This window comes from Varanus komodoensis, unplaced genomic scaffold (genome assembly GCF_004798865.1).
Source record: "Varanus komodoensis strain SLA01 unplaced genomic scaffold, ASM479886v1 scaffold17, whole genome shotgun sequence".
In the NCBI taxonomy this organism is placed as follows: Eukaryota; Metazoa; Chordata; class Lepidosauria; order Squamata; family Varanidae; genus Varanus; species Varanus komodoensis.
Window position 1 is genome coordinate 20,373,213 of NW_025335505.1, and position 256,234 is coordinate 20,629,446.

General features: G+C 42.3%; 1 protein-coding gene across 5 annotated transcripts; it reads left to right on the forward strand.

Annotated features, from left to right (window-relative positions):
* Nucleotides 1-28,152: 28,152 nt before the first annotated feature.
* Nucleotides 28,153-176,437, forward strand: NFATC1 (nuclear factor of activated T cells 1). Of its 5 annotated transcripts, none has more exons than XM_044426594.1 (10): nt 28,153-28,806; nt 56,335-57,436; nt 69,336-69,495; nt 90,494-90,696; nt 94,877-95,049; nt 95,222-95,362; nt 111,013-111,068; nt 113,822-113,954; nt 130,326-131,006; nt 173,705-176,437. In XM_044426594.1, exons 1-10 carry the CDS (start codon nt 28,788-28,790, stop codon nt 173,752-173,754), a joined length of 2,718 nt encoding a protein of 905 aa, XP_044282529.1. In that variant the 5' UTR covers nt 28,153-28,787; the 3' UTR covers nt 173,755-176,437. The 5 variants fall into 5 exon arrangements, with proteins under 5 accessions (XP_044282529.1, XP_044282528.1, XP_044282532.1 ...); XM_044426593.1 differs by lacking the exon at nt 28,153-28,806 and adding an exon at nt 46,922-47,070; XM_044426597.1 differs by lacking the exon at nt 28,153-28,806 and adding an exon at nt 46,922-47,070 and having other exon boundaries at nt 130,326-130,705.
* Nucleotides 176,438-256,234: the final 79,797 nt, after the last annotated feature.

Consider the following 256,234-nt stretch of genomic DNA (forward strand, 5'->3'; position numbering starts at 1 on the left):
GCAGAATAGTCAGCAATATTATATCCCATGTCCATTTCTATTGTAATTCCTTACTCATATGGTCCAAATAGAAACCCGCAGAATGCTTACATGCAGTGAACGAAGAAAAGCCTAATGATGCTTCGTCATCTTTTGATACAAAATACATTTATTGTACACTAAATTAATAGCAGTTCACACCTGACTGTAAATGCAAGCAGTTTTACCCTAGCATATCGTGTACAAGCACTACAATACATACATAAATGTATCATGTATTTCATGTATATAAATGTGTATATATGTATATTAAAATTTTGACTGACAATTATATGGTTAGTGTGAGAGCACTGTGTAAAAATCACACAACTAACACATATGTGTAAGTTGGCATTTATAGCTTAGCATGCCTGATACAAACAAATTGCTTTGGATAGGACAGAAAAGCATTACCTTTTCACATGTGTTGTACTGTCAGCATCAGATTTGTAGAAAGGTTTGCAGCATAGGTTATCTGTCAAAAAACATTTTTCCCCAGCAATTATCTCTGTGTGAGGGACACAGAGAAATCAAGTGTACGAGTTTATGCTGCCTTTGCAACAGGAAAGACATTGCTCTGGAGCAACTATAAAAGGAATTCTATTTAAACCATTATTGGTAGGCCCTGCCTAAAACAATCAAGGTACAGATGAGATAGGGAAAGGCAGTATCTTCTGTGACTGAACCTGATTCCACACTTTGTATGAGCATATCATATATGCCTTCATGTGTCAGCACCCTGACTTGCACTTGTGTCATTTTATTTTAGACACATCCAATATGTGTGGTTCTGGGTTCCAATTTTATGTAGAATTATTTAACGCTTCAGGAAAGTTTTCAGAAAAGTAAGTTTCTCACTGGAAGTTACCCATTGCTCTGCAATCAAACTGATTCATTATCCCATGTTTACATATCACAAAAGTACTTGTGATTTTGCACAAAATCAGAGCAACTGTTCACCATATAAAGGTGTTACCAACACCTAATTGTTCATTCAGACTAAATAGATCAAGTCGGGGAATTCCTTCATTCTTTCCAGTTCCTTAAGTGTGTGAAACTAGTGATGCAAAGCATTGTCACCTGACTCACCGTTTCCTGCAGTCATATTAGTCAAGACTTAAAATCACAGAGCTTGTGGGAATTTCCTGGGTCAGTTCTCACCAGCAGCTGGAATCCAGGCACCATGGTGTGATTAGAGGAAAAAAGCTGGTGCCCCTCTCCCATGCTCTTAGAAACATAGTGTACATTTTTAATTTATAATAAATTGCCAATATGGATATAACAGGTGACATGAAAACATGGTTGTGGGCTGCTAACAAATATCCAGTCTGCTAGGAGAAAAATTTAAGTCCTGCTGCAGTACTGAGAAGTTAATGCAGCCAATATTTAGAATAGTTAAAATTATTATTGCTATTATTTCATTTCTCTACCACCCCACAGCAGAATCACTCTCAGTGGTATACAGCAATGTATACAGACTGTTTGTTTTAAAATCTGATGGGGAAAGGAGTTTGGCCAAATAGATGGATAGATGAGGGAAATATAATAGAAACACTACAAGAACAATAGTGTAGGAAACATTGCTAGAAACTGGCATGGTGGCTTTGAGGAAAGAAAAGGAAATAGCATTCAAGGCCCTCAGCTATATAAACCTATTGCAATGATACAGGTTTATCATGTAACAGACCTCAGGTATGATTCCTACCTGTAAATTTCTGGGTGAAAAAGATGGTGTAAAACAGAGCATATACCCACAAGACCGAGTGGAGTGACTGGCAGGGAATTGAGTCATCCTGTCCACTGCTGTGCTTTGCACTGTATACAAACCCCATCATCAAGTCTTGCTGCCTTCTATGTTCAATTAAAGGATTGCCCATTCTTGTAATGGTAGGGCTGGGCCCAGAAGGGAACAGTAATGTGAAGGATCTTGAGCATAACTGAATGTGATTGCTTTTACCACATCACCTACCACAAAGAAGTAAAGCAGATTTATTGAAAGGATCCACTTCAGATGTTAAACGGCCACATTTTCACTCCACTCGCTGAAGCTACTCTTTATAGCATCCTTTTTGTTACCTCATGTTGTTAAGACTGCAGGCTTCAATAAATAATAAGGGTTTACTATGGGTTTACAAATGGTTTAGACTGGTGCTTCTCTTGTTATATTAGTACAGCTAAGGCACATCAGCTCTGTATTTCTTACATAAAAATTAAAGGAATAAGAAACCTGTTCTTTATTATCCTTGCAAGACAGGTTTTATTCCAAATAAGGAATTCCCGTGTTCCAAGTTTCAAAAAGCCCAGCTGAACAGGCCTGACAAATAATGACAATAATAATGAAATGTGCTACTTCATTTATGATCTAGCATTGAATCCGTTAACTAAGTATGTTTTCTATGGCTCTTGACATGGAAGGTGATCCTGTAATTCTACTGGAATACAGAATATGGAACTCTTCACTGAATGCAGCATTGAAGGATTTCCGTTTCAGTAGCTGTTGAAATACCCTCTAGAACATGGAACCAGCACTTCCCACAGAACACTTGCGATCAGTTTCCTTGCGCGGACAAGATCCTATTAATGGAATGGTGCAATGGTCTTATTGTTTTTTTAAGCTTAGCAATTCATATTGTCAAAGGCAGCTCTCCCATGATGCAGCACAAATCCCTCTAATCTTAAAACCATGGAGCAGAAGGACCAGCCCATCACATGTTCCTCCATTTGTGCCGTTGTGGCATTTGCCACAGCGGGAGAGTGAAACCAACCGCACCTCTGGCCTGCCGCCTGCTAGCACTACAGCAAGTGATCCAAAATTACCTTGCTATCCCATTGCGGCAAGTGCCACTGTGGGAGATTTGGTCACTCTCGGGACTCTCAGGAGAAACACCACCCGTCCTGTAGCTGTGGATTCTCACGGTGTGATTGGATGGGTGGGCTCCCTCTCAGAAGCGTTGTTTGGCCATAAGCGGTTACTGCTGCCCTGCGCAGAGTTAGCCAAGCGCTGGGGAAAGGATAGTTCTTAATTATTGCCTCTACTGTGATGAAAGAGCAGGTGAAGGGCTGGGAACTGGGGGCAGGGGATGTGGCAGGGGTGGGGTGGATGCAGTGCAGGACGTGTCTACTCTTCTGCTTCAGGTGGTAGGGAAGAATGTGTGATTCCTGGCTGGTACCAGGAGCTTCCTGGACTGTTTCCTTCACTTCTGCAACTTGCTTCTTCACCTGCCCTTTTGATCGCAGCAGCCCCATTGCGTGTGTCGGGGGAGGAGCACCAGCTGCCACTGGCTACCTGATCCCTGTCTGTCAAGCAAGAAATGGCGGGGAGGCGGAGCAGTGGCAACAAGAAAGGACAGGGGTCTTTCTTGTGGGGCAGGGGTAAGGGCAGGGGTCTCCTGAGGGTGTCTTGTCCAAGGGCCCTCCAGAACCTGGAACCAGCACTTCCTATTGTCCCCATGAGACATGTGCCATCCATTTCCCAAGTTTGTCCCTTGGTTGCTGAAGCTGAAAATCATCTCTAGACTAATTGCAAAGCCTCTTTTGCTTTTTCCAGATGCAGTGGTGATGTTCTTCATTTCTACAGATGCTGGTATAAAAAAAGCATGAGAATGAGACCCCTTCTTCCTGCAAGGCAGCTTTGTACAGCAAGCAGATTTGTATAGCAAGGCTGGTGGAATTATTATTATTATTATTATTATTATTATTATTATTATTATTATTCAACCCCAATGAAAATAATTTAAAAAGCCCTTCAATATGTTTAGCCCTCCTGCAGGGAAGAAAATCAGCAGTAGGGAACACAGTCCCAGCATTATATGTAAACAAACAGGAGGTACAATATCTTTTAATGCTGCTGAAAAAACATAGGAATTTCTCTGGTAAACAAAACACAGTCAGAGCTATATGATTCCCAACCAGTATTAACAGCCCAACAGATGCCCTCAGCAGGGTTCACAGCTGTTACTGTGTGAGTAGGATTTGCTCAGCCAATTGCCAGTGAAAATCTTCTCCGTCAGATACGGAACTACAGTCAAAGGCCTATTTGCCACTCCATCAGCTGAAAGCCATAGATTTGATGAGTGCGTTCTGCAGCAAAGTCAGCACAGTCAGATGCCTGGAACCGAACACATTCATGAACTGTTTTGTAGTCACATGTCTCTCCCTTCTGCTGTTACTTTTATTCCAAATTAGGGTTCAGACTAATATTTGGCAGCCTTCATTTGCTCATCTAAGCATGCACACAGCAAGTAGTGAGCTTTTTTTTTTTTACGGAAAACCAAGGTGGATGTGTTCCAGCCTATTCTTCAGCAGTGGGATTATTACATGCATGGTTTACACTTTCTGAAGATTTGGGTTTTCACTTATTATTGGAGCAACCCGTCATGCATCTATCATTAAGAACATCAGATCAAAGGCCTATCTCATCCTGCCCTCTGTTTCCCAGGTTGCCAACTGGATGCCTAAGGAAAGCCCAAACTAGAACATGAACATAACAGCACCTCCCATTCATGTTCCCCTCAACTTGAACTTAGAGGCACATGACCTCTGATCTGGAGGCAATATACACTTACGATTAGTAGCCCTTGGGGCTGTACTTGCCCACAGAGAGTCCAGGCTTTGTACAATGCCAGGCATTTCCATGCAGGAAGCATGCAAAATAGCTCTCTTGTGTCAGCAGAATTCCCCACCACTTGCACCCCACTCTTCCCTGACAGCAGCAAAAACAGTCCCTGCTGGAAGAGCACTGGATGCTAGTGGGTTGGATCAGCCAACCCAGCAAGCTAGATTAGACCTATCGGCCAGGATTTTGAACCCCTGGCACAATGTAATCCCTCACTATAGTCAAAAACTATACGGGAGAGGGAGAGCGAGCACCATGTTGGGAAGGCTGACTTAGAACAAAGCCTACTGTCCTAGGCAAAGTTACTAGAGAGTAAAATGAATTAGACACAGTGGCACTTACCCTAGAGTAACACAGACTGTGCTGCACAGATTCTAGATGAGCACATAGATCTTACAAGGAGACGGGTAACATGTATTGAAAATGACAGGATAAAAAAGGGGGTACCTGAGGAAGCAAATGGATCTGTGGAGAATAATTAGAGGAGCCAAGAATGGAATGAGAGATTAGAAGACGAGGCAGGTAAGAAAAATGCATTACACTTGGAAAGACAATGCCAAGACAAAATGAAAGGGAAAGGGTGGGTGAAAAAAAGCAGACAAAGGAACAAGTTAGAGAATAAATTATTTTGGAAACAATTAGATGTCAGTGCTGTTACCAACCGTACTGGTAACACGTTCCTGGATTTTAGGTAACACAACTCAAGAGATAGGATGCAAAAGTAGAAATTCAGAGGAGACAGAGCAATGCTGACATTTAAGAAGAGAATCAAGAATTCACTGCAAGAAGTGCAAAGAATATGATTATGCAGCTTCCATTTTCCCATTGGGCTAGGGCAGGGGACAGCAACCCACGGCTCTGGAGCCACATGTGGCTCTTTCATCCCTCTGCTGCGGCTCCTTGTCACTCAAAATATGCGTCACTACCACCAATGTGCGACACCCGCTGGCATGCGGTTTATTGAGCTTTTCAACCCCCAGTAGACCAACCATGGATAAATCCAAGACAAGTTTCAGAAGAAAACAGAACGTTTAATGGTACGTGGGCAGATTCATTTTCTCTCACTGCTGACGAGACTGGTTTATCAGTATGCTTAATATGTGGTGAGAAATTGGCAAACAACAAAAAGTCGAGTGTTGCAAGACATTTCCAGAATAAACACACAGCCTTTGCTGAAAAATATCCGGCTGGAGATGAGAGAAAAAAAGCCATTTTGGAACTGATGCGGAAGGTTGATCTGAGCAAAAATCATTTCAAGGAGTGGATCAAGTCTGCACATTCAACTACATATGCTAGTTTTGTGGCCGCTCAGGAAATAGGACGGGAAGCCGTTCACAGGTGGAGATTATATAAAAGGATCATTCATTGATTTCATAAATGCAACACTCACAGCATAAAGGTAAAAAAGATATATGCAGTGTTACCTTCATTTTAGATGTCAAAGGGGTTTTGTGGCTCCCGGTGTTTTCTTTTGTGTGGGAAACGGGTCCAAATGGCTCTTTGAGTGTTTAAGGTTGCCAATCACTGGCCTAGGGAAAGTTGCCGGTCGAAATGGATGAAGAAAATGCATGTTTTAAATTTTTGGTTGTTTAATAGTGAAATGGGCCTTGTATGTACCTATAATTAGTCCAGCTTTCCACCAGTGTAGCTGCAACACCTCTTTAGTTTGGAAAGTAAGACATTGCACTAACCCTCTGCTATGATCCTCTCCTAAAAATTCTAGGAGTGTTTGGTTCTAGTGACATAGCCAAGTCCCCAGTAGCTAGATCTTCTAGGCTTTAGGAGTTAAACCTCTTTCTGCTGCTCCAGTGCTGGGTGGGGTCAAGGACAAGGGGTAAAAGACCAATGAGCAAAAAGATATCAGTTTATTTTGGCAACAAACTCTTACTGCTGGGAACTAAGCATTTGCAGGCAAGGCATTGCAGCTTCAGTGAAATGGGGACTGCCAAATGATCGGCAGTGGTGGGAAAGGGAACGTGGCCATCTAAGAACCTCAAGTGTGCCAATGTGGCCTTAAGTTGCTTCAAAATTTCAAGTATATGTGGCATCCTCCATAGCAGTGCCTCAGTTCATGTCTCAGGGGCAGAAATGCCCTAGAGGAAACCACGATCCCTTCCATGAAGTCATCATGCCAGCGCACAAATGAGAGAGCCCGTCCTGAACCCTTATTTGCCAGGACAGCTGCTGACGAAGCGCATTCACGGCTGCAGTGCACCAAGCCCACACAGCACGTTCTCTTCCGCAATGGTGTCCCCATAGGAAGTCATGGTATTTATTGCACGTCTTCCCACAAGAATGGCGTCCTGCAGCACTTGCTAAGGGGAAGGGGCAAACGGCTTAGCTATGCTCTGTGTTGGGCGCAATATCACAGCACTTAGCCAAATGCAGATTTGCTTTTTCACCCTTCAGCACCGTACAGGCTTCTGCTGGGCTGGCTGAACGGAAGGGGATCCAGATGTTCAGATCTCCAGCACTCACAGGTGTGACAAATGAAGCTTTTACCTTATCCGGCAAAAATTACTGCCGTCATGACCAAAACTTTGCTAGAGGACAGTTCAATTCCCATTGTGCGATGATGTGGGAAGCAGCAGAGGTGAGGAGAAAAGGCATTCACAACCCATCCCCAGAGCTGGAAGGATCTCAGCCTCCAACTTAGGAAAGAGCAGGACTGCTGTTTTTGTGGAGGAGTCAATTCAGCTGCTTGAATTCTGCAGCCCAGACAGAGAGAGATTGCCATGTGGAGAGAATCTAGCCAAACTTGTCTCAAAATGCCTTTTTATTTTCTACTTTTGGTCAAGGAGTTGGGAGGAGAGGCAAACGGTAACAGAAGCCCCCTGTTCACCTTCCATCTGTCCAAAAGCAATTACTTCGAAATGGCAGAAGAGCTTGGAAAGAAGCTATACCTCAGCGGTAGCACAGTACAGCTGTGGTCACTGACCTACTGCTCAGTAGCGCAAGCGTTCCTCTTCTTGACACAGAGCTAACTCATTCTGCCATTAAGACACATGAGCACAATAAGCCGCAGACGTCTTCAGGGGAAGAAAGAAAGGCAGGATCTAAACAACAACAAGAAGATTTGTTGAAAAGCAGCTGGCATTAGATATGAGAGATGAGCCACCTATTTGTTGGCAGTTTAATTATGACCAGGCAAGGAAACTGCCGATCCTTTCCCTGAGGTGTCACATAAGTCAGATTTCCCCAACATGACGCCCCCGGATGCTTTGGTTTTATGTGGGGAGCTTGAGGGTCACCACCCTAAATCATGCTCCTGGGGCAGTGTTGGGGAGTGTGCTGCCCCTGCATGCTGCCAGACTGCATCCATCATCCCCGGCCTTCACCATTGCCAAGCCTGGCTGGGGCTGCAGGGATGTGTAGTCCAACAGCGTACCTCACACCTGCCCTGCCCTCAGATGACTTGCTTCTTTTTCTATCCCCTGGGGCAGCCCAGATTTGCAAAGCAGCCAAAGAGCCATAACAGCCTGCTAGAAGCATAAAGCACCGCTGGATAACAGGCACGAATGGGCACACATCTTTCCCAGGGGGCGATTTGGCCCCTTGACTCAAAGCAAGAAGCCACTTCCTCTTTCCCTGCTTTCCCGGCCTCTGAGTCATCCGTTTGGCTCTCTTCTCCTTGACAGGATGGCCTGCTGATCTTGTACATGCTTTGACTCAAGCGAAGTCTCAGCCTCAGGAGAACCAGAATCAGCCACAGGAAGCTTTTTTTAAAGGAGGAACAGCAAGCAATTTCCACAGGGAACAGAGTCACCGGGACATCATGCGGCACGGGCAAGTGAGCAACAGCTGGGGGGAGCAGCAAAGCCACTGCAGCTGATGCCTTGAGATTTTATGTTTAGGAAAGGGGCTTAGGGAGCAGGCCTAACCCGGGAAATGCCTCCATTTGAAAGCAGCATGGCCCCACACTGGAGGCAACAGACCCAGTGCCCTGACGCTTGTGCATCTCTTGCTCTTTTTACTCTTGATTGTGCTGGGTGATGGTGCAACCAGCTCCCTGGAAAGCATTGCTCCTGAGCGTGTGTGGAAAGACAAAGAGAGGAGCTTTCCATCTGTGGAATCAGCACCCAGTAGTCCCCTCACAAATGCAAGACCAATGCAAGGAGTTGTAAATCAATAGGCATGAACTGCGTGACAGCCCATCTTTCTGCTGTTGGTGATATTCCAGCCTTCCTTCTTCATTCCAATATCTCCTGTCTTTTCTAAAAATTTCAGGATCTTGTTCTTGACAGTCTCCTAGCTTGGGGTGACTGGCAGCTCTTTAACTGTTGCCCTAACCATCCAGGCTGCTCCAAGGCATTTTGTTGTCCAAGTCAAAGAACAAAATAGCATCCCCTCCCATTCCAAGATCAAAACTTTAACTGGACTGGTAGTTTTCTCTTTCTCCAGTCCCTGCCACACCTGAGGGCAGAAGGGGACAAAGACCAGGTCAAGAGCATGCGGCCATGTCCCGCAACGCCTTGCAGCTGCTGCCTAAGGTAACGCTCCCACTGCCTAATGACAGGGCCGGTTCTGATAGCAAACTGGTTGCATTTTCCATGCAGGCAGCTCCCCTGCAGCTAAGAAATTGTTTAGATGATCCACCAACATGGGTAGAAGGACAATCCTGCACAAATGGCCTTTCACACAGAATCAGCACCTACCCAGAGGTGCCAGTTCAGTGGGTAAGACCCATAGCTTGGTGCTTTCCTCATGGTTGGATCACTTTCTCAAGCTGCCTGGCAGTGGAGTAACATGGCTCAGGCACCCCTGTAGGAAGTAGTTCAGAAGCAAAGAGAGTGGAGGAAAAATGCAGCAGATTCCCATATGTCCAGTTTGAGGCTGTGGCGCTGCACATTTTCTTGTAGAGGGCAGTGAACAGTGTCATCGTCGTCGTTGTCAACATCAACATCATTTTTATATCACCCTGTAGCCAAAATGCTCTGGATGGAACAGCTTTCAGTAAGGATGAAATTGGATAGATACAGGGTCAGGGTCAGGAGGCTCTGGGGTTTGCCAACATGTGTTGGACTATAATTCCCGTCACACCACCCATTGTGATTCATGGTGATAGGAGCTGGTGAAACAGGGTTGGAGAAAGCCAGTATAGTTTCTGTGTGGCAGCAAAATAAGCATCCTTTCTGTTGTTTCCACAAGCATCTTGAGAGCAATTCAGCAATTCCACTGCCAGACCTAAACATGTGCATCCGAATAACCAAATAGAAGTTCTGTATTCCCAAGTTCCACTTCCCCCAATGTGCTGCTCACAGATGTTTTAGACTACAGTGTCCATCAGGCTCTGCTAAAATGGTTGATGTTCCAGGATTATTTGAAGGACACCTGATTGGGGAAAGCTGCATTACACTCCTTCATATGTACAGAATGAAAACATCAGCATAGCTTTATTTTTTTGGCTTGGCTACCACTGATCTGAATATACAGAATTCTTTGCTTCCGTAATCAGCTTTGTCGTGTCTAGAATAGAAGAATAAATTAATGATGCATCAAAATGCTGCACCATGCAGTTTTCATCTTTGCCAAGATCAGACATTGCTTCGATAAAAGACGTTGCTTCACCTGTGTGGGTTGTTTTTTGTTTGTTTAATCTAGCATATTACACTGAAGGTTCACACACAGAATGGTTAAAATATTTGCTGTTTGCTTCCAGGCTACTCAGTAATAGCTAACAAGGACAATTTAGGAAAAAGAGAAAAATAGAGTGACTTTACCAATAGCACTCAATACTGCTTCCTGGAGGATATTAATTCTCTAAAGATAAAACAGCACAGGGAAAGTGTGCATATCAAAGTGACATGTATGAAACTCCGAAGTGTTCTTCTTTACTGCATGTACAAGTGGCTTGGAAACAGGCCAGCCTGGAACCACCAACAAATGACCCCCTGCTCAGTCCAGTCAACTAGCAAACCCTTTGCTGCCCTTTCATGACATCCAAAATCAACTGCCTGGGCAGCTGCCTCATGAGACGGCTGGTCTTGTTTGGAAACTATGCAGTGGTTTCCAGTTAGGTACATATAGCAGAATGGTTTCCAGACATGGGGAAAGAGGGTTTCTATGGGTATTTTTCAGCCTTATCTTTATATATGTGAAGTAGCTCTTAACCTACGATGTATTTTGCTTATTAGTCACACTAGTTTTCCGTTTGTATTTTCCACGTGTGCTTTCTCGCTGTACTCCAGAAGAGGGCGCTGTATGCCAATAAATGATTTAAAAACAGGCTCTTATCCGATATTGCCAATCTTTTTGATGGTTCCTTTCAACAAGATCCATTATTGTATACACGTTTACCTAGAAGTAAGCCATATTCATCACACTGAAGCTTCTTTCAAAGTAAAGTATCATGTTGTTAAATCCACCTAGAATTATATTCTTCAAAATAAATAGAAATTACCTAATTTAGAAACAGGCTCTCTGAAAATTTGTATGTTCACCCACACAAACCAGCCTGGATTCAAACATCCTCTTTTGAATTTCTCTTTCCATCATCTAAGGCAAGAACAAAACACAGAGCCCTCTTGGGAGGTGTTGTCCAATTCTAGAACTGCCTTCTACGAGTGGCCGAGTAAACTCCTTCTTTGATGCCCTTCGACCAAAAGGCAGAGAGTAGTAGGTGTTGTTCCTTTCTTAATTTTATTGAAGATTTTTGATGTTTTGCTTTTATGTTTTGTATTTTCTTTTTTTGCTTTTATGTTTTGTATATTTTTGTTGATAGCTATACTGAGCACCACTTGCATTGGCAAAACAAGATATCAATGCATTGCAATAAATATAGAAATAATTAAGCAGAGACCTAGAATTGTGGACATGATGGACAACTGTGGGTGTGCCTCAGGGCCGTCTTAACGCATGGGCCTGAGAGGCACTTGCCCGTGGACCCCATACTAATCTGTGTATGTTAACCCTTGGAAAATTGGAAAACTTCCAAAATTAACAGTAGTTGTAGTTGTCGTAGGGGTCCCAGTACACTGCTTTGCCCAGGGCCCATAATGCTGTTCAGACAGCCCTGGTGTGCCTGGGTCAATGTGTATAAGTAGAGCAATTCAATTTATTTAGAAAGCTTAGCTTTTCATCCGTCTAGTCAGGGAAGAGATCAGGGTAGCAAGTTTGTCCTTTGGGGTGAGAAGGTGGTAAGAAAACCACGTGATGGCAAAAGAGTCCAGGGTGCTCAGAAACGTAAATGGGCACAGCTGAGCCTTTGCATCAAAGCTTGCAAAAAGTTCAGGGGAAGATGCTTTTGTTTCTGAATGACTACTTAGCTTTTTGGCTCTTGTCATGCCAATCACATTTTCTTAAATTCTGCAGCCTTTCACTCAAAACTGTCTTTTTGGTGCCATTGACCTTGGCAAAAGGCAGCACCGTGGAAAGCTCCAAATGAGTCACTTGCTCTAAAGAAAGCTAGGGCTGGTGCAGCCTTTTGTGTCTTCAGGGTCAGGTCCTGCTCCCAGGCTCTACCTCTCCCTTAGGTTGAAATTTTTTATTTAAATAAAAACATACTACAAAACCTTAAAGAGGCAGGCCTCTGGCGCAGAGCCGAGCACTCATCTCGCGTAATTCCCTCCATCACAACCTCGTGCCAGAGCTGCAGAACTGCCTGATTTAGCTCGGACCTCTAAAGGGGAGTGGATGGTCCAAGATGGCCACATCGACGCTCCATTTGTGGAGCACAGCAAGCAATGGGGATGAATTTGTTGGCTCTTTCTTCATTTCCTCTTCTGACTCTGCTCATTTCATCGGTGACTTGAGCTTTCCTTTTGTTTTTAGTGCTCTTTGTGTTTAATGTCATTGTTACCTGCCTGGGAATTAGATGAAAGGTGGGATGTAAATAGAAACAAATACATTGACTTTCTCCTTATCTTAGGTAGCAATGACCCCAGACATTTCTACTATCAAGAATACCTCACCTAGCTTAAATGGATTGTGCCCCACTCTGCAAATGGATATTTTGAATTGCTTATTCTTTGCTTTCCATTTTGTGCCCTAATTAATTAAATAAAAATACGTTTTGCTTGAACGTTGACAAGAATCATATAGATGCCGGTTGGGTTCTGACCCGTAGGCCAAATTTTCCTGCAACATTTGATTCTATCCTTTTCACTACTTCTGCATTCCAGTCACCTAGGATTATCAGAGTGTCTTATTTTGGTGTACTATCCATTTCCCCTTGGATAAGTGTAACACTTTTCAATCTCTTCTTCAGCATCTGTTGTTGGAGCATAGACTGGAATGGTGGTTATGTTGATAGGTATTCTGAGAAATTGGATTGATATTATTAGGTCAGACTTTGCATTATAGCCCCTCTGATACATCTTACCAGAGTATTAGCACATCTGAGTCTGTCATCTCCAAAATAAAACATTAGGTGCTTGTTTGCCTGCGAATGTCTCATTGCAATCTACTTTAGTTCACTGATTCCAAGTACTTCCAAGTTCAGCCATCCCATTTCTTGATTTGCAGTTTCCAGTTTGCTGGGATTCATACATCTCTCATCCCATGCTACAGTTGTATGTGTCATGCAGCACTGGACTTTTCTTTTGCTTCTGTGCATGTTGGCCACTAGGCTTCCGTTTAGATTTGATCTTGTTGTATCACTAGCAACAGCACTATTCATATCTGTCCTTTCCTCTTCTACATAGCTGACTGACTGACCTCTGATGTGAGAATGTCATTGTCATAAGGTATAGTTCCTCCTTTTGCGCACTCAAAGCCGCAGACCTTTCCTGCAAAACATTCTTTATTGACCAGAACACTTTCGAGGAGCACAAATGACCAGCATGAGCCTGCACAGAGCCGATTGTTGAACCCAATCTAGTGCTTACTTCTAGGAACTCTCCTTATGAGCATGCCTGGGCCCCATCCTTTTGAGAGGGGCCTTTTGGAAATGAGCATACCTCCCCTCCACACACTGATCGTCCAACTGGGCTGCCTTCCTTTGCCAACATGGCACCATCGGGTTCCGAGCCCTTCCCTACTATCTGTACACCTTGGTTATTCCCAGGGGCTGCTGGAGCACCTGGGGAACCTGGCCTTGTAATTACCACCTTCTCTCATCCCAAACTCTGGAATTGACTCACATTCCAACAGCTTCTACAGCTCCTCCTCCTTCGAGTTCCTATCAGAACGCCTTGGGAATGCATCCCAAGAACAATGTCTTTCTCAGTCCTGACACTCACCTTCTGACTTGATCTCATTTCATTTTGGATTGTTTCACTGAGAGTTTATATGGTAGGAATGTTTGGCAGAAGCTTAAGCACCAGCTCCTTATGTGCGGTACTAACCAGAATTGCTTTGAGCATCACTGCTGTTCTCTGTGAAAGATCTTCCACCCGTGTCACCTTCAATTACCACAAGTAGCTAATTTTCCACAGTCTCAGGACTCTGCCTACATGTTTCTGCTAGGTACCCTGGAGTGCCTGCAGTTCCCTTCTCTGACCAGATTTCTTGGTGGTGCTGTAGGACACCTAGAAAACTTAGTGTGCTGTATCTGGCACCATTCACCTCTCTTTTCTGTCTCTCCCATCAGTCTGGATGGCCTTTTGCATCTTCTCTCTGACCTTCCTTTGCACCTTAGCTGTCTGTGCCTTTCCTCTGACTCCTGGCCTGATCACATTATCAGTCTTCCCATTTCTTTACTTAATTTCCTATGTATACACTAGCTAGACACAGAATGTCCTGTACTGGTTACTCTTGTCTGTCTTAAGGAGGTTGTTTGCCCTACTTACTGGGAACAGCTCCATTTGAAGGGGAGTTTCTATTTGAAGATACCCCTTTGAGGGATGAACTGTCAAGTTTTAAGAACAGGAACAATAATCAAAGAGATGAAAGTCTTAGATCTGCCCATCAACAGCCCTTTTTGCAGGTGCAAAGCTCACCTGTCACAGTCTTCCCCACTATGATGAAATATATTTTTTCCTATTTCAGTAATATTATTTCTGAATATATGCATCTATGTATATCAAGCAGCATTGGCACATTTCATGCACATTTACTGACTCTTTTATCCCCTTGTTTGGTGATGTAGTTCCTATTGTTGATTTGGGACAATAGGTACATCTCAAAAAAGAATACCAACCAGCTACGGTCCTTTAGCCATAGGAAGACATCTCAGGGGCTACAGGAGAGACTGAACCTCCCTCCAAGCAGCTTGGCATGTGCTTCAGTCTTGCAATGCTGCTCCCAGCCCAGCAAAAACCTTACAGCCCTTATCTCTCCAGGGCCTGAGCAGCAACCTTGGAAAGGGGAAAAAGATCAGATCTGTGGGGAGTTCCTGGGTATGCCCTAGTCAAAACTCCAGTATGGGAAAACATAAAGGGGGAGGGGGTCTCCCACCCTACTGGCCTCATGCTGAAAGTGCTTGCCAATGCAAGAAACTCCAGTGCCAGAGCTCTCCTGGAGGACAAGTAGGATTACCCTGACCAAGCCTAGTGCTGGTGTTTTTTCTCAAGTATCTGCCAAAACACTGAGGACTTCAGAACGTTTTCCTCCAGATATCTTACTGTGCAGGGTCATTTCCAGAGCTGCAGATTCCCTATGGGAGACACTCTCATCCATCCTATGTCTTTGGAATAAGTAGCTTACATATTGAACACTTGGAATACCACACCTGCACTTCAGTTCTGCTCATGAGCAGATAAAATCATCTCTGTGTGATTTTGAGCATGGTTGCTGTAGGTCACTGAAGGGCCTCTCAGTTGAAAAAGGATCTCAGGTGACAGGTGTGTGTTTGCATATGTGTGTGTGAGAGAGAGAGTCTGTGTGTGTGTGTGTGCGTGCGCGCGCACGCGAGCATGCATGCAGTGGTCTTTGGTGACTGGCTTCCCCAGCCTAGTTGCTGGAGTCATGCGGTTATCTGAAGGAAAGTCCCTTTTCACATGCAAATTAGTATGCATCATAAACTAGAAATTAAAATGATGTACTGCCCAGCGTTAAGTTGGTTGACTTGAAAGAAAACTCCATCAATAACTCAAAAATAATACCAACCAGCTACATTCCTAAGGCCCATAAGAAGTCATCCCAGGGGCTGTAGGATACACTGGAGAAGACTTCTTGGAAATTAAGAAGGACCTAATTTCCAAAAAATATTTACATCAATGCATAGGATAGAAGCATTACTATGAAAAGCATTATTGTTTCAGAATTCTAGCACATGGAGAAAGCACTCACTGATAGTCACTTTGCCCTTTCTGTGCCACTCCAGCCAGCCCTCTTTTTCCTGTTTCTGAACAATAAATGACAACCTTCCTCTAAGACGCAGTCCAGGATAACATCTCAGCCCTGTTGTCCATGTCCATCACTGAAAGGCCCTCCTTGAATTAGGAAAGTTACATAATACCATGTAATTAGGGCCAAATGCTCAACATGTCAAAGAAACAAGTTGGTTGGTCGGTGGGTTGGTTTCCAGCACTAGAATGATATAGTCCTACCCAACAAGAGAGGTAAAAAGGTCATCAAGCCAGTGTGGTGTAGTTGTTAAGAGGGTGGGACTGGGACTCAGGCAATCTGGGTTCTAGTCCCCGCTCAGCCATGGAGCCAACTGGGTGACTTTGGGCCAGTCACACACTCTCAGCCCAACCTACCTCACAGGGTTGTTGTTGTGGGGATAAGATGGAGGAGGAGAATGATGTAAGCTGCCTTGAGCCCTTTGTAGGAAAAAGGCAGGATATAAATCGAAAAATAAATAAATAAATCAACTCGGAGTAGGGCCTTCTCTGCTGTGGCGCCCAGACTCTGGAATGTGCTCCCCACAGAGGTATGCCTGGCACCAAGTTTATACTCTTTTTGACTCCAGGTCAAAACCTTTTTATTTAAACAGTATTTTAAACTCTAATAGTTTTTAAGTTTAGTCACTCTGTTTGGTTTATTGTTTTGTTCTGTTATATTATTGAAATTGTTGTTTTAATTGTCCTTTTAAATATTGTAAGCTGTCCTGAGATCTTGTATAATAGGACAGCATACAAAAGCTTTTAATAAACAAACAAACAAACATGACCACACTTCTCCATGATGTAGTCCCAGCCTTACGAGTCCATGTAAGTGGCCCACCAAGGCCTCTGAATCCCCAGACTTTGAAAGGATTTGGTGAGTCATGCCATCCATATGTGGAGTGGCCAGTTATATATTTCCCAGAAAGTTAAATGTTTAATGAATATGAGAACTATTTATTTATTTATTAGATTTATATCCCACCATTTTCTTTTTTAAAAGAACTCAAAGTGGCTTACATCATTCTCTTCTTGCTGCTGTCAATCTAATCCCCACAACAACAACCCTGTTAGGTAAGTTGGGATGAGAGTCTGTGATTGGCCCAAAGTCCCCCAGCTGGCTCCATGCTCAAGTGGGGACTAAAAGCCAGATTGCCTGAGTCCCAGTCCTGTGCTCTTAACCACTACCTGACACTGGGTCTCAGACATCTCACATCTGACAAAGGATATACCGATGCATATACTAATTTCTATGCATAGATGCAAATGTAGAAATCATGATTATAATCTAAAGAGAAATAATGTGGAATATTGTAGCCAGTCCTTGCTCAGCCTGCTGTCGAGGGGCAGCTTCAAGACCCAGCTCTTCCCTTTGATGCTTCTCTACACTCAAACAGGACTGGGACAGGACAGCACATTCAGAGAACTGTCCCCCGTAAAAGAAGGCATGTGGCTACCTTAGTGGTGGGCTGGTTCAGCTTGGAAGGCTGAGCATCAGGCCCTCCAGAACCATTAAGACACAATGATCCGGCACATGGGGAGGGGGGATCCCCCAAGGCAGAATGCGGAGACTTGCCCTGTTTAAAAGGTATAAACTGAATTGCTGGTCCAGACACACCGATGACATCATAGTAGGACGGGATGGTTGATAAATTTCAGGAATGCTCCAGACTGTGAAAGGATTTGTATGCACAAGGGAAATGGGCCAGTGTGCTGGAATTCAGTATTACACAATGGAAGGTTATGTATTAAAGGAAAACTGATAGCACATTTAAATGGAAAGTTAATGAAAAGGTGAGGGGGAGTGAATAGTCTGATGGGGGAATAGGAGTGAGCAATGATAAAAAGAGAAGGGATAACTGTGAAAGGAAAAGGGGCTACAATTATGTACAATGATACAAACAAAGAAGCTGCTTCTTAAGCATGGACCAAGCTTCTCTTGTGTGGAACCGATGCTACGCTACCTTTAGTGAGTAGCCCATCCTTTCCGGATCAGTGAGTCTACCTGAAAGTTCATGGATATTTCCCTGAGGGCTTTTGCTGGAGATGGTTAAATCTGGAACTTTAATTCATGAGAGAAACTTTTAGAAGAATAAGTCAAAAAGGTACAGTATTTTAAGATCAAATGTAAATGCTGAATTATTGTTGCCTGCCCTGCTTCTGGCAACCGGATATAAATACGTAAGCTTCATTTTCAAGGTTGTCTGTGCCATTCTGAAGACTCGGCTACAGGAGATTGCTGTGAAGGTTGTGGCCTCCAATCATACCTCCAGCTCCTCTGAGGACTGTTCTTGGACTAGACAAGCAGGGCAGAAATGTCAGCTTAGCAACCATGAAAAAGTGGCTGTCCTCTCCAGACCCTGTTTCTGGGCTGTCCAGATGCATATGAGAAGGCAGAGAGCCTTCTGGCTGTGATCTGTTCCTGGCAGACCTCTGTCCCCAGCTGGGCAAGCCTGGCACCTTGGCTCAGTATCTTTTAGGATAAAATCTTGTGCCTTTCCAGGCAGAAAAAGGCCCTACAACTTCCAGCATAGTCTAGTCAGCCAAGCTTAAACACACAAAGATCACACCCCGATCTGACCTTCCCCCATGAGTTTTGGCACTGCCTTTCTATGCTCCTATCAGGTTTTAATTGTTAAAGATTTTGCATTAAAGGGCCTTCTGGGAGATTTTGGGTTGAAGGGCCTTCTGGGAAGAGGGACATGCTTTGAAGAGATCTACCTCCAGCTTCGATTCTGTTCCAATGGCAGCATGGCTGGTTCTACCATTAGGCAGAATGATAACTGCCTTGTGTGGCAGATGCCATGGGACAGCAGAGGCAGCATCTCAGCCAGCTGTTCTTCTGAACTCTGACTTGTAACCCTGTTGGAGAACACAGCGGTACCCCAGGAATAAGCTGCCTTGGATGCCCTTAAATGCAACCGTGATGAAGGATGTGATCCCGACATTGGTGTTAGAGAGTCAAGTGTTGATTCTGTCATCTTATCCACATGGGCCAGGGAGGGGACACACCTTGTTCTTTGCTTCAGACAGAAAATTCCTGGGGCCGTCCCTGGGAGGCTGGCAACACAGTGTCTTGTAGGTACTTTGAATTCAGCTCCATCAGCCCAAGATATCATGAACGATGTCCAAAGGACACCAAGGCAGTAGACTTCAGCTATGCTTCTACATGCTGTAGTCACCTATTGACCTACTCTTTCATTATTACCTGCTTCCCACTAATTAAAAAGTGAGAAAGAGTGCTTGCACTAGTTGTTCTCAAACATTATAATTGCCCTGTGTTAACAGTAACATGACCACACGATTGACGTCCAGTCCAGTTGGCCCCAAGAGAGGCCAAACAGAAGCTGTACTTTACACGTTCTCCCAAGGGTTTGGGCTTGTCAAAGCTTACCTCTACTCCTGCCAGAGGCTCAGGCTTCCTTCCTCAGTTCCTTAGCCTAGAAATAAGCCTGTGTGGGTGGGGAGAGATGACATTATTTTCATGGATATCCTCTCAGCCAGACCAGGAATCTGTGTCAAGCCTAAAGAGCTGAAACTTCACCACCGCCCAGCCCTCGTCTTGCCAGCTCTCTGGATGGAGAGTCACTTTTTTGTGCTTGACCTCAAAATGGAAACAAGATAGAGGCTGGCACTAAGATACAGAAGTGAAACAATATAGCTGAGACTGATTAAAAGGAGAATACAGGAGAATGGTGGAAGAATCTGGAAAAGACACTATACAACGGAAAAAGAGAAATGTTACTATTTATATGCTAACAACAGAAGCTCTGAAGTCAAGATGAGCGAATAAGGTGATGGCCTGGATTTTTTTAAAGGAAAATGGAAAAGAGGATTGCAAGCAGGGGGTGTCTTGTGTGATTGTTCTTTAGTTCTTCTTTGGTTTTCAACCAAAATACAAATACGAACTGTTAGAAAAAAAGACTAAACCAGGAGTCTATCAAAATGAGACCCTTGAATGTCCCATTGGCAGAATAAATTATACTGCTAGTAGTTTAACATTACATGTTTAAAAAAAAAAAAAGAGGAGGCAAGGCAAGGCAAAAACGAGTATTGAGGCAATATGGTAATAAATGTCTACAGAATCATGTTGGATAGAAATTTCAGGCTAAATGGGTAATATGAGCTGGCAATTGACAGATGTGCTCCCAGCAAAACCTATGGGTAAGATTCAAGCTTGACCGTGCTTAGAGCATCAATGGGACTTAACATCAATGGGACTTAAATCAGTCCTGACTAACTTCCCATTGATTTCAGTGAGTCTGTCTGAAATTATGGTTTGAATCTGTACTCAACTCTGTGATGGCAGTTTTCTGATACAAAAAGGAATTAAGATAAAGTAGAAAATAGAAGAACAGTGTGCTAATAAAAATCACACATTAATTACCTTCAAATACTCTAGGTAAATGCAAGGTTGAGATATCTTTATAGGCAGTGAACTTTTGATATATTAAATATTTCTGGGAATAGGGACAGTTCCATCATGTTTAGTCAGAATAAGTCCTATATTCTGTAAGCCCTACTTTCCAGGTTAGGTGTTCAAGAATCTTTAAATAGTTTGGAAATGGTGTGCACAGATCTATCACATTAAACTTTGGAATTTTGCTTAAAGCAGTCACCTTGAATTTGAAAAGAGCAAATTTCTAAGGAATAAGATTCCATAAAAGGAAGCAAAAAGATATAGCTAGGAGTGTCAGCTCCCCCAAGGAAAGCTCGACTCTATTTAAAACCACAATCATAGAGACTAGGAAAAATTCATTCTGAAAAAGGCACACATGAATCCAGAAAGATTCCAGCATGGCTAAACAGCAGAAACAAGGTGATTATTGAAAGAAAAACAAGGAACCCCCCACCCTGAAATGTTACCCATATTGCAATATCACAGTAACACATATTCTGCAGATCTAACCAAAGTTGATAGCCTGCTGTACCTGTCCTTTGTGGAATTGAGATTTACATGTGTGCCCATCCCTGGAGAATTCTTTTTCTGCAGTTCTATACAGTCCATTACACAACTACAAGCTGGCACAGCAATATAGCAGAATTGTGTTGAATATACAAAGGTCACAGTCTTGTTCATTCCACCATTTCTAAACAATACCATGCTTTTTTCTATCTTAAAAATGCCACGGAAATAGTTGCAAAGAATGGGAGAAGCCCTGGGGGATGAGGGCATTGTATTGAAATACTCACAAACCATCATGAGTGAGGAATCACGAGAGTATAACAAATGCCTTTTCTAGAGAAACCCAGTAAGGCACTTCAGGGAGGAATCCGCAATGTAAATTGAAACAAAAGAGATATGAAAAAATGGGCTTACAGAAGTACAAACCAAAAGTACATCGGAAGTAAAAAGCAGGGAGCTAATAAGAGCATTAGATAATACTGGTATAAAATACATTTTGAACAAAGACAGAGATATTGCAAAGAAGCTATTTCTTTTTATGAAAATGTATGCAAGACTCATACACAAAGTGGCTAATTCTTTCCTCCACTTTAGCTGGATTACTGTGTAGAAAATATGCAGTGCAATGAGCAATGGTATAAAATATAAGGACCAGCAAAGCATTGGCAGTGAATGTGTTGCAAGGTGAAGCAACCAAGTGGTATATCACTAACCTTCCACCATCACGTTAATTCAATATGGTCTATCGTTTTGCTCATTTGAAATCATTTTAAAGCACACATTCTGTTTTAGTGGTATACTTTGTAATACTGCAGCTAGTTATTTTAATGTTATGATACCTGTTTGCACAGAGGATTCTACCCTTGGAGCCACAGAGAAAAGTACAGGCTGTTATCTCCACTTCCCCATGAGTCCCTGAAGGTCTATCTTGGTTTCAGTCTACCCTAAATATGATAAGGTATGGATCCAGGCCAGAAAAGTTTGCTTACAGGAAATCAAGAACACAAAATATTACCAAATAAAAATAAAAAATGCTATAACGAACAATGCAACAATAAAACACACTCCCCCTCTTCCCCAGTCATGGATGTGGAGAAGTTTCAACATGGACCTGATATATCCCTCACCTAGAAACAAGTTATGAATTGGCTGTGAATGGGTTACCACTGCCCTCTCCTCCTAGGCATTTAATGGCATTCAGAGGTATTTCATGCCATGGTGGGACATTTATATTAGCTGTTATTAACAGGTCTGGTTTGTACTAAAATTGTGTTTAGCTGTTAAATATTTTTCAATTTGTGCCTCAGAAACAATAGAGCTTACCTGTACTGTATTTGTGGTCCATTTATTTAGGAATTGTTATAAACTGCCTGGAGAGCTTTAACTACTGGGTGATATAGAAATGAAATAATGAAATGAAATGAATAAAATTTGTTCTTCTGAAATGCAGATTTCCTAACTCTCACTTCATTCAAAAGATTTTTTTTCATATCTTCCTGAAGAATACTATATTTAGCATTTTATTAAAAGTCTGAAGTCTGACATTTCTGTAAGGCGAGTCAGCATATTAATTTGTTCACTGCATTTATCCACTATGTGCTAACCAAAGTTCTTGAGGCAGCTTATAATGCATTTCAAACATTTCTCTTTTGCCCATGGTCTCCCACCCACTTCTGTTGATGTTTTGTTGTTGTGGTTGCTTTTTATTTACTTTTGGTACTGTTGTACTTGACAATAACAATGATCAATGGTGTGCATTCATGTCATTCACACACCCTTTAGGCATTCCATCCTATTCCCATATGGTGGATAAAGGTGAGGTTAACAGTTGATGCTAGCTTATACTCACTTAAGGTACAAAAATATGTATGTTTAGCAAGAACCCCCCCCCCACAACACACACACACACACTCACACAACTCCCAGTGCTTGAGTTGCATCCCAGAATGCTGGGAGTTGTAAGATGTTTCTACTGCCTGAACTCGCAAGGATTGTGCCTTTGCATGACTGTCCTACACTGCATCTTCTATTCAGGTGGCACACACAAGGTACACACCCACTGGGATGTACTGTTTTTTCTCCCTTTGAACTCTCCTGGTTTTCCAGAGCACCTTGCCAAGAGGCGTGGCAAACTGCTTCTGGTGAAACACAAGCCCAAAACCACGCAGGAGACACTGCTGCCTGGGTTTTGGGGTTTTGGGATCTGGGCCAAAACATTGTCAGCTCCTGCCTTGATTAATACCCCTCATCTTTTGACCACAAGAGGTAGCAGGTAGCATTCTCCAAGGCAGTGCTGTACTCGTGAGGAAGAGGCCACATTTTCCCCCTTTTCTTACACACAAAGCCACTTCGTTCTCCCATCTCCAGGTCAAAAGCTTTACATTGGAAAGGAAAGGACAAGGGTAAAATTCAGCGTGAGTCCTATTTAAACTAGACCAGGTTAGTCCAAGGCCCCACTCGTTTGGAAAAGGCTACTCTTAAGTAGGACTGGTGTTGGATTGTAGCCCAGATCCTGGATACATGCAAAGCAGTGAACAAAGAGGAGAGAATCGGGGTCTGGCTGCCTCGGTGGGAGAGATCACCGCAAGTGCAGGAAATATCCTGAGGGTTGCCTTTGGCCACTGGAAGCTGGAAACCGCGTGGGTTTGTGTCCTGGAAACTCGAGATTAAATTAAAACCGATTGTATCCACAACAAGCCCATCGATTTGGCACTTGTGCTCGTATTCCTGTTGCTGCTGCTGCTGCTGTTCTACCGACTCCATGCCTGCTTGCGCAAAACTTGGACAGGCCAAACGCGTTGTTGTTTCGGGTCGAGCTTGCTGCCAGGAGTCGCTGGCATCTGGCACCGGCGTAGGGGTGAATGTGCTATACAGTCGAGCCACTGAAACAACAGCCCGACTAAAAATAGGGTTGTTTTCTGTACTAAACCGCCTTGTAACTTTGTTAGTCATCACCGATCCCTAAAATAAAGTTCGGTTCGCAGTCTCTCCTGGTAGCAGCGCCTGTAAACAAACTTCAGGAGCAGGCGGGAGGGAGAGCAGGCGGGAGGGAGAGGAGGAGAGGGGTCCCTTTAGCTGCTGGCGGCCGCAGTGAATGGAGCCGGAGCGGGGGGCCGCCTGGGCCCAGCGAGCAGGCAGGAACATCTGGCGAGGGGGGCCAGCTGCGCGCCGTAGCTCCGGCGGCCAAGGTTAGCTGGCTGCCGCCGCTGCCGCTGCTGCTCCTGCCGCCGCCGCCGCCACCTTCTCCTCCTCCTCCTCCCTCGAAAACTCCCTCGGACTTGGCACCGAGCCACGGTGGTCCAGGCAACGGCATTAAACAGGAGGCAACAGACTGGGGATTCCGTCATTCCAGTGCCGAAGCGGCGGGTGGGGGAGAAGGCCCTGAAAGCAGACAGGAAAGGACCGAGGCAGGGAGGCGCTTTCATCCGCGCTCAGCGCCCCCAGCACCTTCGCTGCCCCGACCTTACAGCCGGGGGCCGGGGGGGCAGGGCAGGGTAGGGCAGGCGGCTGCACGGGCCGGGATCGGCGGCGGAGAGGCCGTTCGCGGGCGCAGGGCACGGCCGGGTCCGCGGCTGACGCTGGCACCTCGCGTGGCCCTGCCCGGCCTGCGTAACAGTCCCCGCCGCCCGCCGCGGGGAGCGCAGCGTGCCGGCGAAGGGTCCTTCCCGAGCCCGGCCCCGGCCCCGTTCGGGCCAGGGGCAGTTCTGGCCCGGAGTGGGGCAGGGACGCTGCGCAGGACGCGCCTGCGCTCTGCGGGGAGGGTGGATGGGCGCGCGCCCGCGCGCGCACGGGGCAATGTGCGCACCACGCGCGCCGCAGCCCCGCCGCTCCTAGTCGCACCGGCAGCGCTAGGCGCCGCGCCCCAGGGCTGCAGCCCCGTTCCTCTAGGGGGGCATCTGCCCCACGACCTTGCTCCTCGTGGGCACTGACTGAGACAAGGTTCCGTGGCCCGCAGGATCTCTGTTGCTTCCGATTCCCCTGCTTCAGCTGGCCTCCTGCCCACAAGTCCTTCGCCCTTGCTGCTGCACCGCTCGAATCTTTCTACCTGAGGTTTGCCCCCCCCCCCCGCGCCCCATAAGTGTGTCTGATCCAGACATCTCTCGTTCCAGATAGGGCTGCTCTTAGAAGACCTTTAAAGACACACAGAAAGCGGGACTTCAGACGCATGTGGATGAACGTCCCCCACGGTGTGCGCCTTGCTTGATTTTTTGGGTGGGGAAGGCTGCTTGTTCTGTCCTGTGGGCTGGGTGATTTTGAGGGCCTAGCCTTGCCCCTTTCCAGCCTCGCTGGGCCATTGCCTGTGTCCATTCCTCCGCTGGATTCTTTGGGCCAGTCACTCTCCTACGAATGTGGGCTGTCAGCTGGAGGTGTGAATGCAGCTCCCAAGAATTAGCATGCCTGCTTGCTATGTTAGAATCGTGAAGGCACCTTCACCTGTGGAAGTCATTGTTAGATGTTTACAGCAAGAGCGTGTTCATTTGCGAGGAACATTTCTCTCTTTACCGGTCAGTGCTCAAATTAAGTGGGCAAAGGAAGAGCATCTTTCATTAAGCCCGCAAACCCAAATCTTGATCGTAGCGTAATCCTGGGATCTGCACAGTAGCGAAGGGGCCTTTTCTGCCCTCCGTCTGTAATTCGAACACAGTTTTCTGTGCAGTTAAAGCATGCGCAGTGGGTGCCTGCTCCTACCGCATGCGGGGTTGTGGGGGGGGGGGGGTATGCATAGACTTAAGTTCTGTTTTTACACGTGCACACGATGCTGTGCGATTGTGATAACATCCAGGTCCGCCGGCCTAACGTTTATTATGATGGCAAATGTATTTTGCTGAGATGCTGTATACAGGCAGGCAACTGCGTGTGCGTGCGCGCAGGTGAAGAGGGCTTTGTATCTTTGGAATATGATGTGCACCTCTGTATGTTTAGGATTTGGGGCACGGGGGGGGGGGGGGGGGGGGGGGGGGGGGTGGATGGCATTTTGACCCTGAATGCGTATATCTCGTGTGCGTGTCTAACCAGCCTCTAACCTATACGAAAGCTTGCCTTCTCTCTTTAACGCACCTTATGCCAAAGGATCTCCGCTTTCCCTAGCTCTTTACAAGCTCGGGAAGTCCCCTGATTACTAGTGTGGCCAGTAAGTGCCGAGGTGGGGGCAGGCATGCGTGCCCACCTTCGCTCAGCCCTAACCCTAACCCTTTGCCACCCCTCTCTGCTCTCTGAAGAAAACAGTACTGGATCTTTCACCCGGAAAGGGAACTCCCCAAAGTCCAAAAACCAAGAGAAGACTAAATTCGGAACTACCATTAATCATCCCCCACTTAATCTGTTGCTCACTTCTTCCCTCTTACCCATAGGGGAAAACCCCTCCCCGCTTTGCCGAACCCCGCGACTTCAGTCGACTAGAGTCGCAAGAGACCTGAAAGCGCGAAGCTTCCCCAGCAGCCACCGCACGGAAGCTGAAAGAGCCCCCGCCAGTGGGAGGTGGTCCCGTAAGGAGGGATGCTGCTGCCCGCCCCGGATCGGGGGCTATCCCGCCCCCCGCCCCCCGCCACGTGTAGTAAAGGAGGGATTGAAGGGACTTTAACTTATGTTTTTCATCTAAAATATCATAATCACCAGGTGATCCAGGTCCGTGGGATCTTATTGTACAACTGGGTTTTGCTTTTTTACACAAACAGCAGGCATCTGATGCCCAATCGATGGTTAATTATTAAGGATGGAGTGCCAAATCCACCCTTAATCTGGTGGAGAAGGGCCTGCATACAGGACAAGAAGAGATCTCACTAAGACTTTTTTCAAGAGTGATAAAGTAGCACGCCACTTTAGACACACTTGGATGCGATTCTCCCCTTCACTCGTGCTTCTGTGCCATCGACTTTAGTGGCGCTTGTTCCTACTCTCTTTGTTCACAGCAGACCGCGGGATGAATCCCACGTGCTCGCCTTCGTCCTCTTTCCGTTCCCAACCCGGAGGAATGCTCAGCATTGCGCGCCCGGATGGGCAGCGCGCACGTGGTGCACGGCCCGGTCTTTGGGAACGCTTCTGCTAAGACGGATCGAGGGAAAAGATAGCATTTCACGGATGCTGCAACGCTAATTATGCCGTGGTTAGAAGCCTCCGGATTCCTTGATGAAGACCAACCCCCTCCCCCGCCAGAAAAGATCCTTGTCTGCAATTCAGTCGGGAGGTCTTGGAGCGCTCGAAGGCTCCCGCGGGCAGCTTAGTTCCCGCAGTGCGATGCAACAGCAGAACCGGTCTCTCCGTCGTTGCGTCGGCTTCACGGCCGCAGCTCCAGAGACCGTCGGAGCCGCTTCAGGTTCGGCTGGCCTGGCGCCACGCACGGGGCGCTGCGAAGCCGAGGTCTGGTGGCGCTCGTCTCCATGCCCCGGAGACTGCAAGCGCCCCGATCCTCCTTGTGCCAAGTCCAGCAGAAGCAAGCACGCTCTCCCCTTCTGACGGTTACAGGGCCGAGAAAAAGAGGCGAGACATCCTAGCACACGCACAAAGCCGGGCGGAAAGGGAAAGGATTGACTTAACAGAAGGCTTGAACGACACCCAAGTCTGGCGTGTTACTCAGGGCCTTCAGAAAAAGTTGTTGCGCCTTCTCCTGTCAAGCGTCCCCGTGCGTTATTTGAGGGGCGGCGTGTGTGTGTGTGTGTGTGTGGGGGGGTTCTTTACAGAGGGAGGAACTGCAGGTTTAAATCTCCTGACTTCTCCGCTCTCGCTTCGCCTTTTTATGGCAGCGTTGCCCCTGCATTTACAAAATTCCACCAATGTTCATAAATCTCAGTTATCGAAGCTTGCTCCTCGGAGTCTGTGAGTAATTTTGCAGAAGAGGATTTTCCTTTCTGCTGCTTTGCCAGTTGATGCTCTTTTCCAAATTTCCACGGCGGGGGAAGCCTGAAGACTGCTTAAAAAAAAAAAAACCCTAATGATTTCAGCATGCGTAGTTTTTGTGTCTCCCTCCACCTCTTCACGGCTTCACCTCCCTTGCTTCTTTTCTGTTCGCTCTTTCAAAAGAAGAGCGCCTTTGCGTGCCCGCCCCCGCCCCATTTCTAACAACCCATCCTCCACACACAGGCGCGCGCGCGCACAGAGAGAGAGAGAGACAGAGAGAGAGAGTTTGAGACTAGACTGCGTTGGGTCGGTGCTCTGGTTTGCAGCAATGGGCGCGCTCGGTAGCCAAGATCTGCTCCTTCAGCAGAATGTGCGTGGAGCGCGGGTCCTCTTGGACGCCTCTCGCCTCCTGAAGCTTCCAGCGCTTTTCGCTGCTGGCTGGCTCCTTCGCCAGGCAGCTGAGAGCAGCTCGAGGACCCGTGACATCACGGGGCTCTGGGCGGGGAGAGGGGCTGGGAGGGGGACGGAGGGAGGGGGGTGTTTTCCAGCTTTAAAAAGGCAGCAGTCGCCGAGCAGCCGTGCGTCAGAGAGAGACTTAGAGGCTCTTCAAACTTTCCTGATCAAAATAAACCCCAGCCCTGAATAAGACACCAGAAGGAGGGAGGGAGAGTGTGTGTGAGTAACTTCCCAAGAGCGCGCTCTCTCTCCTCTCTCTCTCCGCTCTTCTCTTCGGAGCAGGATCGCTTGCTCCTGAAGTACACCCCCTTCCCCCCTCCCCTCTCTCTCCTCCCTCCTCCCGGGTCCCATTCCAAGCTCTTCTCAATGACGTCTCCCTGGGGACAGCTGCTTAAGATCTAGCATTATTCCGTCATAAAAAGCAAACAAACAATCCCCGCCTCTCCTTGCCCCCCACCAAAACAAAAAAACAAAAAAACACTCCCGGCGTTGGCTTTCCAATTTCGTTGGAGACCGGGAAACACCAGCGTCGACTCCACCTTTAATATATTTAGCGACGCGGGTGTAATTGCGGGAGCGGAGCGCGCGGGAGGAGGAGGGTCTTGCTCCTCTGCCTTCACCTCACTTTCTTTCTGCTGAACGGATGCCAAGCGGTGATCCTCTTAATCAAATCCTCTTTGCACCTCGAGATCCAGCCAAGTGGTGAACGAGAAACTTTTGGTGCGTTTCCAGCCATCTCAGCGGCAGCAGCATGAAATCCGCAGAAGAAGGTAAGGAACCAGCTCGCGGCTTCTCTGCTCCCTCCCCCCGGTGCATTTTCTTTGCATTTGACATTTGCTCGTCCTGCTCCTTGAAGACAGGGAGAGCCCCGCCAGGGGAAACCCGGGAAGGCCCCGGGCTTGGAGCTCGTCCGTGCGTGCGTGTGCGTGTGTGTGCGCAAAGGCGGGACGGAGTGGCTGGCCCGGGCTTGGCGCTGGCGGCTGTGATTGGGAGGAGGGAAGCGGTGTCCCCCTGGTGTTTCCCCAAAGCAGCCTTGAGGTTTGCCTGCTGCGACTTCTTGCCAATAGGTGTCTCCTCTTCCTCTCCGATCTTGGCCTTGGGCGCTGGAGATCTTCGAGTCCGGGAAAGGCAGAAGGAGCCCGGGAGAGGCGCGCTCCCCCCCCGCCTTTTCCTTCCCTCTCTTTTAAAGGGACATCGGGGTCCTCCGGGGCGGGGGGCAAACTGTGCGCCGGTGATGCACGGCCGGGCGCCTCGGTTACGCTGGAGGTGGGACGGAGCGAAGCTGATGGAAGCGGCCGGTGAGGAGGGCTGGAGGGTGGGGCAGCCTCTTTCGGAGACCGAAGGAATCCCAGGCCACCGTGGAGTTCTCGAGCGCGCGGCGGCCGCGGTGCGTTGTACGTGTCGAGGCTTCGCAGAGTGCGTGCGGGCGGGCGCAGCCCGGCGCAGCCAGTTACTTTTAACTACCAAACCCCAGCGCTGGATATTGCAGGCTGGATTGTGATGAAATATCATTTGACCCAAAGAGAGTGAGAAAGGGAGAACGAAGCCTCCTGACAAAGCACACCCTATAATTAAAATCGCTTGTAATGTTAATAAAAACCGTCCTCGGGTTTTTAGTATAGGTTTTCTTCTTTAAGGCAAGGGATGATTGGAAGCTCAAAAAGGGCTCCGGGCCTCCCTTTCCCAGAATGGTCTATTTTGCTGGCTAGTTGTGTTGCCCTAAACATCATTCCCACTGATCCGGGCCTCCCCTGGCTGGCCCGTGCTTCTGCCGATCCGTTTCTAAGGAAAGCTTTCTGACCTGAGGATTTAAGTAACTTTGAAAAGGCCTTTCGGGAATGGTGTAGAACGAAGCAGAACAACCTTCTCATACAGGAGCGGTTCGGTGGACTTGATTCAGAAGATTCGAAGCTGTCTGGAAGCTGCAACCTGTTGCCACACACAGGAGATCATTCAGAACAGTTCTATGCTGAGCAACAGGAGAGGCAGAAAGATTCACTTGATGATCTGGGCAATCTTGGTCGCTTATCAGAACCAGCCCACGAAAAGCCAAGACCGCTTCTGCTGACTGAAAGAACTGAGATGATTCTTGCATTCCCTGCCATATTGAAAAAGTCAGAATTGTTGACAGAGGGATATGTTTATGTATAGTAAAGATATGGCAGTATTGACATAGATAGGTGCGTGAATATCCACCGTAAATTACTGTATATAGATAGAGTTGATCACTTAGCACCGTAACTTGGATCTTACAGGGCTTTTTTCTGGATTGTGCCCTAAATCTGCTAGCAGGTGCAGTGAAATTTTTGGCTGCTTGTATGCAACTTCATGCAGCTGTGTAAATTCTAAGATTTGGTGCCTTAACTCTTCAGAGAAGGCTTCTGTTTTGAGACAGTCTTTGCTCTGATAATACGGATGTGTTGTTCTGGATTTATTTCAAAGCGAAAGCTCCCGTGTCTCAAGACACTGTGGGTTTGTTTACATGCAATCCTGACATTCGGCTTCTTCATGGTTTTCCCAGGTGAAATGTTACCTGTGGAATGTAACTGAGATGGAATGTGACAATCCTATGCATGTGCACACAAATGTAAGTCCCATTGAGTTGAATGAAGCTTAGTCTCATGTAAGTGAATCTAACATTGTAGCCTTAGCCTGAAAGCCTAACAGTACCATTCTGGGAGCAAGCACTATTGAACACAATGGGACTTACTTCTTAGTAAATTTGTATAATATTGCACCATGCTGGCTGGGAATGCTAGGGGTCATAGGACCTTTTCCTATCTAAACATAAGTCTCCTTGCATTGGCAACACCACTATTGGATATAGTGCACTGTAGAACCCACCGTTTCTGAGTAGATATGTCCATTATCTGGAATATTTCATCCATCATTAGATCAATTTATTCTACAGGACAGTTATTGGAAAAGCACAGTTGCCTGCACGTGTTGTCTAGTGCCAGTGAATCGGCAAAGGTTCAAACATAGCTTCAGATTAAATTGCAACTTTAGTAACTTCCTTCTCACAGCACTTCAGTGGTTGTGTGGGCAGCCTTTTTAATATCTGAAAAAACAAAAGCATGCAACTGATCCGACTTCAGCAGTTTCATGCATACTTGTAGCAGGCCTCAAGCACATGGAGGCCTGACCAAAATGAAGCACTTCCCCAAAGAAGAAAAGGTCTGGTGGTTTGGCTGTGATGCGGGCCAGTTGGGGGAGGAGCAAACAATTCCAACTCCACACTTCTTGGAAACAGTTGGGGAGACGTTCTTATACGTGTTTGGTGTGGAAAACTGAGCGTAGGTGTAAATGAGAAAGGATCTGCACACTTGCATGCATATCTTTACTTTGTAGAGGCTCCCTTTTTAAGGCTCTTTCCATCTTGATGGGACTTCATGTCCTTTTCTCCTTTGATTTTTATACACCTGCACACTGAGACAGAGTAAAGGTATCAAGAAAATGTCACTCTGTTTTGTCTTAGGTATGCCTAGGCTCCTTCACACCTGATTAAATAACTATTAATATGTAGAGGTGAAAAAATTACTGGAAATTTTGAAGTCACCATGAGAAATAGAACATTTTTTTCCTGGGAAGGAGGATGTTCAGGAAAAAAGGAAAGAACGAAAGAACAAGCATTTTAGTAGTTTGTACAGATCCATGGTTACTTTGTTGCTTTAGGACTGCCTTCCCCAACATGGTGGCGTCTACTCATTTGAGTTTCAGCTCCCATGAGCCTCAAACATCATAGTCTGTGGTCAGGAATGCTGGGCACTGGAAATGTTCAAACATCTGGAGGACACCACACTGGGGAAGGCTGCCTTAGGAACATAAAGTGATCTTTATGTTCCTAAGGTTATATTATGTATAACTGTGTTTGTTCATAAAATAATCATTATATATAAGAACTTACGCAAGTAAACAGGTAAAGAGGGCAGTCTAATGGAGGTGCCCATCATCTCCAAGCTCAGAAGATTATGGGTGTCCATGCAGGTCAGGAGGAGTGCTGAGACAATCAGAGAGATGCTTACCTTTGGCCATTTAGCTGATGAGCTTCAAAGGGAGAGGGAAATAAGCTGGAGCACCTGTCCCAGCCCACTCTCCTCTTCCCTCCATGGCACCCTCTTTAGCTCTTCTCCAAGATCCATCTTATGATCTTGGAGATGTGACTGATAAGATGCTTTCTACACAGGTTATTTTGGGGTGGGAAGGGATATGTGGATGCCCAGTTCGAACACTGGATGTTGTTTTCTAACCTCACAGCTAGGAATCCAAGTGATCCTAGAACCCTACAGATGCTGCCATCACTCTGCTTATAAATGTGTTGTTAGTGTCCAAATAAACTATACTTCTCAGTGCAATATAACAGAAATGATGATGTTACGAGCAAGCCAAGTTATACACAACATATTTTATCTTCCTATTTAATGTCTGACCAGAGAGAATGTCAACATGTAGTTCCTTAAACATCAGAATCATCCTAGGAGCCACAAGCAGGAAGAACTAGAGGCAGAGGAAAACTGGTGTATAGTAAATGTTACTAGTGTAAGAAAGTTTAGGGAAACTCCTACATCTGTTCCTATTTGTGAGGTGAAACTTAGCTTTTCCTTCCGGTTAGATTTTTCTATCAAGCTTTTATTCAGCTGAGAAAGATTCGGTTTAGGGAAGGTAATCCACCATCTTTAATTTAAAAACTTTTCTTCAATCTTATCTGAAAGAGACATTTTATTCATTTCTGTAAGTAATTTCCAGTAATTTCCATTTGTTTGTATGTATGTTTGTTTGTTTTGAAGTAGTAAGGTCAATCTTGCTTGTAGCATAGAAGCTGGGCTGCTGAGTTTCTTTTAGGTAGAAAGGATTTATTTCAGAGGCAGCAGTTTAAAAGTTGTATAGTTTAGGTAGCATTCCCTGGTGGTGTTTATTTAAAATAGTGCCTGTGAGTTCCACAGACTGAAGCCTCAAAGCTAATTAAAAAGGAAAGGAAGGTGGGATAACCAGATTCTGTACCATTGCATCTGGTGACACTCCTGAAAAACAATGAGTTTTCCCTCCTCAGTGTGGGTTTTAGATTATATCTATATTAATTGATTGGTACAGCATGTAACCAGAACAAGCTCAGACACATGACCCTGTAGAGCGAAGCTGAGTGTGACAAGAATGCAGATACTTTTCCATACTATGATATGATGACTGTACTCACTTGACTTGGAACATTCCTAAATGTCTATCAATAGAAAATATAGTAGATCGATAATTTTAATAAGGAATGGAAAAATAGGCAGGGGATCTTACACATAGAATTTTCAAAAATATGTCCATGACTTCATTATTTCCAGACACTTTATATCCCTACATTTTCTAGAAAAGTGTTCTGATGGTTTTTAGAAATCATTTGAAGAGGATGAAGACAGAGTAATAATATAGGGGCACCTTGAATTCATGTCTAAAGAAAATATTTCATAAGTCAAAGCTGCTTAGTTTCTCATGAAAAACAAATGGTCCTTGGGAAAACAGTGGGGGGAAAGGGTTTACTCCAAAAGCTTTTCCAGTTTTTTCTGAGCCTTCACTTCTCTACTAATAAGTTGTCTCCATGTAGAAATCCATCCTGCATTCTGTCATAATCCAAGGCTCTTCCTAAATATCCCCCGTTTCCAAATGTGAGATAGCTCAGGTGACCCAAGAGACTCTTTCTTCTCCCTTGTGACCAAGTGCTCTCCCCAGAAAGCCTTGTTGCTTTTATTATATTTTGCAAGCTCTTCTAAGAGTCTGCAGTCTGAAGACTTGGACAATCCATTGTATGTGAGCATTCTGCTAGAAGGCCATGATTATCTGGAGAACCCTAGCACATGGACATGACATGAAACGGAAAGGCAGGCACAACTTTGCCTTTTCTTATACCAGTGACTTTCATGTAGAAAATATTTAATATGTGAAAGCACGCTGGAAAAGTTTTCATCTGGGTTTAGGGAAGCGTTCCGTGACAAAATTCAACAAGAGAGGAAGTAAAGCAAGCATAAATAATACGAGATTAAATTTATAATTTTACTGACAACCATAAGCTGTTTCGATCAAGACACCCATTCTTATATGTAACTGAACTGGTACCTGTATTTAAAATTGTTCAGGAATTCTGTGGCAGGCTAATTTCAGGAAACATCAGTGGTAATATCAGAAACAATTCTATTGAAAATAAGTCTCATGAAGTTTGCTGAACTTCCACTATAACTTAAAATCAGGAACACCTTGAAATTGCAGATGTTTGCTTGAAATGATTTATGGATTGCTACTGGTAGGTATGTATTTGTTTACGAAAGAGAATGTCTGCTTAACAGACAACATATATTAGTTGCTTTTGAAGTTTTACTACTAGATATTTTTTTCTGGTGAGGAGTATGTTTAATGCCACATCAGCAATGACATATTCTATGTTTAAATATGCTTATTATATGTCCATCCGGTCAAATTTTATTAATATGGTATTATGTAGTATAAATTGACCATGGGTTCTGGGCTCTAACGACACTTCATAAAACAACCCTTTTGTGCCACTTCTGTTTATTTCTATACTGAATTAAATTGAGTTCTGTAATGCACTGTGGTCCCTTATGCTGCTCAGTCTCTCTCTCTCTCTCTCTCTCTCTCTCTCTCTCTCTCTCTCTCTCTCTCACACACACACACACACACACACACACACACACACACACACACAGCTTCTCTGCTCATCCTTTTTGGAGCCAAATTTGGTATGGTATTAAGTATACAGTGGTAATTTTTCTAACCATGATTAGGTTTAACCACAGTTTCCACATAATGGTTCAGGTTAAGTGGTGTGCAGAGTTTTACCAGTGTCCCGTATTCCCAAGTTTTGAGGGTATAAGGCAACATTTTATTCACTGTAGATGCATGGAGAACACAATCCTAACACACTTGGGTTGTGGGTTGGTTCTGGTACGGCAGACTGCGTCCTCTTGATGTGGGTAATAATACAGATGTCCCATTTGTGGTTGCATATTCTCCTCTGTAAATTATCACTTGCTGTACGTCCATCTGTCTTTTCCTTGAGAAGAGCTTCACCATGGTTGTGCACCATGGTTGGTTGCGCACCAGAATCTCAGGAACATTCATGTATTCCTAACCCCACCACTGTGTACTTAAGAGTGCAAAATCTGTCTCTCTCTCTGTGAGTAAAATACTTCTTAGGTTTGATGACATGGTTGATGAGCTGCGTTCAGTTTAGCAGGCTATAAGTTGTACAGACTTTTCCCTCAGGCTTGGGTGGGCCTGAAGCACCCAGACCCAGGCGTATGTGAGAAGTGGTCCATACCTTTGCATGTAGGCTAATGTGGGTTTAACCATTACCCTGAACAGGTTAGAAAAGAACAAAAACAGTCTCTGTGCATGTAGTCAAAATAGCTGGAGAAAAGCCAGATAGAAAGACACACATTAAAATATTATACAAATCGGGCTACGGTGAATACAGAGAACCTATTTTCTGCCAGTCACGTAGCTCCCTAGGCAGAACTTCCCTCTCAGATCCTTGTACAAAAATTTTGACCCTTGACTTCAAGTTTTTTGAACAATATTTGCCACAAAGTTTTTAAAATGATGCAGCAGGAGACTGGAAGGCACAACAACTTTAAAACTCTCCAGTTCTTATGATGTAACTGGTGTCAAAATGGCTGCTGCCATCAGCTCCAGCTCTCTGCTTGTCCTTTCCAGTACTGCTTCTCTCTACACAGGAGAATTTGGTCACTATTATGTTGCTTTCGTTTTGCTACTGTCTTTCTTTCTCTGCCTTCCCACCTCTGATGCTTTCTCTGTAGGAAAACAAGACTCTCTGCACCTAATAGGTTTTCTTACCGTGCTACCACTTGAACAGGCTCAAAGTTGAAACCTTCTCTGTACTTCAGTGCCACAACAGTGTCATTTGTTCTGTGACGGGACACAAGGCTTCCTTTCCCTAATCTCATGCCTTCCAAAGGTGTTATACTGCCACTTCTATCATCCCCAGCCTGCATAGCCATTTGTCATACTGGCTGCAAAGGATGGAAGTTGTAGTCCAATACAATTGAAGGACACCCAGGAAGGAACGAGAGGTTTCTACTTGCAGAAGCCCACTGTGTGGGTTCTGCAGATATTTTCCATGCATCACTATTCTCAGCCCCATCTGACTCTGAAGTCATAAGTTGTTCAGTCATATCTGCATTTCACAGTTCTGCTTGATATATAGGAACCACAAAATACTGTAGTATCTTTTATCTTTTAGGGTTTGCAAAGCTACCATATATAATAACTATTCAAGTTTGATTTCCAGTGCTAAGGTTGGTAAATATGACATTGTGAGGTACGTAGCAATTAACTAAGCCTTAGGAGCAGCATTTCAACCTTTTAGAAGTGGAGAAAGCATGCAAAAATCCAGAAAACTCCCAAATGATTGGTTGCTGGGGAAAGGGGATGAGGACAAAGGAGAGAGTGTAGCCTTCTGGAGAATCCCAGAGGGCTGAATTAGGACCTCAGGTAGGCCAGATTTCACCCCTGAGTCTGAGGCTCTGAACGTTTGCTTTAACTTTTAGAAATAATGTATGATGTTTCCTGGACTGGCATCCAATAAAACTGGGCATTAATAATAGTGTTATTACCATTGCTGTGCTTGGAATGTAACTTTTTCAGGTAAGTGATTCATTGTGGAATATCAGCCCTGTTCTTTCCACTAGGCATTCTAGCTGTGTCCTGTGTTTTAGTTGCAACATTGCTTGGCCCACCTTTGGTTAAGAGTTGACCTAGGCGATTTATGTCTGACATGGCTCGTTTGCATTTTTCTTTACTCATCTTCAGGTTTCTCTCTTGACACCTATCCAGAACTTTCTTTAGCTGTTCATTGTTTTCAGTAGGATGCAGAGTAGGTGACTATCATCTTAGCTTCCCAAAATGCAGTGCCTGACATTGACCATGGGCATTGCATTTTATGCAACCTAAGATACATAATGGATCATAATGGAAATGCAGTGTGCCGGGAAAGTACACTGGTGGGAAGGGGCTGATGGGGGGGGGGGGTCAGCACCACCACCAGATGGTAGATTGAAAATGGCAGATCTATGCCAGGCAAGAGTTCAGAGTAGCACTGTGGGAAGGGCATTGGTGGCACCATGCCAAGGGATGCCAAAACCTGGTTCCAACTGTTACTTCCCCTCCCTTTGGGGCCCACAGTCATTTTCAGCTTAAATTGGTTTGTGCAACAGACTGTGTCCAGAAAAAATATCTCCAAAAGCTTCCTATAGTGGTCCAGATGGTATAGCCAAGATATAAAGCCGCCCCGAGGCTTCGGCAAGGGGCGGCATAGAAATGTAATAATAATAATAATAATAATAATAATAATAATAATAATAATAATAATAAATGTTTTAGAAGTTCTCTGCTCATGGAGCTGTGGGGATCTTCCCATTAGGTTAAATATAGCTTTTGCGTATTTGAAAGATAGAGACCATGGCCACGATTCTGCACAGAACTGGATGTGTGTAAAGCCATAGATTTCAGTGGTTTTAGGTGTAGCTAACTCTTGTTATATTGTAGCCTGTGCCTTCAGGTTTCCAGGTTTCTGATATGAGTGTGCAACTTTTTGAGATCCCGCTTTAGTTACAGCAGGGTAAGCAACTTCAGAAGGTCTGGAGCCATTTGCACCCCCTCCCTGTAGGTCACATCTTCACCCACAGTAGCACCAAAACATAACATCTATATGCTATCCATGGAAATTAGCCTGCTTTCATTTTTTGCACTCCTGAGCTGAAGAGAATGGGCAGGTAATTGTATTAGTCATCCATTAGCTTTCAGATAATGGCAATACATGGGAGGAGAAGGTTGGTTCTTTCTGCACACTTACTGCTTCTGCTTTTAATCAACAACCCATGGTTTGTTGTTGGGTTAACACTGGGTGGTTTAACCCCTAAGCAACAGCTAACAGTAGGACAAAGAAGTCTTACCCACCCACTGTTTTTTTTATTCTTCTTCAGCTTCCTCAAATTCCTCATAAAAATTACCTTGATGATTCTGGATGTTAGCTTGAAAGATGATGCCAAAGATTTCTTACATACCCTGATGATTCAGCCTTGCAAACTTTGAACAAACAGCTGGGAGCAAAAAAGTAATAAAAAGCCAGCAAAGGCAGGGAAGGCTGGTATATTACACAATGTAGTTGCAGTTTGTCTTCCCAGTTGGCTGTGCAGATGTGACTCTTAAATCAATAACAACAACCTCTTTCACTCAAAGCCATCTCCCTCTCTCTGTCTCTCTCTCTCTCTCTCTCACACACACACACAGCCTTGTCTAATATCTTTCTGCTAGTTCATTGTCAAGAAAATTGGGAAGTATATCTGTCCAGAACAAATGAAGACACCACATCTGGGCCAGTGGCTCCCACCAATTCAGGGACAGGTTTTCTGCATTGCCTGGGGGGAAACCAGGAGCAGATGTTTGCCAGAGCTGTGTAAACTATAATAGAAAATGTGTAAGGCAATATAGCACTTTGTTATGGAAAGTAGGGGTGGGGGAGAAGCATAATGGATCTCATGGAAAAAATGGTATTTTCCTGGCACTCTGTGATAGACTTTTCAGCCATCAGCCTGGAAAATGGGATTCCCAGAGTCTATAGAGGAATACCATTTCCATAACTGCTTTTAACAACTATTCCTTTGAAATACAGCCTTGAAGATCTGGGAGCCCTACAGTCCTGGCTTCTGGGACGGTGAGGTCATTTGCATGTTGCAGACTTTAAAATTATCTTGGCAAATGTGAGAGCACTATGGTTCCAAGAAGAGAATTAAAGCCTTGTTTATAACAAACTTTGTGTTTAGTAATGATAAAACTCTGCACATAATGGCTTCTTATATTTTAAAAAAAGGAACCAGTTTAGGATGTAGTCTTTAAGATGCTCCATATGAAATGGCCCCACTAAACTAACTACTGTTGGAGTTTTTTTCTGGAATTATTCCAAAATGAGTAAATAAGTGTACATGTTCTGTATGAGTGAGAGGCTAGTACATTCTGTAATGTGACAATCTAATGCATTGTTTTGGATATGTAGCATCAGCCTCTCTCTTATTAGAATTCCCCTTTCTCATGTGCTTTTTGTAACAGCCAGCACTAGTGGGTGCTGCAGCTGAATATTCTGTAGCAATAACAATGACTACTAATACTACTTACTCTCTTCCTGAAAGACTAGAAAGACTTCTGGAAAAAGGCAGAAACAGAATTTCAAAGTGTTGTATTTTTAGCCCGGTTCACAATACAGTTACCCTTTAAAGTACTTGGCTTCAAGCTAAATTAGTATAATTTTGAAACCATTTCCTTTGGTTTAAATATCTTGTGCATTGTAACCTAGTAGCCCATTCCTAAAACTTGCTATTCTAGCATATTAAACACTGAAATGTCATCATTAGAGGTGTACAATGGAAAACAGCATGATGCTGTGCCAACCAATTTGAAGGCTATCCTCTCATTTGTGGTAGTTTACAGGTGCTTTATGAGATGTCATTGCCCTCCAGGGTTTCTTCCATTTTTTTTCCAACCATTTCCATTGCTTGTTATAGATTGAAGAAATTGTGGTATTATATGAAAATTGTGGTGTGAAAGCCTAGTGTATTTATGCAATTCTGCTATATCACATCACCACCTAGTGGAAGAGAATTGAAACAGATAGAAAGTTAGAGAAAGAAATCAATCTGAAAAACTGTTTGTAAAGGAGCTAGTCTTGATCCAGACAAGAATCCAGAAGCAGATGTCTTGGTAAAGTAGTAGGTTAAAAGCCCAATGTAGCAAATCTCTTAGGTAACAAACTTGACTCATGGGAAGTGGCTGAAGCCCCATCAGTGAGGGTGTTCAAGGATTGGCTAGACATGCACATGGTGGGCATGTCATGAGTGAAGCCGGCTAGAGCTGGGGGTCAGACTAGATGGCCCAGGAGGACCCTTCTGACTCACTGTGTTTCTATGTTTCTATTTAGGAATCTGAGGCTTTGTATCTCCCATTGACTATCATGAGAAATTCAAAAATAGCCATAACATTTCCCTGGTCAGAAATGTATTGCATTTGCAGACACAGTTGTCCCTTAGGAGAGGATTGGGCTTGGAAAAATTCAGAAAAATAAATCCAATGGGTTTTGTGTTATTCACAAGTACATTCTGAACCACTTCTCTCTCTATAGATAGGTAGGTAGGTAGGTAGGTAGATAGATAGATAGATAGATAGAATGTGTGTGTGTGTGTGTATGCACAGAATGAGCTTAAATTTGCAGGCCCAGTTGCTCCTAATTGAAGCAAACCTGTGAAGTGTCAAGTGACTAGGTTAGCTATTTTTGCGCAAGAACAGCCTTCATATTTTAAGCGTATGCAAAAAACCATTCAGTGATCTTCTATGATCATTGGGGATCATTCTTCTGAAAATGGCAGGCATAGAGATTTTAGGATAGCTACAGTGGTTTCTTTAGTACAGAACTCTTTACACTGGGGAAAGGGTGAGGAATTTTTTTTTCAATTTATATCCTGCCTTTTTCCTACAGAGGGCTCAAGGCAGCTTACATCATTCTCCTCCATCTTATCCCCACAACAGCAACCCTGTGAGGTAGGTTGGGCTGAGAGTCCGTGACTGGCCAAAGTCACCCAGTTGGCTCCATGGCCGAGCGGGGACTTGAACCCAGGTCGTCTGAGTCCCAGCCCCATGCTCTTAACCACTACACCACACTGCCTCTCATTTGCATCCCCTTCCTGCTATAATTTTTTTGGGCAATGCCTATGAAAATGGCACTCATCATAGAAGCATCTCCAAGCAAGAAACTTCCAAAGTTTAAGAAGTCTAGGTGCAAAAGCTACAGTTTAAGGCTTTTTTCATAGTGAATCCTGGTGACACTGTAAGAATGTCCACCCGACAGTCCCAGCTTTGCCCTCCCCAAAGCACTGAGACAGGAGTGTCTCCGGTAAACTGAGACCTCTGATTCAAGATGGCCTGTCAGTCACTCAGCTCCCTACCCTGCACCCCAATCTTCTTGTTAAGTACTGAAAGAAATGAAACAAAACTTCTTTGTGGAGATACTATGTGTTTTTCTGCAACCAAAAGGCTAACAAGCTTCCTGTAGGATTCAGCTTTGGTTATGGTTCTTCGAATGGAAGCCCACTTCTCTTTGGCAAACCCCACAAATTGTCTGGAAGGGTTGTCTGATTCAGCTTGGGCTTGGGCTGAATCATAGCCATTGCTTTGGGGACATTGTAAAAACGAAGGTGTTGTCACAAATTGTGATGGACTAAAACCTCAAATATGACCCATCTGATGAATGTAGGGAAATTAATTGAACCATTGAAGACGCTAGACCTTGGTTCAATTGACGTCAGTTGCATCATAGCACAGCTTCCCAGTTGAAGAAGAAATCTGGCATTTCATAGCATATGAGAACAATTTTTAGCAGCAGATAACCCCCATTCCTTTCTTCTGGGGTCTACCAGGTTGGAATCATTTGCAGATCATGTGCAGGCAGCATCATTAGTGCCATGTTTATATACACATGGCTAGAGAACGGGTTTTTTGGTGTGGTCTGGGTCAGCAGTGCTTAGATACAAATACCTTCTCAAAGTCACCAGCCCACATAAAGGGGCAACCACCGTTCTCTTTGGAGATTTCATAATATATCAGTTAGCCAAAAAGATACAAGAAGGTTCCAATCAGTGTGTTCCAGGAGACTGGAAACCTTTGCCAATTACATTGTTGTCTGCCAGTGAAGAGAAATATAAACCCCACCATGACCAAGGTTCCCTGGTGGCTGTTGCACACTTTTCAGCCAGCCCTGCTCCCACTCTTTGCCACTCCTTATCCCTCCAAAGATGTTTATGGGCTACAGTGTGGTATGTTTCACCTAATAGGAGATGTGGCAAGGCTTTCCCTTATTTACTTTGAGCAGGAATTCAAAAACAATGACAACTAAAGTGGAGAAATGATTTTTAAAATGACATATGTAAGTCTTCTTATAAAAAAAAGAGAGAACAACAGTAAGGTTAAGATACCAAAATCAACTGGAACAATCCTAAGCCCTTGAAGATTCAGGTCATACTAGGGGTGAATTCACACAACCACTTTATAAAAGTAAGAATTCAACCAGCGTACACTTTTGAAGTGGCTTAGTGTGCAGAACTTGTCTTCTGAATGTCTAAGAATGAAGAGAAGAGAGAGAAAATAGATGCAGAACAAATTTACAAGCTGTTTTCCAAATTTCCCTAATGGATTTCAAACTTACATGTTCTTTCCTAAGAAAACGATTTACCATAAGTCAAGTGATCAATATACTGGCTTGAATTTCCAGTTCAACAGTTCCGCTCAGATTTACTATTCATAGAAACGTTGTTCTTTCCACATTTCCAGGTGTGTATTTAGTTGATTGCAAAGGCTGACAGGGGCTGACATCATGTATAAAAACACAATGTAAAAAAACTGATTATGTTATCCAGCCTGAGGACAGTGGTACCCATATTAAAAGAATCAAAAATATATCGTGAGTTCGCAAATGTTTGGGTCCAGCGGTTTAGCAGCAAATTGTTTGGGATGAAGAAAGCACTGAGACGTGTTGGCTGGGAATGACGGAGTTACAGCCCAAGACATCTGGAGGGCACCAAGCTGGAAAAGGCTGGATTAGCTATTTACTGCCAGAACTACTTCTTGCAGTATCACTATAGACAGCTGCACGTCACCAGGGGTAGTTCGTAACTGCTGGAAAATGCCTGCAGTTTCAGCCAGTGCTATGGAATAGATGGCTGTGAAGTTAGGAGGACTTACGTCTCTGCTCCATAAAATACAATTGAAATAAGTGCCTTTTGCAAAGCTTGCATTTTCATATTCTTTAAAGGCAGGAAAATGTAGGTAACTTATATTTTCTTCTTTAAATATAAGGAAAAGCAATGAGAAGAGGCTGTAGTTTAATCCCTACAAATGTTGTACTGAAAAATCAGAACTGAAGTTAACATGGGAGTACCATGTGTTGATTTTCAGAAGGGATGACTCAAATGTTAACTTGGAGCTTGAGAGAGCCTCATGTTCTGCTTTTCATGTGCAAAAATGTTTCTGCAAGATATTGCTATAACATAAAACATTTCATGGGAAAAATACGTGATAATAGTTTACATGCCTGACACAAGCTGGATGCGGTATCTCAAACTTCCAGGATTTTCTCCTTCCCTATATGTAACTGGGTAGGTGGACATAAAATAGAAATAATAATATACTTGTCCCTTAGAAGAGATGTTGGTGCAGCAAGATCTAGAAGCAGATTTGACATTCACAGGTCTCTCTTAAATAGAATGTGTACTGGAATTCCCACACATTTGTCTGTTCCTTCAGATATATGTCAGCTCGCAAATGTTTGTCCATCTCTTGGAGCCTTATGGACCAGTTGCTGCCTCCTTGGTAACTTTACAGGATTGCTAAATCAGCAACATCTTTCAAACACATCTTTACTTCACTCATAATTTACTTGTAATAGGCACTAGTTGTAATGGGAGCTAGTACAGCTAAGTAGTTTTAGGCTTTGGGTTTAATGATTTTATGGGGAAATTCTCTTTGGTGATATGATATTTACTTCAGAATGGAATAAGACTTACTGTGTTTGGGGGGATCCTGCTCATTTGGGGGGGGGTCTTTGGTCCCCAAAGTTCTGCCCTGAATGCAGCACTGCTAACATGTGCATTGTACATACATAGTTTTAATCACAACTTGTAAAGCACCTCTAAGAGAGCACACTGATGTAATATTTGAAGACAAGTGGAGCAGGCAATTTCTGGTTGCAAAATTTAGGGTGATAGTTGAAGAATGGAACTGATGTCCAAATCATGAAGTAACCCTTTTGAAAACATCGGGCAGCATCCATCTGTTCCACTCCGTTAATGCAAATGATAAAGTGCTGGCACAAAACAGATTCTGAACAACGGATAAAAGGAGAATACAATTAAAGTTACATTTCTGCAGACATTTGTACATGCTGTGGTTGTGCATTACACTTGTATAACCCACTGTGCATTGCTCTTGTGCTGCTCACTGTGTGACTTCTTCCACAACTGGTTGAGCAATGGAAAGCTTCAGTGGAGATCTTTTAGCGCTGAGGTTGTGGAACATTGTCACAAGAAGCTCTACTTCAAGCCACCCAAAGTCTTGGGCTGGCACTCTTGTAAAGCTAAAGTTTTCAGTAAGCACAGGCAATTCTCATAACCAGCATGAGGGAAATTTCTTGCATTTTCCTCTTCCCTGAGACATAGGGTACCTGATTCCTCTGTGCTCCTTCTGAAGACACCTCTTCTTTCTGGTAATGCTAGCAGCAACCTGCAACAGAGCCAATTCACATGAACAGATTCATTCATAATAGGCTGTAGGCTGATTGATTTCATTCAGGGTTCAGCTAATGGCATCACAGTGTATCAGTTTACAATTCAGACTATGAGTGCTGTGTGCTGCCTCCTTTGCCAGGGGTGTCATACCTGCAAACACCAGTTGCTGAGGAGCTCGGGCAGGAGGAAGTCCTGCACCTGTCCTGCTTGAGCTGGTTTGCCACCATGTATACAGAACTGGACTAGATGGACCTTTGGCCTGATACAGCATGACTTTTCTTATATACTAGCATCATCAGAGGGGAGTTTTTATTGAAGGTGCACTGATACAGAGTGTTTAATCAATTAATTATATGCATTTTCTTGTTTTCTTCCAAGGAGCTCAAGGTGGCTTACACAATTCTCCTCCTCCTCTCAATCTTATCCTCACAACAACAACCCTGTGAGGTAGGATAGTCTGAGAGTCATTGACTGGCTCAAAGTCACCCAGTGAGTTTCATGGTCTAGAACCCAAATTTCCAGAGTCCCTCCTCAACACTCTTAATCATTATACCACACTGGCTCTCACAAGGCTAGCAGAGGGTTGCAGGAAGGGTGGTGTAGCTGCCAAAGCAACAGAGCTTGTGCTTAATATATTTTCATCATTAGACCCTGGGGAAGCTATCTGGCATTTTTGACCCACATACCACCAGGCTTACCCAGCAACCATGCAAAAATAATTGTTGTTGGTACATCCCTTGCTTCCCCTTTTTTCTCTTTCAAGCCAGGCGCCAGAAAAGCAGCTGGTCAGGCCTTTCCACAGTGCGGGAACCTCAGGAACCTGCCGCAGCTTTTGTCCCATCTCCAGCTGTGCACCAGAGGACTGTGGGAAGCACCAAGTACCCATCCGACTTGCTAGGTCATCTTTCAGAGGCAGCCAGGAATTTAATGTCAAGAGCTGCAACCTGTGTTGCATCACATCTGCACTGTCACTGATAACCATGATTCCCAGGTGGCTCAAGGGGTGGGATTTGTGGTGCACCAGGCTGTGTTCCTGCAGCACAAAGAGCAGGTGCAGGGGCCACGGCCGAAGAGGGCTGCTCCAGAGGCAGTCGAGCAACAACGAGCACAGTGGTTGAAGTGAAGGGGGAGCGATAGCCTGACAGCCTCTACTTGCTCGGTTGGGTTGTGCCGTGGGAAGCAGAACTGTGAGGCAGAGTTGCCAAGTTGGGAGCTGACACGTGGGAAGAGGGAGGCAGAATGTGTTAGTTCTGCTATTTCCTCCTGAGCATTTAGACTGAGCATCTAGTCCTTCTACTATTCTATGAAATTAATGAACTGCATCTTTTCAGTACACTTGTTATTATATTTGAATTCAAGATTAATTCACTGCTGAGCCTCCTTTAAAAAAAAAAAAGCAAAAGCCTTTCAGGGCTGCTGCAGAGACAGGCTCTTACACAGGCTTGTCACAGTCTTAGACATGGGTGTATAGGGTGTATGAGGAGCGGGACATGGGGTGGGAGAGGGGGGTTCCCTGCCTCAGCACTCAGGTACTGTGCTGCGGCCATTCCACCTTTCTCCCACCCCATCCCCGACCCTTCTTCCATTCCCCCTCCCCCCCCCTTACCATAGAAAAGGTGGCAGGAAAACATGGGACCCTAACCCTAAGTCTAAGCCTGAACCTGAACCTAAGCCTAACCCATCCATGAAGCACCTGCTGGGGCGCCATAGCCAGTTGGGCATTGCTAGTGCCGGTCCTTTTTGGAATAGGGGTCTGCTTTTACTTGTTAACCTGTTTTAGGACACAGCCCTATGCAAGCCGAGACAGAGGAAGCTCGCAGCGTCCCCCAGCCAGGCGCAGGAGGTTTGTTCTGTCTAAGTGCCCAGGGGGGCCCCCTTCTTCTCGTTTTTTGTTCAGCCGCCCAGAGGGCTTCGACTCGCGGAACAAGCGCAGCGAGCGGAGCGCGCGGGGCCGCGCCACGGTGCAGCCTTCAGAGCCCCATGGGCGTTCCGCTCGCGAGCGGCCAAAAGGAACCCCCTGGGACGCGGCGCTTGGGCGCTGCCAGGCAGCGGGGCTCGGCTTTCTTGGCGACCACCAGCGAGAAATGGACCGGGCAGAGCACGCTGCCTCCCGACGTGCCCGAGCCTTCGCGAGGACGGGGCGGGATGCGCCAGCGCCTAGGGCCGTGTAACCCGAGCGGCGGAGCGGGCGCGCTGTAAAATGAGGAACCCGCGAGAGCCAGGCAGGCAGGCAGGCAGAGCTGAGCAGCGCGGCTGTTGATGTTTCCGGGTGCAGAGCAACACAGGGAGGGGGAGGGTCCCTGCGCCCGGCAGCGATCGAGCGATAAGGCGGCTGCGACCGCGCTCGCCCGCCCGCCCGCCGGCCGCGGGTCACGTTACAGCGACCCAGCAGGCTGCGTGGCTGGCGGGGCGTCCCAGGACCCGCGAGCCAGCCCGCGGCGCGCCCGCCGGCTCCACCGAGGGCTCCCCAGCGCCTGCCCGGCCCCGCGGCGAGGGGCGCCCGCGGCACCCGCGGCCCGGCAACAGGTGCCCCGGCTCGCCGGCCCCGCGCGAGAGGCAGGAGGGCGCGCCGCCTCCGAGGCTGCCCCGAAGCCATGACCGGCCTGGAGGAAGCGCCCGAGTTTGATTTCGATTTCCTCTTCGAGTTTAACCAGAGCGACGAGGGTGCCGGCGGCGGCGGCGACGGCAAAGGTTGGTGACGAGCAGCGTCGCTGCCAGCTTGCCCCCCGGGGACGGGGACGGAGACAGCGACAGGGCTGGGGGGGGGGGGGGGCAGGGAGGCAGGCGGCGAGCTTCGCCAGGAGCGTTTATTTGCAGCGCGTTAAATATAGCGGTTCTCCGGGGCCGGGGACAGCGCGCTCTCCACAATGGGCGGCGTCGAGGGAGTGGAGGAGCGAGCTGGACGCGCCTCCCGGTGCTGCGCTGGCGCGGGCGGCTCTTTCCCGCGCGGCCCCCTCGCTCTCCCGCAGCCCGCAAGGACGGGGCAGCGCCGGCGGGGCCGCGGGAGAGGTTCCCGGCGCGCGCTGGAGGCGCCTTGGCGTGGCAAGAGCGAAGCGGCGCATACATAACGCGGCGGCGACGGTTGCCTCGCAGCCGGATGAACGCCGCCGCGGTCACGCGCGGCTCTTCTTGCCCGCTTTGCATTTCGCGCCCCGTTTGGTTTCCGTCCTTATCCTAGTGGCACATATCTGGGAAGAGGCTTGCTCTTGACAGCGCTCCTCCATGCTGAGTCGCAAGGACGAGCATTCACACGTGCACACTCGTCGGCTCTGCCTTCCTCTCAAGGCTGTGGGGATCCTTGGGGGAAAGCTTGCTAGAAGCACGAGTGAGCGAGTGAGCTGCGGGCTTTGTGGGGAAGTGACAGGACTTAGGGGGCGAACTAGTAAATTAGAAGAAGGGAAGTGGGGAAAGCATTCTCATGTGAGGGCCTAGAGTTTGGGTGGGCCTGCAGTTTATTTATTAATTACTTTTATAGCCCTTCTTCCTTCCCCTTGCAAGAAGCCCGAGGTGGCCTACCACATTCTCCTGTCCGTTTTATCCTCACGACAGCCACCCGGTGACACCAGTTAGGCTGAGAGTGTGTGACTGACTCAAAGTCACCTGCAGAATTTCATGGCTGAGTAGGGACCAGAACCTGGCTCCGCAAGTCCCGGCCAGCACTTCCAACACTGGCCCACACTGTGTTGGGCTGAGCGTAGACTAGAGAAGGACAGGGGTTTAGATACTGGTTGGAAATCCCTCCACTGGCTTCCTGAGTTCAGTTATTCATCCTCAAACTGGTGCACTGCTTGGAGGAGGTGGGAGAGAGGATTTGGAGGGGGTGCAGTTCCAGCCTGCAAGAACTCAAGACACAATCAGTCTTGGCTGGATGATACGTTGCACGATTCTTATATCCCAGTGTAAGGCCTTGCACAAGTCTCACTTGCAGCCTTAATTGGACACAGGGGAATGGCATAAACCAGATGGTCCACTCATTTCCAGGTAGAGATCAAGTTCCAGTTTGGAAAGAATATTGGGAGCTGCACTCCCTGCCCACCCCCATGTCTGGAGGTAGGGAGCTTAGAGTGCAGGATGTGGCCAAGGACAGAGAATGCAAAGCAAGCAGTGCAGGAGTTTGTTGAAGTTACTTGCCTCCAAGTCACCTCTGGCTTAGGGCAATCCTGTGAATAGGTGTGCTCCACAATGCCCTGCTTTCGACAGCCCTGCTCAGCTCTCAGCTGTGGCTTCCTTTATGGAATTGATCCTATTATATTTGGGCACCACTTGTAATCTTGCCAACTTGGGTGCTTTTCCTTCTGAGCATACAAAATGCAGCCCAGTTGTACGCAGGCCTGCTCAGGAGCAAGACCCTGTGCACTCGGTTTTGATCACCTGCAGAAAGAATACCTCATTGCAGGTTGGCATCAAGGGCAGGACTTGCTACTCAGGTTTCCTCGCCTCATCTGCCAGCCTAGACAGTGCGGTGTTGTGTTGTGCAGGAGGAAAAGTAAAGGCCCGCGTGCTCTCTACCTTTCACGCAAACAAGTAGCAGCAGCCCTGCGAAAGAGAAAGCATCTCTGCTCTACAGTATTCTAACTGTATGAGGCAGAGTAACTTATTGGTTACAAGGCTTTGGACCTTCATACAGAAGAACCTCCTGTATCAATATAATTTATTAAAATATATTTATAGAGGAACCTGTTTTCATTAATGTGCTCTGTGGCACAGGCCTGCACAGTTAGGCATTCTTATCCCTAGTGAAAACAGTGGAATTAAGTGTGGCTGGATTATCCCTTACTGGATTATGCCTCTGTTTTTCTATATTTTGAAATGTTTGGGTCTAGAGGGATTTTATTCTGCTCACTCTAAACAAGTTAATGGTGTTGGTGGGTAAAAGTTTGGTTTGCAACCTTTGCAAAATAAGTTAACCTAGTAATGCAGACTTATTCCCACTCAGGATCCATTTCAGTCTGACCAAAATCTGGTTTTCTTCCATTGTGTTGCTGTATCAAGTCTTCTCCCAGTTCAAACTGCACATGAAGCCAGTTGTTTCTTTATATAATTTGTTGCTATATGTTTGTTTATATAATTCATGACTCATGCCATCAACATAGAGATAGGTTCTTGGGGTGGCAAATTCTATATGTAACAGATAAAATATTAAAAATATAATGCAACATATTACAACACAAAATATTATAAATTATAATACCACATATAAAAAATAAAATAAAAATACCAACAGCCCATTTGGATAAAAATATCAAAACTGCCTAAAGGGTTAAAAGTTTATCCTGGGAAAACAAAAGCTTTAGTCTTGTGTTTAAATGAAGGTAATGTCAGCAGGTGAGCCTCCTCCTCGAGGCATTGCAGAGATGAGGTGCCACCACTGAGAAGGCCCTCTCTAGTTGAGACTCGCTATGTGTTAGTGGGTGGGGGAAGCTGGAGCAATGCTTCAGCTGGCGAGCTGAATGTACAGGTAGATTGATTCAGGAGAAGGCAGTCAAACAGATATACTGATACACAACTTGAGATCCAGATAAAGATTTAAAAACAAAACTAATTTGAGCAGTGGTGCAGCTATGTAATTTTAGACCCCAGACTCTGGAAGGGGGCACTTTATGGCCATGAACAAAGCACCCAGTTAACGTTTCTCCTCTCTCTCTCTCTCTCCCACCATTTATTTATTTAAACATTTTTATGTTTTAAAATGTTTATGTGTTACACTGGCTTCTGTGTACCTGATATGTTTCAGCAGAAAACAAAAACAAACCCTGTTTGCCAGTTCTGGTGAAAAATAAATATTCAGAGTGTATGGCGTTCACATTTAAAACTCATTGAAGTCATAGCATCATGATGGCTTTAAACGGAGTCTGCTTCTGCTGCCCTTACTTGGGAATAAGCATTATTTTGTTGTTGGAAAAAATAGTCTATTATTACAATACAAGTAACAGAAGGAGCATCTCTTTCCATGTACAAGGTAGGTCAGCTGTCCCACTGTATTTTTAAAGCAAGCAAGCTACAGGGATCAGTATTTATTTATTTATTTATTTATTTATTTATTTATTTGGGGAACTTCTATGCCGCCCCATTCGCCAAAGCCTCGGGGCGGCTCACAATGGCAGTTTTGGCCCTCTTAGCACCAAGCTTGCCTGTTTCTGCCTTAGGGTAGTTATTTTGAGGGGACCCCTGGCTAAGGGGACCTGAACTTTGGCCCTAAAGACAAGTCCTAGGCACACCACCAGAACTGAGCTCAGAAATGTATTTAAACATTGTTTAAATACAGAAAAGATACGTTGTAGTTGCCTGATTCCTATTAACTAGCAGCCACAGTGTTACGGACTATCAATTTCAGAACTGTTTTCAAAGGGCACTCCTACGTCAAACTCATTTATATGCGGTAATGCAAGTTAGAAGTTGCCACTTCCAGCTCTTCCTGGAAGGGCTGGCATTTAGACTATTAGCTGATAGAAAGTGACCTGAACCTCCAGAGACAAAGATAATTCCGTGGTTTCCAGATTGGGAATGTGCCATGGGCCTATGAGCACCTTTCTACCATCGTATGCCTGTCTTAATAGAACACAGGAACTTCCAACATGGGTCTTCTAGCCCAGAAAGCTGGGTTGAACACTCTTTCCGAGACAGGATTGCTATTCACAAACTGAGGTGTGGAGTCCTGGTTTGTAAGGAGTATTTGAGCCACAGTTTCTTGGCTCTGTCACCTCACTCAGCTGTAATTTAACAAGTTAGGAACTCTTCTATTAAGACATATTCACCAGGGCACTTCTAAGTCCAAGAAACCATGGTTTCTTGAACCAGAAATACTGCATCTGAACCAGGTGAAATGTTCACCCATGTTTGGTTAGCTATGCTTATCCATATTTTTTTCCTGCTAAGTTCATTTGAGATCTTAAAAGACCACTATGCACCAGGCATGTAATTCCTCTTGTTATGTCATGTAAATTGCTGTGGGTAGACTAGCATTCTGCCTTTTCAGCTCCAGTCTGGAACATGAGAACATTTCAGTTTTCTGTTAGGTTATACCCATCTTTTTACCTATCTAATAAACATAGACATATATAATGTGTACATTTTTTGGAAAAAAACCTGTCTATCTTTTCTCTAATATATAATCCCCCTAGTTTAGCACAAAATAGGTTGGAGCATGACTCAGTTGTGGACAACAATGTACAACAAAACAAGCCTGTAGCAATATTACTCTCTTTGGATGTATACCTTGTTGTGTGCATTGTATTGAAAGTCATTTCTGTGGTAGTGGCTGCTGGGAAAAGAGCAGCTGCAATCATTGAGGTGTTTCCCAGCCCTTTACATGTATAAACCAGTTCACACCAAACATTTCTGCAGGCAAGTTGCATACCCACGCACAATGCGGCATCGAGAAATTTGGAATAATACTTCGTCCCAGAGGCACACAGCTAAACAGTAGTGTGGCTGATGTTCCACAGGGCATGCACCAATTCCCCCACCTCATATCCCCTTTGGAAGTGGCAAAGGGACAAGGACAGCTAAGTAATATAGAAAAAATGGCAAAGAAAAGTGTGCCCCTTTTCTGGGGGCCATTCAGATGGGTTTCATCCCCTCCTTTCTGAAGGATTATTTGTAGAAGAGAACAGAAATGGCCTTTTGATATGTATTATCCTTCCTCCCTTCCAGTTCTTCTTAAATGGAGAGCCAGTGTGGTGTCGTGGTTAAGAGCATGGGACTGGGACTCAGACGATCTGGGTTCTAGTCCCCGCTCAGCCATGGAGCCAACTGGGTGACTTTGGGCCAATCAGACTCTCAGCCCAACCTACCTCACAGGGTTGTTGTTGTGGGGATAAGATGGAAGAGGAGAATGATGTAAGCTGCCTCGAGTCCTTTGTAGGGAAAAGGCAGGATATAAATCAATCAATCAACGAACTAGAGTGAAATTTGAACAACCAGACCAAGCAATTTCATGGTTATTATTTAATTTCCTATGAACCTGGGAGGGGAAAAATGAATGGAGACCCTACATTCAAAGAACCATGAAGCACTGAGGGGAACAGAAGAGGGGGAATGGATGGGAGAGGGAAGCAGCATGTGAACTCAAATCCCACATCTGTTGTGTCTGCCTGGATACAACCCCAGGAGGTACTGGTGTGTGAATAGGGTTTTAGCTCCAGGTTTTGACGGTCCATTAGCAAACTGCCTCCCAGGGTGAGTTCACACCACCATTTTTGCCATCTGCTGTTGCTCTTGGTCCTCTTTCACATCATTACAATTGCTTGCTTGATAAACAGAGAGCTAGTGAGTGTGTGAACATTGGCATTTGCTACTTCTTTTCACTGCCAGAGCAAGAGACAGATGAATTAGCAGGTTGCAGTGGTGAAGACAGGGGGCAAGTCCAAAGGGTTCTGTCTGTGCTCTGTTACCCTGGCCAGGTGCCCGACTATGTTTACCATTGACATGGCCTTCAGTGGGGCTCTGTCTGCTGCTTTTCCCACAGAGGGGCCGCCTACTATCCATTTTTAAGAACACTGATTCCATTTGTTCTCATAATCAGGGATGGGCAGAAACTAGATCTCCAGATGTTTCAGCCTTCAACTCCCAGCATTCCTGACCATTGACCTTGGTAACTTCTGGTCTAAAACATTCCCATTCCTGCCCATTCCTGCTCATCATGGCTAATATACAGCATTTTCAATGGGCTGGATGTCATTGGTGCGTAGTTGTCTGCCATTTTACACAGGCCTAAATAGGCTTTCATGGAGTATACATTTTGTATACATCTAAATGGTATCTTTTCATAATTGGTAGTGCTTGGTACATGAATGAAGCCTCAAGCTAGAGGGAGCCCTGTTTTTTTGCTGCTCCACCCCTGAAAGTCAATGAACATCTCTTGGTGAATAGCCAGGTTTCCTAAGGCATCTGGTAAAAAAGATTTGTATAGGTGTTGAACGTATTAATTGTGCGGGACGTGCTATCAGTCATCTTCATATACCGCAGAGCTGTTTAGGGAGCAACTGGAGTGGTGCTGTATTGCCGCCCATCTGTCTTGTCACTCTTTGTAGCTCTTAACACATCTAAATATTTGGATGATGGTGGAGCCAGAAATATTGGTAATAAACAAAAAGGCATGATAAGCAACCGTGCAGAAGGGACAAGCTCAGAGTCTTTGTTGCACATGCAGTGCTAGAGAGAATTGAGTCGTGTTGGGAACAGAGCCATGATCATTAACGGAGCTTTTCCGGATCTCCGTGTCTAAGTTGGGGAGTGCCAACGCCTGGGGGGTTTGCCTCCTGGGAAGGAAGGAAACAAACATTGTACATGAAGGAAGTGAGGAAGTTTTGACTTGCTTTATTTCAATCATCCCAGAATACAGAATACTCAAAAAGCAAATGAAGCTTAAAAGGGCATGTTTAAACTGGAGGAAGCTATGATGCAGAAAAACAGGCAGGACTCTTGGGTTTTTATTTTGTTACAGGGTCAGAGCTCTTGAGTTGCATAAGCATTTAGGGGTTTTATGTCCCTGAGGCTGCAAACCTATGTATGTTTCGACAGAAAATGCCCTACAACTCCCTTGCTGGCTGAGGTGTATTGCATGTTGTAGGACTTTCTGTCAAAATGTACATAGGATTGTACCTTGATCCAAATGTTATGCTGACTAGCCTTCATGGCTCTAGCAACACTGGTAGAAAATGTGATTTCAGTAGAATTTCAGCAATGCAAGTAGCTGAGGCAAAAGCTAGCCAGCTGATGAAGTGACCTGGGTTAACACCATTCTGAAAAGGCACTGGTGCTGCTAGAAGTGTGAAACTATGCTAGGTAGCTCTCCAACAGAATGGTCCACCTCTTTGAAAGGAAAAGGGAATGTTGCACACATGTGATAAACAGCCTGTATATAGTCCACAGCAGCTTCATGTTGACTCCCATTCCTGTTCCTTCTGCTTTTCCTGCTCTTTCTTGAAACGTTTAAGCCCATTTAGAGTGTACGTTCACATGGAAAACATGCCCTGCAGCTGCCTGACGGGGGCATGCTTGGAGGCGAGCTTTTTCTGTCTAAGCATGCATAGGTTTGTGCCCATACCCATGTTTCAGTGTCACTGGGCTTAAGCCAAGGTTAAGCAAGCCACCGGCTTAACCTTGAGTTTTTATTCCCCATCTGAACCTCCTGCACACCTCCCAGATCTGATCGGGAGGGTCTCCCAACCACCCTAGAAGAGATTTGGTGGATATCTTGGGGGCTGCACTAGGAGGGGAAATTTGATCCAGCAGTGGTGGGCCACCTGCTGGTGGGAGGACTGTGCTGCATACAACCCATTTTACTGGTTGGGCAACCTGGGACCCTGCAAGTGTCATGGCCTGCAGAACCCTCCATGTGTCTGGGTCATCAGCCATAGCCAGCCTAGCCAACGGTGAGGGACTGCGGGAGCTGTAGGTCAAAATGTTTGGGAGGCACCAGTTGCCCACCCCTGCACTGTGTTGTCTGTTGCCGTGCCAGCATTAGCCACTGATTTAGAGCAGTGAGAGCAGGAAGAAGTCAGTTTAAATACATGCACCCAAATGTCAAGGGAAGAAGGGGAAGGGAAATCAACACAGGGCTACTGTTTTGGGGTGGAAGCAAATAGCTGAATAGGTCTCAGGGCAGGTGAAGTTTGTTGGCTATAAAGAGCTCTACTAGTAGACCAATTTAACATATTTTTAAAAAGCTCCTGCTCCCATTTCTCTGTGTTGTAACCTGGATGTGCTTTCTGTGGTTAACATCACACACAGAGTCACAATCTGATCTATTTTTGGTGTTCAGTAGGAGGAAAAGGCCAACTTGTACTGATCAGATCTGAGAGTGCATAAGAGCTGATGTAGCTGTTTTGCTGAAGTCAAGTGGCAAACGGAGGAGTTGGCTAGCTGTACTGGTTTGTGTGGAAGAGGAAGCCACTCTTGCTTTGCGCAACGTGTCAGAGGCCCAGTGAAGTTTCATGCGCTTGCTGTGCACATGAGTGTTCTTTCTCTTTTTCTCTCAAAACCTTTGTACCATTTCCTTGTACTTTTTAGTTCTGCTTGCACTATGATATAATTGGTACCAGTGCTACTATCTTGCATTAAACTGTAATTGGAAATGGATAAAAAATCAATAAAATGGAAATTGCCTTTTGAGAAATTAATGAGAGAGCAGATAAACACTTAATTGTATCCTCATGCTTTTTCACTCCAGAAGATCAATAACTCCAGACAGCAGAGTTGCCCAATAGCACTCTAGCTGACAACGTGATCAAACCAGAAGTTGTGTTGCTGGTGTTTTCCACTTCAGTATGAGACAATACCTGAACATGCTTTCCTATATAATGTTTTCCTCCATCTTAAACTTTGGTTTCGGTTTTCTCTTGAACAATTTAATCATGTACATTCATGTTTTGCTCTTTGAAAACATGCTTACTCTCTCCTAGGAATGTTTTTGCCTCTCACAAATGTTCTAGCCTGACCTTCCCTAACCTGCTGCCCTGGGGGTATTAGAAGTGTCAAGAGATGATTTCCGAGTAACTCACACATCCTTTCGGTGTGATTCCAAGGGCTGTGTCCAAAGCAGCAATTCCCATCTACCAAGATTAGATGGTCAAGCTCTGGGCATGCTGTGTGGCTGCCTTATCCATTGTACCAAAAATGTACACATTATTGCCACTTTGGTTCTTGGTGATCCCTGTAGCATTCAAATGCTTTTGAATGCCTTCAACTAGCAGTCTTTGCTCGTTTTTCTGCAGAATAAATGTATAGCTCATATCATTGTAATCCCTGTTGTACAATAAGGGAACTGAGGCAAAGAGCCCATTCCCACTCACTGAACAAGCTGAACTAAAGTCTGAATCCAGATAAAACTCTAGAATAGCCATTAGACTAGGATAGACTCAGTTTACTGTTCAATTGGTTTGGGTGCATGTGCAGCATTTCATGTCATTCGTTTTGGTTTTGTTTTAACATTTTTCTCTTTTCTTTTTGCAGAACATTATAACTATGCATCTTCAAATATAAATTCAAGTTTGCCCCTAAGCGTGGCACATCCTTCATTGTCAACTCCATGTCATGGCCTTCAGACATCTAATCCAGTCATTTCAGTTGTCCCATCAGCTAATCATCCTTCGGCATATGGAGGGCAAACTGACAGTAGCACCGCCGGGTATTATCTGCCTCCCAATGTCAGACCTAATGGAGTTCCAGCATTAGAGAGCCCCAGAATTGAAATAACCTCCTACTTGGGACTTCATCATAACAACAACCAGTTCTTCCATGATGCTGAGGTTGAGGAGCCCATCTCTAATGCAAAGAGGCCATCTTCAACTGCCACACTGAGCTTACCAAATATTGAGGCATATAGAGACCCATCTTGCCTGAGCCCAGCCAGTAGCTTGTCTTCCAGAAGCTGCAACTCAGAAGCTTCTTCCTATGAATCCAATTACTCCTATCCTTACACTTCCCCTCAGACATCCCCTTGGCAGTCACCATGTGTATCGCCCAAGACCACTGACACGGAGGAAAGGTATCAGCGAAACTTGGTAGCTTGCACATTACTGAATTCACCCCGACATTCTCCCTCCACATCTCCAAGAACAAGCATTACTGAGGAGAACTGGCTGGTGGCTCGGGGCTCCAGACCGTCTTCTCCCTGCAACAAAAGAAAATACAGTCTGAATGGCAGGCAGACCTCCTATTCGCCTCACCACTCTCCAACACCCTCTCCCCAGAACTCTCCGAGGGTCAGCGTGACCGATGAGACATGGCTGGGAAACACAAACCAGTATACCAGTTCAGCCATTGTCGCAGCTATCAATGCCCTCACCACTGACAGCACAATAGACATGAACGATGGGATTCCTATCAAGTCGAGGAAAACTGCAATTGATCACACCCCATCCATGACACTCAAGACTGAACCAAGTGGTGATGATCAGGGGACCATATCACCAACAGCTGACTTATCACCAGAAGATTTTCCTGGGTTTCAGCAAATCCGGAAAGGAAACTTCTGCGATCAGTATCTTTCGGTGCCACAGCAACGCTATCAGTGGGCCAAATCAAAGCCATTATCCCCAACATCATACATGAGGTACATTTTTAAAGATGCTTTAAAGCTAAATTTTAAAATGCTGCTAACTCCTCTGTTTTGCTACCTCATATAGTTAAAGAATCAAATGAAATATTTCCATTGATTTCTGTGGGAGAAATCATTTTTTGTATGTGGCATGGCATGACATGATTAATATTTACATTGGTCAATAAAAGCAAATTCAAGCCATCTTCTGTAGATTCTTGGATTGCTACTTGCCTCTTTTCTGGTTTGCATTTTTTAAAAAGCAATAACATCCAGATTATTTTTGCAGCCTTGAAAATACAGAATTAATGCTTTATTGCAGGGATGTTTATTCTCTATCTTGTTAGTACTGTTGTGCATTTATTTATTTAAATAGTTTTTCCTGCTCTTGTTCTGAAAAGGCTGAAGGGCTTATGTACAGTCTATAAAATGAGACAGGGCCTTATTTGCAGGCTTACAATCTAGAGAGCCAGTGTGGCATAGTGATCAGAGCGTTGAACTGAGAGTTAGTAGAACTGGACTCTGGTCCCACCTCAGCCCTGAAGCTCAGTGGGTGACTTTGGGCCAGTCTGAGATCTCAAACTAATCTACCTCACAGGGTTGTCATGGGAATAAAATGGATAGGAGAATTTTGCAAGCTGCCTTGGATTCCTCACAAAAGGAAGAAAGGTGGGCATGAGTAATTTTACAACAACAACAACAATCATGGCAGAAAAGGAAAAGGGGATGGGGAAGACAGAAGGGAAGAGCAAATGCCAGCTCTAGTCCTTAATATTCGGTAATAGTTTTTATAGCACCCAGCTGGAATGCAAATGACTTACGGAGACGAGGAGCCCATTGGAGCCGGTCTTTCAGCAGAGCGGGTGGAATGTCCCTGCTTCCTGTCACTCTTTGTCATGACCTGATAGACCAGCTGCTGGTGGGTGACACTTGAAGGAGGGGTATGATGGCGCTGATCTGTCAGCAAAGCTGGTAGACTGGTCCTGCTTCCCTCCTCATTCTTCAGCGCCTGATGGAAACAATAATACGGCAGTAAAATAATGATACAGGCATAATAAAAATTCAAAGGCAATAAAAATGTACAATGAAGCCCCATTTACAATTGTGTGTTATAGCCGTATGCTTATTGTGTGGTCTTTGATTGTCCTTCATTTTTATATAAATAGGGTCTGGATGTTTTTAATGGCCAGGCCTTATTTTTATATTAAATGGCCTTTTCCTTAGGGCCATATTAAAACACACACACACACACTTTCTCTCTCCACCCCCCTCTATATATCTCAATCTTTTGCAGAGTTTCTTCATTGATCTCACTTCGACAGTCTGTCCTCGCAGAGGCAGCTTGGTAGTTCTGCTTTTCAGAGAGGAAAAGCTAACCGTGCTTTAACCCTTTACACTTCCAGGAATCCCGCTATTGCATTCTGTGCTGAGCGGAATGTAAAAGGTGCCTGCACACTCAAGTGAGGCTCTGTAAGGCACCTTGAACTGTATAACGAAAGGGCAGGGTATAAAGCTTTTAAAATGAATTAATTGCACTAAAACAGTTAGGTGCTTCTAGGACTGGCAGCTGATAAGACAATCGCTCCTATGTGTCCTGGGAGATAGCTACTGAGTATGGGTGGTATCCAATAATTCCTAGTGTTCATATCCAGCGTTTTCCTGCAAGAAGCCCAAAGTGGCTTTCCTGGTTTCCTCCTCACCCATTTGTCCTCACAGTGATTCTGTGAGATAAGTTAAGCTGAGAGTTCATGATTGGTCTGAAGTCACCCAATGAGTTTCATGGCCAAGTGGAGGCTAGAACCCAGATCACCCCAATAGTCTAACTAGAGTGTCACACTGGCTCCTACAGGTCTACTCTAAGTAGTACTAACATTGGCTACAATCCTATGGCTAGAACTTTGGTCTGTACGTCTCTGTTTTTCCAGGTGAAAATCAAAGCATTGGTGGGACGGGGGAGGGTAGAGGTTGATTTCCAGTGGCAAAAATGTATCAAATGGGAAGAGTTATGAAATGCCTCTCTTCTGCTTGAAATCCCAGCTTCAGTGGCTGCACCGTATAAAAGCAAGCAAGCTGTAGTTTATCCTGCTGTATCTATGTACTACTGACAAATTCACTCACCTCTTTTATTGCTCTGATTGCACGATGGCCCCAATGGATCCCTTCATGGTTTTCTTCTCCATTCAGGGATCCAACACAAGCATCTTGTTCTTACCTCCAAAGCCTTCCATAGCATTGTCCTGCTTCTCTCTGCCCTCACATCCCAATATCCCCCTGCTGGTGGTCTTTGCTGCTGTAGCTTCACCGCTCTGCTTCATGAAGGCCTCCTCTCCCCTTGAAAGCACCTTTCCCTTTCTGCCCTGTCCAGCCTGCTTGGAAGGGCCTCCTGGAATGCCTGCGTGAATCTTCCTCTCTGATTTCCCTCCAGTCCTTCCGCAAAGCCAGCCTTTTTCTTGCAGACTCTGGCTCAGCCCTCTAATTCCCATGTTGTCCTACACCAGCAACAATGCCTCAGCACACAGAACTGGAACCCTCCCTCAGCAACTTGGCCTTCTCACCACCCCTGTCAGCAGCTGCCCATCGCTACTGCTTGCTGGATGGGCAGAGGGCCACCAAGCAGGTAGGCAGAGGCACCTGCTGGTCCTGCTTCTCACCACGCTGCTGCTGCCACTCTTTGGTCGCAGTGAGAGACAAGGGAACAAGCAGGTTTCAGTGGTGAAGCAGCTGCCAGGAGCTCTTGTCGGAGCGCCTCTCTGGACTGCGGACCCTCGCGGGGCACCCTGCCATGCCTTCTTCTCATGCCAGACCTCAAAGGCATATTCTCCTCCTTCCGACCCCCCTCCATTTCCTCCCCTTTCTGGCTTCTCTTGGGTTTAAGGTCGTTATTTATTTATACCATTTATAAATGTATATAACATTTTCCACATTTAAAAAAAAATCTGAGTAGCTTGCAGTGGAGAATTGGCATTAAAATACAATGCATCAACTAAAACATTGAAAAACAGAATGTTCAAGCACAGCAATGAACAAATTGGGAAGCACAATCAGTCAGAGGCAGCTTCGGTAAAGAGAGTGCAGAACTGCAACAGAATCATGCTGCAATTGACACTTGTTGAATATTATTTTAAGCTGTAAGCTCCTTGAGGCAGGGGACCTATACTCTTTTACTCTGCAAAGCATCATGAATGGACATATATAAATACATGCATAAAACTCTCTTAGATTATTTGGAGCATTAGGTAGCTAATTTGTTAATTCAGTTCGTACAGCAAACTGCACACGTAGCTTTCTGTTCCTCACTTTCTAAGCACATTTGGGTAACTCTCAGTGCAATCCTATGCACGGTTGTTCTGAAGTTTGATAGGGCTTATTCTTAGGTAAGTGTGTGTAGGATTGGAACATAGAGGAAGAATAATTGGGAAATCTCTTGGCCAAGAATTTACATGATCTATCTGGGGATGTGGGCACAGAAATTCAGAGTGTGCAGTCTAGCCATGTTTAGCCATCCTAGTCTTCTGGAGTCTTTGGGTTAAGGCTGGATAGTATATGGGGAACACTTGCAACACAGTAAATACATAGGCGTGAGTGTGGAAGGGCAATGCTACCTGTAGTACCAGGAAGTGAGCAAATATGTGGCAACCACATGTGATATCTGTGTGAGCATTAAAGTTCTAAACTGCATTCATGTAAAACTCATTGTCATATCTGGACTCTCCGGAGACACTTAGCCAAGGTTTTTAAGAGTGTGGGCTTTTAGTGATTTCCAGAACTGCAACATAAAAAGTGTGTCAAGCTATCTTCCCAAAGATTTCCATTAGTTGAAAAGTGTGGCTGGGTTAGTCCCATGCATGAGTGTGTTTAACATCAGGAAAAATCACTTTAGAGTTTAGTACACCTTAGTCATTATCATTTGCTAATTTACAGGAAATTGGAGAGTGTCTGTGTGTGTGTTTGTTTTTTTATCATCTGCAGTTAAAATGAACACAACATTCCCCTGTGTGTTAATGAAAGCGGAATGAATTCCGGTATTACATGTATAATATTTTTCCACTGTTTTGCTATGTGTAAAAAAAAAAGTTATGTTTCCTGGTTTTCAATATGTTTCCATGTGATCTCATTAACTCGTGCTTCAGGACAACTGGAAGCTACTGTAAATGTGTGATTTTTTTTTTTACCAGTCAAATTCCCTGACTAATATTCCTTTAACCCATATATTTTTGAAATGTCCTGGGCAATTGAATGCAGACAATCATAATCATGGGATGCCTGGCAACCATGATCATGGGACCATGAGAAGAGAAATTATTAGTTTAAATGCCACAAACTCCCATCAAATTTAATCACTTGTCACCCTAGATCTGGAATCCTCCCCATTCTGCTGATTACATTGTACATCTGCTCTATTTCAAAGTCTGGGTTAGGTTCCAGTAAATAATACAGATTCCAAAATCCACCCTATGAGTTTTATTTGCCAAAACTATTGTATTACCTCCTGTGTCTCTTCCTGAAAAAATGAAAAAATCCTAAGAGAGAGGGTGATTGGAAAATTCCTAAATTAATAGTTGTTTTCCACATAGCTTTATGATAGTATAGATGGTCTCATTTGCCCATATTTATCAAGAAGTCCTTAATCTAAAAGAAAGTTCCTAGCTGGATGTAAGGATGTAGATGATTAGAATTTTATAAAACAGTTTTACAATGTAATCATATAGATGTCTGTTGGAGGTAAGTCCCACTAACTAGGTCTGTATCATTTTACATCCTTAGGGTACAGATCACATACACATAATTTTTACACAAAACCCCAGTAAATTTCCATTTACAAATAGTGGCCTGAAATGGAGAACAGATTGAATTCCCTAAATTTAAAGCTATCCATTAAGTGCATCACTAGTTAGTTTTATAAAAGAAAATGCTTTTTGAATTTAACTCCAACTCCCAGTAGTGTCTCAAGCAACCCACATCATTAACATTCAAAAGGAAGCATTTCTGAGAAGCTCTTTGTACACACACTCCAACCATGGGCTTCTCTTCTTGCCTCCCTTAACTTAGAATCTGTTTGACATTGGGTGGCTGTAGTGAGAAGTCAATTCTTTGTGTGCAAGTGCCTGTAATGTGATGAGCACTGGTTCCAGAGGGAAGAAACTCGCCTTGTTTACCCATCCAGCTTGGGAAGACTGTGGTGGTCACTGAAATTTAATTATTCAGAACCATAATCTGTGGATCCCCATTGCACACTTGGCATTTAGAGTCTGCTTCTGAATTAATCCCAAACATCTCAGGGCTGTTTTTGCACAAAGGCCCTCATTCAAAGGCTTGTGTGTGGATGGTAGTTGTGCGCATTTAAGGTACTGCTCTGTTTGCAATCAGGTGGTCTTTAATCTTGTATGCCAAGTTTTAGCATGTAGAAAATGTTTACAACAGAACCAAGAGTTCGTAAGAGAAGCATTGATACAAGCAGATTAATAGCCATGTGAATCATGCTGCTTCCAGCAAAATGGAATAATTTATCTAAACTTCTCCATCTATGATGGAAAATACTCTCACGGCAAATGATTACAGCTTAGCAAAGCAGAAGGGAAGCTGATATATTTCAATAACCCCTTTTTAGGTTTTGTTTAAGTCTCTTTGACATGGAATTGTTCAGTAGTGTAACAAAAGGTTTACATGCCCTATAGTTTATAGTAACAAATATAACATGTAGCTTTAGCTATGTTTCTCACATAATCGTACTTGTGAATCAGTAGTTCTCTAGGCTATACACATTTATGCCATACATGTCTACTCACATGTCTACTCAGAAGTAAGTCATTAAGTTCAGTATGTTTTATGTCAAGTAAGTAGGTATAAGATTACCATTGTTATTTAATTTAATTTAATCTATTCCTGCTTCCCATAAAAACGGAGGACTCTGATTTTGTTAGGTCCCTAGAAACCACAAATGATTCCCAGTAGACTCAGTAGTGTAGTAATAGATAATTTTAGGCCTGACTTAATCGGTTGGTTCCAGGTTTCGCTGTGCTTAGATGCTGTAAATCAGTGAGTCTTTAGCTAACCTTGACCATCTTAGGCCTCACTGATTTTAATAGGTCTGTCAGAAGTATTGCTATATCTGGAACAACTTCCTGGCCTGTTGGGTCTTGCTCTTTGGATGGCCATGCGTATCTTCACTGCCTTTAAAAAGTGGTATCCTAGCCCCTTTGCATTCGGAGCCTTCTTGCTCATTTTGCTGAGCAGGGCCTTGACTTCTGCATCAAGGTCCTGTCCTAGCCTTCAGAAAACTAAAGTGCCCCAATTCTTTGTGGGAGCCAAGATGCCAAATTTACTGATGTATGCAATGGAGTTTTCAGGGCCCCAAAAATAATTGTTTTACGTATTTAATTGAAATGCTTCACTGATGCCTGGGCTTAACCCTGGCTTTGATTTTCAGTGTGGAAAATGAGTAGAACTCCTCGTGAACAGGTCTGTGTACATTTTTTTCATCGCTGGTAAATACAGAGACTATCCACATTTCAAGAAGGCAGAAAATGGCTTCCCGGTTGGAGGGCTTATTTGCATGTTTACTCAGGAAAAGGCCCACTGTGGGCTAAATTGCAGGTAAGCATGAGCAGGACAGCAGTCAGGTTTCTTTTCTGTTAGAACTGGAGTGTTCTTATGTATACGAATATGTCCCTATTCATTAGTATTTATTAACAAGATTGATGCTCTGTCTTTGACAAAGTTTCAAAACGCTGAACATAGAATGCCATGTCATACCAACCCACAACAAGTACTGCTCACCAATAAAAATCCCTCAAAATTTGCTGTAGAGCATTGGAGCACCCTTCCTAGATTTTAGGGAAGTGTGGGGGAGGCAGATGTGGAAGAGAAATTCCAGTTGTGCAAGTGGAAGTCTGCTCAGGAAACCTCAGAGTTTGGCCATTGTTTTCTAGCAGTATCTCAACCATAAAACAAAATTTCTCAGTTCAACACAACCTATTAAGTATACTTTATTTACTATAAAATGGGACAGATTCAGAATTAGACCAGTATTAAAACTCATTTGTGAAACTTTTATCCCATCAAAATGATTGTTCAGATTTCTGAAGTAAATGTGCTGCTGCGGACTTGTATACTCATACCAAGTGTTTCAATATGGATTTGATCATCAGTCCAAAGAAAATATAAATCCTGTTGTGACTTGACAGTCCTCAGAATTTCATAGCTGTTTACTTCTTGGCTGAAATGGTTTACTAGTAGTTCAGTTTTTGATTGCTGAATAGCTTTTTCATGACTCACATTTCATTAAATATCTATAACAGGCATCCATCACCTATGTGAATATGTACTTTTCTCTAGATTAGTGCAAGATTAGCTGTCTAAATGTTTGATATGTTTATGTACCATGCCAAAAGGAAGTGCCCGTTATGTCATTCCTTTTTCAGCACGTCACATTTTTTCTTGTCTGCAGCTCAGAATGTGATGGGTTTGGATCTTGGATTCGATCATCAAAAACAAATAGCGAGCTGCCGCTGGCATTTGTTTTGCAGTATCTTTGCTGATGCTGAATCAACACTGTAAAGTTTGTGAACCCAACACAGTCTTTTCTGAGCATCCAGGCTTTTCATAAATGCTTCCATCAGGGAGTCATTCTTCCTTGGTTACAAGCCTTCACTTTTCTGCCTGCTTTCAGCCCACGGATGAATGTCACACAAATGTGGCTTCAAAATAAGGACAACACAGATAGCTCCTCCCAAAGCAGGAGACAGTAAGTAGATCTAGGATTCTACCACATTTTTATGTAAGTTTAAATAAACAATCTGCAAAGCTGTCTAATCCTGCAGGGTACAATATATGCCCTGTCTGCCAAGAAGGTTTTAGCAGTGAGAACAACTTCCATGCGCCTGAAATAACCGCAGCTGTGGGCATTTTACTGCTTGACACAGCATCTGCAGAATCCCTCGCAGCATTCTTATTTCCACGTGTTACAGATTTTGCTACCTTGTTAAAGTTTATTACTCTCCTGTCATTATGCTGTTGCGGCTCTTGTATCATCTTTTATCTTTATTGTGCTTAATTTGCCATTCTTTATCTCTGTTCTGTTCTCCTCACTCCAGAACTTACTGGTGTGCATAGCCAGAAAAGGGAGAGCAGTTTAAAAGTTTCTGATGATCGTTCAGCCATCCTAAAATGTATTTGTAATGCAGATTGCAACTTTTAATAATAAACGTTAACATGTGAACTGTCTAGTCACTCACCTAAATAAAAATCCAAGCAAAAAGTCCCTCATCCCTGTAAACCTCCTGAAAAAAGTTCAAATCCTGGACTTGCCGCTGGGGGCATAGTCAACAGGGAACTGCGGTATTTCCTGGCACAGGATGATAGATGGTTTCCAACCATGTTTGTCTCAGTCATATATCACATTTTTAGATATATTGGGCTGGATTCAGATTTATTAGACCCATTGGACTCAATGGGACAAGTTAGTCATAGTTACCTTAAGTTCTGTTGATATAAATGAGTCTGTCCTATGAAAGAATAATGCTGGAATCCACTCTTAGTGTGAATTGACCCATTTTAATGGTCACCATGATGATGAGGATGAGGATGAACTCACAACTGAATTTTAATTATGGGTCATAGGCCTGAAGTGTGTGGCTGCCCTTATAATAGGGTCACAAAGCAGCTTTTAAACAATGTTTCAGGTGTCACTCAGATTTAAAGAGTTAAAAGAAACTTGTGTTTCCCATTTTGTCATTCCCCTTGAAAAGTTAAAGGGTCTGAATTAGTGATGACTGAAGGATTATTGCTTTTCAGAAAATACCCTGAAAATATCATAATCTAATAGATATTTTGTCTCCAGGGGAGCAGAGAGCTAAAAAAGAAAAATCCATCATATATGAACTGACTTAAAAATACAAGCATCTGTTTTATAATATACAGTGATCAGCCACAGGAGATGTGCAGCTGCTCTGAATTATATAAATTATTGTTGCAGTCAAGCAGGGATTCTTCAGATAATTACCCAGGAACATTTTGAAGGACAGCACAAAGAGAAACAATGCATGAAACAGGATGGACCTTAGGAACTTGCCAGCTGAGCTTGAGTAAGAACTTTGCACCTGCCACCTCAGGCTGCTAAATACAATGTGGCACGATGGCACGACAACCGTGACCAGCCGAACTTTCGCTTTCTTCAAAAGTCCCTGTCCCTAACGGTTATGCAGAAGACTTTGACCATGGATTGTTCGCTTGGTCCCTCCCTCACTAGTCTAGAAGGGGCATTTCTGATCCACACGGGGGGCAGACGTTTGGGGAACACCTTGACAGAAGGGGCAGGGTCCAGAGTTATAAGGCCTTGGCCTGGGAACCCTAAATCGCTAGTGAGCAACTTGTCTCTCACCAGATATTGTTGAACTGAAACTCTGCTGAGCATCCATCCCTCATCACTGATTATGCTGACAGGGACTGCCGCCCAACAACACCTGGAGGGCCACAGCCTGCCCTTCTTTCCTTTAAATGACTCTGGGCTGCATACCAAAAGGACTGCTGACTCCTTCGTGAATGCACCTTATTCTTAAGAAGCTCCTCAGAGATCCTGCTCAAAATTCCCCTTGTTAGAGACTGCGCGTTTTAAGTGGTGGATCCTCAGCTTCTCCTCTCGTTCTCCATTTCCTTAACACACTCCCATATGGAGCTGAATATGTTGTTCCTTACACAGGGTTTGAATACAGTTTGGGACCTTTTAGCTTTTGTCATTGGTTTTAAATGGGTAAATGCTAACAGCACTGTGCAGTTGTTTAAGCCCTTTAAGCATGGGTTTCGTTGACGATGCGTTAGCAAAGGACAAGGTGTTTATTTGAGGAAGAGTGAAAATAGATAAACAAGTCTGGAATGAGTGCAGTTAGAATTAATAGTATTTTAAATCATTCCAACCTTGATAATTCCTTCCACAGACTACCTGTGACTTTCTAGCCAATGTTTCATGCTCTCTCCAACATACCTTAATATTTTCCACTCCAAATCATCCCCTTCCCCACCCACCCAAAACACAAACCCCAAACAGGGTAGACTGTATCTGGTTAGGCTGTTGTTGTTCATTACTATTTCTTTCTGCTGCTCTTGCTGCTTTTCTTGTGTGAAGAACCTTGTGTTAATATATAGTTTCAAATCAGTTATATGCCACTTTGGAAACTAAAGGTCATGGGTTGGATCCAGATTCAGTCATACTCAGGGTAGATCCATTGAAATTAGTCATGATGAACCCGAGTTCCATTTATTTCAGCCAGTCTTCTCTAAGTATGACCAGGACTGGATCCACCCTGAGAGGAAGGAGCCAAACTTTTTAAACAAATAGGCAGCACACATTCATGGCTATGTGCTCCGCAGCTCAATAGACAAGAAGACAAGCCAAACTAAGGCACCTGGTATGTTGAGATGATATTATTTTTATTTTATTATTGTTTAATTACCAACATGCTCTCTACCTGTGTGCATGCTCTCTACCTGTGTGCATGCTCTCTACCCACAGGTACATGCTCTCTACCTGTGTGATATTATTTTTATTTTATTATTGTTTAATTACCAACATGCTCTCTACCTGTGTGCAGTAGTGCACACTAGACTATCCTGCTACTGTCTGAGCTTAACTACATGCTATTTTAAAGCCATAGCCAGAAGCTATGCCTTCTTTGGCTGTATGGTAAGCACAGGGATTCTGGATTGTAAGGCTAGTGCAGGGACTAGAGTTCTAACCCTTTGACCTTGCTATGGTTCCAGTCTGGTGGCCCCGGCCTGCAATTTCTGTTGCTGAAAACAGCTCTGTTTGCTTTCGAGGGTCACCATTTAGCAGGCACACCTGCCCTCCCTCCTCAATGTCTGGACTGTGAACAAAATGTGTAGCAAAGTGTTAACCCTCCACTCATGCTCCAGGGTAGAGTCCTGGTTGGGATTACAGCCCCTTATATTTATTTCAGGGTAATACACAGAGAGAGGAGGAGGAGGTAGATTCATGGTTGAGGCTATAAAATAAGTCTGGGTTGTTTTTCAATTTAAGTAGCACTGTGAGGAGGGGGTATTGTCATACACCTGGAATTATCTCTAGATCAGAGCAATATATGGGTGCACATGCCCATTTTGTGCTTTAGGGCTTTGACAGACATACTGCCTGGACTGGCAGTATGTAGAAGCCTCCTGTGCTCACTCCTGTGCTTTTAATAGAAGCCTCCTGTGCTCACACCTTAGCACTTAAGGGGCGTGTATGAAAACAACAACTCTGAAAAGGCAGGTATAACAACACCTGTGAGAGCCCATTCTAACATCTCCCTTGCCAACTGCATAGCTGCTCTCCTGCGGGAGTCCCAGTGGAGAGGCAGTCGCTGTTGGCTAAGGTGAGTCACCTGTGGTTTGCCTGCCTATGCTGAACGAAGCAGAAGCACATCCTTAGCTGAAAGAGAACCTGCTTGAGTCATTCTAGGGCTGGCTGGAGAAGTGCTCGGAAGAGCATGCGTTGCTGCTGTAGCATTTGATCAAAAGATGAAGTTGGTAGCGATACAGCCCAAGGGCTATCTCAGCACAAAATTGCACTTCTAGGGGTTTTTTCCCCCAGCACATCTTTCCATCCACCTTTTTCCATTCTCAAGGGTTAATGCATTAAGTGTTGGTCAATATATTTATTTATTTAAGCTAAGCTTAAAATGTTTTCCATTTTGTTTAAGCATCCAATATCAAATCTGTGTCATCCATAAATCTTCATAAAATAACCATTACCTTTTAAATTACTCATGTCATGCCATTATCTCCACTGATAAAATTTTAAATGTAAGATGGTGAAGGATGAACTGCTAAAAGTGGCCTTTAAAGTAATAGAGTCAAATTCTTGTGGTTTATGAGAGTAGTCTTGATGTTAATATTCAGTCCCTGTTGTTTTCCATTACAGCCCAACCTTGCCTGCTCTGGACTGGCAGCTGCCATCTCACTCAGGACCTTATGAACTTCGGATTGAAGTGCAGCCCAAGTCCCATCACAGAGCACATTATGAGACAGAAGGCAGCCGAGGGGCTGTGAAAGCGTCTGCTGGGGGACATCCAGTGGTGCAGGTAAAAGCATTGCTCATGGCAGATAAAGCTGGTTGTTTTAGAAGGAACATACTCATCCATACCTCTTGCAAAACCACTGTCTTTGAAGTATTGCAAAACCACTGTCTTTGGTGTGCATTCCCCATTGGTCAAACTCTTGCTTCCTGTTGAGCCATTGAAGACAAATTCCATATTGCATGAAAGTCAGTGTCCTGGGTAGACATCTTTGTAAGTTCAACAGCAGGCCGTGTGAACCGAACCGTGTCCTTTATGGGCCACTTCTTACATTAACTCAGCAGTGTGGTTACTATGAGAATGCGTCTGTGTGCTGATTTTAGTTTGTACGAGGCTAATATAGCCTTGCCTAACCTGGCCTCCTCCAGATGTTTTGGACTATAATTCCTAGGAATCCTAAATATTGGCTAGGCTGTCTAGGACTGATGAGAGTGGAAGTTCAGCACTTCTGGAGGACACCAAGATTGGGGAAGGCTGGACTCACTGCTAAGGCTGCAACCCCCTGTAGAGCTCGGTGTGTTTCACCCAGTTGATTTCAGTAGACTATATATGACCAGCCCTTAGGCTGCCTGTGTCTCAGGCCCAGTGTCATGGGTCAGTATACCCAGGCAGTTGACATCCTGAGCCAGTCTGACTACTCACAACCTAGTCTGCTGCCAACCCAAAACAGTGACTGCAGCCAACCCAACCTTTGAACATTCCTCCAGTGCTGGAAGCAAGTGGGCTGCGGCTGGTACTCTGAAAGAGAAAGCTGGCACATCCATAAATTGAATAAATTGCAGCCATAGGATACCCACCCTTTCTGCCATGTTCCAGGAGATCTTCTCTGCAAAGCAGTTCTACAGGTTATGTCCTCAGACTTTTGCAAGCGTCTCTCCTCTTGTGCACTCAAAGACAAGTTAATGGAGTCCTGCAGTAGGAGATATGATGGTTGGAGAAGTTTGAGATACTTGTGTTCATGTGGCCTTCTTTAACAACTTTCAAGGGTTAAAAATGTTTTGATAGAAGCTCTTTTCTCATTTCTTATTTCTTGAAAAAATGACGCAGATCTGAAGTGAATTTTAGCAAGGAATAACTGCAACTTTTTGTGTTCCAGGGAAATAGCTACCCAGAAGATGTATCAGACTTCAAACAGCTGGGTTTTTGTTTTACTTATTTAGCACATTTCAGTGTGTAAACAGCTTAACTATTCCTGTCTTATTTTTCCTATCTTTTTAAAAACAAATGAACACTCTAAAATGTTTTAAGTCAAATAAACTTCTGCATGTACTCTGCTAGGTGCCTACTGCAAGGAAATGTAGATGGGAGGCATCAGTTCACAGTGGCCAGTTTGACATTTAAAATTTCCACTCCGGTGATTGGAAAAAACGGGATACAGTGCCAACATTTAATTGGGCTAAATGCGTCCAGGCACTCCCCTGCAATCTCTTGCTGCAGAGCGTGGAAATAAAATGAAGCATGCCGTGTTCCTCTCCATAGGCAGGCTTGTGGAAAAGAAAGAGGAAAGCAGGTGAAAAAGTGGGAAGGACAAGAGGACAAGTCTCCAATCAGTAGGCGTAATGAAGAAGAAGAAACTGCTCAATAGAGCCTATGATGAACGGAGTTGCTTTTTCTTTATTCTCCTGTTGTCCTTCCCTATCCAGTGTTAAATGGGACTTTGAGGGGTGCCCTCCCCAAATCCTCTGTTTAACTTACAGCTTTTTGCTAGTTAAGAGCCTACACTGATCATCATCGACATCTGAGGAGTCCCACCTCTCAACAGCTCCACAGTCCAGTCAAACCAGCTGTATGTTTACAATTGCAAAACCAAATTTGAGGGTACAATTGTAGGCAGCCTGATGCAAGCCTGCCCCCCCCCTTTTAAGTTACATGCACTGAAACCAAGGGAAAGGGAAACCTCTAGGCAATGGAAGAGCAGGAAAGAGGTGATGGCACTGCAGCCGAAGCCTGACCAGCGCATGATGGCAGGACAAAGACCATGTCCTTGTGCCTGAGGCATCCCCAGTATAGGCCAAGAGGCTTGCTGAGGGGGCAGACTGGGCAAAGTGGCCCCAGACACAACACTAGTGGTGACGCAATTCCCTGCAGACCTGGGTGTAAGGATCCTCACACCTGATGCTAGAAGCAAGCCCAGGACTCCGCCGACTGGGGTTGGACCCCACTGTGAGTCCGTGGCCATTAATGTTAAGAAGTGAACGGTATCAGGTTCTAGCAGTGCTGGTGAGAGTTGCTCTTGCTGATATTCCTTCTTGAATGTACCCATTAAATTTACAGGAGCCCCTCACTGTATTGCAATTGCTTCTCTTCAATGCAACTTTGGCTCAGTACCTTGTAGATGGGATAGTATTCCCCTTCCCTTTCAGCCCAGGAGAATTTCCAGCAAGGGAGTGCTAGTAACACTCATTTCCACATATTGTCCTTGCAGTTGATGCAGCAGGCATGTCCCATGTAGTATCGATACTGCATCAGGAGAACATTAAGCCTACTGACGCTCACTTAATTAGTAGGTTGGCTAGCTCTCTCTTTCCCAAGACCATTCAACTGAGTCAGAAAACTAGCGATGAGACAGATGTCACCTGTTTATAGGAGGAACCTTGGCTTCATGCACTTATTGATACTTTTTGCTGCCCTGCAGGTGAATATGCATGGACTCACCTGTGCACTTGGTGCAAGTTCTCACTCCTACATGTTTGCTCTCAACTTGTCTGGCTTTTTGGCTGCCATGGCAGCCCCAGGTTATCCTAAGGATTTCTGAATGCTTGCAGAGTGAGATGAGCTGACACACCTAGCAAGAGCTAAAAATGTGTTGAGCATACTAGCTGATCAAAGGAGCTGGTTAATTGGCCAAGGTGAAGTAATGTTTGGCAAGGTGTTTCATACCTGTCCCATAAAACTGGGTTACTAGTCATAATCCTCTTTAGTTATTCAGTACTTTCCCTGTCGAGTTGTTGCAAAGGACAAAAAAGGGCCTTCTATTCTGGGAATTCAACATTCTAGATTGCAAATCCTGCCCTCCCACTAACATCCTGTGTGGCCCAAGGCAACTCATTTAATTTCTCTGATGCTTGGATGTACAGAGTATTTTCTATGCATGAGTACAAGAGTGCTGAGGCTCTGTACACAGGAAGCAAAAGAGGAAGTAAGGGGTAATCGAGGGTTAGAGCCGAAAACTGCTTGTTTCTGCAGTGAATGGAGAGGAATATTTGATCTTGCCTCTTATTTTTATCACACCTTATTCTTTAGTGTTTTCAACTCCTATGTCCATGTGACTTCTTGATGTGCATGTCCAGAAAAATGTAGAAAACACAAGGAAAGGGAAGTGAGACAAAGCCTTTGTGCTAGCCAAGGACATGCTCATCCCAGTGCAGACTTTTAGCCTACCAGTAATTTCCTTTACATGGTTCAGAGCAATCTTAGACTTTGAGAGAGCATGCACTGGCAGTATATGAAACCTGCCGTATGGGGAAAAGATCATGGCGAGTAAGTAAACTATGCACAGTTTTAAACATGAATTCTGAATTCCTAGCATGATGGAGTTCCTGTGGCCATGGCCATTTGTTCCCTCGTCATGCAAAAATTATTGCTGAGCTGAAGGTTTGAACTACTCCATAGAATCACACAAATTAGGGAGATTCAAAGACTGGATTCTCCATATCCATACCATATATCACCCCTGTTATGATATACCATTAGCAGAGAGCAGAAGTAGACAAGGTGGTTCATGCTAGAGGTATATGTAAGATTCAGTAAAGAATACTGCAGAAATACCTGTACTTTCTTACTAGGAAAGAGAAGAAGCAAACACAAATATAGAGTTGTGATATGGAGAGCTTTTCTGGTTCCTGTCTGTCCATCCATCCATCCTTCCTTGCATCCTTTTCTATACTTTTCTTCAAAATCTTAAAGAAGCTAATAAACTTCTACAAGCTTCACAGCAAAAACAGGGAGAGAAAAACTGGAAGGACAGGATTAAAATTTTGATGGTAAGATACAACAAAAAGCATAATATAGGCAAAAATCATACAAAAGACAAAGGTAGCTAACAAACAGCAGCAGGATGCACATTGTCTTTCTCCAAGTACTTCCTTTGTCTACTGTCTATGTTTTGGATTGGAGGAGAGATTATACTAATGAGCCATAATATGGGAAGCTGCTATGAAGGCATTTCCTGAGTCATTCACTTTCAAACAAGATTGCTCCAATGTATTCTTCAGTACAGCCACTAACACTTTGGGAAGCCTGACCATAATCATAAAATGCTTAAAAATGAAATGTTTTAGGGAGAGACAACATCTATAAGCTGAAGGCTGTTTTCAGCGCTTACCAGCTCTGATGAAAGAATAAATGTTATTACAGAACATTCCTAAAACAGCAAAACATTTTAATAAATGCTTGTTTGAATACATACTCATTCTTGGATGGATTAAGTTTAAGGAAAGCTTTGAAATAGCACCAAAGATGCACAATAATTACTGAGGATGCAGGTGGCACAGTGGCGCTGTGCTGCTGGGCTGGTTGATCGAAAGTTTGCCAGTTCGAATCTGCACGACGGGGTGAGTTCCCATTGCTCCGTCCCAGCTCCTGCCAAACTTGCAGTTCGAAAGCATGCAGATGCAAGTAGGTAAAAAGGTACCACTTCGGTGGGCAGGTAACAGCATTCTGTGCACTTCAGTGTTTAGTCATGCTGGCCACATGACCACGGGGACCGTCTGCGGACAAAAGCTGGCTCCCTCGGCTAGGAAATGGAGATGAGCACCGCCCCCTAGAGTCAGGCATGACTGGACTTCATGTCAAGGGGAAACCTTTACCTTTTAACAATAAGAGAAATTTTATTTTCTGTTTCCCAGGATATTTCTTATGAATTGGGTTGTCTCTCACTTCCATCACTTCAGTACATAAAAGAAATAATAAATCTGGCACAGCATTTGTGGACTGTTAGCATTGACTTTTACAAGGCCAGGGTTTTATTCACATTTGTAATATTTAGGTTAGAATCAAGTTTATGAGTGAAAGTCTCGCAGCTGGGCACAGCACCTCTGCAGATATATCCCAAGGAGACATGGGAAGTGATTTGGAGTCAGACAAGGAGGGGGGAAGTGGAAAATGCTGATGAGACACCAAGGGTGAGGGAGCAGGAGACCAGGGTCAGAGGTCCAGGTGTCATCTAATCTCCTGGAGGACAGCCAAGCTGGATCGTCTGGACCCATGGGAATGCAGGCTTCTACTGAACAGGAAGGGGTGGACATATTATATCCAAGGGTTAAGTGCCAGATGAACAAGGAGGGACAAAGCAGTGTCATTCAGTGCTCAAAGAAGCTTGCAGTCTGGGAACTGACCATGTGGACGGATCCATCTTGAGAGTGAGAATTGCAATTACAAGTCTTGCAACTACAGCTTGTGCAGTTTGAGAAGGGCAGGCTGTAACAGAGATGGGTACCTTTATAACAATCTAGGAAACTAACTGCTGCTAGCAAAGTTCTGCATTATTCAGAGCTTACCTGGAATGGATGTGTCTTTGGGATGCATGAGGATGCCATCTGTAGCCTGACGCACCGCTTGCTTGTTTGCATTTTGCATAATAAGGGAAATTGCCTGGAAATATGACTTAATTGCACTTGTATTCATAGCAGCATAGGGCCTGTTATGCCTTCTCACTGCTGAAGATGCAGCTGGCAGGGTGAGAGTCTTGTGAGCATCACCAGTACCAGAAGGCTGGTAAGCTTGACCCAGCAAGAACTGCAGTTATCAACTGCTGCTTACGATTGCCGAACCAAGATCCAATCTTTTCTTATATGTGCAGTCACAAGTGACTAGGCAGAAAGGAGTTTTTGGTTGGGAGCAGCTTGCATGTTGACCATTGAATACTTGACATCGGGAGTATGAGTTGGACACAGCTCAGTCTTGTTAAAAACAGACTTACTGGTATGCAGTGCTCCAGTTTATCCTGACATGACGGGCTTCCCTTGTATGCATTCTGTAATGTGCATTTAAGAGAAAATGTTACCTTTTCAGCCAGAGGGAAATTCAATCCTTTCTCATGTTGAGAATATAAAGAAGTTGGCAAGCACCTGTTAGCCAGGTTGCAATTAATAGCATCCAGCCACAGAGCTGTACTACAGTCCAGACAGGGAGCCTGTGTTTTATAGCTCTGTTTTAGACAGACGGTACTTCTTAAGAATAAATCTAAGCTGAATGGCTTTTACACATCTTGCATCTGCATAGTTAAAGCTAACCACAAAGTATCAGGCAGATAATCAACATTGAAAAGGAGAATACCCTGGCAGATGCTTTATGAATATTATTGCTGTCATAAATCAGATAGATGGGAGTGGGGGTTTGCATCATTACTAAATTATCTGGAGATGGGGAAGGCTTTGTCTCCCATGGAGCCAGGCGCACAGGGTTGCTTTATAACCCAAGCTGCCTAAGGTAACTTTCTGTGCTTCCAAAATATGTTTTTCCTAAGTAGAAATGCTAAGGATTGCCATAACAAAAAGGCCAGTTATGCTTTGAGAGGTTTGTGTGTTATAGTTGGTCTCTCAGAATGACAGATATCCAGTAACTTGCTATATTTCTTTTCAAAATTAAAGAATTGGACCAATCAAGAGCCATGAACAGATTGCCAAGCTTTTGAACTATTGTGGGAGTCGGCTGCAGGTTGAAGCATTTGAGAATGAAAATAAGGTGTATGGGAAGAAATGGTGTGGGGGCGCTGTGTGGGGGCGTCCATTGGTCATTTTATTGCTGACTCGTGTTTCAGTGAGCCAAAGGACCCGTGCTGGGGCTGAGTGAGAGTGTAGGTCCACTGCAGAACAAGCAGAACAAAAAAAAGCCTTAGGATTTGCTTGTTTTGGGTTAACATCTCCACATCCTGTGAGCTGAGCAGTATCAGGAGCTGAATGGACCTGCTGGTTCCACCAGAGCAGCTCATACATAAGCCCCACACATTTTGGAAGTGCGCAACTGTCATTAAAAGGCTTGGAAATAGAGCTCTGGAGTGCATCTCTTCCCCCTCCCTGGATTAATGTTTACTTCCCCTTCTCCCACTGCTGGAGTTTCACCAACAGTGGTTCCCCAGTCGTGATTCTGTAAAAAACTGATTCACCTTGCCCTTGGATTGCCACTATATATTTCCCTGTCCTCAGGGGGCAGTATGGCTGCTTTAGGAAAAGACATGGAATCCATAAAAAGCTGGCATCCATAGAAAGTTAGCATATGATCGCCAGCATATTTAAACCTCCTCTACATTTAACCAATTTGCCAGGCAATTTCTTCCCGGTGTGCAGATGAATTGATGGAGAAAGCGTCACCTGCTTCATGTTGGTCTGATGTGTTGCTGTCAGAGGCAGACAAGCAGGGCTAGTCAAGCGCATCTGGCAACTTTGGAAGGGCTGAGACTGTGTCTTGCTGAAAGCCAAAAATAGGATGGTTGGGAAGTTTCAGCATGTTCTAGAACCATTTTCAAAGATACAGGAAATGAAGCTGTTGCCAGGTAGGGTTGGGCTGGTGGGGGAGGGCTGGAATGATTGCTGGAAATTGAAAGCATTTGCTATTACACATCATTAGTTAATTATATATATCAGTGAAATCTGAAAGGCAGACTTAGGGTGGGGTAGTTTGGGCAGAGAGAGCCATGGGAATAAGTAGGAGGCTATGAATCTAGTTCATGTTTTCCCTTTGCCCATTCGGTATGGCATGTAGAGAGATCTTCAAGGCTTCTCTTTGGAAGCTCTTCCTTGCAACTGTTTGTATTCATATACCACCTTAGTTCTGGGTTGAATGGGCTGGAACACTTTGTTCTGTAAAGAGTTGGAACATTTGTATGTGGTGATAGAACAATTCTGAAAAATTGGCTCAAAGCATATGGCCCGGCCTCATGACTTCTATATCATTCAGTATCTTTTTCTCCCATGAATAGTGATTCCTGTATTCCTAGACCACAACAACTTTAACTGTTCTGGGCAGACACTTTTTTTAAGGTCATGGATTATGTAACTGTGGAAATGCCACCTGGACATATTTTATCTTTGGCTTTCCTAGAATATCTTGTATGTTGCTATTTTTGAATGTCGTAACAAATAGGATGCATACATGTGTCTGATCTAAGTTCCATTCTTTATAGCAGAACTTCTGAGTTTACATGCTGTTTAATTTTAAAAAAAAAACCTTTCATTAAAATATATACAACAGTGTATACTTTATAACTAGAATGCAACTGGCTGCAAACTGTTCATATGAAGTGGTTCTTCATGCAGTTGTAGTGATTTCAGTTCCACCAACGCAGCTACTCTTGTTGGGCTGTTTGCACAGTTGGTGTATCCACATCAGTAGAAAGAGCTTCATAGTACGTATGGTTGAACCTATCAAGCTATTCATAAGCCATGGCATGATTGTAAGAAACCACTGCAACCAACTCATGAGATGAGATGAGTGCTGGATAGTGTGTTCTTGCCGTGCAAATGAATTCACTGACATCTCACATACAGCAAAGGTGATGCTGAGAAAGTTCTGATGGAGTGGGATTATTTATGATGAACTCTTGGCAGAATAAATTTCAGTTCTTGGAACATTCAATTTGGTACTTGTTTAGGAAAAAGGAAAAAGAGATGGCGTGTTTGGTCATTCCTAATCTATGAATCTTGTTTCCTTTAGAAATTAGTGAGCTTCTCAATAGCCCTTTTCACTAGGGACCATTGGAATGAGTTGGGTTGACTCAGGACAAAAGGAATATGTTAAAAAGTGCCAAATTTATGCTTTCTGCCTATACTTTCTGGGCAGAAATGTCTGCATTTCACATCCTGTTTCATACTTTCTTGTATTTATTTATTAGTTTGTTAGTTGCTTTTTGTCTGGTGAGTGGTGATGGAGAATCTCAGAAAGTTCCTCACACTGCATGGAAGAGCCCTTAGCTATATTTTGGTAGTGATAAATGAGAGGCAACAGATCAACTGTAATTTTCACATTACTGTCTACAGCTTAGTGGATATGTCCCATGATAATTGAGGCATCTTAATCCCTGCATTTCCCCCTGATTAATTGCCCCATATCTACAGCCAGATTGTCCATTAAAAGAGTATGGGACAGAGTGCTGCAAGAGCACAGGGGAAACGCAGCCCTTTGCTCTTTGGTGGAAATACTGCCATAATTTGAACCACACACTGATAAGGAAAGACTGGGATACGAAATGTAGGCATGTTATTTACAGTATAGCAGATATTTCACCCCACACAAATTTATTTATCTATGGTCTCTCCTACGCTTGCTTTTTGGCATGAAAATTGTGGGCATTGCAAACATTAAATTCCTAATGCTGTGAAAAAGCTGGTTTCTAAACCAGTCTACTAAAACTCACCAATACAAAAGGGAAACACATCCTTGGTTACTTTAAGTTCCTTTTCTACAAGCATTATAGTTAGTTTTATAAGCATCACATTAGCATCCAAATCTACATTTTCAGGGGAACTACAGATAGCTACCTTGTAAGATAAGCCGAATTGAAAAATACGTTATGGTGAATTGGGATGTGTGGCAACTGGGATTACTGTAAAAATTGTTCTGAACCTTTTCCCAGTTTTGTAGTGCTATTTCTACTGCAGGTTTTTGGAAATGTTGCTTGACTGGTATGTTAAAGAAGGAAAGAAAGAGAGAGCTATTGCTAATATGATTGCTCCTGGAACAAGGTTGCCCATTGAATTTCATGTTTTTAATTAGAAATATTTGTTTGACTTTTTTGCAGGGAGAAGGGATTGTCTCACTTACTGATTTTCAGTTTACTTGCCCACAGCTCCAGTCAGGGTAGAAGTCATATACCAGAGCTATAGAAACATCGAGCATCTTCCATCTGCTTTGTGAACACTTTTGTAAAAGTGCCACCACTGTTCTAGGGGAATGTGTTTTTCAGATGATCTTGTTACAGTTTTTCCTACTTGCTATGAGAAACTGCATGTTGTAAAGCGGGGAGGGGAGGGAAGCATCTGTAAACATGTGAGAAAAAGCACTGAGGACCTGAGATTTGTCACAGATCCGAAATATGTATTCCCCACATGTTTACATGCACACTGCTGTGCTTATTGTGGCAGACACTGTATGCACATGGCAAATCCATCTGTGCCAACTAATGACTGGACAGTGCAATGACCTGTTTCCCCTTTTCTTTGCCACCCAGAAAGGCAAAATATGTCTACTTTCCGACTCTGTAATGTAAAAATTATCACAAGTCAAACATAAAAGGAGTTTTAGATGACAGAATAGGTAGGGTACCAAAAGATGTCACAGGGAACAATTAAACAAATTTGACTTTCAGTTTTTTATTCTCTATTACTTCAATGTAATAGTAATATGGGCAAATTAATGTGGAATAGGCTAGCCTTGTTCCCTTCCACATGAAGTTTTTAATCTAGACCATAGTTAGACAGCCTACATCAGATTAGTATTATTGTTGCAAGTGGAATTGTGTGAATTCCATCATTATACAAGTTGCATAGAAGTTTAATCCAAGCCCTTAAAACTACTCCATCCATCCATCCATCCAGTGGTGACTGAATTACACTAACCTGAGCAAGCTGCAGTTCTTATTCGCAATGTCTGGTTTTTCCTGTCCATTCATCCTCAGGCATCCAAACAGTAACTCCATTACACACAGTATGGTTATGAATCAGTATTTCCCAGTACTTAGACTTCTCCAAATATTTACAGAAATGAAGCTTTTAAATGTAGTTCCTAGCACTATCTCTTCAAACGACTGCATACATTTAAATAAGCTAAGCTTCCTTTTGGCAGGAAGAAGCTTAAAAGTAATAATAACATTCATTTTCTATTTTAAAAATAGTGACAATTGATCAAATGCTTTTGTCCACTATTGTCTTGGCTATTTATGTCAGAACTATTTCACCAGGTTTTTTTCAGCAGACTGGACTATTCCCACAAATACCTCTTTTGGCTACACATACCTACAAGTATCTTGTACAAATTAGTAACACCCAGGACCAGTTCCTAAAAATGGATCACCTGCTGAACTTGGAAATGTGAACTTCACCATTTGCACAGTACATATAAGAAGGGAAAGTCATGGCACGTAGGAGTCAAATGGCATGTGGCTCATAAGGATTTTAAATTCTGGTCCAGTCCATATGAAATTGAAGCCAATGGCAAATTGACTCACTAGTTGTGGATTGTACAATAGGCCCTTATAAGGTAATACAAATTCCCCATTCTATCCAGATATGACTAAGCTTAAAAGGCAGGAGAAGAGTCCGATCATTTTTATTTTTATTTTTGTCATTCTGTAGCATTTGGATTTTGAACAGATTCTTTAACTAATGATATTACCTTTATTAATATGTTGGTTGGAAATTAAATTATAATTTCTATGTATACAAAGTCAGAGTTCCAGCTTTAAGTGAAGATACAATGCAGCTTTACATTTGCGGTGATGTGATTTGAATTCATACCCATGAAATAAGACTCTACTGTTTCAGCGTAGCCCTATAAATTTCTAGCAAATTAGAATTCAAGCCTTCTTAATCTGAAACCATGCAGATTATTCTTTTCTTGTATCAAATACAAATACTTTCCAATTCAGAAGGTCAGTTCTGACTGAAACCCAGTTGTTTTTGTAGTATCTAAATGTAGAAACCATACTACTTGACAACAGTTACGTGTTATTTTTTATTCCTCTCTTCTTATCCCTCCATATCCTATTCTCAACATCTTTGTAATGGAAGGATTGTTTACTATTGTTCTGAAATGCCCTTTAATCATAGTATATTATTTGTGTCTATTTTACTTCTCAGATGTGAGAATCTGTTCTGAGGGGTCCCCAAGATACATTTTAAGTTACATTCTAGCAATAATGATAGTGACTGTATTATTATTACTATTTTTACTAGTAGTTGTAGTCTGGGGTTTTACAGAAGGGTTTTCACCACCATCATAATTTGGGATCTAAGTGGAGTTGGTATGGCACAAGTTTCAAGATCCAGTTCATTGCAGAACTCCTAGCTTGTTCACTCCTGGAATTGTCTAGGAACCAAACCACACATGGTGTTAATCACATTTTTTTCCTTTGACTATAAGATTTTTCTTTCACAATTAGTCAATAATCCAGGAGGCAAAGGACTAACACTTCCCACATCAAGGTCCAAACACCAGCTGGGAGAGCCATGTTGGCAGTTTGTGATGGCAAAATCTTAATTAAAATCAGACACATTTAGGCTCAGAAAATGCCATTCTATTGCTTTGTCTCTTAGCAGGATGGGTTTATAGAGTTACTGGGATGAGCTTCCTAAATTCCACAGGTATGCCTCATTAATCATGCTAGCATTGATTTAGTTCAGGTTGCTGACTCTGAGGGCTTTCTTAGGATATCAGCTCTTCAGAGAGCTATCTTAACATATCTGTTCAACCCTCCCAATATCTCACTTCATCAGGGAGAGTTGCTGATTGCTTGCTCACCTGTCCATTTCCTTCTAGCTCAGTTTTTCTTTCCCTGCCTAATGGGTCTGCAGTCACCAGGTGTTCCAGCCTGATGGGGCTTATTCTTATCCTCTAGGGACAGAAAGGAACTAGGTATTTTGATATGTGTCCTATCAACCTGTTTCTTGAAAGTCAAAAGATGCAAATGAGAAAAAAGCTAATCCATCCAGAGAGGCAGCCTTTTGCAGGAAAAAAATAGTTCTGTGGCAACTTCTAACAAATATTTTATGGCATAAGCTTCCATGCAAGAGTGTAATGATCATTAGATGCAACTGAAGAAGTGGAGTTTAGTCTATGAAACTTACTCCAGCCCATAATAAATGTATTTGTTTTTAAGAACCCACCTGAATTTTGTTGATAAAAATAAAACCTTTTCTGTAATCAACAGGTACCTAAGTGCCATTTCTAATATATGTCATCTGCCAGATTAGGCAGGGAGAAATGTGTAATACCTCCCACTAAGCATTGTAGTCTATTCCCTTGCCTAGCCCTAAGGGATAATTTTATAGAAAATAAACTGAAATGTTCCTCTAGTGCCATTTAAGTGGAGAGAAGATAAACCTGATTGGCTCTACTGGTAAGTTTCCAGATGATTTGCAGTTGATCAGCAAAGACGTCTGTCTGTCTGTTATGTAACAACAGCAGCAGTAACTCCTACATTCATTCTGAGGAAAGCTTATAGAATCAGGCATGGATTTTTGTGTGGAAAGAATGGGTTGTCATTCTTAGCCATCACTGGTGGTAACCATTGATAACAATCTTGAACTAGCCAGTTCAGGTAATATTAGTAACCTCTCAGAATTTCCTTTGAACCTTCTACATTATTCTTGGATAGACTGATCACAAACCAGCTGGGAATATCTTCTGCATGCACCTCACCAATGTTATTGAGATTCCTGTTGTCTTGCCTAGTTCCTGTTTGTTTTAAAGGAGATTGTGCAGTAGATGTTCCTCTAGGCTTGAGCTTAAAATATGACTTTTTCATTGAGCTACAAGGACATATATGGAGAGATGTGTATTTTGGAATGTGTGGAGTAATTTTCAAAACCCAACTTAGTTTGAGGGTAGCCAAGCTTATTTTCAGTTAATTATTTTATTCTATTTCATTTAAATTAAGTGCAATTTTGCAAATGGTAGACTATGGAATAGATAGCATGTGTCCCCCTCCCCCGCCCTGGTGAGATGTGATTGAATTGAGTAAACTTCTACATAGCTATTTAAATATTTACTATATGCATCTTTTTCACATTATAAATGCTTTTAAAAAATCCTAAAACAACACTAAGATCACAGCATAGTAATTCCAATTATAAAACAATGTATCAGCTACAGTATGGATAATACAATACATTAAGTTCAAAGCCTCAATACAAAATATAGTTAAAAGAGAAAATTTAAGCCAGCAAACATAAGCTTCAAAGGCTTCTGGTTGGATCAGCAATGTTTTCTTTCCCCACAAAAAGAAGAGAAATGATAGCAACAGGCATATCTCCTGCACAAGGAGCTTCCATCGAGTTTCATAGTGTAAGCAAACCCTTCATGTGATATTTCTGTATTGAAGAAGTCTGCAGGACATTATATTACACATTCTGTAAAGCCATTCAGTCTGCAGTAAGTATGGAAAATGAATAACAGCCGTGAAACACTGCTAATAGGGGCAGAATGCCAGGCTCCATGTCCTTATTAATAAGCCTTTAGGTGGCAATAGAATCTGAGACTTAAGTCACAATCCTGTGCGTGCTTAAATAGCAGAAGGCTCTACACATCCTCGCATTCCTCAGCCAGCAAGGCAGACTAGGGCATGCTAGAAATTAGATGGCTTTTTCAGTTTATACATGCACTGGCTTGTGCCCTTTGTATATTTAAGGTTCACCAACTGACCATTCCCATCTTTGTCTATCTGATCTTTTAGTTTTATGCACTTCATTGGGCTGGGTTAAAGCATAGTCTCAGTTGAATACACACATAATGCTCAGTTTTCTTGATGGAATGCTGGCAAAGGAAAAAGCAAATACAGGTTTGGGTTTAGTTGTTGTTTCCATTTATGCCTATTAGCACAGAATAGAAAGCAATATATTGTTAAAAGCAGTGTAGTATGTATATTATGCCGAACATCCATGATGCTTCCTTTAATTCTTGTTCTCATCTTGCCAAGAATGTTCTCTGTCAGCAATGTCCTGTCACAGAGGGACTGACGGTGGCACCTTAGTCTTGGGACCATATTACAAAAAGAAAAGGATAAAAATAGGGCGTGTGACACATGTTCCCCGTGCCAGGAACAGTATTCCAGAACATGTGGAAAGTATGCATATATATTTATGCACAAATATATTAGGAAAAATATCTTTCTAATAATTCCAAACAGCACTCACACCCTTCCAGGTTTACAGTTATCTTGTATATATCTTTTTCTTTACCTTTGAGCATTCAGCTCCTCTGTTTTGTTTGTTCAATCTTCAACTGATTGCATCTACTCTACAAACTGCAGCAGGAAGATGGCTTCGGGGCACAATTCTATGCATATTTAGGCAGAAAAAGGTACATGACTTTTCCTGTATAAATATGCATAGGATTGTGCCTTGAAACACCTAGCAAGTCACACACTGTTGTTTGTGAAGATTGCCCTTACAGAGCCAAGTGAAATCCATCTGAAAGGCAACTGCTCTTATCTTAAAGAACAGCTACGGCTACATCTGTCATAGCTAAGCTACATAGGTGCAGGATCTAAAATGAGGCAAGTGCTGAACATGTGCTTTTAAAATGCTGGTCCTTGCATCATGTTCTATAGCCACGGATGGCCTGGTGACAGTTAAGTGATACAAGTCAGAAAATAAATGACACATTACTATTGTCAGTACTAAAAGGAGAACAGCAGTTTTAGCTCAGTGGCATTTGGAGCCTGGACCCTATAGTTTCCTCAGGCTGGCGCCAGTCAAATAATGATTATTATTTGACCATTTACTTACTTACTGTATTTGTATGCTGCCCCATAGCCCAAGTGCTCTCTGAGAGGCCCACATAGCACACAAATAATAAATAAAACAATACTAGCTAAAAAGCCACCCAAAATTGTACTAATATAAAGTGCAAAAACAGAAGGGTTGAACAATAATATAAGCAACACTTCAACCAGCCGCAAAAACCAAACAAAATCATGATTCTAAAAACAAGGATTAAATGAAAAGATCTTTACTTGGCAAAAACAAAAAAATGAGGGTGCCAGTTGCACCTCTTTCAGAAGAGAATTGCAAAGGTGAAGAGCAATAACAGAAAAAGCCCTTTTCCAAGCTAATCCCCCCTCACTTCATGGAGGGGGCATTCATAAATGAAAGCCTCCGTTGACATGGATGGTTTGCTTTTGCTTGCAGGGAGACTGTCCATCATGAAGAGATACACAACTGGGGTTTTGGGCGTAGAGCTCAATTCCAGACATTCATTTCTCCCGCTTCTAGAGCCACCATAAGTGGATGGCTTAGTCTGTAATACATTTGTAAGCAAAAATCTGGCTTAAATAAGCACCCTAAATAATTGCAAGATCTGTTTTCAAATCCAAAAAGAAAGGGATGAGGAGGAAGAGTGACATCGCAAGGCTGACAAATATTTACTCATAAATTGCTAAAGGTTTTTTAGGCAAGAACACAGGGTTTAAAAGATCACCGCCCCAATATTCTGCTCTGCTGTGCAGAGGCAACAGCAAAACAAGACACCTCCTCTTCCCTTAGTTCCAGCACTGGAATCCAGCACTGTCCCAGAGCAGCTGCACTGGTACAGCTTTAATGGAAACACTGGGCAAAGCCCTATCATATGTGATACAGGAACTTTCCATGCAAGATTTTCCTGGGTAAACATGGATTAAAGGAGAACCAAAGGCTCTGGCAGTGAGCTAAAGGCTCTGAAAATGACCCTAGTAGGATCTTAACTGGCGTGTGCTTTATTTCTGGGTGATTTCTGTGCCCATACTTTTCCCCATGTGTAGTGTTGTAATTGGGGGACAAGTAGGAGGAGTTTGACAGATCATCTGTGTTTTGTCCATTGTGTTTATACTGCGAGTGCATGTCAGAAGCCTCAGTATAGAGCAGCAACTGGGGAAGAATCAGGAGGTCAGGTTGCATGCTCACATTTGAGCTGAGCATGCAAGGAGTGTCGGTTTTAAAATAAAGTGTAACTCACAGTTGTGCAGCCATGTAAGTGACATATGTCTTTGGAAAAAATAATCATAGATTTCCTGCCCATGTATCTTCCCCACTCTGCATACCGCCCACTACAAAAGGTCGGCTTAGAGCAGAAACGTGGCTTCTGATAGCTGATAGCTGCAGCCTCTTCTTTTTGGAACTAGAGACCCTTTGCAGACCCCAATAGTGCTGGTGAAGGGAAAAATCTGAGATGTGCATCAAAGAGTAAAACGCCTTTACCTGTACCCTGTGACATTGTAAATAAATTTTTACCAGGAAATGAAGACTTGGCATCCCAGAAAGATGGTTCATACCTTCTCCAGGTCAAACTAAGGCAAAGGCTGTTGATATTTTTGTATATTAATAGTTTGAGTGCATTTACCTCCCCACCCCCTGCTGTTTGTAGCTTTTGGAAACATGGGTTGAGTTAGAGTATATAGACCATAGAATTTGTCTGGAGTGAGTGCTTGGTGCAAGGACTCTTTTTATCCCATAACAGTGTTATGATTGGCTGGGCGCCGTGTTCAGGGAGGTTCACAGGAGTTAATTAAGAATGGCTCCAGCATTTCCCATAAGAAGTTAATGCAGATAGGATGCAGCGTGCTTAACTGTTGACATGCAAATCATTTCATGAGGAACAAAGCTAATAAGTCCCAAGCCCAGGAAGAAGCTTAGAGAATATCTAGGCACAAAACAGCAGCCAGCTTGTTTGGCTACAGTAATGTCGGTAAGCTATAAACAAGAGCACCCACTCAAGCTACCCTGCTAGCTTGAGGCTTTCCGTGTGCACCGTAGGAACTTTGGATTGGCTTCCCAACAATTCTTGCTGTGTTTGCAACCCTATGGCTTAGGTGACCCACTGCCGATGGACCCTTGTCCCACCTCTGTGCTCTCACATTCGGATCGGTAGAGTGCCTCGGCGGCTGGATGCCACTTTTCTTTCTCTTTCCATGCATCAGTGACAGACTTGGAAAGGTCGTGGCCCTCCAGATGTCTTAGCTTACAAGTCCCATCATCCCTCACCATTGCTTATGCTTTCTAGGACTGATGGGAGTTGTAGGCCTAGACGTCTTGAGGGCCACAGATGGCCCTTCCTTGCTTTATGACTAGCTGTTACAGGTAGCTTTTTTAATCCGAAAGAAGGAAATTCCTGCATCAGACCAGTTCCTTCTGGCCATGTTTTGGTTAGTGTTTCAGTTACTAGAAGAAAAGTAAAATGATGAATAATACCGTACTCCCTTTCCTCCTTTATAAGTTCTCCTGACACACAAGACTTGTGTTCCGTCCAGTGGTGCAGCCAGAAATTTTTCCTTGGAAAAAACTGGGTAAATTCCCTCCCGCAATCATTGGAAAATGTTCCATTGCATAAGTAAAAGTGAACCAATGGCATATACAATATTAGGCAAGCCTGGCAGTTCCAAAGTCGTAATGAATGGCTTTGAGGTGATTATACCTAACAAGTATTGGAGAGAATATATATACATATAGTCACTGAAATACATAAATGTCTCAGAGAAAAATGGAACTCATAAATGGCGTCAGCGACATCTCTGCAGGAGAGAGTTGAACTTTGCAGGAATAGATGAGTGGCTGTCAGCCTTTCATGAAATTTTCTGAGTGGCTAAAATTAATTATGGAATCAACAGTGTTCAGTGTCTTTGATTTTTCTTAAACAATGAAAGGTAAATACATACTATTGCCTTTAAATTTCTAGAAGCGTTCCAGTAAAAATATTTATTTATTTATTTAAAACATTTTTATGCCGCCCCCATCGCAACAAAGCCTCGGGGCGGTTTACAACAAAAACAAAGTTATACAAAGTTATACAAAAACAAAGTTATACAATAAAAATATTAAATATTGACATAGTATCACATTTAAATCATATTGTGCGCTTTCAGTTTTCCTTCTCAAATATTTCTGGTCAAATTTTTGTGGTAGATTGGGAAAAAAATAATATGGGGCACTGTCTTTTGTTTTCTTGATCACTAAATACCAGTAAAATAAATATGCTAAACTAAATCTCTCTAGGGAAGAAGAGTGCAACTTGAGGTCTTCCAGATGTTTCAGCCTGTGGCTCCTATCGATTCAGGATAGCATACCTGACGTTGGAGGTTTTGCAGGCCAAAACAACCAGAGGGCCACCAGCTGTCTGCCCCTGCTCTAGGGCATCACAACACTTTGTTTGTTTGTTTGTTTGTTTATGGGATTTTTAGTCCGTCCTATACAGCAGTTGTCTCAGGACAGCTTACAATGTAATATAAATAAACAATAAATACAATGGCCTATGACTATAATAACAAGATAAAATATGACCAAGGATATTTTTAATAAAACAGATTAAAAAAGATTTAAACTTTAAAATATTGGCTAAATAAAAAGAATTTTACCTGGCACCGAAAAGCATATAAAGCAGGCACCAGGCGAACCTCTCTGGGAAGCGCATTTTCTGGTGCAAGTTATTCCCCCCACCTCCCAGAAATCTCTCTTCATTGATTACTACTGAGATGGGAATGAACAATCCTAAGATTTCATTAGGAAACTCCAATGACTGAATTATGCCTGTCCTTAGAAATCTCTGCATTGAACTGCTGTTAGCCCCACGACCAATTTGGAAACCACCCCTTCCACCCACAAAAAGTTTTCTCTTTCAGCTGCTCACTTGGACATTTTCTGTTTGGTTTAAAAAATAATTTTCGTCCACATGCAACAGCATTAATATGCTATCTGTGACAAAACACACACTGAAGTGGTCAGCATTGTGATGCTGGGTCTCGCACAGCCTTCAGAAGTAAAGAATGAGCTACTTTCCCCCCAGTGGATTTAAGTGGACCATCTAGAGAAAGAGAGAGTTATCTGCCTTTGTCACATACTTCAGACTGTAAACCCAAAATGCTAATTTTCCTGGGGTAAGGCCCCTTGAATTAAGCAGGACTTCTGAAGAGACATGCACCATCACACACTGTTGTATTAACACAGCATAGTTGCTGTTGATTGTTTCAGCATTATCCACCCTTCCTTGTGGCACAAGGACCAGTTAGTCGGCTTAGTGATGAAGGGCGGTTTCTTGTGCTCTGGCATGCAGTGCGGCTCTGAAGTCCCTTTCCCAAAAGCAGCCTCCAAAAACAACCTCCATGCTATCCAGGAAGCTGCTTCCAGAAGCTGTTTCATCTACCCTCCACGTACTAAGCCAGTATTTGCACCGTATGCTAGTTTAAAAGAATTTATCAGCTAAGAAAAGCTATTACTCTTCAACCTTTCTTTTAAGCTTTAGCAATACTTTTGTGGATTTTGCTAACTACAGCATTTCACAAGTTTCAGTGGAAGGAATGCCAGTTGTGCCAGATATAATGGGCCTTTGCGTGCAACAGAAGGCTCTCCTTGGCTGCATTTTCATGGTGTGCACATCAGACGCTCTGACTGCTGTACGGCTTGCCAAGAGGTAGCCAGACATTAGCGCAGATTGAACTACTTAGCTGAGGTTTCCCCCTTCCATGCCTCTTCCAATCTGCTCTTTTGATTTGTTATGTTTAAGCATCTTGTATGTTAGTGCGATGCAAACTACAGCCATAAACCTTTTCATACCCCCTCTTAAAGTGACAGATGAAAATGGTGAGCCAGAGCAGCGGGGGCTGAGCTAAAATAGTTTATCTCGGTATCACTTTGAAAGTGCTTATCAAATCTGTGTATTAGGCTGTTGCTTAGGTCTCTTATAAAACATGGCTCTAAAAATATGCCGAATAATTATAAGGGAGATTTCTGTATCAGCAGCTGGAGAGAACCTAGTTTCTCAAGTTCCTAAAAATGTGATGTGAACCTCTAGCAATCTGAATTTGTCACACTTTTCTTGGAAGTACCTAAGAACATGGTGGTGTTTCTCCTATGGATTTAAAACAACATTTGCCCAAATATTGATGGCAGAAATACATAAAAAGCGATGAAACATGGGCTCTCCAAGTTTTCATGATTCCACAGGCTTGGTTTTCTGGAGAAAACACAGACCTCATTGTTAACCCTTTTTATTTTTCATAGAAAGGCATTGTGTGAAATTTCTGAATGTATGAAGCAGCACTGTTCAAAGTCTGCCTGAAATGCCTTAGGTCATCCACAATAATGAGACATTCCTGGAGTGCACCTTTTTATTGTTCCAATATTATGTTACTGAGAAAAGAAAAAAGAAAAAAGTTTTGAGTGTGTGTGTGCGCGCATGTGTGTGTAGCAAGGGGGAGAGCTTAACGTTTAGCACCTGTCACAAGTTTTCTCCTTAAATTAGACTCCCTTGCATATAAAATTTTAATAGATTCCTAGCAGTTTATGCGCATGGTGCTCAGTAGGAGTTCTTTCTGTTCTCTTGCCAGCTACACGGTTACTTAGAAAGTGAGCCGCTCACACTACAGCTGTTCATCGGCACTGCAGACGACCGCCTGCTGCGGCCCCATGCCTTCTACCAGGTCCACCGGATCACTGGGAAGACCGTTTCCACAACCAGCCTCGAAACGATACTTTCCAATACCAAAGTCTTGGAAATTCCACTTCTGCCTGAGAACAACATGAGAGCAATGTAAGGCCCGTATCCTCTGTATGCTGAGGTGCTTTCTGCCTGTCTGCCTTTTTTCACTCTGTGCTCATTCAGTATCTTTTTTGTAAGCTGCAGGATACTATCCAAGCCCCTTCTCATTTAGTTAATGCCTATTGCTTTTATACAGTAGTTTTCCCTTAATTGTTTGAATACCCAAATCAGTCTTGCTAATAGTTATTTAGGACAACCGATTTCCCTCTGCCCACCCCAGTGTGAGTGTGTTCCCCGCTACAGTTGGAACCAATGTGCTTCTTTGCCATTTCAAATCAGTATATCAGTTACCGAGCTGTAAATATCTCCTACCTCAGCTCCTCCTTTTAGTTTCTTAACCTGACACCACCTTATTTCTGTAGCCAATTCTGCAAGAAACAGCCTATTAGAATTCTTCCTAAGAAAAGCGAGTGGGACTGTGTGTATATACTCAGGCAGAATTTGATAAAGGTCATTTTTGACATTGCATCTGAATGACACACAGAGTTGTTTGCAGGTTTCTCCCAACATTTGCTTTTAAAAAGCAAGGGCAGCCATGGAAGTGACAGTTTTGAGCAGAGAACCAGTGGAGGCTCTCTAGCTGTTTTTTTCAGCTCAGAACTTCCCCTGCTCCACCCCAATTGCTTTGCTTTCTGTATGGGAAAAGAAACTTTGTCTGTGTATGGAAAGTGGCTTTCAGGATGGGTGATTCTGGAAAGAAAAATGGTCAGAGGGCAAAGGATTATTCAGTTTCCTCTGACTAGGCTTCCAGTGAAGATTGTAGCCTTAACTATGGCTTTTGATTAAAAAAAGTTGGGGAAAATATGCACAGAACGTCATATCATGTGTGGCTTTCTGCTTAAAACACTGAGGTAGGGTTAAGATATCAATTCTTTTGTTAAGGATTGTCATTCTGTTCCAAAGATGTGTGTTTAGTAAAGCCAAATGAAAATGGATATGAATATTAGGGCTAAATACTGCTTAAATAAATATTCATTTCTCCTAACATTATCTCACTTGAAAAAAAAAACTAAACAGGAGAGAGCTTTAGGCCCTCACAACTAAGGCCTGTCCTGTCCTCTATTGCCCTTGTGTCCCTGAATATTTTTCAACATTGGTAAGGTGTGCATTAATTATTTGTCATTGCTATTGAATTTAACAGCATGTGCAAATGTGCAGTAATATCTCTGGCTGCAGTTTTGTGTACACATATCTGAAAGTAACCCTTACTGGATACAATAGGACTTCTTTTTGTGGAAATGTGCCTAGGGTTGTACTGTGGGGGTGCCAAATAAATGGCTGGATTTGTACAAGGCTGTGCCCTTCCTGTGTGGAATCATTCACAAGAGAGCCTGGGCCCCACTTTAGGACCAAGCCAGGCGACAGGTGACAGATGGAGAGACCTCACTTGGACCTTTCATGCCACTGCAAGATCAGACCCATAATTATCGATTTCCACAAGCTGGCCCAGATCTCAGCTGTGTGAGGCCTCCTTGTATATTAACTAGTCTAGCCCTGTGTCTGTTTAATCCTGTGAAAGTAGCAGAGCTGCTTACTAGAATGTCAGGATTAATAAAATGTTGTGGGTCCTTGCAAAACCATTTGGATCAATGAAGCGGTGCTGCACGTGCATTTACATACTACTGGAAGGCAGTATCTTTCACAGAAATTGCATCTGTAACTGTCAAGGCCTTAGAAGAAAGAATTACTCACTGAGTTTCTCATTTAAACACTTCCATTTACTAATTTTTGAAGTTACAGGCAGTCCCCGAGTTACGAATGTCCAAGTTACAAACAACCGGTGCTTACAAATGAACAGCTATAAAGCACATTGATTTAAAAAATCACTGCAGAAAATTATCATCACCATAGTGAAAGAGAGAAGAAGAAGCAAACAGGGAGGGGATGACCGCCAAAGCAAGTCTTCCTGCCCCACCCATCTGGAGAGGGAAATCTCTCTGCCATTTCCTTGCTGCAAAGAGATGAGTCTAGTAATATTCATGGTTTTTCCACTTTCATGGGGGTCCTGTGCCCCTAACTCCTGTGAATGTAGAGGGCCAACTATACGTGATCTGGTTTACATACAAATTCAACTTAAAGATAAATTTCCATTTTCTCAGAAACGGAACTCATTTGTAACTTGGGGACTTCCTGTACTTCAATGCTATTATATTTAAAGAAAGAATTTCCTAGCTCCATGGCAATGAACATCTCGGTCCTATGAAAAATTGGCTTGCTAACAGAGCCAAACTAGTAGCAAATTTGACTGCAAATTTGTGTTTGCCCTTGCTATATGCATACCATTGAATTTGATCTTACTATAGCAGGAATACGGAATAGTGCTGATGGACTTCTGGATGGCTCTTGCCTTATTTCTTGGCCCCAGCTTTCTGTGGCAACAGCATGCTGCATTCTGCAGAGGGCAGGTGCCCGCTTACTTCCACAGATTCATTTGTAGCCCTGGTGCAATGCTGAAAATTATGGGCAGCATTGGCCTTGGGACTGATCTGACATGCTTGCTTGCCAGTACAGCAGCTCATCAGATAGAATGTTCCCCCCCCCCCCTGCAAACCAGAAAAGAAGACTGCTCTGCCCATTCTTGATACTTTATAGCAAAAGACATGTGCCAAATTCTAGCTGAAAGTGTTTGCAGAACCTGGCTTTACTCCACTGAACTCAGTGGGCATGTAGTCAATTTATATAAACGGAGCATATGGCCAGCCATCTTCCCAGTTACTGAAGTCAAGTTACTATTTTCTCATTTTTGGCAGGCAAATGGCATATATACCTTCACCAGAACTTGCATCATAATGACAAATTTGACAGCAGTTTGGTGTGCAGACTGGGTGCATCTTTTTCTTGGTGCTGAGATGCAGCAAAAAGAGAAGATTCATCTGTTGAATGTCTGTAGGTCATGCACTTGTTAAAATAGCAGTCACTTTGCTAGAAAAGAGTAATTGTTGTATATAAAGGGGCTGATTCAGATACAATACCGAGGCATAGTCTGGCATGAAAACAAACTCTTAGTGAGCCTTGTGGCTGGGACATGCCATCCTCCTGCCATGGTACACCTCCTCCCTTTCCTGGTTTGAGGCAAGCCTTTGTTTGCTACTCCTTCAGTAAACTATGATTTTCACGAACCCTGTAAACCAAGATTAGATGCTATAATCAAACCATGGTTTCCAGTTCTGGCTTTCAAGGCAAGCATCCTCAAACCAGCAAAGGAAGGAAGGAATGGTTGTGCTAAAGAAAGGAGGAAAGTACAAGCCTGAGGCTTCTTGTAGGTTAATATTTGTAGTGCCTAATTGTGTTATCTCTAATTCAGCTCAAAGCCTGAGGGACTGAAAGACAAGGGTGGTGAAATTTGCATACTTATTCTATATCTTTCATTTTACTAAAGGCTGAGTAGTTTTCTGAGCCAGAACCTATAAATTTTCATTAAACTGTTGTTCTGTTAAATGCTACAGTTATGCAAATACACACTGGCTTCTAATCAAATTAAAACTCAAGTTAATGCAATGGCAGGCATGAAATTTGGCATCATAAAAGGATTGTATGTGTATACAGAGTAGTATCGTAGAAAATGTCAGAGTTTTTGCATGATTCTTTTTCCTAAGATGCTATTTTCATAAAGAGCAGAAAGTCATTGTTCCCAAACAAAATTGCATATATTTCCATTTATCAGATAAGTGCCAGAAAGATTAATGACATGGCCCAACCCTGGTAAAATTTATCATACAATTGTGAGTCCTAGGGCTGATTTTTCTATTAAAAGGTTTATAATTGGTAAGGGAGACAACTGCCTTTCTCCCTGTGTACGCCTCCTAATCTCATGTAGCTTTTTTAGCAATTGGTGCAAAAATAACAGTAGGGACCATAAACAGCTCATGTTGGATCTGTGACGGTACTCCTGGTAGTGTAGTTAATGGGCTCCTGGATTGAGAACTCTTGATCGAATGAGGGAATAAGCAGGAAGGAATGGACTTCTGAAAGGAATTAGTTCTTTGAATAGATGCTATATGGGAAATCATGTGTACACTTCAGTGCACTTTTTTTTTACACTGACATAAAATGTGATGACAGCATGAAAGTGTGTCATACTGGAAGTTTGTGAAAGTTAAAATAGCATGGTTTTGATTTTTAATTTAATTTAATTTAATCTGATTTGATTTGATTTGATTTGATTTAATAGCATTGACTGTGCTGGAATACTGAAACTTAGAAATTCAGACATTGAGCTGAGGAAAGGAGAAACTGACATTGGAAGGAAGAATACGCGAGTTCGGCTGGTCTTCCGTGTTCATATCCCCCAGCCTAATGGAAGAACCCTTTCTCTTCAAGTAGCATCAAACCCCATCGAATGCTGTAAGTATCATTCCCTCTCACGCGCGCACACTCTGCCACTCTCCATCTATGTGCCTATGAAGCATCAATAAATTCTGCTCCTCTGTCTTGCTGAATGCCATCAAACTCGTTTCATGTCTATACATGCATTATTTTGCACTGATTGTGGCACTTTTCTTTTTAATCTGATCAGCTCAAAGATCTGCTCAGGAGCTGCCTTTGGTTGAGAAGCAAAGTGTTGATAGCTACCATGTGATGGGTGGAAAGAAAATGATACTGAGCGGACACAACTTTCTTCAGGACTCCAAAGTCATATTTGTGGAGAAAGCTCCAGGTATTTAAAGCACTGGTCCTAAACTCAGTTGCAGATCTGTTATCCTGTGTTATTGGTATAGTCATGAATACTAATCCTACACTGAAATAAAAGGTATTGCTCTCCACCCTAAACATTTATGCTCTGCTGCAGCCAGTTTTAAGTATGCATGTTCAGCCTGATCCAATGTTGAAGTCTGACAGAGTTCATTGTGGCTGGCAAGGAGGGCTACAAAAAGGGCTTTCCTTGATGCATTTTTTTAAACAGCAGCCTGTGGATGAAGCTCTTCTGTAGAAACAAATATGGGCACTTGCACAAACATGAAAAGTAGCATTGGCCTATCCTAGCTTAATGGTTTGTTTACCTTTACATTATATGTCTTTCCAGTGATACTTTCACATTATCTTTACATTATGGTACATTGGAAAAACAGCTTGATTGATTGAGAGAAGTGCTGGCAGAAGAGGCACAGAAGGAGATGGTTTCCCTGCTTCCTCTTCTCCCAGCACCTCCCTCCCACCAGCACCTGCTCTTGTCTCTTCTGGATGTGGTAAGAGTTGCTGCACAGGGTTGAGACGGAAGGGAAGAGCAATGGAAATTTGCCAGAGGCACCTTCTGTGAGCCCTTTGAAATCGTTTTTAACTGAAGTATGTTGACTTGAAGGTCAGCAGTATGGATGGATATGTTTGCCCACCCGTCTAAGACATTTCTGGTGTCAGACACAGGGAATACCAAAAAATCTGGGCCAGATTTGTTTCCTCAGTGAGATTGCCTAGTGATCGACCTTGTGCTTTATGTAAAGAGCAGAGGCATTATTGGAAGGTGATGGTATCTATAGCATTGGAAGGTGTGCTTGTTAGGCCAGATAATATTGTAACCAACGTAGGTGAGGATTTGCATTTGTACAATAGTTTGTTGCATGGCCATTTTGCATATCTTTTTACAAAAGCACCCTTAGAGCCAAACTGTATGTGACACAGAAATCCTGTGTCTATTTTACCTTGGTCTCAGGTGGGCTCTGAACTGATTTGGAGCAGTGGAGCTGGGGTTATTTTCTGATATAAGTCAGTATCTTGAAATTAGGAATCTACAGAATAGGAAATTCATTTTGAATCCACACTATACAGAATAACCAGTGGATCAGCCTGTCTTTTCCTGAAAGCTTATGCATTGCATTTAATGCTAACTTTTCCAAATTTACAGTCAAATTGTATACTCATACTACAGCATAGCAACATGCAGTTATTGACATGTATGTATATATTTCTGGACACACTGAGAAAGTGCTTAGGTTAACTGGCAACAATCAGGTTAAAACCATAGAAGAGGTTTGTAGAGCCTTTTTGGGTCCAGTGAACTAATGCATCATGTATAACTTGGCCCACAGAATGGTCTTATACTATCAAACATTCTCTGTTGGTGATGGATGTCAGTGCGAATGATGTAATTGCATGTCATGTTTATAATATTTCTCCAAATAATCTAACAGAGCCTCTGATTTGATTTGGTCCTAGTTAGCAGGAGCTTCTGTTACATATACTAAAGATGCTTTCTTTCATTTCTTCTTTTTTAAGTGATGGAACTGAGTTTCATTTTTGCTGCTTTCTGATCACATTTATTTCTTATTCCATTTTCTCCTTAACAATTCCAACAATTAGTTGACAAAATGCACTATTGACAATGAACACATATTGAAAATGTCTTTCTGTGCAACAGAAAATGTAAATTCTCATTGCTACATTAAATGTGAGACATGTGCAGTTTTCTACATTTCATAGTTGCTTGTTTAGGGATCTTATCACTGATGAACAATCTGTCTGGGAATGACGCAAAGAAATACAGTTCCAAGAGCAACGCTCAAGAAAGAAGCACAATTTTGTTATCTGTCCTTTTACTACCTGAAATTACTGTGCTTTTTCTGAGGTGCTCTGTGTTCCCAAGCAAGCAGGAAGGGGCTGCAGGGGCATGAAACAACTTGACACTTTGTGGGGCCAAGTTTCTTTGCCATTTTAGCCTCAAGCTGCTAGAGAGACAGGGACTCAAGTAACTATACAAAGGAAGGTCCAGATAAAAGAGAGAGGTTAGTATGGATGAATGGATAGGTAGATGTAAAAAGACAAGGTCAGTGAAGGTGAGAGCAAAGCAGGAGGAGCGGTTTTTTAAGGCTTTCTTGTTTTGGAAAGGGTTTCCGTGGTGCTGGCACAAACCAGACATTCCACAGCTGCTTGCCGAAACCCCCTGAACTTTAAGCTATCTCCTGAAATTCTCAAGCACTTCACTTCTCAGAGCCATTCAAATGAAGGCTCTTTGATAATCATGACCGTTTAACCCTCAACATTCATGGAGTTCCAAAGTGATTGCTCTTCTCCTCTGCAATCTGGGATTGGCCCTAATGGTACAATATGTTAGAGGCACGTGTCCTTTTGCTGAGTAAGACCGTCTCTTTCAAGTGTCAAATCAAGCCACAGTACAGTGTCAGTGATGCAAACTGACCGGGTCAAAGAAATGCCCTCCCTTAGCCCCTCTCACTTTCTCCTAGTCAAACATAGACTGAATAAGTGAATAATGATCTCAACAAGGGGTGTTCCTCAAACTGTGAAGCCTGAGGAGAAGAGGAGCCAGGAAAGACGGGTTTAGGTAGGGGGCTCAGGGCTGTCCAACAACCACTGTGGAGCATGGACTGGGAGAGAATTGAAGCAGTGTTCTGGGAGAATAAACAATAATTTTAAAAATGTCAGGATCTGAAGTATGCAGATATGGCATGCTTCCCACACTCCCCCCTCCACATGCTGTAGTGCCTAACTGGGGGCTCAAGATTTGCTGTGAGGCACTTCCTTGGAAAGTAAATTTCTAGCCATTAAGTACTGCATAGATCTACTCAGAAGTAAGCACCATTGAGTGCAGTGGAAGTTCCTTTCAGATCTAGATTAGGCCGACAGCCTAGGGCAGAGTTGATAACCAATATTGTGAATGTGTATTTCTATTTTTAGCCCTGCAGCTGATGACATGGTTAATGATAAGGATTCTTTTAAAAATGTATAACATGTAACCTTTCTGCAATAAGCCTGCAAAGCCAAAACACTTAGGCAGAAAAAACACTCCAGGGGCAAGGTTTCGGTCTATGTTCATTAATATGATTTATAAATAGATTTAGGTAAAGTGCTTCAGTCAGTTGTAGGCCCCGATACAGTATCCTGAGCCAAAGTCATGAGCTATGCCTGCCTTTAACAGCTAGCTTTCAGTTGTTTGATCTCTAGAGGAATAGTATTTTCCTTGCATGGAAAGTGGGCTGGGGGTGAGTGATTGGCCTATCTTAAGAATGACTCATATGAAAGGGAATCCCTGAAGAATGAGCAAGTCCATTCTTGAACCTGAAGTCAGCAGCAAAGCCATGCTCTCGAGTTAACTCCCACATCCCTGCCATCCAGCAAAAGAATCAGAGAAGCCATCTGAAATGCTAGCATCACTGAAACAGATGCACCCATGGGCATACTTGGGGATCTGAGAAATCGTGTGGGCACCATTACAAAGTGGCTGCCACAGAGGATATGGCATCACGTGACAGGGGCTAATGGGAGTGGAGCGCTGGCTGGTCAAAGCAGAGTTGGGGGCAGGATGAGAAATAGCAAAGCCAGGAACTGGGAGGAGGAAGGAAATAGCAAGGCTGTTTTGCTATCTAGCAAGGGTTGAGGAGAGACAAAGCAAGGCTAGACACTGGAAGCGGGAGAAACTGTAAGGTGAAGAGGTGGGAAGAGAAATGACAAGCTGGAGGCTGGGAGGGAAAGGAAATGGCAAGACAAAGGTACAAGGAAGGAGTGAGGCCAGAGACTGGGAGGGGGAAACCAGTGAACTAACAATGTTGTGGGACTAGGTGCTGGGAAGGAGGGCTAAATCGCAAGAGAAAGGGGAAAGGGGAAATGGGGAGGGAGGGCAGGGCTAGAAGCTAAAAAGGGAAAGACAGAAGGATAGGGACATGAAAGGGCTATGGATAGAAATGGTGAGGCTGGAGACTGGGAGAGAGAGAAAGCAGAAAGGAAGAAAGGTCTGTGTGGATGGAAGAATGGGCAGGGTCAAAAGCAGCTCTTTTTTTCTCTGCTTGTCTGCCAACACCTGATCTGCAGTGGGCAGAATAAAAGGAAAACCTGGTGTCCCTACATTGTCAGGTATTATCAATGAGACAGGGGGCAGAAGGCTCTGTAGGTCCCATACTGTCTGTTGCACTAAGTACAATGGGTAGGCAAAAAAGATGGATCACTGCAGATGCCTGTCTGAAAAGGGAAAGAAGCATCACACAGAAGGACTCACCTGAAGACAAGGATTAATTTATGTGCGGAGAGCACCAGGGGAGTCGGGGGAGTGGCTGGAGGATTGCTATCCTTGCAAGAAGTGGAACTGTTTTCTTCAGCAGCGTATTATCATTTTCTTAGATGTTCTATAGAACAGTTCTAAAAACTCAGGTGTTGAAGTAAACATTCAGCGGAATGGTGTTTTGACAACAGTTTATCGCTTGCACAAACAGCTGTATTTTCCAGTGTTGAAAGCCACTATGTGTATCCAAGACATTTAGTCACAGAGCTGTTAGACAGAAAGGGAAAAGAAAAGGATGCCCCTTATGCTCTGAACATTCAACTTCCTTGCATGCAGCATTTTCTTATAGCAAGTGAATTCAGTAGTTATTTTGGCTTGTTCGAATTTCTGCTTGTCCAGCAAGAATTCTGGTTTTGTTCTGTTTTTTTTTTTTTTTTTCCCAGTTTCTATTTTAATTTGGTGTAGATCATAGTTTTCAACATAGCATTTCAGGAGCAACAATGAGTTTGATATGGGGTGAAAACTTCCAAAAGTGTGAATACCATTCCTTTGAAACATGTTACATGCTTTGAAGGAAACTGCAGAATTCTGAATGTAATAGCCCACGCCAAGATAATTCAGTAAAACCTTTTGTAAAATGTGGCAACATTGTGGTTTGTTCATTGATGACCTTACAGATCCTGTTCACATAATCATGTTTGAGAATCACTGATGAATTATGTTTGTTAATCACCAGTCAATTTCAGTGACTTTTGTTCTTTTATTTTTTCTTTTCACTGACAGGATAGATATTAATTTAACACTTATTTTTCAAACTAACTTTTGGAATAGAATGTCCCGGGGAAAACATCTTCCTTCTTGGTACAATTCTTATGGGAAAAATATTTTAAATATGCTTTTAGCAAGCATGATTGTATTTGTGTTTAATGATACGAGTTTACATAGAAAATCACATTAGTAAGGTATGGTGGATGTTGCTGATCCTAAATTTTGATCGTTTATTTATTAGTTACATTTCTATTCCACTGGCTTCTTACAAGCATAAGAAACAAATCTGTTCCTGATCACAGAATTGGAATGTAAAAGACATGACACAAAAGGGATGGGGATTGGGAAGGAGGAGGAAAGTCGCAAATTAGGGTACTTCGTCCTTAGGTGCAAAATGTAGGAGGCTCTGGGCAGCGTGGAAGGGCAGCTACTTTTTTGCTCTCCGATGGCCTCAGCAGTAGCCGCTGATTGCCAGATTTGGGATGGGACTGTTTGTAGAATCTGGAAGGTTTTAATGCATTGCTATGTAGCTTTAGGGAGGGATAAAATGAAAGTTGCCAAGTCTGAGCGGTTTAAACTTCCCATCCCAGTTCAGAGAAGTTGAATTATATTATTTTTAAAAAATGATGGGTGGGACAGCAGTAAAAAGATAAATAATTTTTAAAACTAATAAAATAATGATGCCGTAATTGACATGTCCCTCAAGCACTTTAATGGCCTTTAGATATGGGCTGAGCTACTGTAGATGTTTCGTTTTGCACTTCTGCATTCAAAGCCTGAAAGTTTGGCGTCTGTTTTGATGAGATGAGACGTGGAGGCTAGTGAGCAGACTTTTGGCTGAACTCCATTTGGTAAAAGATCTTACATTCTCAGAGATCTTTCCATTGGTCTTTCCATTGCCAGTAGCAGTCACAGTTTGAGGGGCAACTGGCCAAAAAAGGGTCAAGTTTCCGACTGGTAGTCAAGCTGTAGTTCATGTAATAAACTAAGTGGTAGAATATCCCTCGATCACATGCCATATACTTAATGTTACTTTCTGTGCCTGCCCCTCTGACCTAGCCTGCCACACCCATGTCACTTGCGGCTCTGTCCATTTCTGTGTTAACTCATTTGCAAGAGGCCCGGAAGCTTCTGCCAGAGAGAGAGCATAGAAACTGAAGATTGACCTGTTCAGAGCAGAAGAGTTAATCTGAAGGTCACTTCTCCCTGGAATTGCGTTGGTGCATAAGGGGTGCCTGGCCACTTGCCAGAATCAGGTATCTTTAGCAGGGAGTTGCATCAGATGATGGAATCATGGCACGTATACCATAGTTGTGACGTAGCTTGTAGGAAATACATTTCAGATTTTCCTAGCGCTCCAGCACAGGAAAAAGTAAAGATAGTATTGCATACATTCCATGCTCATAAGAAGGGATAATCTTTATGGAGTCTTATCATAAAAGTATTTCTGCTGGGGCTATTAAGGTTAGTGGTTCTTTTAAATACATGTGTATGATTTCACATGTTTCATCTCAGGTCAGAAGGGTTCTTTTTTTAAGTGCAGGGAGTAAACTCTGTACTTTATATGCATAGCTACAGCAGTCAGATGTATGTTCAGATGCATGCTAAATAGCTGCTTATGTAATAATACAGCCGGGCAGTTTCCATAAAAAGAATTGATTTGTGAATGGATCCCATGCTATTTCTCTGTATTCAGCTTTATCTTCAAAAGGCTCTCTCTATTTTTGCAAGCCGACAAGGGAAAGGGAGGCACCTTTGGCACCCTCATGTAGTTTTCGATTTAGGGAAATAGATCCCATTTTGCTTTTGAAAACACCCAGGGTGTCTTTCACCACCATTGCGACATTCCTTCCTCCTCTGCAGCTTGCCTCAGCCTATTTGTTCCTTATAGACGATTAAGGCAAGATACTTCAACAAAATCTTAAGTCTGTTGCTTTGCCCTGTCACTATACTTTTGGCTTGAGAGGAGAAGCTATAGTCCGTCAATATATGTCTTTTCCTGTCGTTTGCTGTTCTGCCCGTGTGGAAGGAACAAGCCAGGCCACGTGCAACATTGCTGTCCAACTTGAACTTCAGCAATGTTGCTCAGACCAAAACTAGGATGTTCTCATATATATTATAGTATATTATCATGCATGTTTTGCCACATCTGTAACCACACTGGCTCTCTCTATAATGCTTTGGCTTACAGGAGAGTTTGGGTGACTGGCGGCCCTTGGATGACTTGAGAGGCCCAGTAGGATTTGAAGCAGGGGTGCCTGCATCAACAGAGAACAGAACCTTGGGGAACAGGCCTCACTAATCAAGAAGGCCTCCTTGTACCAGGTCTCTGACATCTGAGGTCAGCCCTGTTGACCATTCTGAGCAATGGAGTGACCTGCTTTTCCTGTCAAAGGAACAGGAGTTGGCCTTAGAATTTGAACTCCAAGCCCAGCAGAAAATTTCCTTCTATTTCACAGTATTGCCCTAAAATTTTTCTTTTAAGTAACATTGCAGGTCTCATTGGAGTGGCTTTGGAGGCTTTTGAAACAGAACTCCAGATAAACAGTGCTTGCTGTTCCTGGTACATGAAGAGCATTTCAGCAGCACAGCCCTGCGCTGGCAGAGTACAGCATTATCTCTATTGCCAACGCTACTTCCAGCATTAGCAAAGCTCTCTTATCCAAGTACACAGCTGATCCTAGCCTCTTTATCTCTTGAGAACTGATGGTATCTCTGAGCACCGTTGTCATGGCTTTATGACTGGTTTCCAGTGTTGATGTCAGTTCACTTGAGAACTCGTTTCCTTTAGGATTTAAGCACAAGACTAGAACTCTTAAGGAAATGAGATCCAAAGGACTAAAACAAGGTTAGCTGCAACTTAGGAGCCATGTAATCCCAAGAGACTTGGGAAGAGAGCTGTCTGCTGACAAACAACGGCACAAAAGGATCCATGTGTGTGATCTATTCTGCTTTCAACCTGGGTGAATTCAGACATACTGTATCTATGCTCAAGGGATTAAGTGTAGGACTATTACTGTCTGTAACCATTGTGATGGAGATTTTCAGAGCAGATAAATATGTGCAGCTGACAGCAATAGGGTGGTTAGTGCCCCTTCCAGAAATTCTTCCTGAGTTCTCCTCTGTTCTCATGTAGTGGCATTCTGCATTTATGCACTCAGAATAGGGCTCCCTGGTTAAGATACTTTTCAGTATTGGTACAGGCAGAACAGCTGTGCATGCAAAGCCCTTGCAACATGCACAGCCTAATTGCTGGATCAGAGAACTTGCCAATAATCATCTCAGAGTTAAGCTGAAGCATGTGGCAAAAAGACTGGATCCACAGGAACAGAATTCACATTCCAGCCCAAGTTATATTAGAGAAATAATGTTAAGCAAAATTAATAAATGAATAATTAAATCAGCAAAACAACTCATTGAATTGGTTTTTATTTTGCTGTTCTGTAATAAGTTTTATTTAGATCTATAATACAAATAACAAACAATTTCTCAAAGCACAATTAAAACAATTATTACAAATTATTGAGATGTAAGTTAAACTCCTCAAGAGGCAACAAATCATTAAGCATCAAAAGCTTGCTTTAAAATGTGTTTAAGTGCCTACCTGAATAAGGAAGAAGTTTAATGGCCATATTCACATTTCACATTCTGCAAATAACCAATACAGAAAAAAACCCACAGTGTGTCCAGCAGATGTTTGGCTTGTCCTTGCCCTTCTCACCCCATCCTCTAGCCAGTATCCCATGAGATTTAGTGTCTAAAGCGGTCTTATGTTCGCACTCCTCTGTGATCACAGGTTTGTTTTTACTTGCCATGTTTTTTTCTCCTTCTTTCTTCCTCCTGCTCCTCCTCCTCCTCTTATTCTTTGGGCAGGGGGATAACTTTTTCTGATTTCTATGTTGACAGTCAGTGACAACCCTTCCAAAGTGCCCAGGTGGCATATTGTATCTGCTGTCACTGGTTCTTCACCCCTTTTTCAAAGAAAAATACACAAACTTTTCAGCAATTACTTTTTAAAAATAGTTGTCTTATGCAAGTGCACTTGAAGGGGTCTAAACTATGAAGCTTTTCTTGCAGATTGTCCTGGGAAGTGTCTGCTGTCAAAGTGTAGCAAGAACCAACCATGCGTAGTACCCTAGAGAGGTTGCAAAGTGATTTTTTTTTACTTTGGACTTCTTGACAGCTGTCAAAAGATGAGCTCTTAAAGGAGAGCAAAACCTCAAGTGATTGCTGCTTATGAAACAGAGTGATCAGTGGATCACCCCCTTTATGGTGAGATCCTCCCATTTCTTTGGTTGGACCTGACTGTTCTTGGCATCCTCTAAGACATAACCCATGACAACACATCCGTTAGAGATTTAGCCCCTTTCTTCTGAAAAGCAATAAAAAGGGACTTGGCAAACCAGTAACAACCTTTCCAATGTAGCACTTGGGCTCCTTGGAGGGACTTTCACTGGCTGTCAGCCTAGAGATCACAAAGAATGATCTCTGGGAGGAAAAAGGAAGGGGAACAAGATGAGGGAAAATGGGTTCACAATTGTAGTGCGGCACATTGAGCTAAAAAGGTCACTCCCCTTTGCTGATTGGACATTGATGGAACAGATGTCATCTGCAGTGGCCCCAGTGAGCTTTCCAAAACTATCAAGAAGGTTTTGATACTCTCATGAGTGGCTTGCTCAGCACTTCCTTGTACTTAGGATGGGCTCAGTTCCCTGGTTCCAGAGAACATGGCCGTCCTTGCAAGAAGCAATCGACATTCAAGTGATATGCAACCCACAGTGGTTTGTCATGCAAGATGGGAAGTCATGCCATGAAAACCAGTCCCTTGGCTCTATCTAGGTTGGGCATTCCATAATATTTGCACCTTTCAGCTAATGTAAGTATGTGGGTAAATTCATAAATAGATTGGATTTGGGGGTTCTGTAAGTTCATAGCTTCTCAGTCATGAGCTATTAGCATGCTGCAATTAATTCCTGTAGCGACACCCTGGAGACAGGAAGCCAGCTGATGCAGTTCTGAGAATAGGACCAAGAAGCCCTGAGCTGAGATCCCAGCCTCTCTCTGCTAGTTAGGCTTTGACAGGTCATGGACTAACTCTACTGCAGTTCTTTATCTGAGTGCAACTTGATGTAGTTTCTACTGAATATAGGGTGGGACCACAAGGGTTGGGATAAAGCAGTATGCACACTAAATATACTAAGTACTGTTAATTGATGCATAATCCATGACAACTCATTCCTGAGAGATTTAGCCTCTTTCTTTTGAAACCCCTTTCTACTACTTAGACTTTAATCAATATGAAGAAAAGTACTGAGCTTAATAACCAAGGCAATACAATACTATATGGAAATAACTAAGGTGGTGAGATTTACCAAATGTCTTCTTGCTTTTGCTGTTGCTGTGTTAGAACAAGCCCACAATGCCTTTTTTATGTGTGTGATGGGTGTGGTGGGGAAGCCGTTTCTGTGACTCACGCTATAGGGAATTCCCTAATGGTTTTCGAATATTTTTATTTTTTGACTTCTGCAGAGTTTCCTTTTTAACTCTGCAAAGAACAGTTGATGCGGGGAGAATTACAAAGCCCCATTCAGTGTGGAGCCATTCCATTTCAGAACGCTGCTTATATTTTTAGCAATTCAAAACCAGCCTATATGGCAATGAGGTAGGTGTGCAGAATTGCCCGCCACTGTTATCAATCTGCAAATGTCAGGCTTTCTGACAGGACCTCTTTGCCTTCGTATGAAAAACACAGACTGCTGTCCCTGAAGGATGACGAGTTCACCTCTGTCCTTCCGCAGAAACATTCCTATCTCTTTTGTAGCAAGGAAAAGTTACTGTGGTGTGTTGTTTTGCCTTTGTTGCTAAACTGCTCTTACAGTTGGGTTATACACTCTCTTTCTATGCAGATAGATTTTAAATCAAGTTTCTTCATAGTAGGGCTGTTTTCTACAGCACATACAAGTGTGTATTTGAAGGAGTTAATTGCAGTTGATTCTGGTTTTACGCCAACAGAACACAGCCACAGAAATGCTTTAGGAAAACAAGTCAGTTAACCCCTTCACTTGTGTGATGCCAGGAAAATGTGCATACAAAAACCAGGGGCTTTGGCGCATGAACCAACCCTGAACCAGCCCTGCGTGTGCATTGTTTTCTGTAATACACATTATTGAAAAGCTCACTAAGTGAGGGTGGAAGCCTCAAATTATTTCTGGGCTTTACTTGTTCTGGGATTTCCCCCCTCTCTCCCTTCAGCTGTACAAACAGGAAATCTCTGCTGCTGTTTAGTGAGTCTGTTTCCGTTAGGTAAGAAAAGAAGCTAATGATCAGCTTCAGTGTCAGCAATGAATACTTAAACCCATGATGGATATAATCTTCAAACTGATTCGTCTACTCAGAAACTATTCAAGAGTTTTACATTAGCTGAGCCTTTAGTGATAAGTGATAAAGGGCTAATTTCTTTTTAAAAGTGCTAATATACTTCCTTTAATTGTTGGTTTCGAGATTTGTTTTGGAAATGCTGTTTCCACTTTTGAATAAAACCTCCAACTGAAAAGAAAAAGAAAACTAATGTTTCAGCAGTCTTTAAAAGTGTCAAATATTATGTTAATACCTCTGAAAGAGAAAGTAAGAAGACTTCACCAAAGACAGTTATATATCTCCCAAAATATTCCTATGGAGAGATCACAGGTGGGGTGCAGGGTAGAAGTGGGTGGTTTGCTATTTTGTTTTGTTTTTTGTCCCCATGCATCTATAAATAAGCAACAAAATAGACAATCTGGAGAGAGCCACCTAGTGAGTTAAATTTTAAAGGGAATGCCTGAAATGTGTCTGTTTCAGCTTTATGTTATGTCTGTAATTTGAATTATTTGCATTTTGGAAAGGTATAAATTGCTCTGGTGTACTTTTGTTGGACTAGAGCCAGTCAGGGAGTTGCCTTCGGCTGTGAGTCAGCCCGGCTATGCAGATGTGGCAGTCTTACAATGGAAACTTTTGTGGTGTATCACTCCTCACTCCTCCAGCACATTCTGAGTAGAGACGGCATCTTGCATACTCGGGCAGGATACTTGGCAAATATTCTACTGACATAAGACCTTTTTCTCCAGTATAGCAAGTCTTCTAGCATTTTGAGACCCCTTAAAATTATTCCATCCATTCCATCTTTATAAAAAAAAAATTAAAAATTAGCTGATCCATATAAACCTACAAAACATGTTTACTGTAAGAAGTTGACGTAGTGGTCTAAGGTTTCTCTCCTGGAGCAGATCCCAGTCCGTGGGTGTAGAGATTTCCCTCTTGGTTCACCAGACGTAACATGAGGAATTGTCTGCTTTTTCTTTCTATTTTCTTCTTTTTCTCTACTCCCCCCCCCCCTTGGTCTCTGCTTCATAACAATTTCTCCTCCTTATGTTTTGGTTAAATGAAATGTCACTAACTCTTATTGAGTCATCTGTTCCCCTATCCTTTTTTGTAACAGAAAAAGTCTGGACATTCTCAAGAGAATTTTGTACTGGAGCAACATTAACTCGTGTTACTTTTCAGATAACTGAAGACTCAATACAACTCATCTCCTGGATTGTGTTTAAAAGTACTTACAATGTAACATCTAAATGCCTTCTCTGAATAGACACCTACACTCCTAATCAGCCTAAGAAAGCTGAATACAAACAAAACACGGCAGCAGTGTAAAATAAAGAAATAAATGAATGAAACATGAAATTGCTTTTCTAAGTTGGCAGTAATGGTAAAACAGAATCCCAGTTCAAGTCATTCATCTTGCAGTATAGATTAAAATGCAAAAATCTTGAAGTGTTCTGGTAATTCATTTAAAAAGGTGAAAAGAGCACGGAACTTAGGGCCTTCTAGGTACAACACTTTCATCCTGTCCTACTGTTAGGCAGCTCAGGCCAGCACACCTAATTCTTCTGTTGCCTCCTTCCTCCCCCCGTTTTTTATTTTCACAATAAACCCTGGAACACAGTTGAAATTGAGAGACGGACTAACCCAAGGCTGCCCATTAAACTATATGCAATGAGAGGTCTTCCCAATCCAGCACTGTAGCTTGGTGAGAGAGAAAAGTTGAGTTACCATGAACTGGAAGTGAATGTAAAGAATGCCTTTTATTTGAGAGGAGCATAGCAAGTTTTCCAACAAGCTGTTGTTGTTACTTTGCGTTTATACTCCACCTTTCTTTCTCCTGCGAGGAATATAATGTGGCTTACAGGGTTCTCCTCCTCTTCGTTTATCACCACAACAACAAACTTGTGAAGCAAGTTAGGCTGAGGGTCTGTGACTGGCCCAAAGTCACCAGTGAGTTTGATGTCTAAGTGGTGGCTGGCTGGAAGCCTCATCTCCAAAGTCCGGCTCTAGTACTCGTAACTGCTATACCACACTGGCTGTCTCACCGTTCAGAATCAGAACATGCTAAAAATTAAACAGCCCATGCCATAATACCATGCATAAATCTGTCTTGCAGGCTATATAAGGACAACAACATTTTGGAGACATTATTGCTGAGATGTCTCTGACCACCTAGGAAGTGCTTGCCCAGCTAGACTTTTTTGTTTATCCAGAAAAGGGCAAAAACTTAAGTATGGGCTGTAATTTTCTGTCCAGTGAGGCACATGACGTTACCTTATTGGCAACCACTGCAACGTGACCCATTTCCAGGCCCTGCTGGTGATACCAGAAGTCTGAGATCCTGTAGGAGAGCTGGTTAGAGGTGTACAAAAATAAGCATGGTTTGGACAAGCTGGCTAGATAAATATTTAGCAGAAGCTGGGGTCATCCCATGAGGCTGATTCTAAACCGATAAAAGCAAGTACTTTGCATAGCATATGGATAAACTATGGATATGGAATTCAGCACCTCAAAATGTAGTGATGGCCACCAGCTTAAATGACTGTGAAGGGGGATGGGATAAATTCATAGAAAGTAAGGCAATCAATGGCTACTAGTTGGAATGGCTCTATGACAATTATATAGGCGAGTTTCCCTGTGCATTCCAGTTGGTTGCCCCACAGGCAACCGAACTAGATCTGATCAAGCATTGCTTTTCTTAGATGAGTCGGTGAGCCGGTCTGCATGATCGCCATGCAGTTAGCAAGCCACAGTTAACCAGGCCGTGCATGCCTTTCATGTGCTGACCCACTTCCCTTGCTTACCATTGCTCATGTGACTCACCTTTTTACGCAGACCTGGGGAAGGTGGGTTAACAAGCCACCCGAGAACCCTAAATTGCCTGTGTGTTTTGGGTGGTTTCTTAAGCACAGCAACAACCTACCCGTGCTGGGTTCTCACAGCACAGTAAGCCATACAGTAAAGTGGGGGCGATTAAGGACACTGGGCAACCATGTGAGTGGCACACAGAAGATGGTTGACCGGATGCTATGGGAATCATGCACACTGGGAATCATGCAACCCTCATCATTGCCTTCTAGCACAGCTTCTTCCTTCTGGAATTGGTGGGTGCCAGCACGGGGAGGAATTATGTTGTAGAGGCGCCCATTCAGCCTGGGGCTTCTGGCATTATTGGAGCAGTGCAGGGTACGCATAGCAGCCGCTTTGCTCACTCCAATAATGCCAGGGGCATCCCTTCATCAGGCAATATCCAGCTGTCCTCTCTTCGGTAAAACAGCTCCTTGCCCCATTGTGCCCTCTGTAGGAGCAGAACAAATCCGACAAGAATTTCACCTCATGATACGTACCGCAATAGCGTAGCATCAGGTTGCTTTCAGTGCGGCTCAGAAAAACTAATGAAATCTAACTGGCATTTGTATTATGTGCATTTTTAAAGGGTTCAGTTATGTACATGTGCATTTGAAAGAGTTCCTATTATTACAGCCTAAAAGCAATTGAGAGCCCTGTACCCGTGCCCCTTGTGTCATGAGATTGCTTTGCATAAAGGAAAAAATGTCTATAGGTAGTTGCTCCAAATCACACACCTCTAGATGCTTCGTTTTTAATCTGGAAACTGAAAGTAAGATGAGAAGTCAAAGAGAGGTTGAACATGCAAACACCGACACGGCCAAAGGTTTAAAATAAATATTATTTGCATTTGTACATCACACTGCTGTAATAAATGAGCAAATGAGACGATGCCAGGTTTCCTTCTGCAGATGTCTTTGCTACCAGCACTGGGCCAATGATCCCCAAATGGCAGTTAAGCAAAAAAAAAAAAAAAAAAAAAAATCCATGTATCTCTAGGCACACTTCAGCACCTCTCATAAACATGCTCGAAAGTAAAAATTAGGACAAGTATGTCCCTAGCTGTGGAAGCAGGCCCAAGAGAGGATTCTGGCCTTTTTTAATGCTAACAACTGAATGCTTTCTGCTCTTCTTTTGAATGACAGTCTGTAATTCTTGTACCTCCCATGAAATATGCCCTGTATTTATTTTGAAGGGCCTGATTGCACTGGAGAAGAGTAGGTGAAAAGGGTGGACGAAACTGACTCTTTCTTCATATGTGTGAGAGAGTAAAGAGAGCATCTTGTAAATAGAGATTTCCATCCCTGCTTCTGCTTCCATTTCTGGCACTTATGAAGGAATAAATAAAGGAGTGGAATTTTATATCATTTTTCTTGTTCTTTTTTTTTTAGATGGTCATCACATATGGGAAATGGAAGCCAAAACTGACAAAGAGTTGTATAAGCCAGTAAGTACTCCTGACTCTTTGAGAAAGAGCATTTTTCCTGTAGATTTTATTTATTGTTTATGCTAATATACTGCCCCATAGCCCATGGGCTCTCTGGGCGGTCTACAAATGTAAAAACATATAAACAATCAATAAAATAGTCGTAAAACAGTAAAACAATAAAACCAACATAACATGATCAGCAACTCACAGGAACTATAATAAAACTAGCATATGTCACAACAGCATGTATATGTATATTTTCAGCATTCACTTACTGAAATATAAAATCATTATTTCTCTCCATATGAAAGCTGGATTAAAGCATAATTTTTCAGATAATTTTCCCCCCGCCCCACAACCACTCTTTCCTTGCACAGCGGTTCTGTCTTGTTTTGCTAGTTTCACTACAGTTGTCTCACCGGAAACCTCAACATAAGACATGGTCCTAAACAGAACTGCTGCCAAACAATTTTAACAGAGCAATTCTAAGCGGGGTTCTGAGTGAGCAGCATGGCAGATCAACACCACATCCAAAGCTACCCCGGTTTATGTTCGCCAGGACACCTGGGCCAGATTTACCTTCTGTATTGTTGCTGTCCCTTGTAGTTTTTCCTTTCATTGGTTAAAATGAGAGGGGGCATGGCTGTGCTAGCCAGGAGTTCTGGGGCCCATGGAAGACATCCTGTTTCAAGGCCTACCACTGGCAAGAACATTATAAGCTGTAAATGTACATCTCCAGAACTTTCCACATGCATTGCTGGAGACCCCAGGCCCATCATAGCCATCCACCAGTAGATCACTTTCCTGCCACGCTATCCTACTCTTCCTTCAAAACCACTGGAAAGAGTTAGGATTACTGCGTCTTTTTTACCAAGACCTGTTCATTGAGTTGTGAGCCACTAAATGATTAGGTGTTGGAAAATGCAGTATACATCAACATGAGAACCTACGTGGTGCCAGGTTGTTCTGTACTGAAACCAGCATGAAAGAGCAATGGTTTAAAAATCTGTAAAAAGTAATTTTGCTTGCTGGTTTGTTTTATATTGAAAGGAAGTCAATCTGCAATTTTTATCTTATAGAGCAGTGGTAATTTTTTTCAATGCTACATGTCATTTTCGGGTGGGAGCGATAGGGAGTTATGCTTATTTTTATTTTCTGTGCCAGTGCCTGCCATCATATCCATTAAGATTTCATTACTGTCAAAATCAAAGGGGTAATACCAGCCATCTGAGTTTGGCCTGAACAGTGTGGATTCTAACTGGCTTTAACACACACGCGCGCGCGTGCACACACAGATGGAAAAAGCGCTCCTGCTTTCCATCACATGGCTTCCAACAGGTGATTCAGAAGTTTATTTCTTGGAAGCATGAACCTACTTGCTCTGCTTTGCTCTGCACTGTGGTTTAGAGTGTGGGCAGCTACTCTGAAATGATGCATCAGTGCTGTTGGCAGAATTTTGATTCAGGAGAGACAGAGCCTCTACAGCAGGGGAGCATATTTCTGCAGTCCATTTTCATCAGTTTACTTCAGGCCATTGCTGACACACTTGAATTCAGTGCTGGCTTAGAGGATGATCAAGGCAAGGGAGACAAGAATGATTGGACGGGTATTTGGTCTTTCATGAGAATGCCCTCTTCTGACTTTGTTGAAGGGGTTTGAAGACTATGCTTAGGGGCACAGTCCAATGCCTTCCAAACCCAGAGGCTTATGTGCATTCAGTGTATGGACCAAGGCGTGTTGGCAGCAATAGCCATCACTGCAGTGCCCCACACCATGCATTTCATCAAGATGGCCACTTTTGGCGGTCTGGATGATGCTAGGGAGTGGGTGGGAAGGAGGCTGGAATGCCAGTAGGAAATGGAGTAACCCATTGCCTCCAGAATGCTTCCTGGCCATCGCTCAACATAACTCTTTTCCTCCTCTCAAGGAGGCAACTGGTGTGGATCTTTCCACCAAACTGCAAGGGACACAGGATGGAGGCTTGGCCTTCAGAATCCCAACTCTGAAGTTGCAGGTCCTCAGAGCTGGGTCTCTGAATTATCCTATGACCCCCAAGACAACCTCAGGAGGCCATAGGATTGCTTCCCCTAGGAAGACTTAACTAAAGAAGCTTCAAACACCAGCTATTTCAAGCAAGATTTTTCCTTCTTTTACTCAGGTATAAAATCTGCAATATGATACACTGAATACATGTGTGGTATAAAGTAAAGAGAAATGTCCATCCTTTTGAAATGCTCACAAGTGGTGATCTCGGAAAGGCTTGGAATAGAACTCAACATGATGAGGAAAATGGAAAGTTCATAAACTGTTTCTTTCATAAGAAAATATGGGTTGAGGAGGAGGAAGACAGAGTGAAAACTGTTAGGTGAGAGGAGTGCTTACCTCTTCCCTTGCTCACCTACAAGTGACACACCCTCAGTCAGTTTTATAACTTTTCTCCACTCCCAACCGTCGGGGACCAGTAACAAGTATCTCAGAGAGGCATGCAACAAAATAAAAGTGCATGCATGCTCACTTCATAACTGATATAGTCCATGCCTAGGTTTATGTCTGCATAAAATAAATGCCTTATCAGACTGCCTGGATTTGCAGCTGCATAGCCCAGTGTAGGAAAGCTCACCCTGAAGCACACAGGAAATATTCTGGAGGTAACCATATTCCTCATGTTTGTACAGGAATGTGATTAGTATACAAACCTTAAGTTTAAGCCATTGTTGCATCAAGTGATGGGTCTTATTAAAAGAAACTTTTATAAACTGCTTTTTTTTTAGACTTCGTTGGTAATTGAGATACCACCATTCCGCAGTCAGAGAATTACAGCTCCGGTCCAAGTTAATTTTTATGTCTGCAATGGAAAGAGAAAGAGAAGCCAGTACCAGCTTTTCACCTATCTTCCTGCTAATGGTAACAACATATTTATAGTTTCAAGCTGCAGAAAATAAGTAGTATGTCTATCATTTGAAAAAACAGTGCACAATGAAGTAATTCACGATAATTCTACCGTACACTTGAACTATTTAGGGATTGAACCAATGGTCTCATATTAAGTTGACTAGCCTGGGGAAATTGCATTGTTCCAATGCATTGCATTTTCTCTTGTTTATTTGATAGAGATCCACCAGTAGCATAACAAAAGTTGCAATTCATTGAGTGACACCTCACTATTTTGGAGAAACTGCTGAATAATGCCAAAGCAGAAAAAGAGGTGGTAAAATAGTTATAGTACGGATGCTGTTCGACTACAGTTCTTATTATCCTGCCCATTGTCCATACTGGCTGAGGTTGATGGAAGCTGGGGTCTAACAACTTCTAGAGGACTACATGTTCCCCACCCAGGCTTAAAGAATAGATGTCATTCATAGAACTTGGAGAATAGAGGCTGTTAGCTGATGTGGCCCTGCTGCCTTAAAACTTATTTTCCTTGCTTAAACAGAGGTCGACACTGGGATCTTTCAGGTAGCCTATGGGAAAAGAGAGACCAGCCTAGTCACTTAAAAAAAAACTCCCATATTTGTTAAATATAACAAATTATGCATATGATGAAAATTATGTCAGAGTGAGGCAATCTTAATTTCTGCTTCAACAATATGGCTAGGGTTTTGCATGTGACAAAATAACAATGCAGCATTACTAGTCGCTGCTTATATTACCTCTCAGATGCTTTCTTTGCAAGGTGCTCTTAAAGATAGCCCTCTCTGTTTCAGTAATTGTTCCTATGATGTATGTGGCAGGACTTGATTTCAGCCCATGAAACTCTCTCTTCTGCTCTGTTGAAAGGATGAGAGCTGGTGCAAAGCACCATTCCATTCCTGCTGGCTTATACTACCGCCTGCTTCTGTGCATTAGACATGAGGGAAGCTGGGCTTCTGGGTTGGAGAGCATGAATTCCAGACAGGACTTTGGGAGCACTTTATTAGAAATCTACTGCAAGCATGTTCAGGGGATCAGGGCATGTTGAAAATTTGGACTATGCGAATACATCCAACCTCCAAAATAAGTCATGTAAAGACTCATTCTAAAGGAAGGAAGAATCTCATCTTCCATCCAATTAACAAAATACCAGCAGACATTTTCAGGTCTTGCATTATGCTGCCATCACGCTGCTATCTAGGCAAAGACTGTAATGATGCCACAGTGTGAATTTTCTATGACATTCCAGCTATCTGAGGTTGGATACTCCAGCACAGTCCTCCCAGCAATCTTCAGGGCATTCAAAGCCCTCTGTATTGATTTGAAAGGTTTGAGTTGATTGAGTAGAAAAGTGCACCCAAAGCCAACCACAATTTCAAGGCCAGATTATGCAAACCAGAAGTCCTCTGTCTCAAGAGGGCCTTCAGCATCAGCAGTCTAGATCCACTTCCAAAGTGTCACTTGTGGGATGAACCTTACAGCACAGTATTTTTGCTAAGTTGTATTAAATAATCTATATTCTTTGCGCTTACTGTTGATGTGCACGGAAAGCGTAAGAGAGAGTTCAGAATTTCTACTTTGGATCCCATGAGCTAGAGATGGACTTAGTGGCATTCAAGATCCACTTAAATAAACAATCCCTTTTAAAAACTTTGTCTTTGGTTTATAAACATTTGAGGGCTATTAATCAGATAAGTAAACTTCTCCACACTCTGTAACACTAGGTGGGATCACATGATTAATACATAAAGGCAGCTTCTGCATTGTTTGCTTTCAGAAAACCATGAGGGACAACCTACCCCGAACTGTTGCCTTCCAGCTATTACTGATTTTTCTTGCTTTCTGTCTCTCCTCTCCACTCTTTTTTCCAGTGTAAACACTTCTAATTTTATTTGTAGAACTGCAGGCTATATTCGATTGCTTGAGACGGCAGCATTCCTGACCCTTGGTAATGCTGACTAGGACTGATGGGAGATGTTCTCTAAAATGTCTGGGGAAGCATCAGTTTAGAGAATGCTGCACCAGTATGTGGCGTAGATTCTGCAATAGAAGGGGACATTGCCTGAGAGCAAGTGCTCCAGTTATGGAAGGTTCCTCTGCCTGATTTTTGGCTTCTGCCGCCAAAAGCAAGCCTCTCTCCAGGAGTTAGGGTCTCCTGGCTTTCTGTGTGATATTTTCAAAGGGCTGGAGGAGCTTCTTTGGAAGGAAGAGGTAGAATATCCACTTTTGTCAGTACAGGTGATTCATCCTAAATCTGAATTCTAGCATATGCTTGCATTGTCTCCACATATATACTATTGTGTATGCATACATCCACAAATATCACGGGAGCAACCTCAGAGGTGGGATGGAGTTGGGCACCCTCTAGCCCAAGCCCCATCATGGGATTGATCCAGCCCTGCAATCTCCAGATGGAAACACAAAACGATGCATCTAGGCAATAGCTGTGGCTCTCACATGCCTTCCATAGGGAATGTTGTGGTTTTTGCTCCAGGCATATAAGTCGATAGGTTTAGCATGCGAACCACCAATGCACCAGTTACATTGTGCTGTGAATCCCTTTGCAACAGTCAGTCATTATTTTGTGAACAGTTACTGTTGGTCCCGCATCACTCCCTTGTTCACCCATTCCTTCCCAAATATTTCCTTCCATGTTAATTCATCAGTGCCAAATATTTTTAAAATTGCACTCATGTATACAAATACTGTACAGAATGATTGAACTAGGAGAAATATATCAGTGCATACTTTATTGGCTTGAAAGGAGGGCTTAGAAGAGAAAAGAGATTTCATGGAACAGCCCCCTGCTCATCCTCTTTGCCTCATTTTGCCACATGATTGTGGAACTGGCAACAGGGGTGAGTGTGGGCGCACATGCCACTTGGCGCCATTTTCCCTGTGACCTACTTGGTGTGGCAGAAAGGAAACATGGGCAGGAAGCCTAGGATGCATGAAAGCAGATCATGGGGTGGCAGGTGGGCTTGAGGGGGAGAGAATGGGTGGATGGGGTGAGGAGTGAGAAACAGTTTGGGCTCATGATAATCTCTCAGTGCATGACAGAGGGGAGAGCAGAGTGGTGGTGCTCTTGAGAGGAGGCACTGTGGCCCCCTAACACTTTAGGGAAAGCAGCCCTTGATCAAAGTATGCCTCACACCTCTTTTAAATGGGTGCGGATCATGTTTTTCAAGGAAACCATCATGCTGTTGGCAGCTGGTCTCTCTTCCCATCTTTCTCCTTTTTCCTAGAGAGAGTCTTCTAGGACTCTTCTGTAGAATGTCTACAGTTTTTTACTGCATTAAAGCTGTCCAGCCAGGGCTCGCTATGTGATACAGAGTGAGTAATATAAAGGTTGCTAAGAAGTTAACAAGCTAACAGATGGCATGCCACAACCAAGGAAGCCCTTCCCCTAGTAGCCCTTCCCCTTGCTTGCTTTGCGGGGGCTTTCTGAGAAGGAATTCTGCTGATGATCTCAGGGTTTGGGACACATACAGAAAGAAGTGTTCCTTCAGATAACTTGGCTCCATCCCATTTAGGGCTTTACCAACCCATTTTGGACTTGGAATCTTGTACATTAGGAAAAGTGGGCCCAGTCTCTACACTTGCTTTTTCATTCAATCATTCCTTTTCAATCAATCATGAACTGCATTTCTATAGGATTTCAGCAGGCAAGAAGGTTTTTGTGCCAAAGGCATATAAAACAAACCCTGAAATGTCTGAAAACTGAACTGCATGCAGCTTTTATGCAGAGAATGTCATATCATTCTGCTCCAAAAGATGCCCTAGTTTTAGTCATAATATCAAAAGGAACAGCGTCTTGTACCTTTCCCTGCCCCAGAGATATATAGTATAAATATGCTATCCTATCATAAGCACAGTAAATCCATATTTCAGATTCAGAAGACTATAATACTTGAACTTACCTCCACCCTCCCCCAATCCCTGTGAGAATGATATTCCCACAGAAGCCATTGGGGCTGCTCCAGGGGAAGTGGCTTGAAAATTGGAGCCAAAATATGCTCAAGGAAAAGAGAATATGAAAATAGCAACCTTAATTATATACAACAGTGCCCTGGCTAACTGTGGGACGCCTTTGTGATGGTTGAACTGCACCCAAATATTTTTGGGTATAAGTATATATGTCTGTGAAAGTTGTAAATCATGAAGGTGGAAAAGAAAAGGATTTGCTTGATTTAGGCAGCAAACTACCAGGGATCTGTCTGAACCCTGATTTGAGCGACTATAAGATCCAATACATAGACAGAGCAGCCCATGGTTTTGCAGGGTTCTGTTCTCACCTCAGCCATGGGGCCATTGGCAATCTTGAACAAGACCCCGTTCCTCAGCCTCATTTCTCCAGAAGTAAAACAGAAATAGCGATCTCTCTAGTAAGCATTGTTGTAAAAGGTGGTGAAAGATCAAAGTATACCTGTGAGTCATAATACCCACTAACAATGAACCATGGACTGTTCCCAGCACATCATTTCTTTCCAGCAAAGGTACCAAGGTCAACTGGAAGGATAAGTGAGGAGAAGAGGAGAAGTTCTTTCTATGCCATCTTTGACCATTTATAATACAGGCCATTCCTTCTCCTCCTGTAGTCAATGAGCTTTGATGTTGCCATAGTGCAAATTGGTACAACAGGTCTCATTCTTTATGCCTGCTCCCTGCTTGCTTCAGTGTGGCAGCAATGATTTAGATAGAGAGTCACATGACATGGCAAATATGGTGGACACATTTCTCTCACCATCATTCTCCAATCCTTGCAGTGTGGCACAGTAAAGAACAGAATCACTTCCACATTTCTAGGCCTAGATGAAGGGCTGATCCTTCATCCAAGCTGCCATTATCATTACCACAAAACAGAGCAGGTTCTCCAAACTTACTGGAAGATCAAAATGAACAAAGCTAACACCTCATGCTTGACCTTTGCCTTCCATCTTAATAAGAATATAACTACAGTATTAATGATGATGATAAGTAATTTTATACTTTCCTCAATATGAATCTAATCTAGCTCCTGATTTTTTAATAGTACCTCCAACCAACATCTGCTTTAAAACTTAAATTCGAAGCCAAGTGAAACCATGCATTTGGTTTTAAAACCTAAGCCAGTGGTATGAATGACAGCTAAAACACTGCCAAATACATATTTTTTTCAGATAACAATACCTCTTTCTTTTTTCAGTTAATTTGCTTGTAATCTATTCTGGCAGTGTCCATTTTTATTAAATACTGGGGCCTAGCTCTTCCATCCAATATCTTGATCTTATGCCAGCATGATACCACTGACTAATTTCCTATCCATGCCACTTCAATGACAGTTCCATGGCTTCAAACCTGCACATCAGGAAGCAAAGACAATGCACTGAGGACACAAAACTTTATAATGCTGTTCTATTGAAGAAATACATTAAATATTATTAAACCTAAAAGCCCACCAAAGATGTCTGAGATGTTGGCCAAAGTGGTCCAGCCCATCAACTAAGTAGGAAGCAAATGGTTTAAAATGATAACAGAGCTACAGTTCACAAATTACTTAAGCTTGGATCTTGTATTCCCTTTTTCCTATATCTGATCAAATTCAGCCTTCCTGAGGCACACACTCATGTGGGGAATGTGGTAGCTGGCAATAAATGGGACATGTCTATTGGATTGAAACAAAGCTCAAAGCAGATGCAAGGCCCATTTCTGGTGCCTCCTGACACAAAGGGGACTTCTCTCTGAAGTCACTAGAATGATGGTTAATTTCCTGTTTGTACTTGTAGATGGAGACATTGCCCTAGTTCACACAATCAAAATAAGCTACAGTGGCTTTTTTAAATAGAGGCACATCCAAGGCATGAATAATCACCACATAAGCATGGCTTGTTGTATTTGCTTAACCCAGGCACCTTGCAATATTTCAAGGGTTGTTACAGAGTTATTGGATGCTTGATTCCCTCTCCAACAAGCCATGCTACCCATGTTTGGACAGTATGACAAGCCATTCCCACACGGTGATTATTCAAATTGTGCCTGACTCATGTTGCTATTTAAATAAGCCACTGTGGCAGTGCAAACCAGCCTAATCTCTTCTCTCCAAATAGCATCATCTGGTTTCATTTCTCTAAAATGCTGATGAGTGGGAGAGGTGGGAAGGAGGGCAGTAGAGTCACAAACAGCTTTACTGGAGAATGTTCTGCTGGAAGGCTAGGATAGAACCATGCAATGTCTATTCTTCCTTCACCACCAGGCATCACTATGAAAAAGGCCTTAGACTGGTTTTCAGTCATCACAACTCTCTAGCCTGTGCAGGTATCCTTCTAAAACCTTCTGAAAGAGTTTTCTTCCAGAGGGAAACCCATGATGTGTGCTATTTTCATATAAATTACCCTTCAACAAATCCAGTGGAGGAAAGGGAAATTAAATCATTTCCCCCAAAACTGAAGACTCCCTTTCCACTCAAACTGCACCTATTCTTCTGACAGTTCACAGGCTTCTTACTTAGGGAAACCTCTGTCATCTGCCATTTTGAAACCAATAGTCCAACAGGAATAAGTCTCTAAATATAGCAATGCTGCCCTTGCATGAAAACTGTTCATCTGCAACTTGGTAGGTTTGATGGACAACTATCCCAGCAAATGTCATCAAATCTGTTAAGAAATAAAACATTATCAGTAAAATAAAATCAAAATGTTGCAAGCCCTGTACATCTATTTCTTGGACATTTGGCAGGCTTATTCTCCTCCTGACAGGTTACGGTGTCTGCACATACCCTCCCATTGAAAAGTTATAGCTGCATCATGATTCAAATCTTGGCTCAAGTTTTCTAACCAAGTTGGGTTTGGTAATCAAGTTGGATGGCTTTCAAATCTCTCTAAGCAGAACTGGACAATTTTCTGAAATACTGAATCGGGATCAGTGCAGACTTCTACAGTAAAACAGCCCATTTTGTGGCATATTGTAAGAAAACAAACAAACAAACTGGATTTGTGTATGGCCCAGTTCATTCTTTTCTCCATGCGATCCTAGCTGTGTGGGATCCAGAGAATGGGCCAGGAATCTGGCTGTTTGCATAGCGGCAATAACTCATTCATATATTTAGAATGAAATAATGATGCTTAGTATTTTCTATGGCATTCTTCCTAAGGGCTTTGAAACCCATGCTATACAGAAGGCTATCTGAACTATTATAGTATAGTTTGTGCTGTTGATGCTACTTTAGTGCACATGAGTATCGGACAGGGAGCTGGAGTTAAGAGAGAGATTGGCGGAAGCCACCCTGTGAATTCATGGCTGAACTGAGATTTCAGCCAGTGGCTTTAACTCATGCTCTTACCATTATGAAAGACAGAGAATACATGCATACAGACAGCACACCTGTCTATAGTGCAACATGATCTGGACTTCCAGCTGACATAATTCATAGTGGGTGCAGCTGAAAAATACCTCTAGATTGCTCCAGATTAAGTGTTGTGTAGTACACATAATCTTGTTTCTTGCAAAGATTCCCATGCCTTTAAAATAGAAAGCAATAAACAAACCTAAATTAAAACTTTTTTTTTGCTTTAGTGGGCTTAATGAATCCCAGGAAGAGAAATTTGAGGTATATATTTAATAGGCTAGTCTAATATCCTTTGAAAACTTGAAATTTTCAAATGCTTTTCGCATGTGTGGGTGTGCAACTCTAGCGCTGGATCTCATTTACATTGCCATACCTGACCTTTTACTTTTTAGATTTAACCCTCTGATAACACAATTGAGTCGCAGAATAACAGTGACGATGCTTCTGAAAATAGTGAGCAGTGGCCACTTTTGTCAGCTTTGGGCTCCACTTCCTGTTCTGTGTCTATAATTATCTCTTGACTATTGCAGTGATAGTTTTCTAGTGATGACATTTAAGAGCCACACTGCTTTTCTGCAGCCTCTCTCCACCCACTGTTAGCTCACTTTCCAAACTAAAATATTATGCCAGTCTAACTAGGGGAAAAGCAGTAAAACCAAGATGTGATGTGCTATGTTTTGATTTCCTAGGTTGTGACACACATCACCATTTTTATTGCTAGCCCCCAACATGTTTCAGCTTTGAACGTTCATGCTAAGCTGAGCAAACCCTTCAAGCTTGCTGGGGTAACAGAATGATTGTCAGAAGGCATGGGGGGTGGGGGGAAGTGATCTGAGTCTTGAAAAAGCCATAAAAGGCACAAAAGATATGTGTCACCATTGTTTCATGAGAGCTCTAGTGTGCAATGATTTGTCATGGTAAGGGGAATATCAGTACTTTCTGTTGAAGAATGGCTTCCGTGAAAGTGGTTTGAAAGCCATTAAAGTATTGGAAGACCATCCTTGATGGGGCCATTGGAAAAGCTGTGACTGATCCACTAAGAAAGTAGTTTTGACACGTTGAGAGGCAGACTGAAGCAAAGCATGAGAAGGAATTGGTTGGTGAAACACCATGCAACTGGCCAATCAGTTTGATCCAAAGAATGTCAGTGAAACAGGAGTTGAACTTACATTATATCATACACCTATTATGTATGTACAGAACACATGAAGCTACCATATACCAAATGATACTTTCTCCATCTAACTGCATCTGATGGGCAATAGCTCTTCAGCATCCCAGGTGGAGGCCCATTCCACTACCTGCTGAAATGCCAAGGACTGGAGCTAGGATCTTCTCCATGCCAGGCATGTGCTTTACCTCTGAACTGTGTTCCTCCCTTACAGCTTCTTACAACAGGGAAGCTGACTAGAATTTGCCTTCTAGCAAACTATTGGATAGAACATGGGTACCCGTTTGCCATACCTGGGGCGAATGAGTCATTAGCTCTGCCCAGTACTATGATTTTGTGAATCTGACAGTAACTTGCCTCATGATCAGCTTGCTTCTTTGATCTTTGCCTTCTGTTTGCCATTAGGATAAAATGTTTAGACAACAGTGATGAAGTCAGTGGTAACATGAGGGAGGTACCTTAAGAGCTTTTACTGAAGGACATCTGAATGGACTGATAGCAATATGTGCCAATAACCAAGAAAGAGAGTGCCTAGAGATAAGAAGGGCCAGCTTTAAATAATGGGGGAAAGCTGTGGGAGGGGATTAAAGGCCTTCATATCACTAAAGGTACTGAATATGAATGGGGATGTATCTCCTTCCTGTTCTGTATACAGAAAACAGAGGCTTGAGCATGGCCTGCTGAACCTTCCTTTCTGCTTTGTCATGAGACCTACAGAAAGAAAGGCAGCTCAGCAATCTGGGTCAGATCCAGTGGTCCCATTCTGATAATATAGCCTTCCTCGACCTCGTCTCCTCCAGATGTTCTGACAACAACTTCCATCATTGGCCAAGTTGGGTGGATCTGATGGGATGGGAATTGTAGTCCTGAAGGGCACCAGGCTGAGGAAAGTTGGTAGTGCAAAGCTTCTATCTCTTGTGGAAGTTCTGTTTTTGTGCTTGCACAAGTCATATGCACTATGTTGATTCCATACTCACAAGTGCTTGCATGAATAATCGCCAGAGTGCTTTCATAGGTACTACCACTCCTTATGATAGGGCTTGCTTGCACTAGTTCCATTAGGGCTTGCACAAGAGCTTGCAGAACACGCAGTGCTAGTAGGACAACAACCTTTGTGTCAACACTGCATTGAATAGAAGTGTTGTTCCATTTTCATGTGACTCTGGGCCTTTTCCTTACTCGACTTGGGTTTATTAGGCTACAAACAACCAAAGACAAAACAGAAGATTACAGCCAAACTACCTGTTTAAAGAGAACTATAAAGAAAATATACCCATATGTTATTCTGTTAATGATATCATATATGCAATCTCTGGAATGCAGCCAAACATGGGCAATTGTCCCCGCGGGTGTGTGAATCTGTTTGGAAGGTTTTAGTTATGTAGCTAGGCTCTTTGCTCTGTGGGTATGCGGGCATATACTTCAAGCTCAACAATGCAAAATGAAGTACAGGAATTGAACAAAGAATTTCAGCAGTTTATAATATGTGCATTAAATTGATGCATGAGTTTACAAAAATAATAGTGTATTTATGTATTTATTTAAAGCATTTATATGCCATTTCATTAGCATCAGTTCATCTTTTAAGACATGTGGAACCAAGTATGGTGCTTTCATGGAACTTGAAAACAATGCCAGAATCTGGATATTGGCCATGACTTAGAAGTCTGTAGCTGTAGTCCACTGCTACAAGATTTCTGAAAGTGATGACTGCTCCACCGATGGCCAAAGGTTCAACTGAAAGCGGGTTATCCTTCAGTAACTCTGGACTATCCTTCAGAAACTCTGAACTAAAATTTTTATGTCTTATGTGCTTAAAAGTAAGCACACCTTCTGAATGGACTGTAGTTTCCAAACCCTTTTCAGAAGTAGCTCCACACAAAACTTATTAGAATAGTCTAACTGAAAGTTGCTAAGGCATGCATGATTGTGGCAAGATGTTCTATCCCAAGCCTGCAACTGGCATATAAATTCCAGTTGGTTAACCAAAAATAAATAAATAAATAAAACAACCCCACACTTTCCCAGGTGTGCCACTGGAAGGGTAGAACAGGATCAGCAGGCTGAAGACCAGATTGCAACATCTTTGCCCTTCAGTGACATTAAATTAATGCTTAGCCAAACTGGACTGGTTATGTTTAAGCCTGGAGCCAGGTGAGCAGCCGACTGGGAATATAAGGGCTGCGGGTATGAAAGATGCATGCAAACACTGAAGGTAAAAGTGTTCATGACCCTTCGTGAAAGTTATATGTAACTTTCGTAATAAAAATCCAATATTTTTTAAAAGCCCAGCATTAGTTGCTAATTAAACCTAGTTATACCATGTGTTATTTAAAAGCCGTGACAGTTATTACCAAATCTCAATACAAACAATGCTGGTGAGAACTAGGTGGCTCTTTTGACAAGATACTGTGTGTTATATTCTTGGTATATTTATATATTTTCAGTTCTGAAGTTAATCTGCCATGGTAAAGGGGTTGGTGGAACTTTAGCATATAGCATCAAGCCAAAGTATCTACAGAAAATGTTAAATAGTTGTAAATTAACTATCTCACAAACAAGGTACTAGTAAGGATAGTAGTTATTTCTTCCTTCTAAAAAGTTATCGATTAAAGAAGTGATAATGCATTTGAATTTGAAGATAAGGAGTAACACATGGAAGAGGTTTTTTTAATTATTCCCTATCTTGATATTTTAATTCATGCAGTTTCAGTTATATCAGGTTTTAGATTTTTTAAAAGATATACAACTGTTTATCATTGATGTTAGGTATAAAAGTCTGATTTTAATTGGGATTTTGCTGCAGATGGAGAATACATGATGTATCCACTGATTTATTATTGATGTTGACATCCTGCTGAAGAACCTTGAATGTTGCACAGTGTGCCTTAAAGAGTACAACTACGTAGCTGAGATGGGAGAATAGTCCGATTTTCCCATTAACTCAAGATTCTAGCTACATGGGCCAAAAAAAGTCTTCGCAATGGATTTGCACTGCTACCTCAGATGGTGGTGGACATATAGACTATGTTTGTCAGCATTCCAGAGACTGCATCAATCATATCACTTCATGGAATACCCTTGGGATATATCTTAATCCTCATCAGTATTATTATGTATTAGTTTTGCTTCAGTTATCTCTTCTCGCATTGAGATGTTACACATTTCACTGTATTTTTTATTATTCTTGGTGTTGGTATACATGAATAGACAAATAGAATGCATGTTTATAGTAATCCTTTCATATTTTCCCCCTTTGGCCATCACTTGTATATTAGGTAACAAGTGGCTGAAGAATGCATGTAATAAGTCCTAAGCCTGTTATCTGGATACAGCCTTCAGCACAATTCCCTGGTTTTCCTGGCATAGAGTTACAGTCATGAGAAGTCTCTAAATATCATATGGTTGTCAAAAGAACACAAACCCTGTCCATACACTCACATATCACCCCTGTCCCCTGCCAAAAAAAAAAAGGCTGGTCAGTGACCCAAACAACTGGAAGCCTTTGGTTTCAGAATCATACTCAGTTTTCCCCTTTGTATTTCCAGTCTCTTCTTTATAAGCTATATGAATTTTAACATGGAAGCTGATGTTGAGTTTCTCCAAATTGTGTGAAGGACACATTTCAAACACAATAAAGAACTGAATAAAGTGATGTTTCTGAGGGGGAAAGGAGCAGTCACTTGTTCCTGAAGTCTTGTGCCTGAAAGGTTTCTTAGAAGGAAATTACATTTGGACCTAATTTGGACCTTTCAGAGCTACATGACTAATGTCTTCTGACAGACCCCTTTAAAGACCTATTGCATATTTTAGCTTCATCAATGGTATACAAGCAAATCAGTGCTCCAGGGTTTTCCTCTGAATGAACTTCAGTGGATCTACACCGAATTGTCTCTTTTGCTATTTGCTGAACATTTTTAACAGCAAATGAAAAGCAGTGTATGACTCAATTATTTGGGAAGAGACTGCAGTTGTAAAAACACTGAACAATTTGAATTACTCACAAAGATCTTTCTAAAGATTATTGTAGAAGATAACCCAGACTGGTTATATAACTTTGTGTAGATGTTAGATGTGGAATTGAATCTAATCAGTTTTCATTAGTAATTAGAATGACTCTTTACAGGAAGACAAATCTGTTTAATATTTCCAATGGACACTCTTGCTGCTACAATATCTAAGAAGGCTTTAAAAGAACTCAGAAATTCATCTTTTAACTGCAGTCACCCACTTAAGGAGATTGGCAGATGAACACATTCTAGTCTTGTTTTCAAAAATATGTGTCTTGTATTTTACTCATCTTAACAAGCCACAGGCCAAAACAGATAAATTATTAAAGTGTGATTCTAACATGTCAAAGCAAACTTGCTTTAGCAAACTTGCCCTCCTTCAAAAAGAGTGATTCATTATGTTTTGTCAAGATTGATGCATTAATATTTTACCTGTTCAGAGCCTTTCATTTCAGCTTGTACAACTGAAATGACTCTCCCCACACTTAAATTCACATAGAGCTCACTGTCTTTATCCAAGCAGTTGTGATGTCATCAAGTAGATGCCCTCCCACTAAGAACAGGAGGCACTGTCTATTTATAGTTAGCATCACCCCAGCAATGTGCTTCTAAACTGGTTGACACTGTAACACTTTTGTCAGACTAAGGCCAACATTGTTAGCTTGTTTTAATCGGGGTCTAATTAATTTGGACTGTCAGGTCTTGTTTGCTAATAGAAGCAGGAACATTGCATTGAGCTCCAGTGAATGTTAGTGCAGGGTAACAAAATTTCCAAAGCAACCCCCCTCCCACTTCCCTCCCAAGACAACACTGGTTTAAAGGTTGAAATGAATGGGTGAGATCTGAACAACCTTCCATCAATGGGTGCCTTTAATAATTTTTTGTAAAGTATCAACAATATTACTAATAGCTATTTCATCATACAGCATACTTATCAAAACAGTTTTATTGGGGAGTTAAAGCAGGTGAGAGACTGACTCCCAGGACACACATTGAGGGCTACTTCATTATTTTATATTATGTACAAGGATATAGAAATTGAATACACCAGTTTTCTATTCAAGGTCCACATGCATTCTCAGGAGGGAAGGACTGTGTCCCTACTTGTACTTGAAGCGGTTTGTGCTGCACCTTCATCCATAAAGGGAAATCTTGTTAACAATCTATTGGTACTATTCTAAATGCTCTATGGGCATATTCTTATGTCATTCTAACCCAGCCTAGCAATAAGCAATGGTGGGTTGCTTGTTGAGAGAACAACCCATGGTGAGCAACCTCTCACAGGTTTTCCAGGAGGCACCATTGGAAAACCCAGTTGTCTCCCCAAGCTTCCCATTGTGGGCTGTTTGGGCTCACAACACTTTTTTCCCTTGTAAACTGTTTTTCTTCAGATCATGAACACTGGCTACCAAGCCAGCTTTCAAAATCTCTGCTTGCCAGAGATGAACATTCCTCTTCAAAGTGGTTCCAAGCATGGTTGCCAAGTACTTTCTGAAAAAAATATTTTTGCCTTTCTTAATTTTCATCAATATGTGCATGTTTTATTTTTATTTTTAAATGTACTTGTGCAGCTGTGGGCTCTTGCACAGGTGATGGAATTGAGAGCCTCAGGCAGGCAATGTTGGGAGTCTCAGTTTGGTGCCTCCCCTCTGGATTGTTCCATGGAGGCAGCAGCTACATTTATTTTGCTCTTTGGTTACATCTGACAGCTGTCAAGAGGTGAGCTGCCAAGTGTAACCAAAAGTATGAATTATTTCATGAAAGGGCGTAACACATCATTCATCCCCTTCCTGGCAAGGTTTTTGTGGGGGTGGGAGGTTGGCCATTTTTGAGCCTTGGGTCCTCCTTTTCAGAAAAAAGCATCTTCTGTTTGAAGGGATATACAATCTAAGTTCAGCTTAAAGTTAGACCCATAACTAAGAGCAACATCCCTGATGTTATCCATCAGTCGTTGGCACCTACACTGTGCAAGCACACAGTTTACATGGTCAAAAACTTCCTCACCATGGTGCAATGCATTGTATTTTTATATTAACATTATAGTAATGATTTCTAAATGTGCATTATAGATAAATTAACATGTGCAGATTGTATGCAAATTGATATCCTCTGTTGTCCTACATTGGGAGAGGAAGAAGTGGCCACTCTCTTCCTAACTTCACTGTGTATCTCCCAAACAGCCAAATGTCTGAAACCCAATGTAAATAGATGTCTACAGATGGAAAATGGTTCTGAAAGAAATAATAAACATTTACACGATCCCTTGATTTTTCTATTCTTTGATTTAACCATTGATCAATAACCGAAAGCTCAGCTTAGTTGCATCAGTGTGCTCAGAGCTGTGCTGATTCCAGCCCTGTTGCATATGAGCGGTGAAACCAACAAATAACCATTACTGGTTAGCATTGAGTTCTTCATCATGTGCTTAGATAACAGGTAATCATCAAGGGAGCTACCTAACCACTTTTGTGGCATGGGGAACTTTGAGTCTGTGGGCAAACAACCAGACCATCACTTCACTATGAAGTCTGTGTTCACCATCTACCCCAGTAACTAGTATCTTTCTTGGGGATCATCTGAGCAGTTCATTGCTATGGGCAAAGCCACAAACACTTAAGCAGATAAAAGTATTAGATGGACATTTCACTTTGACTAAAGCAGCAATCCTCTGAACATCAACTAAGGATTAGCTAAATTGAATACAATTTACATTTCTTCTGCATAAACATAGGTATTGACTGCGCATTCATTTAACAACACATTCCCATATGTATTTCTCCAGAAGTAAGTCCCACTGGTGTTAACAGAGCTTCTGCTCAGCTGGGTGTACATACAATTGCAGCCTAAATATTATTATTTAGATTTAACTGAGTTGTGAATAAAACCGCTGCACATAAATGTTAGGCAGGCTTCAGTTGCAGACTATTTATCCTGATTTGAGATAAACATGATGGAAGAATAAGTGGTGATCTTGAAAATGTCACGCACCCTTTGAAATAGTGTTGTTCGACACACACTGCACTTGTTTACCATCCTCTCGAAAAGTCTGTTTCCCTGATATTTATAGAGAATTTGTCTTCTGTGTCCTCATTAGAAGGTGCACTTTCAGTGAAATATGTGGCAAGGGGAGCGGTTTTGTTACAGACAAGTGGAATGCAGCCTGTTCTTGCATGATAGAACATAGGCAAAAGTGTTGAATATTTGTTTTTAATGTTCAGAATCAAGTGAGCTGTAATCCAAATATTCCTTACTGAATTTTCATAGAAGCTTCAGTATGAGCTACAAAAACAATATGAAAACACTGTTCTGCTGCCTGTTTTTTAAAGGGAGAAAAGTTACATTTTAGCTTACTCAAGAAAAAAAAGCCATATGATGAAATGCATAATTTTTCATAAGCTTGCCGTTCTCCCTGAAGTTTTATTTTGATGAACTCTGAAAGCCCCTGTTCTTGAATTTACCCATTGTGCAGACATCTATCAGATCGGCCATCAGTAGCACTAAACATGGGGTAGTACATCCAAGTTAAAAAATTTCCTTTGATTACTACAAATCCATAGAACCCTTGGGTCCAGAGCTTCTACTGCAGCACAGCTATTTGCAAATAGATTTTTATAGCACATTAGAGCTGGAGGAGAGTCCAAAGAAAATAGTCTTTTTCAATATTAGAACCAGCTGTGACTTTCTTGTGCGGATGACTCATTCATATTTTTTATGGGGTGGGAGAACCAGGCAAAGGACACACAGAGTCTTATTCAAGACGTTGTTTGTTTTTGCAAAGGGTATCCTAGCCACAAGCCAACTTGATCATACCAATGTGCAACTCCATGTTTATTCAAAGCACTTTCTTTTTCTTTCAACAGTTCCAATTATAAAAACAGAACCCACTGACGACTATGAGCCTGCTCCAACCTGTGGACCAAGGAACCAAGGATTAAGCCCTCTCTCCAAACCATACTACAACCAGCAGATCATGATGCCCCCCGATCCTGGCTCGTGCCTTATGGCTGGCTTCACTTCCTGTCAGCAGAGAAACACCGTGATGTCATCCTCTCCCAGCTCAAGTCCTAAGCTGCATGATCTTTCCTCTCCTGCTTACAAGTGCATCACCAACCCAGGCCACAACCACCTAGGACTTCAGCAGACCATTGGAGGTGTCCCCACCATACAGGAAGTGCCAAGGTCTATAGTTGTGCACCCAAGCTCTCCAGATCAGTCATCTCACATCATGCTGCAGCCGCAGGTGAGTCAACATCTGAGCAGTAGCTGTTCCCTTGGTTACCAACAAACACTCTATCCCAACAGTCCCTCCTCTCCAGTTCCATCTGTAACCCAAGAGTCAACCTATTTGCAGTCCTGCAGTCCAACTCACTCTTCCATAATGGGTCAGCAGCAACTGCCGAATGTTCAAAGAAATGAAACTCCAGCAGATCAGCCACTGTCGTTGCCCGAGTTGCATGAGGACAATAATCATAATTTGGCCCCTATTCCTGTAACAATCAAGCGAGAACCTGAGGAATTGGACCAGTTATACCTGGATGATGGTAAGTCTTCTGCAGATGTAGAGGTTTGTGTTGAACCATTTTGATATGTCATTGCGTTCTTTAATCGCCTTTCTGATGGGGAAAACTGCCAATTAACAGCCTTGTGGAATGGTGCAGAATTCAGCTTGGGTGACATCCATATAGGAAAGATTTATTTAATGTCATGAACAATAATGAAAGTGTATAATCTAAATGGTAAGAGGAATTGTTGAAGTATCTGCATGTCTAATAGCTACATTGCAATAATCTTAACCATATGGTCTTGGCTTATGCTATGCCAGTAGCTTGCAGAATGACACTGAAAGCTGATTTGGAATTGCCCCACTGTCCATCAGGTGCTGCAATCTGAAATATGCAAGCCTGCTAAACTGGAATTTAATGACAAAACTGTTCTATTCCAGCTCAAAGCAGTCCATATTAAAAATCAAGACAGGACTTTGACTCTCTAGTAACTGAATTTAAGGCTACTCTCCCTTCCACACCTCCAGTTCCCTTACTTTATATTGTAAATGTGGCTTTAGGTAAAGTTGGCTTTTTATTAAAAAGGGGAAAAGTTTAGGTCCATGTTCTGCCTGCACCACTGTAGTGTTAAAATGCTACAATGAGCTTGTCAGACTCACAAAGATGAATTCGTTCAGTGCAATAAAAGGTGAAGTCTGGAATTTTATTTTATTATCTCACTGAATTGTGGTATGTGCTTTCAGCCCTGGTAGTTCTTATGAAGTTCTTGCCTTACAAAGTTAATGAGGTCCTTTTCAATAGAAGGATAACTTTATCTAAGGTCCCATAGTGCATGGCAAAGAAATACCTTGGAACAGATCTTGCTTTCAAATTAATCTTTCCAATGAAACTATGCATATCTTATCAGGGAAACCAATATCAGAAGATAATCTATTATTTGATTTTGTTTTTAAAAAAAAAACACAGCACTTGAAGTACCATATTCCATTCCAAACAGCACAACTCCACCTAAATTCTGATTTTCGACATTACGAGCAATATTGCATTCTATGGTTACATGGCATTTTAAAACATCCACTCTATTCAGATGTTACACTTCTGAAATTAAAAGAAGGAATTCATTTGTTCAGAAACATTGTATTATGATTGACTGATTGACTGATTGCATTTGTATGCCGCCCCATAGTCAGAGGCTTTCACAGCACAATCAGCAAAACACCAATAAAAATAAAAACAATAACTAAAACCATAATAGAATAAAAACACAATATAAATACAGCCATATAAAACAACAGGAGGAAATAAACATAATATAACTAATAAACCAAATAAAATTGGTGTATAACTAATACCAAACTATACCACAGTTGTATTAATATGGTACCCATATGAATAATACAAAATTTAAAATGATTTTTTGCAGACAAATTAACATTAACTCCCCCCAAAAACCTGTTACATTTTGCAGGTTTTATGCAAAAATATCTGAGGAGTACATTATAATTTTATTGCACTTGTGCCTTCAAATTTAAATTTATCCATGGTTGCTTTTTTAAATAGGAAAAAGATTTGGCAGTTAGAAACAGGAAAATGGAACTTATATGGAATCTTCCACCTGAAAACTTGGACAATTTTTAAATGACCTTTTTCCAAATGGTATCAAAATGAAGTACACTAAATATAAGATGGGGACCAACATAGATAGCACATCTCTTCTCCAAAATATTTATATATTTCTTCACAGTTTGGACTGTCCCAGCTGAAAGAATATTCCCTGAAGTTAATCTAGCACCACATTTGTTACTGAAGTTAGAAGGGTCTTTAGCGACTATGTAGCATCATAGGTAGTTTTTTTAAAAATCCTTTGTTTGTGCAACAATGGACATGCACAAGAACGCCTAAGAATTCCCATTTCGAAAAGTAGTGTTGGTCCTTTTAGTGTCAGGGAGGTTATTTTAGGTTATTAATCTTATTAATGTTCCTTCTGTATATTTTGTTCTTTACAGCTCAGTGCCATTCAATTGTGAAGTTATTTCCTCCCATTAAAAACATCAAAGAAATGAGTGGAGCTTATCAATAAATGTTATCTCTGTAAGCGACAGGGGAACACGTCAGTACCAACAGGAAGAGGCTCCTGGAAAGTAACAGATGAGCCATTTTTTCTAATAGGGAGATATTATTAGTTAGTGTTTCATTGAATATGCTGATAACAAATAATAGTTTGGTGGCAGGACGGGTGGGGGAAGCAACAACGAAATAATTATGACTCTTTAAAGGAGAGTCACTTCTGGTAATTCCTGTTCAAACCTTTAAAATTGACCTGGGTTTTGCCTGGCAGGCTAATGTTGTTTTCTCTAACCTGAACCTTGATCCTAATTTAAGAGTTGCAACATTCTTAAACTTCAAACAGAACCATTTATTGGCCTAAATAACCTTACCTGAAGAAAAAATTTGTGAAACTAAGGAGGCATGTTTAGATAGAAAAACAGCCCGCAACTCCCAGTGTTCCCCAGCCAGGCCCGTCTAGTATGGATGTGTACCAGTTTAAGATAGATGTGTCCATCTTCCAGGTTTCCAGATGTTTTGGCCTGTAGCCAATGGTGAGAGGTGAGGAAGGCTGTGGGTCTAAACATTTGGAAGGTCCCAAGTAACCCATTCATGATTAAGACTTGTTACATCATTGAAACTATCTCTACGGTATGTCCCAATGTTCTTCCTGGTGATGCATGACATGTAATCTGATCTTCATAGTGTATGGTCACCTGAAAGTGTTTGGGGATTTCCACAATAATGCCTCCTTGGCATTAAGCAAGACAGAATGTATGGCAGCCTTCCCTAACTGCATGTCTCAGGGTTCCTGACCATGGAATACAATTGCTGGGGTTGATGAAAGTTGAAGTGCGCAACATCTGGAGGGGAACAGCTTGTGTAAGGCCATGGTATGAGAGTCTGACTGTTACGACTGTGTATAGCTAAAAACTGTGATGTTGCAATGTTGATCTTATGTAATGATGCTAAAGTGAGAAATTGCAGGACCAGTACAAAGTTGCATTGACAATGGTTTGATAGATTACAGTAAGGACTGCAAAAGGATTTATTTGAGCAATTGTTACTTGATATAACTAAAAAACAGCAAGAAGTAGCCATGGAAGACTGTATGCCTTTTTCTCTTATTTTCTTTCAAAGGAAACACCTACTCTAGGACTATTTTTTTTCAAAACCCTTTACCCTGATGGGGTCAAATCCAGACTATTATCACAGTCCAACACAGGGACCCATTCTTTTAAATAGGATTAAGTGTGCATAAGTATGTTAGAAGTTTTTGGTGATTGAACTATAAATCTGATTTACATCCAGTAAGATTACCAGAATGTCTGCGATCAGAATTTTTAGTGGGAGGAAGAGGCTGACATTTTGTATCGACTGTAACTCTTGAACATCCCCATTCAGGTTAATAGAATTGTTCCGGATTATACTGGACATTACCTAACTAACCCTAATCTCTCAACAAAAGCTAACTGCCTGTGCCAGTTTTGTTTCTAAAAATCCATCAGGAACTACCTGAAACCATGTTGGAAAATGGAATTTAGAAACTAAGAAAAAGGTCCTGGGACATACTAGGAGTTTCAGGCCTTTTTTCTGTCTAAGTATGCATAGTATTTTGCCTGGAACTGCTTTGTTCCCGTCATTGCACTGTATATTTAGTTCCTCCCTTTTCTTTCTAACAAAGGGCTTGATTTGATGGCATTATCCAGATCTTTTAAATCCATATAGTTATCTGTATATTTTATATATCCATATATGGGCATGTACCATACAGACGTGACTGGGTTTTTGATATATTGCTGACAGTAGATCTCAAAAGCTCCTCATCAGCATCTTTTCAGTGCCAGTCGGCGTTTGCCCCATGTAATGATCTCTGCACAGCTGTGAGCTTTATAGCACTTTTGCCCATGAATGCATATATTTCAACGGCTTTCTTTCTTTTTTTAAGTAAATTGGGGGTATTAAACTCTCATGTAAGTATGTAAAAAAGGCAAAACCACAGGCAAAGTGTTATTGAAAGCTGCAGCCTAACCAGCCATTTTAAAGGTGTCTCTTAAAAATAACTTTTGCAGTAAAAGCTGGAACTTATGGAGGTAATATGAGCTATTGCTAATGTTCTTCCCATGAATTGCTTACACTGTCAAACTGTTAGATGTCTGACATGTCCATATTTCTCCAGTGCAGCATATATTAAATTCTGTTGCTCTGCACCATATTTTCGGGAAGGAGGGAGAGTGTGTGTGTGTGTGTGTGTGTGTGTGTATTTCACATCTATATATAAATTTGAAATGTGCATGATTGAGTTATATAGTTTATTTGAACAGGAACTATACCAGACAGAATTATTCTTGTGTTGAAATGTATCCTTTTTCATGCACTTGGACTTGTGATTAAAGTGATTGGCTCGTGAAGCATTACGTTTAGTCTGCTGCTGCCACAATTATGCCTTTTCAAAGCTCCTGAGCGTGCTCACTGATTCCAGTAGTCCAGATGTCATCCGAACAACATGACGGTACACTCCAAAGCTCAGTAATGCTGTCAACACACTGGACGAGATTCCAAGCTCCCCATCTTGGCCCCTCCCACCCTTCCTCTCTTTTGGCTTGGACAAGCAGCACTGGAGGAAAACAAAAGGCTTTCCTCACGGAAAGTTTTAGTAAAGCTGGCTCTGTGCCGAGGTTGAGGACCCTTCCTTATTTATAATGATGATTGAAAGTATACCTCCTCCTGTAGTAAAGCATGCTAGGCTGCTAACACTGGGGGTCAGGGTTAGACAGATGTGATGAGTAAGGCCGTGGGAGGGTGGAATAAAGAACTCGAATAATTCATTAGGGTCAAACTGTTAATGGACCTTAATGTCTACATTTGAATAGTAGGCCATTAAATGAAACCACACTGGGTCAGGTTGCAATTGTAAGATTTTCTTCTTGCTGCAGTTACCAGCTTTAGAAAGATACTCTCCATGAGGAGAAGTTTCCTAAAGAGCTAACTCTGGCTAGGAGTCAAAGATATTGTAAGGGGCAGTGATGACATCCAGTGTTTCATACCTCCTTGGCCTACCTTGCTGCATATCAATGGTACTGTATATGAAGTTCATAAAGTTTGGGGCCTCGTATTTCAACATTTTTATGTTCACTTGGCTTAACTAATCAGAATATAATGTTGCTGGTCAAGCCCTGCCACACCCCATCCCATTTCCCCATCATTTCCTATGCTTCCTGTTTCCATATGAAAGTCAAAAAAAAAAAAAAAAGGCGGGGGGCGAGAGGAAAATAAAGTATATGAAAAAAAGGGCAGAGGAGGAATGAGGAAAGCCAGGTGGACACTATCCTGTTCCTCAAGATGCAAAGGAACGCCCCACAGAATTCTGTCATGTTCAGAAATTTTGTACATTGCAGAATTATTGGCTGTCCATCATTCCTAACACATGGTGCTTTATGGGTTCTCTAGACAACATGAGCCTCCAGATGTGCTTGTGCTTTTTATAAGTATTCTCTCTCTCTCTCTCCTTTGAACAGTTGAAAATTGTGTTGGAACATGACAAAGCAATGACAAGATAGAAATGTCAATAAAACCTTTTATTGCAGGAATTCCAACCATTATCTATAAGCCTTTACAGTCCCAATATAAATCCAGAGTAAATGGGTCACTGCATAGCTGCTTGAAAAGAATCAGTTAGTGAGCATCCTGACAAAATAGCCATTCTTGGGTTCAGCATACAGAATAAATCCCATTGAATTCCTAGTTCCAGAGAAAGCAGGAAGTCTTTCAGTTACCAGTATGTTGTTTCTAGCCAAGGCTGCTGCTGGTTACTCTGGCATAAATAAAGGGGAGAGGCCACTAAAGATCACTAGCAGTCATTTGATCCTGCTAGGGAAACCTGACTTCCTGCCAGTTGCTGCAATTTACCTGGTACCTCTGCCCCACCCTCTTTTGCAGATGAGGCAACAAAGGAGATGGCCCTGAAATCCCCTCTAATGCAGAATGCTTCTCCTGCCGTTCTGCCCACATGGAAGAAGTCCCTAGTTGAGAAACAGGCGACTGTCAAGTTCAGGTTTCACGCAGTGGAAGAGGGGCCTTATCCATGTCTTCCATCTCACCCCCTCCTGGTTTGTCAGCCAATGGGAGGCCTGGTTCTCAGGCATCTGGTTCTCTGTGGCCAGCCCTGACTCTGTAGCTATAGCTCTCCATGGATTGGGGCAAGACCCCTCAAATGGAATATTATTTCAAAAAGCAAAGAAAACCCTATTTTCCTGCTTGGTGTTATTCCACTATAGCACAGGGTCATCTACAGGTTATATAGCAGAAAAGCAGGAAAGAAAAGGCTTTGTTTCTGTAGATCTTGGATCTCAATTATGTGGCTAAATCAACAGGAGATGACCAAAATTATTCAAGCAGTCCTGCAGGGGGTTGCTCCTGGATCCAACACTCCTTGGAGGCACAAGTAGACTTAGGGGCGCAGAGCCCCTTTTATCAGCTTAAGCTGATGTGCCAAGTGTGTTCTTATCTGGCCAGACATAGCCTAGCTACAGTTTTCCATGCTTTGGTTGCCTTTCGGTTGGATCACTGCAATATAAGTGGGCCTGCCTTTGAGAATGGTCTGGAAACTAATGGGGACTAGGCCAGGACTTTACGGGCTGCCACTCCATATCCAGGTCCGATTCACAGTGCTGGTATTAATATTCAGAGACGTAAACAGCAGGGGCCGTGCATACCAGCCCAGACCCTGTGATCATGATCAGCAGTCCCTGCAAGGGAAGCCCTGCTGGGAGAACTGAAGTGGACGACTACTCGGAAGAGGGCCTTTTCTGTGGTGGCATCCCAACTCTGGAATGAACTTTCCAGGGAGGTTACCTGGCATCTACTCTTTTTGGCACCAGGAGTTTTAGTATCATACCGTTTAAATTCTATACTGAATTCGAAATCTTGTACTGCTGCTAGGTTTGTTTTAAATTTTATACTGTTTTAAGTGTTTGAGTTTGTATACTGCATTTTTTGCTTAAATTGTTGTTAGAGAGCTTAAATTGTTCAGTCATTGTATGGTATAACCATGCAACAAATAAATAGAAGAGATTCACAGCCCTGTGTAGAAAAACTACACAAAGCGAGTCCTCCATAGATTCCCTTTCACACTGGCATTGTTCTGTACTGACTGCAGAGAACTTTGAAGCACGTGGTGTAAAAATCATAGGCACAAGCGAGACCTTCCAGATTCTGGCATCTTCACTGCTGTCCATGTTGAGGTACAGTCCCTTCGGCTAGTTGACAAAGGACAGCACAAGTTAAATAAAGGCAAGGCATAAATGGTCGTACGTATGGTAGAAGTGGTGGAAGAAGAAGTTGAGTGCAGAACTCTCAAAGAGGAGAAGGGTAAAAAGAAATGCCTCATTCCAACCATGCTGGTATATGAACTCTCATGGCAAAATAAATAAATGATAGTAATAGCTGTTGTTATTGTTGCTTATCTTGAAGATTGAGGGTAGATTTAAAGGCAAGAAGAGGAGTTTATGCTTGATGAAGAAGCGGGTAGGAATCCAGTGGATGGAAGTGAGCAAGGGTGTCAGATGGCCAGAATGATGAGAAGGATGAATGATTCTAGCAGGTGTGACAAGAGAGGCCTGGATGAAGAAGCTTCCAATCCTTGGAAGGGGTAGATGCATCCTTTTGAACTGAAGGAGCAGCCTTTCCCTGGGTCGCACGGAGACCAGTTATATAAATTGCTGACTAATTCAATATAGGGAGGGAAGAATCTAAGATAACGCCAAGGCCTCCTGCTAAGTCCACAGGCTGGATAGTGGCATGCTGAGTTTGAAATGGTGATGAAATATCCCAATGGAGATCTCAGACAGATAACTCAAGATACAATATTTTCTTTAGCAGTAATCCTAAAGCAAAGATTTCCAGACTGTGGCCTGAGAAAGCAAGATTGCCACAATGTGAGGACCAGTAACAGCTGACGAGCTGATAGTCATTTGCAAAGTGTAGCTGCAGGAGATTACTGGGCAGATATTCTCACAAGATGATGTCTAAGTCCTACACAGCCACATGGCACATGCTAAGAAGCTCATGTCCTAGAATATGCATCCTATGCCTGCAATTGCATGGCGTCTGCAGTGGAGATATCGAACTTGACTGGGGTCCCTGATAAGTTTGAATTCACTACTTTAAATATTAAGGATCTCACAATGCTGAGCTCTTGAGTGAAGACTGAGCTGCTTGGGCTCCCCTTGGCATTAACAAGTTTTGGTGTGGTGACTAGCTAAGTTGATAAAGAGAGGAAGAAGTACAGAGTCCTGTAGAAATGATGAAATAAGATGGACATACCATGTTCCTTGTGCTTATCTATGTATCATTAAATGCCAGTTATGTCACTGAGCCCAACAAATAAATGGATTTACAATTCAGAATCGGTTCCACATTTTAGTTCTTTGCTCTCTTACAGCTGTAAGTAAAAAGGATTTTTTAAATCATCATAACTCTGCTCGGTGAATAAGGCCCTGCTGAATATAAGTTATAGCAACATTTGTTTGCTTATAAGCCTGGACTGCTGCCAAAGAAAATTTACATTGTGCAGAAGCAAAGCCTTCTTTCTCGAGAAAGCATTGTTCAGATGCTTGCATTCATCACTGGAATATGATCTTCGTTTGAAATATTTCTGGGGAGTGTCACTGGAGAGCTGCATAGTGTTGGCAGATCAGTCCACAGCCACTGTGGGAGCTGCTTAAACTCTCGTTACTCTGATGACCTGGCCTGTCTTAACAAAAATGCTTCTGGATAAATTATATTTCAAAAATAGGCCAGTAGCCAATGTGGGGCCAATGAGAGGCCTCGTCTCTTTCATGAAGATTTTGGCCATCCCTGATAACTGCGTAAGTTTAGCAAATGTAGAGAAGAGGAGCAGTAAAAATACTACTGGCACATGGTTTTATAAAGAGCAGCTCAGGACATCATGAGTAGGCACTGGCCTTAGTGGGAAGAAACACAGGTGGTCATGTTCTCAGAATACATTCCACCCAACAGGTTGCTGAGATATTTGGAGCTTTTGGGCTGCTCTAGGACATCTTTTGGACTGGTGCAGGTGGAGGATGTGTGCATGTGCTAAGCCAAGCAGGCAAACGTGACGTGAAACAGCAGCAGCTAAGCCCAGGAAAGCAGCCTGCCAAGCGGTGTGGCACAGCAGAGGATGTGGGAAGACCCCCAGAGGGTCAGAGGATCCAGTCAGAAAGAGATAAATAAGAGGCAGAGATAAAAGCAGACCCACAGCCAGGCTGAGGATCAAAAGCTGGGCAGGAAAAAGCAAGAAATCAGAAAGGCACTTGTAGGAATGGGACCCTTTGCTCAAAAACAATGTGTGGGCTGGTTCAACAGATGTCGGATTCTGTGGCATGGGGCAACTGTAGGAGAGCACCAACAGTGTGGCTTTTCATCTCACTTCTGGCCGGTCCTGGCCAGAGGCTTAATGAGTTGGAAGTTCAAATGTATGCTTGGAACAGCCAGACCTTCAGGCAGGAGGCTAGTGTGTCAGGAAAGCACCTTCTTGGGGCACGGCACAGTGGCCTAGCAAACAGTCTGACACTGGCTCTGATTTTGCATATTAGTGGAACTGAGAAAAGAGTTGCTTGAAGCACAAAGCCTATATAATAGTCAGCTGCAAACTGCCCTTTCACAGAATTTTCAATTTTTGACATTGAAATTTGAAATTACTGCTCCAGTTATGCTCTGTTTCTTTTGTTTTGCTATTCATCAGGAGTTGCCACTGGTTGTTGTTTTAACCTTTTAACAGGTAGGCCACTAGGACATGTTTATGAGGAGTGATATATAATTTTAATAAATACAGCAGCTTGTTTCCCAGGAATTAAATCAGTCAAATCAATTGATTCTTTAAGTTCTGAATGTAAAGAAGGTCTATCAGTTTTAGTCCTGATAGTAGACTAGATAATGCTTCATTGTGGTTTTACACACTTACTGAACAGCAATCTCAACTGAACTAAGTGCACTGCGCAATAATTAAAAGGTGAGCTTTTAGTTTGCTCACTATCAATGCTCCCCTTTTAATGCTGCAGAAGCTCACTAATCCCTTGTTAGCAATACGAAAATGCAGAATCGTTATATTGATTGAACATAGTTACGTATGGTCAGAGACAAGCATTAGAGAGATCAGGTACAGTACAGATTTTTCAACCATGTTTACCTGGAAACTATTTTTGAGGAAAGTTGGCTGTGCTGGCTGGGAATGTTAGGAGTTGCAAGCCAGTCCATGAGGAAGGCTTCAGGTTGAAGAAGGTTGCTGTGCTGTGAGCAGTGAAATGTATTCCAGCCTTTCTTTTCTTAGGAACTTTATGTTGTCACCAAATGGAGTCATATTTTGCAATTTTATGTGAGTTATTTTGGTCTCCACTCAAAAACTTATACATTATATAAGAAATGTCTGCCATGCCTAGAAAGGATGGAATACCATCAGTGCAACTCATTTACTTGGCCACCTGTGTATTCTTCCTTTCTTAAATGGAGATCAACCTGGAATACAAAGGTTTCCCAGGAATTCTCCCATCCAAGCATGGTTTCAGACAGACCTACCTAGCTTCTCAAGTTGCCCTCAGACCACACCCTGAGATCTTCATGTGAAGTTAAGATAGTGTTCGTTTTTGGTCAATAGTGCCATAGTAAATGATCAGGTGGCACAGTGGTTTAAACCGCTGTGCTGCTGGCCTGGTTGATCGAAAGGTCGCTGGTTCGAATCTGCACAACGGGTTGAGCTCCCGTACTCTTTCCCAGCTCCTGCCAACCTTGCAGTTCGAAAGCATGCAAATACAAGTAGATGAAAAGGTACCGCTTCGGTGGGAAGGTAACAGCATTCCGTGCACTTCGGTGTTTAGTCATGCCGGCCACATGACCACGGAGACTGTCTGTGGACAAATGCTGGCTCCCTCAGCTAGGAAACGGAGATGAGCACCGCCCCGCTAGAGTCAGGCATGACTGGATTTAATGTCAAGGGAAAACCTTTACCTTTACCTTTAAATGATCAAGCTGTCTGTAATTCTCAGAAGTTATTTGACTGAATTGCTATAGCTTTAGGGGTTATGCTTTGAAAACTAATATGTCAAGTGGGGGTGTGGAGAAAACTAAGAATGAACTAGTACATCTCTGGGTAATTTGCAGCAGATCCACAAGAGTTTCTGATTCCCAGTTATGTAACAATAATAAAAACAAATTGTTCTCCCTTCCCCATATCTCCACTTTGCTGTGTGCCATAGGAAAGAAAAGCTGTGAGGAATTCGGAAGTGGATTTTTGTTTGAATTGCTGTTTGTTCAGTTCTGGTTGTGAAAGCATCCTTTTGACTGAGCACATAACTATAAATGTACATCCATCCCCATTTTCATCTAACTGTAACTGCTGGACATTAAGGTCCTAGTAAAAATAGGAGTAGGTCCTACCAAAGTCTGCTGACACCTTTTCTATAGTATAGTTACATTAAATCTGTTTTTCTCTCTGATGTTAATAGGATTTGTGCAGGACTAGCACCTTTTTAAAAGAGACCTCCGTGCTAATTTTATGAACTGCTGAGAACTTTTCCTCTTGATCACTTGCAAGGCAGTGTGTGGTACTGCTAATGCATGCCTGCAAAATGCATAAATAATTTTGCTAAATATTCTCCAGAATCAATTGAGTAAAATTTCTGAGAAAGATGAGATCAGGGAGCTCTGACATTTAGCTTTGGGATGCTCAAATGCACTCTCCTTGGTGACTGGGCCAGTTTCTCATCTTTCCATCCGATTGCCCTTTTACTCATACTTTTATTGTTTTGTGGAAAACACAATGCTAGAATTGATTTCTCAACCTTGGGAGAAAGGTTTGGGAATAGCATCAATAATTGATTTCAAAGTAATTATTATTTGAAAATAAAAAGTAAGATGAGGTCCACTCCAAAAACGTTATCTTAGACTAAGTTACGTGGTTTGTTTATTTAAAGCATTTATATCCCATCCAATACCAAAGATCTCCAGATGTCATGGTTGAGTTCACCTTCAATTCAGACCATCTGGATTATCTATAAAGAACTATCTCAGACTATATCTTCTGTAGCCACTGCTGCCAGTTAACATGAAATGTGCTTATTTGACCCAAAAGATATTTTAAAAGATAATGCATGTGACTTGTTTCAGAGTTCTATATGAAGTATAAATAAATAAATAAATAAATAATAGTATTATTAAAATGCACAAAAATCTTCCTGAGGATTGCCAGTGTCCATTATGAAACAGCGATTCCCTTCGGTTTTTCAGACACATTGTCTGCTGGGGCTTCATAAGAAGGTTTTATTCCAGGTGAGATTCCTGGCATCCTTCCTATGCTGTTCTCATTTTTGTCCTCTGGAAGGAGCATTTTGAAAAATGGCTTTGGCTGTACCCCCTTACTTCATCCCTCTTTCAGGAATTGAACCTGAGGCCTTCCGCATGTCAAGCGAGTAGCACCCCGTGTCTCTCCTAAAGCCATTCTCCTAAAGCTTTCAGTGCAAGCATGCACCACTGCAGGATGTTGACGGCAGGAACCGATCTGTGGAGGAGATGGGAGACTGGGCCTTGATATCCCTCCGCCCCATCCCCATGGTCAGAGAGTTCCCTGCTGATAGATCAGGCCTGCCTTTCAGAGTTTCCCCGGATCTCTCAGGACTGGGGACACACTGTGAGTGCTACATGGCAAGACTTGTATGGCACATTGAGTGGGCACTGGAGCAGATCTACAGTTTCATCTTGATCTCATCCAAACATCAGAAGAGTTCCATGGCTTGTAGCTCCCAGTTTGTACCGACTGAGGTTCAGATCTGCACTCTCCAGAAATGCAGAGATTACAGGGAACGAGATTGAAAGGGATTTTAAAGCATTACATGTAATTCAGGAAAGCTTACAAATGTTTTCATACTAGAAGTGAGGTTTGGGAATAGTATCAGAGGGCTCAGACTTAAGAATGACATAATGCCAGTAGGTATTGCAACTGACGCTCAAAGCAAAGTCCAAAGAGCGAACAGGCATCTTTCACAAAGTGGATAAGTCAACTGGGATATTGTGGCATATGTAACTGTTACCACTTTTATTGAATAAGAAGAATGGTTACAGAGTTGACCACAGAATAGATCGTTAGCTTATCATGAAGAAAGGCTATTCAGGGACTTAAGTGTGATAAGTTTCTCACAGCACAATCCTTCTCATGTCTGCTCAGAGCTCTTCCCCACCGAGTTCAGTGGGACTTACTCCCAGGGAGGCGAGGACAGGAATAGAGTGCAAGGCACTTTGTCCATTTTTTCCAGCTGCTCACAGGTCCCTTTTAAGATTTGACTGGATGGTGATCATGACCGTTTTCCTTGCATATAAAAAGAAAGGAAAAGTGACAAAGAAACATGAGAGAGAGAATGCACAATATTTAAAAATACCAAAAGGCAGTGTTGTATTGTGGTTAAAGTTAATGTCTAGGCAAGGGAGGCTTAAGTTCAGATCTCTACTTTGCCACAATGCTCATTAAATGAACTTGAGCTAGTCAGTCACTGTCACTTGGATTTATCATTTGGTTGATAGATTGGTTGCATAAGGTATTTTGTTTAAGCTCTCCTTAAAGTGTTCATTTGTGGTTTTATGAATATGTATGAAATATTGGAGCAGTTAATGGTGGTTTTGCTGCATTTTGAATGTTACTGTCTCATACCTCTGCCCAGAGAGTCATCCTGGACTATTGGTTAATGCAGATTACAAATTCAATAATTAATAAATAAATAAATAAATAAATAAATGCATCTATCATTCTTAGATTCATAATGATGATGGCGGGGGACAGGGAGAGAGATATATGCTAACACAACAGCAACTGAAAGCAGAAATATAGCCACTTACACATTTTAAATAGTGTACTAATTATTTATTTGGGGAAATACCTATTCTAAGTATCAAGATTATGTAGTACTGCTAGAGCAAAATCACCATATTGCATCATTTGGAAACTTAAAAAACAGGAAAGAAAGAAAAGAAAAGAAAAGAAAAGAAAAGAAAAGAAAAGAAAAGAAAAGAAAGCTTTTGTCTCAGCTATGTCTTCATTTTAGTGGTGTTTCTATAAATGGATGTAATATTAAAAGTATCAAAATTACTTATTTATTAACAATTCTCATCCTAAGCTGCAGCTGTACTGTTTGAGAAAGGGTTAAGAATTAGGAAACATCCCCTTTCAAGTGCTGTTCCTACAAAAGATTACTCAGATCCAGAAACTGAATGAATATGAACAGCATCCTTAACCAGAAATGTTAAACACAGTTTTTTTACACAAATCCTTATAGGGGTTTCTTCTTACTTCATACATCTGTATAACTGAGATACAGAAATATGTCTTTTGAAGGCTGCTTTTCCCTCCTTTTCCTTCTTTTTTACATCTAGCTGAGTCTAAATCTTTAGGCAGAAATAGAAGCAGAAGAACACCATCCTGTTTCCTACCCCAACTACAAAGGAGGGCTGCCAACTTCCTTTTCTGTTACTTGCAGCCCTCTTAGAACTTCATTACTGAATATTGCAGCATATATTTGAATCAGTGCATGTCTCATTTATATTAAATTATCACAGCCTTAATATTGTCATTCTCAATATATTCCTTTCCATCTTCCACCAGTCAAATCCTTGTCATTGGGTCTTTGGATGAGTTAACTGGTATTGATCCTGTTGGTGAGTGTTCATTTTCTTTAGGACCATGGTTCTCAAAGGGTAGAATGCATTCCCTAAGAAATAGTAATTCATTTGTTAGGAGACATATGGCTCCTTCTAGATTTCCACTCCTGCCTGCAGGTTCAGTCCCCCAGGAAATAATTACTCGCTAGGAGAGTTATGGCTCCTCCCAGGCTTCCAGTGTGGCCTTCAGATTTGAGAGGTCTTAATGAAGGGACCCCAGTGGCAATCCATCATTCAGGGTTGGCTCTTTTCCTTCAGGGATTCCTCCTTCTTCCCACACCTACCCTCATATCCCCTGCCCGGAAGAGGAGAGAGTAGGCAGGCTGCAGCAACAAGGACGAAGGGCAGCAGGGCAAGGGTATATTGTCAGTACTGGGCCCATCAGCCATCCAAATTCTGCTGACTGGGATTATTCAGAGTAGCCTTCCCATTAAGAGGGAAGGAAGAATACCTAAGTTGGACAATATTAAAGTGACTTCTGGACGGATGGGGAAGCTAAGCATTTCTTACCTTACCATGTGCATGATGTTTCAGGTTGGGTGTCACTGTTGGAGGACATGCAGAGGTTTATTACTTTAAGCTCCTTAGTTTTCAGTTAATCTGACCTGAGATGCCATGAAATGGTAAAATCATACTACATTTACAGAACACTGCTTTGGCTCCTGAGCAGTGAGTTGCTTGGTTATGCCATTTATTTGATCAGGCCATGAGTCACTGGGGTAGATCTGGCTGTCCCACACTCCAGCTTGAGACCTGCTCTGGCATATTTGCATGAAGATTACTGGGAAGACCCTTTTGAGTTTCTTCACTGTAAGTTTTGCTTCTGTGTGAGTCAGGAGAAGATGGGTATGTAAGAAAGCTTCCTAGACTATTTGTGACTCTGGTCTTAGTCCAGAAAATGAGTGTCCTTCCCCAAGCATCCTATGAAAACTTCCAAAAAAGCATTGCAAGAATCTGCATGCTCAAAATCTTGCAAAGTAAATTAAACTCTTAGTGGCAGAGCTGGAGGTGTTCTAATTTCTAAGCAATTGACTGTACTAAATGTGAAATGAGACTTCCTGGGTCACACCAAAGATCTATTCATCTCAGAAGCAATTTCCCCCACAGTGGCCTTCCAGGCACTCATCTGCAAGCAGGACATGAAGGCAGTAATTATGGATTTACAGAATCTTGAAATTTGACCATCCATTGGTAGAATCTGTTCTGTTCATAATGCTCCTAACTAATGAACTTTTGTACCTTTTGTTATTCAAACACAAATCAATTATGAGTTGATACCTTTTTCTGCTCTTATGAGCATGACTAAGCATCTACATTCCACTATTTCTGTACATGCCTTAATTCTTCTTGTTTTGACTTCCTTAAAGAAATGTAAATGTCTCTTGTGCAGTGTTCATACACATGGAATTCATGGAATTATGTTACCAAATTATGTTACTGAAACTGTAGTTACTGTTTTTCAATGCAATCTATTGCAATTTTTGATATGAAATCCTTCAGGAAACTTATCATGATTGAAATAACAGCCACATAGCTTAGTATCCATTCCCCAATCAACATTTTTTCTCACTCGTAACTTGGTTTCCATTTCTTTCTCTTATTGTGCTTGCTTTGTTCTTGCTCACTAAGTAAAAATTTGCAGTGGATCCGGGTGCTGGTAGGTGGCACTGTGAGGAGATACTAGAAAGGGAATTCAAGAAGGAGAAGGCTGAAAGGAGAACAGTGTGGCCTGCAGTATCTGACAGATGGAAAGGAAATCTGGGCTTCAGTACATGGCAGTACATTTTCCACAGCTTCTAAATATACTCCAGACACTCATGTGGCGGACACTCCCTATAGTTCCAGTTGTTCCATACTGACTGTAGGGTAATAAGTGTAGTGCATGAACGCAACCAGCCACAGAAGGAAATGCATGGTACTATCAGGCCATATAATAGTTTCCAAGATGCACTTCATTGATGTGCATGCACAATTCATATACACAAACTGAGATCTCAGAATAATGGAACTCCCATCTGAGATTGGCTGAGGAATACATCCCTTAATGAGCAAACTGCCCTTCATGTAGGGTAATTTTGCCCATGAAAAGCAATAATCCTCTCTTGTTGTTGCTCCCCACCACTGGTTCATGGAGGCATACTGCATCTGAATGAAGACTGCCAGTAGTTTCAAGGCTATCAGCCAGACAGCCTCCTTGAATTTGTCCAGTTCTGTTTGAAAACCAATTTAAGCTAGTGGACATGCCACACCTTCTGTTAGTGAATTCCATAAATTAGTTGCACATTGGGTGAAGAAGCAGCTTTGTCTGTGCTGCATTTCCTGCTGCTTAGTTTGATTGGAAGATTCCAAGTTCTAGAATGATGAGAGAAGAAAAATTGTCTCTATCCACAGTCTCCACAACATGCATTATTTTAGCAATCTCTCTTGTGTCTCTTCGTTGACATAGCTTTTTTCCCCACAGAAAGTGCTCCAGGTGCCTTAAAGATTTTGATTGCCATTTTCCGTGTCTTTTCATGTTTCTCGATCTTTTCTGAAATGTGGAAACCAAGATCATATGCACCATACTTCAAAAGTGACCACACCATGCATTTTCATAAGAATATTGGAAATGGAAACAACAGAATGTCGTACATCACTACTTTGTATCGCTGTCCGCAGAATAGCAAGCTGATCATCAGCAGCACAGTAATTTAACCTCCTGGATCCTGCCAACTGCTGGTGGGCTCTTCCCCACAGTCTGGAAATCAGTGGCCTAGAAAATGTTGACAACAATGTTGTTTAAAATGATTCATTTTTTCCATTGAAGCTCATGCTGTTTATTTGGAACCTTTCTGAATCCTGTAATATTTTTCTCACAGGCAACCTTTCCTTATTGGAAACATACAAGCATTTTCAAACAGCCACGCTCATGGTAAAGAAAGAGCATGACAGCCTTCAAGTCTGAGTCACTTATCCTTCCTTATCTGTCCTTTGGAGACATTAGCTAATCAAAGGTTGATATTCAGTACAATAGGACAAGTGCGCCACGGCTCCCTCTGTTATCCTAGCCAGTGTGGAAACTCACTATTCCCATGGTCATTGCAGAGGGTTTGGTTTGCTTCTAACTCAATTGCCCACAGCCGAAACGGCTATCATCGGCAGCAACAAATCTGATGCCGTATGTAAGCATGTGTTATCAGCCCCCTAAATAAATGGCTTCTTTTCCCCCACCCCACCATCTCTTTTCTTTCCCACCCAATTTGTGAAAATTGGTGCTCTGCGATGCTTCTCTATCAGCCCCACGCAGCTGCTGTTGTTTTAGATATGGCAGGAAGTAGGTACAGGAAAACACTTAGTGCTCACAGTCCTCAGAAAAATTGAGAAATTCTTCTGATTTACTCAAGGCTCTGGCTCCAATCAAAGCCAGGGACACACACACAAAAGGCCTTCGATCAGACAACGGCGTCTGGGCTGCAAATGTCAGAAGTGAGGTTTTAGCCATCACCTTCTTGCAGGGTACTCCAAAGATATTTGATATGGCTGTGTAAATCATGAAGTACTTGGCTCGGAGAAAAAAGTTCCACTTCAGTTAACATTGCAGAAGTGGGACTGACACGTGTGCAGTCAGCACAGGCAAAGACGTCGTCTTGCACAAGGTTTTAGCCAGCTGAGGAAAGCCCCCCTTTTAAAAATTCTCTGGGGATGAGAGCTTCTATAAAGCCCCTCCATTTTATGCTATCACTTTCTCATGCCCGGCATAGACATAAAAGTAGATCACCTCTAAGATTTGTTCTCTGTGTTTCTATAAATGTGTTTAACAGCACCTGAAAAATGAGAGGCTGGCCAAAGAAGCCTGACAGAAAATACACAGTGAAATCACTAAAGTCTAAAATGTACTTTGTTATTTTAACTAGTTTGAAGTTAGGCTAGGATACTGCTTAATCTGTTTTGCACAGGAAAGCCAAAGTCCTTATGGCATGTCACAGAATATAGCTGCCGGCTGCAATTTTTAAGCCATCCAAGTTAAAAACAAATACATGTATATACAAAGAGGTCATCCTCAGCTTCCTCCCTCGCCCTCCCCTCATGAGCATTAAATGGCTGCTTCTTTCAAAAGCAAGTCTTCAAAGTCATCAAGAAATTCTTAAAGAAATCTCAGCCTCCAGCCACTAGTAGTAAAGGGCATAATTCACAAGAAAACATTGTTGCTTGTATCAGCATAACCCGCTGTCTCCTAAAATTAATAGGAGTTGTGCTACGGAGCAGTGCTACTTTGTGAATTGCCTTCCTAGTTAACATCTGTAAATGTTTTGGGCAGAGAAATTACATATTAAGACGTTTCTTTTTTAATTATACTCTCCAGATGAGATTGGTTAGGAGCAGAGAAATGTATCCCATAGCGACTGATGTCAATATGTGAGCAGTCCCCAAAGCTGGCCAGGACTGGGAAAGCGATGCTGCTTGCTACTTTTGGCTTAACTCCCTGCTTTATAATGTCAAACTTAGAACTGCCTTTATATGCACTTTCATTTTTTTCCACAGTAGCTCTTGCCAGCAAGCTGTAAACTACCGTATATCATTCAGATTTAAGAACCTAAACTTTAAAACAAATTAAACACTTGTTGACATTGTAATAAAAATCAGAACCGAACTGAACAGCTCAGTAAAACTACACTTCAATTATTTTATGGATTTAAGATTGTTTTCTAGGATTCCCAGACTCCCAGAACAGCATAGTTATTTCCCCTTGGCAGATAGTGGAGGAGGAGGAGGAGGAGGAGGAGGAGGAGGAGGAGGAGGAGGAGGGAAGAAGGAGAAGGAGAAGGAGAAGGAGAAGGAGAAGGAGAAGGAGAAGAAGAAGAAGAAGAAGAAGAAGAAGAAGAAGAAGAAGAAGAAGAAGACATCGTTGTAGTCATCTCTGAATAGTACAAATTCTGCAGCAAAGAGGAGGTTGAAGTCTTGCGAGGGAGAGTTGGCATCTTTGCTCCCGCCCCAATTTGCCCTCCCTAAACCATATAAAACCTTACTCCAGCTTTCTCCAACCTGGACCCCTCCAGGTATGTTGGACTGCAACTCTTATGGTAACTGGGGATGATGGAAGCAGTAGAGTGCAGGAGCTTGGGGAAGACTGTTCCAATCCTCTGAGGACACAAGCCTATGCATTTTTAGACAGGAAATAGACCTACAGAACAAAGCAAAGCTGGCTGAGGAATGCTGGGAGTTATAAGGCTTTTTTCTGCCCCAACTCACACCTTAAAAAATGTATTCCATATTTTTTAATGAATGATTTATAATATCCATCTGTCCAGATCTGGTGTTCAAAGATATGTACATGTTTTGATACGAGAAAGACAAGAAACAGTTTGGCCCAGCCTCTACCCAAGGGCAAGTATCCACATGAGTTTTCCATTCTTTTCTTAATTTCCATTTTCATACTTAGTTGTAACATTTGAGGTGCTTTTTATAACTCTCCCATCTTTTTCTTTGCGAAGGCGAAACCACTTCTGCCCTGTTGTGTGAGATTCCAGATTTCCATTGTTCTTAAAACTTCATTCCAATACAGGTTGAAAGGAAAGCATTTCAGAAATGTGAAATATTAAACACTGTGTTTTTACAAAAGGTGTAATGTAGTGCATGGGGGTATTATATTTTAGCTCAAACCAAAAATCAGAATGCGCAATGTGTAATCAAAGCTTTTACATGGACTACAATTTAAAATAGAATGACAACAACAACAATTTTATAATTATTTTTGAAGGCTGTTTTTAGCCAAAACCAGATTAATAATGTAATATAAAAGGGCAAAAACCCAAACCCTGCATTTAAAAGTACTCTATTGCAGCTTTCATTAAAAAAAAGACACTGGATACAATGATGCACACATGTAGAAAACTCTGAGTGGATCCAGAGGTATCTTTGAAGTTTCTATTGCAACTACTGGTATTACTTGGCAGGCTGGGTACTTTTTAACATTTCTATGGTAAACATCTTCAGTGATTACTTGGGGCTGTGAAAGACCACCCTCCAACCCAACTCTTCTCCCCAGTCACATCTCTATCCAGTTTTACATTTCTTTATGCAGAAATGTAAGCTGTGTTTGTAGGGACGAATAGAACTCTAGGGTTGCAAGCAAGTCTCTAGCCTTCATAGGAGAGAAAAGCATCTCACAAATTAAAACCTGGCTCTTTTATGTAGTTGGTATCCTGCTTTTCTTGCATTCGTTCCAATAAGCTTCAGTGGTGAATGTTGCTGAATGGGTTATAGGCTGCCATCCTGTAGCCGTTCACTTGAGAGCAAGGAATAAACACCACTGAATTCAGTAGATATGTTCAGCTTCAGACAAGTAAGGGGAGGCATGATAGAAGTGTTTAAAACAATGCCTGGTGTGGAGAAAGTAAAGAGGGAGACACTTTCCTTCCTCTCCCATAACACTTGAACCTGGGGTCATCCCATGAACCTGATTGGTGGGAGGTTTAGGACAGATAAAAGGAAGCACTGCTTCACACAGTGTGGAGCTAAACTGCAGAATTCACTGCCACAGGAAGTGGTGACGGCTGCCAGTCCGGATGGCTGTAATAAAGGCCTGGACAGATTCACAAGGGAGGAGGCAATGAGCGGCTACTAGCCTTGCTGGCTGAGTGCCACATGCTTTGCCAGAGGTGTCACGCCTGCCTGCACCAGTTGCTGAGGAGCTCGGGCAGGAGGAAGGCTAGCACCCGTCCTGCTTGAGGGATCCCATGGCCCGCTGGTCTGCCACTGTGTGCACAGAGCACTGGGCTAAGTGGACCTTGGGTCTGATCCAGCATGGCTTTTCCTGTGTTCTTACGTGTACGTAAGGGCATGAATTGCCATTCTAGAATAAGTACTACCAGACTCATTGTGGGATTAAGTATTCTATTCAACAATCTTTAAAATGTTTGCTGTAAACAAATTCTTACATTTTCTGATGTTTCTTGCAGGACTGGCTGCTGCGGAATAAACAATGCAGCATTTTAAGGCAGAGGGGAGTGTTGAGCCTATTTAATAGGACATATGTGTCTGGGCACGCATAGGCAGGCAGGCAGGCATTTCTGATGGCACGAGGACTCAAGATTATATCTATTTGGATTGTTCAGTTAAAGAACTTAGACCAGAGTGGACTATTTGCAGCCCTCTGGATGCTGCAGCACTGCAAAGCCCATCATCCCTCACATTTGGCTACACTGGCTAGGGCTGATAGGCGCTATAGTCAAGCAAGATCTGGAAGGCCACAGGTCATCCACCCCTGGACTAGTCACAAATTCCTACGCAGTATAAGATTTCCAGGACATAACAAAGAACAACAACAACCTAATCCTTGATTCCTATGTAAAGGGGCAGGGAGGGTGTTTGCTTTTAGATACCATCCAAAAACAACATTACAACATTCCGATACAGACAACCTCTTTTGGCTAATGCAGGTCTTCTGTGTGAAGAATGCTTTTTGACTTTCATGATTCTTACAGTTCCTTTATTACTGAAATTGCCTTGTGGTTGGCTGAAGTGTCATGCTAAATTTCAGATAAAACTTTCATGACTTGTGGAATCAAAAGCTTAGCTGGGATAACACATTGTAACTTTCCAAATACCAATATGGTGAGGTGTTCTCTCCGGAAGTTTAAGAGCAGAAAATGATTGCAGCGGCAGATTGCTAATGGTCACTTTGAAAGTAGAATGCAAAATATTCCAAGTCATTCTGGCTTTTGAAGTGAGCTAAAACATGAATATTGTTCCCCCATCCCCATAGTAAACTCTTTGACAATCTGATTAGTTCACCTCCTAAGGAAGTGGAGTCAGGAATAAACTAATTGGACCTTATGTGTTGGGATATATTTCCTGCTGGCCATGGTAGTCGATGCCCATCATCTTTCTTTCTGAGGAAGAAGCAACTACTGTATGCAAAGTATTGGAGTAATATTTGCATTTTAAGCATGCATGGAAAAGAATATCATGCAGCTCTGCACCTGCCTAGTTTCTATGCTGGGTCCTTTCCCAGCACATTCTTTGAAGACTTGAACCATTTATAGCTTTCAAAGCAGGGAAGCTGGGAAGCTAGTTTGTAAGTGGTCAGATTTATTCAGCAGAATATGATACCTTTCCAGTAATGAGGAACCTACGCGGCAAAATATGGGGATGTGGGGACAAGAGTTGTCTAGTTATCTTCCATCGTAACTGGCCTGTTGGTGTGGATTGCTTTGCAGTGCTGGATTTCACAACACACGAATGTGTGTACTGCATCCTTCCCATCATTTCCTCCTTCTTGCTCATCCAACAGTAAACCTTCCTAGAGAGGGAGCAACAGACAGTCTGGAAACTCAAAAGCTTTTCTGCACATATAGGTTCTTTAAGTTTTATTTCTGGTTTTAAAGAGCACTTTCGGATACTGTCTGTGTGCGAGGGGCGGGGCGGGGGGTTGTTTGTTTGTTTAAGGAACATGGCATATTATTAGAGAAAGAAAGAAAAATCGCCTTATGTATTTTTGCTATTCCAGTACACCACCGCACCATGTAGAAATGGAAACACTCCTAGTAGGATGCTCAGATCTCAATTCTGCAACAAATCTAAATGTAAATACAATTAACAGGCTCCTACAGAAAAGTCTTCAGTCTACTGGCCTAATTTTATTAGCCCTACTTGTCTGGCTCTTAATTAAAGTATGCGCTGTACGTTACCTTCTACATGGCAGATTCAAGGCCGCTGTTCACTATCCTCTAGTCTAGCCCACACAGTTCAGCCAACTAGTTGCAAGAGGGAGCAGGAAGACAAGTTATGATGTCAACTATTTTTCTGCTATTTTATAATTTAAAATTGAGAAGCATCTGTCTCTTCGGATTGCAGGCAAAAGTGTCATTACTTGGTATATTTAGTGATACTTGGATTACTGCTGATGAAAACTACAAGCACCAGTGTGTGGGAACAGAGTTATCCTTAATGCACACAGAAGTGCTAAATTTCTTTGGACTGAATCAAAGCAAAGATGTGCTTCTATACACGTATTAGTAGAAAAATAATGGTTTGGATTTTTAGTCATTCTTACAGGAAGCCCACTGAAAACAATGGAACCAGTTAGTCATCCATTGAAGGGTCATCTGTGTGTGTGTGTGTGTGTGTGTTTTATTATATATTACAATATTTACTTATTGTCTTTGAAGCAGAAAAGCCCCAAGTCATTTAAACACATTAAATACAAGGTTGTATGTATGCACACAGGATGCAGAATGGAGGACTAATGGATAATTCATGTTTGGATAATTCATGATCTAACAAAACACAAGACACATTAGAACTAGTTAAGGTAAAACACAAGTAACTATCTTTTAAAGTATTGATTAAGAAGGTTGTTGGTGGTCCAAATGAGGCTAAAGATCGGTACAGATTACAAAATTATTAATCATTACATAATATTCTTGGATATTATACAAAAAGAACAATTCATCAGAGATTATTAGATGCCACGAAAGTGTAATTTAATATAAAGTGGTTATTAGGTTTCTTATAACTGTAGATTGCTAAGCATTCATTACTACTAAATCAAATCCACAGTTCACACATGTATACTCTCTAATTGATTTTATGTAATAACAAGTGTGCATCCATTTTAGCAAGGACTAGAATAATTCAAAATCTACATCCTGAAGTACTGGATAAAAGGGTGATTTAGATAAGTACAGAGGCCATAAGGAGACCATAGGGACAGCTATCAACAAAGAATGAATCAGTTTAATACAATTTAAAGGCCCATATTTTGCAAACAATTCATTGTGAAACATTCAAGAGAATGTTACCCTGTCTGGTTATATTTGTGTCAATTATTTAGGCTTCATGCAATCCTAAGAAACTTTACACAGTTTACATTCTGCTCTTGCAACGATTATATAGAAGGGTAACAATGCCTGCTGACATTCTTATTATGAATCGATTAAAACCAGGCTAAGAGGATGATTACTTAGACCATGTCTGCGCAGAAGCATCCTATTCTCCCATGCAGGAATATTCTCCAATTGATTTTTTAAACTGCTCTTTTTTTTTAGAGGAATGACTATTCTGTATTCCTAACCATATTCTTTGGGATGAAAGCCTTAGCAATTTTACTGAAAACATTAAAAGTCAAAGTATTTATGTGGAAGATACTATTTGCATTCAGGGGTTGGGCAGGGAAATGCTTAGATGGGTAGCAGAGGACAGAACTTCATCTTCTGCAGCCGACCATTGCAGAAAAACCTTGTCCACCACTTCTGCCAAGGTAGTGCATTCATGCCTAGAACTGGGGAGAAAAGTGGCTAAGGCAAGTTGTAGAGGGAAAGTGGTACATAGAGGAGAACCTAAGCATCCTTCTTCCCGCCCACTGTTTCTTCCCTGCAAATAACCGGTTTATCCCCATGTCCACCCCCATCAGCTGCTTTGCAGTTTAAGCACAAGTGGATTGATTACTAGGTTGAAAAATTAGTATATCAAGTCCACATTTATACACATGCAGGCTGTACTTCTATGCACAGACGTTCCCATTGCATAGGACCTGCATGCAATTGTGCATTGCAGAGATTTGGTCCTAAGAATATGCCATTCCTTCTTACCAGAAGGAATGTTAAGTGAAACTGGAAATCTATAAGACATAAACTCTGGGTACAAAATGTCCACTGACAAGTGATATGTCTTAAGTGTCAAATGACAAGGCTTGGTGTGAACCTATCATTGACAACAGCTGTTTGCAATAAGATGACGTGTCCTTGACCAAAATTTGAGCTACACTTAATTCCATCTGGTTTTATTTTTTACCACAAAGTGACAATTATTTTTTTACAATCCTACAAATTTATAAATCTATGTTATTTAAATTTTGCCCTAACAACAGTTTTACATATCAGGGCCAGAATGCGTGCTGCATAACCTTCATCAGTCATGAGAGAGATAATTTAGGCCATGCATATTCACAGGTGTGCCCCATTTTTCTTGTTCAGTTTGCAAGGTTTCGTTTTGTCCTTCCCTTCAGCAAAATATGTTGGCTTTTTGCTACATCAATATCCTGCCTTTCTTCCAAAGAGCCACAGCCAGTGCATATGGTCTTCTCTCTCTTCATTTTATTTTCACAACAGCCCTGTGATGTAGGTTAGGCTGCAAATCAATGATAAGCCCAAAGTCAGCCGGGGAGCCTCGTGGCTGAGCTCCAGAACCCAGTCCAGCACATTCTAACCATCACAACACACTGGCTTAATGGTTGCACATTTTCAGGGGTATGATGTATGGACTGAGAGTTTCAAAGGTTTTTCTTCTCCAGGTGCATACAGAGATGATGTTACATTGGAGCAGAGAGATGTCATCTTGATGCAGTCTAAGAACAGCTAGGTAGGCTTATGGTGATTCAGCAAGTTGCTATCTGAATCTGTAGAAGTAGCTTCACATTTAGAAAAGATTTTGCAGGGAGTGGGAATGGGAGATGAAAGGGATTTGTATGCTGTCCCAGTTCAAAAAGAAAGAGGCCCCCTCTTAACCATTTTTTTATTTTATATTTTTGCTGGGTCTTGCAACCATGACATGTCTTAAACACTGGATATGACACATGGGGCTACATTGTCCCAGAGATCCAATCTTTCCAACTTGTGACATTGTGATCCTAACCCCAAAACAAGCTTGAATTATTTCCATAACTCCAGTGAAAGCTTTGCAGTGGAAACCGCAGCACCAAAATCCCCAACATCTGCCACACTTGGACTGCCACTGGAGCAGCATATCATGGTAGTCAGACTTCTTGGGAAACATGCAAATCCTAAAATTGGGGATAGCTTGAAGTGTGGTGCAGCACAAATGAATGGATGATTGCTGCAGAGATGCCCTCTGATTCAGCACCAGAAGTCACAAAAGGCACCATTGAGCAGTGGTTGGGAGACAAGCTAGATCCTGGGGAGAGTTATAGGAATTGTGTGCAAATCATATAGATCTCAAAGCATGTGTGAGTTGATGCAGCAGCACTTTGTGGCACTGTAGGAACCCTAAGACGGCAGAGTTTGGTGAGGTATAGCCGTTTCCTCCATACTTCTGGCTCATCATCAGGACCCCAGCTCCTGTTCACCTCTTGTATTTCTTTTCTTCCCTTTGCTATGTTTCATTTCGGTAGTGAATTTGGCACCATCTAGCAAGAAGGACTTTACAGTTATGGACATCATATGCTGAAGGAGGACTGGGGCATTACTGATTATTGTTCTTATTACATTGCATTTCAACACTGCCCATAGCCAAAGCTCTCTGGATGGTTCACAAGATTTAAGTCACCCATCCAGATTTCAACCAGGCCTGACCTTGCTTAGCTTCCAATATTAAGAAGGATCAGGTACTTCAGGCTATATGGAGGCTATAAGCTATACAGAAGCTAAAGAGAAAACTAACATTAACGTGTGAAACATTCCTATTATTCACAGCTTTAGAGAAGTATTTTTTTTTTCTTCAAGTGAAAATTTGGGAGGAAAAAATTACCACACATCAAGTCAAATCTCTTAGGGATAGTAAGCCAAATTGGGTGTATTGCTTTTCATCAGGCATCACTCACCTAGGCCATGAAATGTTGGAAAAATCCTAAGAAAAATCTGATTATGGTTATGATTGAGAGAATATTAGGAAATAAACAGAATGTAGGACTGATTAATGCTTTTTCCCCAGTCCTCTCCAGTTCAGTTCCCTGGTTTAAACATCAGCATTTTTAACATATGGCCACACTGTGTTTGTTTTTTGTGGTATGGAAATTCTGTGCAAAACTGGAGTATATGCCTAGCTTTTGTTTCACTTAGTTGTGCTATTCGGAATGTAAATACATAATTTTGGTTAGAATGTGGCTTTTTCCTTATTTCTTTCTTCATAAGAGTATATGTGAGTGATGGTGGCCGAAACTTGGGCTAGACAGCATTTTCTTTATCTGTTGGTTAATTAAAAACTCTCATCAAATAAGTCAATTATCTTTAAAAAAACGGATATTGAAAGCTTCAGTACTGCTTTTAGTTTCTTAATGCACGTTGTGGTTTTTAAATGTCACAATTCTTCTAAAAAATATTCTCAGGCCATTTCAACATAATTTATGGATGACACAGTGATCAGGAGACACCAAGTTCCAGGACAGTGGTGTTTTTCAGTAACAGAAAAGCCAGACTCCATTTGTAGCAAAACCAGTCCAAATGTAGAATTCCATTTGTGTTTGACAGAAAATATAAAACCAGGGAGGCTTGAATGATACGAACTGATGAAACCAGGAATGGGACTGATTAGGGATTTGAACCCAGTCCAAGAGTTCTAGTCAAGTAGTTACTACACACTGCTGTCACCTCATTTCAGTGGTGAGATTTTCCCTGCTTAACTCTCCAAGGTATTTCCATAGTAGAATTTGCTTTATTTATAGTAGGCTTGCTTTATTTATTCATTTGTTCACTCATTGATGTGGAATATATAGACCCAGAGCTCCTTCTCAGTATCCAAGATGGCTTCCAGTGAAATATAAACAAGACAGCAAAATGTCAAATCTTTGAACCTCTCCTGCTCCTAAAGGGTTCGTGTCCCTTCTGTCTTGGCACTCTCTCCAGCCCTGCTTCACTCCATATGTTGGAGGACAAAATTTGCCAGGGGGAGCCTGCTATAATTGTGTATGCTCTCTGCACAATTTGAAACCCTGACTGTGCACAATTCCAGTAACGACCTTAACAGTGGTACAGAGCTGCTACAATACTAATAATCAGAATATATAATAATAGTGATTAGCAAGGCAACTTGGTGACCCCAATCATCTTCACCCCAGAAGCTTACTGCGGAAAGGTTTTGCATGTCTTTTGAAACGGCTGTGGCAAGGTGCATTCCCAGCTCTTATCTGAAGCCTATTTCTGCGTCAATGATTCTGTTCTACAATTTGGATTTATCGAGCTAACAAAGGAAAGGCCACTTCAGGTAGGAAAATTATTTCACTTCAATAGCTGTCAAACATCACTGCCAAAAGCCTCATTCACATATGGGAGGGTCCGCTAGTTGTTTGTCACTCACGTGTTTCACCCAGCCTGTTCTCTTGTACCAAAAACGGTACAGCCTGAGGTAGTGGCTTATTGTGATTAAAAAGATAAAAAATAAGTTAAGGTTTAGACACATCCAGAATACCTGAGGTAATACAAGATCCGTTTCCTTCATGGAATGTGTGGTTATATTTTCCATTTGCTCTATAAGCCTTTCTTTGTTGTTGGTTAATTGTTTTTTGGTTTTGTTTTTAATTCTGTGGCTTTTAGAGTGATCTGTTGTACATTGCAACCTCTGTGCCTCAGGAATTAAATATTACTAATTTATGAAATGTTTTTTCCATCCATGGTAGAACTGTTACTGATTTTCCTAACAAGAACATTTTCCTTTGTAGTTACAGAATATTCTAGTTTGTACCTTTCTGACATAAGAGACAAGTGTTGTATTATAATGAATACTGAGTGGATAGTCAGGCAATGTAATCCATATTTGGGCAGAAAAAAGTCCTATATATCCCAAGCATTCCCCAGCAAGATGCACAGGAGCCCACCCTTGGGCTTTTGTCATGCTGGAGGTAAGGAATCCTTACGTTGTGATTGACTGAGCCCTAAATTAGGTGGGACTTTGAAAATCCGCAGTCAGAGGAGTATTCAGAACCATGGCAATCAGAATGCATTGATCCATTCCCATGACTTTTTGGTCCAATGAAAATCGCAACTACAGCTACTGAAGTTACTATTCATCCCATTAAAGAAAACCTGCACATGCATTTTCCCATAACATAATGAACAAAAGATAGTGGGAGGAGTCATTTAGGGAAATGATATGGGAGAAAGATTAACTACCCATCTCTGATTTTGACGGCAAATCTCCTTTTTGATTTTTAGTTCTTTTAACTAAATAAAAGTTACTATCTATTATCTTTGAGAAATCATGGAGGATGGGTGAAGTGCTGGATAAATGAAATAAGTCCCTTTCTTCAAAAGGGGTGAATAGGGTAGTAGGCAGGAACCTGGCTACTACAGACCATTCTGACATCAGTCCCTGGGAAAATTCTGGAGCTGACTGGAATCTGCAAACACCTTGGAAACATTGCAGTGATTATTAGAAACCAATATGGATTTGTCAAAAGCAAATCTGCCAGACTAATTTGATCTACTTTTTTAATTGGAAAACCTTCCTGGTGGACTCTGGGAATGCTGTGGGCATAATCTGTCTTGATTTTAGCAAAGCTTCTGACAAAGGGCCCCATGATGTCCCAACTAGCAAATTAGCTTAAAAGGGCTAGATGAAACAAATAGAAGGATCCATGGTTGGCTACAGAATCAGACTCAAAGATTGCTTATCAATGACACTTTTTCAAATTGCAGGGAAGTACATTTTTATTAATGAATTGGAGGGAGGTATGAGCGATAGTTATCATATTTGATAGCCTGGAGAACCGAAATAAAATTCAAAGTGATCTTGATAAGTCAAAGCACTGGTATGAAAAGAACATAATAAAATTTAATGGGAACAGATGCTAAGCTCTGCACCTAGAAAAAAGAAATCAAATTGCAAGATGGGAGATATTTGACTCAACAATTGTACAAATGAGAAGGGACTTGGAATTGCAGATCAATTGCTGGGCCAGATTGCTGGGCCAGCAATATGAGGTGGCTGCAAAACAGGCAAACACTCTTTTTGGTTTGATTGATGCAAGAAGCATTTTCAAATCATGTGAATCTCTAGTTCCTTTCTACTCAGCACTTGTTAGGCTAATCTTGAGTATTCTGTCTAGTTCTTGATAGCAAATTTAAGAAAGATATAGTCAAATTGGAAAAGGGTCAGAGGAGGAACTAGACTGGGGAACTAGAAACAACGCCCCATGAGGAGAGACTGAAAGAAGCTTTAGTCTTGAGAAGAGGAGACTGAGGAGAGATGATAGCACTCTACAAATACTTGAAAGGCTTTCACAGAGAGGAAAGACAGGATCTCTCCTCAGTCATCCGAGTGTAGACATGGAATAACGGGTTACAGGAAGCCAGATTCTGACTAGATATGAGGAAAGATTTCCTGACATTGCAATACAACAATGAAACCAGTTATTCATCATGATGTCTCACACACTGGAGGTATTCAAGAAGTAGCTGGACAGCCATCTGTTGGGGATGATTAAACTTGGGAGTCCTGAATTGAGCAGGAGTTGGACCCAGTGGCCTTTTCACCCCCTTTCAATTCTACTATGATTGATTCTATGCAACAAATCATGGGTGACATTGTCACAGTTCCCCAGCGTTTCTTCTAGGTACCTTCATGTCACAGATGGATGTGGCAAACAGAGGGGTCTTTCTCTACTGTTGGCTGAGCTGCTTCGTTTGTAGTGAAGGCAAGGCAATTCTAAAGGGAAATGGCAAGAGAATTCTAGGAAGGAATCAGGTAGGGATCTCAGAAAGCTACAGGTCAGGGGAATGAGCAGAGGTATAGACCTGGAATGTTCTAAGAAAGACTGGCAAAAAAGATGAGGGCAACAAAGAGAAGACAGTTGTTTCTGAGAAAGAAAAAACACCTGTGGGAATGAGCCGAGAAGAATGAGGTACACCAGACTGAGAGCAACAGAGGTACAAAAGGCTAAGGTTGATGCATTGATTTGAAATGATGAGCTAGATTTTTGGCTGAAAACCTCTGATATGATAATCATTTAAAAACAAATTAAATTATTCATTCTAGACATTCTATGTCTTTATTAGTTGACTAGTGGAGGAAAGTCCAAGTAATGTTCAACTGCATACATTAGTATACACATACATACAAATGTAATGTGTATGCTTTTCTCCATTGACATGCAAAGTATCATCAAAAGGGCCACTGCAGAGCTGTAATAATATATCACTAGTCAAGTTGAGAATATTTTGGCCATAGGCCCAATTTATTAGGGCCCACTGCTATTAAGAGAAAAGTGTGCTCATGTGCCCATCATTTCAGAGAGAATCTATCTGAATTACTAAAATCTATGGTCCTACTTAAAGCTGGTTTGGAATAACAAAGGTCTGTTTCACACTCACAGCAATACCGTGAAGTAGATCTGTATAATTCTAGTTTTATACTTGAGAGCTCTCAGCTAAATAGTTTTACTCTGTTCCCATATTGTTTTGTGAGTCTTGACACAAAGCCTCACAAGGTAAAGGTGACACTGTGCTTTGCAGGGTGTCTCCCTACTCTTCGAAGGAATTCAAACATGCATGTTCCCACTACTGGCTCCAACCTCAAAGGATGATACATGTGTACAAAGGTCTTCACAGATCAGACCCTTGAGGTATAAGCAGAACATTCTTGTTACCTCTTCCATCACCAAGCTACAAGCCTTGTCCAAGAGGCAGTAGTAAGTCATTAAATTAGAAGATCCCAAATGATGTATTTGCTGGAGGGAATTAATATGAGGACTTCTCAGCCCTCATTAATGATAATATACTCCTGACTCAGAGGAGTACAGCGTTGGAAATAATGGCAACTTGTAACAGAGGGATGTGAATAGGGCCATTTCATTCACTTGTGGCGCAAGCCATTCTTGGTAAAATGACTGGATGTTTTTATTGTTTCTGAGAATTCAGCCATGGTTGCTATAATTGTTTCCTTCTTATCTGCCTTGTTTAATAATGTGACAGCCCTGGTATACCTTATTTTACAACACAGTGAGCAGTATCCAAGCATGCCCATGTTCCAGTGGGACCCTTTGCCATGTGGAGTTAGCAGTTCTACAAAGAACCCTGAATGAGCTCACACACTCTTTTCCAGAAAAAAAAAATAAGTCAAAATCCAGAAACAAATGTTTCTGCTTGTTTCTGGGTTGCTTCTTGAACTGCTGCATGAGACCACTGGCACAGTGAAAGAGCAGGAGTGCAGCAACAATACTGGATACTGCCCAATGTTCTACCAGTTTAGAACCAGATGTTATTTTGCACCCCAACCCACCCTGTTGGTAACACCAGGTCCAGGTCCACAAGATACTAACAAAGGGGAAGACCATGGACAGATATTAGAAATAACTGAAGCAAAGTTTAATTTAAATAAAATGCAGTTCAGTGGCCTGAATTCTGTAGTGTTATTGGCATAAATGTCTTCCTATTGTATAGTTGCCATTTTTACACTATCTTTGGGTGTTGGCTATGGATTCATGATGCAAAAAGCAAGGAGCATTTTATCTCTTTGGAAAGGCATTTACACTTTCATATGAATTCAATGGAAACCGAGGACATTCAACTCTTGGCAGGACCAGACAGTGGATTATCTGTTTAATCAAGTATTGTATTGGTATAATTTTGTACATGAATGTCCATTGTTAAGAGAGACAGCCAGTGAATATATTTTTCATGAAATGCATTTAGTGACAGCTAAATTAGTTCTCATCCCAAGACTAATAGAAATGAAACATTTTGCTGTTTATTAGTTTCAGTGGAAATGGAACCTAGGTTTCAAAGTCAATGCAATATTTTAAATGTTACTGGAATTGTGCAGCATGAAACACATTTTGCAAAATGCCAAAATGGCAGTAGCCAAGCATGATAAATTACTGTACTGTCATGGAAGGTTGTGGAGCTGCTGGGTGCGTAACGACCTATGTTGTAACAACCTATGAGTCAGAGGACCCGCCATCAAAGACCTGTAGGTCAACCTGGCATTGCTCTTATTTCCCTCTATTAGCAGAATTTGGGGGTGAGTACCAATGCTTTTGTGGCAATATGTGTGCACAAGAGAGGGCAACAGCAGATTTGAGGGAATGCCAAGGTTTGCAGAAATTTAAATAACCAGTTCCACCCCCACCCTCCTTTGGACTGATAATGAGTGTCTGTCAGGAGTGAAACAGGAATCCAGAGAAGGAACGGAATGGAATATTCCAGAAAAAGACTTGGCAGACTGGAGGACCACAGTGCATTGTGTCATTTGGTTACAGTCCTAACTGTAACAAAATAGTAGCAACTCATTTTTGCTCTTGTCTTGTTTCTCCACTAATTACATTTGGGACAACTTAAGCTGCAATCCTGTGTTAGTTTAAACAGAAGAAAGACTTGCAACTCCCGACATGCCCCAGCCAGTTTTCTAAACTGGCATAAGATTGTGCTCTTAAGCTTTTTCTTCCATTTGGAGATATAGCAAAATTAGAGATTTCCTCATATACAAGTTGCACAGGAACAGCGTGTTTTGCATTGGCCCACAGTGAGGAAAGTCTGCTAATCTTCAGAAAAAACAGAATACATTTAGACATTGCATTTCTGTGATCGAGTTATGAAAGATGGACAGGCAAGCAGGCAGGCAGGGAGACGGACAGGCAGATGGACAGGCAGGCAGTGTGATTTACAACATTTTGCAACAGCTCCTTTCTTCAAGAAATAACAGGTTTCAGGTAGTTTTTTTTAAAGTTGCTTGTAGTTTCTCTGGATCAAGGATACAAAGATGCACTAAAAAAAGAAAGAGCCCCATGGCTGCCTAAAGATGAGTTAATATTTTCTGGGATTACCTTTTCCGGGCCAGAGCCCAATTCACCAAACAAAATGGGTACATCATATGCCACTCCAAGCAACTTGGGCAAAAAGCTATAGTGAGTTGGTTGTCATGCAAACAAACCACAATAAGCCTGACAGGTTATCAGTTTCAGGTTGGCTTGTTGGTCCATTCGCTCATCCCCCTCCATCCACTCAACAGTTATCCCAGGGAACAACAGAGAAGGACTTTGTCTCTCAACACTCCCCACTACAGCTGCAAGGTGTTTTTGCCTTGTGTTGCCTTTTGTGCTTGTACCATTAAAAAAAAAAAAAGCAAATGCCAGCTGTCAAGCCAACTTTTGCAATCCCCAGTTTAGCGGTTCAGGCAGCCCCTTCAAAAAGCCCAGGTGGCACCTTGGTTGGCCAAACATTTAAGAACAAAAGAAGAAAGTGTACAAAATTGCACATGAAAGCACCTTTTCCATTAACTGCAATGAACAAGTACAGAGTTTGAAACCAAAGATGGGACAATGCCTGGGGGTGGGGGCAGCTGGCCACCAAAGTACAGCAGGTACTAACCCTGGACATTGCCTGGAAGGGGTCCATGTTCTTTTTTCCACTTTTGGTTTGTCTTGACAGCTGTCAAAGGTTGAGCTACCAAGAGAAACCAAAGGTACGAGGGAAGTTTGCACATGAAACATGAATGTTTGGGCATTTGATACCTGCTGCAAACTTTTCAGCCAGTGCGCCTCCCCCCCAAAGATATGGCCCCATGTGAGGTTACAAATACCTGCACTTGGGCAATTGCCACTAATTTAAAAGGTGCCTTCATGCAGAATTTTTTTTACACTTTTTTTAATTTTTGGAGCTGAGGCTCCAAGTTTCCACACTTTCACAACTGCAAAAGTTTGCAGTTACGCACATGCAGCGCTCTCTCTCTCTCTCTCTCTCTCTCTCTCTCTCTCTCTCTATATATATATATATATATATATATGAGATATTATACAAGTAATTTTAATTTAAAGGGGCAGTGTTCTAAAGTGCTTTTGGGGCAAGTGAAAGGGATGTCAGTGGGATTATAGAAGCCAGATCAGAGCTAACTTGCATTATCTCTGAAAAAAAATGGAAATGGAAAACTGACAAGTGCCAAACAACTCTTCACAGGAAGGGGAGGAATTCAGTGCAGCTGCTTGCAAAGATTTCTTGGGCAGTCTGGGGGCTACTGGCTCGGTTTGTCACCCAGGAGCCACTTGGAGCAGCAAATGCTTTTTGGTGCTCTTGCCAACAGACTTATACCCACAATAGGGCCAGTTGCCTGGGTTCAGACATCACAGCCATTGTGGGTACAGCAACCCCTACAACAGCCACTGCTTCTTGCCCATGGACAAGTCTTCCTGGGGAAATCCATCTGGGTTCACAGGACATGACAACCCATCATGACTGTCAACCCATCATGAGCTGTTGTGTTGTGGGAGCTCAGTCACTAGGTAAAAGATTCACATGGGTTATTTGTCGCAGACGAATTATATACATCCCTGGGTATATCTATCAGTTGATAGGCAGAAAAACCATTTATACGATTCAGTGCTCCAGGAGGTTCCTGGGGGCTCCACTGTGCAGACACCGCTTGACCCAAGCAGAGGTCACTGTATGTGCTCTACTGGTCCTGGGCATACTGTGGTACTGAAAACAGAAGCAATAGCATGGTATGTTCTATTTCTCTGGATGGAAGAAAGAGCAAAGGTAGGAAAGAAGTTGTTTCTCTCTGCCACCTAGAATCATTAGGTTTCCGAGATGTAGGCTCTCTTATCCCTTATTTTGGTATTGCAGTTTAAAGCACAGGAGGACCAACTGTTACCTGTGCCATCGGATACTGCTGAAAACATTCGTGCAGCAAATCATCCATAAACTGTGTCACAGTGAAGGTTTCCATAATATGCTGCTGCTCCTTTATCGGCGGTCTGATTCAGTGAAATCACATGAAGCACTTTGCACCACTTGCGATCCCTTGGGCATGGGAGTCAGTCCTATTGAGCTCCGTCAGGCTTACTTCTGAATAGACCTGCCTAGAATTGTACTGTCACCCTTTCCTGGCTGAGGTCAACATGCTTTAGCAATATCCACAGGGTTCTACAGGGGGCAAAAGCTCAAGGCTATGCAATGAGTCAGCAAGACAATGGAAGCAACAGCCAGAATTTTCAATTCTGCCTCTAATACAAAAATAGACCTTGCAACATCTGGTAGTCAAGCAGACAGATCCACAAGAACCTGACCCCACATGAAGGATGGCATGAATGATGCCATGCACTTGAATTGAGCAAAGCAACTCTGCTTACTGACCAACTTTAGCATTTACTTGGGGAATATGAGGATGCACAGGCCATGAACACAGAGAATTTAGATGGAGAAAGGAAACGTGTGCAGCTAAACTAGTTACCTCACCAGTGTTACTAGCTGGTCTGAAGTGTTCTTGCTTTAAGATGGAATCCAGATAAGTGCAGATAGCCAGACTTGCCCAAATTGATACCCACCAAAACCCATACTGTGACTACAACTCCCAGTGTTCCTGACTTTTGTTCATGCTGGCTGGGGCTGGTAGAAACTGAAGTCCAGATCATCTGAAGGGCATCAGGCTGGGAAAGATTGAAATAAGTTAATGTGTGGCATGTAATTCACACATTCTTTCACTGATTATTGTACCGATACAAGCCAAAAGGTGTAGACTCTTAAATCTACTATCTCAAATGATTCCGTAATTCCCAGCCCTATTTTTACAAGGAAGCACTGGAGAATGTAGAGTACAGTATCTCACTAACTTAAAAATGGTTTTATTCCTTTCCCAACTCTCCTGCCTTTTTAAGAGCAGACTCACAAACCTAGGGGCCAGTTTTCAATAGGAACATTAATTTTGGCTCATAAAATTGCAAAATCAGCTTTCTATAGTCTATGTTTTAAGCTCTTTCGTCCTTCTACTGTTTTACAAGCTGTATTTGACTTCTCTGGTGTTTAACTTACACCTACAAATGACATATACACTGCAGAGTTATTGCAGATTTGAACATGTATTATTTTGTGCACCAGAGCCACTAATATTCACCACTAATGAGCCCATGAGCATTTTCTTCGTTTCTCTTGTGCCAGTTTAACTCCAACCCATTTGAATGAAGCTTCATTGACATCAACCAAGATAAACAAAATTTTAGGAAAGCTTTAATCTCTGCTTAAAAGGACTATGCCTCAGCTACGTTATTGTTAATAGATATTCTGTTGATTTCAACAGCACAAGGATTACATCTATAAGATTTTAATATATGTATATAAAAGTAACAGCTATTCCCTAATTCCACTATATAACCAATTTAATATAATAGGGAAGAAAGTTTGAAAAAGCCTGGTCTTTTAAACTTTTATTTTTAACACCACAGGCATATAAACGTTGTAGCTTACTTCTGAGAAATGTATCTGCTTAATTAACACTGTCCCTCATCTTTTAAAAAACAAACAAACAAGAGAAAGTTAACTATGTTGTCAGTAATATCATTTTATTTACTAAAACAGAAGTTTCCATGGTAAGGTCATTTTAAGTTAAATATAAGAAGAAAAGCTCCTTATAAACCCAGTTGTGGTGTAACAGCTTGCCACATCCTGTTGCAGTGGCATCTGATGGGTTTAGTAACAGAAACTTTTCTTTTTCAGAGCTCTGCCAGGTAGTGTGATCACATGACAAACCTGCCTTTCTTAATTCTTACATTAGGATTTTTTAAAATGCATGATGTCAGTGGAAAAGTGAGCATGACAATGGAAACTATCAGCCTGAGCAATTTTAAAACTGAAGAGCATCTTGGGAAACTGTGGGTGTAATTGGCAAGTTCAGCAAAAGCGTATCTTTTAAAAGATATGTGAACTGTTGTTCTAGGCAGGGCTTTGCTCCTTTGCAGGAATATTCTAGTCTAAGGCTGTGATCTGATGTACTTTTATGTGGGGGTAAGCCCCAGTGAACTAGGTGGGACTTGCATCTCAGAAGACATGCTTAGGATTACACCATTACATATTGTGCATTGGAGCTACCAACTTAAATAGCAGCTTAGCCGCAAACTGGCTGTGCAATTTTGAGCAATCCAACTCTTTCCCTCCAAGGGCCAAAACAGACCTCAGTTTATATCCATATCTAGCATCTACGTCATTTTTCCTGTAGAACAGGTGCAGGGGTGCAGTCTGGATCAGGATGCCAGCAGTGCAGTCAGAGAGCTTTTAAGATCTGGACTGGGTCCCTGTATCACTGCTAGATATGGATTTAGAGTAGTATCTGATTTGACCCTCAGTTATTCCACCTATAAAATGAGTGCTGGGCTAGGAATTTATTTATAGTGCGATTTATATCCTGCCTTTTTCCTACAAAGGGCTCAAGGCAGCTTACATCTTCTCTCCTCTTCCATCTTATCCCCACAACAACAACCCTGTGAGGTAGGCTGGGCTGAGAAGCTGTGACTGGCCCAAAGTCACCCAGTTGGCTCCATGGCCGAGCGGGGACTCGAACCCGGATCCTCTGAGTCCCAGTCCCGTGCTCTTAACCACTACGCCACACTGGAATATATTTGCAAAAAGAAGGGCTGAAGCTTAGTGGTAGAGAACATGCTGTGTATAGACAAGATTCTCCACGTAAAGCAGGAAATCTCCTGCATGCAGCCCCAGAAAACTACTAGCCATTACTATCAACAATACTGGGGTAGATGGATAAGGTAGTTCCCAAGGTTCTTGTATCTGTGTTCCTAGCTATGCTGATCTAATTATTATTTGTAAAGGCCAGTGAGACTGTTTTTGGAAGAGGACAGAGGTGCCTTTAAAATGTTTTTATATTATGCAAGGATCCTTGCATCCAGACCTTTTGGAACCCGGTGCCTAAGCTTACTCAGGAAATAAAATTCAACAATAAATTTAAGCTTTAGTTCATGTGCCTTTTTGCACTGAGATATATAATAGCCATTAGCTCGTGACTGACTCACATTTTACTTTCCAGAAATATAATAGTTCATAAGAGAGCATAACACATTTAGCTGTACAAAATGTGATTTTAGAAAAGTTGAAAAATGTAGGTGAAATATAGCCAATTGAGCTAATTTTACTTGTTCGTTTTAAAAGTGACTAAGCCTGCCATGCTATATACACTTACCTGGGATCTCATTGATCTTTATTGGACTTAGTTTTGATGTCTAAGATGGCACTGTAAATTATCCAGTTTTCAGACAGTTGCTGAAGAATAAATCCGAAACTTGAAATTGCACTTTCTTTGTGCAGTACAGTCATTTTTCATGCAATGGGATGCTTGAAAGAGATTAGTGCCAGCTCTGTCTTAAGTAGCTTGTAGAGCCCAGCCTATTGCCCTAGAAGGTCTGACGCATGCTCATGTATTTTACTTAATGTGCCTTTAGAAGGGAAATATGTTAGTGTGCCAAGGCAAACAGAAATAATTTAACTGTGGACCCCAATTAAATAAACAAACTTGAATTACTATTTTTCTTGCCTTAGTGGCTTCTAGCATCAAGTGTAGGGATAGAGTAGCTTCCCAGACCCACTTTGTAGTAGAGCAGTAGCATAAGCAAGAATTAGAAATCTTTAAAAATAAAAAATAAAACAGGAAATACAAGAAAGCTGTTTCTGCTGATGCAGGGGAGAGATCCCCAGTGCCAGCCGGGCTTCTACATGGGAATCATTGTATCCTGACAATTCAGGACTTCTTATTGTGCAGTGTTCTCACTGTGGGAATCCCTCATCACTCCGCATGATGCTTGCTGTTCCTGGGAATGGAACTATCAATGTACAGTGCATTTACACTGTGGACTCATCCACTATGGAGCTGGACTTCTGATGCTACTGTAGGAACATGGGAATGTGCCACATTGCAGCGTGTTCTACAACATAATGATCACATGTAAAAGGTCCAAAGGAGATCTTTGCTGCTAGCTGTGACGGAAACTGCAGTGTCACCCTAAGGTTGCAATCAAATAGCAATCTCAAGACAGGGCCAGGACATGTTGCTCCAGGATACCAAACATACCCCAGCCCAAAGGTCAGCTGATGCTCAATAGGCTGGCCCCAAGATGATACCAAGTGTAGAAAGTTTCATCTATTGGGCAGTACAGAAAAGTATAAAGAAGCAAGTTAGGGTCTTCACCAATCATAGTTATCATCTCCTCAAAAGGAGGATGGAAGGAGAATTTCCATCATGCCAGGAATCAGTTATGCAAAGTTTCAATCTGACATGTTACTTTGCTAACTTCTGGAGGCTGTTTCACAAAGCTTTCCTGTAGATAAAAATATGTTTCCCACAGTAAGTAGGACATATTTGCATCAAGGAATAGAAGTTCAGTTTAATACATCTACATAGTACATTCAATGTTGCATTTAATGAATTTCCATCTAATATGTTGGAAAATCAATAGTGCATACGCAGAAATATTCCCTGGGTCATTCCTTTCATTGTATAATGTGCCACTAATTCCTTTTTGTCACTTATTGACTGCATTATTTGCCTATTATCTGGTAAACTAATCACTCTTCTTTTCCCATCTCTTATGCATGTTGGGGGTTCTGGTGACTGTACTTACAAGAAGAAAAATACAGGCACCTATCTATATGTTTCCATAAAACATTGCTTATCTGTCGCTTTGTTCCCCATACATTCAGTATTTTATGTGAAAATATTTCAATGGGACTCAAATGAAAAAGACACTAGTGTGTGCCTTTTGGGGTCATATTCCTTCTGCATTATACTTTTGGAAAAGAAGGTCCAACCTAGCTAGTCAGGACTAGTCAGGCTTGGAGGCAGAGCATTGCTGGGAGTCCTGCCTTCACAGGCAGAGCGTGGTTCAAGGTGGGCGACATGGACCAGGGCAGGCTTTGGGTCCAGCTCCAGCTTAAGAGAATGAAAACAAGGGCAAGGGACATTATGATGAATGGGCTGGAAACCAGACATTCGATCAGGTTATGCAAAGCACAGAATATTGCTACTCGGAACAATTGGCTGTTCAGACCACAGAAACACACCTACAGCAAATGCATCATAGAGTTCCTCAAGCCCCTGCTCATTCCTTGTGTCACCTGACCAGCTAACTTGATTTGCTGTGCTACTTTGTTTGGCCTTAATATGAATAGTGTTGCAGCACTTGAGAAATCAAGCCAATAATTCCTTCAGCCGGCAAGCCACTCTAGTGGCAAAGGGAGGCCATGGCAGGGAGCTTTTTATTTAGTTTTTATAAATAAAATGGCAGTTTTTACATTGTACCAAGTACTCACCACCTCCCAACCACCAGAGCCTTGAGTGCCATTCTAGACTCTCTGATTGATGTTGCCTCCTTTCTATGCATCATACCATAAATTGCAGCAACATTTTAATAAATTCAACAGGACAGATCTGCAGGAAGTTTGTTTTTGATCAGTATGGCCTTCTCTTGCACAAACACATGGAATTATCTAAGCAAGGGTGAACAACAGCCCACCGACAAAGGGAAACATGGGCTTTTCCAGGCTAGTTCCATGACGTGGGCATGTGTTTCCCCTTCCCTGTGATGTTAGGAAAGCTCCAAAGTGCTGACAGCCTTACTGATGACACTTTGTCCATCTGAATGTAAATCGAGCCGTGGCAGGGACCACAGGGAAGCAGGGTGGAAATAGAAGGGATGTTGTGCAGCTTGGTGCTGATGGCCTTTGCCAGGTTCAGTAATTTCCTGTCCATCTGCCAAAAATCACAAGCGATAAATGGACATAATGGGAGTGTGGGAAACACGACAGTCCAACAGTCCATCAGGGAGGAGGGGAGAGAAAGAAGAATCACGCGAGTAACAAAAACATTGTACTGTCAGTTCCACCAGTTAATGCCTAGATTATAGAGTGGGTTTACTCTTTTCTTTAAAAGACTGGGAGGGGTTTTGAATTTTCTCCCTCATCCTCAGAAGTGTTGCAATGCAGAAAAGGTTTGTGCATGCTATTGACCGTTGAAGATTTATCTGTTTTACAAATACAAGTAGCAAACAAGGGAAATCACCCATTTAGGCCCTGTCCTTCCTTCTTTCATCAAATTTCCCACTGCTGAAACATTGGGACCAAATGCAGCAGAGTCACTTTTTAAACATTCAAGTCAACACCCTGCAGGTTTGTATGTTATGCTTGCTCGCAAACCCTAGTGATTTTCTCTGCAGTGGGTCTGATATTCTATAGACTTCCTCTTGTTTGTCAAGTTTGCTTTCAGAGCCAACCCAAATGTTTTCAGAACGTAACTAATTACAGAGCTGGAATATGTGTGATGCATTACAATGAAGCCCATGGTTCTGCTGCATTCCTACTGGGGATGTACGCTGGTTCCTTTCAGTTAATCCTGTTCTTTTGCGCTTAGAACAGTTCTGAGCTATGACTTACTTGCACTTTATGCTTAGCATTATAGCCACGAGAAACTGCAAGCACTAATTCACGTGTCTTTAAATGTTGCTTTCAACCAAAAAGGATGTGGCAAGAGTTCAGCAAAATAATCTTTCACTACTTGTGTTTTCTTGTTTGCAGTAAATGAAATAATAAGGAACGACCTCTCCAGCACCAATGTTCATTCATAGCTGGCCATCTGGAAATCCAGTTAAGCTTAGCTGAGACATCGACTTCAGTTAAATAGAAGATAATCCTCGGTACCGCTCTGCTCTTCCACTTCGCTGAATGTCTGGAACAATTACCTCTTCACTGTCTTCTCCTTCTTCGTCTCTCTCCCTCTCCTCTCCCTCCCTCTCTCTCTCTGTCTGCACACACACACTGATTGGTTGGCTTCAACTAAGAAAACACCTCCTTTAAAAAAAGTCATCTCAAGGAAAATGGAGGAAATGAGCTATAAAATGATCTATTTCATGGGCTGAAATAGAAAACATGATACAACAGGTGACTGGTTCAAAAAGCTATTTTATTTTCCTTTGGGTTCTACTGGACCGCAACCCTGGAAGTGCCTTATTTTGCTAGATTGTGGCATCAGGACATTTTATTGGCAGCTGTGAATCTGCTGCCCTCCAAAGTATTTCTAGGCACAGAAACTATCAAGCCTATATTGGAATGATGTGTTAAAAGACTGTCTGCTGGGATGGGTAGAAAAAAGTCCTACTGGAAGTAAAATATGTGTCTGAATTCCAGAATTTCTTCAGCTTTCCCCCCGAACTGTATTTGACATCCTGTTGCCTTATTCCTGGTGCATTTTTTACAACCAAACTGTCATCTCAGCTTTATATACTTTTTCAGCCATCACAGAACTTTGGTCATGAATCTAGGAACTATTTATCATACAAGCATGTTAATATTTGACTTAAACCAGGCTTCAGACACAGTACAAGAAAATGGAACAGCACAAAATATTTATGGTTGATGGACAAAAACATTGACATCTGTCTTTTCCTCCAATGGTTTCTGTGTATGCATGCACATGCAAGCTAGCATATTTGCAAATATACCTAGTTGCCTTGTGAAGGCTTTGACCTTAGCAATAATTTCTGCTTCTGAGAATGCAGTCCAGATCCCAGTTCATGCCCTTGCCACTTCCGTGTTATGGGTTTCTTATGTTTAAGACAATTATGCATTTTCTTTCCTCATGCCAGTGGAGGCTGGTGGTGCCAAGGTTAGTCAGATAGGGTATCCACCCTGGTTTTTAGTCTGAATTTTAAAGGAGCAATTCATGGTGCCCCTGCTAAAGGAACTTCCAGCCTCCACTGCCTCATGCTGATAAGCAAGCACTTTAGACAGTCAAGAAGGATGCATATGAAATATGTATTGATTACCAAATGACAAAGGATGAGTTAAAGCAATTGTAAATACTGCTATCAAAGAATGTAAAATATTTGTTCAAGCCTAAGAATATTATTCCAATGAAGCCTTATAACTCTCTGCTATGTGTACAACAAATATTACCAAAACCAAATGTTTTAGATACACAGCAATGTATAGTATGCTTTCATGTCCATAGAGTCCTTATAGAACTTAAGCATCTAATGTAGTCTTGAGCTTTAGTCTTTGTATTTTGTACTGTTTGTAATATTATTACTATTTCGCTAGCAATGGCATATTATTTCACATAAACAAACCGACAAAAAGCATGGCTCCATCTTTAAAGCATTTAGCACTAATATTGTGCCTTAGGAAATACGTGTGAACTGTGCCACCGTTATTAAGGTGGCACGGCTAAGTGCAGTGTACAGTGAATACAAAATCAACAGGTTTCGCACGAAAGTGAAACAGTCTGAAGCATTTAGAAATATTAGTCTGTACAATTATGTCTTACTTCCTTTTTAAAAAGAGAGAGCGAGAGAGAGGGGGGAAAGAAAAAGAAAAGCCATATTTGTAACATTTGCACATGACTGTGAAAACTAAGAATATAATATGGCTGTATGTAAATATTATGTTACTGGCCCTCCAAACTGGCCATTTCCCCAACTGTTTAGCAACAGATATTTACCCTGTACTTAGCTATGTAGAAGTTGCATGCATTTCTTCTAAATTGCCATATTATATATATTAAAATAAAATGGACAAGTTTCAGCTAAACTTGAAGCTAGAAAATAGATCTAAGAAAGCACAACTTCCCACAGAAAGCTACTTTTAGAGTGGTTCATTTTTCCTCCCACTCCTGGGATGGGGGAGTTTAATAAACTGATAAGCTTTATATGTGATATGTTAAATAACTATATTCTGTATATTGCAGTCATTTCTGTTTCAGATAGCTTTTAGTCTGCTAATATAATCATTTTACAATCCACCAAAAACTGCTTCTGTATAATTTCCATTCATTGCAATGGGAACTTGTGCTGGAGCTGCACTCAGTGGATTTTACCTTATTTTTTAAAGTATCTTGCCAACAGAATTGCTCTTTTTATGTTTTCTACATTTAAAAGATGCAGTTGCCAAGAACGAAATGGAGATCCAGTGCAACTCTCAGATGTTCAATTCTCTTACTTTTCCTGAAATGTCAATATAGAGTGCAAATCAAGGAACCTCCGGGTATGCCAAAGGATTTTTGACTCAGATACAGAAATATCTTGGGTGAGGCTCTGACCACACAAGCACCACAATGTTTGCACTTCAGCAATAACTTTAGCAAGATAATCATATGTATTATTCCCAGTATGTCATGCCTCCTCCTTTGTCATTGTTTGTTTTTATTTTCCTCTTTTAAGCCATTTTGGAAATGTGTTACTTTAAGTCTAGCTCTAAAAGACTATGCATTGCTTGTATATGTATTCATGAATAAAAACTGGTATCAGAAATCCAGCTCTGATTAGTTTTTTTCATTCACTGTATAACTATTTGTTTGTAGAATGCAGTGGGTGTGAGATTGGGTGGACTCTGAGGGATGGTGGAGGGCAGGAGAGCCTAGAGGAATGTTGTCCATGGGATCGTGATGGGTTGGGTATGACTTTGCGACTAAACAACAGCAGGCTGAATAGCTCCACAGGCAGCAGAATGAAGTAGAAGTAAAATGGTAGAATTGTGAAGAAGTAGAGTGGATTCCATCCCAGATTGCAGGACCCAGAACAGTGAACTTAAACTAGAATACAGCAGGTGCAGGCTAGGCACAAGGAAGAATTTCCTGACTGTGAGAGCCGTAGGACAGTGGGTTCAGCTGCCAAGAGAGGTTGTGTGCTCTTCCACGCTAGAGTCTTTCAAGAAGCAATTGGACAGGTATCTCATTGGGATGGTCTAACTGGTGTCCTGCACTAGCAAGAGGTTGGACTCAATGGCCTTCTTGGCCCCTTCTGATCCATCTATTCTGTGATTCTGGATTCAGGGCTGGCAGCAGCCTCCACACAAATGTCCTTGCATCGTGCTGCCAACGGGCCCCTGCTGCCACCAAAGCCCCCCACCTGAAGAAGCCCCCACCACCCACCCATCATGGCCCACTCTAAGCCATCCACCTGCCTGTGAAGCCCACATCCTTTCAGCTCCTCCAAGCAGCCCATCCCGCAAAGCCCCAGCCTTCTGAAGCCCATAAGAGTCCACTCCCCACCAAAGCTCCCTCCTCCTTTCCCTCCCTCCACTCTGGTGGTCCTGCTTGCCTGGCATGGTGCTGGCCATTCTTCCGCCTCCTTCTCAATTGATTTGACCAGCCATGCTGGCAAAGTGCCATATCACCTACTCGGTCCACACGCACATACTTTTAAAAGAGAAGTGGGGAAACCTTCTATTTTGAGTAGCCACACTCCAAACTAAGCACTCCTTTTTCTGGGTTGGGGGCTATCAGGCAATGAGTTCACTCATGTGACACTAGGTCTGATGAGGCTGGACCACTGCCCGCAAAGGAAAATAATTTTGGAGCTCCCACAGAAAAGAAAGAAAGACTCCCCCAAGAAGAAAATGAGCAGGACATTCCAAATGACTTGATCTGGTTATTATTTTCCATGGGGGTGGTTATATGGAGAAGCATCCAAAAGTGGCACCTCCATGCCTGCAGTCTGAACTCATACAGCCCAATCTCCTACTTTCTTCTGTTGCCAACATAACGACTTTCATTGGGAAAAAAAGCCAATGTTTATCAACTTTGCAATATATGTACTCATGGCAACAAAGGCAGAGACTTCCTGCAGGAAAGTACGCTTGATTTTCATGCACACCCCCACCACCACTCCCCACAAAATGGAGATGACCTTGAAGGGTGAAGTTCTTGAGAAATACAGACCTTGGGGACATTCACACTATAAACAAGCTGTGTGACTCATCCTGCTGGCATGGCTGGCTGAATGAACCAGAAATCGTTTGTTTAGCACATCATTAAAACCTGGGAACCTGGCTTTTATCCCCAAAGAAGCCAAGATTCATAAGTTGAAACAAAACTTACTATATAATGCTGGCTTGTCAAGGAGGCTACAAGCCAAGTTTCCAGGTTCAGAAGGTGCTATAATCATAGCCCTAACCCTGCCTTCAGTTTCCACCTTCCAGATAGACCATCACAGGGAAGTCATTTGTCCCCCTGCATGAATGCCTGGTAAATCTGTCCAATCTCATCTATATTTTCCCCCAGCTCCTATTTCCGGGGTTATTTTCTTCAGAGGAATTCAAGTGAAGGCATTAACACTCCTGCCACCACATACTGGGCTGCCCACTAGCCACATTGGCAAGAAATGCGTGTTGAATCTACCTGTGAGCAGACAGGCCAGCCACACCCCTGATGGGGCAGGTGCCAGCTCTCTGGGGTCCATAAATACCATGTGCATGATTGCAGGGCATGTACAATGTGGGAACACAGCCAGATCTTGCAGATCATCCTGTGCTCATGCAGCGCATGAGCATTTCTTATACAAGGAGCTTTCAGGCAGAGTGGATTAACTTCACTGCCTCTCTATAACTAGCAGGACTTTAGCCATGAAGTAAATATTCTGGCACAGTTCTGTCCAATTGTTTTGTGAGAAATGAACCTGCTACCACTCTTCAGTGCTTTTAGTCAATGAGTGAAGTCACAACTATGTTTGACATTTAGCTAACAAGCTACAGAGATAAGCATAGTGACCAAAGGAATTTCTGGTTGATTCTGAACCCATTTTTTTTTCTTTTTTGTTTACCCTTCTGGGATGGTGATTGGTACCCAAAGAAAACTGAGGAATCTAGAATTTTAATGTAGCTGTGATTAAGGAGTAGCTTGTCCAGCCCAAAACAGCAGAAACAATCGCTTTCCTCAAGTTCCAGTCTAATTTCATGTGAACACACACATTTTTTTTTCCTGTGTTCCTAAACCACACCCTGCCAATGCTCTGCCATTATCACCAGATTGGCTGGGTTCACTTGTCACAGGAAACAACCTGTACTGTTTCCATTGTGCATGGAGTTTTGCACACACTTGCCAGTCAATCATGTGGGCAATCTAGTTTCTGTGCTCTGTTCTCCTGCTTTTGCCTTGCATCCTGGCAGCCCTCTGAGAGACATCTCCTTCCTTACTCTCTTGCTCCCTGTGGACCTCAGTCACCTCATTCTGAGCGGTCCACTGAACTTTAGAGGTGGGTCCTTCCTCTTCCCCCTCCCAACTGCATCTGCACCTCTGCAGCACATCCTAGTCACTCCAGAAGTTAAGGTAGTTGTATTAAATCATTACAAACACTTTTGACACGATGGCCTCCTTTCCCCCTCATGCATTTACCTGCTTTCGCACTGCTTCTAGAAGCAAGCAAGAAGACAGGCACATCATTCAGACAATAGGATTAAAGAAGGGGATGGGTATGCAGCTAGGGTGATGAGGGAAGTAGAGAATGGAAGGCCGAGCAGCCAGTTCCATGGCAATTCTTTCCATGGAATGCTATGGTGTTTCCGTATCAACAACAGTAAAGTGGGGAGCTTGAGTCCAGACAACCAAAGAAGCCATGGTGAAGCACGGAAGACTTGGAGCAGGCCATTGATCTCTCTGTGGTTCCAGGAAACTAAATGTATCACATAGGAATGCCACCACTGGGTCCAGATGATACAACAAAACCAAAAGAGTAAGAAATTGCTGCAGCTTCTCATGACATGCAAACTCAGCTGGTAAGTGTGGGATAGAAGGAGTCCTACTGTTGCTGGGTATGGTTACATCAAGCCTGCAAAGTGGGCCATTGTTGTTATGCTCATGCTGGTGGGAGGGAAAGCAGTGACTTTGCTGCAGTGTTGCTAGGTAGCTTGCTGATAGACTAGAGACATTCAGTCTGTGAGAGAGGCTGCAAAGTTAGGGACTAGAAGAATGCTTACACAAAATTGAGAAACAGTGCAATTCTCTAAATATCTAGTCAGAGAAGTAAATTCTGTTGTACTAAATAGGCTTCTGTATGCCTTATCCTTTACACTCAGCATAAGACATACCCTCTTATGGGACTAAGGCTATTTTAGTTCTGAAACTTGCTTCTGTTAGTAAACATACAGAGACCGGGTGCCTTCATTTCCTCTGAGCTCTACTCCACTGCTTCCACTAATCTTTCCCAATAACAGCCCTTCTAAGGTATCCTTGGGTACTTTAAAGGGGCTGTCGGTGACTCAAAATGGGATAATGAAAGCCGGCTTTCATGATCTACAGGGGAAATAAAAAATAAAAAGGCACATGGCAAAACTGCAGCTGCAGCAGATCAAAACCAGTTATGATTGTGACAGGAGACACCTAACTGGTGCCGACTGATCCAAGGTGCCACATCAGCATTTCTGGTTGGCTGGCACTGGCAGGTACCTGCGGGAACTTGGCAAGAGCAGCAAGAGTTTCCGCTGCTCTTCCAAGCAGTTTGCTTGCTGATTCCTAGTGCCCACACATGATGGGTTGTATATGTGAGCCCAGTCTCAAATGTGACTTTTGTTCAGCGGTGTGCTCCCTAAGCCATACCCTCTAGGGAAGCTATTTCTTTAGGAAATTTCTCATTGGAAACCTACAACCATAACAGAAAAGTAAACGACCATGATGATGGTGGTGAAGGCAGAAATGATAAAGCCTTAAGGTGCTCTCTAAGGTTAAGGTTGCTTTCATATGAATAGCTCTTAGTGCTTCCAATCAAAAAACCATTGTGCAGCTATTTTCTTTCTCTCCTTAACTGTTTTTATGGTAAGAAAGAGATGGAAGAAGGATTAAGAAAACATGGAAGAGTTAGAAATAAAACACATTGTCTGCTTCGTTGGATTGCAACTTAATTCAAATGGTATTATGTTTGTTTTAAAGGGCATACGTTTTAGTAATTTATTGTTTTTATTTATCATTATATATTTTAATACAAATTAATACTTACGTTTTAACCTCAAAGAGACAGTGAGCCATGGCATGGTAGACAGAGTGTTGGACTGGGGACCTGGGAGATCCAGAATCTAGCCCCTACTCACCCATGAAGCTCACCGGGTGATGTTGGGCCAGTCATGGTCTTTCGGCCTACCCTCTGTCACAGGGTCGTTATTGGGAAGATACGTAAAATGCTGCCTTGCTTTCCTTACAAGAGGAAAAAAGGTAGGATATAAATGCAATGTAATATTAATGTAACAGTAACAGTGAAGGTGGTTGAATGAGCGGTGGGTGCATATATATAAACATCATATGAACTGATTACATTCTTTTTTTCTTCACAGAGTCTTAATATGCAAGGTATTATAAAAAGTTTTAAATGAAATTCTAAAAATGTCATTGCAAAAAAATTTGCTGTAGAATTTATAAGAATGTGGAGTACGTTCCTGTTTTCAGTTGTTTCTACATATTTTGGAGCAACATAAATTAGCAGAATGTTTGAGGAGAGGGAGCAATAAGTCCAAGAAGTTACCAGCATGGTGAACAAACCGTGTCAAGGAAGCTGTAAGAAGAAAGAAGGCTTTCTACAGAAAATGGAAGTCTTGCCAAAAAACAAAAGGGAGCACCAGCTTGGATGAGAGAGAGGCAAGCAGACAATATGGGATGGAAAAAGTATTTTGAAGGGCATTTCACTAATGTCTAGACCAGCAATTAAGAACTGATATCTTGAATTAGGATTGAGCAGTGAAATGGTCAGATTTGCTGAAGACACCAAACTATTTAGGATGGTTAAAACCAAAGAGATCTCCAAAGGGATCTCTCCAAACTGGGATAATGAGCATTAAAATAGCCAATGTGGTTCAGTGTAAACAAGTGTAAGGTAAGGCTTCTTGGGGCAAAAAAATACAGATTTCAAGTATAAACTGATAGGATCTAAGCTAGCAGTGAATGACCAAGAAATAAATTTTGGGATTGTGGTTGAGTCTGATGAAAATGTCAGTACCGTGTGAATTGCTGTGAAAAAGGCAAGCTCCATGTTATAATCAACAATATATATTATATGAATAATTGACAGTAAATTTACAATAACTCTGCCCTTATATGAATCTGTAGTGAGACCATACTCAATATACTGTGCAAAGTTCTGGTCACTGCAACTTACAACAGGGTGAAGTTGGAAAAAGTGCAGAAAAGGTCAACTAAATGATCTAGGGGTTGGAAGAACTCCCCTGTGAGGAAAGGTTACAACGGCTGAAATTGTTTAGCTTAGAAAAATAAGGGGAGATAAAATTGAGGTGCAGAGAGATATGCAAGCTGTGGAAAATATCGACTGGGAGACATCTGATGATGCTGATGGGAGATGCAGGAAAGAAAAAGTGAAGTATTTCTTCACACAGCATGTAGTTAAGTTATGGAGTTCATTTCCACGGGATGCCAGTGATGGCCACCCATTGGGACAGCTCTAAAGGAGACTGGACACCTTCATTTAGGATAAGGCTTCCTGTGGCTATTAGTCCTGATGGTTAGATGCCACTTGCAGTAGCAGAGACAAGATGCTTCTGCACACCGGTTGCTTGTAATTGCCTTGCATTCATGTCCTGCCTGTGGATGCTGTGAGTAGCTGGCTGGACACTGTGTGAACAGAACTCTGGGCAACATGGACCTTTGATCTGATCCAACATGGTCATCCACTCCCACTCAACAATTACAGGACTAAGCTGGTGTATTACTAACGGTGCTTTGCTGCAAAATAATAGATGCTCCATATACAAATCAGATGAAAATGCTTAGAGCTTTCGTCACAAATATTGTTATGAATGGCTATGACTGCTACAGAAATAGAGGCTCTTCACGTACCTTGCAAACTACTTAGAATGTCTATAGTAAATGTTCTGCTTTGCATGACCAGTACTGTGGAAGAGAAGACTGGGGGATAACAGGTATGCAGGCTTCAAATATTGTAGTTGCTACTTGATACCACTGCTCCAACACTGAGCAGAAGGTGGGACAGGAGGACCTTCATATTCCCTTTCAACTCTGTGATAACTACAGTCACTTTGCCCAAAATCAGACAAAATGTGTATGCATAATTCATTTGCTGCAACACCCCAAGGGTTCATTAAAACACACACATGCACTGCCTTTTTTGTGAATCATTCTGGGAATTTACATGTTTTTGTAAAAATACTTCTAGTGTTTTTAAGGATTTATGCAAGTGCAGTCCCTTCCAGGTTGGAAGCACAGGGTTTTTGGGGGGTTTTTTTTTTGGGGGGGAAGTAATTTTCCACTTCAGAAGCAGATTCCAGCAAAAAGGAAAGAATGAAGCCCGCATCTCTCCCCCCCACCCCCCCCACACACACAACGTTTTGTCCAAATATGCATCTTTGTGGCCAGCAAGCATCATTACCTGTTGCGATCTGGTGGTCCTCCCACTGCAGCAATCTGTGTTATGCCTAGAATGTATCCATTCTTCCTTCCCACTTAGTCCAGCCAAATCAATCATGTAAGGAGGAGGTGAGTGTTTCTAGGACACAAGTTCCGGCCATTAATGGGTTGCATATTGAGATAATCATTGGATGTTTTACATGCCCCAAAAATATATAGTGTTGGGTGTAGCACTTAAAGGATATAAAACTTAGGTCGGCAACAAAGGGCTCATCTGTCAGCATAGCTACCTATAGGTCTGGTAATTGACCTAAAACCTTAACATTTCCCTTTCCCTTCCCCACACCCAGTATCACGAGATTTAGGAATAATAAACATTCCATCCATTTTCGACTGACGCACTTCAGCCCAGGAATCAGATTATAGTGTAACTTTGCAAAATATAACGTTCATCACTTCTGTAAGGCGACAGAAAACACAGAGGGATTATTATTGACCATGTCAACCTGATGTTTATCTGGATAATGTGATTACATTGTTGGGATCAAACCGAAAATCACCAAACTAATCTGAACTTAGTTTTTAGTAGTTCTGTCATCTCTGTTGTGTGTCCAGGTGGAAACTGGTGATTCCTTGACAACACCAGATTTCTGGCTGACCTTCCTGTACCCCTGTAGGAGATCTGCAAACAGATGCTTGATTCTTTTAGTTGCTGTTGCTGTTGCTTTCACATGCAATGCAGAGGAAAATGTGTGCAATTTCAGGCATTATAATCAATACATTGGTTGCATGCTATCACATCAAGGCTTCTTTGTAGAAATTAAGGGACACAGTATCCTCACTATGAATTAAATAACTTGAAATTTATAACACCCTCCTGTTTGCAAGATAGCTAATATAGGGTCACATCACTATACTTTAATATGCATTCATAAGGTCATATAATACAGAGTTATGCTTCAACTGCCACAACTAATTTTTAATTTTTAAGGTATTGCTGCCTCTCATTCTTGTAAATCTTCCTGCACAATGTCTTCCAGATTTGTCTGCAGAGGTTCCAAAGCAGCAGCACCTGACAGACAATGCTGGGCCACTTCACACAGCATGACAGTCGAGCATAGCTTAATTGGCCCTCAAGAGCCCACACTGCATGCTGGCCACCAGGCTGGATATGCAATCCCCCCACCTCACTGGGTGGTTGATCTGTTGTCCGAACCTGGAGATATCACAGAACCCTCAGTGCTGACACAACAACCTCCGATTGGCAGCTGATTACCTAAAATGATGCTTGTGGGTGCGATGGTTCATAATGAATTAAATAATTCTTGGTAAGCCATGACATGTCATGTCACCTAGGTCACTGCACTGTCTGTCCAACAGTCCTAGCAAGCTGCTTTCCCCTACTTCCATCCAGCAATGAAAGCAATATAAGGGGAAGCAAAGAGAACCAACCACACCTGTTTTTTTTAAACAGTCACCTCCATCGCTTAAGTACAGTTAAGTAATTCATAAATAAATGGAAGGGTGGTGTCTTACCTTAATTCAGAATGTGATCTCACACTTGGTCCTGAGTGAGCTCCTTCCCTTGCTGCCATCCCATCTTCTGCTTCAGCTCACCACCAAGGACTTTGGGCATAGAGTTTGCAGAGGCTTCTCTGGAAGGCTGCCTGAAAAGTGAGGATTGGAAAGGAAATAAGTTACAGAAAAAAGCAAAAGAAGTGGACGTGTTGTGCACATCTCAGGATCATGCACTCCCTCTCCTGCTTTTGTCTAGTAGGAGAATGGAGCTTTTCACTTCCATTTTTTATTTTTTTTACTGACTGAACCTTGGTTGTGATGCATAGCTGAGAATGAAAGTGAAAGCTTTGGCATGCCTGGCTCAGGAAGGGAGGAGGAGGAGGAGGAGGAGTCAGTAGCGCCCCCTGCAGGTGATTTACACACACCCCAGCATTAATTATTGCCTGCTGGGAGAGTACTAGATGCCCCTCGCCCCCCCCCCCCCTTGGATCCTGGCCTGAGCTTTGGATCTTCTTGCCACTGCACCAGACAAAGAAAGACTGCATGCAAGGAAGCCTGGACCTCAAGGAGGGGCACTGTACTTCATGCCCATCATGGTAAACCATGCCTTCTACTAAGTCAGAATCAGCTGCAGTTTGTGCTATGATTTAGCAAGCTGTCAAGTGACATCAGATTTTAAAATAAATTGCATTTTAGGGTACAAGCCTATGCAAGATTGGAAGAGTTCGGAGACAAGGATGCCTCTGCATTCCTCACACCCTGCGAAGTAGCTGGGCAGACAATTTTGGCCGCCTACCTGTGGTGTTTCAGAGCAGAGGCAAAGGAGGCTGCGGTGCTTCCAGGCTATCTCCTATCTTGGTGGTGCCAGTCCCCTCCCTTTGCCACCCCACGGCGTGTCCTCTTTTGGTGACCTCCAAGAAGCAGCCAGCATGGCTCTTTCACACCAGCTGCAAGCAGGGAAGGATGCTCTGATCACAAAGTCCCAGCTCTGACATCGGAGCTGCTTTTTAGTGTCAGAGCTGGGATGCTGTCTAAGGGCCACAGGACTGTGTTGTTAGTGGCACCACATACGGATTTGAAATGAAAAAATATGGAGACCTGGAGTGCATTCCTTGGTTGCACAAAGGATACAGTGCCAAACTACTAAATCTGAGGTTTTGAGGTTTTTCTTCCCTTGATCCTATTTACTTTTCTTTCTGAAACTTGAGTCGTTTTAACTTATCTAGTGGGTTGTTCTATTACTTGATCTGTTGCTTGGTATGGAGTGCTGTCGCTGTGTTGGACTCATAGAATAACCAGTACAAAATAGGGAAGATGATATCTTTCTTTGGATAGCTACCAGAAGTGACTAAAAATATCTGAGCTGGGAGTAACTTTGCTCTCTGTTTACATAGATGACAATTAACTGTCTTTTTATGTTCCTTGAGTTCTGCATTACTCAAGTGCTTGTTTACTCTCTACATGCAAGATACTGATTCAGGAAAAGTTATCATCTATTCTGTATCGTTCAGGTCAGGAGAACATATCACTCAGATGCAAAGCTTGGTCAGAAGTACTTTTTGAAATCAGTAGGGCTTAGGTGGTAAAAAGGAAAAAACACATAAACACAAAAGGCAATGGAAAAAGGCAAGTTTCCATTGGTTGAAAACTTGGGCTAAATTCGACAGACCATGAGAGAACCCACTGATAATGAATGGTGCGAGAATGGTGGCAGCAGTAAAGAAGACATGCACGCAGATGTCAACCAAGCAAGCGTTCCTGGATAGAAAGGGAAGCCTGTGTAGCCTGACCACCCAAACTAAGGGTCGTGAGTTTTTGCGGATGTAATCACTGACATCATGGATTTTGTGGATGTAATCACCGACTGCCTGGCGACAGTGACACACGCGTTGGTGACTTCCCGACTTGACTTCTGGAACACGCTGTACGTGGGGCTGCCCTTGAAGACAGTCCGGATACTTCAATTGGTTCAAAATAGAGCTGCCAGGCTGCTGACGGGGACTGGGCGTTATGTACACATGACTCCAGTTCTCCGTCAGCTTCACTGGCTTCCCATTGAAGTCCGGGCCCAATTCAAGGTGTTGGCGATGACCTAAAAGCCCTAAACGGCTTGGGTCCTGGTTACCTGAAGGAGTGCTTACGTCCATATATGCCCGCCCTCCCCTTGAGATCAGCAGGAGAGGCCCTTCTCCGGGAACCCTCCGTGAAGGAAATTAGGTGGGTAGGTACTTGGAGTAGGGCTTTCTCTGCGGTGGCGCTCAATCTATGAAATGTGCTCCCCAGAGAGGTCCGCCTGGCACAATCATTATTTGTTTTTCGGCGCCAGGTGAAGACTTTTTTATTCAAATGTCATTTTAATTGTTAATATTATTTATTTATTCTATTCTTTGGCCAGGGTGACTTAAATTTTACTGTTATACTGCTAAATTATATTGTTTTATACGATGTTATTTATTTATGATTGTGAGCCACCCCAAGGCTTTGGCAAATGGGGCAGCATAGAAGTCCTATAAATAAATAAATAAATAAATAAATAAATAAATAAATAAATAAATATGCACTGGAAATGCCAGGTGTGCCCTCTTGCCACAAAGGCTTTGATCCTTTCCCCACTGAGTGCCAGAGGGTGCAATGCACTCATCCGTGCCTTCTTTGGTTGACTGATCTTACCAGAAGACCACAGTTCAAGGGATTTCACCAGTACTTCCATGAGTCAAGAAAAAGGATGTGCCTTTGCAGCTGGCTATTCAAGCTTCCTTTACAAAGAATAATTGAGTGCTGAGCCAGTCAGCTAGTATTCGACTGGCTCAACTCTAGGTCAGTGATGGCGAACCTTTTAGAGACCAAGTGACCAAACTGCAACCCACTTATTTATAACAAAAGGCCAGCACTACAAAAAACCCCTGAAAACTGAGGTTTTGTTTAGAAAAAAAAACTCACAGCCAGTCCAAGCAAATGTATGTATCCTTCAAAGCGCACTGACTAGCCATGGGAAAGTTTGGAAGAGATGTGGCTAATGGGCTGCCGTTCGGGATGTCATCGCCTGCCGCCACTACTCCTTTCTGAGAATACGAAAGGCCCATATGTGCGCTGCTCCCTGATGTTCAGCTGCTGGAGCAACTTCGCTCAGTGCTGACAGAGAAGGCCCTGCAAGCCTGCTATGGCACGCATGCCAAGGGCTCATGACCACTGCCCTAACCCTACCCTGGTGCACTCCCCTTACCCTAATATACGGCTAGAGTCCAATTAAAAAGAGGGCGATTATGAAAAAGGCTTCCATGAGTAACTCTTTCTGCACAGTTCATCATTTCTGCCCATTCTAAACACATTTCAACCATCAAAATCATGCCAGGACTCCTCATTTTTGCAACCTGAACCCTACCCTGGTGCACACCCCTAACCATAATACAGGGCTAACGTCCCATGGAAAATCGGACAATTTTGAAAAAAAGCCTTCCTTTGGTAGCTCTTTCTAAGCAACTCATCATTTCTGCCATTCTAAACACATTCCAACCATCAAAGTCATGAGAAGAGTCCTCGTTTTGTTTACCCTGACCCTACCCTGGTGCACAACCCTAACCCTAATACAGGGCTAAAGTTCCATGGAAAATCGGACAATTTTGAAACAGTCCTCCTTGAGTAGCTCTTTCTGCACAGGTCATCATTTCTGCCCATTCTAAAAACATTCCAACCCTCAAAATCATGCCAGGACACACCATTTTTCTATCCCCAACCCTACGCTGGTGCATACCCCTAACCCTAACATAAGGGTAAAGTTAAACTGAACTTAATGGGATGTTGAAAAAGCCTTCCTTTGGTAGCTCTTTCTGCGCAGCTCATCATTTCTGCCCATTCTAAACACATTCCAACCATCAAAGGCATGTGAGGACTCCTCATTTATGTAAACCTAACCCCACACTGGTGCACACCCCTAACCCTAATACAGGGCTTACATTTCTTGAAAAATAGGACAATTTTGAAAAGGTCTTCTTGAGTAGCTCTTTCTGCACACTTCCATCATTTCTGCCAATTCTAAAAACATGCCAGGACACCTCATTTTTCTATCCCCAGCACTACCTGGGTGCACACTCCTAACCCTAAGATCAGGGTAAAGTTAAACTGAAAATAATGGGATTTTGAAAACATCTTCCTTTAGTAGCTCTTTCTGCACAGCTCATCATTTCTGCCCATTCAAAACACATTCCAACCATCAAAGTCATGAGATGAGTCCTCGTTTTGTTTACCCTAACCCTACCCTGGTGGACAACCCTAACCCTAATACAGGGCTAAAGTTCCATGGAAAATCAGACAATTTTGAAAAAGTCTTCCTTGAGTAGCTCTTTCGGCACACCTCACCATTCCTGCTCATTCTAAACACATTTCAACCATCAAAATCATGCCAGGACACCTCTTTTTGTAACCCTAACCCTACCCTGGTGCCCACCCCTAACCCTAATACAGTGCAAAATTTCCATGGAAAATAGAGCAATTTTGAAAAAGTATTCCTTGGGTAGCTGTTTCTGCACAGGTCATCCATTCTGCGCAGTCTAAACACATTCCAACCATTAAAGTCATGCCAGGACACCTCTTTTTTGTAACCTTAACCCTACCCTGGTGCACACCCCTAACCCTAATACAGGTGTACAGTTCCATTGAAAACTAAGCGATTTTGGAAGAGCCTTAATTGAGTAGCTCTTTCTGCACAGCTCAACATTTCTGCCCATTCTAAGCACATTCCAACCATCACATCATGCCAGGACACCTCGTTTTTCTAACCCTAACCCTACCCTGGTGCACACCCCTAGCCCTAATACAGGGCTAAAGTTCCATTGAAAATTTTTTCACCGTAACCAAGTGATGGTGAACCTTTTTGTGACCATGTGCCCAAACTGCAACCCAAAACCCATTTATTTATCACCAAGTGCCAACACTGTAGTAAAATCTGAAAACTGAGGTTTTAGTTTAGAAAAAACAACTTGCAGCCAGTCCAAGCAGATACATATATAGAGAGTACCTTGGCAGCATACTGATTGGCCGTGTGAAAGCTTGGATGAATCGTGGCTACTGAGTCACGGCTCCTTTCCAAGCATGCATATGGCCACTATGTGTGCTTTTATCTGGTGCTTGACTGCTGGGGCAATGCTGGCACAGCTTGGCTCGTGTGCCAACAGAGAGAACTCTGCGTGCCTGCTGTGGCACGCGTGCCATAGGTTTGCCACCTCTGTTCTAGGTGTTTCTGGACGGTCCATATTTTGCAAACCATTTTGAGCTAGCTTCTGCTCAGACCCCAAGTCCTCAGCTCCAGGTTTTGGGTAGCCCCTTGAGCAAGACACCCCCCATGGCTCCCCTTGCTGAGCCAGCCTTCTTCTTCCCCCCCTCCATCACCAGCTGCTGCACCTCACCAGTCTGCGTACTTGTCAAGCAGAAAGCCAGTGAGCAAGCAGCCAGTGGCAACTCCCTCTACTTCTTCTCGCTTCTGTTTGTCTGCTTGCTTGCTCTCTCCCCCTCCCTCTTTGGGCCTGAACAACAGGTGAGTGGATAAGCAGGTTGCAGTCCTAAAGAGGAGTAGCTTGAGGAGGAAACTTTTCATTGCCTCCCTCAATAAGGTGTGGGCCCTCAGCGGGTACCCAACAATGCTGACCTTTGATGCTAGCCCTGCAAGTCCTAACAATCTTGGTGGGTAAAGGGTTTTGTCCAGTCACCCTCTGGCAGAGCCAAAAATATTTATCTGCCCACGCATGGAATGTGCCCTACATGATAATCTGTGGCTGGTCCATAGCTCAGTGGTAGCACCACTGCTTTGTATGAAGAAGGCCCCAGCTGGATCCTTGCCATCTCCAAGCAGGGCTGGGAAAAGCCCCTGCTAGGCAATGCTGATCATTGTGGATTACCCGAATCTGTAGTAACCCAGTATTGCATAAGACAGCTTCCTAAGCTGACATTCAATCAAATCCATAGCAAATTATAATGTCTTTCAAGTCAGTGTTTTGGATAGCACTATTTTAATGTCTAGGAGCAATTGTGTCTTTTTTCCTAAGGTTTACCAATGAGCATGGTTTAACTTTTGCAACTGGAGGAAGCTCCAAACCAGAAGTTTTTGAAAGGAGGCATGGACAACTTGTAGTCCTCCAGAGGTTTTGCCCCATAACCACCATCGGCCCGCAATGAGTGGCTATGCTGCCTAAAGCAGATGGGAATTGTAGACCAAAGCATCTGGAGTTCCACAAGTTGCCCACCCCTGTTTTAAAGAGGTCTGTGAGACTGAACTGATTGCTCAGTTTTATTAGAAAGAGTCGTTGCGGTTTTCTGTTTCAGCTCTTTGCTCATGGAATAAAATTTTCAACAAGTTTGGCCTGCTGCTAATAATGCCTGCACTTCCAGCCCTCTGAGCAACATCAGCAGTTCTTCAGGACAGACTATCATCAATACCTGAAGCCACTTTGGATTGCAGGAATGAGGTAGGTTGTCAGGTTTGAGTAAATGGGAGTCAAAAATGTATTGAAGTCAGACTCACTAAGGATGGAATAATCAAAGTCATCAAAGTTCAGTGCATAATAGTTCAAGACAAGAGGTCTAGCAAATAACGTTCTAATATCATCATAACCACAAGGGCTACACGGATGTGGTTCTTAAAGACATTTAAATTAGCAAAGAGTGCTTGTCATTAATCTTTTATAATGGCTTCTGGGAGGCACAGTTCATTTAAACATTTTACATTTTTATTACTTATGTATGCGGGGCAGCAATTAAAGCTGTCGTGGTCACATAATGAAGACTAATGAAACCAAGAGTATGCTACGTTTTTATCTGCTGTCAATCTGCATGGTGTGTCTCTGCCCAAAGTGTGTGTGTGCTGAAGTTGCAACAAGCCACGAAGCTGACATCACTGCAATGCTGTGCATGTCAGTAGTGTTCACACAAGGCAGGTTGGGCCAGCATGACTGTATCTATAGCTATATCAAACTGATTGTCAGGAAAGGTCCACTGTTCAAGCAGTTACTGCCATGTTGAGTCATTTGTTAACAACAACAGGGAGTGTGTGTGTGTGTGTGTGTGTGTGTGTGTGTGAGAGAGAGAGAGAGAGAGAGAGAGAGAGAGAGAGAGAGAGAGAGAGAGAGAGAGAGAAGATGGCATGAAAGAGCTTTTCCTGGGACCCCAGAGAACTGCTGCTGCTGAAAGTAACGAAACTTTCCCCAGCCTGAAGCCCTCCAGTTGTTCTGAGTACAAGTCCTAGCTTTGCTGATTATTGCCCATGCCAGCTGGAACTGAGGGGAATTGTTAGAGCAGTACAGCAATGAAAGTAATTACCTAGGGATGTCGTGAGCTCTCCCACACCGGAGGCATTCAAGACCATCTGTCTGAGAAGTTTTAACCTGGAGCCCAGCATTGAGCAGGGGGTTGGACTTGACTGCTTTCTGGCCCCTTCCAACTCTACTATTCTATGATTTAAAGTCCAAGTATTTGGTTTGGAGCTATGGGGCTGGGGAAGGGCATCAGCTCTTGCATCCCACCCATGCCATCCCCCCCCCTCTCTCTCACACACACACACACACCACAAAGCTGTCTCTATCTGCAAAGTGTCTGCTGGAAATATCATTTTTTTGGGTGTGACAGGTAATCCACAGAACTGCCATGGTCCACTGTGTCTTATTTAAGCCACGTGGCGTTGCACTGTGTGCCAGCGGCCATTCTGAAGAGTCATACACGGAAAGTGGTCGCTGTGGTTTGTCATGTTCAGTGGCTCCAGGGAGGGGGGGCCTAAGCGGAGGATATGCAAGGTTGTTTCGCATAAGCCACCCACAATGGGATTGCATGACACCATAAGCCCCTGGGACTGAATGCTACAGTCTGAATATTTAAACTGGGTGCAAGATGCATCACAGAACCTGTGGCTTACTTAATAAGTCACAGTGAACGGCAGTGACTGTGCAAACTGGCCTGTGTGCATGTGAAGGAGGGTGTACAAAAAGGTCAAAAGAGGATACCAGTTTGCATAGAATTTAAATAGATTCCTCTATATGTATATGTATAGGTCAAGTGGACAGGAAAGCCCTTTGAATAGGGCATTGTCCTCTGTAAAGGACGCATAACTAGCGTGGATGTGTGCGTGCTGATGAAAGTGGACTTGCGAACCCTTCCTTCCCTTGCTAGCCCTCTGAAAAATATTGCCCAAGAAACAGGAGCCCCTGCTGAACAGCTGCATGAGATGAGGTGTTGGTGGGGAGGGCTGTTGACAAAAACCAGGCAGAGGGACCTTCCGTGGGTGGAGCCCCTTCTTTCCCAGAAAGCAGAATGCTTCCAAAATCATGTGTTTGTATCTGTGACAGAGCAATGGAAAGGCAGCCTCATGCCACCAGTTAGGGAGTTGTGGAAACTAACAGTGGCCACTGCTCATCTCCTCCTGCCCTATCTGAAAAATGCGTACCGTTGCCCCTGCCCTTCCTCACCACTTCTCGGTTTCCCCAGCAGGCACAAAACACCTTCGCCCCATACTTGAGTAGGTTCACCGAAGGGAAAGTACCAGCAGGTGCCATTTCCTTGGTACGGCAGCAAAAGGACACACCTGCTCAGTGCCTCCCTTCAGGGGCCCAGAAAGGGGCAGAATGCGGCCTGAATTTCATTGACGTTATTTCTATACTGCCCATAGACCAAGCTTGAATTTTACTAGTGGATTTGAGCTGATGCATCAAACCCACCCTAGAGAGAGAAAGGAAGCAAATCCTGAGCCAGGCGGGACTTGGTTGCTATAGTCCACGGGTGCATCATCTTGCTCCTCTCCCCACGGCCATAGCTGTGGCCTCTGAAAGACGAGAGGTGTCACTGCCACAGAGACCCACGCTAGACAGCAGGCACCTCATACAGCATGTAGCTCAGGGCTGGCTGTTTCCCTGCTCTAGTGCAACTCTGCAGGACTCCGTGTCAGTCTGGATCAACTCACACTGGAAGGGGAGAATCACTCACACCCACACGCACCCACACACACAATTTCCCTCTGAGATTAACACACATCCACATGCACAATGACCCCTAAATAAATACATACATACATAATTTCCCTGTATGTAAATAAATAAATGCAGAATTTCCATAATTTCCATTTCCATTTGGTGGGGGTAAATGGGGAGGGAGGTGAAATCCTACCCTCCTGCTGCACAATGGTCTCAATCCAAATCAGGGCTGTTCATGCTTACTTTAGAGAAAATTAAAAGTTATGCTTCAGTTATCCCGTCAGTGTAATGTGTAGTTAGGCTCCAGCAAAGGGAGTCCAGCAAAGAGAGAAAAGCCCTGATCCCACCCTTCGGGATCTTTCCAGGTACATCCTACCCCACAAGGGTGGTCTTGGGGCTCTATTTCAGCTGTACTATGAGAGTGTCTGCATAGCATACGAAGGTGTATCTATAGTAGCAAACTCACATTGCTTCTACTCCAACTCTGTGAGCTGATTTTGTTCCAGATTATAAGCCCTGTGAAGAAGGATGCTCCCATTTTCCCCTCCCCTAATTTTTTGTATACAGTGCCAGCCCAGACCTCTTTTTTGTTTTGAGTTATAATAATGGGAAGACTGGTAGGGTCTCTTTATTTGAAGGTACAGAAACCATTCGGTCCAGTGCCTTGTAAAGCACAGCATGGTTTTCACTGCCAGGATCAGTGAGGAGATAATGGCTTCCTGACAATGGTTTCTGGGCCACTGGGAAATAAGAGTTTTGGAGGGGAGATGTAGATCAGCCTTCTCAGTGGCAGTCATTCTGCTGTGTAGTTTGAGCCATGAGAAATACTTCAGAAATGCTATGCTATGAGCAAAGACCCAATTTTCAAGGGTTGTTGGGGTTTTCCTTCTGTCTCCTGTTATAATTAACAAGGATTTGGACGTGAAAAAGTTGACTGCTGCACTTTTGGGGGCTTTGTTAAATAGGTCAAAGGGAATATATCCAGTATTCTGTCTGAGTATATATTTATTACATTTTACTTGCGTTCTGTATCAATTTCACATTTCACTTTTTCCTCTACTTAATCTTTGTTCCCTTTTCTGCCCTTACAGAGCTATTTAAAAACAAAACAAAAAACCCCAACACCCACAAGATGCACTTACCCACGCTTTTCAGTAATTTTTTCCCCAATACAATCTCTTCTACTTCCCTCTTCTTCTCTAAAATATTCTGAAACTAAATTACACAGTTAAACACCTCCCTATTCCCTTGGGTTCCCTCAGCCTGGGGCTGCATAGTGGTGAATTAGCCACAAGAACATTTTATGCTATTTGCTTTTCTGCAAAAGGAAGAATGAGGCAGACACCAATACATGGAATTAAAGAAGGCACACTTTTACTGAAGGAATGTGGCTTCACGCATTAGCTAATACCTGTGTTGTCTGTGCATGTGTGCATGTGTTTGACTTCTCCACCAGCTTAGCCATTGGGGTCAGTGTGCCAGCAGACACCTTCTTCGAAGCTCAGCAAGCTCCCTGTGTTTTTTAAATGGAAGGGTGCCATGTTGTAAAGCAAAGCACTATATTTATTTGAGTTAAGAAGAGTGTGTGTTTTTGGAGCTTAGACCCAACCTTTGTGCTCTACTTAGGTTTTTGGGCAAGTTGCTTTTCTTTTAGTTACACCAGTTTGTCTTCTGGGAAATGAGTGTCTTGTCCATGTTGTCCACCGCCACTCCACTCCATGGCAGCCATTTTCCGAAAGTGCCCATGATATTCTTTCAAAATTCCAAATGTGCCTGCCAACCCTAAAAAGTTGGAAACCCTTCTCTATAAGCTGCTTGAGAAGATGCACAGATGGACAGACTTGATGGTCTGTAGCACCACTAAGGTCAAGCCCAAGTTATGCCTGATGAACGGTAACCTATTTTCCTCGTGTGAAGAGAAGAATATGTGGTTGCCCCTTTTAGTAAACCAGGTGTAGCCTACCTTTCCAATTCTACACAGCAGCCTCAGTCCAAGAAGTGTTCTAGCCCCGTGCATACATTTCTGTCCTCCCCAGCACCACATGCAAATCTCCCCTGATATAGATTTCCCCAGCAGCTTCCAAGAGTGGTGTCATTTGCCATAGGCACATGACTAGTCCTTCTGTCAAAGTTGTGATGCAAGAGGAAGAATAAATTAGAGCTAGCCAAAAGATATCAAATTAATCCCCCCAAAATATCCTAAACCCCATAAAGAGCGACCACCCACAAAAGCCCAAGGTGCAATTACATGGTTTCTCCATCCATCCACCTGAACCTGGAATAGCCTTTTAGGGCACAATCCTGTGGAGTTGAATGTGAGCTTCTGAAATTGCAGGCTCATGCTCCTCCAACTGAAGGGCTGATCCCTGGTTCCAAGATCCAGGTGCTACCTCCAGCCTCAGAGCTGAGGGGCAGAACCTCTGGTGCCTCAGCCTATGTTTGGGGACCATAGAACCATTCCCTTAGAAGCCCTGCTCCTGTTTTTCTCACACAGCCGTGCAAGCATCCTGGGCAAACACAGCCCAAAGTCAATTTAAATTATAGCAATTATTTCTGAATTTACATCCATACACATAAATCAGCATATGCAAATGCTATGTTAATTGGCTCCCTCTTTTGTCCTCCTTTTTTGGTGCTGTACAATGATTCACAAGTGGCCAGCCGAGTTTCTGGAGATTCTGGTGATGGAGCCTCAGAGTGAAAAGATGGCACCTAAGAGAAAGATTATTACTCCTGCATACTTCCTGTGACATACAAATCTCCTTATCATTTTTATTTCCTTTCCTATCACAATCACCCAGATTTACATTTTCAGATCAGGAACTGTGGCTAAGAGCTGGTGCATTCTGGATGTTGGCAACCTTTTTTCAGTCTAAACCTGCATAGGATTACACCATATGGCAGCTATCTCACCCTCAGTTATCAGTGGGATTTATTTTTGAGTAGACATAAATAGGATTGCATTGTGCAGGGTTCAGAAGTCCTGTTATTTTCCAGACTTAAAGCATGTTCACTCAGAAGTAAGTCCTGCTGGTTTCATTGGGACTTCCATCTATTAAACTACACTTATAGCATAACCAATCTGTTTGCTCTATGTGTTGACTGAGTTCAGTGGGACTAACATCTAGATAAATATGCATAGGACTGAAGCTTTAGGAAGCTAGCATTCACTGTTTTCATATACATTGCCTTTTTCCTGGTACAAAAGATTTTTAATTGTACTGGATGAACTGAAAAAGACTTGCCCTGCAACTTCAACTTATTTGACAGTCCCTTTCCTAGACTATATTTGCTTGCTTGCTTGATTTTTTGTGGGTGTGAAAATAAAGTAGAAACTTCTTACAAGGGATACACTGTTCCCTATTCAGATGCCTTATGAGGAAGCACAGACTAGGCAAAATGGAAGATCAACCTGTAACCAGAATCTCAGGGAATGTGAGTTAGACTGGCACACATCCTATAAGAAGATGCAATGGTTCTTAGCTGCACCTTTATGCAAATACTTTAAATTTAAAGTGTAATTTAAAATTCAAATTATGTTGAGATGTATATGTGGCAAGACAACATTGCAGGCGCATCACTTTTTTTTCCTTTTGTGAAACCAATATAGCAAACAGAATTTGCCTACATGAGACTGTTAACATGTTGTCGATGCGATCCTATGGCCGCTAGGGAGCATCTAGACAGTCATTGGATTTTTTGAAGTCCCAGCCCTGACTTCAGAAATTTATTCTGAAGGTATCCTCTGAGACTGGAACTCTAAACTCAGAACACTTTCCCACACACACAGTTGGTGTGGAAAGAAATATACCAGATGCATCTCCAAGGTCACACATAAAATTTGGAACTGAGGTTCTGTTGGTGTTCCAGCAGAATTGTGGGGAGGAGGAAGGCACCATGAGAGTATAAATCTTGGTGGTGCCTCGACATCTTTCCCTCAGACATTTCACACAGACAGTCAAAATCAGTCATTTAATTATTTTGCAGAGGGGCATTTGGATTTGATTGTGCCATATATATACTTTCAGTTTTCTTACAGAATTGAGCTCAAAGCACTACATAAAACTTTTCTTTTCCTGCTTTTCTGATTCATAACTTTCATTTATTGTGTGCTCACCCTACCTAACTGTTGTTTATGGCTTTTTTAGATAATGACACAACCTTCCAGTTTCAATTCTTTTTAGAGCACTTTTGGCCAGTTCCTAAGAGCAGGGAAATGTGACATTATTTGAAAAGTGAAAGAAAACATTTTTCCAGGGTGTAGTTGTACTTTGCTGATATACCACAGTGCCACCTAGTGGTTGCATAGCATAAAAGCAAAAAAAGGAATACTTCATATAGTGCCTAGATACTGAAAATAAATTCTGCAAATTAATAGGTTCATATATATAAGTACCAGGTGTCACTGTGGTTTAGCATTATAGTGCAATAACACAAGTAGAAAATGTGTTTTCTGTCACTTTACTCAATAATGCAACATTTCCCCTTCTGTAGAAGAACTCCCTGAAAGTGCTATTTAAAAACAAAAGCAAAACTGGAAGGTCATGATATCATGTACAGAACCCATAAACAACTAGGACTAGAGAAGGACAAGCACAGAACACATGCCTCATGTAGAAAAGATCATATTCTGTGCTCAGATAAAGTTTTTAAGCAAGCTGAAGGGAGCATTAAATGAGCACCTTTTCCTAAGGTCTCTTTCCCAGCATTGTACCCCGTAGATGTGTCAGACTACAACTTTCACCATCCCAAGCCAACATGGCTGTTGAGCATGTTGGCTGGGAATGACAGAAGTTGTAGTCTGACTCATCTGGAGGGCACCACATCAGGGAAGTGTGGTTTGCGTACATTGTATTGGACCAGAGAATACATTTCTTTTGGTTCACTGTCTCTTCCAGTCAAATAGAGTTTGCAAGGTTTTGAAGAATTACAAAGCGCAGAAAAGCAGAGAATACAGATCCCATCGTGATCAGCATGACATGAGGATCTGTGCTTCTGTCACCTGACCTTTGAAAAACTATCGTTAGTCTGCAGTTCAAAAAAAAACTGCAGCCTTCAGAGATTCCTGCAGTGTTTTCCTACTTGCTGCTGTGTGTTGCTACCTGCCACTTCATACACCCACATAACACGCAGCTCTTCCTTCACCAACAAATACGTCCAAAAACATTGGTGCTCGGAGAAACCTTCAGGGTGAGTCATCCCCAGCAGCAACAAGTTTCAAGCTTTTCCTGTTCTTCCCACTCGGGATATGGAGAAACCATTCGGCAAAGGAGTTTCCTCTTGCCTGTGCCAGGGGTTTTCCTCCCTTTGCCTTTCCCCTCCCAAGTGCCTTCCCTATTCCAGGCTACAGAAGTTGTCTGCTGAAGCAGATTCAAGAACATACTGCAGGAGCACATGCACTTCCAGACTTAACCAAAAGGAATGGGAAAACAAACCACAGCTGCTCAAGTAAAGCAGAATCCATGAGCTAGGTCTTTAGCCCGTTGAATCACCCCACCAGCTAAGACCATCTTCCTCTTTCTTTCTTTCTTTCTTTCTTAGCTAAATTGGACTGTTTAACAGCTTTTCCAGACTGACTTGGCAGCTTCTCTGGAAGCCTAATCTGCCCCATCTTATTGCACCCTCCTCCTCTCACACATTCGCTCTGAAACAGAACCATTGGAATACAAAGGAAGCATGTCTAAAGAGGAGATGTGTGTCTGTCACATGAAATCCTGAGCTTTCATATTGGCACTTTATCAATTAATAGCTTGCTAAATGGAAAAAGAGAGTCCACAGAGCATTTCTTTGCCATATTCCAGCCCTAATGGTCATATTTACGCACATGTGCACCCATACGGCTCATCTCTGAAGAGAGAAATATCAGGATAATGATGTTATAATGACCACTTTGAGCATGGCTTGCAAATATCCTGTAACAACTTGAAACCTGACTGATACAATATTGCACTAGAGGTTAGAAAAAAGAATTGATTCTTCGTACAGATTCCAATAATGAATCATTCCAGGATGGGATTCAGGAGATCCATTTCTTCCCTCAGCACTTTTACTTTGATTCCAACCACTTTAAAATAGGATCCATATCATGAGTTGAGCTGTTCTTCACGTTTGTTTTTTAAACTGTGCTGTTATATAGAAAATGTGCAGGTGGGAAAAATGGTGCAGTTAGAAAGGTGATTGATGTGCACTTGAAAAACTTATGTTATCTCTATATATTTATTAAGCACTTAAAAAGCAGTACCAGGGACGCCACTAACACACATTGTATAAGGATAGATTGCACTCCGTTTCTGTACTTAAAGCAAATGGCCCAACCTTTGAAAACCAGGTAGGCAGTTTAATGCAGGCTGTGCCCAACTAGATCGTATCTTCTGTTTGTCATTTGCCACTGAATTGCCACTTCAAACCACTTACTGCTTAATGCTTTGAAACAGAGCAACCTTTCCCCCATTCTTCAGTTCTTGTATGAATGCAATGAATGTTTTGCTAATTTTCACCAAAACGTATCCTGTGTGCTTTGGGTTGTGCAGGTGATGCGGAGAGTGCCTAATGTGGTGCACCATGTTCTTGATCACACTTCCATTGAGGTAACCACGAGGCACACAACTTGCTGAGCAAAACTTGTAAACTAAGCTGCACTCCCCTAGGGAGGCCACAGAGAAGCCCAGTGCAAGGAGCCCAGCAAGACCCTTGGCTAGTCATTCCCAAGGATTGAGAGCACTCAGGGACCCAGTTGGCTTCGCTCAAGGTAGCAGCAGCTGTGCTGCAGCAGGCCTTGTACCCATAGCCAGAGTGCCCATAGGCACCAGGCTGCTACAGATTCAGGCATGGATGATAGAGCAATGTTCTTGCAATTTGATGACCCTCAAAAGAATATGGTGTCCTTCTGACAGGCAGGGAGCTCTCTTGGCTTGTAATGCAGAAGCAATAAATTGAGAGAAATTTCAAAGGATTGGAGAAGGAAGAACAAGGCACTTGCAGGCCTCGTACAAAGAGCTGGAAAGAGTTGTGGGGGCAGCCTTGTGATATCCTTTCATGCTACCTGCTGAAATGGAGAAAATTGACTGTCAGCCATGGCTAAGTTCTGCTGAAGGACTAAGCCAGAAGGACTGAGGAGAATGGTAGCTTCTGCAGACATTTTTGGTGTTCTTTGCCAGTGTTAGTGTATGACTTGTACTGGTATGCTTTAGACCAGTCTTCTCCAAGTTTGTGCATTCCAGGCACATTTGGGCTGCAACACCCAGAATTCCCAGTCAATGGCCCTGCCACATGGGAATTCTGGAAATTGTAGTCCAAATGCCTCTGAAGGCCACCATGTTGGAGAAGGTTGCTTTAGACATGTTTTAAGCTTAAAAGCATTCAAGAACTGGGTAGCCACATGCATATGATACAAATTGGACATGTATCTCTAAAACAGAGGGCAAACAGCGCAGACACTTGCATAATAGTCACCTGTATTGATTCATATGTATAGATGCTCGTTTAGAAATCATTGGTATTTAAACAGAGGTTCATTGTGCTGCCCAGGTGCTAATTGCTGATAGGCAATATGAAGGCCCTTACATTTCTCCCCCCCCCTTTTTTTTTTTTCTTTCTTTACATCATGCTTGGATTGGACAGGCAATCAAATAGAGAATTGGCTTATTATTATGAACTTGTAGGGGGTAGAGGGAAATAACCCTATATATATGAGTTAAGAATTTGGGTTCTATAAGTTTGATCAGGCTTTGTTTTACTGAACTATACACTTTTCTACAAAAGACTAATCATCATTGTATGAGCTTTTGGTTTTGCTGCAGAGCTGAGATTTGATCTCTACATAGAAAGCTTTTCCTTTCCTGCTTTTCCACTACATAATCACTTGATGGCAATGTGAGTTAGGTGAATATTTCAGTTACACAAGTAAGAAAATACCTTTTCTTTCAGTATCAGAAATAATATTCTATTTTTCTTCCTCTAAAAAAGCTTATAAAGATGCTCTTAAAAAAACATAAGTGAAATTGGAGGTTCACAACATTGTCTAAGGAACCCATAAGTGACTTTAAGGAATTGCAAGCATGCAATAAATGCAATTCATTTATCTTTGTGCAGAAAAGATTTCAGGCAGATTTATAAATGAATCATCACTGTACAACAGATAAAAATGAGTGACTCCTGTGGAAAAACTGCCAGTGTAAGCAAGGTGCAAAGCACACTTCATGTGTTCTTGATGCTTTCTTCTTTTAATTTTCTGGCATGCAGCATTTGGGCAAGTTGGAAAACCTACTTACAAACAACATCTGCAAAACCGAGGTTAAGAATTAGTGGCTACAGTGGTAACATTCCAGATCATTCCAGGTCCTTCAGTTCCCTGGGGGTCTCACTATGTGACAGATACAAAAGAAGAAAGGGGCTATACAGTATATCAAAAACCGTTGTAACTTGCTCAGCTGACTTATATGGGATGTGGCTGTGTTGGAATGGTCAGTCTGGCTGCCATGCATGTTTTGTGGCATCACCGCTAGCCATAGCAAATTACCAATTCTAAAACCATTGATCTAGGATACATCTGTGTGCCATGACTAAGTTGGCAGTTTTACATACCAGTCTAATGCTTTAGTTTTCCTAGAACAATCTCTGGGAATAGTCATGATAGATAAACACTTAACTGTTGGATAATCTCATCTTCAGTCCAACATGAACTGGATTACATTCGAATTACATTACATGTTTGCTGTTAGTTTTAACCAGAGGGATGATTTTGTAGTATAAATCACAATATCAATTCCTTAATTGTATGAAAGATGTGTGCATATATAAGTGTGATTATAATTAGACCCTTAAAATTCATAAAACATGAACAAAGCTATAAATTATATCTGATGCTGTGTGGATAGTAAATGTTTTTCCCCCTCCAGAAAAAGTACACACCTTATAAGATTGTTCTAGAAAGTGAGGCATCCTTTTTCTTCATAGTGGAAGTAGAATGTACGTTGGAAAACATCTCTTTTTGAAATCCTGCAGATGTCCATGTGTTGGGGGTGGAAGCCTCTGGGAATATTTGGGGCAAAATAGCAATGTTCTTTTTCTTCATAATACAGAAACCTCTCCAAACACCTCTTTTGTACAGAAATAATGCATTGGGCCCCTGAGACCTCAAAGGGTGATTATCTTTTTCAGCTGCAGCAGAATTGTCATGTAGAATGGGTAGCAAAATACTACATCACTCAACTGATTTCATGAATTTCTATTCCAGATATTTTAACTATAAACAATTTCTTCCTATCATTACATTGCATTTCTATACCGCCCATAGCCAAAGCTCTCTGGGTAGTTCACAACATTTTAAGTCACCCATCCAGATTTCAACCAGGCCTGATTCTGCTTAGCTTCCAAGATTAGGCAGGATCAGGCACTTCAAGCTACACAGAAGGAACTTTTTAAATTTTAACTTTTTTCTTACATCTTTAATCACTGTAACTCGTGGACAAATTTGGTTCAGTACAATCAAAATCAACAAATGGCTGATTTTAATCATCATCATTATCATGATCTGACTTCTAACCATCTAACTCCATTTGGGCCAAAGGTTTATAGGAATATTGCAGCTTTTACTAAGCATTCTGTTAATTGCAACAGAAACACTGAGGTGGAACTCCAAACGCTGCTTTGCTCTGTTCAGTTAAATCTCAGAGGCAAGGCCAATAGGTAGCATGTCAGTCCAGGTCTGTAAATCCTGCAGGACTCTGAGGTAGAAAGAGTTAGGGAGGGTCAAGTGAGTGCTTTGGGTATTTGGGGTGACAGTGGATTCCACCAAGGTATTGGTGCCTACAGAAGTGGTACCTCTTGTCATTCTTTCCCATCTCAGAGTGTTTATTATCACAGTCTGTCAGTAGCACCTTCAATAAATCAGTGTGGATGTTTGAAGGAAAAACACTTTCCATTATTACTAAAGAAATGGTGAACACGTTTCCCTTCCACCTCCACTCCATAATCTCTGAACCACATATCACACTATTGCATGAATAGTTTGCTATGAATACGAAAGAATGAAATCACACTTGTTTAATCCTCTGAAATAGCCCTAAGAGTAGGCACAGATCAGGGTTTTTTATTGGACTCCTTTCTAAACATGCAAAAATGTGCACACTTGTTCCCAGAGAACATATCATATATTACCTGCCCCTATACATTCCACTGCTGAAAACCATTCTGAAATTAAATTGACCTTTTTCTTAATATGTTTTGCAAGTACACCCCCTACTGGGATCTGTGTCATTGTTCCATTTTGTTCAGTGCCCTGTATCTGCCCAACATGATATTGCTGTGCGATGAGAGTCAGGGTTGGAGTAGCAGAGATGCAATAACTCAAAGATTATGAGCCACTCCAGATGGCGGGAGGTGGCAGCCGCACAGTGGCATTATGATGCCTCCTCAGAAGAACCTAGAAGAATCTGTTCCAACAACAGATGCCAAAGCAGAAATTGAAAACTTTTCTACTAGCATCCAAGAGGAAATTGATAACCCACCAAAATGAGACATGCTGATAATAATAAGTGACTGGAATGCAAAAATAGGAAACCAAATAAAAACAAACATTTTGGGAAAATTTGGCCTAGGGAACTGAACTGAAGAAGGCGATTGACTGATAGAATTTGTGAAGCCAACAATCTGTTTATTGAAATACATGCTTCAGACAACTAGTCAGAAAACTGGACACATAAACATAATCTAATGGCTAATGTAGGAAGCAAATAGACTACCTATATGGAAGCAAAAGATGGAGCATATTCCTGCTGCCAAACAAGTTCAGGAGCAAGATTGTGGTAGTCATTATGCTTTTCGGTGCCAGGTCAAGACATTTTTATTTAGCCAATATTTTAACACATAGTAATTTAATTTATTTTAAATGATGCTCAGTGTGGAATAGTTAATTTATCTTATTTTATTGTAGTCTGAAATAAAGTTGTAAGTCATCCAGAGATGACAGTAATGGATGGCATACATGTTTTATAAATAAATAAAATAGGGACCATGAGCTATTAATGTCAAAAATCAGAATAAGCTGAAAAAATGACTAACAGAAGCATAGTTCCAAAATACAATTTAACTATCATTCCTAAGGAATTTGAAGGCCATACAAATAATAGATTTGCATTACTGAACTCAACTGACCATGAACCAGAAGAACTGTGGCCTGAAGCCAGAGACAGTTTTAGTGAAGAATGCCAAGAGATAATTCCTGTATCAAAAAGAAAGACTAAGCCTAGATAGATGGAGGAAACTCTCATGATTACTAAGGACAGGTGAGAAGCAAAAGCAAATGGCGAAAGAAATAGGGTCAATATTCCAAATTCAACTATTCCTTAGAGTCAAAAAGAACTATTCCAATGACTAGTGCAAAGAAATACAACTATAAAAGGGGAAAATATTCCAGAATACCCTTCCAGAATATTCAAGAAAGCAAAGGGGAATTCAAACCTAGATTAGGAATGCTGAAAGACAAACAGGGAACATACTATCTGACCAGGATAAAATAAGGAGAAAGTAGAAGCAATATATGGACTATAAAGAAGAGAATTTTTAAAATGACAGACACTTTCAAAAAGGAATCCTATGAGGAAGAGCCAGAATATTAGAAAGTTGAAAGTTGATTTGAAAGCACTTGAAAGAAATAAAGCACCCAGAGTAGATAGGGTACAAATAGAACTACTCCAAGCTCCAGAGACCAGATCAGTCCAAATCCTAACAAGAATATGCCAACAAATTTGGAATATAAAACAATGGCTCATGGACCAGAAATGTTCAGTAATTAATCAATTAATTATGCTCTACCATTTTGTTCTTCCAAAAAAGGAAAAATTCTTCTCCTCTCAATTCATATCCTCACAAGAACAGCTCTGTTGGATAGGTTGAGCTGAGAGTCTTTGACTGGTCCAAAGCCACAGAGTTAGCTCCCAGCTGGTTTGATTCCCAGTCCTACACTCCTAACCACTACAACACACTGCCTCTCAGCCAACATACATTCCAAAGGAGATGTAAACAAGTGCAGCAACCATCAGACTATTGCCCTAAATTCCTATGAAAGCAAAGTGATGCTCAAGGTGTTCCAACAAAGAATTTTACCCAATATGGAGAATCTGACATTCAAGTTGAATTCCAAAAATGAAGAGGTATTTGAGATCATATCACAAATATAGACTGGCTACTGGAGTGCACCAAAAAATTGCAGAAGAATATCAATCTGTGCTTTGTAGACTAGAGCAAAGTCTCTAACTTTGTGGATCAGGAGAAGCTATAGATGATTTTGAAAGAAATGGGCGTGGCTCAGCACTTGATCATTCTGATATTTAATCTGTATCGTGGAAAAGAAGCTACTATGTGGGCAAAATATGGAAAAGCAGAATGGTTTCCTATAGGCAAAACATCAGACAAAGGTGCATTTTATCTCCTTCTCTGTTTATTCTGTATACAGAACCTTTCATAAGGAAAGTTGGATTAGGATCAGAGGAAGGAGGAGTGAACACTGGTGGAAAATCAATCAATACTTTAAGATATCCAGATGATAATATGTTGAGGGCAGAAAGCAGTGATGAATTCAAATGACTCCTGATGGAAGTGAAAAAAGAAAGTGCAAAAGCAGGATTGCAGCTTCAACGAAGAAAACAAAAATCATGACTACAGAAGAATTACATAGTTTTCATATCAATGGTGAAGAAATTAAAATTGTGAAAGATGCTGAAAGATCAATCATCAATTCAAAGGGAGACTGCAACCAAGAAATTATAAGAAAACTAAGACTTGGAAGGGCAGCAATAAAGGAACTAGAAGGGTCAATGTGAAGACATTTCACTGGAGGCCCAGGCCAAGGTTATCCAGAGTGTGATATTATCCGTCACTATGTATGCATGTGAAAACTAGGCTGCCAAGAAAGCTTACAAGAAGAAAATAGATCCAGTTAGGACATGTTGTTGGAGAAGAGCTTTGTGAATACCCTGGGTCAACAGAAAGATGAACAAGTGGGTCCTAGATCAAATTAAGCCTGAACTAGAGCAGACAATAATGGTAGAGAAAGGTAAAGGCAGAAGAAGAGGAAGACCAAATATGAAATGACTCCGTTCCATAAAGGAAGCCACAGCCTTGATTTTACAAGATCTGAGCAGAGGTTGTAAACATGACATCTTGGAGGGCATTCATTCACAGCTTTACCATGATAGAACTTATCGACAACAAATCCTCCCCCGTCTGACAGAATGCTCCTGATTATTTCTTTCCTTTATTTAATGCTTTGTGGTTGAAAAATAATTCTTTTCAACCATCTCCCACATTTTCATTGGGTTGGACCAAGACTAAGTTAGCTGCACCTAGTTCCTATTGAAATCAAAGGAGATTAAGTTAAATCTGGTGTTAAGAGTTCACATAGATTAGCAGGACCTAAGCTTAACTTTCCTTGGGTGTTTCCAGATGAGGTGTTTATTGGACATCACACAGCCTTGTTGGCAGATTTTTAGGATGCGTGGGGGACAGGCTGAGTCCAGCCAACATTGCCTCCAATTTGCTGGTCTCCCAGTGCCTCTTCTATCCTTTTCCTTACCAGAAAAAATAGTTAAGGGGGAAAAAGACAGAACAGCTGCTCAATACCTTTTGATTTTTAGAGCTCAAGCCCTCCATCTGAAATTGCCTACTGCCTGCATTATCCAGTGCTAAATAAATGGCTGAGAAAACTGTTGTGGGGAACTCCTTACTCTCTTCCACCATGCAGTCTTGTTGGAAGTGTTTCACTTAGCAAGTTAACGAGTCCTTTACTCAAGAAGAAAGTGTTGGATTCCTAGATGTGGAAAATTAAAATCCACAAAAATTGCATATGAAGTCCAGTGACATATCCTTAGAGCAGATGCTCATGCACATGAATGATATGGTTAGAATATGCCTTTGTTTTTTCCACTCTTGCAATGCTCACTGAGCTTGGTGCAACGCACTGCGCAGACCCAAATGCCCGCAAGTCGTTTCTAATTGCTGGCCACTTCCCTTCCTTGCAAATGCAGCATTGCTTTGGCGACCTTCCATTTTGGGGATGGCGGTGAGGAAGGGGGTCTGCCTTCACTCACAAGAACCTGTTTTCATTGACATTGCACTTTGCACTCTGATAAAGACCCCTTTGACACCAAACTCAGAGAATTAATGTGAAGTAGCAGCTACAATGATAATGTCCACATATCCAAAATTATTTTACAAACCCTAGAATGCCAGTGCCCACCCTCCCCCTGCCCCAACTGCAAAGAGGAACAGAAAGAATTCCTTGGGGTCTTCCTAACTACAAGACAAGTAGAGAAAATATAAAAAGCTCCCTCTGGGTTATACAAGGCAATCCTATGAACATTCACCTTGCATTATTTACTGTAATGTAATAACAATACCTGGGCATAAGTCTGTTATGCTCAATGGACTTATTTTTGTGATGTGTAGTATTATTATTACTTTATCATGCTATCAGTTGTCTCAACAACATTCTCCCCCTTTGGCTTTTTCTTCCTTTTTTGTAAGAGAAAAAAAAAAAAACAGGATGTTAAAACCTACCACACATGCTAGCACAATTATGTTGGTCAAATGTTCACATTATGGTGACAGCCTAGAACTGCAGCCATATTTCATTTCCACTTCATGATAAAGGTAACATGTAGACTTCTTGTAAAGCAATGCTGATGACCAGAGCACCAGAATTCCTCAGGCATTGCAAGAATCATGTAACTCCCCTGGTCATATTTAGAAACCCCATGGATATTTTGGCAGGAACAACACTAAACTTGTAGGGTCTCTTAAAAGGGATGCTTAACTGGGCCTTGCAACCTACAAATATCTTATAAACAGTGGTGTAGTACTAAGTTTCAAATTGCAGGCACTTATCATGACATTCTTCATAGATACATCCACAAGGGGAGTCCCAAACTTCAGGCAGCTGTGTTGATCCATATCAACACATTGATTCTACCAGTTTTCATTATTTTGTCTTTGGTAAAGCTAATGAGCTTCCATATTCCATTCAAGACAAAGTCTCCCAAAATACTTTCTCTTAAAACAGGGGAAATTGTTTCAGGAAAACCATTTGCTACTGGGAAAATTAATTCCCCCTAGCTACACCTCTGCTTATAAGATTTCTGAAGACAGTTGGATTTTGTGCCATGTACATTACAGAAGGACTCTATCTGGAACTATGCATTTGTCTCAGCTTCTTGATGAAACGCTTGTTTAACCAGTTCTGGCAAGCTTTATATATGACTGTTTTTGAATGGTGGAGGAGGAATAAGTAAACACATTGTCTTTTCAAGCAAGAACAGAAGGGAAGGGTATGGGATTCACAAGTGGTGCAGCAATTCGCTGCACACAGTTCATTATTTAATGTTTAATATTACAAAGGTGCACACTCTGATCTCCTTCCCCAAAGAGACGGCTGCTCTAGACCTTAACGTCACTGGCTTCTTTATTTTGCTTTCACCAGAGACTTTCTCCAGTCTTCCTTTTATGGCTTTATGTAAACTCTGGGGTCTTGCTGGATGAAAGTGCTCTCTGTTTCTCGGCCGAGTTGTGGCTTTTGGATTTTACAGCCCCCCAAAATGACTTCATGATGATCCAGCACACACATCACAGCTCAGAAACCACACGGGAGTTGCGCTGGTAAAGGAAACTGAGAGTTGCTGAAGTAGCCAGACTGAAATTTATAACAGTGACCCGGGCCCTGTCAGGCCTTTATGACAGTGTATAAAGCGAATTGCTGCTTAGTCACCAATTTGGTTGGCAAGATCGGTTGGATTAGGAAATACATAAAAGGTCAGACAGTAGGAGTTTGTCTAGACATCCTATTTTGGATTCTACACGGTACTACATGTTTCTGTGGCAACCTCTGAAAAACACTCATATTTCAGTAATATTTTTAAAAGATTATACATAGGTGTGTGTTTTCAGTAATAAACTACATCTTTTTCAAAAAAAGTGGGGGAATTAGCTTTTTTATTTACTCTGCTCAGCTTGTCACTGGCAGGCAACTCCAGAAGGGAACCTAACTCACAGTGGTTCTCTCTCTTTCCCCAGGTTTTTGGCGATTCAGTAATGGAAGGCGAGGTGATTCCCTCAGGGAAGACTTTGTAACTTGGAGGAACGTGTGGAAATATCAGCAATGAAAAAAAAAGGAGTAGGAGCTGCATGTTTTCTTTTGGCCAATAGATTGAATTAATTTACAGTTCTTCTGCACACAGCTTACATAGGCTGGATAGTGACCTTTTCAAATGGGAGAGGTAAAAACAAACAAGCACACCACCACGTTTTCCTCTTGTAAATAGCAAATCAAGTTTGCTCAATTAAAAATGAGAGGAAATGGGCATGACCTTACATTTTAGAAGGGACAACACTGTTGCAATTTCAAATTGATTTTGTTTAGATGCAGGAAGGAGGGGGAGGAAGAGAAAGAGGAAAACGAATCAAGAGAATGAAATGTCACAAATAAAGAAGGAAAAGCAACCCACCAAGAAAAATGGAGTTGATGGACTGCTTTTTACCTAATATGACATTTTCACTATTGTTGTTGTTATTACATCTTTCCCTTCTGCTCCCTTCCTTAAGTGAAAAATGGAAATATTTCCAAATACAAGCCCTTGTGGTCCCCCACCTTTTACATTCAACTGAAAAAAAGTAATTTATGAATTCCAAGAGTTTAACTGACATTAATTAGAATCGCAGCAGTTTTCCAAGTTGAATCACATATGTGCCAATTTACATGAAATAGAATGTAGCAATGAAATGACTGTTTTCAAAACCCACATCAGATTTACATTGTCTCCCTGAGTCAAAATTAATAAAAAAATGAACATTCTAGACAGATTTCTCAACCATGCTGGGTTAAAGTTCCAAGCATATGTCATTATTTCATGATGCCTGTCCTACAGTACCTAGAAAACAGACTCTGACATAAAATCAGGAAGACTTAGTATGCATTTTTTTCACCATTGTTCATAATTGTAAATCTTTTGGATAAGTAAATAATCAAGCCCAAAGGATTCCACATTGCCATCTGTTGACAGAAGCCACCTAAGGTCATGTGATGTCTCATCTTAGTATAATCTGTTCTAGAATAATATAATATAATGGCACTCTTCATCACAGAGCTCAAGTGGTACTTTGCAAAACTGGGTCACATTATCTCATTTTATAGATGAGTAACAGATGGGGCCAATTAAGTTGATTTTTTCTAAAGCGCCAAATACCTGCAGCTCTTTTTGTCTTTTATGAAATCCACAAGCACTCAGCTTCCCTTCCCTTCGCTTGCCTCCTTGCCTGTTTTAGATTGGAAGCTCCCTGTGAATGGAGATTTTTCTGTCTTGCATCTAGTCCTCAGATGTACAAAATCTGGCACATTTTTTGCACAGGAACGTACAAAATTCATTTAGCTTCTTTTTTTATTTGAATGTGTCCTTTTCATGCCTCTGAATGTGAACAAAACAGCAGGCTTTTTTCCCCTGAAAAAAAAAACACACATATCTAGCCTCTACAGATTCATGCTTTAGCTTGCAAGCACACTTTCAAAAAGTGTGTACTGAAACATTCACTTTTCCAATTTTACTGAATGAAATTGAAAATGGGAGCAAATCCACCAAAGCTTGAAGATAGAGCTCAGAGAATTTCAATGATCATCAATATTACTGATCCTCCATTCCTAATTCTCAGATAATGCCATATGCCTTCCTTCAACAGGCACATTGCCTTGATGATACTAAGATGCCCTGGCTTAGCAGTAGAGCACATATTTAGGGTCAATCGCTTATGTCTCCAGGTAGAGCTAAAAAATTCCTGCCTGAAACCTTGGAAAGCCAGTATATTTCAGTATTTCAGAAATTGACAAGGTGAAGCAATAGGAATGTCCTGCTTTAGTCCTGCATGAGCTGCTCATTAGCCACTATTGAAACAGAATGCTGAATGAGATGGACCTTGCTCTAATCCAGCACAGTTCTTCTTACATTCTTATGTACTTCATGTTAGTTTACCCAGTGGATGTTCTAGCCCACCAGACTATTCAGCATACCTGCTGGCTCTTCCTCTTAACTTTAGGTGGCCGCTTATGCATTTTCCAAAAAGAAGAAATGCATCAAACCAAGAGAATAAACAAGGATGTAGGTGTGCATATAAATTATGTATGATTGGCTAAAAGGATAAATAGAGAGGGGCACATTTAGAAATAATTACCATAATTTAAATAGAAATAAAATGTATCTTGTTACTGCAGGGAAGGTTATCACCAGGTAACCCATGTGTTTATGTTTTGATAGGCAACAAGGCCCTGGCCTCCCCTCTTACAGTGTTTTGCCATTAAATTGGACTAAAACTGGACATGCCTTCAATTAGAGGACTGACCTCTCTAAACCAAATCATACCTGCCTTAGTTCGACCCTTTCTTACTTTGCAGGGTCCAGCCCTGTGTAGAATTTTGTTCATTCTGAGTGCCTGCCAGTCTGCCTGAGTTACTTACTTCTCATGCACAGATGTCATGAAATAGACAATATTTATAGCATAAAGTGGTGTTTTCTAGATGGAGGGTACGTATATGCTCACATATGGATACACTTAGCTGAAATACTCTGGTCATTTGGCATTGTGATACAAAAGTAATTGCAAGCAAACAAGCCCTTTCTTAGTTTGCTGAGACTGCCAGTTGGCAGTGTTTGATTCAAGTTATTTCAAGAAAATGAAATCAGAAATTATGGAAAAGTATCCAAGTTGCACATGAGCAGGCAAACACCTTCCTGTTTCCAAATTGTTTTCAGGCATGTTGCTTCTTTTGTGCTCTGCTAGTATATGGCCTGTAAAACAAGGGCTTATTTTTGTTGAAAAGAATAAAATGCACCATGAAAGCCATTGCAGAACCACATCAAATGTCTGTTACTCCTTGCCCAAATCTGCTAGCTATTATTATTATTACTCATATATTGCTGTCTGGGGAGACAGTGCTACAAAATACAGTTTATCAAACAAGCATCAAGATTATGCCCTGCAGAGCTTAATGACTAAGGGACACTTTGGCCTGATTTTCAAAGGGTTTGACCATCCACAGTTTACATGGACAATAGCAGGAGCTAAGTGTTCAACACCTTTGAAAATCAAGCCAAAATAAGAACAAATATACTTCTTTCATGAGGAGCTTGGAGGTTATTTCTATTTCCTAATTAAAGCCAAGTTCTAGGGTTTTGCCTAAATTTTGTTTGTGAGCAGGTTCATTGGTTTAAAAGGGCAACAATCAAGTCTCAAGAAGATTAAACTTCCTCTTTTAAACAATCCATTGCTTCATTTAACTAAAGGATGCATCAATATGAAGACAATTACTCAGATGCAGTAGATTTTTCCCAATCTGTATCAATTTGACAACTTGATTTTTACCTTCTGCTGATGCAAACCAGATGGCCCTCAGCAACTGGCCAGGTTTGGCTGGAGAATATGGCACCAATTATCACAAGGAGTTTGCAGGCTGCACCCAGGTTTGCATGCCAGCTGAGTCTTCCTCCACATGCCTCTTGCCACTATTGACTTAGGTTTTCAAGTCATCAGATGGGTAAATGCTTTGGTGAGAGAATTGTTCCCTGAACATTTTCACTTACCCACTTTTTCTTCAGTAAATGCTTATTGATGAAATGGGGATCCTAGCCTATACTAGTGACAGTGCCCAGGAAGCTATGGGTCAAACTTTATACACATTAATTAATACAGAGAACAATATTGTGAGAATGACAATAAGAAAAATAATCCTGAGGTTGGATCCCAATTATGAGCCAAATTGCACACTATGCAGGTAATGTTGCATGTAGCTGAGGCCTGTGTTTTGTTTCACCCTAACGTAACTTGTGTATGGTCCTGATTCAAACCAGCACAATCTGGAAGGGAAGGATTAAACCTCTAACTACCACTTCTTTCCTGAAATTCCAATGAAGATTTCTTTTTCTTTTTTAAGCCTGTGGAACCTGTGTGAAGTGGCAGGAAGAACTGGACAGCTTTGCTTGCACTGGCTTAGTTGGCCTGCTGCCCTCACATTTGGTGGAAGAGGCCATTCTAGAGAAAAGTAGGATTCAACTGCCATCATAGTCAGTATTTGTATACAGAATGGGGAAAAGGCACCCTCTTGGACTGGCCCTAGCTCAGGTATGTCCTCTTCTGTAATTTTTAATTCATGTCTACAAACTGGGTCACTATTTTGTATCTGGTTCCAGCTGGTGGAGCTCAGAGTTCCAGTGAAAAGCATATAGTCCAAGATATTTTGTTGCCTGAGTGGAAGAACAACATGGCTCCCCCTCCCTTCCCATGTACAAAAGTTGACTGGTCTCGCAGCTGCAAATGTCAAGATGGGCAATGAGCAGCATTGGCCACTACACCTCGAGGCTGAGAGAATCTCCAGCACAGCTCCAGCATCTCCCTGCTGCATCCCAGAGTGATGCGCTGCCACAGGTGATGGCCGCACACGGTATTTCAGGCCAGCCCTCTGTGAGCGTTCCCTTGGCTCCACTGCTGTTGTGCTTGCTTGCAGGCTAAACTCGGTGACTTTAGCATTCTGTAGTAGTTTGACGCAAACAGTGGCAGCAAATTGACAGTTCTTTTGCCACCACTGCTGGCACCCCATGACATTCTGCTTGTGCCTTGAAAATTAATTCCCGTTAAAGGCAGTGAAAAGTAAGTAAGCGAGTCAAGTCACAAGCGCGACTGCTTGTCCCATCATTTCCAATAGGACGTTTGCTCACACAGCTAGTTTTCTCTGGACTGGAGCCAAAGAATGAACAACTGATTTGGAATTTCAAAAAGAGAATATTTATAAAGGATGACATGGAGTAATCAGAAGCATTTCAGAGAGTAAATCATAAATATTGCTTGAATGTTACATAAGCTATACATTCATTAGTTCCACATGGTATGACCAGGAGCCAAAAAATGAGTTTGTAGGGATACCATGTCAATTCATAAAGATACAGGTTTATCCTGCCACTCTTCATTTTATTCTATCACAATATTCATAAACACACAGTAGGCATTACTGGGCTGTCCTTCTGCCCTGGGGTGTTGCAAAGCAGGGGCAGGGCAGCAGGAATTAAGATCCCCCATGGGCATGTTGAAAAGAGTTAAACATGATGCACAGCCCGGCCTGTGCCCTGGCCTCCACTAATGAGTGTGTGCAGGTGTAGCTCTGGCATATGCCTGGAGTCCTGATCGTTGCCCTGCAATACAAGCTGAGCCATTTACTGCGCTGATGCATCACCACAGCTGATTCCAGAAGAACAAGCATAATAAGGGATGAACAAATTATGGTCAGTGGCAAGAGATTATCCCCACACTGCCTGGAAGGTCTTTTGGACAGGTCACTGCACTGCTGCGCCCCTCACGTACAACCTTGCCTCAGACTAACTCAGAATATTGAGCCATATTTTCCACTCCAACAGGGGGGCTATGTGTCCTGCTTTATAGAGGAGAGTCCTCTATTTGAAAGCATCCTCTGATGAGTAGGTAACTTCAAGCAATCCACAGACTGACCTTCCTCTGCTGGATCCATTGCAGGCTACACTCCCACTGTTATGGCTGCCAAAAATCAGCAAAAAAGATGAAGGAAAGCAGGGAAATCATGGTTTGCACGACTCCTGATCCTCAATGGCTACTACATGGCCATTCCCTGCTTTGGTCTTAATTTAAAAGCATGACAAGGAGAGGAATAGTAGTCCAGATCCAGTTCAAAAATAAAGAATCAGAGGAAAAGAAGTTGCCCCTCAAGAGTTAGCACCTGAAAAGCAGACTGAGTGAATAATACAGACCACCTGGCCACAGTTTGGCACACTGTGGTGACGTATTTTATTTATATTTAAATTATGGTCATGACTTCTGAACTTGCATCTACGCATCTAAATTAGCAAATGCCAGGTTGTCTTTTTTCCTCTTCCTTGGTGGCGTAGTCTCTCTTTTTAGGCAGGGTGCAAATGGCCATCCTACTCGCAGCTTTCCAGGTTCCCAGCAGGGATTTGGCCTGGTGCCTCCCATCTGGTCCTTTTTAACTGGAGATGCTACAGGGACTGAACCAGGACTTTCTGTTTGTGCTTTGTCACTACACCAGAAAGATCAGAAGTAACCATGTAAATCAGTGTTCATTCCTGAATCGTGTTTTTGATGTTAATATAGTACAGTTCCTTGACACAGAAGATCTCAAAACGAAAACAGAACTGTTATGTTAGGGCCTGAGAGTAACAAAATTGCCAGCTCTGATAACATGTTTTTCAGGAGACAAATATAGGAAAAGTAGCCATTTTAACTCTATAATTAAAATCGAGCTGAACTTTAAGCAGTGGCAAATTTAGTATGATACTTGAGCTTTCCAGTATTTAATACAATTGCATGGCTCATGGCATTTGGGGGACCACAGGATACATCTGATACACAGCTCCAAGGACAGAGGCAGTGCTGCAGCCACGGAGTTGGGGATCGGGGCTGTCTTCCCCCTTATGGCTGGGGCAGGAAGAACCACGCTGGCTGCCCCTTTGAGGTTGCGTGCACAGAGGGGAAAGGGGGCCATTTCAGTGGGCAGGGAATAAAAGAAGCCAGAGAGGCCAGGATGAGGTCTATCCTGAGTCCTCTCCAGCCTCCTCCATCCCCCTCCCAAATGTTTTCACCAGATAAACAAAAAGGTTCATCAAGGGTGCAAAGATGGAATGCAAAAGCCTCCTCTGGGCCTCCTCCCACTCTTCACAGGATGATCATATTTTGAGAGCTTATGAGAATCAAGGACACAGCACATAGGACTGTGCCCAGAGCATTACAGGTCACCACTAACATAACAACTAATGGCACTTCTAATTTGCCTGCTATCAAGAGCATAGGCTGGTGAATACAAAGGACAGAGTCGTTTTAGTGGTGGCCCCATGCTTTTAGAATGGCTGATATCAGGGGTTCATCCAGCTGCACCTTTTCAGGACTTCGGGAAGGTTCTGAAGAACCATATCTTTGTGCCAGCTTTCCCACACTCTGTGGGCTACAGTGTAATCTGTTTTTTACATATTTAACTGTATATTGATTTGCCTGTTTGTATATTTTTGCATGGGTGACTTTTTAAAAATCTTGAACACTACCTAGAGAGGGTTTTAACCTTAAAGAAGCCTTAAAATAATTTTAAATACATACATAAATAAGTATAACTCTTTTCCTGAACCAGAAAGGTAAGGAGATTTTAAGTTGATTTATCTTGCAGGAAAACAACTCCACCTCCAACAACCCAGTTCTATCCTTGGATCTAACTGTGAGCCAAAACCTAAGACTTCTAAAGAAGAGAATAAAAAACCTCCAGGGATCCTGCAATGGTTTCTTGGACCACAGATGAAGGATTAAGAGCTCTTTTTTCCATGGAAGGTAATGAATAATATTTAATAACGTCCTGATGTTGCTGTTGGCAGCTTTCTGGATGTACCCTATTTGCAATCACTAATAGATGGAAGAAGATGTGCTCAACTATTTGTGTACACCTTGGCTAGTCTTTCTCCAGTTGTGCACAAAGGGTTTTATTAGACTATAATAAATGATTTCACAACTGTCCCTTCCTTCCTTCCTTCCTTCCTTCCTTCCTTCCTTCCTTCCTTCCTTCCTTCTTCCCCCCACCTCTCTCTTGCAATGTAACTGATACTTTACCCTAGGATGCAAAGAGGCATTTTAGCAGAGCTTCCTCTTATACAGCTTAGTTCAGCTTCTAGGACTTCCAAAGGCTTTGCCTCATAGCCTACTTTTGGCGCAATGATTTGCTTCAGAGCATGTTAAGTAATGCATGCTATTATGCGGAAGCCCATGAAGTAGGTGGTTTATTTATTTCTATGTGTTATACTCTAATTATATTTTCTTATAATGATGGTATATTTACGTTTTTGATGCACCCTGCTCCACTGCTTTTCATCTTGGAAGGATCTTTTTGTATGCAGCCATGCCTTGCTCACCTTGGTGGCAGCCAGATGTATGTTTGGCCCATATCTGTAAATCTTGAGTCATAAATCAGGACTAGAGTTTCCATTTTCTGAGGATGGCAGGGACAGGGACATTCATCCAGTTCCCCTGTTCTACACAGTGGCCTGGTCCATGCAATTCATGCATCCCCATCATTATGTAAGCCACAGCAGTTGTGGCATGTGCTGGCGGTTACTGTGAATATTCCAGTCATGATGAGCGCTTAGCACAACTTACTGTAACATTTGAACCTGCCATGGGTGCACTGTTGCCGTGAAAAAAGAAACCACCAACAAACCATGGGCTCATATTTGGGTTGGAAGATGGTTTGTTATGTTTGCAAGTCATGATAAGTTGTCATGCCATGGCTTGAATAAGCCATGATCATGCAAACCACGGTGATGGTCATGCAAACCATTCACTGGCTATTGGAATAAACAGGTAAATAGGCCTATGGACTAACATCTGCATGCCATAGAGACCTAATTTAAGGTAGCTATGGACACATCATCAAAAGGGGGAGGGGAAATACGGTGTGAAATTACTTATACATTGCATGTGTGAATTTTTATTTATTGACACAAATTTAGAAATAAATACTATTAGTTAAAGAGAATTGCTGTAGATCTCATCCTAACAGGGAAGACAATGACCATGCGCCCCATGCATCTGTGTGACAAGGTGAGACCTGATGACAAATAATTTCAAGGCCTCTTGTCTCCATTCATTCATTCATTCATTCATTACAATTCCATAGGGACTGAGCCCACTTGCCCCATAAGATAGCAATCCAGACTTGTCACCTCACAATCTGAATGAGAACGCAAAGAAGGCCGGGGTTGCAATTCTTGGCTGAAATACCAAGGCTAGCAGATCCAACAATAAACCAAGAGGCCAGTAAGAACCAAGAGCACACCTGGTTCTGCAAGAAGCTCTGTTTAACAGGTGCTGTTAGATGGGGGCGGGTGTAATATAATCAGATGTAATATAATCAGTTCCACAGTCCAGAGTCAGACCAAAAGAGCAAGCCAATTGTAGCATTCCCTGTTCCTCCCTTCTGGCCCAGAAGAAGCAAGAACCACCCTGAAGGTGGAGCTGGTCCCATTTGGTTGGGAAGGGAGGAGAGAGATCCAGCTTGGAATTAATTTCTTAGCATGAACTCTGTTTTCTTTACTAGCTGCTTTTCTAACTGCACTGGTGTTAATGATTTTTACAATACTCCTTTCATATCATAAAACCAGCCAAGCTGGCCAGCTTTGACATAATAAAGACTGTAGTTGGAAACCTCTTGTCTTGATGGCTTGAAAGGAGAGCAGGGGACAAAGACCAGCCTTCCCAGTAAAACTCCCTGAACAATTTATGAAGATTAAGACCTTAAAACACATTGTTAAAGCCATTTAATAAAAAGTAAAGTAAACACATTTCAAATCAATTCCTTAAACATAGCAGTGTGGAGGCCATATTGAGAAGAAAGATCATCCCCATGTGGAAAGGCACCTGTGTAGTGCGTCTTACCCAGGTAAACTTGACCACCAGTATATGACAGTGAGACCCAGTGGGATGTAGTGGTTAGAGCATCGGGCTGGGACTTGGGAGATCAGGGTTCTTGATTCTGTGCCCCAGTCTAGCCTGATGGAAACCACCTTATCAGACAGGCATCTTCCTCGCCCTAGGAAGAAAGGGCAAGGATTTAACCGGGGATCTTTTGTGTGCAAGACACTGACTCAACCACTGAACTACAGCCCTTTCCTGATTATGGCTCCTTCATGCTAGAGGACCTGCCCAAGCATCAGTTTAGGTTGGATGCAGTTAAAATAACTCAACCTCATCAAAAGGCCACCCATAAACTGAACCAACCCTAAAGCAATTCAAATGTTTAGTAACTGTACATACTGCTAATCATTTTTTTAAATTTGTAATTTTTAAGTCTATATACTGACCCTAATTTGAGAGTAGCTCTTTCTGTGTGAAGATGCAACACAAGACATGGACATAAATTCAGATATTTGATGGCTGTGGCAGGTACTTGTTCAGCTATTAATTTCTTCCCACTGCTTTGCTTAGCAAATGGGAAATTATCTCTCCAGTGATTTCTGCCTTTATTCCAAGTTCATCAGGTGAGGCAGTACAGCTGTTACCATCCATGTCAGAGCCCCAAGTTTTTTATTGTACATTCTGCCAAAATATGATTGGAGTCTTCTAAGCGCATGCCTAGATGTAAATCTAGTTCATGTCCACAGGCCTGCTCTAGAGTAAATGACTTGAGGCCTGTAGCCAAAATCAGTTTTTGCAAGTGCTCATAAAAAAACAGGCTTAAACAATAGGAATATAGAAACTAAGAGGACCCGCCCACTGTGCTTAATACATATCTAGTGAGTCATATCCAGAGCCAACTGTGAGAAATCTGTGTGTGTGGGTGGTGTATGGCTTTCTCTTTGATTACTTGAATGTTTATCTCTATCTAATAATTGTTGCACTGTGGGATTATAGAGGAAATGAAGGCTTCAAACCCAGCCCAGGCATATAGGTGCTACCTATAGTGCATCGCAAGCACAAAATATGGAGAGAGGATGGCAATGCTCTTGAAAAACATGCCAGGATAAGTGGACCTGCAATAAAACATTGCCGTGTGGAATTTATTTATTTGTTTGTTTGTTTTTGGATTTATGTCCTGCCTTTTTCCTACAAAGGGCTCAAGGCAGCTTACATCATTCTCCTCCTCCATCTTATCCCCACAACAACAACCCTGTGAGGTAGGCTGGGCTGAGAGTCTGTGACTGGCCCAAAGTCACCCAGTTGGCTCCATGGCCGAGCGGGGACTCGAACCCAGGTTGTTTGAGTCCCAGTCCCATGCTCTTAACCACTACACGCTTCGGTCTAGCCTACCGCACCATCTTCCCAGCCATGCTATTGTCCACAGTGCTTCACTCTACCACCCCTGCTCCCCATTTTTAGTTCTACCCAGCCAACAGTCAGCCAGCACTCCATGTTGGCCCCCATTGGGCTATTTTGAAAATAAGGCCTCCCTTAGCCTTTCCTCCCCTGAAGAGGTTTCCTTCTTTGCAAAACCTGAAGTTAGCCTCAAGTTTATTGATTCCTCTCTTTTAGGAATGAATGGCTCCATTTTAGCTGCCTAAAAACCCACGCTCAGAGAATGAATTTGGTGGCAGAATCCAGAATGGGACTAAATAAATCCAGTTTACACTGGGCTTTACAGGGAAGAGGTTGTGGCCCATGCTGTGCATGCCAAAGGTCCCAGTTCAAACCCAGCAACTACAAGTAGGGATACATGGACTAGGAGGACTGAGGATCTGATTCAGTATGAGGCAGGTTGCTATGTTCCTATGGATTTCTGGAAATTTCTCCTCGATCAAAAAGAAACTATTCCTTGTTATGTAACAGCTTTTTGAGGAGTATTCAAAAGTATTACGGCCCTTTCATTGCACGATTCTCACACTGGTTTGTTTTACCCTACCAGTGCTTAGGGTGATAAACATTTTGCACGTTTTCCCTCGAGATTCTCTTATTGGGAAAGTGCAATAGTGCATCTGGCTCCCTTTAAAAGAGACATTTAACAGAGCGATGGGAGACTTGACCAATACATATGGCTGCATATATCTCAGACAAAAACAACCAAAGTCCACAGGAAAAAAATCCAAAATGTTTATCAACCTGAACACTGGGAGAAGGAAAAGAAGCAGAGGATCACACTATAAAGGGAGTATAACTCTTGCCATGCTATTTTGCAAACAAAGATCACTTGCACTTTTGCTTTTCCATCACAGTTTGATGGAAAGGTGTTTGAAAGGTGTTGAAAGAAAGAAAGGGGAAGAAAATGGCTGTCCGGGCCCTCTTCAGAACGACATCCAGGAGTGGAACCTGTGCACTCTGACAGCGGCTATATCCCCTCGACATTGCCTCTCTGAGGGCCCTGATTTCTGGAGCCATGCAATGGCTCTCCTGCAATGCAGCTTAAAAAAGAAGTGCATGTTGTACTGCAAAAGTCATTTTAAAATATTCCCCAACCACTGACAGCCACTCAAGCACTTTGGAGGGGCTCTCAGTTGCTGTCAAAATGGAATTTCAAAAGTCAACTGCCAAGCCAGACTTTGTGAACGCAGGAAAATAAAGGGGAAATGGGAAAATGTCGTGGTGAGCTACAAATAGGGCATGGCTGCGAGGGCAAAGGCAGCTGGACATTGCTGGCCACCCCTAAGCACTACTTGGGCACTTGTCCACTGACTGCCACGGTCAAATACCTGGTTCAGCTTAGCAAGGGATTTTTGCCTCTCTTTCCAAGCTACTCACTAACTGATTCCTGGTACCTACAATAGAGTTGGTCACCCAGGTTTGCACAATGCAAAACAACCCATGGCACAACAATCCTTCATGGGTAACAGTCCACAATGGGTTGGCATGTCTTGTGAATCCAGACAATGGCAGAAGCTCGAATACTCTTGACTACTTTTGTCTCTTCCCTCTCATGAGTACACATTTGCATGGAAGAGAACATCTGAAGGGGGCTTAACATGGACAAGGAATTCTAGGGTGTTACAATGCCATTTCTTGCTATTTTGAGTCATTCACCGTTTCCTGTTCCTCTTAAGGGAACTCTGTAGTTCACTGCTACAGCACACTAGAAATAACTCCCTTGTTTACCTGATCACTTGTCTTACCACAAAAGAGAGCCAAGAGTTCCTCATTTTGTTCAGTGTTCCTGGCATATTTTTACCTCTAAATCACCCTGAATGCATAAACACAAGAAAGTTTATAATGAGTCAAGGGGCTATTATCCCAGGATAACTGTTTATACTATTGACCCTTGAAGCTCTTGTCTGCTGCCAGTGCTATAAATGAATGCTGCCCTTCGTCATGATCTGTGTTTTTCCCTCCAAGCAATATCAGCCTCACCAACATTCCTTTGCTTACTGATCTTTATTGTTACGCAGGAGTCTCTGAGCATACACAAAGCTGAGTATTAAACCCTTCTACATTTCATTCCCCAAAGCTCTCTTTATGAACCCTTCTGGGTCTCAACCCTGGGGCAGGTGTCCTGTGAAAACAAGCACACCTCCACTCCTCCTGTGGTGGCCCGAGTTGGGCTTCCCCCTGGTGGTGATGGTGGGCAGATGGGTCTACCTCTTCAGGGGGTGGGATTTCTGTATTGGAGAGACCTCCCATTTTGATGTCTCCTCCCTCAGGCTATGATTCCTCAGCATTCCAACAGCTGGGAAGACTGGTTAGGGGTAGGGTTACACCTGGGTGGTTGCATGTAGGCTGCACAGCACCCTTCATAGACATGATGAGACTCTTGAAGAGCCACATTTTGACCAAGGGTTACTGGGTTGGATCCAGGATCTACCTTCTATGAACAAAGAGACCATCCATGAGAGGAAGGTTTCTTCTTGTGAGAGAGCCTCTGCCCAATTTGAGGGGATCTGCCCTTCCTTACATAGCACAGCTCATGCCAGCCGCCAGGGTCTCCAAACTGTTTAGCATTTTCAGGGGCTGGAGAAGCTGCTGTGGCCAGAAAGTTGCTTGGAAGCCACTTCTGACAGGGCAGATGCCTGTTTGTTAATTTGTAGCCAGTCCTGTGTGTCAGATATCCAAGTTCACCTGATGGTGTTAGCACCTGTCTCAGGGATATTCTTTCCACACAACCCACCCAGTGGTGTTTTGGTGCTGAGGTGGTTCCAAACACCATGCAGGGGTTTCCTGCTTTGCAGTGAGTTCTCTTCCAATGAAATGGAATGAAAAACACAGTGAGTTCCTTGCCATACAAATGTGTGTGTGTGCGCACGCATACGTACCTACCGCTTCATAGATGTGACTGTGGAAAGCAGAGCTTCATGCAGCACACACAGGACTCTCAGGTGGAACACGTGACTATGTATGTAAGCATCTGTAACGGGTAGAGCTTTCCAAGTAAGTTTGAGTTTATGCATTCACATTTCTAAGGGGGGCCATTTCAATCTCACTTCCCTTCACTCTGTGTATCTTGCAAGTTGCCTTTCTTGAGAAGAATGCTTCCTGATTCAAGATCTAATGCTGACATTCAAGGCTGTCCTTTTTCTTCCACAAAACCGATTGCAATCTCTCCTTGCTTATGAGGATAAATAAACAGTGTCACCATAAATAGGCGAGTGTGAGGTGGTCCAGCAAGGCGGGTCAGATAAACTCTCCAAGTATCTTCACTGTGACTAGCTGCCCTCCCTGTGACCTCTTCAGCACCTCACAGAGTTTTACAATCACCTGCTTCTTTGAGTATAACTGGCAATTTAGTCTCCATAATAAATTCACTAGACAGACACTACACAATGTCTCTGAACCAGTATCTGCAGTCCCAGGACTCAGTTGCAGCTGCAGCAAAGTTCTTGTTAGTGAGGTGATAAGTTTAATATAGTGCCTATAAGAAGACGGCAAAACTAAGATGGGTCTCTCCATGGCAAATGGTTTCAAAGCAAGTATTGTAGCAGTCATGCTGGATAGTCCTCAAGGAGATTATTGGGTGCTGCTGGATTGGTGGAACAAAGTATTTCCTCCCACATAATCCAAGACTTTCGAACCATCAGATCACTTTCCTAACACATGTTAGCTATACAAAGTTCAGAGCTTGTTCTGAACGTATTGGCTGCTTAAATACTTATATCGGTGCTCATTTTCCAACAGGATTGGATTTGCAAACCACATTGGCCTCAGTCTCAAAAGCACAAGTAAATATGCTTTAGTACTATTAGGAACTGCATGCACTAATTGACCCCATGTAGAGATTGAGTTCACATGGAGAAGAAACCATCAAGGGTAAATTTTTTTCCATTGTGATGGGTGCTGCCATTTTGAATATTCAGGCCATGGCAGGAGCGTACTGTAGTTTGCTGTTACATGGAAACTTGGCGAGAGTGGATTCTTAGGGCAGTTGACAAGCCAGCCAGAACCCATGGACTATTTTAGAGTTGCAGTTGGTTTGTTAACCGCCCCAACAAGCCAACCACTCTGGGTTCATACATAAGAAAAGGTTACAGTGCACCTTGCCATGGCTCAGATATTCAAAAGAGTGGCTGTCACTGCAGCAAGAAAACCCTCAGAGAAATTCATCCATGGTGGAAACTTGTTACATGCAAGCCAAGCCAGTGACCCAGTCTGCTCAATCAAATAATTGATTATGTGACTCAACAGAAGTCAGGAAGATGTTTGGACCCTACTAGTCCAAACAAAGAGCATTGCCCTGATACGCTAAAGGACTTCCATATCTGCCATTAGGGTTTTGTGCATGAGTTGCTTTTCCAGATTAACTCCTGCATTTGCAAAAGTGCATCCTTCCTGATGGTGAAAAGAGAAATCTGTGCCCAGCAACTGCACCTCCTGCTCAGATTATGTAATTGTAAATAGCAACTTTCTCTGTGTGTGACTCTTCCCACTATCTGCAGGAGAGACTTCACTCTGGACCTGTCCTCCCACCTAGCAATATAATGAAAGACCACAGTGCCCCATTCTCATTGTGTAGAACTTTCTCTCAACAGAAATCCTTGGCTGCTCATTGTGGCCATTGTGTCTCTCGACCAGCTTCTTGAGCCCCTTGGCTTTTCTCATCCTTCCCCCAACCTAGCGCCCTCTATACATTTTGAACTTGAAATCCTATCGCCCTCAGCTAGAATGGCTAATGGTCAAAAATGTTGAGCATTGTAGTCCACAACATCTGGTTTGGATGGCCAAGCTGGCTAGTCTGGATCCCACCAGTGGTGTTTCCAGCAACAAATCCAACTTTTTAAATAATAGGCCTTCTAGAAAATTTTGATGTAACTTATCTTAATGTTCAATCATGGTAATTTTTCATTGCATTTTGCATTTCCAAATATTTCTTGGTGTTTGTAAGGTACCTTGATTTCAGTTCAAAGGAAAGAAGCACAAGAGGTTAATTACTATGATGATGACTGGACTAAGCAACAAAAACAGAGTGAAACTAGGGCTCTCTTAAGGATTGCAAACTTTTCTACGGTTTTTTCTGTAGAAAGGGATTTAAAGGCTGAGCTGATGCTGAACTGCCTGGACTCCAACCAGCTACCATTAATAATCTTTAGACTGACTTTAATGGGAGTTCTATTGACCCCTTTCATAAAATGTGCTGAGGGAAAGAGGTAGACTGTACTCATGTGATTACACATTTTTGAGGCTGGGAACATGGCCCACAGTTCTATACGATAGAGTGAGAAAAGGTGGTTAACTAGCTCATTCTTTTCAGGAAAAAATGAAATACAGAAGTATAAATGCCACAGAGGCAAATAGAAAAAGCCATTCAATTTTTTTTTAAGATCTGACTTGAGTGATCCCTGAGCAAAGAACTATATTCTTACAGAGACTAGGCTGGGCCAGAAAACTGAAGGAACAATAATGGCAATGTGGGTGAAGGAATGCCACAATTAGTGGAAGCTCTTGAGAAATTAATTTATATTGATAGAAAAGACCACCTGGGATGCTCCAGGCACTAAAACAGGAATTTGCCATAACTCCTATTGAAAGTTGTATAATTCTAGATGAGCAATATCTTTCCTAGACTTCAGTATCAACACATTTTCTTGTGGTGCCAAATTGTCCTATTATATCATAAGGAGTGATTCACTTTTATTTGGCTTGATTTATGAGGTTAGCACATCACAGCTCAATACATCATTGAGCCTCCAGTGGAGTAGGGGGTGGCAAATAAATGCAAAAATAAAGAAACAAGTCATTCATTATCACATGGAAGTGAAATAACAGTAGATAGTCTACTGATAAGACTGCACCTGTGTTCCTCTGAACTTCAAGACAAAGGTCACACCTTGCTTTCAAAGAACTGTTGCAACCCAATGCAAAGATAGTTTTTCATCATGTGAAAACAGAAAACACAATTAAATTTTGTATCCCAGTAATTGCTTGCTTAGAATATTACCTTGTCATCTCCAAAGAAGAATAAAATGCAATGGGGAACTCACTTATTAAAAATAAATATATTGGGTTGGACCTAGATTTAGGTACTCAGAACTGGGCAAGCAGATGAGGGCTTCCTTACCTTCTCCTTCCCATGGTAGTCCTTCCAGCCCCCTGAGAATGCTGCACAGAGAGCTAAGAGACCCTGCAGAATGGGTTGAGCTGTGCATAAGAGAGAAAGGGAGATCCCTGGAAATGGGGCAGAAGGACCTCCCATGAACAGAGTCTGAGATGACCTGGTCCTTGCAGGGAATCCCATCCCAGGTGCAAGGTCTGGTGCAGCAGAGCCCATCATTATCAGCTGCCATCACTGAGAGTAAAACAAACTCAGTCTCTTTGGTTCATAAGCATTCCTGGGCTCCTTGGGAATGACTGACTAAGGATCCCACTGGAGTCCTTTGCATTGGGCTTCTTTGCAGCCCACCTGTGTCCTTTGAGGAGCACAGCTAGACTACACATTGTATGCAACCTCGTGCTGGAACCGTGTAGAGTGACCCAAAAACATGATGTGCTTCTTATCAGCCTTCTCTTTTTCACCCCCAAAGCATGCAGTTTGGGTTTTGGTTGAAGGATCTAATAGCTTATACCGCCAGAGCAGAATTTTTCAACCATGTAGAAGGACAAGACTGAATTTTTCCAACATATTTATGAAGCTCATTGCTCATCAGCATAATAGCCTGAAGTATGAAAGAGTAATCAAAAGAGATAATTTGTTGAGGAGCACAGTGAGTTCCAACAATATTATTAGACAAAATTAGTTTTTCAGTGTACTTTACAAAGAAAGTGACAGCTGGTGGGCTGTTAAGACAAGAACAAGTACTACTGTCCTTACCTAAGCCTCCTTTAGAGATAGACCATAATATGTTCTTATGACTGACTCCTTCCAGATTATTTCATGCACAGATGTAAAAGCCCTTAGATGTAAGTAAATCCTGTTAAGAACACAGGAGATGACCATACAGACCATTGGTGCATCTAACCTAGTATTGTTGACATTGATTGGTATCAGCTTCCCTGTTTTCAGACAGGATTCCTTTTCCTACTGGGATAATCCAGGGACTGAACCTCAGACCACCGACAATGTACTTCCCATAGAATTAGAATTATGTGAGGGAAAGAAGAGGGCACATTCTATGGTTTCCAGTTCCCATCGCTTCGATCCACCAGCCTCCATGCAAGGAAGGTACCTTCCACAATGGAAGTCTGCCTTACTCCTCAGAGTCTAAACAACAGAGAACCTACAGGAGTAGAGCAGAGTCATCTGCCCTCCAACAACATGTGTGCAATGTGATGGAGCCGAGTGAGCAGAATGTCACAGAGGAACTGACATCAATGCACGTGGTCTTGCTTTCCCCCTCATGCAGCTCTAATTGTGTGGAGTATGGATGCCTGAGGAGAACTATGGTGTGCTTGATTTTCATGTGGTGGAATGGGCAAGATGTCCTCTTTGGCCCAATGCGCCATCCCTGAAACTGGGCTGAGTCAGTCATGTGTTTCCATGTAGGCAGTGAGCCAGGTTTTACGCAGACAGAAAGGCACCTTTGGAGGGTTACTGGTATCTTCAGGGCAAGGGAACAGTTAAGAAAGCCCTGTGCTGCAAGCAGACCATTGGTGGTACAAAGCTCCAGATCTAACTCCTTGCTTCCAAAGTGTGTTTGTTTATTTTTATATTTCCATGTATAAAAGTTCTGCTTTTAAAAAATACGTCACGATAATTTCAAGCCTTTCGTTTTTAAAAAATAACATAAGAGAATTGTTTTACTGTCCAAAAATATTTCACAATCCATAAAGAAATGCGACAACCCTGTCAACCCACATGTTCCTATTTCTAGGGGTCAGGGGGGAAATGTAGCTCTTCCTGTGTGAGCCGCTGAGTACTGAATTACAAAGGTGTGCTAATTACGTTGCACAGGTGAGCCAAACAGCTGCATGATTGAGAGAAATGTGGATCATAAAAGAAAACGAGCAACATTTGGCTGGAGCATCAGAGAAGGTGACAGTGTGGGGGGCTACAATTTTTTTACATACATGTATAGTGCTTGTATAGAATTTCTCCTCCATAGAAATTGCATAAGCTCCATAGAAAATGGAAATTGGAAGGCAACGAAGTCACAACACACCTATGTGGGGCGGTGGGGGGGCGGGTAACGGGGGCTGTAGTTCAGCACAACTGGAGAAAACCAGGTTGAGGAAAAGCAGTTCTATGCATTTCAGTGGAGTTTACTGTAAACCTGCAGTGGGGAGAAAGGGAACCACAGGGCTGAAAGAAACAACACGACAATGAGCAATGAAAAGAGGCTGTATAATTAATTATTAATTTGTGAAATAGTTTGAAATTGGTCTCCAGAGTGAGGCTGCAGCTGCATTAAACCTTTGATTTTTATCTGTTTTAACATAGGCTGTGCAGGTGGGTGGGGGGTGGATTAAACCTTCATTGGATCAAAAATGGAAAATTAATTTCTGGGCATGGAAGGCTAGAATCTCCAGAGGCAATTACTTTCCATTTCTTTACCTGTGGTTTTCCTTATGACAGGTTTTCTCATTGTTTCTTCTCTTGGCCAGGAGCCAGAGACTCCTTATCAAAATTAAACTCCAAACCGGAATAGGAGAGCTTGAGATCTCCTGCAGTCCCCACCGCAAATCCAGCAGTGAGTGTTCTGTCTGCTGCCTTAAAATGGATAAACCGAGAGATCTGATAACCACCGTCCTTTAGATGCAAACCAAAATGGATACCATGTGCTTCAAATGGTCTTCTTTCCTTTTCAAAGAAGGGTGTCTCAATAAGTCACACCAACCTTCTCCAATATGACAGATCCGAGATATGCTGGGACTACAGCCCCCATTATCCCTGGCATGACTGAAGGTCATGGAGCAGTAGTCCAACACATCTAGAGGGTGCCAGGTTGGGAAGGCTAGTTTACTCAATGTAGAAAAAAACCCTTTCTATGAAATATTCTGTAAAAAAGGGGCGATCAAACTCAAGGCTGTTGTCAAGGGTAGGCATGGTCAGCCACCTGCCCAAGGCCCACAGCCCACCAAGGGATCACTGGCAAAAGCCCCTTGGAGTTTCTCCTGCTCTCCTCCATTGCAATGCAGAGAACGGTGCTGCCAATGACAGAGCGGGGGTAGCAGACATCACGCCCTGGTTCCTCCCTGGCTCTCTGTTTTCCAAGCAGCAGAGCAAGTGGTAGCAATGATGAGAAAGAAGATGGAAAGAAATAGCCACCGGTGATAATGGTGATCTCAGTCCCCCTGAGGGAGAGGGCCCATGGGCGGTAGCCTTCCCCAGGGCTCCCAGAAACCTGGAGCCAGCACTGATGAAATCAAACCATTTCAACAGACTGATCCAATCAGAGCTCCTGGCAATACGGGTCCTAATCCCCACTCAGCCATGGAGCTGCCTGGGAGATGTCAGGCCACTCACTCACTCTCAGTCTGACCTGCCTCACTTGGGGTAAGCGTAGAAGGAAGTGGGGAGAACTATGCAAGCCACCAGGGGTTCCTTACAAAAGGAAAAAGGCAAGCTATGAATGTAATTTGACACTGTAATGGTAATCATTCCATGAGGCTGTGCCATTGGCATCCGGAAGCCTTTTTGTCCTCCTCTGTAGCCAGCAGGTTGAGAGGGAAAGCTCACCCTTGCAACGGTGAGCTTTCAAGCAAGAAGCAAGAGCCGGGACTGTAAGCCCAGTTCATGCTTAAGGGCGGGCAGGCTGGAGGTGTGCCGGTGCTCCTGCATCAAGGCCCACTCACAGGCAACCAGGTGGCAGGTGTGGGCAGCCGTCCAGTGCTATGTTGTTTGCCCATTCTATGGATTGCTGACCATTTGTATCTCCTTAATCCTTATTATTAAATGCATGGTGATCTGAGGGGCTACACACTGGGCTGACGACTGATGCTTTCCAGATGGGGCCCAGCACAAATATCTTTGTGCTGGTTCTGGTTGGTTTTTGTGTTCCTTGGGATGCTCTTTCCCCTCAACCCGATGGAATGTAGAGCTTTAATTGGCTGTTTTGATTCATTTTGTTTAGCCAGTGGATTATTTCTCCAAGCTTCAACAGAAGGACCAGGGTAGATGTGGCTGAACTCTGTGGGTGTTTCCAAATGGAGGGCTCCTTATCACCAGTCAGTAGGAACTGTGTCGCTTTTCCATCATTTTTCCTTCAGGAATTTTTTGTGTTAAGAAAACACACAGAAGTGGTGGGGGATCATGGGAGGGTTATGACTGGAAGATGATATCTGGACTGCCTGCAAAATTGTATAAAAGTCCCCCTGTGAGAGTGAAAAGCATATGAATTTGTGCCTCTGTATCTGTGTGTATAATCACAGGGAGGTGGAGAACAGCAGGACTGCAACCAAATACACTCTACAAACACAGGAAAATTTGCCCTCTGTGAAAACCGAGCAGGAATATTTGGCTGTTTTGGAGATGGATAGACTACTCTGGAGAAATTTCCAGGTGGCCAGAGTGACTGAGTGGATTTTTCTTTGGTATTTTTTAACCTTAAAAGCCTTGTCCTTGTTCATGAGGTCTCTAGCTAAATATTATTCAACTGTGCAAGAATTCAGTGCAACCCTTCCACCAGCTCCAGTGTGTGAGCACCTCCCAGAATGGTTCTAGTGGAAAATGGTGAAAAAGATGAAGTCCATACTCCCAAAAACTCAAAGCCTCGTTGTCTACTGCACATTTTCTTCCAGATGAACAAAACGTTCCCAGCTTCTGGTTACAATAAATCCTCGTCTCCACATTTTCTGTATCATTCACCCATCAGAATGATGCTACTGGAAATACAATTGAGTAGGATGGAGATGATGTCTGCTGGTAACTTCTATAGCCAGTAGCTGAGGGCCTTTTCAAGGTATCCATTTATAGCATAGCTATAAACAAGTAGGAAAAAGTTGACAATTGCATCTAGCACAATCCCCCTGTATAAAAGGCAGATTCCGAATGTATTTGTACAGCCAGGTGATGACACTATTCTTAATGACATTTAGAACCTCGCTCCTCTCAAACCCTTTAACCATTCCACCTTCTCAGTCAACACTTCTCCTAAATAGAAATGTTATAATAATAATAATAATAATAATAATAATAATAATAATAAATGCAAGCCCATACAAATGGAGGCACAGCTGCAATGAGCATCTCCCTCTGCCTCTCTTCAAGTCCACACCTGTGGAAAGACAGTAATCAATAGCCCCAAATGGCACTGAAAATTAGCAGAGATGCCCCTTGCACAGTTTTGATTTGGTTCACTTTATTTAGATAATGGTTATTTAGCTAAACAATATGATTTTAAGTTGCTTGATGGGTGGGGCTCCAAAATGATTGGAGAGACCTGGAGAGAAGCCAGAGGTAGAGGGCCTTCTTACTGGTGGCCCCCCAATTATGGAATGTTTTTACTACTAAGGCCTGGTCAGCACCAATATTGTTATCTTTTTGATGTCAGGTCAAAAGTTCCCTCTATTCTCAGACACTTAATGGCATATGATGAGATATGTAAATTGTTTTAATCAGGTCTAGTTTTATTTAAATTGTTTTAGATGTTTAAATTGTTCTAAATTTTGTATATGGGAACTGTATCCATATTTTGATTTTATCCCTTTCTATTACTGTACTCTGGTAAATTGTTGTGAACACTCATACAGCTTTGCCTATTGGGAAGTATAGAAATAAAATTAATACTAATACTAATAAGAAAAATTTCTGCTGGGTGACATCTCCCATAAAATGGTATGTTGAGTAGTGAAGAGACCAATACAAGCTGGAGGAACAATTATTCTTAGTTGCACCAAAGGAAGTGTAGGAAATAGGTTAGTGAGCAGTTTTTGAAATCTCTTTCAGTTGTGTTGATGATGCTTCGAGATGCTTATGCTAAAGTACTAGCAGGGCCCCTGGTGGTCATCTCATGCCAGTGCAGCAGTTTTTGTACCAATTATAACATTTTACACAAACATACCCAGATGCACATACTACTTGCATTTTTCATGAAAGCATTCCGCTGAAGTTCTCATTCTCCATTTATTTTTTCCCAACCCATGTGATTTTTCTGTATCGATAAGCATAAACTATTAAATATGCACCTTTGGTTAAAATGGCCAGCTGGCCTGCAACATTTAAATGTATCTCTGTGATTAGAAATATTGTTGATCCTATCTCTCTTAAAATAGGTTTGCTTGATGTTGGTGGATTACAATTAATTTGCAAAGTTTGAGCAATGAGCTGATTGACTACTCTAGCAGCGTCAGGTGCAAAAGACGTGATAGCTTTACATGCAATTTAGATAGGATATTGATTAGAGTGCTTTTGTGGATGTGCTTGGATGTTTATGATGCACTAAGGTGATATTTCTGCAGTATGATAAAGATTAATCAGTTTTGTTTTCTAACATCCAAAGACAGATGAACTACAAGGCTTGGGCTCAGGTGCTTCCACCCAAAGAATCCCCTTCTCATGCAAGTTCTTCCATGTAATGCTTTAAATACACTTCACATGTAAGTCACATGTATCAATGAGCAGAAAGAGATTAGTGATGACACCTACTTGTGTCTGTGTGCAGTGTGCTTGCCAATGTGTTTGGTGCACTAATGGCAAGCAATAGTCCATTCACATGAAGTGCTAGAATGCCAGTGACCAGTGACATAGAACACACCAGACCACTGGTCCCTGTAGCTCAGTGTTATCCAAAAGGATGAGCAGTTGCTCTCCAGGGCTTCACACAGAAGCCTTTCCCAGAGTTACGTGGAGATTACAGGAATTGCACCTCGGGCTTTCTGTATGCCAACATCTTCCCCACTACTACAGTCTCTTGCTATCATGGAGCTACTGTGGCTTTGGAGATTACCCTTCTGACATGCTAATTGTGCATACAAACAGCTGGTGCTTTCAGATGAGCCTTTTATGGGGGCACCACTGGTAACTTTCCTATGCTTCCCCACTGCTTCTTTTGCCTTTTGCCTTCCTACAGAAATAATCCATTAAGGATGAAAGGACGGAGCAGTTGCACAACGTCTTTTGACTGGCAGCACCAGTAGCTGGTGATTCAGTGGAACAAACTGGACTAACATTAAAAACATGTTCAAGCCAGACTTAGTCACGCTTAGAGGAGATCCATTAATATCATGAGAGAATTAGTCATGACCAACTTTAGTCTCATTGATTTGAATGGGTCTACTCTAAGGATGGCTAATTCTGGAACAAACTAACTGGCTTTAACAGCACCTCCAGAGGTCAGGTTATATGTGTTGACAGGTATATGCTCCAAAGCATGGATTTAGGCTGCAGGATCTTTCATTTCACTGTGTTGTGGAACTGAATAAAGTCTCTACAGTATGATACGAATCAGCATTTATTAGAAGGCTTCATGTATCTCATAGATTTTCTGTAAGCACAGGCGCATTGCAAAAGCCATCTGATGTAAAAGGAGAAGCCATTTTTCACCTTTTAATATACAGAGATACTGTTTGTAGGAATAAAGGCACAATGTTCTTTTCCCTGGATGCATTTAAAGCATTTAAAGCTTCTAAAAATATTTCATAGTCTTAGCCAGAGTTAATGTTACTAAACAGACCCAGGAGAGTTTTCGGATGTGGTATCACTGTGTGAAAATTTCTTGCTTCTAGCCAAAATAATGGGAAATTGTATTTTGGCGGTTTTATAATATAGCAAAATATTTTATGGCCTTACCTCTAGGAGTGCTTCCAGACAGAGAGTTCCAAACTTTTCCAATGGAAAGACATGGGGCAGCCATTTTGCTCTTTTTTCTTCAATCCTTTCTTTCTTCTTCTAAGAAAAAGGAAAGGAAAAGCAGTGAGAAAATATTGGAGGGCCATAGATGGAAGATGTCATTTTTGGAGAGCCCTCCTATTAAATTCTAATGATAAGGCAGATAGTTTCTTGAGAAAAGCCTCTTCAGAAATTGCCCCGTGTCTCCATGACTTTGTACAAAAGAAGACACCATTCTGTGACTGCAGAAGCAAGTAACACTATGCTAAGAATGTATAGAAACAAGAAAAACATGGGTGGCTGTATTCTTTCCCTTCTGCAACTGACACTTGTTTTAGGGAAAAGAGCAATCTAGATTAGTGCTGTGCCATGGAAGGAAAATTCCCCTTTTCTATGGCCCCAGAGAGAGCCTTCTGCAAGTAGTCCTCTTACAGGATAATTTTGTGGGGAAATTCAGTCATGGATCTCATTTGTTACTATTAGACTGACCCTAGAACTTCTTATGGAGGTCCCAACCACTATCAAGAACAACTCCATACACCCCACTTATTTTATGTTTGTGCACATATGTGTATGGTTTTTTTGTTTTTGTTTTTAATATGTTGTGATTACTGGATAAGATGCCTTGCCTGGGTAGTCTTGAAGCTGAAAAGATATAATGTGGAAAATATTGGACTGATCAATACCTAAAGTACAAAGGAAACAGAGAAGTAAGTTCCTGATAGTTCTACTCCCAATAATTATGGTGACCTAGTTGTTAATACTAAATCTTGATTAGGGGTGCCTTATAAATAGTGTTGCCACAGTCTTCACTTGACTGCCCACTATGTTTTTAAGAATGTAGAAGAGAGGGATAAGTGGAAAGAACAACCATGTTGATAGACAATAATTAGCTTTATTAATAAGAACATAAAACTGCAAACAAATTGCCTTTGTACCAGTGTATTGCATATAATCTCAAGCACCTACAATTGGTTCATTTTACTAATGATAACTCAGGGGGCTATTAAGCATATTAAATGGTTAATGGTCTAAGTTTCAAGCACTGGCGAGTTGCAAGCTTCAGCAGACACTGTGCAGCAGGGGTGAGAGAAAAACAACTGGCTGGGGGTGCTTGATCCTACGTTTGTGGCCAGAGGTCTCCCAAGCTAAACTGAAGCAGTTCAAGCTGTACTGTGAAAGCAGAAGAACTGCAGCCTGGATGAATTAAGACAGGAAGAGTTTTGAATTCTATCCCAGCAAATGCATTTTCAATCACCTAATTATTATTACCCTTCATGACACATACAACGGAGTCCATCTTTTAAAAAATAAATTGCCACTTTGTTCTGGGAAGGGATCATAATTCATCAGTAAAGCACAATTACTTATGCAGGTTCACCCCTTGCATCTCAAGATAGGAACAGGAAAGGCCCCGGACTGAGACAAGAGAAACACCATACAGGATGGACAATGTAGAACTAGGTAGACCAAAAGCTTGTTTCACAGGGTCATGTTGTGTCCTCATACATGTTCTGCTGCTGACTGACATCGGTATGGGTGGGATTGATTCACACTATCAACAGATTTGCAATAATGGCTGGAAATTGTGCATGTATCAGTTCCTTGCTTATGGGTAGCCAGTGATGTATAGGATCAAGATTTTTGCTTCCTGGTACAAACACCAGAGTGCAGGGAATCCACATTTGCTATGTGCATTAGGCCGAGCACTTACTCTTTTGTTTTATTACTAACAGAATGATTGCCTATAAAGACCGGTAGCCTTTATTATTTCTTTCTAAAATAGCATGTCTCCTCTAATGCAATCACTTTTAAACATTATATTAAGGGGACCCACCACTGTATAGAATGACCTGCTACCACTGCTTAGGGAACAGGGCAACACTGGTCTACATGTGACCCCCCCCCCCTTCAGTTTTTTTTTTTGGCAGTGTCCCATGGCCTTCACCACTCATGCAATTTGCTAGATTGTAAGTCGTGGGGTGTAGGAGAGCTGCAAAATAGCCTCTTTTTACAATAATACAGCAGAGGTTCACTGCTAAAATTTGGAAGCTGGGTGCTCACAAAAAGGGACTATTTTGCAGGAATGCAGTCACCAGTGAGGTCCAGGGGACAAATGCCCCCCCCCCCCACTTCCTTCATTGTACTGCAATACCAGTAGCCTAGTGAACCTGATAAATATTTCATGATCCATCATCTTGGAATCCGCGATTTCACAATTTCTACATTCAATCACTTGCCTTTCTGACCCTTCTTTTTAAGCCAGGGAAGCTGTGAATTATTTACAATACACCTACTGAGCGCTAGGTTCTATTTTTCCACACACACGTCAAATGTGGAATAAACATGCTCTGTTTATCTCCAGAGGCAGATGTATGAAGTGCTTGCAGCATCCCACTTTCTTAAGAGAGTAACTCTAACGATCCCACTTTTCAGATAGAGCAGCTCAGTCATCCCGCTTTCTATTTTTCTCAGGCACCACTATCACAAAGAGCATCATTCCCAGCCCTACCAGAATGGAGCAAGTTCATTAAACCTTTGTGACACAACCTGAAGAGAGAATGTACTGTACTTAACTTGCATCACATATGCTAGGTATAGTAAGAAGTTACTGTAAATTCACCTTTAACACTTCCAGCCATGAGTGTGGAAATGAGCATTTCACTTGGCCCAAATACACAGTCTGCATGAAAGTCAGGCTTCTCCATCTGCTTCTTCATCTGTTTATTCTACCATCATCAATAGGGAGCCTATTCTGAGCTGCATCTTTCTGATTGCACCCTGCCTCTTCACAATCAGCCCTAATTTTTAGACTAATTGTAGGCGTCTTCTTGGAAAAATGGGGTCTTTCTGCTGGTTGAGAAAACTGTACTTGTAGACTTTGAATTGTAAACTATATGGCTCGCTTAGGTTGGCCTTCCTCAATGTGATGCTCTCTATATATATTGGACCACAACTTACATCATCCCTAGCAAATACAGGGGGACCAATTGAGGGGAAGTTGTCTTAAGCAAGCATGCATTCCATCTGAGGGCCACATTTTCTTGGATACAGGCAGTAACTAGGATAATAATGAAGATGATGATTTCCTTTTAGCAACTGAACATTGCTGCAGAATATTTCTGCATGGTTCCTTCTCATTTTGCCTATTGATGCTTCAACATCTTGCTTTCAACTGGTAAGTGTAATTTCCGAACCACAAGCAGGGAATTTCCTTGGCTGAGTACATTCTGCTCCTCTGACAAAGTCTTTGCATGTACAATACTTTTAAGGGGGAAAGGGCACTTTTAAAAGTAGATGAAAATAAGCATGGCTAAGCCAAACTTCTTTAAAAAAAAAACCTGGTCTCTCTCATATTCTAAAGGGAAACATGCATGAATGAAGAATGCGTCCTGCCATATGGCTTTCAAAAGGAAGACTCATGAGCAGAAAGTAAGCAGTGAAGGACCATGACCAACCTCTCCCATTAGTCACTGAGACAGACTTCTTGTTTCTGATCAGGAAAAGCACCATTTCCTGGGCACCAGACTCATGCTGACAAAGCTATATTTCCAGAACTGAAGGGCTATGACAAGCTCCTGTACTTAATTTAGTTCTCAGTATTTGTACCAAAGGAGGAGAAGGAGAAGTGGCGGAAGGGGGAGAGACCCCTCAAATAAGATTATAACCTCAGGACAAAGAAAAAAATCTGCCATAGCTACTTTTAAAAGCATGTCCCTGCACATATTTAACCTGCGATGACAATCCTGTTAGCAATTCTGCAAATCTCAGATCCATTTGCTTAGGTTGTTGCTGGACTGAAAGTGACAGAATGAGATTCAATAAGGACAAGTGCCAAGTCTTCCACCTAGGAAAAAGAAACCAAATGCATTGATACAGGAAGGGAAATACATGGCTCAACAGAACTGAAAAAGAGAAAGATCTCAGAGTAATTGTGGACAATAGGCTAAATATGAGCCAACAACACGATGCAGCCACCAAAAAGAGCAAATGCTATTTTGGGATGCATTAACAGAAGTATTACTTCCAAATCACAAGTAGTAGTAGTTCCCCTATACTTATCACTAGTCAGACCTCACCTGGAATACTATGACCAGTTTTGGGCACCAAGGCTTAAGATAGATGCAGAAAAATTGGAAAGGGTCCAAAGGAGGACAACAAAAATGATCCAGGGTTTGGAAACACTGTCCTGTGAGGAGAGATTGAGAGAAATGGGCATGTTCAGCCTTGAGAAGAGAAGACTGAGGGGAGACATGATATCCCTCTACAAGTACCGCAAAGGCTGTCACAAAGAGGAAGGTCAAGATCTCTTCTTGCTGGTGCCAGAGTGCAGGGCATGGAATAATCAATTCGAGTTGCGACAACCCAGATTCAGACTAGACATCAGGAAAAGCTGCCTAGCTGTCAGGGCAATAAAATAGTGGAACCAACTGCCTAGAGAGGTAGTGGGCTTTCCTACACGAGAGACATTCATAAAGAAACTGGGCAGCCATCTGAGTGGTATGGTGTAAATTGGTGTCCTGCACCAGCAACGGGCTGGACCCGATGGCCTTCCTGATATCATGATTCTATGATAAAGTTGGGGAAGGCTCTACCCAGACTCTCTGTAGCAGCCACCCATACCAAACAGGCAGCATTTTAAACTCCACATATTTTCTTTCTCCCCTCGCTTGTCAATGGGAATTGCTTCAGTTATACCAGGAGACAGGAATGCACAACCTGAGACCTGGGCTGCATCTTCAATGCAGGTGTTCTGATCTCCTGCCACTGAACTCCACTAGTGCCAATATCTCAGCAGTTCTTTGCTTGCTACCAGTAATACAGACAGCACTTTCCAGTGAGAGATCCTGGGCTGAACAAATAACCTGATCTAAGCCTGCTTCCTATGTTCCTGTGTTTCCCATGCAGGAAAACCCTGGCTGTGCTGAAACTTCTGCTGGATCATATCAAGAATACACTGTTGACCCATGTAGCTAGTGCAAGAATGACTGGCCCTTCCCCACACACCTCCAAACCAGTTTTGTATCTGGGATGCTAATCGAAGCATAAAAGAAGCAAAATATCCATCGTTCATATTACAGCCTCGGTCATATGCTGTCTGATTCATGTGAATAATATGAAATCACAGCTATGGCTCTCCAAATGCAGAGACAGAGCTAAGCTGTGTCCCTGGACTCTGAAATCACAGGGTCAGACCATCACGTTCCATAAGTACAGGGTGAGAGAAACATGTAAGGAGGATATCAGAGTTAGACTGCTCCTTCTCCTGTGTTTGGTGAATTCTATTTAATAATGCCAAAAGTAAGAGAGTTCAAAGGGGTTGTGGACATTCATTGTCAGCCTGCATTCATCAAACACTTGAACTTGTGAAGGCTCTAAATGGAACCAGCATGATCACTCTAATTAGCATGAGGACTCACTGAAGGATTAAGCTTTTAATATCTTCATGCACCAGCTTGGGATCACTTTCCTATAGTCATAAATTTTCTTGGAGGATATTATGGATAGCCAATGAGAGGGCACTGCTGCAGAGATCTTAGTGTAATGAACAAAAAGATGACCTTGCTGAAATCTCAGAGATTATTAGTTATAAGATGCTCAGAATGCTCCATGCCTGAATCAGTTACACATGGTGAAGTCACATTCAACTTAATTGAAAGTAATTATTCTACTGTTTCAAAGCCCTGCACTTAGTTGATCATACATGTCCCACTAGCTCTGATAAGATTAACAGAACACACTGGGTGCAGAAACTGAAGTACTTTAGTAAAGTCTAGTAGACATACAAGTTCTAATTCTGTAACCTGTACTTTGTAAGTCATTCCTCCTTTGTTACTAAAGACCAGCTTACAGACAGGAGTAAAGACTTGAGTAAACCAGGCATGATTGGGCATTTACTCTTTGTTGTTTAAAAACCTGCTGTCTGTTTACTAGATCTAGGATATAAGCTACTATGGTGTTTCTCATCCAGACATGTGTAAGAGAGCAAAAATTTCCTCATCCGTTCACTTAATGTGAATATATGTATCTAATACCACATGGGAGACTGCATTAATTTTATGGTTGACTGGTTCTTGGCCACAGTGATTTAGACGGTATCAAAATGTGATTGCTGAAGGAGACAAAGGTTCTAACTGCATTCTGCAAAATGGGAAAAACATTCTCTCCTACATTATCCTCTGTAACATTTTATTAGCAATAAATACTATTGGAGTCTAGAAACACCTATGCCTGTATATTAAAAAAGCTGTGATAGTAAATATCTCATGAAGAATTTGGTAGCTTTGTCCAAATTTAGAATAACTCACATTTCTTATTTTAAAAGATACAATTGTACCCCTTATTACTAGATGTCATGAATGGAACAAGGAGTTTACAAGGCCATTTTTGCCCTGTCCTGCTAATGTGGCGCCTGGGGCATCGCCTTCAGGGTAGAAGCAGCAAGCAGGAAGAAAATACTTGACATTTCCTGCATCCCCAAATCTGCCTTACAGGTGCCTCCGCCACAAAGCAAGGTGACATTCCAGTCATAGAAATCCCGTATCACATATAATTTGACCCTGAGACTCGGGCTACCCAGACACGGCTGCATCCATTGTCTTTCCTACTTGCAGAAAGTGTCGCTTGGATGTCAGGGTCTGAAGGGGCCCGTGTTGCAAAATGTGCTTATGTGAGGCACAATTACGGCTGTGATGCAGAGTCATGAGAAAAGAGGATGACAGAAGGCAATACTGATGTCCAATGGAACTTTTTCATCCATCGCAGGGGTGAAGAATCTCATACCTGGGGTCCTAATCTGGCTCTCAGAGGTTCCTCCAAAAGTTGTGACCCTTTCACCCAGTCTCTTTCCCCCAAGTACCAATTTGTTGGTGGTTTCCTGATTTTCATGCAGTTTTCCCCCAACCCAAAATGCTGAGATACTTGTCCTAAGGCTCAGTTCCTGACTGAAGTAGCTTAAGCTAAAATATTTATTTATTTATTTAATTTTTCGATTTATATCCTGCCTTTTTCCTACAAAGGCAGCTTACATCATTCTCCTCCTCCATCTTATCCCCACAACAACAGCCCTGTGAGGTAGTTTGGGCTGAGAGTCTGTGAGTGGCCCAAAGTCACGCAGTTGGCTCCATGGCTGAGCGGGGACTAGAACCCAGATCGTCTGAGTCCCAGTCCCATGCTCTTAACCACTGCACCACACTGGCTCTCCTGACATTTATCCCGACATTTTGGCTCCAGACCATTTTGCCATCGGTCCTACCACCGCTGGGCTGTCACCCCAAAGAACTTGTCCAAATGAGAAGGCTGAAAGAGAGTCTGAAACCCTGACAGAGAGTGTAGGCATGACTAAGTGAAAGATCTTCATATATGAGTGCTCTAAAATATGTAAGAAGCTCCTGAATAGTTCCCAGCAAAGCTGAGTATCTGCCTGTGGAGCAACAAGCACTTATAATCCGTAATGGTGGAGAGGAACTGCTGTCATGAGATTGGATACCTGGTTAGCAACTTTCAAAAGGACCCATAGTTGATATAAACAATAGATTCCTGCTTTAATTCAGCCCAATAACTATGGTTTTAAACTTCCAGGCATTTATTGTGGAAGGTCTATTCAACAGCCAATATATGCAGTGCCAAGTACAGTTAGGCATTCATTTATAACATAAATGAAACTAAACTATAAAAATCTATACAGGGTTGTAATGGATTTCCACTTAGATTCTAAACCTAGAACAAATGACAACTAAACAATCATTTACTTTTCGCTACAGGTATGTTTGGAAGTTAATGGTGGTGTAAAAAAATCAGATCTGGGAAGAAGACAAGGAAGATATGCACATTGGTGCTGACTTATGCCAGTACATAAGAAGAAAGATGAGCCAATGATAGGAGAAGGGAATGAAGCTATTAGTGAATTGTCAAGGGGAAAGAAATACAGGATAATTGCTCATGGGAACAGAGGACTGATGGCCAAAGATAAAAGTTAGATTGTGGAGAAATGGAAGCATTCCCTTTCTTTCCAAAGAATCTGACAGGGAGGGGGAACCCCGAAAAGTACTGGTTAGAAAAGTTCACAATAGACCAGCCAAGTAAAAATTCCATGCTGAATGCTATGAAAGGAAACTGTAGACTTCTTTGTCAACTGCAAACAGAATAAAAATCATGAGTTCATCCGACTTCTTCTCAAAATCATTAAAGGTGCAATCCCATGCATGTTTAAATGAGAAAAATGCCAGCGAGACTGGCTAGGAAATGCTAGTGGTAGTAAGATTATTATCTGTTGAAATACACATAGGATTGCACCCTAAGCTTTAAAAAAAATCCTTTTTTTTTTTAAGTTCAGTGCAGAATAAATCATACTACATTCTAAGGCTTAAAATTTGATTGAAATCAAGAACATACTTTAAATTCTGAGATTTTCCTCCTCTTGGTTAACTTACAGGTATAAGGGCAAGCTTTTATATTTCAGTTAATAATAGAGTTTCTATATTATATTAATCATAACAAGCTAGAAAACTTAGTATCATGAGCCTAAACATTCTAAAGATTTGCAGTGCTTGAGTTATTTTGTTGATTTGTGATATCATGCTGGTGTGTGAGTTATTATATCCTAACTTTAATGCATATTGGATGCACCAGTCAGTTTAAGGGTTGGGACATCAGTATCTGCAAACATTCTAAGCATAATGGTCATAGTTCTGTATAAGTTGGTTGTTATCATTAAACAACAAAAATCTATGTATTTAACAGCCCCATCCTATGCATGTTTACTCTGAGTTAAGACCCATGCAATTCAGTGGGGCAGTCTCAAGAAAGAGTGAATAGGCCTACAGCCTCAGGAACAGTATTTTATACACTGTTTGGGCAACCCAAGAAATCTAGGTTCTTGTCCTCACTTGGCCATGAAGGTCTGGATGACTTTGGACCAGTCACTCACTCGCAACCTGTCTCGCAAGGTTGCCATTGGGAGGATAAAATGAAGCGATGTAAACTGCCCAGTTCCTCACAAAAGGAAAAAAGGTGGGATTTCAATGCAGTGCAATTATTTTAATAATAAGCCCAGTTGAACACAAGTACATTAAAATCAATGTGATGAGCAATGCAATCTTATGGCATGTTTATTCAGCTGCATTAATCAACTTTTTACCACCAGCAACAAAGTCTTTTCAAAATGTATCAGTTGCCGGCATGAGAGTTAAATGTGTTGAGCTGGGCTGCTTGCTGCATAAACTTGCAATACAGCACAAACCTATGGTTGCATATGTTCAGCTGAAGTCAAAGCACATTTAACTAGGCTCTGGATCACAGCCAATACCTTTTGTGATTGGCAATTACACATGGGAGCATCACTGGCGTCATACTCATCGCTTTTGACCTAGCTAGTGACCCTGTGAACAGTTGGATTGTGCAGTCTCATTCCATTTCTAAGATGCTTTCCCTCATTACCTGCAGGAAGTTTGTAGGAAGAACAAAATGCAATTAAAATGTTGCTGAAGGGTATTTAAGTGTTCCAGCCTTGCCTGTAAAGAAAAGGCCATTCTACCATTTTGATATAATCATCAGCAGTAGTGATGGTAATTTCATCATTTACTTTCAATCATGTTTTGTTTACACTGTACGTAGCATAGGATGGAAACCTGGAAGAAGTGATTTGCATGCAGGAAACACATGCTGTTGTCTAACGTATTTTCAGATGACTTCGCTGCTGGTGCTAGTGGCAAGAAGGTGGAAAAGCAAGCAAAGAACTGCTATGGTAATTTCTTACTCTGCTTGTCCAAAAAGTCATCTTGCCTTGCTATCCTACACCCAACAAATGCTAATCTCTTATTAGCTTGCTTACCCTTTTCCATGAAAAATTGGGCCAATTTTAATGGGGAGTCGTGTGATAACCACACATTTCTCTGCTCTACAGCAGATGGCCTGAATGTACTTTGCTTTAAGTTGCCAAAGCATTGAACCTTTGTATTGTTTTTACAGCAAAAGATGGGCAGCTTAGCTGTTGAATCACTACTATTTCTCCCTGTCTGGTGAAAGTTCTTCTAACATCGAAGATTTTAGAATAGGACTGTCTGGATATGTTGTTGTGCCCCCACCTCCACAAACAGTCCCAAGTTGCAGGAGCAGGGTGACCCAGAATTTCCAGACCCCATTGGAGGATAGCACACCAGAACAACTGACATCATTTTTATAATATTCTTCTTTACATATATGCATGAAGAGTATAAATGGAGGCAAATGATCCTTCAAAGCAGCAGATCCCCCAAAGAGGCCCTGCACTCAAAGATGCTTCCAGGTTTAAACAAATTCAAGAGAGCTGCCTGTCTCTCTAATTGACCCACTTCTGTAGTGTGTGTGTGTGTGTGTGTGTGTGTGTGTGTGTGTGTGGTGTGTGTGGGGGGGGTCCCCCTCTGAGCTCTCATTCAACCACACAGAAAGATTGCCCACTATCTCCCAAACTTTAGTCCCATTAAGGAGACTAAACCAACCATATAATCCTGGAATTTTATCAAGCAATCTGCCTGACAAAGGAAGTCCAAACAGTAGCTGTAACAACAGACACATTTGAATGTCATGCTAATCCACCCTGGCAGTAAGCCAGAGAAGGTTGCTTTTGTGCAAAATAGCCCATTGTGAGCCTGACAGATGATTTGGCTCATCTGGGGTTGTAGGCACCCTCCTCCTTCAGCATCTTCCATGGGTATTCTCATGGGATACTGTAGGAGGAATGAGTCTTTTTCACCCTTCCTTTCCATAATGGCAAACTTTAAGGCTTGCTGTGTCTTTTTGTTCTTCCCCCTCCCTCCCTCCCTCCTTTCTCTCCCTCTGTATGTATGTATGTATGTATGTATGTATGTATGTATGTAGAGATTGGGAAAACCAGCTGTCAAGCCAACTTTTCCAATCTTGATTTTGACAGCTATGGGCAGTTTTGTCAAGTGCCCAAGCAGCACCTTGGAGAAATGCCTGTGAGTGCCCATCATTTTAGTAATGTGTGCAGAAACTGGTTGTGCGATTGCAGATAGTTGCACCTATGTGACTGCAAGGATTCAATACCTCAGCTGGGGCAATGGCCTGTGGAGGCCAAGACACAAGAGAAGGCAGCCAAGGCTCTCTGGGTGGCTCTCAATGAGGTTAACAACACTCCACATAAGTACATAAAACCATAAATAAAATAACACTATAAAATCCAATATACAACATAAAACCCAATTAACAAAATATACAAGACAGCAGCATATAACATATAAAGCAAGCAATACTAATATCAAATAATAATAAAATCAGGATAACTACAAAAACAAGTATGAAATAAAAACACCTTTACCTGCCAGTGAAAATTCAATAGTGAGGGTGCCCAACGCAGCTCATTCAGAAGGCTGTTCTGTGAGGTACAATAGAGAAAAAAGCCCTTCTCCTTGCTCTCTCTCACCATTCTTCACTAATGGGTGGCTCACAGAGAAGGGCCTCCACTGAAGATATTAGTGGTTTGGTAGGGATATATGGAGACAGGCGCTCCTTCAGGTATCCTGGCCCCAAGGTGTTTAGGGCATGGGTCCTCAAACTTCGGCCTGGGGGCCGGATTCGGCTTGCCATGCCCATTTGAACCCGCCCTGCCCACGCATGCATCTGCCGCCGCTCACCTCACCCCGCACAGGGGGAAGCAGTGGTTTGCTCACCCGGAGAAAATGATCTCCAGGCAAGCAAGCCGCTGCCTCATGCGCCCGCCTCGCGGTGTGTGCCCACCCATGCCTCGTCTCCCCTTGCCATGCACCCTGCCTCAGCGTGCGCACCTGCACGCACTGCCCCCGCACTGGCCCGCGCACACTGCCAGCACCATCTTTCCAGCCCACGCCCAGCACCATCCCCTTTCAACTGGCCCCCTGGGTAAAAAGCTTGAGGACCCCTGGTTTAGGGGTTCATATATTAGTGTAAGCACTTTGAATTGGGCCCATGTGAGCGCCAATAGGCAGCCAGTGCAGCTGACAGAGGACCCACATGATGTACTCCCTAGGACTGGTCCTCATTAACTGCTCTGTTTTGAGTTAGCTGGAGTAGCTAGACCATCTTTAAAGGCAGCCCCACATAGAGCATGTTACAGCAATCCAATCACCTCTTCTGAGATCGCCTAGAAGGGTCTCCAAATACATTGCCACTCCTTCTGTGTTTTTTCTTGACAGTTGTTATAAGGCAAACTGTCAAGAAAAATGAAGGTATGAGTGATCATTAGTGTCAAAATGGGTTTGGGGGTTATTTAAACCCCCTTGACAGCAAAATTTTCAAAAAATCACAACCAGCACTTTAGTTCATATTAGGTGGTACATCTTGCACTTTCTCCAGAGTCTGTAGGCGAAGTGCAAATGTACACTCCCCATTTTTTCCCTAAGGGAAAATATTTTGACAGCTTTAACAACTGGCTCACAAAATGTTGGGTCCCTTTAAAAGAGGACCTTAAGTGAGAATTGGATGGTTTTGGACTGGGACATAGTGTGGTAGAAATCCAAGATAGACTGCCTTGTTACATGAACCCAAGCAATACATTCAAGCCTAATTGGGATGCAGTGTTCTTGCCCTTGCGCCGCAACTGGCTGCACTCTTTCACAGTTTTTCCCAAGTCTTCTCAGTTATATCCATCCATCCATCCATCCATCCCAGGATAATTTGTTAAAATTTAGCAACCCAACTATTATCAATTCTCCAGCTGTTGTCCCTTCTAATGTCCCCACTGCATTTCCAAAAGGCTGTTCTGTGTCTATTTTCAAGGCATGGGCTAATTCTTCTGGTATCATCCTGAGTCAAAAGAGAATCCTTTGCTGGAATTCAGAAACAAAAAACCACGTTAAACTATTAATAAATAAGAAACTTGAAGAAACATCCTTACTTGGCCTCAGTGTGAATTGGTGGTGTTGCAATGCATTCAGCTCCCTGCTGTTTGATACAGTCAAGGTGTTAAAGGTCATGCTTTTGACATACAACAGAAGCACATGCCTGGCTGCATCAGCTTTGTATCAAAATGCAATATGAAAATTGGGGTTTGTGGACTCTTCCTAGTGCAATACAACCCCAAATCTTTGTATCCTTGTAGAAACTAGGACATTCTCATTTTCCCATTCGAGAATGATCTTTGAGATGTGCTTCAAAGAAATATATACTGTTTTTAATTTTCAGTTCAACTATATTAACACATAAATTCAGAGACCACAATATGCACATTCAGATGCTAAGGCATAAACCTCAAATCTTGCACTGCCATCATGTGGTGAGAGAAGGTTTTCTCCTGGTTTAAAAAAAAAAATGGAAGGAATTTTCCACAATATTATTAAGATCTATAGCCCAGAACAGGCAAGGAAAGACCGTGGATTTTGAAAGAGATTCCTATGTGGTTTGTATAGATAGGGAAACTTTTGGGTCATGGGCACATTTGGTAACTGAGAGGCTGTCCTGGGAACCACCACAAAACATGGGAGGCTTGGCAAAGGGCAAGTAACCAGCCCAAATGATAGAGCTCAAGACAGAGGTATAGCCCAAATCTCAACAGACTAAGCAACTCATTTGAAACCTCAGTCTTCAGCACCAAATGCAGAGATTTCACAGAGGTCTTATCTGACAGTAAGATAATGCTTTAATTTGTTTTTATGGTGGGGAGGCAGGGCATTTTAATGGGCACCAAGAAAGGTGCCCAGTGGCTGCTATATTAACAAGGCTCTTTGGTGATCAATAAACCAGTGATCAAGCATCCTACCAATCAATACCAGACGGAGGATGCCATCTGATCACCCTGTGGCAGAGCATTTGAAGGCAAGAGTAAGGTGTGGTGGCAATGAACTCCACCATGTCTCGTGCCCTGCATTTTCTCCCAACAACATTCACCCTCCTACTGGGGGACAGGGGTGAGGGAAGGAGGCTGGGGTGGCAATTACAATCAGCATTAGTCTGCACTGCCATCCCCTAGCACACCGCCTTTCCCTCCTCCAAGGCCTAGCCGTGACTTCAGGGGGTGGAGGCAGCTGGCATTCCTTCCACTCAGGTCATGAGGGGTCAGTTTGGTGGCTTGGCCATCCGAATGCCAGCTCTGGCATCACAGGATCTCAGGAGGCCATCAGTGTTGGAGGCCATTGGATTGCACCCTAATGCATGTTAATGCTACACCCCTCAGGGCCATTCAGGGAAAATGAATGGAGGGATAAAGGTAAGGAATTCTCCACACAACACAAACTTAACTGAGGAGTGCATTACTGCAAGATATAATGGTGGCCTCTGAGCTGGATGGTTGTAAAGAGGAATTGAACAGATCCATGGAAGACAAGGCCCTTGTCATGATGGCTGCATTAGCTTCAGTATCCAAGGCAACGTGCTTCTTGCTGGGGACACGACAGGAGGATGCTCAACTGCACTCAGGCCCTGCAAACAGAATGAAATAAGACTTTGGTCTGGTCCAGCGTTGCCATGCTTATGTTCTGGTCCTCCTCCCACATGCTCACCCTCTTAATATTAGCACGTTTAAGATGCTGATGCAGGGTAGCAATGCTGTTCCGGCTCCCTCTTGATGACCTGCCATTTTAGCATCATGTCTGTCCATCCTGGACCTGGCACTTGCAAGAGTGTGCCCATGTACCTTTCCTCTTGAAAAACGAAACTCTTGTTTATCTTTTCCTCAGTTGCTAATGAACATCCTGTCGACATCAGCATTGTTTCCTCCTTGGTTAAGACCAGATGCACTTCTACATAGTCCTCTGTTCTCTTTTTCACTACAACTGTCTTGATCAGAGCTGGCCTGGCTTTCTTCATGTCTTTCTGAAAACTGTGAGTTCTCGATGATTAAAGGCCTGTTTCTAGCACCAGACCACAAGCCTTTGCTTTTTCATCCTCCTTTAATTTCTTTTCTTTCTGTCTTCCTTCCAGTTTTTAAAAACTTTCCATTCTTTCTCCACCCTTCACACTGCTTGAGGCGTCTTGAGCAAAATTCCAAGATCATCTCTTCCCTTTGATACAGCCTTTAATCTCATGCACCTTTTGACAAACTTGCTTCACCACAATAGAACACAGCATTATGTCAGCCTCAGTTATTCAAACCTGCTGAACTTGAATGCACGATGGAGGTCCCATCCCTCCATCCTCCACCCCATGTGGCCAAACTTAACACATGTGCAAATACCACTTGTTTAATGTCTGGAGACCTCTGATTATGTAGATTTCTTTCATGTCCAATATACTACTATGAAAAAAAGCAAGAACAGCTGTATTACATCTAGCATCTTAAGGTTCTGCCCTATCCTTTTATTATTTCCTCATTCATTTGTTTAGATTTATAGTCCACCTTTTTCCAAGGAATCTCTTTGACCATTTTGTCTTCATCCGTCAACTGGTTCCATAGATTTGCCAGAGGCTGTGAAAAGTATCCAATCTCACACACGCGCGCGCGCACACACACACACACACACACACACAGTCCACCAACAGAATCGCCTGTGTGGCACAAATGCAAACTTGAAAGAGACCCAGTAGTGCCATCTTGTGGAGACAAATACTGCTCAAGCCAGTGTTGCTTCTCTCTCTATTGTGAATTAATGCATATTTAGGCAGATTATAAATCCTTAGCTCATGGGCTAATTTTAAAGTCTTAATGAAGAAGACAGCAATTGCTTTTTTCAATGGATCTCTGCACCAGGAAGCTGTGAAGAGGAGATCTTGTGAATTCATACTCTAAACCGAATGTCTATACTTTGCTGTAGCGAGGCTGTACAAGGCAATGGTATGAGTTTGCATGTAGTTTTGGCTTGCAGATCTGCAAATGCTTTGGTATGATCACAATATGATTTCTTCCCACACTAGCAGCATGTTCTAGATCAGGGATAAAGAACCTCAGGCCTGGTGCCCCAGTCCAGCCCACCTGGTGTCCTAACATCCAGGATTGCACAGGTGTAAAGAAACAGGGTGACTGGGTTTGCATGCCATAAAAACCCATCATAGGCAGTTAACAACTGTAGGACAGTTTTCATAAGGTGGCTTAAGTTTGGGGAACAAGCCACTCTGATAAACCATGACTTATTCTAGGTTGATTGCTCATGATTGCTTACTATTTTGCCTGAACCCAGGACAGTAATTTTATTATGGGTTACAAAGCTACTTGGCAAGTGTAGCAGATCACTCACTGCGAGCACATCTGTGCCATATGTTGACATTCTGGCCAGTGATGGTCCATCCACTGATGACCAAACAGCATTTCAGATGAACAGTCACTTGCTCACCACCCCTTTTTAAAATTACAGTTTTAGGTGCACCCAAAGAGGAGACTCTATCTCCCATTTAGCAGGGTAATCATCTCAATTTTAAGTGTTGAGCAGACCCCTGTCATTGTCCTGCTCCCACTCCACATGTCCATGAGTCTCCAGCAAGTTCAAAAAAGGGAGATATTGGCTGCCACCCTTTCTCAGCCCCTTTTCACTGCAGCTAATTGCGCAAAGTTCCCCTTTTAATCCCAAGTCTCTAAATTTGCATCAGTGTCCCCTCCATTTACTTCCCTGCATTTAACTTTATGGAAACAATGCCAAACATTTAGAAAAAGAAACTCATAGTAACTGCAGCAGTGATTTCTGTAAAAGGGGTGTGAAAAAAGGAAGCAATGCAGCATCTCTCCCTCCTGAACTAGCTGGAGAGATGGGGAAGGTCGCAGGGCAGTGGTAAGTCATTTAAGTGTAATTTCCACACTCAGAGGTGAGAGGATTGCCTTGAGAAATGGGAAATATTGTTATCCTGTCCCTTTTTGGAGCCCTTCGTCTCTCTTGCCCGCCCCCCCTATGCTTTCCCCCCAGCCTTGGCAAGTGAGTAAATTTGCCTAAATGCGGTTTCACTTTGTCAGTTTCCTTATATGTTACCCACAGCACATTCAACTGAAGCTTGCAAAGGTAACGGCAGGGGACGATCATTTATCAAGCATCCCTTGCAAAAGACCAACAAGCTGGGGGAAAAACCCCCAAGATCATTGCACCATTTTCTGAGGCTAAAATTATTATCATTGCATTTCATAATAAAAACATACAATTGAAAAGGTGCATTAAAATTATATAATTTAATAACAATTTTAAAAAGATATACCCTCCCCCCCAAATTACAAACAAAAAGAGGTTATGACAGCAGTGAGAATGAGGCCAAGATGAGGAGACAAGAGAGGCTCTGCCAGGATGGACAGTGGGATATAGGCTGGAGGACTAAGGGGAAGGACTTGGGAACAGATGCCTTGCTATGGTCAACAGATGCCACTCAACTGCAGAAGACTAGAAGGAGAGTCTTCTCCACGATAGTGTCTCCCCTATGGAATTCCTACCTAACAGAGATGGCTGGATCCATCTTTAGCTGCTTTTAACAGGGATTTAAAAGCATAGTTCTTCTGCCAGACTTTGAACTGAAATTGTCATTCCTTCTCATGATATGCTCTGCATATAAATTAAATAGGCAGGGCGACAGTATACAGCCTTGCTGAACTCCTTTCTCAGTTTTGAATCAATCAGTGGTTCCGTGTCCAGTTCTCACTGTTGCTTGTTGACCCGCATATAGGTTTCTCAGGAGACAAATAAGATGGTCTAGTACTCCAATCTCTTTAAGAACTTGCCAAAATTTGTTGTGATCCACACAATCAAAGGCTTTAGCATAGTCAATGAAGCAGAAGTAGATGTTTTTCTGGAACTCCCTAGCTTTCTCCATGATCCAGTGTATGTTGGCAATTTGATCTCTAGTTCCCCTCCCTCTTCAAAATCCTGCCTGAACTTCTGGTAGTTCTTGGTCCACATGCTGCTGGAGCCTAGCTTGTAGGATTTTGAGCATAACTTTGCTAGCATGTGAAATGTGTGCAATGGTGCAGTAGTTTGAACATACTTTGGCACTGCACTTCTTTGGAATTGGAATATAAACAGACCTTCCAATCCTGTGGTCACTGTTGAGTTTTCCAAATTTGCTGGCATATTGAGTATAGCATTTTTACTGCATTGTCTTTTAGGATTTTGAGTAGCTCGGCTGGAATACTGTCACCTGCACTAGCTCTGTTGTTTCTCAGACTTCCTAAGGCCAATTTGACTTCACATTCCAGGATGCCTGGCACAAGGTCAGTGACCACCCCATCGTGGTTATCAGGGACGTTAACTCTTTCTTGTATAGTTCTTCTGTGTAATCTTGCCACCTCTTCTTAATCTCTTCTGCCTCGGTTAGGTCCCTGTCATTTTGGTCCTTTATCATGCCCATCTTTGCATGAAACATTCCCTTCATATCTCCAATTTTCCTGAAGAGATCTCTGGTCCTCCCTATTCTATTGTTTTCTTCTATTTCTTTCCACTGTTCATTTAAGAAGGCATTCTTATCTCTTCTAGCTATTCTCTGGAATTCTGCATTCAATTGGGTGTATCTTTGCTTTTCTCCCTTGCCTTTCACTTCCCTTCTTTCCACAGCCGTTTTGCTTTCTTGCATTTCTTTTTCTTTGGGATGGTTTTAGCTGCTACCTCTTGTACAATGTTGCAGACTTCCGTCCATAGTTCTTCAGGCACTCTGTCTATCAGATCTAATTCCTTAAATCTATTTGTCACCTCTACTGTATATTCATCTGGGATATGATATTGGTCATACCTGAGTGGCCTAGTGCTTTTCCCTACTTTCTTCAATTTAAGCCTAAATTTTGCAACAAGAAGCTCATGATCTGAGCCACAGTCAGCTCCTGGTCTAGTTTTTACTGACTGTATAGAGCTTCTCCATCTTTCGCTGCAGAGCACATAGTCAATCTGATTTCTGTGTTGACTTGCCTGTTATTCTGGTTATCTTTTGGGTTCCTACTTTAGCATTCCAATCCCCCATGAAGATAAGGACATCATTTTTGGTGTTAATTCTAGAAGGTGTTGTAGGCCTTCACAGAACCGGTCAACTTCAGCCTCTTCAGCACCAGTGGTTGGGGCATAGACTTGGACTATTGTGATGTTGAATGGTTTGCCTTGGATTCAAACTGAGATCATTCTGTCATTTTGGAGATTGTATCCCAGTACTGCTTTTCCTACTCTTTCATTGACTATGAAGGCTACTCCATTTCTTCTGAGGGATTCTTGCCCACAGTAGTATACCTGATGGTCATCTGAATTAAATTCACCCATTCCTGTCCATTTTAGTTCACTGATTCCTAAGATGTTGATGTTCAGTCTTGTCATCTCTTGTTTGACCACATCCAGCTTGCCTTGATTCATGGATCTTACATTCCAGGTTCCTATGGAGGCAGTGATCCATGAAGGGGTAGAGAAGTTCATGTGGGGTTAAAACATTAAAATAAACAAACAACTGTAATAAACAGGAATTTATTTTTATATCATACACACACGTACATGCACATGCACACACACGGTGTGATGAAACGCAGCTAGAGAAATCCTATGTTTTTTGATGTACACTATTTGCTTTGTAAACCATGGTACTTTCACTCACTGCCTGTGGGATAATGGTGAGGGAAAGCTGTATTTTTAAAATATTTCCCTTCCTCCACCATGCATAAAAGAAGTTAGATAAATACACAGAACATTGCCTAGCAGATGGAATTGCTGCATATTTGTACAGGGTCCCATCATTGACACAAGCCGCATAGAAATATGCCATCAACCTTTAGTTGCTGTTCTTCCAGGAGTATATCAGAAAACATGACTGGGGAAATAAGCAACAACAAGCATCCACATTTTCCATTACCGAACAGTCCAGCATGTTCTCCTGCTTTGATGTTTTGGAACCAATATATAACTATGTACCATCCCACGCCTGTGGGGACCAGCCCCCATCACTTGTAAAATTTTCCCCTTGGCCTTCTTGTAGTGATAATTCAATGCACCCAGTACACCCAACTGGGACAGATTCCTGTCCAGAGAACCCATGCTGCTGGGTTCTGTCTAACACTGTGTTCCAGTCACATTTCTTTCTGGGGAAGTATTGGTTGAAACATATGAACTGGGTTCACAATATTCCAGTGAAGAACAAATCTCTGGACATTACTGTAAACCTAGTGATTCATTCAAATGGCCAATTTCTATTCAGACAGGCTTCGTATCAGAAACTGTAACACTCTCCCCACCCCCTGAAAACAGGAATCAACAAATGGATCAAATGGGTGTTCTTTGGTCAAGTGAAACAGCCTAAAGGGCTAGGGAAAAGTAATGCTACATTTTCTCCAACAACCTCAGCGTTGTTAAATATTTCACTTGGGCATCCTTTATGGCACTAATTACAGAAGGGCATCAGTGCAACAAAGGATCTAATTGCAAACAGCTTTGGCTTTAACTAGTTTATTTGCTTTTGTTGCTGAGTTGATACTTTAGCAAGAGCAGGTTGACTTGACTTTTGTTACCTTAATACAGAACTTTGCTTTGTTTGATTTTATTCTTTTTAATGCTATTTCTCTCATTTTATCTCTACTTAGGCATCTATCCTAATGTCTCCCACTCCCTGTTTATGAGGCTTGTGCCAATTCCCTTCCCACAAATCACAGCCTTGATACTTTGGCTGTATTTACTGTGTTTGAGTTCTCTAATGCAAGCAGCAGGAGTAATACACAGCCAGCATTGCATACAATAAAGTCATGGATCACCAGCTTGGCAGCTGTGCATGATCCACCAGAAAAATTATGGTGGATACACACATAGGAGGATACACACATTGTAGAGTCAGTATAGTATAGTGGTGAGACTGTTGGACTGGGGACCTGGGAGATCTAGGTTCTAGTCCCGCTTAGCCTGGGTGACTTCATGAAGCTTAGCCTGGGTGACTTCCCAGCTACTTACTCATTCACTCTCAGCCTAATCTATGTCACACAGTTGTAGTGTAGATAAGAACAGGATTATGTAAACCACACTGCATTCCTTAAGGAAGAAAGCAGGATAATAAACATATATACAAAGCCTAGGCTAGCTACCATTTCATTATTTAGCAATATTTTCTCATGCAAAAAGGCATGACGCTTCTTGCCAAGAATGATCAGTTGCAAAGAGCCAATATATAAATCTAAGTATGAATTCTCTGCATTCCATTTGGAGGTCTTGAACAGACCAAGAATTGTATTTAGGGGGAAGTTAATTTTTAGATCATCATTACAGAACATCAGACAAATAAATGAATAAAAACTGGGTTGTTTTGAGGATTGGTATGCAGTTAAATCTAGACCAAATTACTTACACTGTTGCATTCACACCTTGAAATCAATATGAAAGGTAGGTCATGATTTTTAACTTCCACTGATTTCAGCATGACCAAACCACAATGAATCTGGTCTGGATCCAATCAATTGTTAAGATAACATTGTGGGATAATACTCTCCTAGATAAGAGTTAGTGGAGTGAAAGTAAAATGGGCTTGGCTTTGGTTCAATTTTAGCTTTCCTTTTGTTCACAGAAAGTCATCCAGTTTGTCTAGCAAACCTTTGGAACAGGGAACTGATCATTTTCCATATATAACAATATTGTTATGCATGTTGAGAGTTCAGCATTGGATTATTTTAGACATCTTATTCCAGAGTAAGTGTGCACAATGAGTTAGTTCAAACTATGAGTTGTATCCAGCCCTGCTCACCAGGATTCCTTCCCTCTGCAGGCCTTTCATCTGCTTTAGGGGTTAAAAGACACTCCAGAGCAGATCTGAGGATGTACAAGGCACAGCAACAAGGCAAGAAGAGCAAGGGGAAGTCTGCTCATGCAACACTGGATTTAAGCCAATCGATAGAAGCTGTTCTATTCTGGGTGGTTTTTTAAGGTTTTTTCAATGGTCCAAATTGCGAAATTCATAAGAGAACAAGACCCTTCTAGCTTTATTTTTCCATTTGTAACTGAATATGCAGGAATCTGAAAACA

Bases quoted from the DNA above. Each gene is read 5' to 3' on its own strand.
- NFATC1 (XM_044426593.1), top strand. From the start codon at position 46,974: ATGACCGGCCTGGAGGAAGCGCCCGAGTTTGATTTCGATTTCCTCTTC. The intron at 95,050-95,221 runs GTAAGTATCATT...TAATCTGATCAG, and splicing joins ATCAAACCCCATCGAATGCT to CTCAAAGATCTGCTCAGGAG. The intron at 95,363-111,012 runs GTATTTAAAGCA...TTTTTTTTTTAG, and splicing joins ATTTGTGGAGAAAGCTCCAG to ATGGTCATCACATATGGGAA.